This window comes from Leptinotarsa decemlineata, unplaced genomic scaffold (genome assembly GCF_025532065.1).
Source record: "Leptinotarsa decemlineata unplaced genomic scaffold, Ldec_3_MD MMD2_P_RNA_scaffold_9, whole genome shotgun sequence".
Lineage (NCBI taxonomy): Eukaryota > Metazoa > Arthropoda > Insecta > Coleoptera > Chrysomelidae > Leptinotarsa > Leptinotarsa decemlineata.
Window position 1 is genome coordinate 6,596,781 of NW_027412536.1, and position 221,482 is coordinate 6,818,262.

Consider the following 221,482-nt stretch of genomic DNA (forward strand, 5'->3'; position numbering starts at 1 on the left):
TCTCCTATACCGACATTCTCCATTTATACAAATTAACACCATGTGAAAGTATAGTGGGAGAACTTCTCCTTCTCACAAGCATGCCTTCATCATACCAACTTATGTTTTGAGAAGCATTTTCTCCCACTCAAAACGAGTCAAGTGATAAGTGGGAGTCGTACCACCACCACGACCTATACTATATAAGTAATAATAATAGTAATAATAATGGTCTTTATTGGGTGAAATACAATATAACATCGAAAAGGCGAAGTTCAAAACTGCAGTGTATAACACTACAGGTTTGTTCTACCACTTAACCTCAGGATCGCAAGTCGACTTGCGATCCTGAAGTTCATTCATTCACTCTGCAACTGTGAGAAAACGTCAAGATGAATACTCGAAAAATAGTTGTTGCATTAAACAGAATATTTACTATTGATGCAAATAATTGGATAGGCGAGTCAGATGATGAGGATGCCAACATTCCGATAGAGGAAGTGATAGTTGAAGAAGGTGTTGGAGTCGATGAAGAGGAGATTGACCTTGGAGTCAACGAAGTTGAAAATGAGGCTAATGAAAACGACGAAGATGAATACGAGGCTAACGAGAGCGATTAAGATGATGACATGGTCGATGAGCTGGTCGTGGATGGTGGAGGCGATGATGAAGAGGTTGTAGCTGATTCATCTGAAGGTGATGGTGCTTTGAGAATCGGTCTCCGATTGCTCAACATCACCGACACGTTAGAAGATCCCATGGATTTATATTGTGTGATGGACTCGCATGTGCAGATCCGAACGATTGATGACAACATCAAAAAGCTATGTTGGTGTTGTTTTCGATTTTACTCGATACGGAACAATAACGGCGGCTGGTATCAACAGGTAAACATCCATGATACGGTCTCCATGATGCAGCTGGGTCAGTATTGGTGTGAGGCATGTGAAAGACCGCTCACAAATTTCACAAGAGTGTCAGCATACATAATATGCAATAATGTCAAACCTGTGACAGAATAACCGTGGACCTATTGGTCGAAAAAAACAACAGCCCTTTTCAGGGCTACATTATTCACACAAACAGTAGTTGTAGTAGTATTCACAGATTATGTGACAAATGACTACTTCGACTAATAAAAAGTCTAAGTTGGAAATTTGTTAGCCTTTAAATATCTGTGCATTATATGACAAATTATTTGATTTGAAAGGGTTATATTTTTAGGAGTGATTAATTTTTTGGGAAAGAAAGTTTTTGGCTTTCTACTACTCCATCTGATACAAAAAAATGGATGAGAGAATCTTCCAAAGAAAGGAAGGATTAATCAATTTGAAAATAAGTAACTCTATACATGGATGTGTAGATCATGCAAAGAAGTAACTTTCAGACACAAACTGAAAGAAAGTCCTCCTGAAACAGCTCCTTACATATAAACATTGAATTACACGAAAGAAAAAATTCTTTCGAAACAAATACTTCTATATGAATACTGAATTATACAGAAGATACTTTTCTCTATTCAGTTTGTATATCGAACATTCGTGGAGGAATAAGGATAATAAGGCAAGTGTCTTAAGGCGAAACACGTGTATACCAGTTAGGGTGATAGTGTTCCATGTGAGTACAATTTATTACCATTCATTCAAAGTAGAACTCATGTGAATGATATCTGATTCTTATTCCTCCACGAATGTTCGATATACAAACTGAATAGAGAAAAGTATCTTCTGTATAATTCAGTGTTCATATAGAAGTATTTGTTTCGAAAGAATTTTTCCTTTCGTGTAATTCAATGTTTATATGAAAGTAGCTGTTTCAGGACTTTTTTTCAGTTTGTGTCTGGAAGTTACTTCTTTGCATGATCTACACATCCATGTATAGAGTTACTTATTTTCAAATTGATTAATCCTTCCTTTCTTTGGAAGATTCTCTCATCCATTTTTTTGTATCAGATGGAGTAGTAGAAAGCCAAAAACTTTCTTTCCCAAAAAATGACAAATTACTACTTTGACTGAAAAGTCGAAGTTGGGAATTTGCTAGTCATTGAATATCTGTGCATATGATGAGTACTACTTTAACTGAAAGTTGAAGTTGGCAATTTGTCAATCATTGAATATATATATGCATATAATAATGGGTATTACAGAGTGGGATGATGGTACTTTTACATGCATTTTGTTTGAGACTAATGTTAATGTTTTGTTAACCTAATGTTAACATTATAGTCTCAAATGAACCTGTTTCTGTTTGAAAATATACTGATAGCTCTGAAAAGAGCTGTTTTTGTTTCAATCTTCAATTGTAGCCCTGAAAAGGGCTGTTTTTTTTAATTAATCCATGCAATGGTATGGACTAACGCTCCTCATCAACAGAAACAATAATGATGGTGTCGTCATCTGAATCATCTGTATCTGATGATATACTAATGATGTCGTCCTCATAATTATCTGAATCAGATTATATACTAATGACATCGTCCGCATAATCATCTAGATCGTCTAAGTCATCAACAACCATCTCAAACTCTCCATCTACTTTCTCTTGCATACCTTCTTCTATACGTTCTGGGAAATCATCAGGAAGATCATAGATGTGTTGCAGAAATTGAGCGAAAGTTGTACTGAAATGATCGGACGTTGAATCTATTTCATGTACCTGGATGGGTCCTGTACTCGACATAGAATACTCTGGTACACTCATCGGTTCGGTGGTGAAATCAGCACTCGACATTGTGGAAGAATGATGTAGAACTGGGATTGATGCTATATTTATATTGGAAAAATAAAATGGAGGGGGTGAAGTGTAAATGTAGAACAATTCAGTGCTTGAAATTCGAAAGCACCAAGAATGACGATCTTCATGAAACTCTGAGTGATTATTATGAGAAACTAATAAGGGAGAGGGAGGAAGACACTGCCCCAGCGTCGCAGTGCCTCGTATACACCAACCAAAAAGTGTGTACTCCGTGGAAGAAAAGGAAAGAGTGAAAAAAACGAGGAAACGATTACATATCGTCATCTGAATTGCGGACTTCATCAATCAGGATGGGGGATGGTGGAGGACTATCCTCGATGATGATTGGGGATGGTGGAGGTCTATCCTCGAATTCCTCGGACTCATCGTCATCAGTGTCTCCAGGCAGTAGGTCATCCCAATCGGGATCCCGCCAATCGTTAGGATCCGGATATTCGCTATCTGAAAGGTCCGCCTCGTCACTGCCGGTAACATATTGCACCTGCAGTCAATAATCAGATGATATGTCATTATCATACTCCATCCCATGAGGTGCCGTCGTGGAGTGAACGAAATACTGCTGAATGGGAGTATAGTATGGTGTCTGAGGTTCCGGGACACTATATGGCTCAGTAGTCGAATCTGGTTCCATCTTGATGGTAGCTGATCAACTGAATATTACAACAGATAATTCCTACTTTATACTTTTTGAAAGGGAGTTGGAAAGGAGTGGGAATTAAGTGGGGATGAATTGCAAAATGACATAAGCAATATTCAATGAAAGAGATAATTGAATGGATAAAATACAATACGAATTATATGAAATATATTTGTTGATTTCATTATGAAACATGCATTTCTTGTATTTTCTTCTCAAGAGATTATTTACAAGTGATTAGAGAACACAAAAATTGATGTGAGGTATTTGTCTAGAAGAGCTTGGAATTGAAATAAAAAAAAAGAAAATAATAATAAGACGAAGTGTAGAAAAATGCTCCAACCATCACATTGTTCAATGTGTACCAAATCAAAACAATGTACACCCTTTATTTCATTTCTTTTTATTTTATTTTTTTTGTTTCCTAAAATTACAAATATAAACTTAAAACTAGGTACCTAGTTACCTAACTACCTAGTTACCTAACTAACCTAAAACTAATCTTTTATTTACACTTAATCTACGGAAAAGTCTTTATAAAAAAGTCACTAACTTTTTATACGTCTCTATCGAAGAGGTCTCTGCTTTACGCCTTTCCTCCAGAGATGTTTGCTCCCGATCTAGTTCGGCCAATTTTTTTAATAGATCGCTTCGTCGGCTAGCAATTTCAGCCTCTCGGCGGGAACTGCTAGTCAACGCGACCTCACTTGATCGGGAAGCATGTTCTGCTTCCTTACACCTCTGTAGGAAACCGCTCAATAGTTCACTAACCTCTCCGATAGGCTGTGGCACTAGCACTTGTGGCACCAACACCGGTGTTGCTGGCAGCGGTGAAAGCGGTACTGCCAACGGGGTCAATACGACGCATTTCTCCGGAGAAGGCGCCCTCGGTGTTTCCACTGCTGCTGCGGGCGGCGTGGAGGGTTTCAAGCTCTTATGAGCGGTCGTCCAACGACCTGCATAAAGATTAGTCCTATTGCAAGCAACTCGATACTTTTCGATAGGACCAGGCCTGGCTGCAGGTTGTCGACAGACCTTCTTCACAACCCTGTCCTCCTCCTCGAATACATCAGGGCCGAGAGATCGCCTCCTACCGTTCGAAGTTGCGGCTTTTTCCTAAGTGACCACCGGAATGATCGATGCCACGACGTTACTGATTTCCTGGGTTTTGGCTGTCATTCTGAAAATGTAAAATAATACAAAGTTAGTTGATATAAATAAATAACATTGTTAACTTACTCAAAATTCTACTAGTTGACTGCACTGGACTGGGCTGGACTGGACTGCTATCGTTGACTCGAGTCGTCGTACTGAATGTTGACGAGTGCTCTCCTCGGGGTATAGGCATGAATGCGCGAGTGGTGGAAATGTGGCGAGGAGCGCACGCGTAATGGAGGTGGGGGCGCGCATGCGCGAGTGTTGGGAGAGGCGGCGGGCGGGGCTTCAAGGCGATCCTTCGTGGTTTTGGGTAGGTGAGTGGTATCGGGGGGGGGGGTGTCCCCCGCCCACTAGTGGGCGGGGCCTCGCGATTCGGCCAACGAAAAGCGCGCGCTTTGCGCGCGGAATTGATACACCATGGGGCCTCACGCTTCGGATACGGAAAAGCGGGCACTTCGCAGACGGAATGTTCGTTAAATTAATACGTCATCTATTGGTTTCTGTTCTAACCTAACCTATCAGGAATACCCCAGTCCACCTCATGAACCTAACCTAACCTAACGTATGTATGAACCTAACCTAACCTAACGTATGTATGAACCTAACCTGATGTATGTATGAACCTAACCTAATGTAACGTAACGTAACCTAACCTAACGTATGTATGAACCTAACCTAACGTAATGCAACCTAACCTAACCTAATATAACGCGGGAAAGCGCGTGCGGAATACATTCACCATGTTCGTTCAATTGATACGTCATCTGTTGGTTTTGGTTCTATTATTCTAACATTTGGATTAATGTCCAGTCCTGGATACCCCAGTCCACCTGATGACTTGAGTTTATGTTTTTTCTCTAAAACTACAACTCTCTGTTCCAAAGCGTCATATTTTTTCATTGTAGACGCTGTTATGTCAGACATTTTCATTTCTACATCACTTTTAAGAATATCATATTTACGAGCCAAAGTTATCCGAGCCTCTGCAATTTTATCATCGAATGCTTGACGTGCATCGCGAGTAACATTACCTATAGTGGATTGTATTGCAGCATATAGGGCTTGAAGTATGACCTCTTTTGTTCCATTAATTTCCCCTCAAGATATGATACAGTTACACAATCACTCTTGTCAATTGGTTCGCTTATATTTTTTAATATTTTTCCTTGCATGTCATAATGACCATCTTTTGTTAATTTAAATCCATTCCCGGGAGGACCTCGCATGACATTACCACCCCATTTTCTTTTTCTATCAAACTTATCGATTGTTTTAGACATTGTGCACTCTACGATGATTCTTTTCAAACTGATATTTCTTTCATTTACATTATGCTATATACTTTGCAGTGATTGGTTAGGAAAATTGAAATAATACAAATAAATTTTTTTATAATTTTTATATTTATCAAACTAATACATGTATATACACAACACATATTAATATCACATTATTTATTTAATAATACATACATAAACATCAATATTGGATTTTCCGGTTTTGAAGACATTGAATGGAATTTCAATTATTGATCTCGGCAGATAATAAATTGATTAGTTGATCCAGTGGACTCTCCTGAGTTTGTGATTGTTGAATAATATTAGTTATCCACCGAATGTTATCTTTCGGATGGTTTTGATAAAATTCAATATCATTATGACCCCAAGGAAGAGTGTGGGTAGTATTCGGAATGATAAATCGTTTAACGTCGTGGTATGATAATGCAACTTTATTCTTCAATTCAGTATACGTATCATGCAACACGCTTCTAAATGAATATCATACCACCATGTTCCACGATTTTTTGGTAATCTTCACAAGTCAATTCATTCTTTATAACCGATTTTTTCACCCCTTTAGCTTTCTTAAATTCACCATCAACAGATTTCACATAATGTGCTTTTGCACCTGTACCATAAAAGCTCATGATTGGATCATTCAGAAATTCGTCTTTGAAGTTACCCAAGATTGAACTTGTTACTGGAATATTGAATTGGTTAACTATACTGTAATTGTATGTATCAAACCTACTTATGTTAGTTTTCATGAATTCATAAAAATTTTCAGAATTTACTTTCAGAATGAGTGAGTCGGTTTCTGTGTACAGTAAAGAGACATTTTCACCAAAGTGTTGTTTGATGCATCCATAGAAAAAGTCGTACATGACTGTTTTAGATAATTCTAATATAGAAAATCCCAAATATAATGGTATATCATAATGAACTTTAACTTTACCCAATTGAATGGCAACAAAATTTTCTGTGAAAATTGAACAATTTTTGAAATTAGGTCTGGATATGAGAGTGGTGGCACCTATATTTTTCTTTATATTCTCCATTGTCTTTCCATATACCGCATATTTGTTTTTAGACCTATTACGCATTTCAGTATTAAGAGCTATATGGGGTTTCATCCAACGTGATTGTTTGAATTTCAATACTCTATGTGTATTCATTACAATCAAACCATTTTGATGGCTTGCTATAGATTTCTATAATGATCAATATATTTTGAATATAGAATAAAGAAAATACTTTTGACTAGTTTCTACTGTGTTTATTTATTCGTTACGACCGGTTTCTCGACTTATAAGGCCATTTTCAAGTAACTACTACACACACACACACACACACACACACACACACACACACACACACACACACACACACACACACACACAAAATCTCATATGAAAAAACGATCCATGCACCAGACACTTCAAGGTCACATCCCCTTGACTTCACTAAATAACAAAAAAAGCAATTAGTACGTCATAGTGATGGGGGGAGGCCCAGAACCGGCTGTAATCTGCTACTCACACCGAGTGTGGACGGCCGATTTTATACCGGTCGTCAAAATTCCAATAGTAAACCACATGTGGGAACGGGACCTGGCACACATGCCTACCGGTGATCGACGCCGATCACTGTTTAAAAAAAATCTGCTAAAAATCTACTAATGATATACAATAATTATCTCAATTAAACTCCCACCAGAAAAATACACCCCCTGTATATGAGATCGTTTAGCCGGCGGTATTTATTTTTTAATTTAGTTTGGTAGCGCGAGACTTACTGCCACCAGATCAGAAAAAGTTTGAATTCCGTCCTGATCACACGGATTGAGAATCAGTGGGCGACTTGGTCAACAGGTGATTTTTTTACCTTTCTATCTTCGTAAAGCAATGGCAATGGCTATATTATTTAAACTAAGTGCAATATGAAAGAAAACGAAATATATAATTATAACCATGTGAAAAATATGAACAAACCACTAAAACAAAATGACAGTATTATTCCTCTGAAAATTGAAATAACATCACGCAGGACATAGGTATGCCTTGCCTAAATTCTACTAGATCTGCTATAAAAACAAAATGAAATACAACTCTGAGGAACTATTAAGATACCCACTTAATCGCTCCTCCCTGTATAACATAGAAAAATGCTATAACCTAATAATGAAAAAGGGAACCCAATTCGTAGTTATATGATAAATTTTCAACAATACCCTAGATGTCAATTCGAAAATATAAAACACATACGCATGCAATATGATATACAATATAGTTCAGAATTTTTTTAAATACGCTCACCAGTAGTAGATTACAGCCGTTTCTGGGCTTCCCCCCAACACTATGACGTATTAATTGCTTTTTTGTTTCTTAACATCAAGGCGATGTGACCTTGAAGTGTCTGGTGCATGGATCATTCAGATTTTTTTCCTATGAGATTTTGTGTATATGACATAATGACGTATTTAAATTTGAATAAATTGATGGATGTAGCCGTTACTACGTGGTAGGAGATGATAATGAAAAGAGAAATGAAAATTTCTATGTTTGTTTGAAGGTGGTTGACAATGTTTCGTGGTGTATTTCATCAGTTCGGACTTCCATTGTCTAATATAATAATATTATAATATATTATTATTAAGATTAACCGAAAATAATAATTTTATTAAGCGAAAAACTGAAATTACAAATAGATAACATACAAACAACAACCAAACGAATGAAAATTAAAATATTATTAAAAGCTGAAAAATTAAAATTAAAAAATTATTTACAAAAAATGAAGAATAAAAATTAAAAAATTTCAAACCAAGTTATGTCACGATGTTTCGATTGTTAGTATCCACAATCGTCCTCGGGTGATAACAGTTATCACCCGAGGACGATTTTCCAGAATTATTACCGATTCTGAAACTAATTAAATTATTAGCTTCAGTTATATTATTGATTGTATTGCATCCATAGAATCCCTAAAGTCCTAATCCATAACGGTTGTTCCTATCCAATTCAATAGGTGGAAAAATCCGCACTCCAGACACTTGTCTCGACAGCTTGTAGCTCGAACTTTCGTGACATGACTGATGAATATTTTGAAACACATTTCAATTTATTGTTGTGCACAGCAACAGCACATCTGAGACAATTTACACTTTTTCGAAGGTGTTGTATTGTAATAAATATAATTTTTGTTGATACCGATATTCATATCCTCTATATTACAAATACAACATACAGATTTTCGAGATATAGGACCATCAATCATATCCGAATCTGAATTTTCATCGGATGGTCTTCGTAACAATATCTATATTTCATTATGCCGAAGTCATCTTGTAGATGTTTGGGTAACTTGTCCCAAACATGCAATCTCATGTGAAACACATGCAAGTATCACTTCCTTGGGCATATTTGCAATCATCACTTTCCCCATTCCCTTGATAGCCTCCCGATCCAGTTTTGTGTTGTATCCATTTTTATTTGGAAAATTATTCAGAGAGAAACTGTAAGCACAAGTGACCACAGAGAACTGTATTAAATTTCTGCTGACGATCATAGTTATATTTGATTTTTACATTCGAACATTTTCGAAAGAATCGAGTCAATTCCAATGGTGGGGGTAGATCTCCAAAACTATCGAAATATGCAACTTCTTTCCCACATTTTTTATATGCCACCCAATGTGTTACTGGTCCACATATTCCATCTAAATTAACAATAGCTGTCTCGTTTTGTCTTGGACCTGAAGAGGGTAATCTGTCACGTATAAAAACGCCTCGAAAATGTGGAATTTTCATTTTTTGTGCATAATAACTAAGATCGAGATCGGTGAGAGACCTCTGAGGTAGGGGTTCAATTAGTTTTTTGTTGTTTGTCCTAAACCTTTACGGTACGGTTTGAGGTATATTCCATTTCCGCGTTTGCCCTATGCTATAGCCTCCGTGGTTTAATTATGGCGATTGGCTTTCATTAAAGCCACTCTGCAGGCTTTTGCTCGATTCACTGCCTTGGTAATACCAGCAGCGGCTCCCGCTAAACTCCCTAGTGCGGATAGTCCAGCAAAAATTGGTATCAATGACAAAAGTCCACCGATTTCGGGAACAGGAATTATGCGTGGTGTGCGGATTTTCTTTTTTCCACCGGCAGCCTTGAGGTATTTACGTGCCACTATTTTGCTATTATTCGTCACAAATTAATCCTCACCAGCTTTCTTCAATACATTTCGCACTTTATGGACTATCCCAGCACCAAATGCAACTTTTCTAATTTTATTTTTCTTCGTTTGTTTCCTCTTACTTTTTTTCTTATTGGTGCTACAACCCATGCCCATATGTCTTTTTGCTTTCATAATGTTGGTGACAAGTAATGCAGCTGCTCTTTCCCCAATACTCGCGTCCTTCGATTTAACCCTATCCCAAGCGCTGTATTCAAGTTTTTTGTCGGCTAAATGTCTTGCTGCAATATCGGATGGATGCTTAGAATATTGAATATCGTGTTTTCTGCATTCAATATCTAATTTATTGATTCCAGGATCGTTGCGAGCTAAACGTTGTTTCAATTTTTAACCCGGTTAACAGTATTGATAACCTCCGGGTATATGTAATTCGAAAGGAAGTTTGTTCATTAAATCATTAACAAAACCACAACCTCTTTCAATTTTATGATCACTTTCAATACGTCCGTATCGTTTGATGGTACACATTGAAATGAATAAGCTAATAACATTTATATAGTCTCCAACCACGGCACGATGCGCATTGTAAAACAGAAAGAAAAGTTTGCTGGAGATAATCTAGATGAGAAATTCGGGTGTGGATTGAAAGGACAAAGGGTATTCAGACATGGTCCACTACTTCCATCATCAGTTCGAGGACTCATTATAGGACCTTCAAATTGTGGAAAGACGAATGCAATGACATCGCTATCAACACATCCACAATAATTGAGATTCAGAAATGTGTATCTATATTCGAAATCACTCAATCAACCTAAATATTAGTACTTGCAAAATGTTTTGGAACCTATAAAAGGATTAGGTTTTTATACATTCAGCAATAATGCAGAAATAGTGGAACCCTCCGACGCTAAGCCTAATTCTGTTTTCATTTTCGATGATGTGATATGTGAAAAGCAGGATATTATTAGAACAAATTTCTGTATGGGAAGTCATAAGGATGTTGATTGTTTTTATCTCGCACAGACATATTCACGGCTACCCAAACAATTAGTACGTGACAATACCAATTTCATCATAATGTTCAAACAAGATGAGACGAATTTACACCACTTTTATTCAGGTCATGTATCACCCGATGTAACATTCAATCAATTCCGATTGATGTGTGTTAAATGCTGGGAGGACCAATATGGATTTCTAGTCATTAATAAGGACAGAAAAATAGATGAAGGTAGATATCGCAAAGGATTCGATAGTTTTATATATGTATGATCTTGTTATTCAAATTTATTCGATCACTGAATATTGTAGAGGCCACTTCAGCGAATTAGGCTATAATTTAAAAAAGGCAATATGAATACAAAAAATTATTCTGAAAATAAAAACAATGAAATGAATTTGAAACGTCCGCTAGTTGAGACAACAGAAGCTGCCAGGCAGAAATTCAACTCTATCAAGAATGATAATATTGAAAATCGTACGACACTCGAAAAATTGTATGAACCTATAACGAAACCATTGAATGTTTCATCATCAAACGCTACTTCGAAATCATCAGTATTATCGTCAAACCATGGAAATGTTCAATCTACTTCAAATTATCCCATGAGTACTCCAATAGGAAGAAAACAATCTTTTGGTTGTGTATCATCTGTGAATAGTGACACGAGCACACTTCAAGACGATAAGACAACAACTCTATTCGAAACACCATCATCGTTTCACATCGATTCCTCGGATCTTGACTCCTCACCTAATATGAATGAAAGCCGTGAAGGTGTTTTGGCTAAACATTTGAATAATGTAAAAACAACTAGAAATTCAGCATATGATGGAACATTTGGTGTACGTATAGATCCTATTACACAAAAACTGAAAATGGGAAGTCTAGTGGTACATTTCAAAGATGGAAACATTTCATTTTGGGATGCTAATAAAGGGAAAAAATATGAGTGCGCAGGTAGTCCAGACTTGTATGATATGATCTTTTTAAAGAATCCGCAAGATGTTGATAATGAAGAAATTCGTCAAGTATATTCCAAAATATTAAAAATAACGAATGCTCCATATAAACAATATGATCTAAAGAATGATTATAAAAAGACAAATTCTAAAAAATTTCGTGAAGATATCAAACCTCTATTAGACTCATCACAATATCCAATAAGAAGTAAAGGTTAGTAGTAGATTACAGCCGGTTCTGGGCCTCCCCCCACCACTATGACGTATTAATTGCTTTTTTGTTGTTTAGTGGAGTCAAGGCGATGTGACCTTGAAGTGTGGTTCATGGTGGGGGAGGCCCAGAACCGGCTGTAATCTACTACTAACCTCTACTTCTTATTGGTTATTGTGGTGAGTCTAATAGAGGTTTGATATCTTCACTTCACGAAATTTTTTAGAATTTGTCTTTTTATAATCACTCTTTAGATTATATTGTTTATATGGAGCATTCGTTATTTTCAATATTTTGAAATATACTTGACGAATTTCTTCATTATCAACATCTTGCGGATTCTTCACAAAGATCATATCATACAAGTCTGGACTACCTGCCACTCATATTTTTTCATTTTATTAGCATCCCAAAATGAAATGTTTCCATCTTTGAAATGTACCACTAGACTTCCCATTTTCAGTTTTTGTGTAATAGAATCTATACGTACATCAAATGTTCCATCATATGCTGAATTTCTAGTTTTTACATTATTCAAATGTTTCGCCAAAACACCTTCACGGCTTTCATTCATATTAGGTGAGGAGTCGAGATCCGAGGAATCGATGTGGAACGATGATGGTGTTTCGAATAGAGTTGTTGTCTTATCGTCTTGAAGTGTGCTCGTGTCACTATTCACAGATGATACACTACCAAAAGATTGTTTTCTTCCTATTGGAGTACTCATGGGATAATTTGAAGTAGATTGAACATTTCCATGGTTTGACGATAACACTGATGATTTCGAAGTAGCGTTTGATGATGAAACATTCAATGGTTTCGTTATAGGTTCATACAATTTTTCGAGTGTCGTACGATTTTCAATATTATCATTCTTGATAGAGTTGAATTTCTGCCTGGCAACTTCTGTTGTCTCAACTAGCTGACGTTTCAAATTCATTTCATTGTTTTTATTTTCAGAATAATTTTTTGTATTCATATTGCCTTTTTTAAATTATAGCTTAATTCGCTGAAGTGGCTTCTACAATATTCAGTGATCGAATAAATTTGAATAACAAGATCATGGATATATAAAACTATCGAATGGTTTGCGATATCAACCTTCATCTATTTTTCTGTCCTTATCAATGACTAGAAATCCACATTGGTTCTCGCAGCATTTAACACATATGGAACCCCATAATCAAGCGAAAAATGGTCAACTCCCGCCTAACGGTCATCTCCTACTAAACCAGTGAAGCGGAAAAAGGAAAGCAGAGATAGGTGAAGTACTCAAATGACCTATAAATAGTCAGCTGACGGAGGAATCAGTCCAGTCATCACCCGGTCTAGGCACTCCTCAAACTGAGGAACACATATGTTGACCCCAGCTCCGTTCCTTCTCATAACCTTGAACCGCCTTTTCGCATGAAAAAACCACGTCGCGAATAAAAAACATGATTCTTGATAAATTTTTTGGAAAAAACCAGAACGCGGTTACTTTTATGGATCTTTTTATAAGTGAGTGCACTCGTTTAAATTGTAAGGAAAAAAAACTACGCAGAGACATTGAGATTTTTTTTGAAGGGACCGGCCCTCGACTGGTTCCAGAGTTTCTTAAAAATGAACAAGATCACAAGACCATGGGAGTATTGGAAAAATTCTTTTATAGATACTTTTGCGGTGATAGGGTGGCCGGAAATGAAGTATGCATATCAATTTCGTTATTTAAATAGGTCGCTTTTAGAGTATGTCCTAAAAATGAGAAATCTGCTTTTAGATAAAGACTCAAAAATATCAGAAAATGTCATTCATAAATCAGTTAGAAGGTCTTATAGAAAAAGAAAAAAAAATCAAAACAAAAATCCCACAGGAAAGTAAATCAGAGAAAAAACTATGCCCCTACTGCACAAAAAAACGATTTCCTAACAAGTATTAATCAGGAGAGATTTACAGGTTAAAACTCGCTGAGAATACAAAAAATAAGAGAATTAAGATAATAAATAACACGAATATAGAAGAGAGTGTATCGTTTTCTGAAGAATCAAAAAACGAATCGCGGCCCCACTTATCAGATTAAGAATATGTATCGAGGATATACCAGTCGTTGCGGTATATGACTCGGGAGCAAATGTATCAGCAATAAATTATGATACAGTTGTAAAATTGAAATTAAACAAAAAAATAAGTGGGGAAAATAGACTTAACACATTCGCAGGCACTACGAATACTTTAGGCTCAATAAATCTAAACACAAAGATTTTCAATATTACGAATGCAGTATGTTTTTATATTGTAAAAAGTGTTTCTTTTCATGATGACATTTTGTTAGGTTTAGATGCAATTAAAGAATTTAAACTTTGTCAGGATGAAAACTTGACAATCTTTGAAAATGACAAAGAAATGTTTAAATAAGAATATGAAAACAGAGTCTATATCAACAATCTATGAGAGCTCTTTGGAAGCGGTGTTGAATAAACACAAAGGATTGTTCACAGAAAATAAATTTGAAGTAGACAAAACAAAAGGCTACGAGGCGTCAGTAAAACTTACCGAAAATAAATATATTGCGCGTAAACCGTACAAATGCTCTATAGCGGATAACGAAGAAATGAATTCACAAATAAAATCGTTATTGAAGGTATGTTTAATTGAACGTTCTACTTCCTTTTGCATCTCCGGTAACTCTTGTTTTAAAAAAGGAAGAAGGGAGAAAGTCACGGTTATGCGTAGACTATAGCGAACTAAATAAGATAGTCATACCGGAATGCCATCCATTCCCAACTATTGATGATTTATTAAATCGGTACGGGATTGCACATTTTTTTCTAAATTATATATTAACTCGGCTTCCTGGTCAATCTAGATCAGAGAAAAAGATAGATATAAAACTGCGTTTATTACCCAAAACGGGCATTGGCAATGGAAGTGCTTACCTTTTGGCTTAAAATCATCTAAAATATTTAGAAATGATGAAAAGTTTCAATTTCATTGTTGCAAACCATTTCCCCAGTTACGAACATCAAAGGATGCTTATGAAAAATTTTCATATTTAGACATAAATGAGGTTAACCATCTATTTACATGAATGTTAAGGAAAGAAGTATCTAAATTTAGAAGTAAATAGTAAACTTATAGAGCAGATAGTTTTTGAGATATAAAAGTTGAAAATTTGAAGTTATGAAAATTTATAGTTGGTAACTAAGGAAGGCGGAAGATTTTCAAATTGTTTATCAAAAAAAAAGAATTCTTCTGAAGGCGACGAAAGTGGGCGCCACGTAAAATTATTGTCTCCGAAAATTAAATTAAATTTGATAGAAAGTTAGTCAATATTATATAATTATATGGAATAATGGTAACTGAATGGAGGTAAAATAAAAACTAACTTGTATAAGATAAATCTCATCACAAATTCAGCACTTGGAGGATTTCAATCACAGGAAAGGATGATCCAGTGGATGAGAAATTTTCACTACTCACAACTCACTGAAGGAAAACCAGGTATTTACCTTTTCCATATCCAGTATCAAAATATAAGCATATATAAATAATTTGTTCAAAAACAAAAACTGGACAATTGAATTAAAAAAGTTAATTCCAAGAACTTCCATCGAGAACGAGTAAAAAATCACATAGCATCCCTGAGGTATTCCAGACAGTCTGGAATTTACGAAATTGAATGTAAGGACTGCGATGCAAAATATTATAGACAGACAAAAATATCTATTAAAGTAAGATATAAGGAACACATAGCACACTTAAAATATGGAAGACCTGAAAAATCAGCAGTCGCCCATCATTTTTTGCAACAAAACCATTCCATAGACTTCAATTCATTAAGATTAGTTAGACAAGTTAACAACGACAGGCAACTAGATGCCTATGAGAAATAAGAAAACAATAATATTATGAATAACGATGACGGACCAATACTAAATAGCGATAGCTTGTTAAAATAATATTATTGCATTTACTCATTACACATAAGGACACATTGTAAAAATAAATTTAGATGGGCAATATTGTGAAATTAATTTTTTATATAGTTGAAAATTGTTTTATATATAGCTATAACATTTAAACATTACATAAGGACATATTGTAAAATAATAGATAAGGCAAATTGTGAAATTAATTAAGGTGTGGTATACCTGTATAGCATAAATAGCGTTAGCTTAGGGAAGTTTCCAGTTTAATCTTCCTCTTGAAGATGATCACTTGGTGATCGTAACACGTGTCGAGGTGTTAAAAATAACGATTTGGTGTTGGGAAAAAACTCCAGTAATATTCATTCTTCAACGTAAAAATGCCACCCCTACCTTCAACCCTCTTTGAATGACAGGTACAACCCCTAATTTATTAAATAGGAAGTATAGGTTGGTGATATATTGTTTGAAAGGTCTCTTCATTCTCCATGTTATTGCTTTTAAGTTTATTGCAACAATTAAGATGAAATAAATAAAAATCATATGGTTACCGAAATTCGATAAAATACACTCAAAAACTAAAATGTAATGCAAAACGTAATGGAATGTATAATACGAACAAGAACTATGGATGTTAGCAACATCCTAATCTCAAATAAAACTTTCTTCTAACATTATTTAACATATCGGGCGTTATTTGTTCTTTAAAGCCATTCAAATCTAAAGGTTAAGTTTTCTACACATTGCTCTTTACATGTCCCCGTGAAAAAAATCTAATGATGAAATAACAGGTGATGCGTTGGCCATTCAATCGATCCTCGCCTCCCTATCCACCGATTGGGAAATGTTGTATCGAGGTATTGCCGGACATTAACTTGGTAATGTGGTGGTGCTCCATTCTGCTGAAACCATATCGTATTCACCGGAATTTGAGGGTTTCCTGGATCAGGATATAAATTTGCTAAACTTGGAATAACATAATTTTGAAGTAGTGCCAAATAATTATCGCCATTCAAGTTGCCCTCAATGAAAAAGGGACCAATGATATAGTTTTCTACAATCCCTGCCCAAACATTAACCTTTTGAGGGTATTGCGTGTGTTCTACTCTCATCCAGTGAGGATTTTCCATTAACCAGTAGAGACAATTTTGCCGATTAGCATGACCGTTAAGAGACAATGTACACACATCAGAAAACATAACGTCTTCTAATTGGATGATATTGTTATCACTTGCTCTTCTATCAAAATCGTCTTCCATGAGCTCCCGAGTAGGTATCATTTTATAGGGATGCATTTTATTTTCTTTTAACATGTTTACTATCGATGTATCGCTAACATTGAATGTAGTGGATGCCTGTCTACTCGATATATGTGGGTTTTCCTCAAACTCAAGCATCACATCTAATTTGAGTTCATCACTCATTGCATTGGCAGCTGCTTTTTTTTATCTGCCCCACATGAGCAAGCTCGCGAAACTGTTTCTCTATTTTGCTTATTGTTCCTTGAGATACGGGCGTAAATTACGAAATTTCTCATGAAATAGGTGAGCTACTTCCTGTTGTGTTCGGGTTTTATCTCCATAACCAATCATTTGTAAAACTGTTATTTTGTTCATTTCCGTTAATCTAACCATTTGTCAGACTTGAAGTTAATGAACTTTAAACTTGAATTAAAATACTGACAACTAATGTTGTAACATACAAAACAAGTTGACAAGGCGTTTTAAACTAACGTTGTCACGCAAATTATTTACAGTTTTTTAAAGGATATCTACCATCTAAAAAGAGCATTGCTATGGTTTTTCCTTACTTTCTTATTATCAATGACTCAACATGAAATGAGTTTTCAGTATTTTGCAATAAGTTTCAAGTATATTTTAAGGAATTTCGTTAACGGTAAATTCAAATGATCTTAATTGTTGCCATAAACTTGAAATCGATAATATTTTTGAATAGACCTTTCAAACGGTATATCACACGCCTATACTTTTCTTTTGAAAAATTGGAGGTTGTACCTGTCATTCGACGGGGGTTGAAGGTAGGGGTAGCATTTTTCCGTTGCAAATTATAATTCAAATTTGACGTGTTTCGAGGAATACAGGGTATTCATTCGATATAGATGGCTGATGATCAAAGTTGGTCACATTGGTAGGCTGAATTCGAAAACTGAATAATATACAGGGTGTTCCATTTGAAAAAAAAATAGTTTCAGACTCTCCGTATAAAATAATATAATAATAATAATAATCGTCTTTATTGTTTCCCAGCTGTAGTTACATACAGATATTAAGATAAATTACAGATATAACAAAAGGCGAAGTTCAACTCAGTTAACACAAGTGCTACTGATTTGTTCTTACACTCAATCTCATTTGAGAAATAATGGCCACCATACCTTATCTCAATGTTGCCAGAATTTGAGTTCGATATATCAGGTAATTCATGCGATATTAAATATTAAAAATACCATGTTTTCGCAAAAAAAATTACAAAATATTTAATATTTTAAAAACGGTGAGAGATTGGTATAGAACATGATTCACAAAAGTAACTTGGATTTCGATGAAGAATTCAAAAATGATATAATATATATATATATATATATGGTGTGACACCCAAGTCAACTTGCCAATAGGTGGTTCCACTTATGTTTCGCTTGCGTTTACGCAGCTATTTTTATCAAGTACTTTCTTGGTTTTTTCTCATTTTGTCTTCAATCGAGGACCGCCTGCCCGGTACTGACGATGCCCAATAGGCTGAAACAGCTGTATACCGGTGGCTCTTAAATTGAAATCAATATGGGAATGATCAAAGAGTACTTATCTATTTATTTTTTGATTTTCATGGAATTATTTTCCAGCAGCTTGACTGCATTAACCTTTCTAGATTTCATATCATTTCTAGAAACATGTGGATTTGTTTTCCGATGGCATTTCAGGTTAGCTTCCCAAATTTCTGCTACCGCAGTTGTCGGTTGATTGGTCAAAACACCAACACTGACATAAAAACTTGGCAAGTTGACTTGGGTGTCACACCAATAGGTGGTTCCACTTATGTTTCGCTTGCGTTTACGCAGCTATTTTTATCAAGTACTTTCTTGGTTTTTTCGAGGACCGCCTGCCCGGTACTGACGATGCCCAATAGGCTGAAACAGCTGTATACCGGTGGCTCTTAAATTGAAATCAATATGGGAATGATCAAAGAGTACTTATCTATTTATTTTATATATATATATATATATATATATATATATATATATATATATATATATATATATATATATATATATATATATACAAGAAGATACAAGAAAGCCTCAGGTCGGCTAAAGACAAAAGAGACCCATTATCAGCAGCAAGGATCTATCGCATACCGTGCACTTGTGGGAAGGTATATATCGGAACCACCAAACGATCCATGGGAACAAGACTGAAAGAGCATAAATGGAACTGCAGACTAGGCCAAGCGGACAAGTCAGCTGTGGCAGAACAACCGCATAGTGAAGAAGACCACATAATTTTGTTTGAAAACACAGAACTAATTGCCCCCAACCAGAGATACTATAGCCGACTGGTACGGGAGGCAATAGAGATCCACAAACACACGGAGAATTTCAACAGAAAAGAAGAAGTGGTAAACCTCAATCGAATATGGAACCCCATTTTAAGGAATTCGAGAATAACGAACAGAATGGCAATAGGCAGCAAGATTGTTAAAGGTCCAGGTTCAAGTACAGTTACAAGTACAGATACAGGTACCAATACAACTGATTACCTGACAAGGCATAAATACGCTTTACGAAGTCTAAAAGTTAGTCATCGGACAGCAAGCCATGATGGTTAAACCTCTGAAGAAGCTAGCCACTCGCGCCAGCGAAACGTCAGAAAGCAATTCCAAAAATCCACGGCTTTCAAACTCGAAAAACAATGACACTGAAAACCTCAGCCGCGAAGGTATAAACCATTTTTTCAAACATAAAGATACTTGGAATTATTGAATTATGAAGGAAACTCTACTGGTGAGCTTAAAACAATCTCTAACATCAGTGCCAATGAATTTATCATATTTTTCTGGAATATTGCCAAGAATATCATTAAATCTCTACCTACCTGCAACATGTCCGCTCTCGATTATATTTCTAGTCTCCCGATACCAGTTAATTCATTTTTTCTACTACCAGTTGATCATGAAGAAGTAACAGTTGCGATTCTAAAAATCAAGAACACCTCTAGCTTTGACTTATTTCACTTTAATAGTAAAATCATCAAAGAAAACATTGACTTTCTTGTTGAACATTCAACACAAATAATGAACCGCTCCTTCACGGAAGGTATCTTTCCCGATGTCTTTAAAATAAGTAATGTAGTGCCTATCTTGAGAAAAAAACTCATGATTGAAATTCTTGAAATTTTTAAAAAATATTAAGTTATCATAAGTATCTTCGCCTTCGAAATCAATATCGCAAAATACCATCAGGTGATCAGTTATACCCATTCATATCAAGTGTATTACAATTTCTTACCATTACTTCTTTATTAATGCAAATGACATCAATCAGAGATTCAGAATTTGTTGTTATCCGAGTAGAATTTTCTACAATTTGATTCATATCGAAACAAGAAACTAGGGCAGTGAATCGTTGAGTGTCGCGAGAGTCACAGGTTAACAAATTAATATTAATATCACCAACTGACACCACAATAGATGTTTCCAAATACACTCGTTCAAGTACATCAGCTAACTCCTGCATACAGTCCTCTACATTTGTTCCTGGTGGGCGATAAACAACTCCACAGGCTACTTTTTGTTTGTTTACATTGACTATAATCCATAGCTGATCTAGACCATTTGCCGAAATAGAAGAGTAATATAATTTGTATTTGATGAAAAAACATACTCCACCACCTCTACCATTTTGTTATTATTGATAGAATCTTTGAAATCACCAAAACAATTATTCAAAGAACGAATATTCACGTGACCGAATCTTATATTGAGTTTTTTGATTTACTGATAGAAGGAACGCCATTAACATATTTAATGTATATGTTATCCTCGCCATTTTGCTTTCGTTCATTAAATTGCAAGAGAACCTTTTTCAAATATTCACGTTAAAGAATTGTTTTATCAGTACTGATCTGAACGTTGAAATTGAAATTTTTTATTTCATATTTATTTTTCAATGCCATATAGACGTCTTCTCGTCTATTCAGAATTACTTTCAGTGGTGATGGTTGAACACCTATTCTTCCAATCCTGAAACTTTTTTATATCTTCAGTATTAGCTCCAATTATATTTTTGGCATTTTTCATATCGGAGTCTTGGCCATCATCCTTCAGTTTATATATGATTATATTTTTTTCTTTTCGTTGTCTTTCCGAAATTTCAGTTATAATGGTTTCAGCATTATCAGAGTATTTGTTCTCCTTGATTTCTTCCTGCAAACCTTTCACTAGTACAGTGAGATCCTTGATCGCCCGAGTTAATTCGCGGCAATTGGCACACTCTGTACCCTGTGCGGGTTCCCCGCCCGTGAGTTGTCTGCAATCCTCGCATTTATATAATGTCCCTTCCATGCTAGTAAACACAGCACTTTATTCTTTAGACATTCCAGACAACATAAATCTATCTCGATTATACCCATTTTAGGAATAATCCTAGAAATTGTAATTGAAGAGCGTCTTTCCACTTATTTAAACAAATACAATCTTCTTTATGGCCATCAAGAATAGATCTACAATAGACGCAGCGGGGAAGGTAATACAAAACGTTATCGTACATGTGGAGAGTGGTGAACTCATCTCGCTAACATTGTGGGATTTGAGTAAAGCCTTCGACTGTGCCAACCACACTATCCTTATCAGTAAACTTGATAATCATAGAATAACAGGTACAACCTTAAACTTATTTAATTCATAATTAACCAGAAGAAAACAAGCCGTCTGCACAAACGGGGGATTATCTGAGGAGAAAGTAGTTTCCCATGTCATACCTCAGGGGTCAATCCTTGGAACTATACTTTTTGTAATATATGTGAATGATATTTTCCAAAGCCTACTACCTAGCATAGTCATCTGTTTTGCATATGATACAACAATGATTCACTCTAACTCCGACATGATCAATGAACTACTCGACAAGATCAATGAAATTGAAGAAGAGGCTGTAAACTGGTTTCCTTTCAATAATTTGAAATTAAACAGGGACAAAACTCAACAAATAATTATAACTTCAAATAATAGGTTAACCACACAGAAGCACGTAAAATTATTAGGTATAATTAATTAAATAAGAAAATTATATTGACTATCTGTGCAAAAAATTGTCAACTCAGCTCTCTGCCTTCTTCACCAGCTGAAAAGATTTATAAGTACCAATACTTTACTGACTGAGTATTACTTCAAATGAGAAAATTATATTGACTATCTGTGCAAAAAATTGTCAACTTAGCTCTCTGCCTTCTCCACCAGCTGAAAATATTTATAAGTACCAATACATTACTAACTATTACTCACTATTTCACGTCCATTTAATGTATGGTACTCTTTTATGGACAAAATCATCTCATGCTCAAAAGATTTTCTGTAGGCAAAAAAAAGCACTTGTAATAATAGTTGGAGCTCCATTCAACGAACCATGCCAACCTCTCTTCATCTTTTACAAAATTTTGCCTTTGCCTTGTATTTATGATGTACTGTTTGGAACCTTTGGTGTAGTAATGAATATCACTGGAGTTTTTTCCCAACACCAAATCGTTATTTTTAACACCTCGACACGTGTTTCGATCACCAAGTGATAATGTTCAAGAAGTAATTTTTCATAGAGAAGGTTTTTAAGCTATCAATTTTTCTGTAACTCGCCGCTAGATGGCGCTGTAGAACAATTCTTTGAAAGCACTGTTCTATAACGATGCGCACGTCTAAGTTTGTTTATTCTGATTCTGTCAAAACATTGGAACACCAGCGATACAGCAACATAGTACTAATTATAGTAAAACCAATAATGATTGAGAGTAAAGCGCGTTGTCATATCTAAATTTTACGTTAGCAGTTTATAGCAGAATCAAAATATAGTAAGCAGTAGAGTTGTAGGTTGTGGCAAATTATAGATAATACACAATACTAGTACGATTAAAAGGTATTATTTATGACAAAAATCAGTAATGAGCTGGTAATGAGTAATACTTATACATTTCCTGATTACTGATCAGTTAAAATTCATTATTTTCTGTATAGTGTTAGATATTTATTACAACTAGTGGCAACGCTGTACGCAACGATATTTCTGTCTTTGTCACTTTACCGTAACTTCTATCTCATCGTTGCAGTCCTCACTAATGTACTTGCAGCCATGAGCGTATCATTGGTTTGTGAATTATACAGCGTGAATTGTACGTTTTACAGTTAAGTTAGTCAGCAATCGACGTGTTGTGATAACAATTGGTGAAAATAATAGTGCTAATAAGTGTTTAAGCGTTACATAATTATATTCTCAAACTACTCAAAAAATGGGAGACATGGTCGAGCCTTCAACGTCGAAAAAGGTAAAACGGTCGGAGTCTTGGTCAGTAAGAGAAAAACAAAAGATGACTTTGTGCATATGTGCTGTAATTGTACGTGTGTACCTCCGAATAACCAACCGGGCATTTCTACATCATTAAGTTCCACAATTACAAAAGATAAATTAGTTGATATGTGCTCTGATTATACCGGTGTACCAAAATCATCGATTTACAAAATACTAAGAGAAGCAGAAATTCATGGGAACGTACAAACGCCAAAAACTAGTAGCGGACGAAAAAAAATCACAGTTGATGAAGAAGCCAAAACCAGTATACGCAGAACTATTCACAGTTTCTTTTTCAGAAATGAGCTGCCCACACTACAAACAGTTCTGGAGGCACTTAGTGATCATGAACTGGTCCCAAAAATGGGTAAAGAAACTTTTAGGAAACTTGTACACGAAATGAAATTTCCGTACGGAAAAGTTGACAGGAAAAGCATTCTCATTGAACGTCAAGAAATAATAGCATGGAGAAGAAACTATCTAAGAAAAATAGACGAATTTCGGAAGCTCAAAAAAAAATTGTTCTTCATGGACGAGACATGGGTTAACCAAGGACATACGGTCAAAAAAGTATGGCAGGATGGTAATATAACAAGTGCACGACAAGCCTTTAATGAAGGTTTGTCAGTTGGGTTAAAACAGCCATCAAGGAAGAGGTAGTCGTCTGATAGTTACGCATATAGGAAGCGACAGTGGATTTTTAGCAAATGGTGAATTAATATTTAAATATAAGAAAACAGACGACAATCATGAAGAGATGAATGCGGAGGTGTTTGAAAAATGGTTTGAAGGCATCATTCAACTTGTGGAACCTGGGTCTGTCATCGTCATGGACAATGCCCCATACCATAGTCGACATTTTGAACCATTACCGAAACAATCATGGAAAAAAGCAGCAATTCAAGAATGGTTAATTAATAAGAACATCCAATATAGCAAAGATAGTTTAAAGGCAGAACTACTTCAGCTAACAAAATTACACACAGACAAATATAAAAAATTCGCAGTGGATGAAAGTAAAAGGATATGTGACACGAGAAAACAGAACATTTAAATTAGTGGACGTGCAATATCACCTACAAGAAGCTATTCGAACTGTTTTTGCAGAAGACTGGAAGAAATCCATGCAGCATGTTTTAAAAGAAGAGCAAAAAATATGGGACGTAGACAACCGTATTGAACACAATATTGAACCAATCATAATTCACTTTGATGATAGCGGTAGCAACAGTGACGAATCTGAGGTTGAAGATTAGACGAAAATTTGTAATTACTAGAAAGCTTGAGAATAGTTATTAAGAGTTCACTTATCAATTGCTGCAACCCAATAGTGAAAAAAGTTATATATATATATATATATATATATATATATATATATATATATATATATATATATATATATATATTGTGTTTTTTATTAATATTGTTAATTTATTTGGTACCTACTATAATTACCACGATTATTACTCCGTTTTCATAAGGCCCACCTAATGACTACAACGATTAGGTAAATTACGATATTGCAAAGTTTTAATGAAATAAATAAAAAATGTGTATGAATATTTCAACTAATTGTACGAAGAATTTTTCTTTCATTCTTAACCCTCTCAAAAATTAATAAGCACGCCCCCGATTTGCTGTCAACTGGGCTTACTTCTACTTTCAATCATTATTGGTTTTAGTATAGTACTACAACTACCAAATTCTACGCGGGCGACGCCGCGGGCAACAACTAGTATTTTATATAGTAAGATTATACAATTTAGGTCAAAAACTTATGCTAAATATATTTTAAAGGTTTCTCATAACGATGAGTTTTTGATTTTTTTTTCAACATTTGTTTTCAAATTTTTATTGGCAAATTTTAAAGTATAATAAATTCTTACCCTTGTGAAAAGAGAAAATAAATAATCCAAAGGAAAATTATCACAATCAGTGGCACATAAATGATTGAAATGATTGAGAAATTTTGTCTCTATATGAATGATACATTGTAAAAATGAATGAATGAATGAAAATGAATCTGTAAAAATGAATCTGGACTGCATGAATATTATAGTAGTAGTCTACTAGATTGAAATGTTAATTTATTTAGAAAACCTTTGAAAGAGTTTCTTCCATCAGAGGTTGAGTTTTGTTTGAAGATCATCAGTGTTATTATTGGATTGACTGGTGCCTCAGAAAATCAATTTGTTTTGATGTTCTAAAAAAAGGTTTATTGAAATCTTTCACACCGTCAAATCTATTTGAATTTAAAATATCCAACACTTTATCCGTTTTTTCAATGAATGTAGCCGTTCCTATTGCTGCTGATGGTATCTGATTAAAACTGGCATAGGTATTCATCGCTGTAGCTACCGAATGACTGAAAACTTGACTGGCTAATTTAACCTTCATCCTTTGAAAGTTAGTTGGGAATAAATGAGAATCAGTAAGTTTGGGTGCTAGTCTATATTGCATTTCCTTATCAAAGTTGTGAAGTTGTTCAAGATGACTTTTGTTCGTTGTATATTCATCAAATTTCAAAAAGTCCTCGAAAAAATGGTTTCTGCTACATTTCAGCAGATGTAAAATATTTTTTTTCTCATTAACAAAGAAATATGGCTGCTCTACAGTCACTTCGAGATCTTTTCTGGCAAGTTTATAAAAATAAGAACCTAAATCTGAAATGATACCCCTAACTCTCAATCCAATATTTGATAATTGCCTAACAGCTTCAATCACAATACTTTTCATATCCAGTATTGATGTGGATGAATTGGTAAAAAAGTATGCAACAGGCTGTTTCCACTTCGAATGTATGCCTTTTGCCATGACTACTAAGGCATTTGCAGAATTTCATTTTGTTTTGAATCATTTTTCTGAAATCTTTTTTTTATATTATTGGGTTGGTTGTTGTAAATCAAAACTTCAATATAAAATACAGATTTCTTAGTTTTGGGTTGCCTAGTTTGCTAATTATGAAGTGTGTCAATCGAATGAAATTCTAATATTTTTTGTTATTGATGACAGAATCTAAGAAAATACATATTTGCTATTTATAGTAGATTATCTGGAACATATAAATGGAAAGTAGGCTCCAAAAAAGGTTATTTGAATATACATTTGATACTTTGGTTTTGTAAAGATTTTAGTGGATTTTTTTTTCTACAGATACAAATCAAAACTTGATGTGGTTCAACAATTATTTTCCTTTGTGAATTTCCAGTGGAACTGGAGGCATATACTATTCGTAAAAGTTCAATTTCATCAAATTAAATTCACAATAAAAAGTCTGCATATTAATGACTTCACTATACCGGGTGTCCCACATTTTATGTGACAGGCAATATCTGGTTTGTTGAAGGAGATACACAAAAATGTTTCATATAAAAGTTTTAGGAGTTCATGAGAGCTATATTTTGATATAATTTTTAAATATACAGGGTGTTTGGTGTAGATGCTACAGACCAAAATTCCATTTTTTAAAATAGAACGCCCTGCATATCATTACATATTCAGATGCTACGTTAAATTCTGATAGATAGATAGATAATATATTACCTTCTTGTGCCATTTGTACAATGTATAGGTTCGTCACATAGAATAAGAAATATTGTACAGTAAATAAAAATTGTATCACGTAAATATCACAAGAAACAAAATACATTGTTACATCACATTAAAAGATTAGACTCATCAATTTTCATGTATGGTTCATATACTCATTCAGATCATAAAAACATCTATTCGAAAGAAATTTCTTCAATTCCACCTTGAACTTTTTTGGTGAAAGTTGCATTAGGTGATTTGGCAATAAATTATAGAGGTGAACACCCGCCCATTCTGGGGATTTTTTGTAGTAAGTGTGATTGAGTTTTGATTGATATAAGTGATGATTGTTTCGTGTTCTATACTGATGTATTTGAGCATTCGATGTAAGCTTTGTTTTGTTATTATGAACGAATATAAGTATTTTAAATAGGTAAATGCAAGTGGTAGTCAGAATTTTATTTCTTTTAAAAGTTCCTCTACAAGACTCACCAAAATCTAAGTCGAATATTAATCTTATTATTCTCTTTTGTTGCCTGAAAGCACGCACCCATTCGTTGGCTTGACCCCAAGAGATAATATTGTAGCTAAGTGTAGAATACACCATGCCAAAGTAAACACTCATGAGTGAATGTCTGTCAAGAGTGTCTTTCAAGGCATGGATAGCATAAAATGATTTATTGAGCTTGCCACAGACTGTGTTAATTTGTTCATACCATTGAATGTTTGAATCTAAAATAGTTCCTAAAAATAGAGTTTGTTGGCTACATTTAACAGTGTAACCATCAAATTCCATCACATCCATTGTGTCAACTCGTCTTTTTGTGAACTCCATTATTTTTGTTTTTGAAATGTTCACCAATAGGTGATTAGCCAAACACCATCGGGAGAACTGTTCAATGACATTTCTGATTTTCGAAATTATTTCCTCAGGAGTGTGTCCGCTGACCAAAATCGTTGTGTCATCTGCATACATAAATAGCCTTCCCTCCTTTATATAGTTGGGAAGGTCATTCACATATAGCAGAAACAACAGGGGTCCAAGAACACTCCCCTGAGGAGTTCCAAGTTCTATTTCATGTTTTTCAGAGGTATAGTTATCAATTTTCACTACTATTTGTCTTTCCCTTGTGAATGACATGAGCCAGTCGTTAATATGACCACGTATTCCAAGTGAATTTAACTTGATTTTTAAAATTTCATAGTTTAGGGTGTCAAAGGCTCGGGATAAGTCAAAGAAAATTCCATATACTAACTTATTGGCATCCATTTGGTCATAAATATATTGTACGAGTTCAGTAGTGGCTGTTTCCGTACTGAGGTCTTCGCGGAAGCCATATTGGCATATTGTTAATGATTTGAATTTAGCCAAGAAGTCATTTATTCGAATACACATGCCCTTTTCAAATATTTTTGAAATTGGATTCAAGATAGAGATACCCCTGTAGTTTTCAATACTTTCTGGATCACCTCTCTTGAATATAGGAATGGTTTTGGAAATTTTTAGGACTGATGGAAATTTTCCACATTCTACAGAGAGGTTCAACAAATCAGCAATATAGGACGCTAGGAATTCATGGCAGTTTTTTAACAAAGACATTTGAACTTCATCTATGCTAGTGGATTTTTTATTTTTCATTTCCAAGAATATGTTTTTTATTTCTTTCTCATCAAAAGGCTGGAAAAAGAGAGAGAAAGGATTGAAGGAGGAAGTTGTGCAAATATTTTCCTCATCTGACATGTTAACAGTTCTGCCCACTAAGTTTTTTGTGAAGTATTCCGCAAATAGATTAGATATTTTGCTTTCATCAGAGATTTTTTTTATCATCAATAGTCAAAGATATACTTTTTGTTGTAATATTATTTTGATGAGTTTTGATTTTTACTAATTCCCAAATTTTTTTGGTTTTATTGTCCGAATCGTTTATAATATTCCGATAGAACTCTCCTTTCTCTTTTTTTATCCTTTTATTAAGTTCATTACGAATAGATTTATACCTGATTTCTACATTCTCGTCGTGCGATAATTTTCTCATCCAGTTCAATTGCCTCAATGAATCCATATCTTTTTGAGACCGTTCACTGAGATTGAATTTCATTCGGTTCTGAATTGTACCCTTACAGGCGGGGTACTTTTTTTGGGGTGAGATATCTCAAAGCACCAATAAAAATGATTCCAGAAACTACCGAAAACCACATCTATGTCATTTGACACGGGAAGTTGTAAGGGCTCTTTATTGAATAAGTAGCTGAACTCCGATACCGTGTCAGAGTTCGAAATTCTTTTTTTTATGAAAGGTGTAGTACTTACATAATCCCTATGAACTGACCATTTCATGTACTGTGCTAGATGATCAGAGAATCCGGGGTCTAAGTTTTTGATGATCAGGATATTATTTAAGTTTGATGAGACGTAATCTAGCCCGGTAGTACTAGTTATACCATCGGATCGGGTAATGATACGCGTTGGTTCGTTGATATGGTTGATAAGCCCATATGAGTCAAGTACGTCGAAAAGCGACTTTGTTTCTGAGCAGTTAGTGTTCAGAAAGTTGATATTCAGATCACCACAAAGAATTATGTGTTTGTACTTTTTCATAACTTTTGAGAAAGGTGAATCTAGCCTCTTTAGAAAATCTTTAGTATCCGAAAGAGGAGGCCTATATATACATAGAATAGCATAGTCCCCACCTCTATAACTTAATGCTGAACATTCAAAACATTGTTCTGTAGAAAGTGAGATATCTATCTTACAGCATTCTGAGACAATAGAATTTTTCGCATAGATAGTAGAACCACCATGTAAAATGTTTTTTCTACAATATTTAGCTACTAGTGTGTAACCCTGAATATGGTTATATGGCAATTGAAGTTCATTCATCCAATGTTCGGTGAGACACAAAAAGTCTGGGTTGAGATTAGTACTGATATGTTCTAGTTGTGTAAGTTTGTTGCTAATGCATTGCACATTTATATGCAGTAAGGCGCATTCAGTCTCCTCAGCTAGGTGTTGCGAATTGGGAAATCCTGCTGAGTTTTGTAAAAATTTGTTTTTCTGAATTTGAAGCGTTGGACGGCTGCTCCCTCAGGCCATATGTTAGGATTGTATACCTCTTTGACATGGGCTAACGGAAACGATACTTTGAATGAGATGTAATTTTCAGTCTTGTTCCATTTTTCGCAATTGAAAGGTATATCAGGTGACGATTCTTTGAGAAAGTTTTCCATATCAGTTGCACTCATGTCAGGATGAATCCTTCACACATGGAGGTATCCAAATTTCGGGATAGTTTTGATTCGACTCGTGTTCATGGTGCTGTTCGTTCCGATTATTAATTTTCTGTTTATTTTGTTAGGATTGTTAGAGGTCAGTGCATTCTCAACAGCTGTTTCCACCTGAGACAGCGTGATTTTTTGTTGCTTCCTTTTTTGTATAGGGTCTGGATTTGTCGAGGCATCGACATCGTTCTGTGTTTTTTGTGAGATTGATGGGACAATACAGTGTTTGGCAGTGCTCTTTTCTGATACTGTTTGTATTATTTTAGCACTATATTCCTCATTGGTATCCTTCGTCACAGATGTCTCTACTGGTTTCATTTTATCGAATTTGTTCATTTGCTTCAAAACTATTATGAAATCTTCTTGTTCACTAAGCCTTTTTTCCATATGTATGTTCAGTTTCTCCACAACGTTCAATTGTTCTTGTAAGAAGTGGCACTTCACTTTATATTCTGAGCAAATTTTTGACTCGCACTGAATTGAGGTTAGAACTTGTTGTGCATCATTACTTTGAATTCCATTTGCTTTGTTTACAAAATTAATTAGTATATCACTAGTCACGGACACTGGAAGTTTTTTTGTTAGAATAATATCGATTAATTCACTTTTTTTGAGCTTGTTAAGCTCCGAAGTAACAGCAACAGTGTCTATGACCGGCGCCATGTTTGGTTTTTGAAATTCGGTTTCGGCGTTGTTGAGTTATTGCACTTTTCCTTAAATATAAAGTTTCAAAAAAACTTATTTACTCGTACACGAATCCAGTCTATATCTTTTAATAAATTGAACTAGACTACTACTGAATAAAAACCATTATTCTCACCTCTACGATACGATATCGATACCAGTTGAATATAATATTGAAATTCTTGAGAATGTGATTAACTTGAGGGTGAATTGCTTTATATTGCACAATTTCATCAAGTAGCTAATGCTTGTTGATGCCATAGTAACAAATGTTGTTGAATTGTATCTACTTGTCAGTTCGATTCAGTGATTCTTTGCAAAACAGTAACTGTGTTCTTTGTGCGAAAACTCCAGTATGCCTTTCGCGTTTAGTCCAAGTGATTGTATTGATATGTTATTAATTTTTGGGAATGTCAGAAAAACTGCCGTCAAGCACAACGTCTATACCATGAACGTTTTCCAGACAGACCCATTCCGACACGAATGACTTTTTCGAGAGTTGTAGAAAAATTGCGAACTGGGTCATTTCCTTCTACTATAAAGCATCGTCATCATACGAGATCTGTTAGAACTGAAGATTTAGAGATCAATGTGTTGGCTTATATTATTATTCATCCACATGTTTCTATCCGTACTCTTGCAGAAGAAGTCGGTGTGAGTAAATCTAATGTACAGAGAATTCTGAAAGAAAATAAATACCACCCATTCAAAATTGAGTTGGTACTAGGTTTGAAACCCACGGACTTTGAACGACGATTTGAATTCATTGCTTGTATTCAGGTAATATTACATGAAAGTCCTAACATATTCAGTCAAATTTTGTGGAGCGATGAATCGCGATTCCACAATAATGGAGTTGTGAATCGACATAACAGTCACTATTGGTCTCAAGAAAATCCCCACTGGGTGCGCGAAAGTAATTTTCAAACTACTTGGGGTATTAATGTATGGTGTGGATTGTTCAATGGCCGCATCATAGGACCTTACTTTTTCAATGAAAATCTCAATGGATTGCGATATTTACATTTTCTAGAAAATGATTTGATCCAGTTGATGGAAGATATTCCCATAGCAGAACGACAAGGAATTTGGTGGCAACAAGATGGTGCTCCTCCTCACAATTCACAGGTTGTTACTGAATATCTGGATAGAACGTACCCAAATAGATGGATTGGTAATAAGGGTCCAATTCGGTGGCCGGCTCGTTTGCCAGATTTATCACCGCTTGATTTTTTCCTATGGGGTTATTTAAAAGATATTGTTTTCACTACTCCCCCTTTGAATGTGGATGATCTGAAAATGAAAATTCGACTAGCGTGCAGTGATATTACGCCTGATATTATAAGAGCGACTTGTACGAGAGAAGTGATTCGACGTTTCGAAGCCTGTATAATATCTAATGGGCATCACTTTGAACAATTTTCATGACTTATTTCTAGGTACCTACCATTCTTATGAAATGATTTATCAAGTTATATTATTTACATTGTTATTAATTAAAGATTTGTTTTCGAATACAACTCTTTCAATTTCGCAATTGTTTCATATTCAAAATGATTCCTGACTGAATTCCACAACTCAAAATTGAAACCATTACTTCGAACACCCAAAATTTTGACTAATTTTCATGTGATCTGATGCAGGGAGAATAATTGTATGAGATATTTTTAAAAATAATAGTCGTTCTCAAGACTTTACATTTTAAGCAATAACTCAACAACGCCGTAACCGAATTTCAAAAACCAAACATGAAATGATATCAGAATTTAACGTAGCATCTGAATATGTAATGATATACAGGGCGTTCTATTTAAAAAAATGGAATTTTGGTCTGTAGCACCTACACCAAATACCCTGTATATTTAAAAATTATATCAAAATATAGCTCTCATGAACTCCTAAAACTTTTGTATGAAACATTTTTGTGTATCTCCTTTAACAAACCAGATATTGCCTGTCACATAAAATGTGGGACACCCGGTATATGGTCTATAACAGTGGTCGCCAACCTCTTCAATGTGTTGAGCTACTTTGTTAATTTTGGAATAAACAGCGAGCTAGCCACACGGAAGCCACGTAATGTATTTATTTTACTATTTAACTGGTAATACATAATACATAGGTACTAATAATAAACTAATAACAAAATAACTAATATTACTAGTACGTACTTGTTCATAGCTACATTCCTACCTATCAAACGAAGGTGTTCGAAAAATAAACACAAACTTTTGTCCAGCGACAACGGCATGTCACGTATAATTTAAAAATAGTTAATAATAACAACAAAAAAGTAACGCACTATCATGAACATAAACATTGAAAAATAAAAAAGCACGTTCAATGAGAAGGCTGACACTCAGACTCATCGATAATTTTTTTTGTTTGCAGTATAATTTGATGCAGCCATTCGAATACAATGATCCAAATGTTCATCTGTAAGTCGATTGCGATATTTGTTCTCAATAAACTTCATATTGGAAAAAGAAGATTCACACAAATAGGTTGAACTGAATAATGCTTTCACTTTCAAGGCAACACGGCATAGAACTGAATATTTGTCTTTACTTACACAATAGGCCAGATACATTCAGTACTTGAGACTAACGATTTTAAGGCTAAATCATTTTGAAACTCAATGATTTCCAGTTCTGTTGCAGCGATGTCTTCCCCAAAGTTCTGCATAACACAAGTTGCAAACTGTTGGATATCAATTTCCATAAAGGGTGAAACAACAAACTGCGCTACTAAAGCCATTTCATTGAAATCCTTAAAACGATTTTTGAAGTTATTCTTCAGGGTAGAAATTATTTCTACATGATATTTGTTGTCACAGGGTTCTAATGGATTTTGAGATATTTTTTCTGAAAGAATAGGAAAATGCTTGGCATCGCTGTTAGTTAGGTTTTGTTCCCAAAACTCCAGCTTTTTGATAAATGCTTTTATATCAGAAATCATTTCCGCTAGTTCTTTGTCTCTCCCTTGAAGCTGCAAATTAAGTTCGTTTAATTTCTCTGTAATGTCCACGAGAAAACCAAAATCTCTAAGCCAGATTGGATTTTCTAGTTCCGAAGTCGGTTCATCGCGTTGTTTGAAAAATTGAACTATGCCAGATAGGACATCATTAAAACGTTTCAGCACCCGTCCTCTACTTAACCATCGGACTTCATAGTGAAGGAGTAGGTCCCCGTATTGACAGTCAACTTCATCGGCCAAGGTTCTGAATAATCTTCTTTGTAACGCTTGAGCTCTAATCTTGTTCACAATTTTTACCACCAGTTTCATAACGTTGTTTAGTTTCAGGAAATTTCCACATAATGCTTGCTGATGGATAATGCAGTTGTAACAGAGAAATTGTGGAAAAGTTTCATCTTTACGACATAACGCCACCAGACCCTTATCACAACCCACCATAGCTTGAGCGCCATCGGTTGTCAAGCCTACCATTTTCGATATTGGAATTTTCTCGGAAGAAATAATATTTTTTAAATGAGAAAACAACTCATGTCCAGTAGGGTGTCCTTTCAGTGGAATGAACTTCAAAAGATCTTCTTTAATCATAAAATCACTAAAAACCATCCCGACGAACACGGACATCTGGGCAGTGTCAACGACATCTGTTGATTCATCCAGTTGAAGTGAAAAATAAACACAGTTATCTAAGTCAGTTCTTAACTGTAAAAAAATATCATTGCTCATTACTTCTACTCTCTCATCACTGTATTAGCAGAAAGTTGCATAGATTTTATAGCTGAAACTATCTCGTCTTTATTTCTAAATTTGGCAAATAACGAATCAGCAGCTTCTAAAAACGCCTGTTTTATCATTTCCCCGTCTTCATAAGGTTTCTTTTTTTGTGCAATTTTCTGGGACACACGGTATGATGCTTCAGTTGCAGCCTTATTTTTGTCGACTGTTCTTAAAAATATTGATTGTTGTCCAAACTGCTTTTTTAACTGTTTCAGTTTCTCCTTTTGCAGTGTGTATATTTTAAATTAAAATCGAGATCGACAGGTTGGCGACCACTGGTCTATAACAATTTATTTTATGATTTTCGTTATATGTTCATTACTTCAATCTTACATAATAAATAATAGAAAAACATAGCTTTTTTCGTCAATTGGAAATCCGACATCACCCTGCAAATTACAGCAACCCACAGCTTGACACTTGCTCATTTTGAAACTAAACACAAATTTTTCACAAATACAAAACCACCACTTACAACGACTCACTCTGTAATAATATTCCATGCCTCAATTTGGCTCGCTTGGTAAACGCCTCAGATTCAGTCGGTGGCGCTGTAGTTCGGCCGCACATAAAATTCGAGGTGGGGAATCTTAACCCAAATATGGCGGAGAGTGAACTTACTGTGTTTACCTCTATACTGTGGTATCACTAATACTTTATTCCACTCGGTAGTTAACTTTTATTTCAAATGATCATTAATAATTGTATATTATCTTTCAATTTTGTACTCAGTACAGAGTGCATCTGCACTCTTTTTGACCTGTCATTAATGTATTGAATGCATAACATGATGAAATAAATTCTATCTGTCTGTCTAAACACAGATATAACACAATTTTTTCAACATCAATTCTGAAACGAACAGCACAGATTAATTTTTGATAGCAGAAATTTCGTCAATTTGCTGATTTGACTTCTTTGCTTAAATAAGAACTCGCCACGAATGTGGTTGTCTTTTGTGATCCAGTGCTCAGACACACACAAAATGTCACATTGTGAAAATTATTCATCACTTCAATGAGATTTAAATTGTTTATGAAGCCTTAAACGTTCACATGCATGAATCTAAAAAAACTATAAAAATTACTATCTATATCAACATGATCAATCTTTACAATATCTTTGCAGAGGGAGTCCGACTTGAACGACTCTCCAAAAAAATTATCTTCACTTACATAATTTGAATGTCTAGCAAGTTTGCCATCAATCTGAATTGTTCTAAGAACAGTATAACCTTTTTTGTTATGTGAAAGATACAATTTCATATTGTCAAGTACAACAAATTTGCTACCTACCTGTCTATAGTCCACAAACATTTCAGTGAAAGTGTCTACATTACGTTTCTTAATGAATTCATCTCTCTTCTCATTTTGTTGATGATGATTTCATCTATTGGGGAATTACATTCAATGATCAGTAACAGATTGGTGTATTTACAAATTGGGATCATTTGTTTCAATGATTTGTACAAATTTCTGGTTTTACTTATATTATTTGTATTACACATAACTGAAACATAATCTTCAGAACCATATTTTAGTGTGTCATTAAATATGCTTTTTGTCAGATCAGAAATTTCAGAAAAAAGCCTAACATTTTCTTCTATTCGATATTTGTCAGTTTCCAAAATTTTCTGTAGGATACGTGAAAAATTTAGTGCATACTCATCTTCAGTCATAAGTTGCTTCTAGTAACTAGGTCATCTGTTAAAAAAAAGTTTTAAAATCTGTTTTTCCGTTAACCAGCTGTCGCACCCCTACGAACGTCAACCCTCAGAAGTCGAAACTTGTGCAAGATAAGGATTAACGAGGTCTTACCTTTTAACATGTGATTCCTAACACGGGTTGAACGATAGCAAGTGAAAATCGATCGTTCAGACTAGCACGACTAACCACCGACTAACACGGCAGTCAATTCAAGAGAGTGAAAAAAGCACCCGCGTCGAACCGCCTGGCTACCGACCGACCGACTGGCCATCTGAAGTCATCCATGACAATATTATCTTCAGATGGCGGCGGCATGCTCAATCTAGGCTGAGTTACCACTTCAACCGAATGTCTACTTACTACTTGTACATATTTGTTTGAGGTTTCTGTTCCCATCTCTGCCATTTCTCCTTTATCATATTCTGTTTGTGCAGATGTGCTTTTTTTTCAATACTGGTTTGGACACCAATTTGCTTAGTAGTCCTGGAAATAGTTTGTGTTGAAATCGAACAACTGGGTCTACTGCTCAGTTGCTCAATAAATTTTTGCAGTTCTATTATATGAAATTTTACTTCCAGTATAATTTTTTTTGACTTTTCATTGAAGAATACAAATCTTTCGATTTTATAGCATTTTCATTGAATTCATTCATTTCATTTTTTTAAATTTGTTTATGTGCCTGTCCTTAGCCTCCACATCTTCAGTAAACTCATCAATTGTTTTCTCCAACATACTTTTTTCAAAAACGGAACTCTCTTCAGTATCTTCTAAAGTATTTTGGTAGCAAATTATTTTGTGATCCTTGACGAATTTGTATACATTTTTACAATGTATCACACATGCTTTGTGAATTAACGGAAAAACAGATTTTAAACAGATATACTTGAGCATTTTGTAGAAATGAAATAAGACAGCATTGCTTTTGTTTACAATAACTTAAGTTGACAATTTTGGAAAAATAAATGATATGAAAGTGGTTGAATTAATGAGCTGGTTATTACTTATTTCCGATACGCCACTGGATATTTTTTATTGTTTGTTTCGATTGGTTTCTATTTCCATTGTAAAAAATGAAAAAAAAAATATATATAATAAACACTTTTTCGTGTTCACAGTAGGTTATTAGTTGCAGTTTTTCTAGATTTTCACGTTTCAAGAGCTTTCAAAACTCTATTTAACGATACCAAATTCAATATTTACCATAGGTTTTTTCCCATCAAAAATTCTATAACAGGAACAACATTTGTGTGAACACTAATGGAAGGTAGGGTTTAACGGAACTCTCAGTCAGACACGTTCAAAAAACAAACTTACTCTATTTCTCAAATAGTTCAGCTTAAGATTTCCTCTCTGAATAGAGACTTCGCCAGGACGCTAAAATGAAATACAATAGAAAAGAACTAAAAAAAAATGGACAATACTTACAAGTAATATGAGTTTTAGAATTGAAAAGTGAATATTGATAAAAATTTTTTACAAAATTGGCGTATTAATGTTAGTAATGTCATAATTTTCAGATATCTGATATTAGTAATGTCTTATATCACAAAAGTGATATAAGATTAAACAAAAATTCATGTGAATGTCACTAGTTCGGACTTCCATTGTCTACTATATAAAATGATTTGAAATCCCTGAAACAAGTAAAAAAGAATAATTAAAAAAGAATAGTTGAAAATAACAATTATATTAAGCAACAATAAACCTGAAATGAAATGATAGTGAAATAACCTACAAGTAAAAATATAATAATTGAATAAATAAAAATTAAACGAATGAAAAAAAGAAAATAATAAAAAATAAAAAAGTGTAGAGATTCCAAGTCACGTTAGTACACGAACTTTCGATTGTTGGTATCTACAATCGTCTTCGGGTGATGACTGGACTGATTCCTCCGAGAGATGACTATTTTATAGGTCGTTGAAATACTTTCACTTTCTCTACTTTCCATTTTCCGCTTAACTGATTCCGTGAGAGATGACCGTTTTGGCGGGAGTTGGTCATTTTTCGTTTGATGATGGGTTTCCATATGTTTCGTATATCTACGCTGGCCTGGCTGAATACGTTGTTGGACAACATGTATGCGGCTTCCTTAAATTTTCTCCTGAACCAATGTTCCTCTGTGCAAGATCTCAGCTTGGGACCACTCGATGTTGTGTTGATGGGTCCAAACATGGTCTGCTATTCCTGATTTGCTGGTTTCTCCTCGCTGTGTGTGCTTCTTGTGCTCGGCAATGCGAAGCACACACAGCGCACAAGAAGCACACACAGCGAGGAGAAACCAGCAAATCAGGAATAGCAGACCATGTTTGGACCCATCAACACAACATCGAGTGGTCCCAAGCTGAGATCTTGCACAGAGAGGAACATTGGTTCAGGAGAAAATTTAAGGAAGCCGCATACATGTTGTCCAACAACGTATTCAGCCAGGCCAGCGTAGATATACGAAACATATGGAAACCCATCATCAAACGAAAAATGACCAACTCCCGCCAAAACGGTCATCTCTCACGGAATCAGTTAAGCGGAAAATGGAAAGTAGAGAAAGTGAAAGTATTTCAACGACCTATAAAATAGTCATCTCTCGGAGGAATCAGTCCAGTCATCACCCGAAGACGATTGTAGATACCAACAATCGAAAGTTCGTGTACTAACGTGACTTGGAATCTCTACACTTTTTTATTTTTTATTATTTTCTTTTTTTCATTCGTTTAATTTTTATTTATTCAATTATTATATTTTTACTTGTAGGTTATTTCACTATCATTTCATTTCAGGTTTATTGTTGCTTAATATAATTGTTATTTTCAACTATTCTTTTTTACTTGTTTCAGGGATTTCAAATCATTTTATATAGTAGACAATGGAAGTCCGAACTAGTGAAATTCATCACGAAACATTGTCAATCACCTTCAAACAAAAATTCATGTGCACTAGCTCAACATTCTATTGAAACAGGACACAAAATTGAATTTGATCAAGCAAAAGTTTTATATTCAGAAAAAAATATGTCAAAAAGGCTTTTTCACGAAATGATCTTAATCAACAAAAACCCTAATATGAATAAAAAACATTGAAAATCTGAGTATAATTTACAATCATTTACTAGACATAGATAAATCCCGGTAATATTCTCAATTTAAAATAGTAACGCGTTGAATAAAATTAATTCAATGAGCATTTATGAAATAGAAATCTTTCAATGATAATGTCACTCTTATTATTACAGAGTAAGCTTTGAACATAATATTACTAATTTCAGATATATGAAAATTATGATATTATTATCATCAATGCGCCAATTTTGTAAAAATTTTTCATCAATATTCAATTTTCAACTGTAAAACTCAGATTACTTGTAAGTGTCTGATCTACCTCGTAATTACATCGATGCATTCTTGGATTTCTTTTTCCAATATTCGAGCGTAACTGTAATTGCCTTGATCTTTTTTATCCGGCCTGACAATTACATCATTTGATCCTTATTAGTATGTGTTTATGGATATGAATTTTTTTTTGACGGTTTAATTTTTCATCATTTATTTTCAATTAGCTGGAAGGAAATTATCTGTTACAATAAGAAATGCATTCACCAAACAAAATACATTATCCTAAAAAGGTAGCCTAAGAAGTATTGATTACATACAATGAAAATAGAATTTTTTTAGAAAATGAGCAAATACAAAATATTACAAAAGTCTTCCTTTACATTCCAAAGAAGCACAATGACAATATAAAACACGTCCAGGTACACTGCCAATGTCATAGTTATAGTTCCACGTCAGTTCTGTTCCAGCCCTGATAAACTGAGATGAAAAAAATGACACCCAAGGGAATCGTGGATCATGAGTGTCTACAAACACATTTTGAACAAACACGTTTGGAGAACAAGAGTGCTGAAAATTGAAATGCAAAAATATCAAGTTATTCTATAAATATTGAAATCAATTAAAATACAGATGTTTTCAAGACAAATTCATATGACTTGTGGTTCAACCTACTACTAAGGGTAGATGTTGTTTTTTGTATTTAAAAGGGATATCAATGGGCATTGAATCATATTTCTATTGATAGACAAAAATTTATCATTAATTGACCAACAGATTCAGAAAAATGCATTTGAAAATTACCGAAGTGATTAGAACTGGTCTGCACGGTGGGTAATTGTTTTCGGATTATTATTTTAACTAAAAGTATTGTATTGAGTCTTCTAGTTGAAAAGAAAATTGTTCTACCTGAAATTTCAAGAGGGTTTTCCAAAAGTGAATAGAATATAATATTCATTAGAAGACTTATTTTAATGGAGATGCACAAGCACTGCAGAAAAGCATTGGACCGCTGAAGTTTGCTGAATATTTACTGACAATAGTATATTTAGTGTCAGTTACAGCAGGGGATTATTAACAAAAGTAAATTACGTGTAGCACAGAATGGAACACAAATTAATACACAGGATAAATAAGATATAACCAATGAAAAAGAAATAAGTAGAAATATAAGCAGAAGCTTCCAAAAGCTGAATTTTATATTCAATCCTTACTGAAGATGATGACAAGTTCTATGTATTTGAATACTGAATAAAGATCAAAGTCCAAAATAAGATGTTTAATCTGACTTTTAAGACAATGAATTGAGCTATAAGATAGAAGATTGTGGAGGTAAAAATTCAATGAGATCTTTTTACAATAGAGAGCCTGTAACTAAGGAGTTCTTATATGACCCGATGTATTGTATTGGTGAACTTGAAATTGATTATGGTTTTACAAAAATTCTAAAACCTCAATTTAAACTTTGTCATTCAGTTCTATTTGTCATTGAACTAGTTTTAGCAAATCAAATCAATAACATACCTGTGATTTACATCACAATTTGGATTCCTTTCAAAATCATGTCAGTTTTTCCTCTGCAATTTATTCCTTTAACAAAGTCATCACTGAACAACCCAAAAAGTACAAATGAAGTACTTATTTAGCATACTTTCTAAACAATGATTAATTTACGAATCTATTTTGAAGAAATGGAAGAAAAGAAGGCTGTCTGTGCAATTCCATCTATAAGAATTGAAAATCTTCCATTGAATGATAGCAAATGAACTATCATTGAAATTTCAATAACATTACTTGTGTATATAATTTTTCCTTTTGATTTCTACTAAGGATGGCTTGTAATATATAATTAGAATTATAACCTGAAAACCATTAACTACTGAATATGTTTTCTTTCAGCAAATAGTGGTCAAAAATAAACTGTTTGATGAGATTGAAAAACAGTGGAAAACCCTAAAAAAGTTTCACTTGATCCCCTTCTCGTTAGAGATTCTACCCCGCGTAGAGGGGAGAACCAGGAGTACTGAAAATATTTCCCAAAATTTTCAAAATAATGGGCTGTAATACAAATATGGATGTGTTTTTTTCATTTTTGCATACACTTTTCTGGAAGAAAGATATTATGGGTGGAAAATTGTTCAACTGTCAACCTGTATATATTTGACAAAATATTTATGTTTTCATTGAATATTACATTAGCAGATACTACAGTTTAATATTCCCTTCAATTATTACTGTGCGATTAGGAAAACTTACATTGAGAAAACGTCCAATATTCCCTGCATTTTTGGCATCCATCACATAGACACATTCATCTTCACCAAAAAGATCTCTAACAGATGGATAAGTAGGAGTTTTTTCATCTAAACCACTTGCTTTTGGATTGAAACTCAGTACTTCCCGTCCCTCTAAAATAAATTCAATCGATAATTTTTTGAACAAAATATGTTTGAGCTACAAACCATCTTCTTCATCGCTTATGGTAACAGTCTCAATGTTATCTCCAAGTTTTTCTAGGGCAGCTTTGAGGTCAATCTTCTGCTCTGAAAATTCTTTCTTGATTTTAATTTCAGGTTCAGGTTTATTTTCAGTCGGGGTGATGGGTATCTTTAATTCATCGTCATTGTTTCTCTTGCGTAATCTTGTCCTAAAAAAATGTCTCAAAATTTCAGTGATTCAGAAATATATTGCGGGTATACTCCATAAATCATCTAATCTAAAACCTACTTCACAGGGTTCTCGGTCAAAAAGTATTTTGATAACTTTTTTGGCACAAAAAGCCTCATTTAGCTCATTACCAAACTCGCAAAAGAATATATCAAATTGGAGTATATGATCAAGGTGCCCCGAAAGAAAATTGAATTATTTTTGCATGCTGTAAAAGTAAAACAAACTTACTTTACTATGTGTGTATAAAATGTGCACGAGTTTTTTACCGAAGTTGTCTTCGAATGTGTAAACTTAAATTGTCTGTGGTTTGTGTGATTACCTTTCAAGATGGCCGCAAGTGAAGAAGTATCTATCTTTAAATGCTGTAAAAATAAGCCATTCAGTCACTATATATTTGCACAAAATGTAATAGTGTTTTCCACAAAAGCTGCCTACCAAGGTACAGAAAGTTGAAGAGGTTATTGGGAAATAAGATAATATGTTGTTCTGAATAAACCTTTGATGAATCTAACCAGGATACAGAACACAGTGTTTTAGAGAAAACAATCCTTGATTTAGGTGAGGACAATGAAATGAAAAATAAGCATATTAAGGAATTAAAGAAACAACATGAAATATTTGTTGAAGAGGTCATGAGAAATGAAACCGAAATGAATAATTTACTTCAACAGCAGGAAAATATAATAGCAGAACTAAAAATGCAAATTGAGAAAGTAAAAAACAAACCAACAAAAAATGTAGACACTCAAACAGATAGCCAGGTAAAAACAGTAAATAAAGGAATTTCTACTGACTCCTCCCTATGGGAATTCAGTGGCGTAGCCAAAACAAAAACAATGTATTTCGATACTTCGGTTTCTAATGAAAATGTAAAGAGAGATCGTAGAAGTGAAATGACAAAGGAGAAGAGCAAACAAATACGAATTTCGGAGGCAGTAAATAAGTATTAAGTATTTAATTAATTTAAAGAAGAGAATCCTGTTTATTGCTGGGAATCTTGGACGAGACATGGCAGATTTCTTCAGAAGACAATTAAATGACAAGTACATAATAAAGACATTTCTGAAGCCTAACTGTACAGAAAGTGAACTTATAACAACCGCAATAAATAATAGCAAGGATTTCACAAAAACTGACGTTGTTATTATCTGGCCAAACAACACATACAAATTTCCAGTGAGACATGTCTCTCGAACATTAAGTTATACAAATTTCCTAATTATTACACAGCCCTACAGACTTGAGGCGGAAGATATTATTAATGACAGGATATACAGAAATAACCTAGCTCTTCTAAAGGAATCTCTTAATATTAACCTAAAATCAACTATAGTGAAGGGTAATAATTTGCTAAAAAAAAAGGAACTATCAGCGAAACGGTAAAAATATTAAAAGAATTGGAAAGTGGCATGTCTGTAAATTGATATCAGGTCTTCTTGAACAAAAAGATATCTCAACAAGGGAAATGAACAGTAATTCTATAAACCAGGTACCTGAATCATCAGATAGGGAATTCCAAGAATATAGGCAGATCTCACTTGCTACAGAATTAAAAGACATCGAAACCAGGAAATTTAATACTGAAGATTATTTTTTATATCATCTCCGGGCCCAAGAATACCATCCATAGACGAAGTTCCAAGAATCACATCAAACATATTAGTCAACATATACACTTCAATAACATTACCTCATAAAAACAGAAACTTTGTCAATTTATCCACTTCAAAGGTTTTTACTTTGATTCATCAAAATGTACAAGGGCTCAGTAACAAATTGTTAGATTTTGAAATTTTCTTAGAAGACAATAATTGCGACATATTTTGTGTATCAGAACACTGGGCCAGAGACAATAGTATATCATCTCTAAAAATAGAGGGTTTCCAGATTGCAAACTCTTTTTGTAGGGAAAAATCAGTACATGGAGGGGTAGCTATATATGTCAGAAATAATATAAATTTTGACACAGTAAAAACTAAGTCTGTCAAAATGGATTTAGAGGTGACAACAATCAGATGTTGTCACTTGGCAAAGGCATGTTAAATAGCTTAGTAATAACAGTTTACAGAAGCCCAAGCGGGAAATTTGACATTTTTATCAAAAATTTTGAGGAACTGCTCCGAAATTTAATTGTAAAATTCAATAACTATAAGGTAATATTATGTGGAGATTTTAATATCAATTTTCTCAATGAATCGAAAAACCTCAACTCATTAACAGATCTGCTAACTTCTTATAATATCATACCAACTATTAATACCCCAACAAGAGGAAATAATTGCCTAGATAACATCTGCACAAACATTTACTATGAATTATATAAGAGTACAGTAGTAGATAATTATTTTAGTGATCATCAAAATGTTAACTGATCTATATTGATACCAACTCACATGAAGTTACAGAAACAAATCCTCTACAGCAATTTAGAGACCTTAATAATAAATTTAATATTGAACACTTTATCTCATTTTTGAGGCAGGAAGATTGGAATGATATGTATATGTATGGGGGTAATGCAAACGAAAAATTTGAGATCTTTTTTTTGAACTTTCAAATATTACTTCGACATTGCTTTTCCTCTAAAAAAAAGTAGAAGAAAAACAGGCATCATATAAAAGAAAACCATGGTTAACAAAAGGTTTACTCATTTCTGGAGAGAAATTAAAATATCTGTATACGCTAACCTTAAACGGAAATGAGGATACCAAAGAATATTATAAAAAATATAAAAAGTTATATAAACATCTATTAAATGTATCAAAAAAGCAATATAATAATGACATCATTGCAAACGCAAAAAATAAATATAAAACAGCCTGGACTAATATAGGATCAGGCAAAAAATCAAAAAGGAGGCTAGAACCAATTCACTTAACTATTGATAACAATATTGTACAGGCACCCCAGAATGTAGCAAATATTTTAATACCATACCCACACTACTGGCTAGCAATGTTAAAGAATCATCAGAAGAACCCACACTTAGATACTTCAATCGTTCTACTTTTTCATTTAAACCAACAACAGAACCAGAAATAAATGATATAATCAAAAACCAAAAAGCCTCTCAATCTACTGGTAATGATGAAATAAGTCCCAATCTTTTAAAAAAATGTTCGTCATTTATTGCAGGCATACTAACTTTTGCCATCAACTGCTAGTTGGAAAAAGGTATTTACCCAGATAGCTTAAAAATTGGAAAAATAAAACCTATACATAAAAATGGAAATAAAACCCAAGTTGAAAATTACAGGCCCATCACTGTCCCCAGTGCTTTTGCAAAGGTTTATGAAAAATGGGTGTCAAATTCAGTCGTTGCATTCTTTGATCTTCATAAACTATTCAATGAAAATCAATTTGGTTTTAGAAAGGGACGTTCAACAACAGAAGCTATAATAAAACTACTAAAAGAGCTATATAATAGTCTAGATATGGGAAATCGAACTCTGGGTATTTTTTTAGATCTAAGTAAGGCATTTGATCTTGTAGACCACAGAATTCTACTAGACAAATTGGAAAAGTATGGTTTTAGGGGAAACTCACGTAGATGGTTTGAAAGTTATCTCCAAAATCGAACACAATACGTTGATATAGATCAGTATCAATCTAAACGTTTAAAGTATACTATTGGAGTACCACAAGGCTCTATTTTTGGACCTCTACTTTATATAATTTGTGTCAATGACTTTGAAGACATTTTGTAATGTATGCGGATGACACTACACTACTGGTTAGTGGAAAGAATGTTACATCCGCAGTAGACCTGGCTCACAGGGAAATTTTAAAAGCCCAGGATTGGTTTTCTAGTAATAAATTAATCTGCAATGATAAAAAATCATCCTTCCTAAGATTTAGTTATGCCCCAAATGGTCATGATCACAGTTCACTGTTAAAATCACAGCACGGTTTAATGAAACAGGTGAATTCAATAAATTTTCTAGGACTCACTCTCACTGAAAATTGTAAATGGAATCAACATATTAATGAAATATGTAAAAAAATAAAACTATGTGTTACTGTATCTATCAGCTCAGTAAAATTATAGATAAGTCGGTGGTACTCATGTACTATCATGCCCAATTACACTCAACAATCTCATATAGTATAGTAGCTTGGGGCCTATCACGTGAGGCACAAAGGGTATTTATTTTACAGAAGAGAGCTGTCAGAAACATTCAGAGTGTAAATAGACGTACTAGCTGCAGAGATCTATTCAAAGTTTTAAGAATATTAACTCTCCCATGCATTTATATGTACCAGCTGTTGATTTTTGTAAAATCGGATCAGCGACCTTTTACCTTCTTTAACAAAAATAATTACGGCACAAGAAATTCAACATTGTTAGAAATACCAAATCATAGACTGGCTAGATCAGAATCAAGTCCAATTTTCATGGGTATCAGGCTATTTAACAAATTGCCGAATCATGTTAGAAAAATGTCACTAAGAAAATTCAAACAGTTCCTAAAAAACTTTCTGATTGATAAAGCCTACTACTCCATTGAAGAGTTTATAAATCACTTATCAATATAACTGAAGAATTGAGATTGTCATCTAGGGATGTTAATATATTATAATTTTACCTAGTTATAAATTTTAATATATAATTTTACATAACTGTTCATATCCTATATATACATTTTTTTTCTAAGTTTATTTATATCATATTACACTGACTTGTTCTATATCATTGAGTTATCATCCAGAAGAACCAATAAAATATTATTATTATATTATTATTATAATGACAAAAATCTCGACCAATATGCTTATAACGTAGATGTACAGATCATAAATGAACTGAAAAAGAAAGGTTCTCAAAAGGATGACTTCATAAAGAGACTCCAGCGAGAACATAAGTTGTATCTTGACCTATAAGGGTGGAGAACAAATTCTTAAATCAAATGAATGAAAAAGATAAAAACATTACAGAACTACAAGCCACCATAAAAACTTGATAAAGAAAGGAATTAACTGACATGGAGAATAATAATAAACAGAATGTTTAAATGACTAAAGCTGAAACTCAACTCTTGAATTATCAATATTGTCAATATGCATAATTGCCTTGACGAATCTGATATGAATGAAAACATTAACTCTGTAAATATTAATTGTAAAGGAAAAGGAATAATTAGAAAGGCTAAAAATATACAGATGTTATGAAGCATCAAATTAAAAAAATAGGAAACCGCTAAATAAACAAATTCAAGTATAAGATCCAATAAAGAAAAGGTGCTTCAAATACTCATAAAGATGATGGAAAAAATCTCAACGATTATAAAGAAGAAGAACAAGCAGATAAAGCTCTTTACAGATCAGATTTGAATGAAATTGATGAAATCACACAACCTGAAGAAAGTCAAGAAGAGATTACGTATATATTAGTATTCTACAGCAGTTAACATAAAATTGTCATATATGGGAACCAGTATGCAACTGGATTTTCTAAAGTACTGAAGAAGGGTTAAATCTTCACAACTTCGTGATAAATGAAAAAATTCAATCAAACAAATAACTTTCTGATATAACCCATGACTTATTTCGAGATATAGTAGAATATAGAAATTAGCCCTGGAAACCATGAATTCAATTATTGCAGCAGATTGTAATATTATTCGCATTTGTAGATTAATCAATTCATTCAGAAAATTTTATAGAAACTGTTCAATAAGATGTTTTCTAGAAAAAAAAAATATGCAAATTTGAGGTGCTCAACAATATTGAAAGAACTATAAAAAGCATATCTGCTACAAATCATATAGTTTTGAAAATTCTAAGTATCTTCTATGACTGGTTCTCCTAAAGCAGTACTTGATAAAAAGGATGAGTTTTTTCTTGGCTAAAGAATACTAGATGAGATGATGAGTAATTTTTCCAACTTGTTACCTTCTGTCATCAAAATATCCAGTGTATCAGTAATTAAACACTCATTCCAGATAACAGACTTATAAGTGACAACTATTGTGATTTTCTGTTTTTTACCAGTCAATGGTAAGTGAGGACGGCTACTGAAGAGTATGAATTGAAAGATAACTCCTTAAGTAGAGCTTTATGTAAAGGTTTCGAAGGCCGTGGAAAACTTGCTATCTATAAGAATGATACATTTTCTAATGCTGTGATCTAATATAATCTTAGCGAGTCCTCTGGAAACTATATGATAGTGTTGTAGTATAAAAATTATATGATTGGTTATTTATAGACCTTCTGGTGGGTAATTTTGGATGTTTTTTGTGTCTTTTAAATGATATGTTAGTAAAAGTATGTTCTAAAAGTAAAAATGTAATTCTTGGAGGGGACTTCAATGTCAATGTTATTAGTCATAGTGTTCATTTCACTTCATTAGGGGATCTTCCATCAACTTAGAAGACTTCTTTCACACATGTCAAAAATAAATCTGCATCATGTATTGACAATTGTTTTGTTATGACAAGCAAAACCTTATAGTGTAATAGTATCTGATCTCTCGGTCTCTGATCATGACTCTAAATCCTTGATAATCAAAGGATGGCAATCAAAAGTAAATTACGAAATAAAACTAAGGTATGGTCGTGACTTTACCGAAAAAAAAATGCAATCAACTTCAGCAACCTGGGAAAAAAGTTTATGTTCATGCATACTCCAATTTAGCTTACGAGGCTTTCACCTGACATTGTTTTGCATTATTTTGAGCTTTACTTCTTTAAGTGAGAAGGGCAATATACAATATAAAGAAATAAGTAACTATGTCATCAGGGAATATCGAGTGGAACTGAAAAATGCATGGAAAAACTACTATGACAGTTGATAAGTATTTCAGATAATAAATGGAAAACAATGTGAAAAATAATAAATGAGTTACAGAAAAAAACTGATCATGGAATTGTTATACTCGATGATGGAATTGTTATACATGACAATGAACTTCGTATTCCAGATAAAGAACTGGCAAACTGTTTAACATTAATTTCACAAAGCCCACTGTTGACCGAATGATACTAGTTTCAGAATTTTTTAAGAGAAATGTTCCACTACAAGCGTGGTCCTTTTTTATGTCCCCGATGACAGAGCATGACTCAATTGGGCTTAATATCTTGTTTGAAGAACTCCTCGTTTTGTGATATTGATGTCTCCAATAAAATATTGAAAATATGTGGTGGCGAACTGTGTAATGTATCAGTATTCCTAGTAATAATAATAATAATGGTCTTTATTGGGTGAAATAGTATATAACAACCAGAAGGCGAAGTTCAAAATTGCAGTGTAGACAGCTCTTGAATTGAATGGAGTATATTTTTAGGAGTGACTAATTTTTTGGGGAAGAAAGTTTTTGGCTTTCTACTACTCCATCTTGATATAAAAAAATTGGGGAATCTTCCAAAGAAAGGAAGAAAGCAATCAATTTCAAAAGAAGTAACTATATACATAGTGTGCCTCACTTCTCATGGAAACACCCCCGTATCTTCCGCAATATTCGAGGTAGAAAGATGAAACTCTCTGGACTGATGGAAATGCTCAAAATGCACCTATCATCTGAATCGGGTTGGCCAAAGTGATATACACTGTCCGCCATTCGCGATGGAACACCCCATTTTTACGGTAAAACATATTAGGGGGCAAAATAGGCTCAAAATTCCTTCAGATTCGTGATCAGAACTACCAACTTACTACGATTACACTTTTTTCCTGAAAAAAATTAGGTCCTGAAAAATCCGAATTTGTCTCACTTCTTATGTAAACACCCCCGTATCTTCCGTAATATTCGAGGTGGAACGATGAAACTCTCAGGACTGATGGAAATGCTCAAAATGCACCTACCACCTGAATGGGGTTGGCCAAAGTGATATACACTGTCCGCCACTCGCGATGGAACACCCCATTTTTACGGTAAAACATATTAGGAGGCAAAATAGGCTCAAAATTTCTTCAGATTCGTGATCAGGACTACCAACTTACTACGATTACACGTTTTTCCTGAAAAAAATTCAGTCCTGAAAAATCCGAATTTGTTTCACTTCTCAAGGAAACACCCTCGTATCTTCCGTAATAATTGAAGTAGATTTTTTTGTTGTTTTGACATCAAAACATGAATGAAATTGTTTAAGAGAAACTCGATTTTTGTTTTCACATAAATAATTTATTTTTTATTTTGTTGCCAGGAAAGTTATTCCTTCTTGTTGCGGTAATGGACAGCAAAGTGCTGGTTCAGAAAATAGTAAATTTGACTTTATTTTTAAACTCAAAAAATAAATTAAGTCAAAAATCGGGAAAGACTTCCACCTACCTGATGAAACCGTTCGGAGCGTCTTCGTCAGCTTCTGGAAGGCTTTCAAACTTGCAAAACGTAAATAATAAGCGGGTAATAATAATAAGCGGGTATTCACGAACGAAAAACAACTTCGTCCCTTACGGTGGTCAATTCAAGACTAACTTCTCTGCTCCATCTCGCGCATGTGTAGAATCGTGGAAGTCATTTCATCAGCGCGAAATATTTGAATACAAGAACAATTGAAAAATAAAAAAAAAAAACAAAAGAAATTTGCTTCGACCATAATATTATCAAGGTTTTAACATTTAAGGACATACACAATAAAGAGAACTGTAACATTCTCCCCACTTTTGTTGAATTATATTCAACAAACTAAGAAGTGGTAAGGGGACACAACTTGTTAACAGGTCTCCTATAAATACCACTATTGGTTTTGACTGTCGCTACTCGAGATACTCCATCCAAGCCAGGATACAGATTTAAAACTCTAGCGGTACGCCACTGTAAGGGCGGCATATCATCTTGCTTTACTAAAACTAAATCACCCACCCTCAATGGAGAATCAGGAGAAGTCCATTTATTTTTTTGTTGTAGAGTACTTAAATATTCCTGGTGCCATCTGGCCCAGAAATCAGCATGCATTCTCTGCAACAATTGCCATCGAGATAGACAATTTAATTTCAAATGTTTCAAATCATAATCTGGAAGACAAGTTAGGGGTTCTTTCGTTAAGAAATGCCCCGGAGTTAAAACTGATAGATCGTTGGGGTCCGTACTTAGCGGGTAAAGTGGTCGAGAGTTCAATAACGCTTCAATTTGAATTACTAATGTATGTAACTCTTCAAAGGTGAGGATTTGAGAACCAATTACTCTCGCAAGATGAGTTTTAAAAGACTTAACTCCTGCTTCAACTAAGCCCGAAAAATGACTACCAGTTGGAGGATGAAAAGACCAGATAATTTTCTCACTTTCAGTAACGTTTTTCATTATTTCCAAAATATATTTATTTGCTCCAACGAAATTCCGTCCGCAATCGCTAAATACATGAGAACAACGTCCACGTCTCGCCATGAATCGGCGCAAACCCGCCAAAAAAGCTTCCGTTGTCATATCCGATATCATTTCTAAGTGTATAGCTTTCGTAGCAAAGCAAATGAAAACACAAATATAATATTTGAAAGTTCTAGCTCCGCGGATTCTGATTAATGTAATATTGAACGGGCCACAAAAATCGACAGCGATAACCGAAAACGGTTTTACTTGTGACACTCGAGTTGCGGGAAGATCCCCCATAGGGGGTTGTAAACATCTAGGTTTGAGACGCCAACGTTGAAAGCATTTACTCAAAACCTTCGAAATCGTGCGACGCGGTGACAAAATCCAAAAATTTTGTAATAGAAGAAAGTGTAAAGTTTGCAATCCAGGATGTAAATTCATTTTATGCGTATGTTCAATAATTAAATCAGTTAGTCTACTCGAACTTGGTAAAAGCAATGGGTGCTTTTTATCATAATTCAAAAGAGAGTTATTCAATCTGCCACCAACCCTTAAAGATCCGTGTTCATCAATGAACGCGCTGAGTTTTCTCATATATTTAGGCAGTGGTTTATTAGTTTTCAGTTGTGAAATTTCATTTGCAAATACTGATGATTGAGTGAAATTTACTAGAACAACAAGGACTTCCTGTAATTCGACTTCACTAAAACTATGTCCAACTACTTTCTTTAGCGGGTTTTTCAAATTGTAAATAAACCTTTTAGCATATGCTAAAATTCGTTTGATTTTATCTAATGAAGAAAATCTATTTAAAATTTCTTCCAAAAAATTTGCTTCAGTAAAAGCTATCAGAGTTGATTTACGTTCTTCCTGATCATCTATACATATTTTGAATTTTTGTAAAGGCCACTCAGATTCTGGCTTACATAACCATGGTGGACCAGTCCACCACAGCGGATGATCAACTAGGTCTTTAGGAAGCAAACTACGAGATGCACAGTCTGCGGGATTATCCTCGGAGGTCACATGACGCCAACAGTTAGGAGAAATATTTTCTTGAATCATAGAAATGCGGTTTGCTACAAAAGTTTTATATTTGTTAGGATCAGACTTCATCCAATGTAGAACGATTGATGAATCGGTCCAAGCGTAAACTTGGTCAAATTTAATTTTAGTTGAATAAGTTTCCAAAACGAAAGCAACTAATTTCGATAATAAATAAGCAGCGGATAGTTCAATTTTAGGTATTGACAGCGGTTTGGTTGGAGTGACTTTCGATTTTGCACTCAGAAGTGATACTGAAATGTTATCATTCTTAATAACTCTTACATATAAACAAGAGGCATATGCATTCTGTGAACCGTCACAAAATGCATGTAATTCACATCTCATAAAATTAACGAGCTGAATGAAACGAGGTATAGCAATTAGCGATAAATTCGGTAACTGAGTTTTGAACTGTACCCAATTATCAACAATAGATTGGGGGGTCGATCATCCCAATCTATACCTTGCATCCATAATTGTTTCATTATCAACTTAGCACACAAAGTTACCGGCGATAAAAAACCGAGAGGATCAAAAATTCTACCAATTTCTGATAGAATATTACGTTTACTTATCTTGGCCTCTACAGCATTGATAGTGTAAGAGAAAGTATCCAACGAAGGGGTCCATTTCAACCCTAAAACCTTTATCGTGGATTCCGTTTCTTTATCTAATAAATAACTCTCATTATATGAATAACCTTCAGGTAAGTTTTGTAGAAAAACTATATTATTACTTGACCATTTTTTCAAATGAAAACCACCTTTTCTGCACAATTCAATCAATTGTCTCTGAATTTCCAGTGCTTCATCTAAGGAGTTACAACCGCCAATAACGTCATCAACATAAATGCTATCGGATAATAAGATTCGGGACGCCAAAGGAAATCTCAAACTTTCGTCATTGGCTAACTGTGCCAAAGTGCGAAGAGCAAGCCAAGGACTGCTTACAACTCCGAAAGTAACAGTACATAGTCGATATTCTATTAAAGGTTCTTGGGGAGTAAATCTCCAAAATAATCTCTGAAAATCTCTATTAGCGGGATTAATCAAAATTCTAAGGTACATGCGACTGATGTCCGATGTAAAAGCAATGGCGTGTAAACGAAAATTCAAAAGTATGGCTGAAATATTTTTTTGTAATTTAGGCCCTTTCATTAATACATCGTTTAGAGAAAAATTATTTGAACACTTGGTGCTCGCATCAAAAACAACTCTGACCTTTGATGTAGAACTGTCTGGCTTGAATACACAAGTATGTGGAATATAATATGAGGGAAAAGCATTTAATTCGGAATCTGGAATTTTTTCCATATAACCTGATTCGATATACTCTGAAAAAATTTTACTATATTCAACACACAAGTCCGTTTCGCGATGTAAACGTTTTTCCAAACTAAAAAATCGTCTAAGAGCGATTTCCCGAGAATTTTCAAATTTTAAATTGGATGTTTCTTTGAAGGGAAGGGATACCATAAATCTACCAGTATCTGTGCGGATAGTAGTTTTCAAGAAAATGTCTTCACACATCTTGTCCTCTTCAGAAATTATTGGCTTATTAGGAATCTCCTCTAATTCCCAAAACTTCTTTATTGCGTTTTCTAATCGAGCCATTTCGACAATATTCAAAAACGAATTTACATTTTTTTGTTGAACTTCACCCACTTTCCCAAATAAAATCCAACCAAATGATGTATTGAGAGCGGTAGGTAAATTTTCGTCACCTTTAATTCGTCCGTCCAAAAGAATTCTTTGAAAAACATCTGCACCTAACAGCAAATCGATTTGTGCGGGATTGAAAAAATGCGGATCAGCTAAATTTATATTTTCAATATAATTCCATGAAGAAGGATCTATCGAAAATGTAGGCATATTTGAGCTAATATTTTCCAAAACAATGAACTCTAGTGTTAAAGACGGTTGACTCGATGATAAAGGTTGAATAGTACAGTTGACAGCGCCTAGCGATGCTTGAGTGGTCATGTTTCCGATACCGAACACAGAAATTGACGACTTGAAAACTTTCGATCCCAAACGATTTACGCATTGCTTCGAAATAAAATTTGCCTGCGAGCCGCTATCGACCAGCGCTCGAACAACGTGTAAATTTCCTCGGAAATCCAAAATTCTCAATTGCACAGTAGCTAGTAATACACTGTGCTGATCAAGGTTCGTGGTAAGAACTGCAGGGCCGGAGTCAGGATTTGAAATGTTCGAAGAACTTGCAATATTACGACTTGCAGATTCATTTAAATTATGTGATTCAATATTTGATAGCGATTTCTCAAAATGTAGCGTGGAATGATGAAATGCTGATTGGCAATAGCGACAAGTGTTAGATGAAGAACATTTTTTCTTAGAATGTGTATGACTCAAACAATTTGTACACCATTTGTTCTGCTTCACAATATTATACCGTTCTTTGGGCGATTTATCTAAAAATGAGGAACATTTATGAAGAGCGTGTTCACTTTTACATAAAGGACAATATCTGTTTCCAGAAACTTGGGTGTTTGCAATGAACGAGGATGAATTTCTGGAACTAGAAGGTCTTTGATCGCGATTCGTGCGAAAATTTTTATGTTTAGAGCGGATAATAGCTAATGATGACGCTTCGTAAGCCTTACAGTGATTGGTCAAAAAATCTATCATATGAGAAAAAACGGGATTCGTTATTGATTTAACATTAAGCTCTAATTCATAGCGAGACTCAGTAAGAGGATCTAACCTTTTCTTGAGCATGTTACAAAGAATGAAATCCCAATGTTTCGTTGGATAGTTTAAAGCCTCAAGCGCTGCAACATTTTCTTCGAAAATATCAATCAACTTTCTTAGTTGAGTTGGATTTTCGACTGACATGTGAGGGCTAGATTCAATTTCTTGCCAATAAGCATTAGCTTCAATTCGCGGATTGGAGTACCTTTTTATTAATGCATTATAAGCAATCATATAGGTATTTTCCCTAAGCGGTGTACAGGCAATTACACTTCTCGGTTCTCCCTCCAACACTGAGTGTAAATAAGAAAATTTTTCAATGTTTGAAAGAGATGCATTATTGTGCACAAGTACATTATAAAGATCAATGAATGACGTGAAACTTTTGACATCTCCATTGAAAGTGGGCAACTTCATCTCAGGAAGTTTTGCTCTGGGTGCGGTTGGAGTATTAGGAGTGTTATTATTAATGGAAATAGATTGTTTCGTTAAATCTTCGAATAAATCAGAATAAATAGCCTGTACAGTAAAAAGTTCCTTTTCAAACTCTGTACGGACTGTTTCTTCGTCTGCTAACATCTCACTGGTTACATCATCACTGGAGCTCAAACTACTAATAATATTCAACTGGTGTTTTCCGAAATTAACAACAATTTCTTCCAAAACTTTATATCGTTGGCGGAACTCTGAATGAATATTGTAATCAGTGAGAGCCACATCAGCGACTCGTTTTAACTCTGACATTCGGTTGATTTCCGTGTTTCTAAGGGCTTTTAATTTTTTAATTTTATCACTCATTTTCGTATTTTGAAAACTTTCGAAATAATATGAAATACCTTTATATTAATATTCAAGAATAAAGTGAGCCCGTACCTGTCAACACTTTTTTGTTGTATCTAAGGAAGTCGACTCACCAAAAAAAATGACAGCAATAAAAACGCTCTCGATTCAATGGGAATAACGACGATGACCTTGAAATATCTTGAAATAAGATGATCGAAGCAACTTTTTAAGTAAAAAATAATAAGAAAACCAATAATCTTGGCTCGATAGGACCAAAAATGTTGCGGTAATGGACAGCAAAGTGCTGGTTCAGAAAATAGTAAACTTGACTTTATTTTTAAACTCAAAAAAATAAATTAAGTTAAAAATCGGGAAAGACTTCCACCTACCTGATGAAACCGTTCGGAGCGTCTTCGTCAGCTTCTGGAAGGCTTTCAAACTAGCAAAACGTAAATAATAAGCGGGTAATAATAATAAGCGGGTATTCACGAACGAAAAACAACTTCGTCCCTTACGGTGGTCAATTCAAGACTAACTTCTCTGCTCCATCTCGCGCATGTGTAGAATCGTGGAAGTCATTTCATCAGCGCGAAATATTTGAATACAAGAACAATTGAAAAATAAAAAAAAAAAACAAAAGAAATTTGCTTCGACCATAATATTATCAAGGTTTTAACATTTAAGGACATACACAATAAAGAGAACTGTAAAACTTCTCAATAAGAGAGAAAATGGTAATTTTGTAAGAGGAACGCAAACATATATCAGTGAGGTTTTAGGATGGTTAATTTTAGTTCATATTCTTATTTTCCCATCATTTAAAAAAACAAGGATATTTTGTGGCAAAAAATTTTATGTAATTCAAAATTCTTTCGAAGTATTTTTATCGACCTTTTTTTGGGTATTTGTTACCTTCCACAATCTGAAAAATATAAAAATTATAATGGAGAACTTTATACAAGTGTAGAAGGGCAAACTTTTTAGTTTACCCCGATAAGTTACTGCGTAAAAATCAAAGTATTTTTCACAAAGAAAAATCTTCTATTTATCAGTAACTTGTCGTATTTAACAATTTTGCCTATCAAAAAAAAAATATTAAGAAATAATACTTATCTTTTACGTTTCGGAGACCAAAATCTGCCTCCGTCTTCAGAAATTGAAAAAATTCGAATATATTCGCAGTTTATCCTTTTTTGATAGCTTATTTCTTTACTTCTTCGACAGATGTCAAAGAAATTTTGAAATATGAAATTATGTCAACAACATTGAGATAATTTCATATTTCAAAACTTCTTTGACATCTGTCGAAGAAGTAAAGAAATAAGCTATCAAAAAAGGAATGACCGCGAATATATTCGAATTTTTTTCAATTTCTGAAGACGGAGGCAGATTTTGGCCTCCGAAACGTAGAAGATAAGTATTATTTGTTAATAATTTTTTTTATCGACAAAATTGTTAAATACGACAAGTTACTGATAAATAGAAGATTTTTCTTTGTGAAAAATACTTTGATTTTTACGCAGTAACTTATCGGGGTAAACTAAAAAGTTTGCCCTTCTACACTTGTATAAGTTCTCCATTATAATTTTTATATTTTTCAGATTGTGGAAAGTAACAAATACCCAAAAAAAGGTCGATAAAAAACTGATTTTTCCTTCACAAAAAATGACTTTCGTTGAATCTTTCGAAGTACTACATTCAAAATCACATTTTCAATTAAAAAACAAAACAATCAATTTCAAATGATTTAACTGTTGACAATTTTATATTTTCGTGCCTTCTATGGAATTTCCCTCCAATCTAACACATTTTTCTATGCGCCTTCTATTATTTCCTCCAACTCTTCTCAGTTCTCTAGGTGTGATTTCTCTACACGCTTGTATAATTCTTGCATGGAGATCTTCCTTATTTGTTGGCCTATCCTTATAAACTTTATTTTTCAAGTTTTCCCATGAATAAAAATCCAGTGGAGTTAAATCTGGGGATCGTGGTGGCCATACTACGAGAGGACTATTAGGTCCTATCCATTTCATAGGTAGATTCCTATTCAACCAAACCCTTGTTATGCCACTATTGTGAACTGGTGAACCACCTAACTGAAAGATCATGCTGTGTCTCACATCCAAAGGTAGTTCTTCCAACACATCGGAAAATGCATTTTCGAGAAAATCAACGAATAGTCGCCCGTTTAAATTTTGATCGAAAAAAAAAATGGTCCGATAATATTTTCGTTTAGGATACCACACCACACATTAACTTTCTGAGATATTTGGTCTCTACAATTTACCTCCCAATTTGGATTTTGTTCAGCCCAAAACCTCATGTTCTGGGGATGATACAACACCATTCGTGGTAAAGGTAGCCTCATCACTGTATAAGATATACTTTAAAAAATTCCTGTCATTGAGATAATTTCCCTGCATCCATAAACAATACTCCTTCGTGCAAAGTATGTAAAAATTGGGGTTTAAACGCATGCATTTTATGCCTCTTTAAACACCTCCATATTTTACTGCAGCTCATATTGAGTTGAAGCGATAAGTTTCTCAAACTAATTCTAGGATCAGCTTGATGAGCCACCAATATCGTATCATCATCAATATGATGTTTTACAATTTTTCTGTCCTTTGTTACTTGGCCGGTGCTCACGAATAGATTATATATTTTATGTACAGTTCCAGGGTGTCTTATATTAAATTCAGCGGCCGCTTCACGATAAGACCTCACCCCTTCACCAACAATTAAAACAATTTCAATTTTTGCTTGAAGTGACAGACGTGCCATGTTGAACTTTGTTAATCAAAATGAGCTGATATCAGTTAAAATGGGAACTTCAGAAATATTAAAATATGAACAGAAACTCACGAACAGAAAACAACTGGATCACAGGAACAATATCCAACACAAATACAGGAACAATAAACACAATGGGAACAAAAACACGGCAGAAACAATAGGAACAACGGTGATTCAAAGAACAATAATACTAGAAACAACAAATGCAATGAAAACTGGTCTGGGGGTTAATACAACAAGATCTTTCAACAATATTGTCAGGTTGACAGGAAATATCAATGAGCAACTGTTTTCCATGGTGATTTCAGGGCACCGCATGATTCAATGAAACTGATGTAATTCAATCCCTTCAAATGATTTCAGACAACAATTCAGCAAGCAGGTAAAATAATCTAAATTCTACCTGTTCACCGAGTACGATTTTTTCTTTAAAAATTAACAGTTGTTTCGGTGTTGCAATGGATGGTAAAATGTTTCCTCAATATTTTGATACAGGACCCCGCACATTTCTTACGAGATATGGTTTGCCTTGAATTTTGCCGAAATTTTGATATGTTGTAGTTCTTGATGTGCTAATTGAAAGTGTCCACAGCCAAAGCTCAGAATTGTACAGTTTCCGAGATGTGAACCTTTGAATATAGATTTTTTTCCATTTTTTGCAGTATTTGCTCATCAATCGAGAGCTCTCACTTCTGGTTGGGATAGAATTTGGATGTTCAGCAACCAGAATTAGTTTTACGAATAATCTTCTTCAGTTATAATAGATGCCGCCATCGATAATTTTTCATACACTGCTTCACACTATCTCGATAATCTGAGAATGTGGTGCTGTGACATTTTCCTCAGATAGGCTCAAAATGGATGATAGCATCTCACAGCATGTGTATCTTTCATACCTGAGAGTACTCTCCAGATAGAATGAAGGAGTTCAGGTATTGGAAGTGAACTATTTTGCACCGTAATATGTTTTACCTAAAAATGGCGTGTTCCATCACGAGTGGCGGACAGTGTATATCATTTTGGCCAACCCCATTCAGGTGGTAGGTGCATTTTGAGCATTTCCATCGGTCCTGAGAGTTTCATCGTTCCACCTCGAATATTACGGAAGATACGGGGGTGTTTCCATAAGAAGTGAGACAAATTCGGATTTTTCAGGACTGAAATTTTTTTAGAAAAAAGTGTATTCGTTGTAAGTTGGTAGTCCTGATCTTGAATCCGAAGGAATTTTGAGCCTATTTTGCCCCCTAATATGTTTAACCGTAAAAATGGGGTGTTTCATCGCGAGTGACGGACAGTGTAAATCAATTTGGCCAACCCCATTCAGGTGGTAGGTGCATTTTGAACATTTCCATCAGTCCTGAGAGTTTCATCTTTCTACCTCGAATATTGCGGAAGATACGGGGGTGTTTCCATGAGAAGTGAGGCACACTATGTATATAGTTACTTCTTTTGAAATTGATTGCTTTCTTCCTTTCTTTAGAAGATTCCCCAATTTTTTTATATCAAGATGGAGTAGTAGAAAGCCAAAACCATTCTTCCCCAAAAAATTAGTCACTCCTAAAAATATACTCCATTCAATTCAAGAGCTGTCTACACTGCAATTTTGAACTTCGCCTTCTGGTTGTTATATACTATTTCACCCAATAAAGACCATTATTATTATTATTATTACTACTAGGATTTTCAAAATAGGATTGTTTGATCATCGAATAATGAAAAATTGTCATGGGTCTGTTTTTAGATTTCTCTTGAGCATTTGATTGCATAGATCATGATCTGTTGATCGCCAAACTTTCAAGGTATGGGTTCGGAGGCCAACCTTTTGAACTTTCCAAATCCTATCTGGGAAGTAAGAAGCAAATGGTAAATCTTAAACAGAATTGTAGTAATGCACTAGATATTTCTCAAGGTGTTTCACAGGGGCAATTCAATTCATTCATCGTTAAATCACCAAAACATATGCGGCTTGGTATGCTGATAATACCAACATTTTGATCATTGAAAACGATCTATATAATTTGAAGTTGACCATAGAAATTACATGTCAACAGTTAACGAATTGGTCTTATAAAAATAATTTGAAAATCAATAAAACTGAAACAAGCATCAAAAAATTATCTTAAAAAATGAGAAATGAAACTTTCTATATTTTTTACCACTTTTATATGCAATTAACGTTACTGCAGTTTCGTCCTATAAGGACAAACTAATACAATATACTGAAAATTAATTGATAATATTAGTACCTGAATTTTGTTTACCTGTGACAACGTGGGTATGCTAATTTGGAAACCATTGAGTAAACTATATCGATTTGATCATTTAGCAGGTTACATCCGCAATGCTCATGTTAATGATTTTCCAAGGATTGCAAATAAATGAGTTTTCAACCCTTACTTGTATAGTGCGAAATTTCCGTATGGTTTAGATTCGGGAACTTGTGGTTGCATTCCAAGGCAATGTTTGAAAACGTTGAATCATTTTTACCTACTCTCAAGAATCTTTCATGTTCAGTATACCGTTTTAAAAAATTTCGACCACATTGTCCCACATAACCACTCTTACGCTCCGGACAATTAAGCTTATAAACTCCAGATTTCTCCATTTTGTCCAACTTATCTTTTGCATTGGAACCTGGCATGTGGTCTGAATGCCACTTTCACATTGTTATTCTGGAAAATCCCGCAATTGTCTATGTTCTTTTAGCAGAATATGTTAGAGTTACAAGAAGAGTATCGTTAGTTACAAATAAAAGTGGTAAAAAACAGAAAGTTTCATTTCTCTTTTTTCATGATGATCTCCAACGACGTAGAATCGGCTAAATCCATCAATTTATTAAAAAATTATCTATTTAACAATGATATGAAATACTGCCTTTGGAAGTGGTTAACATGCTCCGAATGACTTTCGATCGTAAATGGTTATGGTATATAACCTTATTGAAAATGTATGTTACAAATTGAGAAGTAACAATGTTGAAATTTTGCTAAGATTATACAGGACTATTCAAATTCGTTTCTGTACATGGGGATCTCGTAAACGATAAGAGATAGATAGAGTGTCGGTTAAATTGTGGCAAAGTTGCGTATTTCAGAAACCTATTCAATGATGTGAAATATAGCTCTTATCGTTCTGGAGACATACAGAAAAAACCAAAAAATCCCAAATAATTGTTTTGCCTATATCTTCTTTATGCGCGGACATATCGAAAATCTGTCCAGATTTTGCTAGTGGCACTCGATGTGGGCTATCAGAATATCTCCATGAATCTTTTATACTTGGGTCACCCCCATCTTTGAGTTTTTAAATACGGACCTGTATTTTTTGTTGTAGTTTTTGAATCGTCAACGTTCATTTCATACTAAGAAATCAAATTCAATTTTATATTTCGGGATGGATAATATGAAAAACCGAGTTCAAAAATGTCTCGAAATGGAAGGACTCCAATTCGAACATTTATTGCGCCATTAATTTTTTTGTGTGTATTAATTACTTCATTTCAATTTTCATTACAATTATAGTGTTCGTTTCGGATGTTATTATTGCTATCATTTCTTTTTCTGTTTATTAAAACACATCCCTACTGAAAGGTTTTCTTATTGCAAGTTCATTGTAGAAAACGCTTAGAGCAATGGAAAAAATATTAATAGGTACTTAAAAATTAAAAGAAAAACTCTCGAAATACTCTACGGTACATAGGGAGACATGAAAGTTGTCGATAATTCAAAAGGGAATAATTCACATAATTATAATCAAATATTACCGAAACATCCCGAAATAAAATAATTTGGTGTAATGATTCTTCGATTCCATTTTAGCAACTCTTTATTTTGAGGAAGTAAACATACCATTTCATCAAAAACATATATATAAAAAGTGGTAGGTACAATGTGAATATACATGGTGGCACACACATACAAATAGGATCTATTTTAATTTATTACATTTCCCTTACTCATTTTTTTTTTAAGGAATAGTTCAGTCTACATGAAGCTCTAATTTCCCTACCAGATTTAGTAAAACTAGGAACAATTATTACATCATCTGAATCGCTAATTTCGGTTTTCCTTGTTTGATCTGAGCTATTTCTATTTCTGTCATAACTATAGATATTTTGTTGTGGACTTATATTTCTTCATTTTCATTTGGGTCATTGTTGAAAATTTTTATTAACTTCTTATTTCTATTCAGAATATTACCATCCGCCATTTCTACATCGGATGATCTAGGTTTCTCAACATTTTTTGATACAATTTTGGCGTTATTCCAAACCTTATCAGATAATTGTTTTTTTACTAAAACATTATCACCCTTTCGAAAGTTGTGACTATCTGTTTTTGAGTTTTTGTTATAGTATTGTTTTTGAATTGTTTGTCCTTTTTCCAAAGCATTTTTAATTTTTTTATAATCAATTGTACTTGGTGTGAACTCGGAAATTTCCCTTGGTAGGGTATCTCTAAGATGTCTTGACATCAAGAGTTTAGCGGGGGAATCGATATGAGATGATAAGGGTGTATTTCTATATTACAATAATACCATGTATAAGTCTTTATTGTCATAAAGAACTTTTCTCAGCATTCGTTTCAGAGTTTGAATTTGTCTCTCTACTAAACCATTTGATTGAGGATAAAAAGGACTAGATCTAATGTGTTTAAATTGCCACTCATTCAAAAATTGTTTGAAATGCAAACTTGTAAATTGCGGACCTCCATCACTAATCAAAATGGTAAATTTGGCAATTCGTGGGAGAGCATGATGTCCTTTGGCTTATTTGTTCCATATTTTGCGCAGGTTTCACAGTTTTTTATGCGATTTTCAATATCTTTCGACATGCCTGGCCAGAAAAATATTGCTCTTGCTTTATTTTTAGTTTTATTCATACCCATGTGTTCGTAATGTAGTCTAGAGAGCATTTCTTCGCGTATGTTCAAAGGAACAATCAGTTTTCTATTTTTATACAAAAGGCCATCTGCCTCAGTTATTTCATCTTTAAATTTATAAAAAAAATTAAGTTTACAATCCTGACATTTTTCTGGCCAGCCATCTCTAACATATTTTAATAATGTTATTCTTTGATCGGTTGCGTTCAAATTCAACCAGAGCATACAAATTTGTGCCTCTATTTCTTTTTCAAAGTCTCCAACTTCTGCAGAATTTTCTACAAATGACCGGGACAACGTATCGGCAATGTGAAGTTCTTTACCAGGTTTATGTACGAGACAAATATCATACCTTTGTAGGCGTATAAACATTCTTTCTAGCCTAGGGGGACAATCGTATAATGTTTTGTTGAAAATTTGAACAAGAGGCTTGTGATCGGTTTCCAAGATTATTGATTTTCCAAAAATATACTGATGGAACCGTTCACATGCGAAACATAGGGCATAAAGCTCTTTCTCAATCTGCGCATATCTTTTCTGTGTTTCTGATAGAGCTTTTGAAACATATATGCACGGTAAATTTTTCTGCAACAACACTGCCCCTACCCCATTTTGAGATGCATCAGCTGATACAACAATCTGTTCATTCTGATTGTAAAATCTTAAAACGGGTTTTTAACAAGTATTTCTTTTAATTTTCTGAACGAATTTTCATGAATTTGATCCCAAGACCAAGCAACATTTTTTTTAGTAACATACGTAAAGCTGATGTCATTTCTGCGAGGTTGTCAACAAATTTTCCTACAAACGTTATCATGCCTAGGAAGCGCTGCAACTCGACTTTATTTTTCGGTGCAGGCATCTCTGTAATGGCACTGATCTTAGAATCATCTGGACTAAATCCATTTGAAGTTATTTTATGACCTAAATAGTTGATTTCCGTTACTGCAAATTTACATTTTTCCTTGTTAAATCGGATATTATTCAACTCAGCCATTTTCAATACTCTCTCAAGATTTTCATCATGTTCTTTTTTGTTTCTTCCCCACACAAGTAGATCATCTATGTAAATTTCCACTCCAGTAAAATTAAAAATTTCCTTCAATTTTTTATGGAAAACCCCTGGTGCACAACTAACCCCATATGGAAGCCTTAAAAACTTGTATCTTCCGAAAGGAGTGGCAAAAGTGCACAGATCTGAACTCTGAGAATCTAAAAATATTTGCCCGAACCCGGACATTGCATCCAAAGTACTGAAATATTTCGCACCATTTAACTTGGACACAATTTCTTCAAAAGTAGGCAAAGGAAAGTATTCCCGTAATATATTCTTATTTAAATCTCTAGGATCTAGACAAATTCGAAGAGATCCGTTAGGTTTTTTCACTAAAACTATGGAATTCACTTATTCTGTAGGATAATCTACTTTACAGATAATATTTTCTTTCTCCATGTTTGACAAACAGTTCTTAAATTCGGTTAATAGTGGAAACGGAACTTTTCTGACAGAATGAATTACCGGATTTGTTTTATTATTAAGTATTATATGATATTGATTTTTCAGACAACCTATGCCTTCGAAAAGGTGAGAATATTTTTCTAATAAAGAGTTACAATTACTGTTCAAAAAATCGATTTTTTTAATTAAATTCATTTGTATACACGAATTCAAACTTAAGATGGCGAAAGAATCAATATCTACTATGATAAATTTTAATACATAATCTTTATTTTTTAAAGAACAATTCAATTCACACTCTCCTACAACAGGAATACTAGCATTGGAATAGTTAGTTAATTTTACATTAGTTTTCTTTATTTTTTCAATCGGCAAATTGATTTTTATCAAATCTTGTTTACTCAGAACATTCACCATCGCTCCAGTATCTAGCTTAAAACTAATAGTGGCTACTTTATTTACAAAAATTTCTACTTTTCATTGTTGACACCGAATCTCAGATGTGTCATTTACCGTTCCAATAAATACTCTATTTTGAGATAAGTTTTCACCTATGTCATCAGCCTCCTCCATATTACAGTTCTCAGAATGAACCAAATGAATATTCCGCAGGCGACACATTTTGTGGAAATGATTAAACTTATCACAGAAACTGCATTGTTTACCAGTAGCCGGACAGTTTTTTCCTCTCATGTGATGTGAGCCACACCTATAACAGAGACCTTTCATCTGGCTTGGTACTTCACATCTCTGCTGCCTGAATGACTGACCTGACGAGCCCGCTACCTGGTGTTGATTTGGACATTCACTTGATTGCTGCCTTGTCTGGTGCTGATACGTATTAAATTTTCGCGTTCCTTGAAAAATTCTTGAATGTTTTTGTATACTACACACTGTTCTTTCTCCTGCCATCTCTTTCTCTTGTTTTTTGGACTCCTCAACCGACAAACATATTTGAACTGCCTTTTTCAGTTCCAATTCATCATCTTCTAATAATCGTTTCAACTCAACCGAAATTAGTCCACTTATTAACACTGAACACGTTAAACTTTCTTCTATGTCTCCCAACTCACAGTTTTTTGCCCTATTGTACTGTTTCTCCCTCAGATTGCTAACTATTGATGAATTTGTATCTTTCAAACGTAAGATTCTTTTTCGGTTAAAAATGCTCTTGAAACTTTTTTATCAAAGGTTCAATTTTATCTGTTTCACCATCCGAAAATTGAAAAGTATTATAAATGTGCAATCCTTCATCACCAATGTATTGCAGTAATTGAGCACACTGCAGATATTCCTTTTTTCTATCTAACTCTGCTGCCTTTAGATAATTTTTGAACTTTTTTATCCAAAAATTCCACTTCTCCGAAACATTTCCACTCATGTCAAGTGGCGCAATACCTCGATAATCAGCCATAACTTATTTTTCACAACTTTTAAAATTCACACAATTTATTATATTTTTTTATCCTGTTCGCAGCGCCATGTAATGATTCTATGATTCCATTTTAACAACTCTTTATTTTGAGGAAGTAAACATACCATCCATCAAAAACATATATATAAAAAGTGGTAGGTACAATGTGAATATACATTTTGTTTGAAGGTGATTGACAATGTTTCGTGATGAATTTCATGGATCTATTTCAATTTATTACATTTGGGATTTTTTGGGAGATATATTCTATTTTTTCACATCATTGCACTTTCATTCATGACAATAAGGCTATTTATATGGAGAATCGTGCTTATCATAAATATTACTCTAGGACCAGAGATCAGTTACTTCCAAACCCACTTAGCCTTCTATAAAAAAAATAATAATTTTCACAAATGCTTTCAGCTAGTATTAAGAATTCAATCAATAGATACATTTTAATAAATCATATATAAAAGTTGTTTATTGAAAGATATTGTTTTTCCTTAGAGTTTTTAATTAGTTTTTTTAGTGTCAACAACATCGACTACATTGGTCATTAGCTTTGTGTTCTGGGTAGACAATGTTGATAACTTCCAGAGCCACCTAGGGAACATATGGCTATTCGCAGTCCGTCATCCATGTATCGTTGTAGAATAATGCCAACTTCAACTAGATATTCTCTCGAGAAAAATATCTGGTCAAGGTAGGGATCGAACTCATAAACTTTCGATCGTGAGTCGTGACATGTCACTTTGATTATATTGTACTTTTACATATTTTCTTCAATCAATATTATTAATAGAAACTATCATAATAAAGTAATCGTTAGAACTTAGTAGTAGTCCATACAATAAGAGTCCATAAAAATCTCAGTAATCTCTTAGAATTTATGCCATTAAATAAGTGTCAGTACAATAGAAATGAATCAATATCTCTTGGCATTCTAAGACAGCTTGATTACCTCAAGCAATACGTTGGTTAGATAATGTTCTTAGATTTCTATACATTTCGATTCGATAGCTTACGTTCCAAATTAATGATAAATAAATAAATTTATGTGGTGATTATAAGACTTATCTGTTACAAATTATTTAATCACATATGCAAAATGATGACATTTAGGATCACTGAAAATGCAGTATGAATCGGGTAGATATAAAGATAAATTAAGAATAGAAAACATAGATGGCGTTAGTTTCACAAGACAAGCAAAAGAAGCGATGGGATTTCTGATAATAAAGATGAAATGTATGAAAATATTATTAGAAAAATACATTTTTAGTAAATTTTCGAACAAATAGAGATTTTATCAAGTGTGCATGATATAAATCAAAAATTAAACAATTTGTGGACACGACACTCAAAAAAGGGGGCAAACCGCGGACACGTGTTTCTGGCTATTGGCCTAATCAGCGCGGTGCAGCCAAGTGTAAAGATGGGAAACACTTGCTTGCCGAAATCAGGAAACAACACAAACGCACGGAGTCAACAACAGGAGCCAACCGCACATTTGTTATGAAAATACTCGAAATACAACAGTGTATGGGAATTTTAAAAACATCACGAAGGAATTCAGATACAAAAATTCAGCAAGGACACCCTGTACATATATTGAAACCCACAGCTTTGACCGGAAACAAGCAAATAAGAGTGGAAAATTCAAATATACAGATTCTTACATCAAAACGCATCGAAATACTAAAAACTGATAACCGATATAGGTAAGAAAGAAATGTCAGATAAAATTAAATTAACATCTGTGATGAAAAAAACCAAAAAGGCATAATAAACTAATTGTTATTATTTAGGAATGATGTAAAATTCAAAATTCATTGTTGTGAAGAATCACTTCCTTAGAAACTGACATCAAGTGATGCTTTTGGAAAATATTTATATATACATAAAAGTGAGGTTAACTATTTTTGTACGAAACTATAAAATGAAAATGTGTCTAAATTTAAGAGCCAATGTTAAATTAGTAGAATAGATAATTTTCCTGGTAAAGAAGTTTAAAATTTGTATATGTGAAAATTGATAGATGGTAACTAGGAGAACGAGATAGATTTTCAATTTTTTTATCAACAACTAGATTCTTCTTGAGGCAACGAAAGAAACGCCACGCTAAATTTTTCTCTCCTTAAAATTTGAAATATATAGTATATAAATTAAGAAGTAAACAGAATAGTAGTCAATACTGATTTGTAATAATAAATTCAGTGAAAAAAACCTACCTGTCCAGCCAAGTCTAGTAAGATATCCGTGAGTTCCAGCTTCGCAGAAATATCACAACACATACACACCAGCGTTGGAGGAAAGTAAGGTGTTTACCTATACAATTTCTAAATAATATATGCATATAATAATGAAAATACCCAAGAACTCAACACGACCATAAAAATAGAAGTTTGAACCAAATATTTAAGTCTGCCGAATTACAGTGATCTGCAATTATAAACTGATATTTACTAAATTTGTGCAGTGTATTCACTTTGAATAGTTTTTTGTTCGTTGTAGATTTAGGACATTCTTAGATATGAGGAATTTTCTTATTTGGCAATTGATAAATTTATATATTTTTTGAATTCCACATATTTTATTCTTATAATTAAATCTTTTCTATATTTTCTAAGATCAATTGTGCCTTTTTCCAAATTTCTTCACGGGTAAAATCTAATAGAAAAATCAAATTTTGGAAAGTAATTGTTGTGTTTGTGCCTGAATCCACCTAAGAGATAGAGAAAAATCTCTACACTGAGGTATAGGATTTAAACTCAACATAAGAGTTTAAATTTGAGTCATCAAAAATAATAATAATAATAAAAATTCAAAATTTTTAGATTTTTCATATATATATATATATATATATATATATATATATATATATATATATATATATATATATATATATATATATCTTATAATCACCACATAAATTTATTTATTTATCACATAAGTTATCGAATCGAAATGTATAGAAATCTAACAACAATATCTAACCAAAGTATTGCTTGAGGTAATAAAATAATCCATTCTAAGAGATTACTGAGATTTTTATGGACACTTTTATTGTATGGACTACTACTAAGTTCTAATGATTACTTTTGTAATAACGGCCATTGCGAGAGTAACATAAAATATTATTTTATTCATTGAGATCGAGGTCGATCACCCGTTTCTTCGGTGCCGATATTTTTCCAGTTGAAAAAGCGCTGAATTACTTTATGACGGTCGAACCTTCGAGCGTCGTTGTGGTCATGTTAAAATTTACTTAGACTAAACAACTAAATGTATTGCATCCTGCCGATGATCATACACTTGGGAAGGTTGAAAAAACGCTGATATGAGGTTTTTGTGGATAGCGTAGCTGACGCGAGGGCTTGGGAGTTGCTTGGGGGAGACAGAAGAGGTCGGTCACCGGATCTCGTCGAGATGAGATCGGGGGTCTCATCCCTCAGCCTTTGAGGCTGAGGGAGGTGGCCTAAATAGGGGAGATATTTTGTTTGAAAGCGCGTGGGGCGAAATTTAAGTGAAAACGATAGTGAAATCTTAAGCCGGTATGGGGTACAGGGGAGTTTAAATTAAAAGTGTTGGTGTAGAAGACACACCGGGTCAACAAAACCTATGGTTGACCACGAACCACACAAAGAGGCGTTATGTAAGTGTTTGTTATTTTTTTCTACTAACCAGTTGATATTCAGAGAGAGTTCACATAATATTTTATCTGAGTCCACTTCCTATTTACAAATAGGTTACATATTGTGGGGTTCCTAGTGCTGATAGTTAAGCTAGAGTACAATTACAAAAAAAAATGGTGAAAATTTGAAGGTATACACCACTCTCCCTGAAGTAAAAGCAAAACTAAAAGTATTTTGTACCGAGTTGGTATGTTTATAGTTGTTTAAGAGTTTGAATTAAATAGTGAATAGCACAGTAAACATTTGCGGCGAATTAGTTGTTCTATTTTCTCTTGTTTTATTGCAATTCAACATTTTTTATATAAGATTTTACACGTTTTTTTTATTATTTTGTCTATAGAGTCGTATTCTACTTATTATACTTTATATTTGAAACTTTGGACTTTCATTTTCTCTTGGACTGAGAAAAATACCATCCTAGTAGAGTAATATGAAGTTAAGAGAACACAAACAAATAAGAGACCTTTTGTCAATCTATCGAGAAGAGACTAGTGAGTGAAAAGCATTTCAATTAAGATTAAAATTCAGATCTGGAACCACACAATGAGAGAAAATATAAGTAAGTATACCAAATGATCAGATTTAAAAAAGACCGGCCTTCGTGCGATCGGCACGAACTCTACAGCTTTTTCGGACCTGCCTTGATATTCAAAATTTGATGCGGAGAAATCTGCATCTGGTGACAGCGCTGCTAAAATTCATTTCAGAAAATAAATGAAGGAGAAACGAGCTAGAAAGCTCCTATACTCGAAACTTTGAAACCTTCAGTTTCATTCGTTTTCTCTTGTCCTGAGAAGAGGACCATATTATTACACTGTTGACAGCGGTGTGGGATAAATAGATGATTTATTTTGTCTATAAATCTGATCACATTGGTTAACTGAGAGGTGAAATAATTTTTTTTGAAATAACTATGATTCTGTGTTGAAAAGATACACACTGTATTTCCGTTTTGTATTTTGGAAGTATCTGCATTCTTATTAGTTTGGGAAGTGGATTAAAATATGATTCATAGCTAGGTTTTATAGAAAAAAAAAGGAATTTTTGGAGTGTAGGCAGTCTGAAATAATTGAAACTTAAAGTAGCCACAGGGAGTTTATTTTCTAAAGTTGGTGTTAGGGAGGAATAAGGTAAATTTAATTGTAGCGTTTGCCGACGGAAAATAGTAATGGCAAAGTAGGAGCTTAAGCGAGCGAAGTTAAATATTTTGAATAACCTGAGTTTTGTTGAGATAGGTGAAAGTGTGAAGTTAATGCTTGCAGGAGGTAATAATTTATAGAGAGATAAATAACTTTGTGTGAGCGACACATACTGGGTGTGTCCGATAGGTCTCAAAGGGAGAAATGATTTTATTGAGTTGCGTAGCGCATACAGGGTGCGTTAAATAAGTTGACTATACATTTGTAAATGACATTGAGTGTCATGTTGTGTTAAACCACTTTGGGTTTAAAAGTATACTTTTAAACAATTAAAATACTGAGAAGTTACAAAGCAAAAGAGTTCTCTGTGGCTTTGAACAGTTAATTTTTTGATAACATTTGTGTGTCCCAGCAGCACTGGCAAATAATTTCAAAATTCATGACATTCTGTTAGGAAAAGTTCAGGGTGAATTTTATTTTGCCTATTCGTTTTAGTATGCTAATTGATTTAGTATAGGGACAAAGAGAAAAAGGGACCAGAACATTAGATAATTTCTTTATCTTATTTTAGAACCCAGACAATCGGTTTTATAGTGTTATTAAAGAAGAGGGTGGTACGTTTGTGCTTTGTATTTTTATGTGATTTCATTGTTTTAGCGGGATATATATACAGAGGAAATTTTTGTGTTTTTCAAATTAGTGTAGAGGAATACATATACAGGGTGATTAGAGTAAATTTTTGTCAACTGAGAGAATTATTCTTTCATATGTCTTGAGCTACTATTCATGGGATAAAGCAATAAACGAGATAGTAAGTGAGCCTTGGGTAGAAGCTAGAGTGAATGAAATAAGCTAGGTAGTTCTTTGAATAGTTGTACAATTTTTAAGGGGTAGGAAAAAGCCATTGCTGTCTGGAAAATAATTGAAAGAAAAAGTAGGTTTTTGTTTGGTTTGAAAAGAAAAAAATTGCTTCAGGCTGCATTTCAGGTCATTAAAGAAGCCAATAAAGGTAGGTTTTTTTGTTTATTTTGGTATTGTTATGTAATGTTTTGCAAAATGTTGAACTCTCTCCAATGTTTTTACTAACGCTCCAAGTAATGAAAAGGACCAGTGACTAAGAGGTGGCACGGACGTGACGCTAGAAATGCCACCGTAATGTGTGGGGACCAGTGACGTATCCACTAGAGAATATACTAGAAAAAATATTCTGAACAGTGGATAGACACGTAATTAGACGGGTGGTCAGTTGATCAGAGGTTGAAGTAATTTAAATTTCAAATAACGGGAAAAGTTTTATTTTTGCTAAGCTTATCGATTTTGGACATTTTATGTTTATTTGGTTGAAAGTCTAATAGCTAGGCGTATTTGGGTCAATTATATTTCTGGAGGAAAGTATTTTTTTGGTATATAGCCAGGAACTTTGGGATAGATTTATTTGTAGCAGGCGCTTAGACGCTCTGCAGATAGGGGCGCTCGAATACTACTGCCGGTAAGTATCGACCGTGGGGGTAGGAGTCCCACTAAACGGATACTATTCCTCCCGTCGTATCGTTTGTTTTCATCGCACACGATACGGTGGTAGATGTTGTTGGAGCTCAGGAATGACGCTCTGCAGACAGGGGAGACGATAGAGAACAAAACGGAGGCATTGGCCTCAGAGGAATATGATGCGAGGACGCTGTATCCCCTCCGTCATAGAGAGAGATTGTGGCTAGTCGCCACAAAGGCAGGAAATTGGTAGTCCGTTGCTACAGCCTCAGTGGCCTCAGAGGAATATGATGTGAGGACGCTGTATCTGTATCTCCTCCATCATAGAGAGAGATTGTGGCTGGGAGCCACAGAAGCAGGTGATTGGTAGCCTAGGGCCACAACGAGGCATTGGCCTTGGAGGAATATGATGCGAGGACGCTGTATCCCCTCCGTCATAGAGAGAGAGATTGTGGCTAGGCGCCACAAAGGCAGGTGATTGGTAGCCCATTGCTACAGCGAGGCATTGGCCTCAGAGGAGTATGATGCGAGGACGCTGTATTCCCTCCATCATAGAGAGAGATTGTGGCTGGGAGCCGCCGAAGCAGGTGATTGGTAGCCTAGGGCTACAACGAGGCATTGCCCTTAGAGGAATATGATGCGAGGACGCTGTATCCCCTCCGTCATAGAGAGAGAGATTGTGGCTAGGCGCCACAAAGGCAGGTGATTGGTAGCCCATTGCTACAGCGAGGCATTGGCCTCACAGGAAATTATGCGAGGACGCTGTATCCCCTCTGTCATAGAGAGATTATGGCTAGGAGCCACAGAAGCAGGTGATTGGTAGCCATTGCTACAACGAAGTATAGACCTCAGAGCCAAGTGTAATGAGATTATGGCTTGGAGACGTGCTGCTAGGAACAGGCACATAGTGTCTGTTAGAGGAGATTTATGGATGAAGTACTTGTGCTCATCTATGAGCGACCCTGAGAAGTGCAGGAAATCGTGTCCCACGATTTATAAACCGCTAGTTTCTTAGCGAAAATGGATGATCATGTTAATAGGGCATGAGATTAGAAGTAGGGAACGCCGAAAAAGGAGGGCGCGAGAGTAGAGGAAAGGTTATAATAAGGGAAAGGTCGCGAAAGGGTCTGAACTCCCGATATTGGATATCGCGAGAAAATGATCTACCGTAGATATGGTTAGGCAGGATCATATTCCTATAAAGACATTTTTGTTGGTCATGAAGTCTGCCTGAGCCGCTTATATTAGATTGTATAAGAGTAGGATTAGTTAGCGACTTGAGTTGTGGATTGAAACCATGCGTAGTATGATTGAATTTTTCTATGTTTTGTTGGACAATTGATTTGATAGGAGTTTGATTCGATAGAATTGATTAATTGGTTGACATATGATGTTCTGCACTATTTTGAATAATTGTGAACATTTTATTTGGACTTTTGTGGATAATATGAACAATTATGGTGGAGAAGGAGCAACCGGAGTGAGGCAATCGCCTTGCTTATGGGAGAAGGCAACAGGGAGTTGCCAACCTAGCAGATTGTGGAAGTAACCTTGCTCATGATGTCTGGCTTCATCACCCAGGTGAAGACCACGACAGTATCGGAGTGCGATAAATAATAGTTCGCGATGAATAGACTCAAGACTTTTAATGAATTGCAGTGAGAACCACGAGCGGCAGATAAATTGCAGTATGAGTGCCACGAGGGTATTTGAACAGTGGTATACCCAACCCAGGATGGAGGCAAAAAGGTCAGGGATCCTTTATATATAATGAACCAGTAGCGTCGCTGACGTTGTATCAGGAAGCAGGAGTGGCGTACACTCAAATTTGATTGAGGTGTAGTAGTAACGTCTTGACTGTTCAGGGACATACCCCACAATAGAGGTGCTGGTATAATTGCACCATGGTAGAAAAAGTCAGGATCAATCCCAAATCAATATATTGCGAAGGAATCCAGAAGAGCAAGTGGGCTCTTCGAAAATATATATGAACCGTGGCCAACGCATTCGGCCAAGTATAGAGGACCAGTTATCGCGAGCTGTAGTGCCCAAGCCATAGTAAGGCACAGTACGATGGACTGAATTTGTCGCCAGTGCGCGAGAGAACTTTTAGCGAGAATCATGTGAATATTAATGTAAGCATCATTTGGTGAGGGTTGCGAAACTTATAATCGCTAACTCTCGAGTCTAGTAGTAGCAGCGTTCCAGAGTAGCAGAGTTGCGGAAAGTCCTGGGACTTCCCGGACTCGTGAAAAAGGTTACTTCCCGCATCACACCACACCACATCAGGTTACAGCAGGCAAGGGAGCCTCGCTGACTGCAGAAGTGAATCACGCACAAACGCGAGTGTTCGCGAGTGCAGTGCGCGGATCAGACGCGAAATCTTTGTTCGCCGAAAAGTGACAGAATTTTTGTCGGCATTAGTATACATTACGAATTTTCATTTTGGTATCATATTGTTGTTTTATTTGATTGAAAAGTTATGGCACTGTGTGCCCAGAACTTTTACGAAGGGGGGAGTAGTGTAATAACGGCCATTGCGAGAGTAACATAAAATATTATTTTATTCATTGAGATCGAGGTCGATCACCCGTTTCTTCGGTGCCGATATTTTTCCAGTTGAAAAAGCGCTGAATTACTTTATGACGGTCGAACCTTCGAGCGTCGTTGTGGTCATGTTAAAATTTACTTAGACTAAACAACTAAATGTATTGCATCCTGCCGATGATCATACACTTGGGAAGGTTGAAAAAACGCTGATATGAGGTTTTTGTGGATAGCGTAGCTGACGCGAGGGCTTGGGAGTTGCTTGGGGGAGACAGAAGAGGTCGGTCACCGGATCTCGTCGAGATGAGATCGGGGGTCTCATCCCTCAGCCTTTGAGGCTGAGGGAGGTGGCCTAAATAGGGGAGATATTTTGTTTGAAAGCGCGTGGGGCGAAATTTAAGTGAAAACGATAGTGAAATCTTAAGCCGGTATGGGGTACAGGGGAGTTTAAATTAAAAGTGTTGGTGTAGAAGACACACCGGGTCAACAAAACCTATGGTTGACCACGAACCACACAAAGAGGCGTTATGTAAGTGTTTGTTATTTTTTTCTACTAACCAGTTGATATTCAGAGAGAGTTCACATAATATTTTATCTGAGTCCACTTCCTATTTACAAATAGGTTACATATTGTGGGGTTCCTAGTGCTGATAGTTAAGCTAGAGTACAATTACAAAAAAAAATGGTGAAAACTTGAAGGTATACACCACTCTCCCTGAAGTAAAAGCAAAACTAAAAGTATTTTGTACCGAGTTGGTATGTTTATAGTTGTTTAAGAGTTTGAATTAAATAGTGAATAGCACAGTAAACATTTGCGGCGAATTAGTTGTTCTATTTTCTCTTGTTTTATTGCAATTCAACATTTTTTATATAAGATTTTACACGTTTTTTTATTATTTTGTCTATAGAGTCGTATTCTACTTATTATACTTTATATTTGAAACTTTGGACTTTCATTTTCTCTTGGACTGAGAAAAATACCATCCTAGTAGAGTAATATGAAGTTAAGAGAACACAAACAAATAAGAGACCTTTTGTCAATCTATCGAGAAGAGACTAGTGAGTGAAAAGCATTTCAATTAAGATTAAAATTCAGATCTGGAACCACACAATGAGAGAAAATATAAGTAAGTATACCAAATGATCAGATTTAAAAAAGACCGGCCTTCGTGCGATCGGCACGAACTCTACAGCTTTTTCGGACCTGCCTTGATATTCAAAATTTGATGCGGAGAAATCTGCATCTGGTGACAGCGCTGCTAAAATTCATTTCAGAAAATAAATGAAGGAGAAACGAGCTAGAAAGCTCCTATACTCGAAACTTTGAAACCTTCAGTTTCATTCGTTTTCTCTTGTCCTGAGAAGAGGACCATATTATTACACTTTATTATGATGGTTTCTATTAATAATATTGATTGAAGAAAATATGCAAGACAACAAAAATTGGTTAATACCTCGGAATACTAAAAGTATAATATAATCAAAGAGACATGTCAATGTAACAATTATTTAAATGAAAAACTGCTTCTAGTGGTGAATTGATGCAGTCTCAGTGTGCCCGACTCACGATCGAAAATTTGTGAGTTCGATCCCTACCTTGACCAGATATTTTTCTCAAGAGAATTTATCTAGTTGAAGTTGGAATTATTCTGCAACGTTACATGGCTGACGGACTGCGAATAGCCATATGTTCCCTAGGTGGCTCTGGAAGTTATCAACATTGTCTACCCAGAACAAAAAGCTAATGACCAATGTAGTCGATGTTGTTGACACTAAAAAAACTAATTAAAAACTCTAAGGAAAAACAATATCTTTCAATAAACAACTTTCATATATGATTTATTAAAATGTATCTATTGGTTGAATTCTTAATACTAGCTGAAAGCATTTGTGAAAATTATTATTTTTTTTTATAGAAGGCTAAGTGGGTTTGGAAGTAACTGATCTCTGGTCATAGAGTAATATTTATGATAAGCACGATTCTCCATATAAATAGCCTTATGGTCATGAATATTTTTTTTATTTCTTGAAAGCATCTCTACAAGAGTCTGTTCTTCAATCTGACAATTATTCTTATGGCATAGTTTCGAAAGTAAAAATTCTGCTTGAATGTGAACTTGTACCCCAGTTAAGTAGTAGTAGTAGTTCATTTGACCAGATTATGTAGTTTATACATTTATGACAAGTCACAGCAAATTCACAGTCATATTAGTTAAATTAATTATATATATATATATATATATATATATATATATATATATATATATATATATATATATATATATATAATTAAAAGAACAATTTACGTCTAGTAACAGATTATCAATATAAAGTATAAGATTTAAAATTTAGATATGTGCAATATATATTAAAATACAATAAAAGATCATGATTAACCGTACTTATGATAGCTCATAAGGCTTAAAGTACCTAACTGAGTCCATATACTCATCGGTACTGTAAAAACAATTGTCTAGTAGGTAGTTTTATATTTTGATCGAGTGGTGGAGAATGTTATATAGATTCAGATTTAGGGAGTTTCTGCGGCTTAAAGATAACCTGTGATGACGAGTATTTAGTAAGTCAGCTGATCTGGTATTGTGGTTATGGATGTCGGAGTTTTTTAGTAAAGTATCTTTATTGCGATGTATTTCTAGCAGAACAGTATAAATACATAAAGTAGGCAGAGGCATAATACCCTCTGTATCCCAGGTTAGCCAAGATGCGTATGGCTTTTTTCTGGCATCTGAAAGCAGCAATTACGTTAGTAGAGTTTCCCCAAAGGAGTTTCCCCAAAGTGAACGTACAACATATGGGGATGGAAATGTGCATATATAATCTAAGCAAAATGTCAACGTTGCTACTTCTTCTCAATTTGTAACATAGATTTTCAATAAGGTTATACCATAACCATTTACAATCGAAAGTCATTCTGAGCATGTTAACCACTTCCGAAGGCAGTATTTCATATCATTGTCAAATATATACTTTTTTAATAAATTGATGGATTTAGCCGATTCTACGTCGTTGGAGATCATCATGAAAAAAGAGAAATGAAACTTTTTGTTTTTTACCACTTTTATTTGCAACTTACGATACTCTTCTTGTAACTCTAACATATTTTGCTAAAAGAACACAGACAATTGCGGTATTTTCCAGAATAACAATGTGAAAGTGGCATTCAGACCACATGCCAGGTTCCAATGCAAAAGATAAGTTGGACAAGATGGAGAAATCTGGAGTTTGTAAGCTTAATTGTCCAGAGCGTAAGAGTGGTTATGTGGAACAATGTTGTCGAAATTTCTTAAAACGGTATGCTGAACATGAAAGATTCTTGAGAGTAGGCAAAAATGATTCAACGTTTTCAAACCTTTCCTTGGAGTGCAACCACAAGTTCCCGAATCTAAACCATATGGAAATTTCGCACTATACAAGTAAGGGTTGAAAACTCAATTATTTCCAATCCTTGGAAAATCATTAACATGAGCATTGCGGATGTAACCTGCTAAATGATCAAATCGATCTAGTTTACTCAATGGTTTCCAAATTAGCATACCCACATTGTCACAGGTAAACAAAATTCAGGTACTTATATTATCAATTAATTTTCAGTTTATTGTATTAGTTTGAAAATATCCTTATAGGACAAAACTGCAGTAACGTTAATTGCAAATAAAAGTGGTAAAAAATATAGAAAGTTTCATTTCTCATTTTTTAGGATAATTTTTTATGCTTGTTTGTTTTATTGATTTTCAAATTATTTTTATAGGACCAATTCGTTACCTGTTGATATGTAATTTCTATGGTCAACTTCAAATTATATAGATCGTTTTCAATGATCAAAATGTTGGTATTATCAGCATAACAAGTCGCATATGTTTTGGTGATTTAACGATGAATGAAATTGGGTCACTGGCAAAAAACAGATTGAGAATTGACCCTGTGAAACACCTTGAGAAATATCCAGTGCGTTACTACAATTCTGAAGATTTACCACTTGCTTCCTACTTCCCAGATAGGATTTGGAAAGTTCAAAAGGTTGGCCTCCTAACCCATACCTTGAAAGTTTGGCGATCAACAGATCATGATCTATGCAATCAAAAGCTCAAGAGAAATCTAAAAACAGACCCATGACAATTTTTCATTATTCAGTATTTTTACTTTTTATGAATCCATTTTGATGTAGCAAGAAAAATCCATGACGAAAGAAAAAATAACATAACACTGGTGTTATCCTTGCCATTTTGAGCTTTTTGGGAAAAAGTTCATTCAGTGGAAAGATTTATTAAGAGGTTAAGTGGTAGAACAGACCTGTTTCGAAAGAGTTCTTCTTTCGTGTAATTCAATATTTATATGAAAGAAGCTGTTTCATGAGGGCTTTTTCTTCCAGTTTGTATCTGAAAGTTACTTTTTTACATGATCTACACATCATGTGTATAGTTACTTCTTTTAAAATTGATTGCTTTCTTGCTTTCTTTGGAAGATTCCCCCATTTTTTTATATCAAGATGGAGTAGTAGGAAGCCAAAAACTTTCTTCCCCAAAAAATTAGTCACTCCTAAAAATATACTCCATTCAATTCAAGACCTGTAGTGTAAGAATAGAAAACATAGGTGGCGTTAGTTTCACAAGACAAACAAAAGAAGCAATGGGATTTCTGATTAATGAAGATGACATTTATGAAAATATTATTAGAAAAATAAACTTTAAGTCAATTTTCGAATAAAGAAATTTTATACATAAGTATATATATATATGTGTGTGTGTGTGTGTGTGTGTGTGTGTGTGTGTGTGTGTGTGCGCGTGTGTGCGTGCGTGCGTGTGTGTGTGTGTGTGTGTCACGTAGTTCTTGGGTCTTGGATTATCTTGGGATATACATATAGGGTGAAATAGATTTCTCAGTCTCAGTCAAAAAATCAAAAATTAAACTCTGCTTTACTTTGCCAAGCTTTTGCTTCTAATGTGAAGCTTCTTCAGGGCAGTAAAAATGAGCGAAAAACAATGAATTGAACATTAAATTGACGAGAAAGTTGTGCATCTATAGAATTTTTTTGTACATCCTATAGATGTAAAACTTGCTGACGCTCGTTTTGCAATAATCCCCACTCACAAAATAAAATGCCACTTTCAACAAGTGTAGGTAAAACGTGAATAACTATTTTTCCACAAAAAAGGCTTTATTAAGAAAACTTGATGATTTATGTATAGGGACATGATATATCATCTTGAAGCATTTTTCACCATCTTTCAATTTACCGAGTAATATATAGGGGGTTTCATTTGAAAAAATGAACTTTTGACTACATTTATGCACAATGGAAATAATAGTAATTTTAGCACGCCCTGTATGATATGGAGTCGATTTCTTGGTGTTATTTGGTGATTTCTTGGTGTTTGTCCAAACTATCATTAAAATATCAACTTTTCGTGAATTGAGAGTACTGATGTACTTAATTTCAATTAAGGCTATGTTTTGAACCATATTTAGCACAATTTATTTTTTATCTCGAAAACAGATCGAGGAATGTGTCCCAGTTTAGTGGATGGATTTTGGCGAGTGATAGCATGCCATATAGTTGATATAGAGATTCATTATTGAAGTGTAGGGTGCGTCTAATGTCGTGGATGGTTTTTCGGATGAGGGCCTGACTGGTGCAAACAAGAATGTGTTTGGCTGAGAAGGATTTGTCGTGATGTTTGAGTTGGAATGATTTCGGGATGACTTCGTAATCTCTGCAGGATTTGAGGAAAGTGAGATTGCAGAGTAGTTTGGATCTTCGAATGAGAAGTGAGGAATAGGTTTTGGTATGTTTTAGTATTTCTTCCCCGTAGAGGCGTACTATGTGTAAATTTTTCAAAATGTTATATACATACAAAGAGGTGTAGATCATGCAAAGAAGTAACTTTAAGATACAAACTAGAAGAAAAAGACCTTTTAAAACAACTACTTTCATATAAACATTGAATAACATGAAAGAAAAATTACTATTGAAACAACTACTTTTATACAAACATTGAATTTCAGTTTAATCTTCCCCTTGAAGATGATCACTTGGTGATTGAAACACGTATCGAGGTGTTATAATAACGGTTTAGTGTTGGAATAAAACTCCTGTAATATTCTTCGAATTATACAAAAACACTTTTTCCTGTTCAGTTTGTACTCCAAAAATTCGTTATTGAATTGATCCAGATATCATTGGCAGGATTGCTACACAATATCGTATATGAAAAAGATAATATTTCACTTACATGGAACAATGTCATCCTTAATGGTGGACATCGATGTTTTGGAATAATACACTTGTGTTATTCCCTCTCCAGCACCAATCTGGATATCAGTACAAAATAAAGTACTCAATTCATTCATAAAATTAGGACTTTATGAAACGAATGATTTGAATCTACTCATGTCATCGATGACAGTATTCTGAGGTATTAACCAACCTTTGTTTTTATGAATTTTCCTTGTATTTTTTCAATTTATTTCGGAAATGAATAATAATTATCATTATTATTATTAATTTATATTATTATTAATAGAAATTATCATGATATAGTAAACAATTGAACTTCAAGATCCCATTTTTTTACCTCTTGTAGGAAGTGCCCTAGATTAGCGTTTCCCAACCTGTGGTCCGCGGACCCCTGGGGGTCCGCAGACCCCTGGGGGTCCACGAGTATATGTAAGGGGGTCCGCGGTGTCTTCTCTGGACCATACATAAATCGCTCATTAAATGCAAAAGGGCCGCAAAACGAAAAATCAGCAAACCAGTTTTATTAGAAAAATGTGATGTAAGCACACGATATTTAAAAAAATTAAAAAAGATGCATCCAATGATGTATAACACTATTATTAATCTATAAAAAAAAGAAGAAACAATACATAAATTGGTTTTTCAAATTTTGTTTTGGCTCTCCTGTAAAAAAAATATATTTGGGATTGCGTCCCTTTTGCATTTAATGAGAGAAATGCTTAATTTTTCGTAATCGCCACGCACGGTGAACGTGCGGTGAGCGAGAGCGAATGAATGATGTGAGTGAATCAAGTGCGTGCTGGCGTCGCGCCGGGCCGCGACTCTTCCCCCACCGCACTGCTCGCAAATTACGCTTACACCCGCCGCCCGCGATTAGTGCAATTGTTTTGATTTGTGTTGTGTTACGTCCGAGATTAAAATAGTAAAATTACTTTTTTCAAGATATTGTGACCTGTGAAAATGAAATGTTAGTTAAAACCAAATGACTCAGCTTTGGACGAAGCAAATGAAAAACCTTCGACTTCAAAGGTTAAACGTCGTAAGTTTTGCGACGAATACTTAGCTTTCGGTTTCACAAGTACCAATTTAAACGGGGAAGACAGATCTCAGTGCGTCATATGCTACGAAGTTTTGTCAAATGAGTCGATGAAACCGGCCAAACTCCGACGTCATTTAGAAACAAAACACCAGGAATATCGTGACAAATCAAAAGCCTTTTTCAAAGTTAAAGCCTCGCAATTGGAACAAAGCAAAAAAACAATGATAAAGACTGCTACTGGGACCAATAACGAAAGTGCTGTATTAACGTCCTACCAAGTATCTTTGCTAGTTGCAAAAAGTGGTAAGCCCCACAACATTGCTGAAGACTTAATTTTACCGTGTGCTAAAATCATGGTTTCTGCTATGTTAGGTGACAAAGCTTCAAAAGAATTGGACGTTGTATCGTTATCAAACAACACAGTGAAAAGGAGAATTGATGATTTGTCGGGAAATGTTAGAGAACAGCTGATTTTCTACGTTAAAGCAAGCAGATTTTATGCTTTGCAATTAGATGAGAGCACAGATATTAGCAATGATGCAAACTTGCTTGCATATGTTCGTTACGAACACAACAGCATAAGTGAGGATTTTTTATTTTGTTTACCTTTACCTTCGCACACTACAGGTGAAGCAATATTTGAAGTATTGAACAACTTTATGTCCACTCATGAAATTACATGGGACAAGTGTGTCGCAGTTAGCACCGACGGTGCTGGGGCTATGACCGGGACACGAACAGGGCTGCAGGCGCGCGTTAAAAAGATGAATCCAGCTATTATCTGGCATCACTGCTGCATTCATAAGGAGGCACTAGCAGCTAAAAACATTCCAGAACAATTAAAAACAGTGTCAGACGACATAGTGCAGGTGGTGAATTTTATTAAAGCTAGGCCTTTAAATTCCCGTATTTTCGGTATCATTGTGAAGAAATGGGAAGCATTCACAAGCAGTTATTATTGCACGCTGAAGTCTGTTGGTTATCTCGTGGCAAAGTTGTGACGCGTGTTTTTGAGCTGAGAGATGAGATCAGAATGTTCTTTTTGAAGAATTCTGGACACAACGTCAGCAAATATGCTGATCACTTCAATGACTTTGGATGGCTTACAATAGCAGCATATTTGGCTGATAAATTTAGTGCCCTTAACGAGTTGAACTTAAGCCTACAAGGGAGAGATACCAACATCTTCCAAGTCGATGATAGAATTGAAACGATGCTAAAAAAAACTTGACCTTTGGATAAATCGTACAATTCAAAAAAATATAATCACTTTCCAACACTGTCAGCGTTTTTGGGGTCCTCTGGTGAAGCAATATTGCCAGCACAAGTGCAAGATGAAATGGTGACACATCTCCGCACTTTGAGGTCTTCGTTTCGGGATTATTTTCCAGTACCCGACAAAAATAAAAATTGAATTTCAGACCCTTTCAACACAGATGTTTCTGATATTACTGGCTTGACAGCGGCACAGGAAAACCAATTAATAGAAATATTCTGTGATTCACCATTGAAACGCAATTTCAACGAATCTTCACTGTCAAGTTTTTGGGTAAACAAATACAGAAACAGATTACAAGTAGAATCTGATTTGAGATTACATCTTAGTAGCAACATCAACCCGAATATTCCTGATTTAGTTGCAAAAAAGCAACACCAACCTTCACATTAATTTTTTTTTCATATTTTTCATAATAAACAGTTATAATTACATCCTGTGTTTGTTTTTTTTTTGTATCTGTAATAACTAAAATAAATACCTAATCCGTTTTTTTGCTGTTTATTTTATTAAGGGGGTCCGTGAAAACTATGCTTGATTCCCTAAGGGTCCGTGGACTGAAAAAGGCTGGGAAACGCTGCCCTAGATGATAGTTCAATGCAGAAGTTGTCTATGATACCCAACTTGGTCTCCATACAATAGGGTGATAGTGTTCCATGTGAGTGAAATTTTACTTCTTTCATTTATTCTATTGTGTAGCAATTCTGTGAATGATATCCGATTCAATTCCATAACGAATGTTTGGAATACAAAAAGAATAGAGAAAAGTGTTTTTTTTTCCTATGTTTTTTACCACTTTTATCACTAACGTTACTGCAGTTTCGTCCTATAAAGACATTCTCAAACTTATACAATAAGTTTATTGTATAAGTTTGAGTTACAATAAGTTTATTGTATAAGTTTGAGTAACTGCAGTAACGTTAGTTACAAATAAAAGTGGTAAAAAACATAGAAATTTTCATTTCTCTTTTCATTATGATCTCCTACCACGTAGTAACGGCTACATCCATCAATTTATTTAAAGTGTTTTTGTATAATTCAGTGTTCATATAAAAGTAGTTCAAATCAAATCAAATGAAAATATGATTTATTACCCAAGATCTGAACATCTGATTGGCAAAGTCTAGTAAAGTAAAACGTGTATAATATGGGACATTAAATCAACAAATATAAGCTATAAAATAATGCTTAGAGCCAAGAGCAGCGTATATGGACAGAACAATATCAAGCCCAGCTGAACAAATACAAATATAAGTACATGAATATATGATTATTGACTAAATGAAAATATATAATGCTACGTAATGAATTTTAAACGTCATTTCGTGTTGATTTCAATAACATGCCAATTACTGGATAGAGACTTGGTAGAATTCGTCCACACTATAATAGGGCCTCCCAACAAGAAATTCTTTCAATTTTTTAATGAATTTATAAACTCCACCAGATAGAATTTGACATTTTTTATGACCAAGTTAGGTCTATAATTAGTGATTTCATATACCGGAAGTACCAAACTCAACTCAAGAAACTCGGGGCACTAATACTGAAACAACAACATATCATACACAGCGGATCAGTAAACCAGATATCCAGTTCAACAAAAGAATCATTAACTTGACCAAAGTAGAGTTTAACAAAGAGGAAATTTCAACATTGTCCAAGGGAACGAAATATACACCAACAATAATTGATAAATATAGTTTGGATACGTTGCTAACAGATACAGCTATTGCATTGAAACAGACAGATAATAGAGATATAGGGGCATACAAGATAAGTGAAGTAATTCAGAACCACCCATTCTCTTTATCAAACAGTAGAGAAACAGACATAATGAAAACTATACAACAAAAAATAAGAAATAATGATCTTGTTTTCACGAAAGCCGATAAATCGAATGCCATCATTATCCTTGAACGAGAAACATATGTCGAAAAAATTTAATCAGTCATTCGAAATGAAAACCTTACTGTCATCAAGAAAGACCCAACGAAAAATAGTCAAAATGAACTGAAAAATTTTTTCTTAGATACTAAAATCATTTTCACGGAATCAGAGAAACGGAGAATCACCAACATGAACCACTCTTGCCCTAAACTATATGGCCTGATAAAAACACATAAAGAGGATAACCCCATAATACCGGTAGTTTTGTATATAAATTATCTGGTAAGAGAACTAGGAATACGTCTTAACAAGTTGTTAAAAAATATTACCAATTTCGTCCCAGCTCACAGCATTAAAAATTCACTGTGGAAAACATAAGGAACCAAACTACGCCACATAATTCAATTTTAGTTTCATTCGATGTAAAGAGGGTGTTACCCAATATACCATACAACGAGTGTAAGCCCCTCATTTTAGACATATTAGATCAAGCCAAAGTAGACCATATCACTTCCTTTGAAGTTTCAACAGCTTTCGATGTGTGCCTAAACCAGAGCTACCTACAGGTCAACAACAAATTTTATAAATAGGATTCAGGTTTACCAATGAGCTCACCCCTTAGTCCACTTTCAGCAGACATATTTATGAACAACTTGGAGACACCTATAGTAAATTCCGGCCTGGGTAAAAAACATATTCATTTTTGGTACAGATATGTAGATGATATTCTCGCCTGTTTCAGAGGTACTACACGACAGCTGAACCAATTTATGATATTCATGAATAATCTCAATAGCAACATTCAGTTCACACTCGAAACAGAGATATAGAAACAGATAAATTTCTTAGACCTGACCATTACACACAATCAGAATAAATTTGAGTTCAATGTATTCAGAAAACCTAGCTATACAACATCACCGTACCAAGCAATTCTTTCCATCCAGACAGTCATAAATTAGCAGCCTACAATTCAATGTTGCACAGAGCATTCTCACTGCCTTTGTCTACTGACAATCTAGATAGGGAAATTGATATAATAACATAGAAAGGTCATAATAATGGTTTCAACGCAGATACTATCCTGAAGTTAGTCAGAAAACAAAGCCGTAAATTTACTTACAGATTAATATACCCCCAGGTCAAACAACCAGAAATCAAGAAATGGTTAACTCTAACATATTTTGGAAAAAGAACAGAGATAATTGCGAGTTTCTTCAGAAAAAACAATGTGAAAGTGGCATTCAGACCACATGCCAGGTTTCAATGCAAAAAAATAAGTTGGACAAGATGGAGAAATCTGGAGTTTATAAGTTTAAGTGTCCGGAGTATAATAGTGTTTATGTGGGGCAATGTGGTCGATATTTCCAAATACGGTATGCTGAACATGAAATGTCCTTCAGAATAGGAAAATATGATTCGATGCTTTCAAACCATTCCACAAGTTCCCGAATCTAAACGATACAGAAATTTTGCACTATGCAAGGAAGGGTTTCAAACTGAATTATTTAGAATCCTTGGAAATTCACAAGCATAAACATTGCGGGTGCAACCTGTTAAATGATCAAATTGATTTAGTTTACTCACGGGTTTTCAAATTAGCACATCCGCATTGTAAAGTGTAAATTCAGGTACTTAATCAAGCCAAGTACCTGAATAATTACCTACAGGGGTGCTATATAAAGGCTAATGTAATAAACCATTGTTACTTATGATGCACTGTTTGGAACCTTTGGTGTAGTAATGAATATTACTGGAGTTTTTCCCAACACCAAATCGTTATTTTTAACACCTCGACACGTGTTTCGATCACCAAGTGATCATCAGTTTTGATCTTCCTCTTTGAAGATGTTAAAAAAATAACGATTTGGTGTTGGAAAAACCTCCAGTAATATTCAAACCATTGTTAGTTTAATGTATAAGTTTGAAAATGTCCTTATAGGACGAAACTGCAGTAACGTTAGTTACAAATAAAAGTGGTAAAAAACATAGAAAGTTTCAATTCTCTTTTCTTCAGTATAATATCTTATATTCAATAGGTAATATAAGATTTAACAGTCTTCAGATTCCGAAGGGCCTACTAACTGAAAAAGATTTATATGTATTTCTCATTTGTAATAAGTCAATCACAATCAGGGTGCCTGTCTGGCAAAATTGTAATGAATTGATTACCCGAAACAAAATGAACAAACAGGACATGCAGAATTCATTTTGATGTCTATGATAATATATTGAACTTTCTTTGAAACCTGCCAATCCCCTCTGGACACTCTTTTAGGACGCTCCATTTTTTATTTTTCTGCCCGGCACCGCCAATTTAAGTTTGAAAAATTCCTTATTTCAAAAATTATTCAATCTAACCCAGTTTACTTTCAGAGTTTTAACAAGATATGACTGAAATAAGACACCCCTCCAATTTCAAAATTGTATGAAGTTCAACAGACATAACCTAGGAACAAAAATTTGTAACGGCATAGTTTGATAGTTTTGTAAATGCATATCAGAAAATGCATATATTTAATTGACATTTGTCCACCTTTATACAGATGAAGAATTTTTGGGAAAGAAAGGTAACAAAAACCCTTTTTTCCCAAAAATGGGTCTCTCCTAAAAATATTAAATGTACTGTTCATACCTTATACTCGAATCAGCCTCTTTCACACGATTAGGTACAGGATGAGCAGGAGTGAAATCATTATCTTCAGAATAATTATACCTCTTCCATTTAGCATTGGTTTGTTTCATAGGTGTTACCTGGTCTTCATCTTCTTCTTCTTCTTGAGGACTTTTTCCTCGATACCTAGATTCTTCCTCGTCTTCCATCGCTTCTGCTTCATAATCTTCTTTGAACTTTTCCACTGTTTCTATATAGTCCAGTTCTGCAAAATATTCATCTCCATACGCCATTCCATCCTAAAAATTGAAACACAACAGAGACATTTTATATGTGATTCCTACTTTTTTGCTAACTTCATTAGCCATTGCTTCAGTGTGTAAAGTCCCCGCATAAATACAAATGAAGCTGCCCTGTGGAACATCGTTTAGACATCTTATTCCCCATCCTCTATTATGTGTTTTGAATACTTGAAGTTTCAGACTCATTGGGTTTTGTACAACCCTATTCAAACAAGTTGAATTGCACTTACACCTAAAAATATAAATTAAATTTGTAAATTTGTCACATGAATTTTTGAAAGATATTGATGTCTATGAGTCACCGTCTGACATGAACCCTCAAATTAACATATTTTCTTATGAATAGAAGATCGACTATTTAGAGAATAACAATCAGTAAAGTCTTATTAATGACATTACTTATATTTGCAGGTTTTTAAATCAAACTTAGTGACTTTTTTTGGTTGTTAATTATACCAATTGAAAACTGTAGTTTTATCGGTAATCAAATCTCACCACAAAAAATTGATGTGAAAAAAAAATTCATTTTATATTTTTTTCAAAAACTCAAGATCATTTTGCAACATTGAAATACCTCAATTAATTTATGGGAGATTTTTTCTGGGTATTCATCAAATGATGAATGAACTATAAATAACTATATATATATATATATATATATATATATATATATATATATATATATATATATATATATATCCAACTATCAATAGAGCTTCCGTACATTTACAATTTTCTATCAATCGGGCGTCCGGTTTCAATGAGGCGTCCATATATGGACGCCGAATTGTTTCACCATGCCAGGCAGTTCAGAGGTTCCCTATCTTCCATCTGACAAAATTTCAGATGGGCGCCTATTTATCAATTTCATTGTCAAAATTATATGTATTGGCGTATATTCTAGTTGAGTCTTTTTTATTTTGGTGGCGCTCGGGAGGTACGCGTATACTTGTGCCGTATATTTTTCATACATGTGAGCGATTATGAGGCGTCCATATAACTGACAACAATGCAATAGTTTTTGCGAGAGGGAAGTCTCAATGATTTGTTAGAAATATCGTTGATTTGGTATGTTTGTAGGTCGGCGCCGGTTTCATACACAGGGTGACAATTTGAAAACTTACAAGGTCTATCTCTGAGCAACCAAATAAAATATAAGAAATCGCTGAAAACAACTTTCATAATACAAAGGGAGAAACAAATGATGTGATGACTAACTTGTTTTTTCTCTCACACCCTTGCCCCCAGCCACCACAACTTCATATTTTTGAAAGGCAACCACCTACTTGTGATACATTATCTGAAAGCTCTTAAGATATGCTCTTCAATGGTACTCTTCAAAGCTACATTCGATGCAGTAAGTTTTGGTTCATCAAATAAAAGAATTCATTCAGAATAAATTTTATTTTCTATTATTAATTTAGTAAATTTTCAAAAACATGATTTTTACCATCGTAGCATTAATATTAAGACTTGAATATTTTACGCCTCTTCTATTTTTTTTATTCGTCTCGATAATAGATAGGGATAGATAGGGAAGGAGAGTGGCACCTTGTTTTAGAGGTCTTTCGAATACCTTTACTACTCTGTCAACAGAAAATTTTTGTGACGATTAGTTTTCGAGATAATTTGAAGTTTTAAAGGTATTTGCATTGAGTTCAACTCTTTTTAAAATAAATCAAATTGTTTTTAAGGTGCAAGTTACGTTCAGAACTCTCATAAAAAAAATAAATTTTTGCTTTTTATGACAACCTGCTAATACGTGTCCATTTGATGTCGAATTATTTGTTTATTACGAGGAGATTTCTCCGGGGGATGGGGTTGGTTACCACCATTACATTTTAGGTAAATTGAGTGGCACCTACTTATGAAGGTTGAATTGCCTCTTCAAGAAGTTGTTAATAAGAATCACCGGTTGAATTTCCATCAATGAAAAATGAACCTATAATATGATTGCCTAATATTCCGGCCCAGATATTCAACTTTTGGGGATGTTGGGTATGTATTTCTGCGTATTGTCTTGGGTTTTCATCCGACCAATAACGGCAATTGTAACGGTTCACGCAACCATTTGAATAAAATGAGCTTTCGTCCGAATAACAGATGTTATAAAGCAGTTCGGGATTTTGCATTAATATTTCACTCATGCCCTCACAAAACTCCTGTCTTCGGTCAAAATCATCCTCATTGAGTTCACGAACAAGTTTAATTTTGTAAGGATGGTATTTGTGGTTTTTAAGGATTCTCCATGCGATCATATGGCTTATTCCTGCCATTGCGGATAAACCTCTGGTACTTAACCTGGGATTGGCGATGACTTGACCAAACACTACAATCGCATTATCGTCATTCACTACCCTTCTCTGAACATCACTTTTTTCATTTAAAACCGAACCTGTCTCCCTGAATTTTGTGACCAAATCCAGAACGTGATTTCTGCTTAGGTGTTTACCAGGTTTTTGCTCGTTAAATAAAATTGATGTTTTATTAGCATTTTGGTCGTTGCCAAAAAATGAAGCAATAACTGAAACCCTTTCGGCAGTAGTGAAAGAAATGTTTAAACAAATAACAATACACGACCCGTTTCAACAAAACAATCGAACGTTGTTATTTAACAAAAAATTGATAAGAAGAACTGCTTAAAATTTTTTTTATTTAGGCATACAAGTTACCGAGTGGTCTGTCTAATGTATTATCAACATGGCAATTTTAACTTCAAATTATCTCGAAAACTAATCGTTACAAAAATTTTCTTTTAACAGAGTTGTGAAGGTATTCGAAAGACCTTTAAAACAAGGTGCCACTCGACCTACTTTCCCCATCTAAATAAAGGTCGTCGGACGCACCTCTCTGAGGGGGTGCGTACTACAAAAAATCTGATTAGTCTGAAAGGTGTCCCCCTTCAATTAGAAATCGACGTGTCCGAGCTTTTTTGAAAATCTTACTTTTTATATTCAAAAACGGCTCTGTTAGGTTTTCGTTGTTACACACTGTATATAGAAGAAAATGTAAATGGCGAAATGTATGATCACATGCTAGAAAGATCTATCGAACCTCGGATAGTTCATGAATTAGAGAATCACAGAGACATACACGGCAATTTATCTTTGAAAGAAAATGTATTACATTTTCAACAGAATGGGGAACCTTATTATTTTGTAGTTCCAGTTATTCAATGGTTAGATAATAATTATGCTGATCAATGTATTGGAAGAAGAGATTCTACTGAATGGCCTCTCACATCCCTGGACCTATCTCCTCTAGATTTTTTCCTCTGGGCCACTTACTTAAAATAGGTTGTTTTAAAGACGACGCAATCTGATTCAATAAAGCCACTGAAGGAAAGAATAATCCAAGAATGCTGAGCTATTTTCAGAGAAACATTTGCCAATGTTTCGGAATGACTTTCGGAAATGAAAATTGCGAAAGTTATAAACAATTTAGTGAAAAATAAAAAATGGGTCCAGTTTTTTGGAAATATCTCAAAAACTAATTGGAATTTTCAAAATCGAAAAAAAAAAATTCGAAAAGAGGAAGAAATTTCCTATCGAAAAGTCCTGACTACCGGAACTGTAGGACCAATATTTATAATTTTCCCGGAGCTCTGAAATAGAGCTCTAAATCGGGTGTTTAGCCGCGTGTAGGCCGTGCGTGTTTAGGTTAATTTTACAAAAAAAAAATTATAGCATATAAAATATATAAATTGAGGAATGAAAAAATTCAGTCATATACTCAAAAGATAAATTAACAGTAATCTGTCGGTAAAAAATTTTTAATGCAATTATTAGATTTATTATGCTATTGTTAATTAACAATTTTTTATCACTCGATTATCATTATTGCAAGTGTGATATTTTTCAAACTAAAAGTGTGGAATTTTTTTCCTTCCATAGAGTTATGATTATAACGGTTAGGAATTGATTTACTTCCAAAATATTGAAAAATTATTATTTTTCAGTTATTTATTAACCATTTACTGCATTTTTGAATTAAAAAGTTTATTAAATAATCGAAGAACAATTTTTTTTTGATTATTATTATTAGTATATTTTTTTTTCAAATCAGAAGCTACATAAAAATATTTTTTTCATCACCTATTGTTTAAAAATTTGTTATAAACAAATGCGTTTATAACATATTTGAATTTATTTTGGATCCTAATCTTTAATAAAAATTATGATTAAAAAAAAATAGCGTTTCTTGAAAAATTGTGTGCAATGCAAAAAACCGCATTTGTTAATTTACAATTTTTTTACCACTCATTGTCAATATTTCAAAAAAAAAATTTGTAAAAAATTAGAATAATTCGAATGAATAATTTTATAAAAAAAATCAAACTTCAGCTGAATATATTCTTTTATTAATGGAGAAAAAATGAGTCTAGCGATTTTTCATTGTATCTCCATTAGTTTAATGAATATAATAATTTAAATGATGAAAAAATAGATTGATTATAGAGCGCCAAAATTTATAAAATTCGATAAAAAATTAAAAAAATTAAAAAAAAATACAGGGTTGTTTTTCATTCATTAATTGCAACAAGAACAAAAATGAAATGAAAAAATTCATTTGTTTATTACAAATTGTTTATTTATAAAACAATGAAAAATTTTAAAAATTTTAATTTTTTTTTGTTCCAAATAATTGAAAACATTTAAAAACATTTAAAAAAAAATTGTCAACTAGTGGTGAAAATAAAAATATTAACAATAGCGTAATAAATCGAATAATTGCAATAAACATTTTCACCGACAGATTATTGTTAATTTAGCATTTGAGTATCTGCCTGAATTCTTTCATTCCTTGATTTATAAATTTTATATGCCAAATTTTTTTTTTGTAAAAACGGCCCAAACAGGCACGGTTCACGGCGGCCAAACATCCGATTACGATCTCATTTTCAGGGCTTCGGGAAAATTATAAATATTGGTCATACAGTTCCGGGAGTTAAGACTTTATTATAGAAAATTTCTTCCTATTTTCGAATTTGAAAATCTCAATTAGTTTTGAAATAACTAAACCCGTTTTTTATTTTTCACTAAATTGTTTATAACTTTTGCTATTTTCATTTCCGAAAGTTGTCCGTTCCCAAAAACTTTCTAGACGCTATTCCGAATCGAATGACACCTCAACCATAATTTTCGGAGACTGCTGAAGAAAGTTCGGAAAAAAGCACTTCTTGATCAGATTAGTCAAGTTCAAACATAGCTTAACAATCTTTCAACAGCTACAGATTGGGGATGAGAAAAAACAGAGACTCTGTTTTTGCCCACGAAAACACCATAATCATTGGCAGGTTTAGAATTACTGAAACTAGTTCATTGTAGTTGCATAGTAGGTATCTAACTGCAGTAAAACTTAAAGCAGTAGAAAAACAGTGATGAGTGCATCCGATGTTGTTGGGATGATGACAATTTCAACTTCGAGTACGGCATGATTGTTGATCAACAAAATACTAACCATCCAGTATATCGAAAACTGATTCAGGCATTCTACGTATCAAACTCAGATACTAACTCTGACGGTTAAGAATGCGTTAATAATAAATTGTTTTGGTAATAAATGATAAAATTAATTATGAAAAATGTTTCTGTCAATTTGTAGAGAAATGTCAATTATGATTTTCAAAATAGAAAACATTCTCCGAATAATCATTTGAACATTCGAGATATATAAAAAAACGTTCATAAACAATTAAAAATCGTATTTTTTTCTGAATATCATATTATGAAGATAAAAATTTTTTGAATTCCCATACGGTCATACACAATTTATAAACAAATTGCGCTAAAACAGTTTGTTCAACTTACCGAATGTCTTTATTTGATACAGAAACAGGATATAATGATAAATATATAGAAAAATTAAAACAATATGTTATGTTACTAAAAAAAATCATAATGAACAAAATATAATGTTTTTGAACTTTTATAATGTGATCTTGTGGAGCACATTGATAAAAAGAGATTCACGTTCATTACAAGACCAAACACGACTATGATACGATATTTCATCATGGAATCCTAGTGCCTATCTTCCGGCTCCATCATCAGATCAGCTCCAGAGTACCTACCATATTGTCATCAAAATCACATAAAACTGCCAATTTTCATAACGCTACGATCTTTAAAAGATGGTTAAATTAGTTTTCTTAGATTTGACTACATAGTTACATACATACATACAGGTCGACCTAATAAAAGCGTATTAAAAACGAAAAACTCTAGAAAAAATTAAAAAATATTTAGGTCAGTCCTTAAAGAAATATTGAAAAATGCATGACTCGAAAAATCGTATACCATACACGGAAATGAATCTTGACAGGTCTTGATGCCTTCTAGATGGCTATCCTGTGTAGTGTGTATCAGCCAAATGGAATAAATATGACACTGAGTAAATATGACTGTGCTCAACAAAACACTCAGGCACGTCCAATTTTCAACAACCAAATTTTTCAATGCTCAATAACTCAGTTAACGGGAACAACAACTCGACCACGAACTCGGGCTTTGCAACCGTTACCACATCGCCTCTGATAATGTATACCGCAGTAGTAGACGAAACGTCAGGCATAAAAACCTGCAAACCACGCAAACGCTGAAAACAGATTTTACACTGTCATCTACGGCCGTGAATATTTACATTCTTTGGTTATTCATATTATTTATCCTATCGTCTGTCATTTTGGCGTCTTCAACTAGTTTGAATACTTTGAATTCTTGCTGTTTTCTAATGGAAATATACAATGAACTTTTTGTAATTAAAGTTGAACTTTCAATAATCACACCATGCATGTGTCGGTTTCACTTCTCCTATCATTATATTCGGCTCGCTTAAATATCATACAGTGTTAAAATGGAAATATGCCAACCAAGACAAAAATTATCGAATGATATTGAAAATTTCGTTATGGAATAAACTTTTCATGATCAGTCAATATCACTTGGTACCTATGTAAAAATGAAATACATACCGGCTACCTGAAATCCATACGCAATTTGTCGTTGGCACAACGCTTGTTGAAAAACAGATGTGAAGAAATTAAAACCCACTTGCTGCCTACATTTAATGCGGTAAATATTGGCAACGTTGTAAGGATTCCCAATAATCTATTTCATGTATGAAAATATACTTATTGGACTCCCTATTATCAATCAGATGTCTGATGATGGTGTATACTGAGGAGTTCTTATGAATGTTTGACGGACGGACGCTCTACTATCGAATCAATAGTGAACTCAATTTTTTTATGGTGGTAAAAATGTCATGCCAGCCTACAGAAATCAGTTTTCTAGTACTTACCATGAAATATATTCGGTAAATTCTTCAAATTATGATGGACGCCCTATCAGCGCATTCAATGTATGGATGCCATATTGATATCGGGATGTATATATATATATATATATATATATATATATATATATATATATATATATATATATATATATACATATATATATATATATATATATATATATATATATATATATATATATATACATATATATATATATATATATATATATATATATATATATATATATATATATATATATATATATATGTTAACTCGAGATTCTCACGGATAAAGTATGATGAGCTGTTTTCTCGGGTTTCGCTCCGTGTATTATTTTCACAACGTTTCGGCAAAGTCTCATTGCCATCTTCTGGTGATGTCTATATATATATATATATATATATATATATATATATATATATATATATATATATAGACATCACCAGACATCACATATATATATATATATATATATATATATGTTGAAATTATTCTTCGGGTTTATTCCGTGTGGTGTATTGTCATCCCCGATGGAAATGAACTTGTCCTTCTGTTTCTCTGTTGTGATATCGAAGTCATTTTCCGCTCGGAATTCCGCTAGTGTGTCAATCTTATCCCATATCAGTGGATGAATTATGTTGCTTTAAGTTGTGTGTAGTCGAAGCCGTTGTGTGTCGGTTTCGTTTATTTATCTTCTGGCGTCATGGATGTTGGCTCGTAAGAGTGCAAAACTTGTTCTTCTCATGATGTTTTCTGTGGCCTGGGTCTTGAGGTGATAATTTATTTTTCAGTTTGGAATGATTTTTTGGTCTCTACAGCGTCGAAGGAACGTTGCGAAACACGTTGCTCATGTACTTCAACCACATGCGGAAAAGGTCGATTCATATGTGCGCAATCCATCCACGCATTAAATTTACGAAAGAAGTTGAAGAAGGCAACCAGCTCGCATTTCTCGATGTACTGATTATGAAAAAGCCAGACGGAACATTAGGTCACACGGTATATCGAAAGCCAACACACACGAACAGGTACACACAAATTCACACCACCACCCAAAACAAATTCACGCGGTGGCAAAAACACTCATTACACGTTCGAGGAGGCTGGCAGACAACGATCACAGACAACAAGAGTTGAACACCATCGAAACAACGCTACAAATGAATAACTACTCAGAAAGAAGTATAAAAGCGGCTGCCAAGACCACACGGAAACAACAAAAAAACTCGAGATACACCGGTCATAACAACCACACTACCATATATTGCAGGAACAACAGATAAAATCAGCAGAATTCTTCACCGACATAACATATCAACTTCGTTCGTACCAGAACGAACAATAAGGTCCATGCTTCGTAATCCCAAGGATCAGATACCACTGGAATCACAAGGAGTGTATAAAGTACCATGCCATGATTGTGACAGGACTTACATCGGCCAGACCAACAGACGAATCAACATTCGCAAAGATGAACACAAACTAGCAGTGAAGGGAAAAGTCACCACGTCTTCTCTCTTCCAACACGTATTTCAAACAGGACATAACATCAATTTCGACAACACAAACATGCTAGCAAGCAACGAAAACTTTTACTCACGAACAATCAGAGAGGCAATCGAAATTGAAAAACGACCTAATAATATGAACAAGAGGGATGATGCGCAAAGATTACCATCAACATGGAGATCCGTTTTATCACTTCGCACAAGCAATCAGACTGCTCAACTCCAGAGGCAAAACTCGGTACATGACAATACAGGTACACTAACAGAGACAGGAGAGGCAGCTCAGGTAATAAGACCAAAACAGGTAGTCGAGCAAACACAGGTAGTGGCAGCAACGCAGGTAAAGGGAAACATCCATCCCTATAAATTGAGACACAGAGTTCGAATTAATCAATCTAGTTGAAAAAAACCAGACATCACCAGAAGATGGCAAATGAGACTTTGCCATCTTATATATATATATATATATATATATATATATATATATATATATATATATATATATATATATATATATATATATATATAGATATATATATATATATATATTATATATATATATATATAGATATATATATATATATATATTATATATATATATATAGATATATATATATATAGATATATATATATATATATATATATATATATATATATATATATATATATATATATATATATATATATATATATATATATATATATATATATATATTAAAGTTTACAAAAAGGATTTGAAGCTTTATATCTTCTATTAATTATCTGCGAGCGCTTTCGACAGGTGGTAGTAATGTCATCTTCTAGGCTCTCCTCAAACTGAACTTGTCATCCTGTCGTCTTAACACAGGTATTTCAGGTACTTTAGGTAAATTTACCTGTATTTGTACTGCATCAGGTACTCTTCTTTGTGTTAGATCTTCTATAGGAATGTGTATGGTTTTGTTTAATATATTGAATGTGAGGTCTTGTTGTGTTTTGATTTGTACTTGTTCCTCGATAAGTGATTTATGACTGTTAAATTTATGGATGTTCAAGTTTTCCCAAATATCCATGCGGTTTCCCTTGTTGACTTGTTTTATGAGTTTTATGTTCTCTGGTGGGGGGAAATTATGTTTGTTTTGTATGGCGTGTGTTGCGAGGTTTGATTTATATACTATTGGATTTATGTATGCCTTTTTGTGCTCATTGTACCTTTGGATCAGTTGTTTCTTGGTTTGGCCGATATAGAATTTGTTGCAGCCCGAGCATTGTATACTGTATATCCCGTTTTGGTCTTTGTCTTCTTCTTTTCCGTAGTTGTTTATTTTTTGTGTTATCTTCGTGTTCGGCTTGTATGTGATGTTGATGTTCAGTGGTTTGAAGATGTTTGTTAGTTTTTTGGTTTGGTGTCCTACGTACGTAAATGCTGTCCATCGTTGTGTTGTTTTGTCTGTTGGGGTGGCTTGATCCTTGTTTTATATTTTTTGTTTGATTCTGTTTTCTAGTTTATCTATTGTTTTTTGGGTGTATCCGTTTTCGTTCGCTATTTGGTATATGACTTTCCGTTCTTTGTTTCGGGCTTCATTGCTGAGTGGTATCCTTAACATTCTATATATGAATGCGTTATAGGCAGCCATTTTGTGTGATGGTGGATGGTTTGAACTTGCGGGTATGGTGGAGCTTGTCTATTTTTTTATATTTTTAGATACTATAGAGGTGACTTACTATTATATTTCCCATACTTACAACTGACCGTTTCGGAGAAACGGAGAAATTTAAAAATACAGACCATAATTTTAAAATTGTTTTCACCATGCCTCAAAATTTGGACACACATTTAATCAAATAACTTCTTAAAGTTGAATGGAACACCCCGTATTTAGTGGCGTAATTTGACGCAGAAGTAATTTCCTCCAAAATTATATTAGGGTTCCCTATACCTATCTCTTTTGCTTTTTATACAAAAGGCGTTTTTATATTGTACTTATGAGTAATTTTTTCATCTTAAAAATGGAACTTATCCCCAGGAAGAACGAATTGATATGATTTTGATAATCGGTGAGTGTGAAGAAACCTGTTTATAGAGTCAAGAGTATATGCCCAAAGGTATCCTAACAGGAGTCATCCTAACAAGCGTTCATTGGAAAAGTTGTTGCAGCTTTTCCAAAGAACAGGCAGTGTATCTTGTAATATGCAAAAACGGCAAAAACCGGTTACTGGAAATGAGGAAAATTAATATTTAGTGATGTTATCTCTAATTGAACACCCTCATACAAGTCAACGAAAAATATGTGAAACAACTGGAATGAACAGAGTATCCAAAGAATAATTAAAAATTACAAATTCCACCCGTATCGCATTCAACTACATCAACAAGATTATGAACCATTATTTCTTCCATTGACGCTCCAAATAGCAAAATTGCCCAAATGTAACTAAAATTTTCACTGATGCATATAATCATGAAAATGAATTCTATATTAAGGATTCTTTCGATTTTTCCAATTTTATAAATGAAAAATCATAACCTCCAGGTTATATTCTGATCAGCCTAGATGTGATTTCACTTTCCAGCAATATACCTATGAATCTAGTGGAGAAAAGTATTATCAAAAGATGGAATGATATAAATAAAAAATGTTTAATAACCCAAAAAAAAATTATTGAAATAATTGATTTCATTTTCAACTCAAGTTATTTCTCTTTTGAAGGTAAATACTATAAACAAATTCTTGGTACTCCAATGGGAGCTACTATTTCTCCTATTATAGCTCAATACCTAATGGACGAGATATATATATATATATATATATATATATATATATATATATATATATATATATATATATATATATATTTAACAATATATTCCAATCATTTCGACAATGTATACTGTCATCCTCAGGGAAAACTACAATAAAAGAACATAAGGCTAATTGATATTGTACAGTTGAAAATTATGTACTTACATTGTCATTGAGGTTGGACTCAGTGATGTTCAAAATAATTTTTGTTATTATTTGATTTTAATGTTGAACTTAGATTTGATAAATGGGAAAACATTGAAATTAGTTTGGATAGTGATTCAAGATGATCATAGTTACACATCAAACAATTAAACATATAAACGTCAATTTTGGTAAAATTATTGACGTTGCAACTTGCATATTTCATCAAAAAAGTAACTGCTGATTTTACAAATATAGACTCTCTGAAAGCATTGTATTGTGCTTGAGTAAGATCACACCTAGAATTTTGTTAACTTATATGTAATCCATTCTACAACGTTCACTCTCTAAATATTGAGCGGGTTCAGCACGAATAGAGTTACTTCTTTTGAAATCGATTGCTTCCTTCCTTCCTTTGCAAGATTCCCACATTTTTAGTATCAGTAGTACTAGAAAGTCAAAAACTTTCTTTCCCAAAAATTATTCAGTCCTAAAAATATAACCCTTTCTATTTAAACAAGATTCCTTTGGCTGGGATTTAATCGAATAAACTAATTAATGTCATCAATGTCATGAGTAGATCAAACTCATTCCGTGACATAAAGTCGTAATTTATGAATGAATTGTGTGTTTTTTCTTATAATGTTATCTAGTTTGGTACTGAAGAGCGCTAAGGTAAGTGTCTTACGGCGAAACTACGATGTCTATTAGCGCGGATGACAGTGTTCCATGTGAGTGAAAATTTTTACCTTTCATTTAGTAGGTATATTGTATAGGAATCTTCTGAATGATATGTGATTCAATTCTATAACGAATGTTTGGAATACAGCTGAGTAGAGAAGTGTTTTTTGTATAATTTTGTGTTCGTATAAAAGTATTTGTTTCGAAAGAATTTTTCATTCATGTAATTCAATGTTTATATGAAAAAAGCTGATTCAGGGAGTTTTTTCTTCTAGTTTGCGTCTGAAAGTTACTTTTTTGCATGATCTACACATCTATGTATAGAGTTACTTCTTTTGGAATTGATTGCTTCCTTCCTTTCCTTGGAAGATTCCCATATTTTTTGTATCAAGATGGGGTGGTAGAAAGCCAAAAACTTTCTTTCCCAAAAATTAATCACTTCTAAAAAATGTAACCCTTTCAATTTAAACAAGATTCCTTTGGTTGGAATTTAATCAAATGAGCAAATTAATGTCATCGATGACATGACTAGATCAAACTGATTCCGTGACATAAAGTCGTAATTTATGAATGAATTGTGTGTTTTTTCTTAATATATTATCCAGATTGGTACTGAAGAGTCCTAAGGCAAGTGTCTTACGGTGAAACTACGATGTCTACCAGTGAGGATGACAGTGTTCCATGCAAGTGAAATTTTTACCTTTCATTTAGTAGGTATATTGTGTAGTAATCCTGTGAATGATATCCGATTCAAATCCATAACGAATGTTTGGAATACAGCTGAGTAGAGAAGTGTTTTTTTGTATAATTTAGTGTTCGTAGATAATGAAATGATAGGATTAGCATTTTGTGAATGAATTCTGTTTTATATCCCATGATATAACAAAATTGATGTTATGATATGAAATCAAAATTAGAGAGCTTTTACAAGAGCTGCCTCTTGCCCGAACTGATAGATCCTAGATACCCGAGGAACTTGTCAATCTGCCACAACAGTAAACATACAGTGGAAATTTATATCTTGACAACTCTTCCACTTCCAAGTTATTTTCAAATTTTCTATAACGCCGCATTAACATGACAAGATTTGTTGAGCAATCATAAGAAGTTAGAACATATTATTGAGAAAACTGCAGCTCATTAGCATAATAAGAGAAACGGAAGAAAACTTTTCAAAAAATTTGATAATTACAGAAAAAGATAAGGCTGAAAAAAATGTTTGGTGAGAAGTCAAGATGAAAGCTTCCACAGAGTAACACAGTTGACGAAAAAATAATCAACTGACAAGGACAGTAGAATTTTTCAGCTCTCGCCATTTTCAGATGAAGATGGTCTTTTGAAAATGTACATGAGGATAAATAATGCTTTGTGTTTAGAAGAAACTGTGAGGAAACCGATCATTTTAGATCCAAAGAATAAAGTAACAAAACTTTTTTTAAAACACTTTTATGAAAAACTTCACCATCAGGAAGAAAATTCGATATTGAATGAAATAAGACGAAAATACTGGGTGATCCATGGAAGGAATGCTGTGAAAAATATCTACAGAAATAATTTTTACTGCCGAAGAGACAAATGAGTTCCCGATTATCCAAAAATGGAGGAGCTGCCTGACGTGAGATTGAAACCTGATGTGAAACCTTTCACTTATACCGGAATGGACGATTTTGGTCCGTTACATGTTAGTGTTGGTAGACACCGAGAAAAGCGGTGGGGAGTTTCATTCACTTGCTTGTCTATGAGAGTAATACATTTGGAAATCATCCACACTCTTTCACCAGATAGCACCATCATGGCAATAAGACGACTAATATCACGAATAGGTCAAATTCAACATATATATTCATATAATTGCACCAACTTTCGAGGTGCAAATGAAGAGCTACTGAGATTTTATGAAAAATGAAATGGTATAGGACTAGTTTTGAAAATGGAAATACAATGGCATTTTATTCCACTAGGAAGTACCTACATGGATGGATGTTGGAAACATCTAATCCGGCCCATGAAAAATGTGTTGCAGGTCACTCTCAAGGAAGAGACTCCAAAAGATGAAGTTTTGTATACTGTATTTCTGGAAGCTGAGTATTTAGTCAACAACAGATCCATTGTACATATTTCAGTGAATCCGACTGATACTGATTGTCCAACTCCTAATCATCTTTTCACTGATTCTTCTGTTGAGTGCCAATGCCTCTTTATCAACACCTTTGAAAATTAAGATCTACGTAGAAAATGGAAGAAAAGTCAAAATTAGCTGAAATATTTTGGTCCAGGTGAATAAAAGAATATTTGCCAAGCCTGTTGAAAAGAGGAAAATGGTTGGAATATGGAAAACATGTGGTGGTTTTTTCGACACCTCAAACAAAAGTAAGAGATGCATGTAATAGCACAGACAGACAAATTATGTGCATCAACAAAGAGGTCGTCAATTCGAGCATTCAATCTAGACTGCATTTTATGTATTGTTTTTATTTTTCCCCCAAAAAATCATTGTAAAACAAATTGTTTTTCTGTTTGATTGTTGTAACTGATGATGCTCCTCATTTTAAATGAAATGTTTCAAAAATATCTATTGTGATTTTATCGCTTTATCAATATTTGTAATAAAAGAGATAGGTCCGTATTTGAAAAAAAAAAGTTCATGGTGGCCGTGTTGACACGAACCGTTTGGTTGAAGATTTATTGTTACATCGTTATAGTACCTTCGGAATACACTTATACTTTCCTTTTCCAGTTTTTTATATTTTCTGAAATAATTCTATTCTTATAAAATCTAAAACATCATTTTTAGTTTTTCCTGTATAACTCAAGAAGGGAGAATGTCCCTGTATTTTTTTGACAATTGTACTGTTCCCCATGATAGTTGCCCTTTTTCCTAGTTAATCCTTTACATATCTGTTACCATATAGAATATAGCAATGTTACCACATGATAAAAAACAGTCTGTATAATATATTCATAATTCACAATAGTAAACTGTTAAAAATTAATGTAACAATAGATAGATATTAATTATATAATCAACATTATTTCATAGGTGTATAGTGTTATGCGCCCCTCATAAGCATGAAACATAACAGTAACATTACAAAGCATTTTCCATGTATAACATTGAAACATAAGTTGTGTTAGAATGATGATATAAATATGAATCATATTATCGTTACAGCTGATTAACGAAAAAACAGAACAGATTTTTAAACAGTACAGAAATGTTTGAATTGTTATTCAAATATGATACAGGAAACGCTATCCACATCCAGCTTCGCCTGTCCTTGTCGTCGATCATTTTTCTACTGTGTTGTGTTACAAAAACATTCGGTCATTTCAAAAATGTTCGGAAATTTATTCTTTAGTCATATCAACATCATAAAATCCCCATAACTATTAAAAAGCAAATAAAAATAAGGTATAAAAATATTTCTATGACTTTTTGAGGTTAGTAAAGCATGGAAAATGCCTACTAAAGATAAGTAAAAATGATTTTTATATCCTGACTTCTGAAGGCAACAGACTCGGTATACTTTTCTTCGGGCTAATAAGTAGAACAAACTAATAGTGCATTTATGCACCAGTTTTAAAAGTCGTATATCAAGTCTAAAGGACTAATGTTTTTCATTTATTACTACTGAAAATTTACATCTCGTGCAAATAGGTAATTTGAGTAAGTATAATATAAGATAATATATATGCTTGTGGATGAATGTTTTCACTCAAAATCAATAATTAACTGCTTACGATTCACAACTCACATTTGGATTCTTAAAACCACCCTAACCTGTTACCTATATTACAATGATAATAAATATTTCCTATCAGTTAGCATATAGTTGACATTCTATAAATTTTTTTCAAGAAAAACATTAGAAAGTTTTTCATACGTTTTGTTGATATATTTGCTGAATAACATTGTCAATGATACAAAAAAAAAATCATAACTCATACGTCATATGTGCTTTCCGAAATTTATATTTTGTTAGCTCAAAGAAAATTACGCTTCTTAGTTGGAAGCAAGGACAATTATAATATAGAAAACATTGAAAGGAGAATTACCTCATATTAATAAGTTATTGGGGTCGAAGTTCTGAATTAGGAAGCTTATTATTAGTTTATAACACAGCTCTACACATTTCCATTGAGTAATTTGATTTTTTTATTTGTACAGAACACTTTCAATAATAGAAACATCGCTACTGCCTCATAACACCAATAACACCATAACACCAATAAATTTCGCACTTGAGTCAATATTTCAAGATATCTGGTTGATAACTTGTTATTCAAAAAATAAATACAATGTAATTAAAAAAGGTCTGACACATTCAAATCTCTTGAATTTTTTAGGATATATAGTACTTCTGACACAAAAGTAATGAAGACTATTAAAGAAATGAACCCACAGTTTCTTGTGATGATTATATGCACCTTTATCTAATGTTGAACGAAAGTAATGAGAAAAAGCTAGATATGAAAAGACAGCATTTTCGAAGAACAAAAAAAAAGAATGTAGCAAGTTGGAAAATTAGATATTGAAGTTGCCCATTTTAGCTTATTCAAAAGTATTGAAATTTAGGTAATTAAAAAAAAAGCTGGAATTCGTCAATTGACTTTAACTTCTTTTTGATGATATTTAGAGGGCATTTGAAAATTAAAACTCTTTCATTGCCACTTTAAGGGCTGATCAAGATAGCATTCATAGGTTTTGGAACCGAAGTTTCGTCTCCGAGAAACCATCATCAAATTCAATTTTTTATATAGCCTGTGAAAAATAATCACCCCATATTACTTAGCTTTTTTGGAGACAATGAGCGGAATTCATAAGCGTGAGCAAATGCTTCTACTCAATTTTTTTTTAAAAGAACATACATTTTGTACAGCTTAAAAAGAAAGATGAAAAGATAAAAGTATTTTATCGTGTTTGTTGCTCGGAATTTCCTAAATTCTAAATGATAATATTTGACATTTGAATAAGTTCTAAAATGGTCAATTTTCTCCCAATGTAACTGACTTTGTATCTCTTAGGGTTTCCGATTTTCTCATGCTGGCCCTCCTTATTATTTATATAATGTGTCCAACAACACTTTATATGAAAAATAACAATGAAAATACATTTTTTTGCCATTATCTCTATTTACAATTGAGATTCTGAAGATGAACTCAAACTAATTACTTTGTTTTTCATTTCCATCATTTGTGGGAGATAGAAAATTCCCATGAAAAAAAATGAATGAAAAAACTCTTAACTGTGAAAAACACAAATGATTCGTGTTTGAAAACTGGGCAATGCTCGTTTCTGCATGTAAGAGTTAGTAATTTTATTTGTTTGCCTAACACTTTGGGAATTAATGATATTTTCAGAATTTTTATTGAATAAAATGTTGATAGGTGTAATTAGAAAAAATGACTTTCGTTGAATGTAGGTTTTATTTTGTAGATGTGCAATAAGAAAGGATTTTCAAATATTCCAATTAGTGCGTCCCTCTAGAGATTAAAGGAGCGTGTTTACATGTGAAAATTACATTTTCATCACTGTTTCTTCGTACCGCTATATTTTTCGAGGCTGGGGTGTCCTCACTGGGGATAAAAGAGGCGCGTTTACATATGAAAATTACCTTTTCATCACTGTTTCTCCATGCCCTTAAATTTCCGGAGGGTGAATTAATTTTTAGTATCAGCAATGCACCCCTGCGGAACCGGAGCGGATTGCCAGGATAAATAATAAACAATAAAAAATATTAAATGAATCATATTCAATTTGAACAAGTTATAAAAGAAGTGGGATAGTAAGTATCCAGTTTGAAAAATAATTCTAAGTAATTACAGTACAGAATTTTTAAACTGCTCTTTCACCATAGCCAAGTGCTTGCGCTTATCACATGATATGAAAAGATCTATTGGAAGCACCTTATGACAGACACATTTTAAAAATCAGCTCAGCAAGGCAACACAAAAAATTGAAAATGGGTAGTACCTTAAAAACGGCGATGACGTCATTTTACCATTTAAAAAACAGAAAATCAAGAATGAAAATCACCAACGTATTCAAAAAACACTTTGTGAGATTTCAGTAAAAATACTGAATACATTAGTTATGGATTTTCATCAAGTATCATATATCTGAAAATCATCAGTTTCGAGGATTATTATTAATATTATATACTGTTCGTATAACTTCGACAGAATTCATGATGATATAAAAACAGACATGAAAACAATTCAAGATTGACTACAAGAGAATACATCCCCTCAAAATTTACAAAAATATTCGTATATGAATATTTCTAAAAGATTATTGAACATCTGTACCAATCCTATAATGATTAATAACAATAAGTTATACCAATTCTATTGAATTCCTAGAATTATATATTGATGAAAAGTTATAGTGATAAAAACATATTGAAATGATTTGAAAAAAAATTATAAATCCTCATTGATATTCTATTCCTCCTAAATTTTTGAAAACAATTTATTTCAGTCTTATATACTCACAACTGCATTTTTTTTATTTGGAGATTAGCCAATAGATCCACAATATTACCTTAGAAAACTTTTCATTTCATTTCATAGAAATCAATAATATTCATAACACTGGACAAACAAAATTATTATCAGTTAGTGGTTCAAATCCAATTTGGATAGAAATTGATTCATCTTGATGGAGTTATAATATTCGTCAAGAAATAAAAAAAAAATCTAAAACTGATCACAAATTCAAAAATCAGTTGTGAAAGTACTCACTGAATTAAATTGAAAATATATGTTTGCTCATATCAATTACTTGTGTTTTCTTGTTCGATATTTCATTATTTTGTTGAATTTATATCTTTGTTAATCCCTATTCTAAACATTGAATGTTTCTTGGGATAATAGAGACAATACAAAAGTTATTATTGATATTTCATCTTCAATGTCAATCTAAAATATCAAAATATTTTCAGTCACCCTACAGGATCTGAAAGTACTGTTTTAAATAAAAAAATTGAACTGTTCATTAAATTACCTCGAATTGCATTCATATATTCCAGTTATCACTTGATCAGGAAGTCTTCTATAAATGTAACCTACAGAGTTAGGATCCACATCTTTTCCGATGTATTTAGCCCCCTCAAGAGTAAGTTTCCAGCATGCACACTTTGTTTTATCCTAAGGAAAGAAGATTTATTCAACATTGTATGTCAGAGATCTGATAATGCAACTCACAATACAATCATCATCACAGTCACATCCACACAAAAATTCTGTTTCTAAATTCATATGGACACCTTCCATAGGAACTCTCTTAATAGAATAGTTACAAAAATCTAGCATTTCATTATTGATGCCATTGATAACCGGTATAGCAACTTGTTCAAGTCCTAAAACAGAAAATAGTTGAACTAATTCAATAAGTCAAGATTATGGTTCTCTTGACCTCTTGATAGATCCTTGGGATCTGGATTGCACTCAACGTTAAACTCTGCAAGACATCTTACCATATGGTTGAAGTCAAAAAGATCTACTGTCATTTCACTGCTGGTAAGCCTGAGATAATAGTGAACTTCAGCAATATTTCGGAGTAATCTACCACAAGGGGCTTTGTAAATGATCTCTTTTCTACCTTTAGCTTTCAACGTCATCCTTCCCCATCCACACAATAACGGCTTGGAAAGAGGATTGTGACCTCTTAGCTGATTGAAGTTGTGAATCAGATAGTCTTTGCACTTAGGAGAACATGTGTGTGGTCTATATATGCGCTTTATAATAACTTGTTCACGTGGTGTGAAGTACTGCAAAAGAGATTTTTTTTGTATTTCTAATACAATATTTGATAAAAGATTTTTACCATTATTTTACTAGTAGGACCAGTTATATTCACTGGAGTACTGTTGACTGGAGGGAGGAATGGCACAATGTTCGGAATTGGTGTATTACCTTGAGGCCTTGTAGTGCTTTTTCGAGCAACAGCTCTCACGTTATTTGTAGGAGATTCTTGGGATCTTGGAACAAAATCGTTATTTCGAGTATACTGAACAACTGTAGCAGATTCATTCTGGAAATAATTAAAATTTCAACTTCATCTTCAACAAAATTAAAATTCCACTTACATGACCTAATTTTCTAGATGTTCTGACACCAGTGTGTCTATTAGTAGCAGCTTGTTCTTCTTTAAACATTGGACTAAGTCTCGTGGAGCCCCTGTATATCCACTCAGTTCTGCTAAGATTATCAAAAAATACTTGTACTAAAGAACAATCAACACTCATGACAGTACACAACCACCATTTACCTACAACATGTGTTACCTTAGAAATTACCTTGAAATTTTGTCCAAATTTTTAAATTACCTTTATATTCTACTCTGAGAGTTTGATCTTTGGCCAATTTCACCATTGGTCTGTCTTGACTCTCCAGATACTTTTTGATGAATGCCCGTGAGTCAACATACACATCTTCCCAAACATTTGGGCTGGTTTCCAGAACTAAGTTTACACAGTGGTAACTAACATATTGAGAATATCCAATATCGAAAAAAATCAAATATCTGAAACATATACTTCTGATGCACTGTTTGGAACCTTTGGTGTAGTAATGAATATTACTGGAGTTTTATCCCAACACCAAACCGTTATTTTTAATACTTTGACACATGTTTCGATCACCAAGTGATCATCTTCAAGAAGAAGATGGTAAGGTGTTGAAAATAACGGTTTGGTGTTGGGATAAAACTCTAGCGATATTCATCTGAAACATATGTTCAAAAATTGTTAAGTTAATAGTTGCGTTTAACAAAGGTTTTTTGTCATTTTATCCACAAACAACAAGTATCAATCAGTATCAATCTTTCAAGGTACACTGTAAACAACTCCTTTTTTAAAGGAATTTTTATTAAAGTGAATAGTCAAAAATAACACACCTGAACTTATTTCCCTCAAAAGGTTGTTCTCCCACTATACCCGCATAGTAAGGATCATGTCTAGGCTTCTTAGTTTCTCCCATATTATTTGTCTCCTTGAAAACAGAAATAACTCTTGTACCTACAGGTAACCTAACCTTGCTGAATGATAAGTATGCTATACTTTTGCCACTGAGCAGACGTTCTTTCTGTTGTTTGAGCTCTATCAGACGGTAGAAGTTTGTACTGTACGTTATTCCATTATGAGGAGTGCCAGGTGGTATGATAAGTTGTAAGCGAGCCCTGATCCAAGAGCTCTGAGAGTTTTCACGAACAATGTAATATGTTTCACCTGAAATGATTCAATATTTGGAAGTTACTGAAACTGCTCTTTGAGAACATATAAGAAATATCGTTAAGACAAAAAGAAACTTCGATGAAACAATGATATGTAGAAAATGTTTGATAATGGAAATAATACATTAAATAAAGAGAGGGAAAATATTTTCACACTTCTCATATTGAAATTGTGCGCAAAAGTACATTGTTTACAAAACATCATCTATTTGATTTATGAAAACGGAGTAAAGAAACAGATGTGATACCCCGAATTATGATTTCTAAGAAATGAATTGAAACAAATAAAATTTGAAATAGGTGTAAACAAAGGCAATGAAACTAAACTGTTTGTCACCATAATCTGAAAAAATTAATATATGGAAAAAATATCAAGTTATTTTAATCACTTTAATAATTCCTCGACATATATCCCATTGCTTGTACCTAATATTTTAGAAATATTTTACAGATCTTTAACCACGTTTTGATTTTCTTTTGATAGAAGTCGAATTGCATGTTCACTGATGACCAATACATTTGTGAAATATTCACCCTTTCAGATTATAGCATCATTTTCAATACACTAAAATCACTTCTTTGATGAACTTTAATAACGCTGAATGTATTGACATATGAGATGCACACTATTCTGCTACTTAATTAACAACTGAATGGTTGTGATGTTCCTGCTTCTAGTCTTGAATGATAATTTTCAAGTAAGTAAGTATTTGTTCTCTGCGATGAACTGGATGTTTTCTTCTATTCTGTTGATATGAATCGCTCAATTTGATCATAATCTCTGTTAAGTTTGATTCAGTAATTATTAAATATTCAAAGGATCCAGTAGGTTCGCAGACAAACAGCGAATAGTACCAGTTGTTGACATGTGCAGTTATGTACTTGTTTTTGAATATATGTGTCACGTTGACTTACAATATGTTTAACACCCTCTGAAGAGTATGTTCCGCTGAATAATCAAAGGCTTTATTTGCTGAATAATCAAACGCTAACAGGTTGTGGGCCCAAAAAACATTCACTGCTGCTATTGGTCACAACATATTCTCAGAGAGGAATACAAGGAACCAAATATGAGTCGACTGATTGCCATTCTCATTGAAACATTACAGAAGTAAAATTTTGACACTTAGAAGCTACAAATAAAAATGTCCTTCAATATGATGGCATACCTCAGGAGTCAATCGTTGGAACTATCCTTTTTGTAATATATGTGAATGATATTGTTGCAAGATGATGACCTACGGCGGTGAAGGACTCTACCCTTAGTTTAGCAATGATGCGACGACGTATTGTCACTATCACAAACACAAGGCGTACGGAGCGAGAGAGAGGACCGCAGTAGCTGAGTCCGACTTGACAATTTTGATGATGTTACCATGTATTATATTTGATGATGTTAGCATGTATTATAATAGACAGTTGTTAATGAGACCTGATTGGGAAAGGACCCACATGTACAACTCCTAGACAATAAATCTAGTATCAAGTATTCTGGTGTTTTCCTCATAAGGCTACCCCTGAGCAACCCCCATCCCGCGAAAGTCAGTGAAAATTAGTAAAAATGTTACAACTTGATATTAACTAGACTTCGGATCGAAAGCGTTTCACCCACTGCAAGTGAAAACGAAGACTCCAACGAAGAATTTCAGAGCCCAGAACCAGAAACCAAGATTGCAATAGAAGAAGTTTTCACTTCGGTTACACCGAAAACGTTTACAGGCAAGCCAAATGAAAATGTGAAAGATTTTTTCGAAACATTCAATAGAGCTGCAAAGGCAAATCATTGGTCAGACGGAACAAAATGTTTGCAAGTTCCCTGCTACCTTGAAGGAGCTGCTATAGACATTTATGAAACAATTGAGAGTGAATGTACTACTTTTGAAGACATAAAAACAAAATTGAGAGCCGCTTTCAAAAGTTTTACAAAAGGAGAACAGTGTTATTTTCAACTACTAAACCGAAAACAAGGACAGAAGACATTTGGACATTTTTACACAAAATTCTAAAATTGTGTTTTTCGGTAAACCCGAAAGTGAGAAAATTGGATTTGTTTTTGGAGGACTTGAACCTACCCTGTTAGAAAAGGTGAACCTGATGAAGAATGACTCTATGGAAGCTCTTCGATATAATCTACAGACTTCATGCTAGAGAGAGGAGGAGATGGTCCTTCGTCTACTGCAACCCGCCCATCCACTTCCAAAGATGTGTTCCAGAGAGGCCCAGGCAACTACCAAAGGACGGCAGAAGAAGAACTTGAGGACCTGCAGAGGAGCATCAACCAAACAGGTTGATTAAAAAATCTTTCATTAAAATTAGGGATAGGGATTCTTGGCATAATTAAAATGTTAAAGTTAAAAAAGAAGGTCGTATACCCGACGGCAAGATTATATGTTTTACATGTGGATAAGTAGGGAATTATTAAAAAAATTCCTATTCAAAAAACGGAACACCCCGCCACTAAATTTTATTATCAATCTTTCAGATGTCAACAATATTTTAGATGTAGGAAAATAAATTTGAAAACGGCATCTATTATTTCCACTGAAAATCACATTTCAAGTCCTATAGAAATTGAAAGTAAAAATGGAAAAAACAAAATTCATTGTCTAATCCACACGGGAGCTGAAATTAGTGATCTAAATTCAAAATTTTTGTTATAGTAAGAGGAATTTTATTTAGAATCAAGTCAAATTAGATTACGAAAAATTTCAGCTCATTCCTCTATTAATCATATAGCTTGAATATTAGCAAGAATTTCATTTGGGTATTTTTGTATTTACTTTCCGATTTTAATAGACATTATTTTCATATTTTAAATTTTGCAAATTTTTTACTTAAAACAATTATTTAATTCAATAAATCAGTATTAATTAAGCAAATAATTTTTTATTCATTTTTTTTTTAATTTAGGAGATTTACCCCCCTTCTAAGATTGTTACCTAAATGACTAATTACTAATAGTTTAATTGAAAATAATTTAATTTTTGAATTATTTTATTAAATAGATTTACATTAGTTGGATTATTCATTTGTACAAAAATCCTTAAAATTTTCTAAGGATTAAGGTTAGTACAAACTTTCAACCTTCAAAGTTGACAATATATTTTTATCTAAGCCTTAAAAATTAATTTTACCTTGAAATTTGCAATTTAAAATCATTTTTGACTATAGGACTGAAAGAAGTTTTTATTTCGTAAATAAATTTACAATTTATTGCTTATTCTCAGCCATTCCAACAAACAAGTTATTCTCGACTAATCATAAAGATATTGGAACTTTATATTTTATTTTTGGAGTATGAGGGGGAATATTACATACTTCATTGAGAATTTTAATTCAAGCAGAATTGTAAACCCTGAAACTTTAACTGGTAATGATCAAATTTATATCGTTATCGTAACTGCTCCTGCTTTTGTTATAATTTTTTTATAGTTTAACAACTTCAACTTTTCAGACTTCAATACAAATATATGAAAATTCTGATCTGGGAGTCCCAAAGTCACGTTTAATGGGTATTACAGTGTTGCCACGACTTTTGGTACGATAGGAGTCAATTAAATGCCTGAAGTGAAGTGAAAATATACATTATATACACACGCTCGCGCTCCCAATCGGATTTATGATGAACTAACTTACTTCCACTGAATTGTCTATTACTGACATCTGGTAAGGAAAGAAGGGAAATTATCTGAACCAGAACCAAGCCACGAATATATCCTTTAGGAATATATCCGTTAGGTTTCAGTCGTTTATCTAGACAGATATTTACGATGACTATTTTGCGTCCGATATAAGAATATATATATATATATATATATATATATATATATATATATATATATATATATATATATATATATATATATATATATATATATATATATATATATATATATATATATATATATATTTATTGCGCTTCGGTAGCGCACTTTATTTCAGTTATTTTTGAAAGCAGATAAAGCAGATATTTGATTTTTGGTACAGGCATAGACCTTCATGGGCCGCACTTTTCGCAATACTTAGCCCGAGTGACAGCCTTAAAACTGTACCTTATCTGAAAAAGTTGCTTAGAAATCGTTTTGACCCTACAACCAGATTTCAACATATAATTCAAAATTATGTTTTTTTGTAATTTTCAATTAATGGGTTCGAATAAGAAGCTACAGAAATCATAAAATAGTCAATGAAATAAATGTATTGAAATAAATAAAACTGAAACTTATTATTCTATAAAATGTAAGTTATTCGAATTTAGTCTCCTTTACTAGCCTGTTTTCAATTTTGAAGAATTTTTCAATTTCCTATTGATTATGATTGGTTGCGAATTTGCCTAATTTTGGATGAAAAATCGTCATTCTCAAAGTTTCAAAGCAGTCTCATATTTTGTGTTTCAACAATTTTCAATACATTTAATTCATTGATTTTGACTATTTCACATTCATATTCTCGACAGATCTGAACATTTTCGGGCCGCCAGCAAAAAAAGCTTAATTGATTTTATCTGTTGGGATACATCATAAGAAGAATAATGACCCTAAATTTGATAGTTGGGGTACTCTGGAAGTAGCAGTTGGTAATTCTGATTTGTAACCAGTATATGTTCTTTTCAGAACGATTTAAAAGATATGATATAAAAAATAAGAGTTGTTGGCTGAGACCAATGTTTTCCACCTTCATTATTAGTACATTGTGATCTATTCGTCGAATGCTTTTGAAAAATCTGTATAAACAATGTGAATCTGTTGTTGTTTATCGAGTACAAAGCTCAGATAGTGAGAAATCACATCCAGATTCTTCACTGTGGAGCGATTGCTCATGAAACCATGCTCTTCATCTGTTCAATGTTTCGGCTTCTGCTTTCAAGCCATTTTCAAGAACCACTTGAAACTAAATTATATGACTCGACGACGGGGTCGTAATCTCCTTGACCCCCAAGTCTCGTCACTGGTCTTGCTTTGTTCAGTTTCAAGTGAACACTGGTAGCGTTCCTGTTCGGTACTTTTTCGGTAACTTCATGGATGTAAGGGAGAAAAGCTTTTGGCTGGTCAGTCAGTTAATTAGGTAATTCGGGGTGTGGGGTTTGGTTTTGCTGTGGTTTTGCTGTTGTTGAATGGATCTTTGGATTTGAGAGAAAGGATAGTCGTTTTGGTGAAGGGAGACTTTGAGTTTGTATATTTCCTTCGATATCGTTGTCAGGGAACAGAAAGAACTTAATAATAACATTATTATTAAGGGAATTCCGGAATCAGAAAGTGTAGAAAACCTAATGGAGATCGTGAAAAAAATGGGTAGTATACAGACGGAAAATAAAAATCTTAGAGTATATAGGCTTGGAAAAGGATCCACCAATAAAGGTCTGTTTTAAAAATCCACAAAGAAGAAATTTTGGCAAGTTACCAGAAAAAAAGGGAATTACTACCAAAGATCTCGGTTTCGATAACCCTTCGATTGAACCTATAAACGTTGACCATGGCCTTACAAAGAGAAGACAGGAGCTATATAAAAAGGCCAGGAATTTCAGAAAGGAACACGATTTCAGGTTTATCTGGGTCAAGGATGGAAACATTTTCCTGAAGAAGAACGAAGGTAGCAAAGTTACCCTGATTAATGACGAAGATGACCTAAAAATCTAGTTCTTAGACTGGCAAACAAACTTCGCTATGCTAATATGCAAAGTTTGCGTAATAAGTTGGACGAACTACATTGTTTTAAAAAAACAAATGGCTGTGATATCTTGGTATTGACGGAGACGTGGCTGTCTGACAATGAAGTTCAATTTTTTGATCTAGATGGATTTGTGGCTGTTCATTCCTGCAGAGAAGAAAGAGCTGGAGGTGTTTCGGTATATATTTGTGAACATATTGATTTCAGTGTGATAGAAAAAGTTGATGGTTCTGATCAATAAAATTTAATGGCAGTTTTGTTAAAATCTTTAAATTTGTAAATATATGGTAGGTATGTATAGACCACCTAAATATCAGTTTAGGGAATTTATCGATATATTTCAGAATATATTATGTAACAAAAAGAATAAAACTATTGCACTGGGAAATATAGTTTTATTCTTTTTGTTACATAATATATTCTGAAATATATCAATATGGGAGATATGAATGTCAATCCCACAAGAAGGTTGAATGCCGCTGCAGCTTCCAAAACCTTCGTGGAGGCCGCCTTGAGACACCTCAAGGTAGCCGTCATAGATGTGACAAACCCATACGGTAAGGTTACCGCAGAACGAGAGAGTCTCATCAAAAAACAACTGTTGGAGGAGCTGGGCACGATCATCTTCTCCGCCTCCGGAAAAAACAGCAAACCGCCCACGTTCAAGTCGTGGACATACTCTGGTGAAATCATCAGAGTGGTCTGCGACGACGACGTGACGCTAGAGTGGCTGAAGAAAGCCACAATGAATATTAAGCCGTGGGAGGAGGCATCACTTGCCGTCGTCAGTGTGGATAAGCTCCCAAAGCTTACCAAAGCCTCACTCTGGATCCCGGAGGACGTCCACAAGACGACATCCGGTGAGGAGGGGGTGCTGGGTCGGCTGAAGGCGCAGAACCCAGACCTGACGGTAGCAAGATGGTGCACTTTCCATCATGAGGCTAAGATGAACCCACAAGGGCACCTCTTCGTCTTCGAGATCGAAGACGATGATATGTCTGTCCTAAAAAAGAAGTCGATGAGGTTAAGCTACGCGTTTACCTCACTGACTATTAGGGTAACAAAAAAAGAAGCAGAGGGCACCTCTGGGGACTCTAGGTCCTTGGAAGTCGAGCCACGTAAAATGGATATTGACCCCAAGGCCACCATGGGTCCCGAAAAGGAAGTCGAAACAGATGACAGTCGATGACCTGACGGAAGAGGCACCCAAAAACAGCGAGACCATCTTACCCCTAGTGGGAGAGCAGATGGACCTCTAAAGGAAACTTGAATCCAACAACTGTCTCATGGGCAAAAACGTTTGAAAAAAGATAAAAATCATACAATGCAACCTCCAACACAAAAAGGCGGCAACAGCAATACTATGTCGCCACCTTGATGTATTGGAGGAGGCAATAGCTTTGATCCTGGAGCCGTGGATAATGAAGACCAAAATTACTGGTTTCAGTAGTTTAACTGGTCAAATTTTCAGCTTACCAAGCAATCAGCAACCTAGGACGGTTGTCTACGTTCCTAGGAAATATAGAGCCTTCCCGATGGCACAATTCAGCACCTCAGACTACTACTAACTACGGTTAAAGTTGAATGTCCAGTTTCAGGAAGACAGCGAGAACGACCTTTAACAAGGCAAAACGTACAAGACTCAAAGAGGACTGGGGTATATATCAAGCCAACCTCAGAGAGTTCAAAAAGTCTGCAGACGAAAGCAAAGAGAAGCCTGGAGAGCCTATTGTGAGGCAGTCGAAGACTTCCCACTAGCTTCTAGGCTACAGAAGGCACTCTCAAATGACCACCATAAGAGTATCGGCATCCTGACGAGGGAAAATGGCGACAAAACCGCCAAACTCCAGGAGAGTGCTGAGATTCTTATGGAAACTCACTTCCCACTTTCTGTCTTTCCTGGAACGACGAACTGGACGGATGGACCAACAACACCCTCACAATACGACTGGCTATCTGCTAATGCAGTAATTGATGAGGACAAAATAAGATGGGCTATATCGGGCTTTTCCCCCTTCAAGTCACCAGGACCTGACGGTATAAGACCAGCCCTACTTCAGTGGGGACTGGACACTCTTATGCCGCACCTGGTTGGAATATTCAGAGCCTGTCTAGCTCTGAGGTATATTCCCAGTAAGTGGAGAGAAGTAAGAGTAGTATTTATACACAAACCAGGTAGGATGGACTACACCCTACCAAAAGCATTCGGACCAATTAGTCTCACATCGTTTTTCTCAAAAACCATGGAGAGGCTTTGTGAGCGGTACATGAGAGATGAAGTACTAGTTCAACCACTTCATCCAAATCAGCATGCATATACTCCGGGAAGGTCTACTGATTCTGCCCTTCACCATGTGGTTGGCAGAATCGAGAGATTCTGCCAACCACATATATATATATATATATATATATATATATATATATATATATATATATATATATATATATATATATATATATATATATATATATATATATATATTAAAGGGGTAAATATTTGGGTAAGCAGCAATTGAGAAAGTGTACTCTTTTAACAATATATTCCAATCATTTCGAAAATGTATACTGTCATCCTCAGGGAAAACTACAATAAAAGAACATAAGGCTAATTGATATTGTACAGTTGAAAATTATGTACTTACATTGTCATTGAGGTTGGACTCAGTGATGTTCAAAATAATTTTTGTTATTATTTTACTAGCATAGGTCAATCAATTATTTCCAATATATATATATATATATATATATATATATATATATATATATTAATATAGAAAGTGTAAATTTTGAGGAACTATCGTGTGGCAACTCAGTATTCCTAAAGGAAACCAATGCTAAAGAGATATCTGAAGTCATAGTTGCACTCAATAAAAACTCTGCAGCAGGGCTCGACAACATATCCGTTAAAGAAATAATATTAATTAAATTAGTATATTAATACACTGATGGTACTGTCACTGAGGCAGGCCGGGCTTGAGGGTAGGTATTTCATGTTCGCTGATGACACGGTCCTTTTGTACAGTGGATATGATTTACATTTACTGGAGAACACAGTTAATGAAAATCTCTCTAAATACTCAAATTGGCTTGCACATAATAAACTTAAGGTGAACTCTGCAAAAACCGTTTACATGCTATTTAAACAAAAAAAAATAGAGTTTGTGGAAATATTGAATTAAGAATAAATAACTTACTCTTAATGAATGTTGCAAAAACCAAGTATTTGGGACTCATAATAGATGATAAGTTAAACTGGTCAGGACACATAGAACATATTAATGATAAAATCGTACCAATGTTAGGAGCTCTATATAGATGTTCCAGTTACTTGAGTTTCAGTAATAGATACTCGTTTTACAATGCATATATATATATATATATATATATATATATATATATATATATATATATATATATATATATATATATATATATATATATATATATTGGCGAATTTTAGGTATCTGTTAATCATATGGGGTAATTGGGGTAATTGTGGCATTACTAATTTCAAAAAAAAAAATCAAACGCTACAAAGTAAATCAATAAAAATTTTATTTCAAACCCACACAAATGATTTATTCTCACAGACTACCACACCCAATTGAATATCTACTTAAACTTGAGCAATACAAGAACATATATAAAATAAAAAACAAAAGAATCAAAAGCAACAACGATCTACTAGTCAACAACCAGTTTATGAGTATAATACACGGGGTAGAAATGATTTACACCTAAGCATGGTAAGAACGAACAAAGGATTATACAATCCTTTTACACAGGCTATAAAAGTCTTCAATGAATTATCTGTCCATATACGTGAGTTGCCGGGTTATAGTTCATTCATCAATAGTTTAAAAGAACATCTGAGCCTTGAGGCACATGTCTGATACTTTGATACTATGAGCTTAGTAGTGGTTTCACTTGTCATATTGAATGTTTGTGAATCCCGAGACCAGCATTTTTGCTGATTAGGGAGAATAACAACATATTTTATATTTACAATGTCTTAACTATGTTGAACTGTACGCTATTGTTATAATTTTAATTAAAAAAAATTGTGGTTGTCAGTGAGTCTTATAGATCCTATATGAGAGAATTCAAAACGGAATTAGCTGGGTAGGATGATGATGGGACATTGCGATAGCGATTGGTATGGGTAGGTTTTCGATAGACAGTGTGTGAGAAAGAGTTGTTGGACTTTGTGATGAGATCATCCAGGAATGAAAGATCTACATTAATGACATACCAACATAATCCATAAAAACACCACCTCAGTTATATTTGCTGATGATATAATTGGTGTAAGAATTTATATGAAGATTCTGAACAAAAACAACAGAAAAATTTTGAAAGTTGAATTTTTATCCTACTGGAAAAAACTCGAAGTATTGAAGAATTCTTATAAACTCAGACTCCGATATATTCATTGCCAATGACTTATCTCCCGAGGACCAAGTTATACATAAATCTTTACGTGGGTTTCTCAATATTGCTAAAGGAAACGGACTGAACAAACCGACAAAACAGATTATTCGTGAATGGTACCAAATATGCATTAGAACAACTGAGTTCGGATCCTTCTATAGTCTATGAAGTGAAGAGCACTGTCAATACACCCATCGATAATAATCAGGAAAAGAAAGAGCTGGCTTCGCGTGTGGACTCAGCCCCCAATAAACTCAACCTGAGAGAACGAAAAAAGTGAACATTCACAAAATTCCTTTGGATAGCTGAATTTACATGTCATTCTATTTCCTTTTTTTTCTTTTTTTTTTTAATTAATTTACTTCTTTTTTATTATCAATTTACTTATTGAATCTTAACTGAGATGCCATTCTTTATCTGCCACATTAACACTCGATCCATCATGAATGGGTTCCTTGAATTCAAACAAAAGGTATTTAACATTTATGATATCATCACTATATCAGAAACATGGTTAAGTAACAGGATACCTGACGATTCGATTTTACTGCCCGGATAAGTTCTCTTTCGAAAAGACCGCATAGGCCGTGGTGGAGGAGTTGCCATCTTTGTTAAAAATTATCTTTGTGCTAGCCAAATTACCAATTTACCTATAATAGAAACCGAACAGATATCCTTCCGCTTGAATAAAAATAAATATGCTGTCGGAGCCATATACCGACCACCCAATGAACATCCTCAGGCATTTTTATCAGAATTTGAAGATGTTATGTCGTACATCTATCCTTGTTTCAATTGTCTATGTTGGGGATATTAATATAGATTTTTTGGATGCAACGAACAAGCAACTCATAGAATTTGAAAATATCATTAAAGCATATGATTTACACCAGATCATTAACCAACCCACTCGTTACTCTTCTAACTCGGGTAAACTACTGGATGTCATTTTATGTTCTACAAATCTTCACCACACCGACTGTGCTATTGTGGATTGTTCGAGTTTTTCTGACCACTGCCTATCGTCTTGTACCATTGGAAGTTCTGTCGATAAACAACATTGTTTTCAGTACACTTATAGGGATTTCAAACGCTTTAATATCGAATAATTTTGTGTTGATATGCAAACCTGTGACTTCAGCAGTATTTATGAGGTAGATAATATTGATCTTGAAGTAGAAAAATTCAACTCTTTGATCTTAGATAACTTCAATGCTCATGCACCTATGAAAACTGTGCGCATAACTAAAAAAAAAGGCCGCTTGGCTGACCGATAATCTGAGGCTTTTGATGAAACTGAGAGACAAAGCTCTGTCGAAATATAGACGAAGTGGTCTGGCTACTCACTGAGATTACTACAAACAGTTGAGAAATCTCACTAATAAAACAATAAAGCTTGAAAAACAAAGCGTATCTAGAGTTTCAACTCCGTCACAAAAATAATATTTGGAAAAAACTCTCTGATCTTGGTTTAAGTAGCAGACATCCTAGAAAAACTATTCCCGATCATTTAAAGATTTCAAATGAAATCAATAAATTTTTTTGTGAAAATAATTCTCACAATAGTCAACCAGATGATAATTTTCTCTCATTTCTCTCTAAAAATAAAATGAATACTCAAAATAATTTTCGATTTAGGAGAACATCCGAAAAAGAGATCTACGAATTCATGCTCTCAGTGAAATCTAATGCTGTTGGTCCCGATAGCATTAGCATTAAAATGCTACTTCATTCTAGTCCTTTTATATTACAGTTTATAGAACACATTTTCAACACCTGTATCAATTTTAGTGTATTTCCTACAACCTGGAAGCAATCTCACGTTCACCCTCTATGTAAAGTCAACGATCTCCAGAATTTCAGTGACCTCCGCCCGCATTTTATGTGCCATATCTAAAATCCTAGAAAAAATCCTCAATAAACAAATCCGTGAGTTTCTGGAGGAAAATAAAATATTACCATCGTTCCAATCAGGTTTCACAAATCAATCGATAGCAATGAACTTTCCGTTCTTGTATTAATAGACTTTTCCAAAGCTTTCGATAGAATATGCCATCGGCTTTTAATTGCCTTATTGAAATATCTTGGATTTGCGAACTCTTCTGCCGTTCTAATTGATAACTATTTGAACAGTCAAAACCAATGTGTTATTCTGGATAATCAGCCTTCAGATTATCTTGGAGTTTTTGCAGGTGTCCCTCAAGGGTCTATCCTTGGCCCTGCATTATTCGTGATATATACGTCACAATTTCCCAGATGTCTCAAGTATACTAAAATTCACAGTTACGCAGATGACACTCAAATCTATATGCAATTTCTTGAAAGTTCACTGGCAATAGCTTGCCAACAAATCAACCAAGATCTGAATTCGTTATTAACCACCTCTAAAAAATACTGTCTAATAATCAATCCTTCTAAAACTGTTGCCATGCTATTCGGGAGGACAGCAATGAGAAAAAGATGTCAAAATCAAGTTTCGATTTTTCTTGATCATGTTAATCTTTGTTTGTCTGAGCGCACTAAAAATCTTGGTCTCACAATAGATCAGTCTCTCAGATTTTCACCTCATGTTTCACTAATCCTGAAGAGGGGATATTGCAGCTGGAAAACTATATATTCGAATAGGGAAATTCTCAATAGACAGACCAAGAAATTGCTATGTGATGCCTTGGTACTATCTCACGCAAACTACGCGGATACTGTATATGGCCCAAGTTCATAATATAATCTCTACGAAAGTACCGAGTTATCTTTATGAAAAGATCAGCTTTCGCGCCGACGTTCATCACCTGAACTTGAGATTCAAACATCATCTAGCCACCCCATCCTATAAAACTTCATTATTTCGATGCTCCTTTTCATATAATATATCTCGGCTGTATAATCGACTCCCTGACTCATTGAAGTCACTGTCGCTTGCAAAATTCAAAAAAATGCTGAAAGATGATTTACTTTTAAATGAATTTCTTCTACCAAATTTATTGTCTAGCTGTAAATAATGATCCACTTATACAGAGTGACCCATTTGAAAGCGGGCCACCTCTCTAAAACTGTTATTTATTATCCGATTCAGAAGTTTTTTTTTCAATAGATAGAGCGTCAATAGTTCTATTAGAGTGCTGTGAAGTCGAAATATAAATAAAATTTTCAAGGCCTACTTCGAATTTTTTTCAAGGTCAAAAATCCAAAAAACATACTAGCGATTTTTTTATATGAAATTTGACGACGCCACTGGATTTGTGATGCTTTCAAATGGTTGTGACTGAAATTTCAAGATAAAATAATGTTTTTTAACAGAAATATGGCATAAGTAAAATATACCAATCACTGTCAAAATAATTCAAATAGTTGTATATTAAATAACAATTTTGTAAATAATATGGTTTGAAATACTTCTTCAGAACATAACAACTTTATGTGCGATATAGTTATCTTTATTAGCACACTGCAGTTTGTTGTCAAAGAATAGAAATACACATCTTTATATCATAATATAATTATCAATATTAAAACCATAAATGAACCACTACAAAAGAATGTATTAACATGACAATGCCCACACATTAAATTTTGGACTGTTCCACCAAATCTCCATTCAATTCGATACATTTATCATATCGTTTTCTAATGTTAACCAAAACATTCAATAATTGATTTGGGGTGATATCTCTGCAAGCCTGTCTTATTCTTTCACGCAGTTCCTCTTTGCTCGTTGGGCGAGTTTTGTATACTTTTTCCTTAACGGTGCCCCATAAAAAAAAATCAAGTGGAGTCAAGTCCGGGGATCTGGGGGGAAACTCAATCAGTGAACTATTTCGCCCTATCCACCGATTAGGAAAATTTTCTTCCAGCCAATCTCTAACAATCCTGCTATTGTGGATGGAACAGCCATCTAATTGAAATAGAATATGGGCCTCTTCTGCTAGTGGAAGTTCATCCATAGCGTTGGAAAACTCGTTTTTCAAAAAATTCAAAAAAATTTGACCATTCAAATTGTTTTCAAAAAAAAAGGGGCCAATTATTCTGGTATGTAATATTCCGCACCAAACATTTATTTTTTGGGAGTACTGTCTTCTGCAATTTATTATCCAATGTGGATTTTCTTCCGTCCAGTACCTTGAATTTTGAGAATTAACTGTTCCATTGGTTGTGAATGTTGCCTCGTCACTGAACAAAATTTTTTTCAGAAAATTCCTGTTATTTAGATATTCTCCTTGAGCCCATAAACTATACTCCATCCTCTTTTCATTATCGCCTTCTTCTAAGGTGTGAAGAAACTTTGGTTTAAAGGGCTTCATATTATTATATTTCCTAAGATTTCTCCTTATTGTTTCACGCGGTAAGTTGATGTCCAAACTTGCAATTCTCACACTTGTTTTCGGATTATTATTAAAATAATTTCGAATTCGTTCAGAATTATTTCGTCTCTGCCTTTGTACAGTATTAATATTCTTCAGGATATGTTTACTAACAGCTCCATACTGATTGAAAATTTTGTTTACTCTTCCAACTGTAGCTCTGCTAATATTTCGACGCTCCGGATGCATGTTATTGAAAATTCTACATACTTCCCTTTCGGATCTGTCGTTGTTACCACGAAGTTTTACTATTTCAATTTTCTCCTGCAAAGTCAAATTATCTGCCATACTTCTTTATTAGTGTAGGTACTTGAAGAGTTATAAACTTCACTATTAATACTGACAAATTTGTGTCTTTTCGTCTTTTATTTTAATGACTTGTCATCTCCACGGCAACTTAACTTTCAAAGCCTTCTAATAAAAATAATATTTTCGAAATGTGGCATCCCAAACATGTTTGAATGAAACCAAGATATGTAGATATTCGGAATAACTGACAACCACCAAAGAGGAACTGCGTGAAAGAATAAGACCAGGCTTGCATAAATGTTACCCCAAACCAATGATCGAATTTTGATCGAATCTTATGATTAGTTAGCATTAGAAAATGGTAGAATAAACGTATCGAATTAAATCGGAAATTAGTTACAAAGTACGGAAATTAATGTCTGGGCACTCTCATCTCAATCCATTTTTTTGTTGTAGTTCATTTATTTCATCAGTATTGGTTATTATTGATTATTGAATATTGATTACTATTTGATGTAAAGATGTATATTTCATTTCTCTGATGACAAAAAAACTGCAGTGTTTTGATGGACATAACTATCTTCTATACTTTATGGAGTTCTGTTTGAAAGAAACATAATTTGACACCATTTTGAATAACTGCTGTTTACAAGCTCGACTGCTAACGACGTGAAAGAGCATTTTAAACGATATTATTAATAATATTGTGATTTAATATGACGACAATTCGAAATATTTAGATAAAGTGATAAAAATTTTACTTATGCTATATTTCTGTTAAAAAAACATATTTCATCTTGAAATTTCAGTCACAACCATTTGAAAGCATCACAAATCCAGTGGCGTCGTCAAATTTCATATAAAAAAATCGCTAGTATGTTTTTTGGATTTTTGACCTTGAAAAAAATTCGAAGTAGGCCTTGAAAATTTTATTTATATTTCGACTTCACAGCACTCTAATAGAACTATTGACGCTCTATCTATTGAAAAAAAAACTTCTGAATCGGATAATAAATAACAGTTTTAGAGAGGTGGCCCGCTTTCAAATGGGTCACTCTGTATATGTGTGTATATGAATGCCTATGTGTATATACAAGCAAATATCTGTTTCTAGGTAAAATAATTAGCCAACATTTTTCTGTTTCTTTACTAGTTTTCATTATTGTTTTGTAGGCGAATTATTAGTTAACATTTTTCTATTTTTTTATTGTTTTTTCATTGTCGTTCATTGAACGAAATAAGGATAGGTGACAGCATAAGTGGTTAATGATTAGAATTCATTTGTAATTATTGTTATAAAAACGGTTGAATGGAAGAGCAAGTTCTGAGTGCGTTACTCAAATGACAAGATCAGAACCCGAATTCTGCCTTTTGACAAAAATGTAGGATATCATTTAAGAACTGCCTGTTTTTTAAAATTTATATCTACTATATGTTGTACTGCATTTTGTCAATATTAGCAATTATTATTATTATTATATGTATCTCTTACTTTTTACGAGTTTCCTATGCCAAAACTCGAGCTTGAATAGCCCCGTATATTACCGTACTTACCAACTTGAGGGGGAGGCCTATCAATAGGCAAAATTGGAGGAAGGTCCTTGGGCGGTTCCAAATCTGGAGATTTGTCACTAGGAGTATTTACTTTGGGACTATTTGAATTACCAACATCATCGAGTTCCACATATGAAACTGGTTTATGGGATCTTGTACTCTTTCTTGGGCTAGACTCCATAGATGCATCTTGAAACAAAAACGTTACTGAACATTGTTAATACAAATAAGAAGTGTCTTACCAACTTTGATGACAGTATTTGGTGCTAAAGAAAGATCATCAATTATTGTCATTCCTTTAAATGACTGATAATTTGGACGAAACTGATTGTATAAATTCAGTTGTATTCCATCTAGAATGCCTCTGATTTCCTTAACTTTTTCTGATAAATGATTATAGTTCTCTACAATAAAAAATATTACAAAATGATCATCTTACCATGGAGACCTATAAACCTTCAACATCTTTACTTTCCATCCTGACATGTGCAGCTTCCAATTCATAACGGTTTTCAAAATTGACACTTTCCAAAGTTTCATGTATTATTTCATCAATATTTTCACTTATAAAATTGAAACTCTCTTTATCAATATATTCCACTTCTTCTTCTTTCCTTTCATCTTCTTCATCGCTGTCCTCAATTTGCAATGTTTCATTTATAATTGGATAAGTAACACCCAAAATGAGATTTCCCTCTTTCAATTCTGTACTAAGTTTATCAAAATCTTCTATTGATTTACTGTAACATTCTTTGCAAATCTCTTCTTTGTAAGATTTTGAACGTTTAACTCGGTAATAAGAGAGGCAGAAGTCTGGGGCTAATACAAAATCATTGTTTATTCCCTCACAAGCTGAATTGAGACATCGACTATTATGAGGTTTTTCTACTAAGTCAATTATATCTTTCACTGGAGGAACACTGCTTGAAGTGGATTTGATGTTGGTGGAAGCTGACTGATCTATAATAATTAATAACAATAATTAATTAATATTTTATAGAATTTAAAAATAAAAAACCGACTTCTATTCTCTCAAATTTAGAAGTCACAAATGAAAATTTATCTTTGTTTGAAGGTGGTTGACAATGTTTCGTGGTGTATTTCATCAGTTCGGATTTCCATTGTCTAATATAATATAAATTGATTTGAAATCCCTGAAAGAATCTGTAAAAATTAAAAAGATCAACCGAAAAATAACAATTTTTATTAAACAAAAAACTGAAATTACAAACAAATAACCAACAAGCAACAACCAAAAAATAGAAAAAGTCCGATCTGATAAAAATGTATCTGATTCGATAGTAATTTCTGTTTAACATCTCAATATTCAATGAACTCGAAATAAATTATATTTCGGTTGGTCCCATCTGAATAGATCACCCTGTAGTAGTACCTCTATGACTGATATGCGCAAGTTGAAAGAATGAATCACCGTCCCCGTCACCTTACGATAATACCCAAATACGCTTCAATATACTTCTTGCGCTGAATGTGTCAAGTTCGTGAAAGTGGAAGTGAATAAAATAAGTGAAGTAAGTGAAATTAGGAAACTGAGGAAACTTGAGAGAAACCTTCGTTTGTACTCGTCAAGTAAGTAAAATGGCTTTAACGTGTTTTCATGTTTTAGAACCCAACCAGAGAAGTAGAAACATTGGAAGACAATAAGATTGACAATGATTTATGATCATTGATCATCAGCAGGGGACGTTAATACAGCCAATTATTAGTCATTTTAGTGCCCTTCATTCTCCGCACAGTTTCTGACTTTGCCAGCCGAGAGTCTCGATCACATTAGCCCCCAATTGGTTTTTATGCAATTTTTTTGTTAAACCGATAGCGGTGTAGTATTGGGTTTTTACCATTAGATGTGGACAAATTTCATTAACATATTATGAACCGCCAAATACATACCGAATGAAATATTCAAGCAATGGTCAATATTTACCTTTTTCTGTTGACACAGGTCCGGAGTCAGATTCGACATCGGAATATTCCGATGCCAACAGCGAGTTCTCCCACAATGGTTACCCAGTTAAAAACATACTAGGAGGGGACCCGGCTGAAGTCTTATAGGGCTAATATCAAGGACGATCTGGCGCTAAGGTGAAACACCTACATAAGACAGGGTCTGGGCAAATGAACAAAAAATGACTAGATGAATAAATGGCTCATTTCAGCAATTGTACGGCTTTAAATGCTCCTAAGTTGAATCCGGAAGTCCAAATGTAACTCTCAACAACTTAGTTGGAAAAAAGAAGGATTTCTCATAGATCTTCAAATCCCATTGGGGATGGGTTTATCAGCCTTAGGTGCGAATATAACAAGTCTACTGTTTGATGAAAATGCGGAAGCACTCGAAACAAAATAGTCAAGACTTGGTAGGTAGACGCCGGAAAACTATTTGCAACATACATAACTCAATTTCAAACCACAGAAAATTTCTTATTACGTCACGTTTCAACCAGAAAATTCAGAAAGTTGCAGTTGCTCAATCACCTGATGCCCTACTGTTTGGAGATTTCAGTGAGAAGTGCAAAGCAATGAAATCCCTGGAATATACGGCAAAAGATCAAAACAGATGAAATCTCAGTCATCCACTTCAAAAAACTTCCAAGGGCCCTGCCTTACGCAGACGTTGGAAATCTTTCAAAAATCAGGGGAGGGGACATTATTCGAGCAGACACAAGCTACAACAACATAACAGAGGTCTGAGTTCAAAAACAGAAACCAAGGAGGGCGGTACAAGACATATAACAAGAAATAGAAGTAAATCATGGAAAACCATATGCTGGTTGAATAAAAAATAACGCTTGGAAACAATAACAACCAATACATATGTTTTAGAGTCGGCATGTTCTCAAGCCGCCTACAATTCCACCTAAGAAATTGAACTTCTATTACGAAAGTTTAAACATACTGATGAAAATTGGCGTCATCAATCTAGAAGACAAATATGAAAAACAATTTTTGTCTGGTTATTTTCTAAGGTTAAAATCTAATGGTAGTTATAGATTCATTCTGAATCTCAAACAACTAAATACATAACAGCCCCTCGTTTCAAACTAGAAGATACGCAAAGTGAGAAAAATCTGGTGTCAAAAATTGTTTTTTGGCATCAATAGATTTGACAGATGCATATTTTTTCATCCCGATTATTAGTGAACACAAAAAATAATTACGACATCAATTCGAAAACAAAATTTTTGAGTTTCAGTGCTTATGTATATTACTGGTGTTTTTTTTCCCAACACCAAACCGTTATTTTAACATCTCGACACGTGTTTCGATCACCAAGAGGAAGATCAAACTGAAACACGTGTCGAGGTGTTAAAATAACGGTTTGGTGTTGGGAAAAAACTCCAGTAATATTCATTACTACACCAAAGGTTACAAACAGTGCATCACAAGTTTCAGTGCTTATTTTTTATTTATTCGTAGGCAAGCGATTCGACGTGGGTGCTTTGTTCACTCACTCAAATTAACTGCCGTGTTGGTCGGTGGTTCAACCCCAGTTTGAACGATCGATTTTCACTTGCTATCGTCCAACCCGTGTTAGGAATCACACGTTAAAAGGTAAGACCTCGTTAATCCTTAGCACGCAAAAGTTTCGACTTCTGAGAGTTGTCGTTCGTAGGGGAGCGACAGCTGGTTAACGAAAAAACAGTTTTTTTTAAACCTTATGTTTTTCAAAAATCTTAAAGCCTGTCCTACATTTTCTTAGCAATAGAAATTTCATATCAGTGGCTTATTTGGACGACATCTTATTAATAAGTAATGATAGAAATGAATGTTTAGAAAATATTCATCAGACTTGTGGTACTTTGGAAAAATTAGGTTTTATAATCAATAAAGAAAAAAGTTGTCTCAAACCTACCGAAACAATTACCTTTTTGGGCTTTACTTTCGATACAGCCATACTAGAAGTGAGAGTTACTACTGAAAAGAAGTCAAAAATAAAAAAATATGTGATGAAACTGAGGCAAACTCGAAAGTAAGGAAATTTTCCAAGTTAATTAGACATTTAGTTTCTGTTTGCCCTGCGGTGAAATATGGATGGCTCTATACAAAACTATTTGAGAGGTACCGATATTTGGCTTTGAGGACCAATCAGGGAGATTGTAACAGTGTGATGAAATATTCCAGTGAGTTGAGTGATGACTTTGATTGGTGGATAATTCATATCGAGAATGCTAAATAAGACATGAATTTTCCAAAGTATAGTATATAAATTTTTACGGATACCTCTAAAAGTGGTTGGGGGCAAGTTACAACAACGAGGAAGCTAAAGGATTTTAGGGCTCAGGGGAGACCAGATTGCATATCAATATTCCGAAATTAAAAGCAGCCTTTTATGGGCTCGAAACGTTTGGGAGCATTTCTCAAACTGTCACATTTTGTTACGAATTGACAACAAAACTGTCATCACTCACATTATTTAGATGGGAGGCATAAAATACTCAAAACTTAACAAAACAGACAGAGATATGTGGAAAAGATGTGAGAGAAGGAACATAATATTTATCTAGTACATAAAGTAGAAAGACAATGTTAGAGAAGATCAATGTTCTAGATCTAGAGATTTTGAAACTGAATTTTGTTTAGGCAACTACGCGTTTTGAAAGCTGATAAGGAAATTTGGGCAACCGGAACAAGATCTGTTTGCTAATTATTGCAACACAAAATGTCAAACATGTATAGCATGGTAAGTTGGTAAACATGAACCAATCAATCAATCAATCGTTTGTTTGATTCTGTGGAACATACCAAGTTATAGGACAAGTCAATTTGGAAAAAAATCCTACAATTAAAACACAAAACATTGAGAGTATCAACACTCAACATGGAGAATATAAGCATATAATTAAAATTAAACTGATTATGACAATCTGTAAGTCAAATGGTATGAAATTAAAACTAAATCAATTCTAGGAATTTTTGAATTGAGTAAGGACACAGATCTTACAAGACTTGTTTTAGTTGTTTTTTAAATGTATAAGTTGGCAGACTTCTTAGATTGTATGGGAGAAAGTTGTACAGGTACAAACCAAAAGTATTTGGTGCTCTTTTGGATAATTCCAGGTTTTTGAAGGGCATGTAAAATTTATCTTTATTTCTTGTATTGTGAGTAAGAGTGTCAATGTTTCTTAAAAAGGTATTTCGATTGCCATGTATGTACGTCATTAGCTCAGAACGAATATGCCAGTAACTGTTGATATTTTATATTCTTAAAAAAAAATCGAGTTATCAGGTGGACAGCCCACGAGACATCTTACGATGCGCTTCTGAAACAAAAAAATACTATGTACCGCTGGGGTATTTCCCCAGACAAGAATTCGATAGGAAATTCTGGAATGGATTTCGGCATAGTAGTATTTAAGGAGATGGTTCACACTAAGATCACTTTTTAAGTTTTTTAACTGATAGCACTTTGAATTGAAATTTTAACTTAGTTCAGTGCGATCTAAAAGACAGGGTGGAATCAAAGAATACTCCTAGGAATTTAATATTTGTTACTGTATCAATTATACTGTTATTTTAATTGATACTCGGAGTCGGTATTTTTTAAGTTTTGATGAGTATGAAATACTGTTTAATAAGTTTCACTGGAGTTCAGTAACAAGGCTCTGTCAAAGGACCAAGCAGATAACTGGTTGACTGAATTTGTAATTTTTATTTGTAGATATTCATAATATTTAGCTTTTAATAGTAGAGTGGAGTAATCTGCATATAATGTGGTAGAAGTATCCGATAAGGTCATGGACAGATCATTAATATATAAGATAAACAATGTAGAAGATAAACAATGTAGGCACCAATATAGATCCTTGTGGAACTCCTAGTGCATTAATATCTATTTATGAGATAATATATCTCATTAATTCGGATATTTTAACCATTTGAGATCTGTCTTTCAAGTACGAGTCAAACCAATCACAGGTAATACCTCTAATTCCATACGTATACAACAAGTTTAGTAATGTGCCATGGTGAATGCAGTAAAAAGCACGGCTGAAATCGCATAAGATTCCAGCAGGGCTCTCACCGTAGAAACATGTTTTCGCTGCTGTGTTTGAAGTGAAAACCATGTTGATTGTTATCAATTATTACGTACTTATTTAAAAAGCTCGTAAGCTGTTCAATCATAGTATGTTCGATTATTTTTGGGATTACAGAAGGTACTGATAGTGGTCTGTAGTTTTCGATCTTTTTAGGGCTTCCTTTCTTCGAAATTGGAGTAATTATAGACGTTTTCAGCCTACATGGAAAGTTTCTTTCTGCAAATGAGTTTATAATATGACCCAATGGAGCAAGTATGTAAGGTCCTATCTTTTTAATGACAGTTCCAGAGAATCCAAAGCCCATCTATTTGAGCAATAAACATGCTAGTTCTTTTAGAATCGTTTTTAGGATATTGAATAGGAATAACTGGATTAAATATGTTATTTAAGATGTCTTATTGTAGATGTTTTATTGTAGAGTTATTTATTTTATTGAAATAAAATTGGCTCTTTATACCTTTAACAAGTGCCCTATATGCATGAATATTTCCGCCATTTTCTTTTATTCCTAAAATGTTGGTGGAACTTTTGTGAGGGAAAACTGGATAAAGTTTATGAGCCATCAGTGCAGGAGATATTGGCATTTATAAATCAAGAGTTTCACGAAGGTAAAAATTATAGTACTTCAAACACTCATAGATCAGCATTGAATCCGATTTCAGACACAGTAATATGTGATTTAGTGGAAAGATTCATGAGGGATGTTTTCAAAACTCGCCCTATGTTTCCTCGATATGAGGAAATGTGGGGTCCTCATGAAATCTTGATGGAAGAGCAAGGTCAAAATGGTCAGAATCCTGCCACTTGATAGGAGGTTATATTTTCATATATATATATATATATATATATATATATATATATATATATATATATATATATATATATATATATATATATATATATAAAGAGAGATTTTTATCGAGTGGGTATGATATAAAAATCAAAAATGAAACAATTAGTGGACACAACACTCCAAAAGTGGGGCAAACCGCGGACACGTGTTTCTGGCTATTAGCCTCATCAGCGCGGTGCAGCCACTTTTGGAGTGTTGTGTTCACTAATTGTTTCATTTTTGATTTTTATATCATACCCACTCGATAAAATCTCTCTTTGTATTTATATCCTGGACCCGGATGTCACGCAGGTAGCTATAGCTGCCTACGTGGTCATGTTAGATGTAGCCTGGGAATTCTAGGTCTTCTAACTGGAACCACAAATGTGCGGTTGGCTCCTGTTGTTGACTCCATGCATATGTGTTGTTTCCTGCTTTTGGCAAACAAGTGTTGCCCATCTTTACACTTGGCTGCACCGCGATGATGGGGCCAATAGCCAGAAACACGTGTCCGCGGTTTGCCCCACTTTTGGAGTGTTGTGTCCACTCAAACGTTGTTTTGCCATGTAAATTATTTTTAGGTAATTTCTAGTGTAGATAAAAATAACTTATTGTAAGTGTGTAAGGATGTGGTATATGCGTGAAATAGGCATGGAGCGCTGTGAACGATGAGGGAATATAAAAGTAACAAACGCTAAACATTATTATTTTCAAGTTATTATAATTTATTCCTTAAAATTATATATCATTAATTAATTACGACAGTTACACTAACAAATAATATTAATCTCTTAATGCTATAGCGTGAACAATATTTTTTGTTAGCCCATCTTTAGCTAACACACACAAACTGGATGGTTTACCAACTCGAGAGTATGCCACGTATAATTGTCCGTGTGAAAAACATGGTGTGCTCAAATCTAAGCCACAAATAGACATCGTTTGGCCTTGGGATTTGTTGATGGTCATTGCAAATGCCAATCTAATTGGAAACTGAATACGTTTGAATTGTGTGGGAAAATTTATAGCTTCGCTAGCATCGCAAACTGTATCAATAGATTTGTATGATACCAAGTTCCCTGGCAACAACTGTTGTATCTTTAGATTTGAATTGTCAACGTCCACATTTTTTACCACTACAATTGCTCTTTCTGCAAGCCACTCATAATTTTACGTACCGTGTATGTACATCGGAAAATATTTGTTCAATGAGAGTATCTTGCGAATCAGCGATTGTGCAGAAATCGGTCGGTAATTTTTCGTATCCAGTTTCATCTATAGCAACTTTTCGTCACCGATATCTAAGAGTTGTTTTGAGAATGTTTCAGCGGATGGATCTTGAAGCATTTGAACGCGCATATTTACTTTCAGCTGTACTTTTTCAACATTATGCCACAATGGAGATGATTTAAAGCAAGCGTTGATCTCATCAGCGTATGTTGAACGTGGAATGACGGGTGTTTGTCTGAAATCACCTGAAAGGACCAACAGAGTGCCGCCAAATAGTTTGTCGTTGTTTTTACTATCTTTCAATGTCCTGTTCAACGGCTCAAGCGAATGTTTGTGTGCCATAGTACATTCATCCCAGATGATGATTTTACACTGTTTCAGCACGGTGGCCATGGACGATTGTTTTTTAATTTTGCATACTGCGTCAGGGTTATTTTGAATATTTAGTGGCAGCTTAAATACTGAATGAGCTGTTCTGCCTCCATCCAATAAAGTTGCCACAATGCCCGATGATGCAACGGCCAATGCGATTCCATTATTTGATCGTATTTCAGCAAGAATTAACGAAATAAGGAATGTTTTGCCAGTTCCACCGGGTGCAACCAAAAAGAAGAACCCACCTTGTCCTGCTGAAACTGCGAGCATAATGTGATCATAAATAGTTCTTTGTTCCTCATTCATTAGTGGGACATGGTGAGTAACAATCGCTGCCATTTCTACAGTGTTGTACTGCAATTCACGATTCATTTCAGTGTTCATTACATCATATGCAGTTCGATTTGGCGAATTTATACCGAAATGAGTGAGTGATATGTTGGCAATAACAATGCAAAGATCCTCAATAGCAATCAATACATCATTGTACATAGCGTCGCTGAATGTTATCGTTAGATCGTTGCAATGTGTACGATGTTGATGCAATATATCATCAGTCATTGACTCTTTGTGATTATCCCACAATATCTGTGGTCGGGCTGGAAAACATGTAGTCAACACTATAGCGAATAGTAGACGAATGTGTATTGCTGTACAGTTCAATGCAGCTTCAGCAAGCATACATTCCCACTGGTTGTCGTCTTCCAGCAAGCCGAGTGCAAGGCATGCATCTTTATACGTTGGATACGTATATCTTGAAATGATAATGGGCCAGTAATATTAACCAACAATAGTCGAAGATAAAAGCACTCAGTGTGTCTTGGATTGACTGTAAATAATCGCCCCAAGGCGTTTGACTTAAATAAATTGAGACATGCATCAACTGGTGAGCCTTGCTTACGGGGCATCCATTTTTTTTTGTTTGAGAGTAATGTTCGTGCAAAGGCACCAAAATCATCCGCACGATTACACAATTAAAAAAATTCAGTGAGTGTATTTTTAGGTGGATTTATAGCACGATCAATCGCTGTTTCGTTCGTCAAAATACACGCTGACCGTTTTCAAGATGGACGGCTAACTGAACAACTGATGGATCCCGTTCATGAATTGGAAATCCAAAGATGCGCCAAGCAGCTTCGTTGGAGCTGATGTACCGACCAATTTGGTAGAGCGTTATTTCATCGTTTTTATTCACTGGAGGAGCATTCACATTAGTATTTTCCACTCTAAACACAGCCATATCACTGCTTTATGGACATACTTGCAAATGTATTTGATGCTTTTCACAGAATTACAGAATTCAACATTAATATGAGCATTGTATGTCTTGATCAGCAGAGGCAAATACGGCACCACCCAACAATTGTCAATGTCAATGTCCGTGTTGCTGATATTTTTAATAAATGATTGTCTGCCATTGTCAAGATTTCTTCGACGATATATTGGATATCCGTCGATATTTGTAATCGTATCATTAGTGAAATCTTCAGGTAAATTTTTAGTACATTTTCCATCTGCCATGCAACGCGATGAACGATTAAGAGTACCGCATGGACCATGGATCTGGAATTTCCGCAGAAATGATACTATCGATTTCTTCAGGACGGATTTTGTCGATTAATCAAACCAAAATGTGTGCATGAGGTAATCCTCGCTTTTGCCACTCAACCGAATACAGCTAGCAACGTGTGGGACCGAATACATGTAATTTAGTAATGAAACTTATTAAAGACTTAACTTTTGTCTGAACACACTTGCTGTAGTGTCATGACGATGTATTGCATTTTGGCCAGGCAATAGCAAAGATGTAATCTTTGGCCATTTTTGATTACATGTGAACGTGATAAATAAGCACGGTCGTCCATATACGCGCACGAAAGTCAAAGCATCCTGTATATATTCTTGCATATGACGTGGACTGCCTATGTACGATGATGGTAAAATGACAGTGTTACCAATGTCGGCGACGTCGGCGTTGTTGTTAATAGCATCTCGCAAGTGAATGTACTCTTCCGCACGCAGCTTGTGTTGATTATATCGTAAGTATCGTAGTCGTTCGCCCTCTATCTTCGCGTACATGTCGACCATGAATTGTTGACAAAGCTCACGACATCATAGAATGACGTTGTCCAGGTCGCGTCTAATCATTAATCGGTACGCATATTAATCCTTCGAGCTAACGTTCTTGTTTGTTTCAGCTCCTGTAATAATATATTCATAAATACTAATTTAAATTAATTACGTTCAATAATTTAATTGTTTCGTTAAATGATTAATGATCAAGTTCATAATAAATGAAGTACCTGATACGGGATCTCGTTGTTTTTATGTTTATGCAATATCCGTCTTGTCCCTTCCAGAATATTAGCGGATATTGGAGAGCGTCATATGAACGATGTGTATCAGCAATGAACTGAAGATTAGTATTTCTTCTACGAATCACAATTTCTCGTGCATTTGTATGATCGCCAACCATGATTCCAGCAACGTCATCAACAACAGGTGCATTGAATCTACGAATATGCTCTCCAGCTGGTGTTTTATCAGGATTAATGACAATAGCGTGATTATCGCTTTGTAATTTGTGCATGTGTGATTTGAATATTTTCAACAATTCATTATGCTCGTTCAAAAGAGCGTCCAGCTCTCTGATGATGCGCCTGGCAAAAAATGAATCAAGGTTATTATAGTCACAACGTGCCTTCACGCGATTGGCAAGTGCGCTTCCGGAATCCTCGCCACCCATGAATTAGATTTGTAAAAATTTATGTGGTTCGTTTGGCATGGGCACCAATGAGCATATTTTATGATAAACTTGGCCTCTGATTTTGAATGTAGAATTGTATTGTTGACCATTTGCATTAGTATTTCGAACTATTTATGTTGCTCCGAACGATGTCATTTGAAAGCATGAATTGAATGTTCGAATTGACTGCAGGAACACGTTAGAATCTGGACCCGTGCCGATAAGTAAGCCGTTCAATGGTTCAGGTGGTGTTTCAATTCCAGGTAGTTGCACTTTTCCTGACGCGCAACACATCCCAGCTGGCTCATTTTTTAATTTGAATGCATGGCAATGCGGACATTCCTTGTCCATAGCACCAATAACTACTTTTGAATGAGCATAATATTCAATATCGGGCTCATACTGAAATGCTAGCCGCAGGAATGAATCAGATGTAAATTCTCAATGTACCTGTTGGCGTTGTTGGTCATTTGTTCTGCGTCTATTGACTGTGAAACGGCGTGATTCTCGTTGATCTAATCTTATTACTTCATTGCGTTCAGCTCGTGAATCTTCTGATTGTTCTTGACGCAATCGCGCCACGCTCACACGTGCATCAGTATTTTGTTGATGGATTTCTTCTTCGGTTCTTTGGGATCTTCTATTTTTCATGATTCTAGATCTACTTGTATTACGGCTCAAATCAGCCCCTTTGCGTTTTCTTGGCATTGCTCACTGTACAAAACACACATAAATAGAATTAATGAAATTAATTAATGATGAAAAACGTTATAGTTATAATTAGGACCGCAGTTTTGAAATGATTAGTTTGAATTTTTGAAATTATAGCCAAAAAAAATTGTTTTATGAAAAATTTTTAAAACAAAAGTTGTAAAAAATTGAATTTTTGTAAAAATTTGTTTCTTATAATTTTCTCATACAACCAATATTTCCATCGTGATTTCAAAATAAAGATTCATAATGATTGATTCAGATTTTTGGAAACTATGAAAATCTTAATTGTGAAATTACGGCTTTCCTATTGGTCTTAAGAAAAAATCATAAGACATTTTTTTGATAAAATTAAATTAAAATTAATTTTTTATAAGATCAATATTTTTGCCGTAATGTCAAAAACTTGTATGTAATATTCGATTGTACACATATACATTTACATATTAATGTAAATATTAGGCCGTTTTACGAAAGCGAAAAATTTTATTTTTCATAATTATTTCAAAAATATATGGTTAGAAATGGTAAAAAAAATTAATACAAAAAAAAAAGTTTGCCCAATTTTAATAAAAATTAACTTTCACAGAATCTTTTTTGACCATTTTCAACAACATTTTCGATATAAATAAAAAAGTATACTTACAACACAAAAAATCCGTTGTTGGTGAGAGCTCGTGCTACGTGTTGAGTACTTTTGAGGTTATGTAAATCACTTGATTAACTAATCGTGCAAAATACACTTAATTTTATTAATTTTATTATTATTAATAAAATAGGAATAATTAGTAGTTGATATGAAGAGTTACACTGAGAAAGCAAAATGATAATTGTAAACGTTACTACTAATGGCCGAAAACGGTGTAGGTGACACAGGTATAGTCTGGCAAATGAGTATCACTCACCAGTAAAACCGTGGAAAATTTTAAAAATCTAACATTGGTAACACTAACTATATATCAGGAATAAACTCTAATAATAAAATAATTAAAAAAATAAAATAAAATAAAAAACTCTAATTATAAAAAAATCTTAGATTTGCCATAAGCTCAGGAAAATTTTAATCGAAATAGAGTGAAAAACATTTCGAAATAGACGATAATTGATCAGTTATCGAGCGGGATGAAAATTGATGAAATTACTAAAATGGCTAATCAAAAATAGGGGTTGGTGATAAAAGGGTGAAAATTTAGAGTTGTATGTATTTTTTAATGCCACATGATAAAAAAATAAGAACAAAAAATTTTGTCCAAAAATTAAAAAAAAATGTTAAGAGTGAACAACCCTTATCACTTAGGGGTATGAAAAATAGATAGTAGCCGATTCTCAGACCTACTGAATATGCGTATAAAATTTAGTAAAAATCTGTAAAGCCGTTTCGGATGAGTAAGGTAACTAACATTGTGACACGAGAATTTTATATATATATATATATATATATATATATATATATATATATATATATTCTTTGTATTTTGTTTCCTATCAATATTAATTATTATTATTGTAAATTGAAAGATTATACCCTTGAAAAATCTAACTTTAGAAGAAATTTACATAGAATTAATAGTTCAGTTGACCTTAGTTCAGTTTGTGCCTCAGAGGGCACAAACTTAATCCATAATTAGATCTGTATCTGTAAGTTTAAAGTAGGGAGGGTGAGTGTAAGCCCACAGCACTTAGGCCACATGTGACCCATTGTACATCCTCCCGAGGAGTTGTCCTCCTAGTTCATCGTCCATCCTGTCCTTTCCAGGAAGATGAACAGGTCACTGGGAGACATCTCCTTTATATCGGCAGGTCAGGCCAAGACTCGCCGAACACACACTCTCTTATTGACGATAACTCCGGGCACTCGCATAGGACATGCCTGACAGTCTCATCTTCCTGTTCACACATCCTGCATAGAGGTGTGTCCACTAGCCTCATATTATGGAGTTGTTTCCTTAGTTAACAGAGGCCAGTCAGAAATCCTAGTGTTAAGCGTAGATTTTTTCTGGTCATCGTCAGATATTTCTTTGGCGCCAGCTTCTAAGGGTCGCCCAAGGTAATCCTGGCAAGATTGCATCCTTTGATTCCATCCCATCTCTTTAAGGATTGAGCATGGGTGTAACATATGGCTAGTTCCCTGGCTAAAAAGTCGGCAATGCGATTATCTTTGATACTGATACTTTATTGTCTAAGAATAACTTCTTATTGACAAAGTGTCATAAATAATCATTAAAGTAATGAAGGTACAAAATACAAGTAAGCATAAAAGTGGAAGTATAAAAATTATAAAATTAGTCGAGACGAATAAGATGAGATTAATGTGTATAAACAAATAAGTCGCAAAAAAGTAAAACAAGTCTAACAAAAGTAAAAACATGCGCCCAAGGCGCTCATCAGTCTACTATACAAAACTATAAGGTAAAATACAAGACAACAAAGACAAATCATCAGTTTTACATTTAAAGCGAATCGTTAAAAAACTCATCCAAAGTGTAGTATGCCTTATCAAATAGTAACTCTTTGACACTTTTCCTAATTTTTCTCTCTGAATTTAGATCTTTGATATTCTGGGGTAAATGATTGAAAATTTTTTTTGAGTTATAAATCAGGGAATTTTTAACTTGTGTAGTGTTGGGCTTAGGAAGATCCAAATTACCCATCTGTCTAGTCAGGTAACTAGGGTTTTTTATGGTGTTTCTATTTAACTTATGTTTTTTAAACATCAAACACACCGTCTCTAGTATAAATATGCAGGTAAGGGTCATTATTCTATGTGATTTGAATAGTGGACGACATGAATCTCTAAAGCCAGCCCTACAAACATACCGGACAGCTCTTTTTTGTAGCTTGAATATCATATTGAAAGATGCTTTGTCGGAATTGCCCCAGTAGCAGATCCCATATCTCAGGTGTGACTCTATAAACGCAAAATACTCCTGTCGTGTCCTTTAACCCACCTCAGGATAATGTTAATATCTACCAAAGCTTTGGCTAAATCTTGGTGACACTCTTGTACTAGCCCCGAGGTTATACGTTGTCTGTTCAAGGCTAATAGGGCTTGTCTGCTGTTATTGCAGGTTGTTATGTTTTTGCCAGAAATTCCTTTCCTGGTTATATTTTTTGTGGCGATTGAGATACCAGTCAGTTTTGTTTGGACCACGCTGGTATTTCTTTCCATTTCCCCCTTAATCCTTAGGCTTAGTGATCTGGAGTACACTCCACATCCTGAGCCTTCTTTGGTTTTTGAGCCGTCTGTATATATGCGTATTGCATTTGTAGCATCTGACTCTGTGTTCTTCTTAATTTGTATTTTGTAGGGTTTATTAAACACAATCCCCATGTTCAATTGCATCACTGGTTGCCTGCAGCAGAGGTTGCGCAGTAAGCGCTTCCCGCCTTATACCCAGTCTGAACTGACCCATTCCTACTTCGAGGTTTACACCAGTCGTGCGCAATCGTACCATGGACTTAAACGCAACCTTCTTAACGTACAGGTCCAGAGGAGTCAGACCTGTAATTAATTCCATTGCCGCGGTTGGTGTTGTTCTCATGGCTCCTGTGATGTTTAAACAAGCCAGTCGCTGTATTTGATATAATTTTTGGATGACCGTTGCTTGTAGAACTTTCGGTTCCCATGCAATGGTTCCGTCTTATTATTGCAGTGTAGATCCAGGTGACCACAAAGGGTGAAAGACCCCATGAGCGTCCCACTGTCCTCCGACATTGCTCATAAGCCACATATTGCTCTACTCTGTAGATGAGAGTTCCATGTTAGCTTCCTGTCGAGGATAGTACCAAGGTATTTTACCTCTTCAGAGAAGTTTAGTTTGCTTTTGAAGATTTCGGGAGGTTTTAAGCCCGTTAAACTTCTTTTCCTGGTGAAAAGGACCATCTCAGTCTTCTTGGGATTGATCGACAGTACACCATTCTATTAATTTGAGCCCATCCTGCGCTCTATCGTCTGCATACGCAATTGTGTAGAATCCATTTTTGTTGAGGTGATCAATTTGGGTATCCTGAACTATGTTCCAGAGAAGGGGTGATAAGTCCCCTCCCTGTGGACATCCCCTCATGACCAGTCCTTTCACTGTGATGTCTTCTACACTAATACTTATCTTGAGTATTCATTCTCCTACTACTACGAGTACATTCCTGGAGTCATCATCAACAATGAGTCTATAAAATTGTTGACATAATTAAAACCTCAGGACCAAGAAGGCAACAACCACGAATGACCTTTCAATATTTCAAGGAAAAATCACCATCATTAAATATATACACTGCACTAGATCAATTAGAAAAAAGGAAAATTTTCTAATTGCAACTCATTAAAAACCTTACCACCCAGCTTCAACCCAAACGTTAAGCCGTTGGCTGGAAAAAGGCCTGAAGCTTGGTGATGTTGATATCGATAAATTCAAAGGTCACAACACGCGGCATGCTGCCAGTTCTGCGACGTATCAAGTAGGTACGAGTATAGACACCATAAGAAAAATGCCGGTTGGTCCGAAAAACCAAACACTTTTTGTAGATTTCACAACAAACGGATAATCAAAAAAGACACCTTTGCAGATTATATTCAAAATTATAATTAATAGGTGAAGGTTGTGAAAAAACCACGTTATTTTTGTGAATTGTTACAATAGAGAAATTATTTGCTAAACATGGTTGTTTGATATTTAAAATTCATACTGAGAATAAAGGGCCTAGCTATACCTACTACCGTTCATTATTATAAGTCAGTCAGAATACATGTTGATCGCCTTTTATGAGTCTTTAAACATCTACAGCTACAGGGTGATCTATTTGAATGGAACCAACCGAAGTATAATTAAGGATTAAACGACTTACCTGAATGAAGTTCAAAGCAAATTATACGAGGTTGGACACATCCGAATAGACACCCGCCCAGACAAAAAACACAACAGTGTTTTGTGTCCCCCAACCCCAAAAGACGCAAGGTATATTGAAGCATATTTGAGTGTTATCGTGGGACGGGGACGGTGATTCACTTTTTCAACTTGCGCATATCAGTTTTAGAGGTATTACTATAAGGTGATCTATTCGGATGTGACCAACCTCGTATAATTTGGAACGAACTTCCTTCAGGTAAGTTGTTTAATCCTTAATTATTGCATATCGATAACGTAGTTTCGATATGCAATAACTTCTGAGAGTTTTCGTTCGTATGGGGGCGACAGCTGATTAACGGAAAAACAGATTTTAAACAGACCGAACAGATCATCCAAGGTGGACGGACATATTCAAGAAAAAGGTTAGTACACAATTTGAACTGTGTATGCAAATTTGAAAGACTAAGAATAATAATAAATACGTAAAGAAACATGTAAATATACTGTTACGTTTTTCCCCGCGGGTTTACCAATAATTGACTACACTGAACAATAATCAAACTCATCTATATTTCACTTTCAATATAACAAAACACTTTAAATAAAACTTCAACTATTATTCAAATGTATATCGTCTTTCAGGGAACACTCACAACATTTTTTTACTAGTACTAGAAAGCTTGTGCTTTGTCTTCAAAAATCGCGAAAACTTAGATAATCCCCAGTTATATCACAGAACATGTAGGACATATAATCTCAATCTACATCTACCTATACCTTCCTCGAACTCGACCAGAAAATCAATTATATGCAAAGGCATAAATATAATCACCTACCCTTACGCCTGAAGACGTCATTAAGAAAGTTAAGAAACAGCACGGAGATTGGAACGGGTGTGCAGTCGGTGTTGAAGCTTTCGAGACTTTATTGACTCTTCTTCAGGAACTCTAGATGATAAGATGAAATTTAACAATTGTCAAAATTTGTTGTACATTAGTTACGAAAGTTGAGGTTATGTATATGAAGCAAGCATGAGAAGAATTGTTTTCTTAAAACACTTTGAAAATGTGATGATATATGAACACTCATGATACTGGATAACTGATTAAAACTGAGAATATTATAATAAAATGTGGATGGCACTAGTAACATAAGATTGTTGTAAAATAAATTTTTTAAAAATTTTTATACATCTTGTGAAAGGGACATGTCCAAGTCAACTGTCAATTGTCTTGTCAATTGTAATGTACAACAAATTTTGACAATTGTTACATTTTCATCTTATCATCTAGAGTTCCTAAAGAAGAGTCAATAAAGTCTCGAAAGCTTGAACAGAAAAAAGAGTTCTCATTTTTCTTGTCTCCGACTGCACACCCGTTCCAATCCCCGTGCTGTTTCTTAACTTAGCCAGTGGTGCTAACCGTCAACCTATATATATATATATATATATATATATATATATATATATATATATATATATATATATATATATATATATACAGGGTGTAACTAAATAAGTGTAAAACATTTAAGGAGGTGATTCCTCATCGAAAAAAAGATAGGATCTTTCATATAAAGAAATTTCATTGGAGCATCCCTTGTTAAGATATAGCCCCTTAAAGAGGGTACATAAAAGTTGTATAACATTTTTTTTTCACAAGCACTAAGAAAGTTACAATATTGAAATAAACCTGACGTTTTGTACTACCAAAAAGACACTTAGCCATAAATTTATTTGGTTTACCCCATGGTTGTAAGGGGTGGAAAACGCAACCCCTAAAATTTATTTCCAATGTAACTTTTTGTCTTATTATTTGTTTACCATTTAAAAATTTATTTCCGATAGCCTGTTTCATTCTAAACAAAAAATGTCTTTTGGGGTTTTTGACCAAAATAAACGAGTTTGCAGCATACTTTATGTATATTTATATATTCCACTCCAAGGTGAATTTTGACTTCTGTACAAAAAATCATTCCATAAGGAAACATTCTGGCGTCATACAAGGTTGCCAATTTTTCAGCATTGACAAGAGATATGATTTTGACATCTTATTTGCACATGTACTAGGAATAAAAAATCATCTGGATACGATGACGTCTCCATGAATATATTTCAGAATCTTCCAAGACTAGCGCTTGAAACTCTTGTCGCATTAATTAATCTTTCGTTTCGCAACGGTAAATTTCCTTCTTTCTTGAAAAAGTCTGTGATAATTCCCTTGCACAAAGGCGAAAACTTAGATGATCCTTCTGACTATCGTCCAATATCACTTATACCGACCCTAGCAAAAATAATTGAAAAACTAGTGAAAAAAAGGTCAATGAATTCCTTATTGCTCATAAAATCATCAAAGAAAATCAATTCGGATTTCAGGCTAAGAAGAACACCCAATATGCAATTTTTTTCTTCCTGTATGAGGTATATTCAGATATAAATGCCGGAGATGTAGCTGCAGCAGTATTTTGTGACCTAAAAAAGGCTTTTGACTGTGTAGACCACAAAATACTTTTTCGGAAACTACATTGCTACGGCTGTGAGGGAGTTACTGCGGATTGGTTCGAATTCTACCTAACTGGGCGCAGTCAAGTCGTAAAAAGTGATATAAATTCAAAATATATTAATATAGATTATGGAGTGCCACAAGGATCGGTTTTGAGACCCACTCTTTTTCTTGTATATATCAATGATTCACTGTGTATAAATACTTCTGGAAAAATTACCTTATTTGCTGACGACACCACCATTTTATGGCATGGTAAAACTGTTGAAGATTTGAATAATAAGATAAGCAGAGATATTAATGTAATCAAGTCTTGGTGCGACTCGAATCTTCTCTCTTTTAATATAAAACAAACAAATATATTAACTTTCAAATGTACTTTAGAAGATATGCCTCTAGAAAATGGGAAGATTGAAAATAAAGACTGCACAAAATTTTTGGGCCTATATATTGACAGTAAATTGAAGTTTTAAGCACATGTCAACCAACTGAAGATTAAAATCTCCTCAGGGTGCTATGTAATGAGAATTATTTCAAGGGAACTTGGTATTGCCACGGCTATGAACGCATATCATGCATTAATTGAATCTCAACTGAAATATGCCATTCCTTTCTGGGGGGTATGTAACTCTACTCTGCTAGATTCAGTACTTAAACTGCAAAAGAGAGCCATTAGATATGTGTTCAAACTAGGACCGCGCATATCATGTAGGCAGTTATTTGCGGAAAAAAATATATTGACAGTTGTGGCTCTCTTTGTAATGGAAACTGCGTGTCTTATACACAAACATAGGTCAAAATTTTAATATATTTCTTCGTGTCATAGCACTCGCCTAAAATCTAAAAATAATTTTAAATTACCATTGCTTTCTTCATCCCTTGTGAAGGACTCCATTTTCTATAACGGTGTTAAAATGTATAATCACTTACCGTCTCATTTTAGAAATAGCTACGATAGTATTGACAGCTTCAGAAAATATACAAAAAAACTTCTCGCGAGCAGACCCTATTATAGTTTGCAAGAATTTGACAACTTCCAGTGAAATTGTAATTTATTGCGGGTGCTGTATAGCATACTCGATTATACTGTTAAATTATAAGTCGTAAAATTGACAAAATGTTCAAATAACATTTCATGATTGATATTTTATTTATTCATTGACACTTATTCTATTGAATAAAATGTATAATTGATAAATGTATATGTTTATATACTGCTTGTTTATATAACAATTTTATTTTTATTCTATTTTATTTATATTTTACATATTTGTGTGTATTTTGCCTAATTTTTTTTCTGTATGTGTATATTCTACTTTGTCAACAAAACAAGAGTTTTTTCGACAATAAAGTATATTTTGATTGATTGATTGATTATGGACTCAATATACAAACAAATTTATTAAAAGTTTAATTCATGTAACATTAGTAGCAATCGTGTATGTGATCAATTGAAAGATATTTTACCATCATTAAGACGTCATAATTTATAAAAACGTATTGAAATTTTACTACAAATAGCAGTCTGCTTACAAACCATTATTTTTCGCCAATGTGGTGGGAGTACTTTTCTGTTTTGAAGTTACTGCATTCAGAGAATATAGTTCAGTTTAGATTTTGTGTTGAAAGACAGAAGTTGTATTATTGTGCTACGATGAGTTCTAGAGCTTCTAAAATTATGGCTTTAGCGGGATCCTTAGGTAAGTATATTTATGATTTCCACCCTAATATTACATCCTTCTGACGTCTTTATGATTTTTACATTCTTGTAGCTTAACTATATTTTCTATATCTTTTTTGCTACAATATATGGTGTGTCTACTTAAGTTGGAATAATTTACTTTTGCTTTATTAATTTCTCGGATAGAGTTATGAAGAAAAATTCTGAATGATCCAAATCTTAAAGTGATTTTAGTCATTCGCTTTCGAATTATTTCAGTCACTTGCTATTTAATAATAATATATATAGCTTTTGTATAAAGGACATAATACAGTAAATCTGTAAAAGTAAGATGCAAATAAGATATTTTCGATTAATTTCACAAAATACTGACGTACAAAGACAATAACGATTCTTTATTTAATGCCAGCTCAAATAGACAAGTACATTATTTTATAATCATATCGTATTTCCTTTGGAAAAGTTAAACTTTATAATTAAACTTTTAGGGAAAACTCCAAGGACCTCATTTACATATAACCGCTTATGTAATGTGCCTCTTTCTCCTAAAGAGAATAATTTTCTCAATAACGAGAATTGTTCTTCAGTTCAAGTGGCAAAAAATATTTCTTCATCTGCAACGGAAAATAATGATTGTAATAAGGAGAATAGTTCTTCGGTTTCTGTCGAAAATAATGTTCTCTCATCTCTAATGGAGAGTAATTATTTTAAGGAGAATAGTTCTTTAGATCCTGTGGCTCCATCGGAGAACTTGCGCACTCCCAAGAGAATCATCATTTCCCTTTAGAAAGTCCTCCTCCAGATCCAATTAAAGGATTGGAATTTTTGTTAGAGGTAAAATTTTTAATATTTTGAAACAAAATACATTGATATTACTTATTTTTACTCCAGCTTAAATACACTTACCACAAGAAATACGGGTTAGTTATTTGACTAATTGTTTTTACTGTAGTGTTATTTCAAAAACATCTATTTTCTAAATACATTTTTTAAGGATTCGTTTTATTACGACTTGGATAAAGATCCATTATATTCCCCTAGTTCTGATAGTGAAGGCAGCGAATATGGGATTTCAAAGGTATTCAGATATATTGTATTTACTGTTGCTGTTGATAGCTTGCTTTCTTTCTTCTAGCAAAAGAAAAATTGTAAAGATATTAACAATAGTAAAGATGAAAAAAGTAGTAATGATAAGACAAGTAGTAATGATACGAGAAGTAGTAACGATCCGAGAACTAGTAATGATAAGAGAAGTAGCAATGACAAGAGAAATAGAAGTGATAATAGAACAAGTAAAAAGAAAAATAGTATCAATAGGAGAGGCAGGAAAATCTATAGTAATCAGAAAACAAACAAAACTGAGAAAAATAACGAAAAGAGATTGAAATATAATGTTAAAACCACTAAAAATATTTCAGAAAATCAAGAAAAAGGAAATTGTTCAGAAGTTGATAACAAATATTTTTAAAAAAATACATCTGTTGATTATTTGTGTTTTTTTGGGCTGAAACTTTACACCTGGAGCAAATCGACGAGAAGAAAAATGAGGAATCACAAGAGTTACAAGAATTTAATCTAACATCTCTCATAAATATTAAGCAAAAAGAAGAACCTAAACCCAAGAGAGTGAGAACGAGGGACTGTTATTTCTGTGAAGACCTAAATTTCTCTAGACACGTAATTAAATATCATTCCCATGAAGTTGAAGTAACTAAAATAATATCAAAGCCTGTAGACAGCAAAGAAAGAAAATGTCTACTCACAGATTTTCGTAAAAGGGGAAATTACGTAAACTCTCAGACACATTTCAAAGCAATGAAAAACCAAATTTACCTCACACTCAAAGTTCATACATTGCTTGTGAATTTTGTTTGGGATTTTATTCTAAACGTCATATATGGCGCCATAAAGAAAAGTGTTCAGGAAAATCAAATGACGGAACTCAGAAGAGGTTTTTACTAAAACTCAGTATAGATAAAGAACTGCAGCAAAGTATTTCCAACTATGAGGATGGATGAAGTATCACTGGTAGCCAAGAAAGATACCCTCATTTGTGCATTTGGGGCTAGATGCTTTTAAAAAAAGATGTTTATACTGATATTTCCACAGCTGTTGCTCAAGCAGATTTGCAAACGATGATTAAACTTTTAGAGGCTAACTGGAGATATGATATATCCACCGAAGCTTCAAATAACTTAAATATGCAAAAGTGGAACAAAATTACAATTGTTCCGCTCGCAAGTGATTTGCAATTATTAAAACAATATCTGTGTGCTAAAGCAGAAGAATGTGCTGGAGTATTAAAATCTGATCCCGCAAATAGCAAATCTTATAATATATTATTAGAAAGTATTTATTGTCGGTTAATTTTATTGAACAGGAAAAGACCTGGAGAGTTGCAGCGTCTCCTGTTAGACACTTACCTTAATTCAGAAAAACCAAATGAAACTAAATATGAGGAATTTTCAGAAGTAGTTTCTCCGTCCGAAAGTGTTATTACAAAAATTCAAAAGAGTTGTTATTAGGGGAAAAAGGATCGTGGCGTACCAGTTCTATTTAGCCCCGATGTACAGCGTAATATTAACATTATTTTAAGTGCCAGAGAAAAACATTAAAAAAGATAGTAAATATTTTTTTGTAAGTAGCGGTTCTGATAAACGTTTCAGGGGATATAAAATACTGCAGCAACATGCAAATTCATGTGGTGCTGAAAACCCGAAAGCGCTCACATCAACGCGCCTAAGAAAACATTTAGCAACCCTTTCTCAAGTGTTCCACATGACGAAAAATGACCTAGAACAATTAGCGTCGTTTATGGGACAGACTACTGAAATTCATAAGAAGTCATATAGGCTGCCTGACGATATATATCAGACTGCAAAAATTTCTAAAATTTTGTTATTAATGGAGAAAGGTTTGGCAGCAAATTTTACAGGCAAATCTTTAGAGGAAATAACGGTCGACATGGAAGAAAATTTAATAGAAAATGACGAAGGACTGCAAATAGAAGACGCTATGGAAGAATTTGAAAACTCTGTTCAGCCAAGTCCAGAACCATCGACAAGTAGTAATATAAATGAAAATTATACTAAGAAAAAACGTAAAAAAATTGAACGGATTAGGTGGACAGAACAGCAAAAGAAGTTGGTTATTTCTTTTTTTAATGAACATATACAGAAAAAAAAGCTCCAACTCAGATGGAATGTGAAGAACTGAAAGAAAAACATCCCAACTTGTTAGAAAACAAAGACTGGAAAAAGATAAAGGTCTTCATTCAAAATGCATACTCCACGAAAAAGTAAAGTTATTTTTAGCTGTTTGCATGAAAAATATAAATCTTTATTTCATTTCTGCTTTACACTTGGAAAAGTATTTCCGTTTTATTAATTATATCTTAGTTACATTAACAGTCATTTATGTAACTTATATTTTAATTTTTGGCTGTTTAAAAATATTTTTGATAAAAAAATAGATGTGAATCTTGTGTTCTCTTTGTTGACTTTATTATTACCTGCTTGGTTGTTTGGAGCTGATTTTAAATAAAAACTTTTATATATTCAATTCTATTTTATTAACCTTACTATTGTTTAGGTCATACTGGATTTATATTTTTCGAACAATTCCAGTTTGGATTAGGTAGCTAAGCTGTTTCAAGAATACACTATTACCGAAAGTGTTAGGAAATGTTCTGAAACAGAAAACTAATTTAACATAAAAACTCTTAGACCAGGAATAATAATCTAATCTAATTAAAATTTGTCTGAAATAGAAGCTGGAGAAGCTCATTTCTATTGGGACTATACATTTTTTTGGAATATTTCCGATTTTATAGGGAATAATTAAGATTTTTCGTAATACTTTGGGACTATTATCCATAAAATTCTAAAAACGATAATCAAGGTAATAATAATTTCAGTTAATATTTTTCTAAAAAAAAAAACAAAAAAATTTGAAAAAATAATATTTGGGTGCAAATTGGTATGCTACTCGAATCTCATAATCATAAATATTCACTTAAAATGAAAGTCTTGAACCCGAAAATTCTCAAAAACTACCAAAAAATTCCAAACAAATCAAAAAACTAATATTTTCTAATAAACTAATAGTCAAAATAACCTGAAAAAATGACAAAACGCTTTTAATAAAAATTTTCCGCCAATATCAAAATTTCAAACGTAGTAGTTTTTAATTGTTATTTTATAAAAATATATTGTTTACTTTATATTATGAAATTTATTATTTTTATAGTTACTTTGTGGAAACTATACATCTTTGAAACGTATTATAAACAAAAGTTTATATAAATCTCCACCATTTTTTAATAAAAAATGTTTTTATTAAGTAATGACGGCCGTTTCATGATAAGTTGAACTTGAAACGGCCGTCATCGCTAAATAAAAACATTTTTTCATTAAAACGTGGTTGAGATTTAAATAAGCCTTTGTTTATAATACGTTCTAATTTATATTACTTTATTCGATTTTATTTAATAAATACGACAAAACGTGACTTAGTGGCTAACTGCCACAATGTAACTGAATTACGTTTTCCTTCGGTTTATTACTATAATAATGGTGTATCTTGATTCCATAATGATAGTAAGTAATCCCATTTGTATATAGCTATATATCTTGAGGTTGAAATGTTATTCACTAAAAATTACTTAAGAGTAATAAGAATTCAAGATCGACCAAATATCAATATACGGTGTTACCAGATTTTTGATGCCAAAATGTTGATAGAGTGAAAGCTGGATATACATCTATAACAGCGCCAATGTGAATAAATCCCAAACTAATTATATATAAATTTTTACATTCTACTATCATTTGGGCACAGACGAAAACATTAAATTACTTTACACTATAGAGAGTTAGATAGGTGGTATTTGGGCCCAACAATCTGGAGTTACATCTGGTTTGAATGCGGTAAAAACAGTGTTTCTATCTCACTCGAAACAAAATTTATTAAACAAAAACAGTGTGGCGTCGATATACTGACGCCACACCGTTGTGTGACGTCAAATTGATGGTAAAACCACAATGTATCGTTCCCAAAATGATAGAATGGATGATCTGTGAGTCATTATTATTAAATTGGTAGCGTTTCTAGTGCAATATTGGTGGTGGTAATTGTTTTTCTTCAGATCATTTTCATAATTTTCAATATACAAACAACATTCATATATGTAAATGCAGCAAACTGTCAAAATTTTTTACTCTTGAAAATTTCCTCGCAAAAGTCGCGTGGCTTCATGTTGAAAATCAATTTAACAATTCGTTTTTGTGTAATAAATATCCTATGGAATGGTAATGCAGAATATACTAATGCAACTTTGATAAGAATAGTCTCATGAAGTTCATACCTGAATTGCAAAATTGCAAGGTATGATTTGGATATGCTCAGACCATGAGAGTAATTTATCAATCATTATACCTAGAAACTTAGTGCAGTTATGTGTCTGAATGACTTTACTATCGATCAGATTGTTCTTATTGAAATATATAATTTTTGTTTCTGTGCATTCAGCATCAGTTTATTGGAATGACAATATTTTATCATTTCACTAATAATAATAATTTTATTCACTTTCTGATTGAGGTATCAATATAATTCATTTAGACAATATATGAATAAAACAAAACAAGAACTTACGAAGCAGTGAACTGCTTGTGTATAAGGAAGGATAATATATATATAATTTAAAATTTAAAATTGTTTGTATAGGAACGATGTCAAGTTATTAAGGTATATAGATTAATGGACATAGTACAGTAGATTCAAATTAAAAATAACTTATTTACATTATGAAATTCATATGATAGCACATCTATTCGATATAAAGGACTCACAAAATCGTGAAATTGAAAATAATATACATGGCGTAATGGGAAAATAGTAATAGAGATATAATTCATATTGTTACATATAGGGATAAAAATTGTATAAGGAAGCGATTACAGTTAATTAAGACATACTTTGTTAGTGACACAATATAGTAGACTACATATTTAGAAATAATTATCATGATAAAATTCATATTGCATGTACATGGTACACATAGAGAACTCATGAGTCTTAATATCAAGTTGAACCGATAAAATCATATCACCCACAGGATGATTCAGCTATACCAAATGTTGTGTCATCAGCAAAATTAATGAGATAAAAATGTTTAGCAACATTTATTGGGAGGTCAATGAGAAATAGTTAAAAAGCAATGTCCCCAGAATTGAACCTTGCATTACTCCATCTAATTTTTCAAAGAACTGTTTATTTGTTAAGAACGAAATGATCCAGTCAAGAATAGTTCCTCTAATACCAATATTATATATTTTGGAAGCCAAAAACACTTTTCAAAACAGTCAAAAGCTTTTGACAGGTCAAAGAAAATTCCTGCCACATGCTTCCTATTATCCATATTCGTAGATATGAAATCAACAAATAGAGTAGTAGCAGAACAGATTCTGTTGACCTGTCAACGCGAAATCCATGTTGAGAATCATATAAAATTTTATGACTTATTAAAAGTTTCATAAGTCTATTTATTGTACATGGGTCTTTCTAAAATTTTTGAAAAAATACTGAGAAAACTAATCGGTCTATAATTATCCAATTCTGATCTATTACCACTTTTATATATGGCGACAACTTTACTAAATTTCAGCGTATCTGTAAATTCACATGTTTCAAATAATATCCAACCTCACAACTTTGAGGTTGGATATTATTGATTTGACTTCTTCGGTTGTGGCGGGTTCAAAGAAAAATGTATTTTGTTGCATGTCACCAGTGGTGCAGCTTTGATACATGTTAACTCCAAAATATTCGTCCATTTTGTTTTTTATATCAGAGGAGAAATGTTCACCAAAACAATTATCTACTTAGACGGGATCTGCAGATGTGGTACCATATATTGTAAGAGTTAAACCGCTTTTAGTTTTTGGATTTCTGCCCAATTTTCTGTTGACTTCTTTCCAGATTTGTTTTGATGCTTTTCTGCACATGATACTGCAGTTACCAAAATTTCTTCTGGATCAGCATTTAGATTTTATGAAAGATTTTACTGTAAAGTGACTTGTTAGATTTTGGAGATAGCCAGCCATATTTCTACCATAATAGTTCGAAAATAATTTAATTTTTTTAATTTGAACTAGCAAGATTCAATATCGTTTCATTTTCATCAGGTCTGATCATTTTGGTTTCGTATATTATAGAAGTTTTTACCACCTCTTTCGTCAGTTTTGCCCATTTATATCAGTGTGTCTCCGCCACTGGCTTGGTGTCTTGTGGTCTCTCAGTTGTGGTAGATTTATGAGTCATTGAATTGTTTGTTTGGGAACTTGCTGTCTTTTTTGTTTTACATTTTCAGTAGACTCTTTTTGCAGATTCCTGATTTTAGTTTCCAATTCTTCTATTGTTTTTTTATGGTTTTCTACTGAAGTGTTCATTTCGGTTTCAATATCAATTGCCTGTTGAACAATTGCTTCTTTTTTAAATCTGTTAAAAAAATCTGTTAAAATCTGTTTTTTCCGTTAACCAGCTGTCGCACCCCTACGAACGACAACCCTCAGAAGTCAAAACTTGTGCGAGCTAAGGATTAAAGAGGTCTTACCTTTTAACGTGTGATTCCTAACACGGGTTGGACGATAGCAAGTGATGATCGATCGTTCAGACTAGGGCTTGACCAACACGGCAGTCAATTCGAGTGAGTGAACAAAGCACCCACGCTGAACCGCTTGGCTACCGACTGACCGGTAGCCAAGCGGTTCAGCGTAATCATATTGAGCTACCGACTGACTGGTAGCTCAATATGATTACTTTTCAGGTCACTTTCATCAACTAACTCGTTGATGGTTTTTTCGAGCAGGCTGTTGCAGATGTCCTGCAACAGCTGACTTGTCTGTTTGGTCTAGTCTGCAGTTTCTTTCATGCTCCTTCAGACTTGTACCCATGGACCTTTTGGTGGTTCCGATGTATACCTTCTCACAAGTGCACGGTATGCGATAAACCCCTGCTGCTGATAGTGGATCCATTTTGTCTTCTGATTCAACAGAGCCTCAGGTCGGCTAAAGACAAAAGAGATCCACTATCAGCAGTGCACTCGTGGGAAGGTATACATCGGATCCACCAAAATATTCATGGGAACAAGATTGAAGGAGCATGAAAGAAACTGCAGACTAGGCCAAAAAGACAAGTCAGCTGTGGCAGGAAATGCACTCAGTGAAGGAAACCACAGGACTCTGTTTGAAAACACGGAACTCTATGCCCCCGACTAGGGATACCATAGCCGACTGGTACGAGAGGCAATAAAAATTCACAAACACACGGATAATTTCAACAGAAAAGAAGAAGCTGGGAACCTCAATTGAATATGGAATCCCATTCTAACAAGTTCAAGAATAACAAACAGCAATATGAATTTCTATATAATAAATAGGTCATCAATCGAACAAGTTAGATCTATTAGGTAAACTTAACTTCTATGGAATAATAGTATTAGCTATGGAATAATAGTATTAGCCAATAATTTAATTTTTACTACTTAGAAAACAAACATCAACCGATGTTTATGAATAATAAATAAAGTGAGAAATTTACTAAGAGAAGAGGGGTTTCACAGGGCTCCATCTTGGGGCTTTTTCTGTTTTGAATTTATATTAACGATGAATAATATACATGACAACCTAACCATCAACTTCAACTGAGTGGTTTAATTTTAATGAATTATACCTAAACGAGTGTAAAACCCAAACTTGCATTCTTTAAGACTGGTTGCACATCTGATGAAACTCAATGTGTTGAATTTTTCGGTATCTATTTTGATAATATGCGCTGGGCAGCTGAAATTGACTATATAGCAGATGTAGAATATACATATCAGAATCACAAATCACAAGAATGAAAGAAAAAGTAAGCACCTTGCAAATAGTGGCTCTTGGTAAAGAACAATTCAAAAATGTATACAATGAATACAGGGAATCATACAGACTACTTCTGAGTAAATCAAAAAGTAACTATTTCAAAATTATGATTGACTGATTAATGGAAAAACAGATTTTTTTTAAACAGAAGAAAGTGACAATAAATCAAGAACCGAATGTGATAAAAAAATACTCTCAACAACAAGGCAGGAAATACCAACACTGTTTTACCTAATACTCATGAAGACTGGGCGAACCTTGCAAACGATTGAAATGTCCATTTTGTGAATTCTGCACCAGCTATCGAGATTATTCACAACAGAGAAAATCCCATCCCTAGTAAAACAAACCACAACTCGATATTTCTTTAACCAGTGAGTGAAGAGGAAATAATCCAAGCCATTTGTAAACTCAAAAAAAAAAATGAGCAGTGGTATAGACAAGGCACCATCAAAAATTCTAAAAAAGTGTATCCCGTCCTTATTACCAGTTCCATGTCACATTTTTAATGATTGCCTAGTATCCGGTACCTACCCAGATTAAATGGAACTGGCTGTAGTAATACCCATATATAAAAAAAATGGACAAAATGACATGAATAACTACAGACCATTACTGGAGTTATTTTCGTTATTTTTACACCTCGACACGTGTTTCGATCACCAAGTGATCATCTTCAAGAGGAAGATAAAACTGAGTTTTATCTTCCTCTTGAAACTGAGTTTTATCTTCCTCTTGAAGATGATCACTTGGTGATCGAAACACGTGTCGAGGTGTAAAAATAACGATTTGGTGTTGGGAAAAAATCCAGTAATATTCATTACTACACCAAAGGTTCCAAACAGTATATCATAACTAAAGACCAATAAATCTGTTAACAGCTTTTTCCAGATTATTTGAAATTATTATATCAATGAGAATTATGAATTTTTTTGTAGCACATGATTTGTTCAAGTTGGTAGATGAAATTCAACACTTAATTGAACAAAACTCTTATGCATATGATGTCTTCCTGGACCTCAGTAAAGCGTTCGACTGTGTTGATCACTCCATTTTACTTTGAAAGCTTTTCAATTATGGAATCAGAGGAAATGCCTTTAATCTCTTGAAATCGTATTTGAGTAACAGGAAGCAAAAAGCATATTAGGCAACAACATAATGATATATATACAGGGTGATTCAAAAGTACTTTGACAAACTTCAGGAGGTGATTCCTCACAATATTCTAATATGAATTGTCCAAATAAATAAACGTCCGGAAACGTTTCGTTTCCAAGATACAGGATGTTGAAGTTTTATTTTAATTTTTGTTTTTTCAAATAACTTTTGAAATACTGAACTTAATTGAACGAAACTTGGTAATAGGAGGTTTTTGAGGTGTCGAATTCGAACCTGATGTTCTTATTGCTCTTACTCGTAGGGGGCGCCACCTACACGTCTTTTTCTTTTTTAAAGATTCATAACTTTTTTGGGCGTACTTCTAGCACATTTTTCAGTAAAAAAATCGATTCATCTATCATATCTACGTAAATAAGCTACCCTTGTTACTGTAAGTAACCGTTTTCTAAATATTTGGACTTGAAAACTTCAAGTCAAATATTTGATAATCGATGCATGTTGAAGTTATTACGAATATTTTGCTTTTTTCACAAGAATGCTTTAGTTGGGTTTTCCAGGTAGTTTTAATTGAAGCCAGTCATTACCAACCAAGAGTTTCGTTTTTATTCGTATCAAAGTTAACATCTTACATCGAAGAGTATATGCACACTAATGATTCATTAGAATCGGGGTTATACAGAATTGGTTGCTCATCACTTATTATCTAATTGTTATATATTTGAACTGCAAACAGTTCAATGTACTGAAAAGGTTGCAGTAATACATAATTAGGTCTAGGTGAGTTTAATGAACCTGCAACTTTTCTATACGTAGAATTGTGGAAAAGACAATTGAATATAATACGAATTTGATAACCTATTTGAAATGTAAAATATAAGATCTAATTAGATCTTCCTCGTTCACTACTGTCCCCAAAAATAAAAATCTATCGGGTTTAAATCTGGGAACCTTGGTGCCCACGCCTGGTTAGGTTCTTCTACACCCCTACCGATCCATCGATTTGGATAGACAGTGTTAAGGAATTCCCTGGCTACAACGCTAAAATGGGCCGGAGCCCCATCATGCATAAACCAAATGCGGAAACGAATTTCTAATGGTACATTCTGAAGTAGTCCCGGAAATTCATTTTCTAAATAGTGTCTAAGTTGCGCCATTCAGTCGGAGCGAAAGAAAGAAAGGACCTATCAATTAATTATCAATTATTGCTGCCCATACATTTACAGAAAATTGATACTGATAATGCCTTTCACTAACTGCGTGCGGATTTTCGAGAGCCCAAACATGGTTGTTATGAAAGTTTGTGATAGCATTTCGGGAGAAGTTTGCCTCGTCTGTGAAGAGTACATATCTTAAATATTGAGGATTTCCAGCCAATTTTCTCAAAAATCATTGACACATAGTAATGCGTTGGGAAAAGTCTCGTGGAAAAAGAGCTTGTACCCTTTGAATATGGTATGGATAAAACTGTTGATCGTGGATAATTCTCCAAACTGTGGACTGAGTAGAATTGACAGCTTCAGCAATTACTCTTGTGCTTGTTTCTGGATTCTCCTCGAGAGGGTTCAAAACAGCTTCTTCCAATTCTGGGGTTCGGACTGCTCGTGGTCTTCCAATAATATCAGCTGCCCTCTTAAAGCTACCTGTTGCTGCCAAACGACGGTGGAGACTAGCAAATGTTGGAGCTGAAGGCAGTACTCGATTAGGAAATCGCTCCTGGTAAATACGTCTTGCTTCGCGCGCATTGCCATCCGCAAGGCCATAAACGAAATGCATATCGGCTAAATGAGCATTATTGTTTAAATAATCCATTTTTTCAAAATAAGTGTTTTCTCCTTCTACTAACGGAAACTTCAACAAAACGTCTAACTGTCACAAAATATGTAATTACCAAAACAACTCACAAACGTGTCAAATTTATTTCCAAAGCATTCTTGTGAAAAATGCAAAATATTTGTAATAACTTCAACCTGCATCGATTATCAAATAATCGACTTAAGTTTTCAAGTCCAAATATTTAGAAAACGGTTACTTACAGCGACTAGTAACAAGGATAGCTTATTTACGTAGATATGATAGAGGAATCGATTTTTTTACTGAAAAATGTGCTAGAAATACGCCCAAAAAAGTTATGAATCTTTAAAAAAGAAAAAGTGTAGGTGACGCCCCCTACGAGTAAAAACAATAAGAACATACATACATATATATATATATATATATATATATATATATATATATATATATATATATATATATATATATATATATATAACTTGATAAATCATTTCATAAGAATGGTAGGTACCTAGAAATAAGTCATAAAAATTGTTCAAAGTGATGCCCATTAGATATTATACAGGCTTCGAAACGTCGAATCACTTCTCTCGTACAAGTCGCTCTTATAATATCAGGCGTAATATCACTGCACGCTAGTCGAATTTTCATTTTCAGATCATTCACATTCAAAGGGGGAGTAGTGAAAACAATATCTTTTAAATAACCCCATAGGAAAAAATCAAGCGGTGATAAATCTGGGGAACGAGCCGGCCACCGAATTGGACCCTTATTACCAATCCATCTATTTGGGTACGTTCTATCCAGATATTCAGTAACAACCTGTGAATTGTGAGGAGGAGCCACTTGTTGCCACCAAATTCCTTGTCGTTCTGCTATGGGAATATCTTCCATCAACTGGATCAAATCATTTTCTAGAAAATGTAAATATCGCAATCCATTGAGATTTTCATTGAAAAAGTAAGGTCCTATGATGCGGCCATTGAACAATCCACACCATACATTAATACCCCCAAGTAGTTTGAAAATTACTTTCGCGGACCCAGTGGGGATTTTCTTGAGACCAATAGTGACTGTTATGTCGATTCACAACTCCATTATTGTGCAATCGCGATTCATCGCTCCACAAAATTTGACTGAATATGTTAGGACTTTCATGTAATATTACCTGAATACAAGCAATGAATTCAAGTCGTCGTTCAAAGTCCGTGGGTTTCAAACCTTGTACCAACTGAATTTTGAAAGGGTGGTATTTATTTTCTTTCAGAATTCTTTGTACATTAGATTTACTCACACCGACTTCTTCTGCAAGAGTACGGATAGAAACATGTGGATGAATAATAATATAAGCCAACACATTGATCTCTAAATCTTCAGTTCTAACAGATCTCGTATGATGACGATGCTTTATAGTAGAAGGAAATGACCCAGTTCGCAATTTTTCTACAACTCTCGAAAAAGTCATTCGTGACGGAATGGGTCTGTCTGGAAAACGTTCTTGGTATAGACGTTGTGCTTGACGGCAGTTTTTCTGACATTCCCCAAAAATTAATAACATATCAATGCAATCACTTGGACTAAACGCGAAAGGGATACTGGAGTTTTCGCACAAAGAACACAGTTACTGTTTTGCAAAAAATCACTGAATCGAACTGACAAGTAGATACAATTCAACAACATTTGTTACTATGGCATCAATAAGCATAAGGTACTTGATGAAATTGTGCAATATAAAGCAATTCACCCTCAAGTTAGTCACATTCTCAAGAATTTCGTATCGTAGAGGTAAGAATAATGGTTTGTATTCAGTAGTAGTCTAGTTCAATTTAATAATGATACAGACTGGACTGGATATATATATATATATATATATATATATATATATATATATATATATTACAATGTAGGTTTTCACGGATGGTAGAATATGATGTGTTGTTTTTTCGGGTGTTCATCCGTTGTGTACTATTCGATAGTCGACGTTTCGCCATCATCTCAGATGGCATTATCCACTATCCATTATAATATATATATATATATATATATATATATATATATATATATATATATATATATATATATATATATATATATATATATATATATATATTATTTTTTTAATATTAAATTTCACAAAAAGGAATTGAAGCTTTATATCTTCTATTAATTACCTGCGAGCGCTTTCGACAGCTGGTCGTACTGTCATCTTCTAGGCACTCCTCAAACTGAACTTGTCATTGTCGTCTTGACTCTTTATACGGTCCGAACGTCTCAACTCAGGTATTTCAGGTACTTTAGGTAAATTCGCCTGTATTTGTACTGCATCAGGTACTATTCTTTGTATTAGATCTTCTCTAGGAATGTGTATGGTTTTGTTTAATATATTGAATGTGAGGTCTTGTTGTATTTTGATTTGTATTTGTTCTTCGATAAGTGACTTATGGATGTTCAAGTTTTCTGAACTTGTCATCCTGTCGTCTGACTCTTTATACGGTCCGAACGTCTCAACTCAGGTATTTCAGGTACTTTAGGTAAATTCGCCTGTATTTGTACTGCATCAGGTACTATTCTTTGTATTAGATCTTCTCTAGGAATGTGTATGGTTTTGTTTAATATATTGAATGTGAGGTCTTGTTGTGTTTTGATTTGTATTTGTTCTTCGATAAGTGATTTATGACTGTTAAATTTATGGATGTTCAAGTTTTCCCAAATGTCCATGCGGTTTCCCTTGTTGACTTGTTTTATGTTCTCTGGTGGGGGGAAGTTATGTTTGTTTTGTATGGCGTGTGTTGCGAGGTTTGATTTATATACTATTGGATTTATATATGCCTTTTTGTGCTAATTGTACCTTTGGATCAGTTTTTTCTTGGTTTGGCCGATATTTGTTGCAGTCTGAGCATTGTATTCTGTATATCCCGTTTTGGTCTTTGTCTTCTTCTTTTTCATAGTTGTTTATTTTTTGTGTTATCTTCGTGTTTGGCTTGTATGTGATGTTGATGTGGTTTAAAGACGTTTGTTAGTTTTTTGGTTTGGTGTCCTACGTACGTAAATGCTGTCCATCGTTGTGTTGTTTTGTCTGTTGGGGTGGCTTGATCCTTGTTCTGTATTTTTTGTTTGATTCTGTTTTTTAGTTTATCTATTGTCTTTTGGGTGTATCCATTTTCGTTCGCATTTGGTATATGACTTTCCGTTATTTGTTTCGGGCTCCATTGCTGAGTGGTATCCTTAACATTCTATATATGAATGTGTTATAGGCAGCTATTTTGTGTGATGGTGGATGGTTTGAACTTGCGGGTATGGTGGAGCTGTTTGTGTAGGTTTCCTGTATATTGCCATTTGAAATTGTGTTTTGTTGTGGTTATATCCTATGGTTATGTCCAGGTAGTTAAGTTTTGAGTTGTGTTCTTCCTCAATGCTGAAACATAGTTTTTGATATATTTCGTTAATTTCTTTTTTTATTTGATCTATTCTTATTCCATTGTTTTGTGATATGTACAGTCCATCGTCAATGTATCTGAACCATTCTCCTTTTTCATCATGTGTTTTTATTATTGTTGAGATTTTCTTATCTATGGTTTGCAGGTATATTTTGGATATAATGCTAGATAGTGGGGATCCCATCGGTAGTCCATCTGTTTGTTTATACATTTTCCCTTCAGATTCGACATAATTTCCCCCCACCAGAGAACATAAAACTTATAAAATAAGACAACAAGGAAAACCGCATGGACATTTGGGAAAACTTGAACATCCATAAATCACTTATCGAGGAACAAGTACAAATCAAAACACAACAAGATCTCACATTCAATATATTAAACAAAACCATACACATTCCTAGAGAAGATCTAACACAAAGAATAGTACCTAATGCAGTACAAATACAGGCAAATTAACCTAAAGTACCTGAAATGCCTGAATTGAGACGTTCGAACCGTATAAAGAGGCAGATGACAGGATGACAAGTTTAGTCTGAGAAGTGCCTAGAAAATCACAGTACGACCAGCTGTCGAAAGCGCTCACAGATAATTAATAGAAGATATAAAGCTTCAAATCCCTTTTATGAAAAATTTAATATTAAAATACTGAAAATAAAGGAAAATTAGTTGTATCATTTAAATATATTTATATATATATATATATATATATATATATATATATATATATATATATATATATATATATATATATATATATATATATATATATATATACATACATACAACATTTCTACAGCATCCACATATTTTAATACTAATAAGTTATTGTTAAATACATCTAAAAGAGACTCCAATTCGTTCAAAATTGTTCACAAAAATATTACCATTCTGGAGTATTTTTAGTTCGGTAGTGATCATACTGATCTTCCTTTTAAAGATGATCACTTGGTGATCAAAACACGTGTCGAGGTGTTAAAATAACGGTGTTAAAATAACGACCATCTTTGGAGCATAAACAAACCCAGGCAGTTCCGAGAATTTCGACCTCAAGTGCGATTTAGTAATACTGTGTGAGCAGGAATTTAAAAAGATAGAGTTTTGGGTCCCCATTCATTTGACGGAATTCTGAATGGAGAAACCTATCACCAATTTTTAATGTCGATTTTCGTAGACTATTTCGATGATCTACCTTTGGCTAACTATAACAACATCTGGTTTCAACATGTTGCTCCACCGCACATGTTGCTCCACCGCACACTACCAGACGATTATCTAATTACCTGACTGAGAGGTTTGGTAATAAATGGATAGGGAATAATGGGCTGGTGGGTGGCCAGCAAGGTCTCCAGACTTAAGTGTTATGGATACATTCTAATGGGGTACACTGAAAAATAGAGTTAATGGTGAGAGGGAATATCAAAATATTAAGGAACTTCAACAGAGCATTATTAGAGTTCGGAAGATTGGGGAGGAAGGGAATTAATCGTGCTGTGAATAATATTCGAAGAAGGGCACAGTTGTGTTATCATGAACAAGGCCAGCATTTTGAGTATTTGCTGTGATTTACTTTTGTCTTTACATTTTAGTTAATTATTGTTATTTGTTCAGAGTTCTATTTTCATTGAAAACGACACAATGTCTAATTTACCTCATACACACCTCATTTATCAAATTTTGATTGTTGATTCTGTCTCCGTATTTTTTCACCTGCTTTTCGAATGAACCAAACTCAGTGAGATTTTGATCCAATAACTCGAACATAGTTCAATGTGGTTGGCGTCTTTCGGGATACAAGTTTAAATACATTTCCGATGTCCTAACAGTATTTCTATCGTATTTGTAATAAATTTGTATCATATCTCTTTTTTCTTCATTCGTGAAAGCCATTTTTCAACAAAAATTCAATGATTTGTACAATAACAAAATGTCATCGAGTTTAACAAATTGAAAGTCAAATTTAGAAACATCAAAGTCAAAGCTTATTATGAAAAGAATTTTTTTTTCGATATCTCCAATTTTTCGAAAAAGAATGATAACTTATGATATATCATTGAGAAGGTAAAATCTGGTTCTATTCAAAACAGAAAGAATCTAATGTAGCGCCCATAAGAAAAAATAAAGTTGATGGTGATGACCGGAAGACGAAACGTCGGATAGCAAATCTGAAAACACCATTAGGTAGCAGGGAAAAATTGGCGCACTGTGGAAGTGCAATTTATTTTCGAATCCTTCAAAAAAATTTCAGAACTTTCTCAACAGCATATTGTTAGTCAGGTAAATGCGCAACTTTGCCCCAATTTGACCATCTTTGCAATTTAAGATATGTCTTAATTTTTATTTTAAATCCTTGGTGGAGTCCAGTATCAACTGCTCTATAACCTTAATCTTGACTCCGGCTGTGAGCGCCTATATACTTATATCTATCAATCAATAGTACCCAAAAATATGCAACTTTGCCACAATTCAATTGAGCATCTCTTACCATTTACGAGATCCCATATACATAGCCTCGAATTTGAGTAGCCCTGTGTATAAGATATAACATTTGAAGCTAAAATACCAGTCAACGTTTTAAAAAATTCAAGTAAAGTACCTTTTGTTGGTTCATCATCATCATCCAAAATGACGACATCAGCATCATCTGACTGATCATTTTTCTGTGATTCCTTCAACACTTTTGTAGGTTCAGTCAAAACTGACTGTGTCAATGGCTCCAAAGAGGAAGGAACAGAAGGAAGCGAAAATTCATCTGATTTTCGTTCTATAATAGCAGCAGCAGGTAAATTGTCATCAATTTCCATAGGATCATCAACGTCCTCTTCTATATCCATGATAAGTTTGTTACATAAAAAAATGTTTCTAAACACTGTGACACATAGGGCTTAGGACTATCAAAAGTTCAACAATGTTGCTTTTAACATATAACCTTAAAAAAAAACCGGTAGCATTTCTAGAATTAAAAAAGATATCACTATTGAATTTAGCGAAATTATAATAATTGATATTTACTCCGATTCAATTCAAAGAGTTAAAATACATTTCTCTCTTTTGTTTAGAAAGTCTATTCGTAAAATACACAAATTAATATCAATTTTCTTCTACGATACAGTGTTGCCGTTTCTGACATGACCACAGTATAAAGCCACAGCATAGGTGTTAACAATGGGTGATGGGTGTTACCTATGCTGTGATATTACCATCCGAGGTGTAATGCAACAAACATCCTCCAGAGAGCGTTGGCAATTTTCGTTTTCTGTTGCTGTCGCTACGTCCAAACTTATCAATAACCATTTTTAAAATGATAATGTATTGGGGAACGTAGTGTAGGGGAGAGTTCCCTTGAAGTGGACAACCCATGAAACGGACACATCGGTTTATGCATGTTTGGTTGCATACTTACCTATTTGTAATGCTTACTGTATATTAGTTGACCATATAACACGTGTTGGTGTTAGTATCGGTGCGTCAGCGTTATCGTTTGGTATTAGTACACTCAGTGAAATATTTGTGGCAAGCAAAGTAAATATTTACCTGTTTTAACAATTTATTTAGACTGGCTATTTTTGAAGATATCCGAAAAATTTTTGTGTTGGTTGTTTGCTTACTAGGTCTAGTTTCACCCAGGTATGTTGATCTCATTTATATTTTAAACCATAAAAGTAAAAATACGTGTTCACTTTAAAGTAAATAAATCCATGAATTGGACACCAACGGTATCCATGAATCGGACGTCCGATTCATGGGAACCGGAGTGTCCGATTTAAGGAAACAAGGAATAAAGTTCTGAGTAAAATAGTTGACCGACTTTTTTTCTTTTAGGCTTGGCTTATTATGTCAAAGCGAACAAGAAAGACTGACGAAGAAATTCGTAAAGCTGTAAATGCAGTTGTAAACCAAGATTTGTCGATTCGGAGTGCAGCTAAAAACTCCGTCATTTCAAAGTCTTTATTAGCTGTCCTTGTAAAAAAAGCGAAAAGTGCGCCTGGCAATGAACTTGTTTACAACCGCAATATTGGAAACAGAAAAACTTTTTCGGCAGGACAGGAACAATTATTAGTTTCTTACCTTAAAACAACATCGAAAATGTGTCATGGCTTAACTACCACGCAAACAAGAGAGCTTGCATACCAGTTTGCATTGGCGAACAACATACCTATCTATTCCACCAGAATGGAACAAAAATTCTAAAGCTGAAATTCACTGGCTTCATGGGTTTATGAAACGCAATAAGGATTTGTCGCTCTGTCAGCCAGAAAATACGTCTCTAAGCAGAGGATCTAGTTTTAATAAATCAAATGTAGGCACCTTTTTTTCCAAATTAGAAAGCTTGTACAAGAAATATGGGTTTTCAGCCAACATGATTTGGAACCTGGATGAAACCGGTTGTATGACAGTTACAAAATCACCAAAAGTTATAGCAGTAAGGGGTTCCAAACAGGTTGGTCAAATTACATCTGCCGAAAGAGGAACGCTTATCACCACACTTTTTTTAATAAAAGCTGCCGGCAGATCACTGCCACCTGTATTCGTGTTTCCTCGGGTTTATTTTAAGGACATTATGCTTAAAGATGCACCGACAGGGTCTAAAGGCTCCAAAGCATTTTGTTAACCATGTTAAACCCATGAGTGAAGATAAAGCTTTGATTATTATGGATAACCACATTACTCATGTGAATATACAAGTAATTGATTTTGCAAGAAAAAATAATATAATCATTTTAACACTCCCTCCCCACTGCAGTCACCGTATGCAACCACTTGATGTGGCAGTTTACGGCCCTTTTAAGCCAAGGTACAAAGTGGCATTAAATAATTGGCTTCTCTCAAATCCTGGCAAAACCGTTAGTCTATACGAAGTTGCAGGATTTGTTAATGTTGCATATAGTGAATCTTTTTCAATAAAGAATATTTGTAAAAGCTTTCTGAAAACAAGAATATATCCATTTGATTCATCAATATTTACTGAAGACGACTTTCTGGCATCATCTGTAACCGACAGGCAAAATCCTTGCAACAAAGAAATCCAAGAACAAGACATTCAAGACAAGAAGTCCAATGATTTATCTGAAGTTGGAGGATTGGACATAGTTTCTCAGTCAACTTCTAGCTTGAACACTTCAAATTCCTGTGAGCAGACCGCCAAGTTTAACAGCACCTGTTTGGAATGTATCCCCTCAACTAGCTCTGACCATTCAAGACCTTGCTGTTCTAAAAGTGTGGAGAACTTAAATCGATCAAATACATTACAAGATCGAGCTGAACTAAATCTAATTTCACCTGAAGTTCTTAGACCCTATCCAAAAGCAATGCCACGGAAATCGGTCCGAAGTAAAAGAAAAAAAGGAAAAAGTGCTGTTATAACTGGCACTCCCGAAAAAGATGAACTTATGAGAGCATTTGAGGAAAAGGCGAAGAAACGAAAAACAAATAGAGGCTCTCAAAAAGCAAAAGTATCATCAAAGAAAACTAAAATGAATATAAAGTTACCAAAAGTTGCTAAAAATGATTACGATTCTGATACTGATATATCCTCGGAAATATCACTACACGATGAGTCTCCGACACCTGCTAACCTAGAAGAATTTTGTGAAGAAATGGTGGAAAAGAATAAAGATGATTCATGTGATCGAGAAGGTGAAAAGGAAAATTCGGTTTGTCCAATCTGTCAAGGTGAATATCAAAACAGCAAAGAAGAATGGCTCCAGTGCAAACTTTGCACGAAATGGGCTTACAATTCTTGTGGAGTTCTGGGAAAGTTAAATTTTTTCTGTTACAAATGTTTTTAAATTTTTATACTGTATTGTAATCAGTTAATTATGAAAACCGTATAAAAATCGTCTAGTGTCCATTTCATGGAAACAACCGTCCGTTTCAATAAGAAAAATAAAATTTTAAACCTTTTTATAACTTTTAAGTGTAGAAATATAAAGCCTGATTTTCTGACGTGTTGATATAAATATTTCAATTCCTAAATGATGAATCGTTTAGCCGCTAGAGCCATTCCAATAAAAATGTCCAGTTCAAGGGAACTCTCCCCTATCTTATCGAATTATATTTTTGCTTCTGAATAATCCAAGGGTTTCAACCCTTAAAACCAACCGCGATTTGACCGATTAATATTAGAAAAGGAGAACTGTCTTCAGAATTGTTCACCTTACCTTTCTTCTGGGCGGATCCCTGGGCGACGAAGAATTTCTAATCCAGGCCTTTTCTACGGTCGAGTAGGTAATGTGCACAACACAAGTTTAATAATATTTTATTGGTTTTCGATCGACTGAGGGTTTTGGGGAATTTTAGAATGTCGAAGATATGTTGACCCGTCGTTCACCCTTTTTGTCTCTGCCAAGTCGAGATAAAGACTTTGTTTTCCTGTACTCTTTTTTGATTAAAAGATATCGCAGCAGATTGGACCAGTAAAATTTGAAATGAAATTATTGTATAAAGAAACGAAATTGTATAAAGAAACGAAACGTATAGAGAAAAGAAAATGATTCTTGAAAAATGGTAATATATATTTTTCCCCAGATATTGACTTAACTTTATATACATATAAGCGAAATATCAACATTCCGCCCACCTAAAATACGAGAAGTATTTCACATCTCGTCCGATGTAGAAACTACAGGCAAAGGGCATAGCTTCACCAGTCTTTTCAATAAACCCGTGTTAGTCTTTACCATAGCTACACGCGCAACGCCATCGTGTCCTGGATAAAGTTCTACAATTCTAGCAATTTTCCACTCAAGAGGTGGAACTAATTCATTTTTTATTAGAACTGAGGTATCCCGACTGACATTGTGACAACTAGTAAGCCACTTATTTCGTTGTTGCAACGTATTCAAATAAGAGTCATGCCAAATATCACGTGTGAGGCGCTGCACTAACAGCCATCTACTAAGATGATTAAGATAAGTCTGGATCGGGAATAGTATTAAGCGGTTCCTGAATCAGAAAATGTCCCGGGGTCAAAACGGATAAATCATTTGGGTCATTACTGAGAGGACAAAGAGGACGTGAATTTAGAATAGCCTCAATTTGACACAGAACGGTTTATAACTCTTCATAACTCAATATTTGCGAACCAATAGTTCGAATAAGGTAGTTTTCCACTGATTTGATGCCAGCCTCGAAAAGACCGCCAAAATGAGGTGCTGACGGGGGGTTAAATGACCATTCGATGCGCTCAGTTGAAGCGGCTTGTTCCATAAGTCTGTTGAGCTCCCTATGAGCTCCAACAAGTGCAGTTACATTATCAGAAAATAACTGACTACAGCGCCCTCGTCGAGCTACTAAACGTTGAAGAGCGGCGATTATTTCATTTTTATTTGCAACATTGGCTTCTGCTTGTTTTCTTAGATTCACAACAAACAATCCATTTTCTGTTTGTGTTATTATAATTTTATCATCTTTCAAAATATCTACTCTTCCTTTCTTGAATCTCTAGCTGTAGATTTCATTGCACCACCTTTCTTTGCACTAGAGATGTTGGTCACAGTATTTACAATGTCACTCAAATTTTCTTTTGAATTGGTGAGATGAGTAGTGCAAGCACTATCTATACAATACAAACATGAATCATTGTTAACAGCTGCAAGAGCAGTTTCAGTTAAACAGGCCATTTCTTCATTGTTTGAACAAAGAGTGGTTTCAGTTAGGAAAACCACTTTTTCATTGTTAGTTTCACTTTGATCTAAGAAGCAATCAGACTCAGGGTGGTTGTTTCGTTTACTGTAAGTACAAGGAGCAAAAGACTGTTTATATTTCACCTTTGTCCTTTTCTTCAGATACTCTTTATCACTGTGATTATCTTTATTACATTCCTTACACCATTTCTTCTTTGGGCATTTTGGTTTAATGTGTCCTGGTTCACCGCACTTGTGACAATCTTCCCCTGTTTGTTAGGGTTTTTATTATTCTTATTCTTGATAGCAGCAAACGCTGTTTTAGAGTCATCTGTGGAACTCTGTTTCATCTTGTTTACATTATCTTCTTCAGATATCAATCTTGGGATCTTTCAAAAGTTTTTTCAGCTTCAGGGGTTGATTCCCAGTCAGTTCTGAACACCGAGTAGTCATCAATGGGCAAGACAGCCAATACTTTGGCAATCTGCGTGGTTTCGGAAATTTCTTCTTTCAATTCTTTGAGCCTGAATGTAATATTCTTCAGATGACTAATATTCTGCATCATGTCTTTGGATTTGTGATAAACAAACGTGTGGTATTCCATCAGCTATTGTTGTTTCAGCTAACTACAGTCACGACGGTATATTGATTGCAATGTGTCGTACATTTCTTTTGAAATTTCACAAGTAAGGATGTGGGACTTCACTGTTTTATCAACAGTTCTGGAGATGAGGCTTTGTGCTCTTGCATCATTGTAGAGCCACTCTTCTTTCTTTGTTGCATCATGCTGAAAGCTTTTCATCTCCACTCACAATCTTCCACAATTTCTTAGTCTTAAGTAAAAGCATCATATCAAAGTTCCAGTGCTAATATGATTCAGCATTTGACAGTCTTGGAAAATTGATGAGAGCAGTATCATCGTTTCTTCGTCACAATGGACCGCTTGGGTCGACGTATCAATAGGTGTCTTGTAACTCACTTATCTTGACAAATTTATAACAAACAGTGATATTTGGCATCACTGGGCCCATAATCTGTTACGAATATTTAGTTTTTCTTACTTATTTTCAATTAATTGCTTTAGTTTTAGACTTAAATATGGTAAATTTTCGTTATCTGGACACCCGGCGATTTTAAAAAAATTTTTGACTGTTGTTACGTATTTTGATGCGTAGATTACGAATCCGAAAGAAAAAAGCGGCGCTCTCCCTTATTTAAAAAGTTACGGCCCTTCAAAGTTCAGAAAAGGGCAACTTTTCAGCCTTCTTTTTCACCAAATAAACTATTTAAAAACACAAGCATTTATTCACTAGGTCACCTTTACACCTTATTCCTCCTTCTTTAACACATTTCACTTCAATAATCAACATTTTTCTTATAAAAATGTTAAAAAATGTACGGAGCTGCTTTTTGGTTACATATCACTGTATTTTATGTTTTTAAGGTTAATGATATGGTTGGTACGACTGATGCAGTCCATATTCCTGAAGTAATTCAAATGTTTTTTACCTTCATTCTTTAGATCGTAAATTGGTTTTTGATGGTGTATTACGAATTTGAAATAGTAGGCGAAGGCAAATACCAACCGCTTTTTTCTGAAATGTCACTAGTAACTGACCTAAAAATAGAGTAATGTCACCAGGAGAAGCATTCGTTTTTAAATTAAGTTTTTTATAAGAAAAATGTTGATTATTGAAGTGAAAAGTGTTAAAGAAGGAGGAATAAGGTGTAAAGGTGACCTAGTGAATAAATGCTTGTGTTTTTAAATAGTTAATTTAGTGAAAAAGAAGGCTGAAAAGTTGCCCTTTTCTGAACTTTGAAGGGCCGTAACTTTTTAAATAAGGGAGAGCGCCGGTTTTTTTCTTTCGGATTCGTAATCTACGCATCAAAATACGTAAGTACAGTCAAAAATTTTTTCAAAATCGCCGGGTGTCCAGATAACGAAAATTTACCACACAATATTACCAACATTCATTTTTGTCTGGACATTGCCAACATAACAATATTTTGACACAGTCCCAATGACCACAAATGCTGAATAAGATGTTTGGTAAAAAATGTCAAAGGTGCCAAAAAAACCAAGTGGATCAAATACTCGCGCCACAGATGACAAAATTGTCCATTTTGTACAGGGACGGTCTAAAGATTCAACTGTATACGAAAACGAATCACAACCTGGGTTCCATTTTAGACCTAGAATTTTTATAAAAGATATTTCTTCGGCATTGAAAATAAGAGACTGCTGCTGTCCATGTTCAGGAGGAATATTTTCAAGAAGTGAAGGATGATTGGCAGAACATTTGCGAAGTTCAAAACCTCCACTTTGCATGAGTGCAATTAATTCCGACTGAAGCTGCTTAACTTCATGCAAGTTTGGGATACTAGATACGATATCATTTATATAAAGATCAGAAGCTAAGGCTTCGGCTAATTGCATGACTGTTCTAAGAGCTAAATATGACGAAGAGGAAACTCCAAAAGTGACAACTTTAAGAGCATAGGATTTTATTGGATCGTTTGGGGTAAAACGCCAAAGAATAGGTACGTTGGTATTCTCGATGCTCAGATGCCACCATAATTTGACAGTACATTTTCTTGACATCTGCTGTGAACGTGTAAGGATGCAAATTCAGAATAATCGTAGAAATATCATTTTGTAATTTTGGGCCTGTTAAAAGAGTGTCATTAAGGCTTAGCCCAGCCGCGTCCTTACAAGATGCATCGAACACCACTCGCACTTTGGTCGTAGTACTTTCTGGCTTGACTACACAATGATGTGGTAAGTAGTACGTAGAAGGACGGTCAGAAAACGGTACTTCTTCCATGTAGCCAGAATCAACAAATTCTTTTATGCTCTCTGAATATGAATCGAAAAGAAGTTCATCTTTTAGAAGTCGACGTTCCAGTGAACAGAATCGTCTTAATGCAATCGAATAGATATTTGAAAAGGAAGGTTTGCCATTTTTGAAAGGTAAAAAACTTTAAATCTACCTGAAGTATCTCTCGAATGAGTATTTTGGAAGATCGATTCACATAAAGTGTCTTCGGATGAGTTGATCTCGACAGAAGGTATGTCTTCAACCTCCCAAAATCTTTTCAAAGTTGTATTAATTTCAGACTCTGAAATAATGAAAGAAGAACTGACTGAATTAGGATTTGTAGAAGGTTGCAGATCTCCTGAGAGAATACAACTGAAGCAAGTGTTGAGACATGAAGGCCATACACTATCACCCACGATACGTCCATCTCGCAAAATCAAGGGATAAAATCCCCCCACCAAGTAGTAAATCTATTGGTGCCGGAATGTTGAAATCAGGATCTGCTAAGTTCAAATTTGCAATATTCTGAAAAGTGTTTTTGAGAATAAATTTAGTGGGCATCTTAGAACATACTTTTGTCATAACAAGAGCCTCGAAATAGAAAATAGGATGGTTTTGATTTTGTGGTCGATTTTTACATGAAACTATTTCTGAACTTGGGGTTTCGATTTGTCCTTCTCCAAAAATGGTCCTAGAACTTGGCATTTTTGAAAGGAATAAGCGGCTTACATATTTTTGTCTAATAATATTTAACTGAGAGCCATTATCGATAAAAACCCTGATTGGTTTATAACAACTCCAGGCATAAAGAATATCCAATATTGCACTGGAGAGAAGAGTTGTCGAAATTTTATTGAAGGTCGGAAGTGCCACCATATTACATGGAGGAGTTTCCGCAAAACTCTCACAGGAAACATGAAGCTATGTGTGATTTTTACCTTGATGACCACACACCCTGCAAGAATCTTGTGATTTACAATCGTGAGCTTTGTGTCCATTATGGAGGCATTTCGTGCACCAATTGTTTTGAACTACCATTTGAAGTCGCTCAATAGGCGTTTTAGATAAGAATGACGGACACTTGTTAATCGAATGAGGTTCCTTGCAAATTGGACATAAAGATTTTGAATTTTTAGACGTCTTTACAAGAAAAGTATGTTGATTGGAATCATTTCGTTTGGGTTTATAATTTGAATGTTTCGAGAAGTTTGAATTTCTTGAAGAATTTGAATTTTTTGAAAGGTTTGAATTTTTTGAAAAGTTAGTGTCTTTCGGCAACATTAACGAAACTGATTCGAGAGCTACACATTGTTTCTGCAAAAAAAAAGTTTCAAGTAGTAGTAGTAGTAGTAGTAGTTTATTTGACCAGATTATGTAGTTTATACATTTATGGCAAGTCACAGTAAATTCACAGTCATATTAGTCAAATCAAAATTAAAAAATATATAAAAATATAATTAAAAGAACAATTAACGTCTAGTAACAGATTATCAATATATAGTATAAGATTTAAAATTTAGACATGAGCAATATATTTTAAAATACAATAAAAGATCATGGTTAACCATACTTATGATAGCTCATAAGGCTTAAAGTACCTAACTGAGTCCATATACTCATCGGTACTGTAAAAGCAATTTTCTAGTAGGTAATTTTTTAGGACTAATTTAAATTTTTTGAATTCCAATATTTTGATAGAGTGGTGGAGAATGTTATATAGATTCAGATTTAGGGAGTTTCTGCGGCTTACAGATAACCTGTGATAACGAGTATTTAGTAAGTCAGCTGATCTGGTATTGTGGTTATGGATGTCGGAGTTTTTTAGTAAAGTATCTTTATTGCGATGTATTTCTAGCAGAACAGTATAAATATATAAAGTAGGCAGAGGCATAATACCCAGACGAATAAAAAATTGATGGCAGTGGTCTCTGTATCCCAGGTTAGCCAAGATGCGTATGGCTTTTTTCTGGCATCTGAAAGCAGCAATTGCGTTAGTAGAGTTTCCCCAAAGGAGAATACCGTACGAAAGTACAGAATGAAAAAGGGAAAAGTAAGATATTCTCATAATATAAGGGTTCGTTACATGTTTTAACCTTCTCAGAACGAAGAGAGCACAAGATAATTTGCGAACAGCAAGGTCAAGATGATTTCTCCAGCTTAATTTGTCATCAATCGTAATGCCTAAAAACGATACATTTGCCCCCTCACGATAATTAGTGTTTGTGGAGACAATCAAATTTTGGGTTTTTCTTTCATTCAATTTGAGTTTATTCTTCGTGAACCAAAGCTTAGCTGAGTTTTGTACTGTGATGACAGAGTCTTTCAAGTTAGTGTAAGACTTGCTTGAGCAAATAATTGTTGTGTCGTCAGCGAATAGAAAACATTTAGTAGGTGCAATGGCGTGGCATAAGTCATTTATATACACAATAAATAAGAAAGGTCCCAAGATTGAACCTTGAGGGACGCCATGCTCGATTTTTTTCAAATCAGATTTTACATTGTTCAGCTCAACACACTGAAATCTGTTTGTAAGATATGAACGAAGGAGTTCCAGGGTAGTGCCCCTTATGCCATAATAACTTAGTTTTTCAATAAGTAGGGAATGTGAAACGCAATCGAAGGCCTTGGTCAAGTCGCATAATGTCAGAGAAGTATGCCTGCCCTGATCAAGGGTCATCACCCGAAGACGATTGTAGATACCAACAATCGAAACGTCGTGAACTAACGTGACTTGGAATCTCTACACTTTTTTATTTTTATTATTTTCTTTTTTCATTCCTTTAATTTTTATTTATTCAATTATTATATTTTTTACTTGTAGGTTATTTCACTATCATTTCATTTCAGGTTTATTGTTGCTTAATATAATTGTTATTTTCAACTATTCTTTTTTAATTACTCTTTTTTACTTGTTTCAGGGATTTCAAATCATTTTATATAGTAGACAATGGAAGTCCGAACTAGTGAAACTCTTCAACCAATAAAGTGGAAAACATCAGAGACAAAACGAATATGTAAAATACCCCCAAAATTATTTATAATATTTGAAAAAACAAAAAAAATGCGAAAATGGATGAACAAATGTATTGTAGCGTTAAGTCGACGGGCATTTTGTTCTTTCTATAAATATAAAATGAAAGGTCTTATTATTTACTATAAAATTCTAGATGGCCTAATCTGCTGTTTTTAGAGTATCCGGCTCGAAAAGAACCATAATATATGATTGATCCAAGGATTTCAACCCTTAGAACCAACCGCGATTTGACCGATTAATATTAGAAAAGGAAAACTGGGTTCAGAATTGTTCACCTTACCTTTTTTCTGGGCGGATCCCTGGGCGACGACGAATTTCTAATCCAGGCCTTTTCTACGGTCGAGTAGGTAATGTGCACAACACAATTTTGATAATATTTCATTGGTTTTCGATCGATTGAGGGTTTTGGAGAATTTTAGAATATCGAAGATATGTTGACTCGTCGTTCCCCGTTTTGTCTCTGCCGAGTCAACGAGATAAGTACTTTGTTTTCCTGCACCAGTTTTTATCGTACTCTTTTTTGTTTGAAAGGTATCGCAGCAGATTAGACCAGTGAAATTTGAAATGAAATTATTGTATAAAGAAACGAAATAAAGAAAATGATTCTTGAAAAATAGTAATATATAGTAATATAGTATATATTTTCTCCAGATATTGACTTAACTTTATATACATATGAGCGAAGTATTAACAATAATGTATTGGGGAACGTAAAAATATTTTTGCTTCTTTGAGTTCATTCAAAATGGCAATGATTTCATTGTTGTGCGAAGTATTTCCTGCATCTCGAGAGGCTATCAATAATTTGAGACGTTCACATAGCTCGTTGGGATCGTCCCAATAAATGTATTCAATGGGTTTTGTATTGAATGCCATCACAAGAGGTGATGTTTTGGGTAGACATGATGTCACCGCAGTAGTAGTAGTATTTTAGGTTGATAATGTTGAAAAACCACCATTTTCATAATTTGTTGATTTGTTTTCGTTCACATCGTATATGTTTATAGGTAGTTAAGAGATTAATTTTGACATAATAAAAGTGTGAGTTGAGTTGTCTAAAATAAATACATTCAATCAAGAGTTTACTTGAGATATTTCTTCTACTTCAACATGGTAGCAGAGCGTAGTTGGTTAGCCTGAGGTTCCGGAGTATAAGAAATATTTGCAAATTATAAGAAACTGCTGAAAGTTTCTTGCTGAAAATTTTTGACATTGACAAGTGTTCAGTTTATTTAGCTGAATCCAAGCTCTACCAAAAGCAAAATGGATGCAACTGAAATACAAATAGGATTACTTGAGAGCTAGTCAAACTGGTCATCATGGAAATACAAGAGCAGCTTACTATTGTGATGTGTTTTGTGACACAAGTTATCTATATCAATATTGTTAGATTGGCTACAGTGACTGTCGGAACTACCTGTCATATTGTAAGTCTACAGAGATGAATAAAGGTAGTTGCTCATGGACATGCGACTAGAAAGTATCACGAGTTTCATTCAAAATATAACAACTATTACGAAGTATTCAAGGCGGTACTGGGGTAGTTGAAGGAAAATTAACTTTACCCTAACCTTTACCAGAAAACGCATCCCAAACTCAGAGAACAAAGTATGAGAAGGAGTTGAAAGACTTCAGTCAAGCAGACAATATAATGCTTTACTGGTTCTTACAGTAAATATGACTCAAGAAACGCTTGCTAAAGTGATGAGGTACACTAATGCTCGTGAAATGTGGCAAGAATTACACAGGCTGTATGATGGTTATGTTGAGGACAAAACATATGACACATGCATGCAATTCTTCAGCTACACACGACACGCAGAAGATGACATTCCATCTCATATTTCTAAACTCAAAAATCTTTGGGATATTCTGCAAAATGAAATCACCAAGGATAAAGTAGTAAATGGAAACATCTGTAAATGCCATCTACCAGAATTGTTGCAGATCTGCAAGATTTTGGGGACTATTCCTCCAGAGTATTTTTCGTTCAAGTCAAGTTGGATGTTAATGTCGAAGAACGAAAGAATAATTGACAGTTTAACTAACCAACTTTGTGCATACGAAAAACTTTATCATCCAAATCCTTGGTCGAAGAGGAAGTGATGTTCTTGGAAAATAAAGAAAAATTCAAAGGAAATCACAATATGAACCTGTTTTGTAAATATTGTAAACGAAAAGGACATGAAATAAAACACTGTTTCAAATAGAAAGCAGATGGAAAACCTCCAAAACCAAGAAATGAAAAACATGAAACTAGTGATACCAATAATGCCACTCTCGTAGCAGTAACTCCGTGTTGAATTCTAAGTGTGATAAAGACATTTGGTATGTTGATAATGGTGCTACGAATCATATCACCAATCAAAGTGATATGTTTCAAGAATACACACCTTTTGATGGAAATCACAGGGTCGCAATAGCTAATGGAGATTCAATCCCAGCTCTAGGTCAAGGTACTCTGATAGTGAAAGCTTGTGTAAACGGAAGAAAACAGATTTTCACCATGACAAATGTATGGTATGTTCCAGAAATAAACAAAAATCGTTTCTCTGTTTTATCCGTGCAAGGTAAAAACACGGATAGCCTATGTAGTATGATGGGTGTGTGTAACAAACAAAGAATTATACTGTGAGTGAAACTGTATTCATAAAATGTTTACTACTAATTAACGAGTGATCTAATTCTGTTTGGACCAACGTGTCAGATCGACTGATTGTGTTCGCGAAAGAATGTCACTCGGCTGTTTGCCACAATGATGCCAGACTCAATCACTGATACCACATCCTATTCATTTCAAGTGCTGAAAAATGTCAAATAAAACTCCCTGGAGAAACTATTTTAGTTGAAACAAGAAACAGATATTGAGGATTGTACAAACTGAATTTGAAATTCGTCAAACCCGAAGTTGCTGTTAATGTGAATACAGTTGGCAATGAAAACGTATTACAGCTGTACCACGAGAGACTTGGACACCAAAATAAGATACATGTGAAATCGCTACTTGAACGTGAACTTGGTATATATGTCAATTTGGACAAAGAATTTTGTGAAGGATGTGTTTACGGAAAAGCTCATATAATGAAGTTTGGTACCAGAGATAGAGCTGGTGTTCCTGCACAACGAATACATGCTGATGTATGTGTCCAGTTTAAAGATAATTTCAGTAGGTTCCGTTATGTCTTCTTCATTAAAGAAAAATCTGAAGTTGTAGAAAAACTGAAGAGTTTACTCGTAGAGATTAAAACTATGGAATACAACGTTCATGAATTCTTATCAGATGGAGAATTCTCAAATAGAGAAATAACCAAAGTTCCCAATAACTATGGAATACGACAAAGAATCATCATGCCCGACATTCCTCAGCAGAATGGTTGTGCAGAGCGCGATAATCGAACAGTAGTTGAAACTGCCCGAGCTTTGATACAGGCTAGAGAAGGACGAATAAGTCAAAGCTTGTGTGCTGAAATGATCAATACAACTGTATTAAACAGATCCGGTACATCTGGTATCAAAGACAAATCCCAGCTTCGAAATATGGTTTAAAAAGAAGCCAAATTTGAGACATCTCAGAGTAATAGGCAGTTATTGCTATGCACACATACCAAAAAGATGAAAGAAAATGGATAGAAAGGCTATAAAAGGAGTACTCGTTAGATATGAGAATGATGATGGATATCGTATCTGGTGTGAAGAAACCAAGAGGCTAATACTATCTCGTAATTTTTTACAAAGATAAACCATTAAATTCTGTTATGGCAAGAGTACCTTTTACTAATAAAAATGAAACGAGAGAAGATGGCATACCAGTAGACACAGATGCTAAAAATACACCGGATATCTCCGGCTCTCAAACTGAAGCGATAGAAGATCCATTTCTAGAAGATGAGGACATTGTAAGGAAAAGGCAGCTGAGAGATAGACATGAAATCAGAAAACCACTCCGTTTCGATGATTATGCCATGATTGTTGCTAGTGAAATAACCGAACCTAAAGAGCCACTCACTTACAAAGAGTCCATCTCCTGCCCTGGGAAAAATCATTGGATTCGAGCAAAGGAAGCTGAATGTAGATGGTTCTGTAGATAAATTCAAGGTCAGATTGGTTATCAAAGGTTATTCACAAGGGAAGGGTGAAAACTTCGATTAAACCTTCAGCCCTGTAGCGAAAGGTAGTACGATAAAAGCTATTCTGAGTATTACTGCTAGTAGAAAAATGACTCTCACCCAGTTTGATATTTCTTCTGCATTTCTCTATGGCGAGCTTGACGAAGAAGTTTATATGAAACAACCTGAAGGATATGAGGATGGTACTAATCGAGTATGTCGACTTCAGAAATGTTTATATGGACTCAAGCAAGCACCAAGATGTTGGAATAAGCGGTTCCATGATGTTGTGAAGAAACTTGATTTCCAGCAAAGTAATGTAGATCCATGTTTATACATAAAGAAACATGGAAATGATATGATAATCTTGGTCATATACGTTGATGATGGGTTGCTAGCAACAACTAATGATACATTGAAGAATAAGTTCTTGCAAAGCTTGCAGAATGTGTTCAAAATAGCAGTGAAACCTGCTTGCTATTTCCAAGGATTAGAAATCAAAATCATTCAATTAAATCAATCATGCTTATTCAAGAAAAGTATTAGAACGCATTGGCATGCAAGATTGTTAACCCGTTTCAACACCGATTGTAAAAGATTGTATTCAATCAGAGAACGAATACGAAATAGATTTGAATACAACTTTTCCATACAGAGAAGCGGTTGGGGCTCTTATGTATCTAATGACAGGTACAAGACCAGACATTGCTTATGCAATCGGTATTGTTTCCAGATCGTTAGAAGATCCCAGCAATCATAATTGTATCCAAGTAAAACGAATATTTCGACACCACAAAGGAACAACAGATTACGGTATAACGTACAAAACAAACAGTATGGATGGTCTGATAAGTTTTAGTGATGCTGACCATGGCAGAGATGAAACGACAGGACGTTCAACAACAGGTGTTATTTGTATGTATGCTGGCGGTGCGATATCTTGGCTCAGCCAACGACAAACCTCAGTAGCAATTTCCTCAACGGAAGCTGAGATAGTAGCTGCAAGTGAAGCTTCCCGTGAACTGGTTTGGTTGACACAGCTATATGAAAAGTTTTTGGATATGGAATGTAATCCAGTATTGATGGTCGATAACGAAGCTGCAATACGCTTGGCCCAAAATCCGGAATATCACAGACGTACCAAACATTTCTTTGTAAGGAAACAGGTATTAAATGGTGCTATTTCAATTCAAAAAATAGCATCAGAACACCAAGTAGCAGATGCACTTACCAAACCGCTGTTCAAGCCAAGATTGAATATTTCACGACAAACAATGGGATTGAACGAATTATTCGATGAGAGAGGGTGTTGAAAAACCACCATTTTCATAATTTGTTGATTTTTTTTCGTTTACATTGTATATGTTAACAGGTAGTTGGGAGATTAATTTTGACATAATGAAAAAGTAAGTTGAGTTGTCAAAAATAAATACATTCATTCAAGAGTTAACTTGAGATATTTCCTATACTTCAACAGAAAAAACCCAGTACCAGTTTTACGATGATTTCCTTCTGTAGAAAACAACGGTTTGATTATGTTGGTGTACTTGTATCTCTGAGTGCCTTTTAGATGCCCGGCGGAATTCTTGTGAGCGCTCGATAAATCCAAAATCTTTTTGTATACATTCAAATCCTCAGTATTATAATTTTCATGCCGAGGAATAATAGTTCATATATACCGGGTGTTCCTTTCCAGTGATACCCAGCCAATTTTATGTATCCGCTACGCTTGTCAATCGATTTCCTTTTGGCCTAGGAACCATTTTGAATATACCCCATCATATATGGGACCATATACTTTGTCGATTTTCTTGTCATTTACCCAATGTTTTTTAATGTACGGTTGATACATTATCGGATATTGATCGATATATTCTTCTGAAACTTGTTAATTTATGCCTGACGCAACGTTGTCATCTTGTTTCTCTTCTGCATAGCCACTAAAGACGTTTTCATCATCATCATTCTCATCTGTACCTGCAACATGTACGAGGGATTGGAATGGAGTCGTTTCAGGCTCTTCCACTGTCTCTTGTTTGAGTTCGGTTTTTGCCTCAGTTTTCAGTAAGGTAGTAGCTGATTGTGTTGTTGTTTTATTTGATATTTTCCTCAATGGAATAGACAGAGGTTTGAAAAATCTTTGCAATGACCCATCTTCTTCGGATTTACCCAATTTCAGAGCCAAATATTTTTTTTCGAATGAAGCTTGCAATTTCGTTGATTTTATTCTTTTGAATAATATCAACTTCTTTGCTCAACGGTTTCATGATGGTGAATGATCACACATTGTGTATACTTATATATTTGTCGAATCCTTGACGATAACGTCCACCATTCGTATCAAAATCTTTCATTATTACAACAGTTCCATATCGATGTTGCCAACATTTGGCACACATTCTCTTGAATTCATCGAAAGACATGTCGGGAGAGACGTGTTCAACGAATACCTGTTTCAAATTCATTTCATCTTGTTTGAAAAATACAATCATATTGCAATTGTCTCGTATCAATTGTTTGGGGATTTTTGAATATGTCTGACAAAGATAGGCGGCGTCAATGTTCTTATGCCTACATACAGAATAATATTCGCGAATTTTCTGTTGGTCATCGCATGCGACATCATCGAAAATAAATATGGAATTTGATTTGGCTTCGTGAGGGCTTATGATATCATCATTTTCCCTGAACGGATAATTTCCTAACCCATTGACTTCACTAAAAATTTCTTGAACCACTTGATATTTAGGTTGATACAATTATTTTGAATATACGTTGATATTTTCAAATTTGGCGCCATTTGGGTGGAATAACAATGTTAAAATAGCGTTTGTCTTTCCACAACCACTCGGCCCACAAATTATTGCACGAAACGAATTGGGCAACAATAAACCGTGCTTCCCAACCACACTACTATTGTTGGCTTCATTCAAAAAGTTTAAATTTTCAATAGGTAATGTCTTGTCTTGTTGAATGACTTTCATGATGTAATGTTGGACAATGAGTGCGCTACGGTTATAAATAAAAATATCACAATCCTCACCAAATCATTCTCAATGTTGACTTACTCCGGTGCAGGTGTTGTCAATTCGCTCATCAATAAGCTCCCGTTCGAATTACATCTACCTGGTTATAATTTTTCCTGACCAGGCACCACATTGAAAAAGAGATTGGAACGCGATGACACCGGTGTGAATCCTTTGGACGAATATTGTAAAGATCACGATATGGCGTACTCTCAAAGCGACTCCTTAGAAGACCGCCATAAAGCAGATCAAGTGTTGGGAAATAGAGCTTGGGAACGCGTTAAATCGAAAGACGCTAGATGAAAGCGAAATGTAAGCTCGGCATGGGGTTGTCCTTTCGAAGTAATATGCTTCAAAAAATTACTAAAAATTGGAAGCCACATCCTACCAATATTAAGAAATCTAGTGCTTCGGCTTTGCGAGCTGCCAAAATGGCACTGAGTCAAGCTGGAGGACGTAAAAACATACGGATATCTAGGATAATCTCATTCGAAGCAAAATCTGGAGGAATGCTACCACTCAAACCTATATTCGCTGCCCTTTCAGCTTTGGGTTCGTTGGCAGGTGGAGCAGGCGCTATCGCAAAAACCGTAATAGGTGCTAAAATGTCAAAAAGAAACTCGAAGAAGATCAACGTCACAATAAAACTATGGAACATTTAGGTTCTGATTTGTACCTACACAAAACACATCGAGGATTTGGTCTGTTCCTAAAGAAACAACATCAACGCAGAAGGCGAGGTCTTTACTTGAAAAAGCAAAAAAAACTCCTACTGAAGCTACCCATTTGAGCATTATACGATTCGGAAATTTAAAAATGTGCCCGTCAACTGAGAATTTCACATTTTCGTGGAGTCTTTATGCGTGACACGTTGCCAACTTGTGGCCCTCGGCTGCGAGAATGTGCTGTATTGAACTTAGATTCTCAGTTGAATGCAGGCACTCATTGGGTAGCTTACATTAAAAACGGCAATGCTGTACAATATTTTGATAGTAAAAGTAAAATATTCTATCTGAAACACTCGATTGATTTCCGGCCTGCAAATAGCTTGGCTCTCATACTGGGGTTTTCATCTACTCTTCTCAAACCAAACGAACATTACGAATCCGATCTACCTGTGGATATCATTAAAGTACGCACCATACAACGTAGATAGCAACATTACCTTTGGAGCCTTCTACAACGACACACCGACTCATACGATATACGAATTTGCTGTTGGTGTTGATCCTGGGTACGCAATTGACGAAATACCTAATCACCCCATTTACATATCTATTGCACATAGAGACGAAATAATATTATTACAATAATAATTCGTTTGAAAATGAAGCGAAAGTATAGTGCTGACTACCCCTGGGTTGGGCTACCTATCGGGCGCGTCCCCAGGTGGCGGATAGGGGAACGGCCAGGGGACTGGAGGTCCTGTCCGGGAAGCCAATGGGGCCTAACGGACGGGGTTGACGGACTCCTGGTCAGTGGCAGAAATAAGTAGGGTGAGGGGAACTAAAACCCTCCAAAAGCCCTGCAAAACATGCCACCGCGGACCAGCCTTTCCAAGCTAAGATGTAAGGAATCGTGTCGACAGCTGAATGGCCGCAGGGTTATATGCGGTTACGAACGATCCCCTTGAGGAACCGGGCGAAACCTCATTGTAACTAGCCTTCCTCTGGTAATGCGGGGCTCTGCTAGAGGTGACCAACCCTTCCCTTGCTACTCGTGTGAACATACATGGAAACTAAACGTATGAACAAAAAACCAACCAATCCCGAGGCTGGACAGCAATGCTCACCTCAATTTAGGGCGGGGGCTGGGGATGAACAGAAATGCTCACCCCAAGCTACCGCTCAGAAAGAGGCTGGACATAGCAGACCACCTCGCAATGCAACGCAAAGGCCAAGGCGTAAGCGTATCAGCGGCGCCGAGGCCAAGAGGAGGAAGAGAGCGAAAGAGGCAGAAGTGGCAGCAACTATGAGTGCACCCTCCACCTCTCCCACTCCATCCTCAACAACAAGGGCACCTCTTGCGGAGGGCGCCAAGAGCTCCGCCTTGGAAAAAGGCAAGGAACCGGCTGCCACCGCAGGAAAGCGCCCTCACGCGAGTACCTCCACGGAGGGAACCCCAAGAAGGTTGAAGAAGCTGCGCAGCGACAGAAATGTCGCTGCACCTTCCAAAACCTTCGTGGAGGCCGCCTTGAGACACCTCAAGGTAGCCATCATAGATGAGACTAACCCGTACGGTAAGGTTACCGCAGAACGAGAGAGTCTCATCAAAAAACAACTGTTGGAGGAGCTGGACAAGATCATCTTCTCCGCCTCCAGCAACAACAGCAATAGGAATAGACCAATTTCATGGAACAAAAATGAACAAGATTATATTACTAGTCCCCAAACACTTTTCTTGGGATCTTATTTAGGCTTAAATAACTCAAATTTTACCAACTGTTGTTACCTCTACGTGATCACGTTGGGTGTACACTTTGGATAGTTTAAAGGCCGGAGGCTCTTCAAGTAAAAAAAAACGGAAATAATAATTAAATATACCTATACTAAATATTTCCTTTCCAGCGAAAAGATGAAACTAATAAACTCATGCAGCTTATCTGAATAATCGATGACGAGGATGGTTCCACTGTCCAACGGCACACGGAATAGCAGTCACAGCCCTCCAACTCGGAATCGTCGTTACGGAACTCGAACGTTCAAATAATTCGCGGGTGGGTTGCAATTTCTCCAGGCGGTCTCAGATATGAAACGGCCGGTTATGGAATATTGTAGAAATAATCGTTTGGGAGTCAAATTGAAACCCAATAATCGGACGATCACTAAATGGTCACGGTATTACCTGGGGTCATGGGTACCAGGACCAGGACGAATAGAACTAAAACCCTAAAAAAATATTCCCCGTTATAATTATCTTTAGCCTCACCGGCTTTCTTATTTTCCCTTACCTCATTGGTTGGTTGAGAGTAGTATCGATTGATGACGTTGTTATCGGCTCACGTGAATCCTTCGTAACGAAGAGCAAACTATTCCTACACATCAGCACTGCTACTTGGCAAAATCCGACAAGTTTAATTTTTACCTCTTAAAGAAAAAAAGGGTTTTTTTCTTATCCGTACCGAGAACTAATAAATAAATTGTACTTCGGCAATCCGTGATTCTTTATGAATATGGCAATCTGTTCACCAAGAATATGCAACCCATTTAGCATCCGAATTAAATGAACTGTGGCTACGATTCCGAAGCCAACGTTACGGACAATTATGGACAAATAACTGCGTTGAATGAATACCTAAAAAAAATTTGAACTGAAAACGAATAAAAAAAATTAAATGTATTTTGAACCGTTACAAATTATGTGAATTGCTTAGATAATTGAAAGAATATAAGTGTCACCCAAAATTTGATTCGATCTGATAAACATCAAGTACATTCCATCGCCCAATACAAAATTGCCCTCATCCCTAAAGATGATAAGCGTTATATAATTACAGATTCACACAATACGCTTCCTTTGGGTCACTATTCCATTCCTCAAACATCAAATGCTATGGATATAGACGATTAGCCCATGATTACTAGTATATATGTATTTTGCTGCAGTTCAGCTGAGAAAAGATTTATATATTATTAATGAATGTTCAAATAACTACTATCAATAAATTTGAAGAATAAATATTCAAAAAAACTTTAATGGCAGCAAAATGTATCGATACTTGTAGAATGTAATAGTGAATATATTATTGGAATAATCAGATATCAACAAATATTTTGTAGTATATTTTTTGAATTTGTGAATGATTCCTTCTTACGTTAGAAACTTCCAAACCCATCCCCTTTTCCGGTTCAACTAACGTTCACTCATAACTAACATGATGCTAATTACAGTCTACGAATGAAATATTGCTCCTTCACGTGGCGGCGCCGTTACGAATCAATATGATTCAACGAAAGTAGACTGATTTTCTATTTTCACTAATATCCTGAGTGATAACTCTCTGTGCCTCACAGAAAAAGTTTTGTTTTGATTGATTCAATTTCAATTGTTAGACTAAATAAAAATTTCCAACATCTGTGGACAGTTATTTCTTCAAACTGATACGTAATGAGATGGAGATGCATTTATTTTTACACAAATTTTCGTAACACGTTACATTGCAATTCATATGGGTTTCTGGAAGAAATGAAGCTTGATAAATGCATGTTTTTCGCTGCGGTTAAAGTGACGTTACGGCATGTTATATTTTTGCTGAATTTTTAATGTGTCATATAATACGCCACCTTCCTTTTTATTATTTTGACTGGACGTGTAGGACTCCAAAATTAGCCAGCTCGCAGTCCTGATATGAATATTCTAGATTTTTATTCATGGGGTCATCTCTTGTATATAAAACTCATGCACTAGATATGAATGATTTTAGGAATTAGATAAATGACAATTGTAATGTCATAAATACTCCGGGTATTTTCGAACGTGTCATTATAGTCAATGACAGATCGATTGCAGTCGTGTATTTTATCGGCTCATTCACTTTAGGCTCGAAATAGTTTATTATTTACTTTTGGTCTTCACCCCACCATCAACTACACACAACTTCACGTCAACTTAGCCAGTTTAGTAGTGACAGTGTGATAGTAAAAACGTGTCTCGTGAATTTCAGAATTCCACGCCTCCAAAACTTCAAGGCCCCTTTTGGTTTGATTATGATTCGAACTGCTGCCTTTGAATTCCACTTATAGTTGTTCGTAACCTAATAACATTGAATTTCAAATTTGTTCAATGATTTTCTTTGCAATTATTCCTATGCTGTTCCACATTAGGCGCTTGATATTATATTTTCCATAATCTACAAATAAATAAACGAATTCATTGATGTCAAAATCATTGAAATCTAACGACCGGAAGTGAAAACCGGAAGTGACTTTTTTGACGGATTCCAAAACTTCCCACCATAAGGAATACAAATATATCAAATGTTTCAGTATACGATGATTTTGTCATTACCGGATGTGTTTATTTTTGCATGAAACGTAAAGATATGTTTAAGGTGGATAATCAAATTTTCTTTTCTTTCTCAACATCTCTACGACTTTACATATGCTTCTCATACATTTTTCGAAAGTATTTCATCACACCTTATGCCTATTTGACATGTCGCCATGTCCTTCCTTTATTATTTTAAAAATCGATACCCCTTTCATGTGCATTACATCATAATCTGTCTGCAAAGATGTGAACTAGTGCCCTCTTGGCATCGTCTTCGTTTTTTTCTCTGTCGATGAATTCTACACCTCTTCTCTTTTCGTTTGATGTGCTGCATATTGAGATTCGAAAGTCAACGATGTGGCCTAATGCCCTTCTGACATGTTGCGTCATCTTTGATTTTTCTCTGTCGATGAATTCTGCATAAATTTACTTTTCTTTTGACGTGTTGTGCCTGACGATCTGATCATTATCAGTGAATATACAACTTAATGCCCCTCTGACATATTGCGGCCATTTTTGGTTTTTTTCTTTGTCGATAAATTCTGCATTCGTTTCCCTTTCATTTGATGTGCTGCACGTTGAGATTTAACTATCATCAACGAAGATGTGACTTAGTGCCTTTCTGACATGTTGCGCCATCTTCGTTTTTTCTTTGTCGATACATTCTGCATTCGTTTAGGGGCGGAGTACTAAGGGTGCCGATAGGTGAAGTACTAAGGGGGCCGGGTTCCACGCTTGAATCGCTACGATACTCATTCCATCCTGCGTCGATGATGTCATACGTTTCCCCCACTCCTGTTTGAACCAAAAATTGCAAAAAGTTTAGCTCCATAAGAAAATACATGGGATTTTGGGCCAGAATCCGCCTTGTTCATCTACTGGTGGTTTGAATTTCCCGCTGTATGCGCGATAGCTGATTGGTTGACTGAATGACGGTAAAGTGGAGAAGTGGAGGTGGTCTGAAGTGGGCTTTGAAGCTAAGACTCAGTTTATATATGATGAACGTCTGGCAGAGACGAGGCGCTGACTTTTGTCCTTTCCGTGTTAACTGGACCTGAGGTCCAAAAAACGCCAGAATGAAGGTCCATAAGAAAATACATGGGATTTTGGCGTAGAACTCCTAAAGCTCTATTACTAACATAAGCGAGACATGAGTGGAAACACCTATTGGTGTGACATCCAAGTCAGCTTGCCAAGTTTTTTTAGTATGGAAAAATTCCACATTCCTTATTAAATTGAAAATAAACCTTGCAGGTCGGAAAAATTCTTGCAGGTCGGGTCTGCCAGACATGAATCTCGACCGGATTATTCATTTTCGACAGAATAAATTTCCAACCCCCACTTAATAATTTCACAATTCTCAAAAAATTGAAAATATATTTTGCAGCTCGGCAGAAATTCTTGCAGGTCGGATCTCCCAGACATAAATTTCGACCACGTTAATCATTTTCGACAAAAAAATTTTCAACCCCCCTCTTTTCAGTATGAAAAAATTCACATTTCTCATAAAAATGAAAATAAACCTTGCAGGTCGGGTCTGCCAAACATGAATCTCGACCGGGTTGAACATTTTAGACACAAACATTTTTCAACCCCCACCCAAAAGTTTCACAATTCTCAAACAATTGAAAATACATTTCACAGGTTGCCGAAAATTCTTGCAGGTCGGATCTCCTAGACATGAATTTAGACCAGGTTGATCATTTTCAAGAGAAAATTTTCAACCCCTACCCTTTGAATATGAAAAAATTCCACATTTCTTATAAAATTGAAAATTAACTTTGCAAGTCGGTAGAAATTCTTGCAGGTCAGGTCTGGACATGGTTGGGTCTGTGAGACCCGACCTGCAAGGTTTATTTTCAATTCAATGAGGAATGTGTAATTTTTCCATACTCAAAGGGTGGGGGTTGAAATTACTTTTGTCGAAAATGATCAACCTGGTCAAGATTTATGTCAGGAAGACCCGACCTGCAAGAATTTCCGCCGACCTGCAAAATGTATTTCCAATTTTTTGAGAATTGTGCAACTTTTGGGTGGGGGTTGAAAAATGTATCTGTAGAAAATGATTAAACTGGTCGAAGTTCATGCCTGGCAGATCCGACCTGCAAGAATTTCTGCAGACCTGCAAGGTTTATTTTCAATTTAATGGGGAATGTGGAATGTTTCCATACTCAAAGGGTTGGATATTTTTTGTGAAAATGATCAACCTGGTCGAGATTTGTCTGGGAGACCCGACCTGCATGAATTTCTACCGACCTGCAAAATGTATTTGCAATTTTTTGAGAATTGTGAAACTCTTGGGTGGGGGTTGGAAAATTTTTCTATCGAAAATGATTAAACTGGTCGAGGTTCATATCTGGCAGACCCGACCTGCAAGAATTTCGGCCGACCTGCAAGATATATTTTCAAGTTAATGAGAAATGTGGAATTTTTCCATACTCAAAGGATGAAGGTTGGAATTTTTTCTGTCGAAAATTATCAACCTAGTCGAGATTTATGTCTGGGAGACCCGACCTGCAAGAATTTCCGCCGATCTGGAAAATGTATTTCAAATTTTTTGAGAACTGTGAAATTTTTGGGTGGGGGTTCGAAATTCTTTCTATCGAAAATGAATAATCTGGTCGAGATTCATATCTGGGAGACCCGACCTGCAAGAATTTCCGCCGACCTGCAAAATGTATTTTAAATTTTTTGACAATTGTGAAATTATTAAGTGAAGGCTGGAATTTTTTTTTGTCGAAAATGAATAATTTGGTCGAAATCCATAACTGGCAGACCCGATTTGCAGAAATTTCTGCCAACCTGCAAGGTTAATTTCTAATTTTATGAGAAATGGGAAATTTTTCATACTCAAAGGGTGGGGGTTGGAATTTTCCGAAGAACAAATTGAATACAAAATAAGCTAATGATGGAAGAAAATTAAGATCACCAGCATTGAGAGTCGGGAATTGGGTTCTTTCAAGAAATCAACGTATTGGAAAAGAATTTGTGACAAAAAGTCCTTTTAAAGTTACAGGCGTCGAATATATTATTGGCAAAGTTTTAGTCTACGTTAATTTCAATTCAGATAATTCAAAGACTGAAACAGCCCATATAATATGAACATTCGACAATTTCATCACAGGAGTGATGATTTTTCGAGATGGGGAACCTGTGGTAAAATGGCCATTTGGTGATATGGTTGTTGATAAAGTAGAATAGAGTAGAATACCTGAATACAAAAAGTAGGAAATATAGTAACTGAAGAATTATCTGGATATTTCATAAACTACATCTCTTTAAGATTTGATCTGGTGGATATCAAATCGTGAAGTGTAGTTTATTAAACTATATATTTCTCCCATGGATTTCAAAGGTGAATATTTCCATACCTCTGTGGAGAATACCAAATGGTCAAATGGAAATAATGTCGAGTCTCAGGTTTCTCATATAGGGAAAAAAGCAAATCTATATTTTTCCTTCCTCTAAGAAATGCTCTAATGCCATATCATTCGTTCTGAAATAAAGTTTCCGGAATAACCTGACAATGAAGTGTTTCGCTCTGGTACAAGCTGATCTTTCGATCAGCTTGTACTCGAAGCTGCTTTCGATCAACTCGAAAGCAGCTTTGATAACCTGACATTTTAAATTTAAAATGTCACCGTTGAGCCAGTCAATCGTCAATTGTCAATATTGTTGAAAGAAAACAAACCACCAAACACTCTTAACTTTTGTGTCAATAAGAAAAAATAGATTTTATAATTTTCAAGGTGGTCTGAATAAGATTTTTTTCTAATTTGAAGAATTCCGTCCATAGTTTTGAAAATATATCGCCAAATATGGACTTGCTTCTAAAGGACAATCTATGCAAAAATTTTCGCTGAGGACGTATTGTCTAATCTATGGGAAAATGTCTTTTTCCTTACCAAACGGCAAACCAAAAAGGTTTTCCATCGACGATGCATTCGAGGAAGAGACTGACGAAGCTATCAAAGTGTATGGCGCAACAGGACTTAGATCTCCAATATCTAATACAACAAGAAATACATTGGATAGTGATCATATTGATGTTAATATGGAAAATGGAAGGTTTGAATAACAACTATCGGTAAATAATCGTTTAAATGGCTTGCACTGGTTTTTAAAGGTTTATTAGATTTATTTTTGTCCATTGAATACAAATCTTAAGTCAAAACTTGGCGCCGTGGTCTAATTTCAGAAAGACGTAGTAAAAAAACGATCATTTTAGGAATTCAGATTATAAAAAACTCATAAAATCAATTGCATCTTATTCTTCCTTTTGAAATATTTTCATGAAATAAAAAAACCCTTTCTCTAAAATAACCTTATTTTTGGAATCGTGATATTGTCGCTTCAGTGGAGTTTTTTTATTTATCAGTTCGGACTTTCATTGCCTAATATAATATAAATTGGCAATGGAAGTCCGAACTGATGAAATACACCACGAAACATTGTCAACCACCTTTGAACAAAAGTTTTTTTACTGTTTATTGCAAATATCGCCTAAATTCAAAGTCAACAAGTAAATGAACAATTTTTTTTTTTAATTAATTTAAATGTCTTGTTGCCAAATTATGAAATTTTACTTTATGTAATTTGTTTTTTTTTTCAAATAAATACAATTCATCAATTCAGCATTCTTTTGAAGACATCCCTACACAAGCTACAAACAGAATCAATTTCAGAAGGTGAAGTGTCAATAATTTTTTTTTATTATACTATAAATTTGACATCATAACATTCATTTCTAGTTTAATTTAGTAGCACTGCCAACAGAACTAATGAAAACTTTCTTTGCATAAGTGTCATTTAGTTTAATAGCAATTGTGATGTAGTTTGTTGGAAAAAATGGAAATATATAGAAGATAAGTCAATGAAAGTTTACAGCATGTGATCACGAAAAGGTATCATTTCATCAGTTTCTATTACCAAAAATGAATTCCTGAAATATCTCATTTTTAAACTTTCTACTGGCTGTATCTCCAGATTAGACTGGAACACCAATTTTTCGACTTCAGATGTGTGATCAATGGATGAAAATAAGTATGTCTAGTAAAATTTGTTTGAACTATTGTGAACCGTTTAAACAAATAATTACCTACCCAAAAATAAATTAATAGTAATATTACTATTGCTTGCAGAACTTACAAAGTGGCAAATGATGCATCCAGAGATAGTGATTCATTAATACAAGGCTATTATGACTGCTCCAGTCAAGAAAATCTGAACCGTTCGTGCTTCAATCATCCAAAGGTGCAAGAAAATTGGCGAATGGTTCTTGCGGCTGCCACGCTTCTCATTATAGGTCTGGGACTTCTAATGACCGGTATGATTACACTTGCTGAACCGAATTCTGGTTTGCAAGGATCAGTATTTTTATTAGCAGGGTTCATCTGTTTTTTACCAGGAATTTATCACATCGTATATATTTATTTGGCTGCAAAAGGGAAACGTGGATACCATTTTCACAATTTGCCCTTATTTACTTGAATTTTTTAAGGGGCAATAAAGTTCATCAAAAGACCTTCACATATTTATTTCATAGAAGGTGTGATATTTTCACTTCTCTCTGTTTTTCTGAAACAATTGTAATGTTGATAAAATATCTAACTGCTGATTGTAAGATTATAAAATTGATCAAACAATTGAAAAACAGAAAATTATAGTAGCACTTGAAATGAACATTTTTGAATCAAGAACTGGTGTCTCCTTAAATTAATAGAATATTTCAAGTTGGATTAAGCTTATTAAGGCAAATCTGAAGGGTTTATGAAACAGATTGTATAGTTTGTTTTCGGTTATTAAAACAAATGAGAATTGAACTGAATTCCTCTATAAATTGATGGATGTAGCCCTTTCTATGTGTTGCTCTTTATTAAGACCTAATAAATTGTTGTGAATAGAGTACTGAAGAAGGAATACAGAGAAACCCAGAATCTTAGGGGAGAAAAATTTTAAACAAAAAATATTTTTCACATAAAGTACTGACTTTTGTTAAAACGCCAAAAAACTGAATTTGTATAATTTGCCGTTGAATATATTCATTTCATAACATGGAGGGTACCCATCATACATTTGTATAAAATATTCTGTTCATTATCTTCCTTATAGGATGCTGTATCACAATATTCAATATGAAATTTTTTCCTCATAGGTAACACTTTTCGCTTTGACTGATCAAAATAAAAATATGTTTATTTGACGAGGATAGCCAATATTTGTATTTATATTGATGAAAATTTGAAATTAAATCTGATCTTATGGAAAAATATGAAAATTTTTGTAGTAATAATTACATTAAAGTTGACAGAATACCGTGAACAGCCTAAGATGAGTTCTCCACATGGCCATTTGATCCTAGCTATATGTTTAAAATTTAATGGTATATTCGGAATGTAATGGTGATATGCATTTTTTGTATCCACTGACGAGCAATGAAAAAGTAGGCACTTTGTACAGAAAATAATGTAAATGTGTTTATTTTACTATTCATGAATAGGATAGACTACAGTCCATTATTGTAATAATGTAAGGAATTTGCTGAGTAATATTACATATGTTTTCATTGAAAAGTTTTAATAAATCAAAACGGCATTGCACTGAGTTACTCACAAATATATTTTATTTGCAACTCCTACCAGTTTCCAAACAATTTTTTTTGTGAACTAATTGCAGTTTGAGTTATTCTATTTATTTTCAAATGTTTTAGAATTTCAGGTTTTTCACTGCTTCAATAAAATTTAATTATTATTGTTCATTTACAATTTTTAAACCAGAAATGTATTCAATTTAAAAAAACTAAAATGTTATTTGAAAATTGTTTCAATTTCATGACTGACTCTTTTCGAAACTAAAATAGAAGAGATCAGGAGATACTTTAGTACCAGTAATGTGTCATAACGAGATAAAATAATTACTGATTATTATAATTAAATTTCAAAAATAGCTATAAGTTTCACTGATAACTCATATTGTCTATAGATGACTGATTATTATTATCACATTTCAAAAATAGCTATAAGTTTTACTGATAACTCATACTGTCTTTGGTATGAAATACTTCCTCTTCTAATGTAAAATATCAAATCACTTATGCTGTTCTAATTTTCAAATCTAAGATTTTTTATGTTTCAAAAAGGGAGGGATTCATAAACACGAATTTTAGAAAACCCACATAAATAATCAATTGCAAGAATTTTTGGATTCAATACATTCTAATAAAACCCCAGATGTAATAGTTCTGGATGCAGGTTGTTTAAGTTCTTCTAAAATAATATGTGTATTATCTCATACATTTTTAGGAAAAATCATTAACAATTATAAGGAGGTTGTTTGCGAATGAATATTTATGTAAATACACTTTTTTGAGATTTTTAACATGAACAGTTTGAAATATTTTGTGTGTTATATTACTTCTCATAATAGTTTTTGTGCTCCAATGAATAATAATTTATAATTTTTCTCAGGCACTGAAAACTGAATGAATCAAATAGAATTCTCACTGTAATGTCGATAGACAAGATGTTTTTTATTATAATAGACATATCTTATTCCAAACAGTTTTCCATCATCAAAATAAAAAATTTGTCTCTCCACTGTTCTAGTGAGAGAAAAGTGTTTTCAATAGATTCAGAAGTTCAAAATTCTACTAATCAGTAAACACATTATTGTTCCCCCCATACCATCACCAGATAATATACCATATTTCTGGGTGTTGCAGTATATAAGAGATATTGAATATATTTATTATACTCGTCTAGGTTGTTGGTTTTTAAATTTTGGCGATAATGAAAATAATGTACTGCTCTCTTGGAAGCTTTTCATTGTTATAGAGGGTGTTAGGCAGTCATTTTGGTGTTTTTATATGTTAAACAAAAAAAAATACATTTTGATTACTTTTTATATCAAACTCTTGATAGTTCCTTCATGTTAATAACTTTTCAATGATCACAAAATACAAGAGGTTTTTTTGTCCACTTGAGGTAATTTAGTTTTGTAAACATGCCTTTATTCAGATAAGTTTATATATTGCCTTATCAGTAATATTTACAGTACTATATTTTAGGTCGGAAATAATTATTTTTGAAAATAGTGCATAGTGGCGAGGCATAAACACTAAAAATTTCGATTTATGACACAATTTCCATATTTCTAATGTTAGATATGCTATACTTTACAAAATAAGGCATCACTTTCAAAACATTCACTGAAAACTAAATATTTACAAAAGTGAACAATTTGAAATCCTGATAAATAAGGTTAATTGTAAGTGTACTGGGGTACTAGGGAGCTGAAATTCAAATATTTAAGTACTCAGATATATAGTGTTGAAAAGCTTGTAGATTGATATTACATTTAAATAGTTATCAGATTCAGTGACAGTTTCAATAATCTACATAGGTATTAAAAATCTGCCTATTTTAACGTAAAGGCTGTATTTTTCTAAATATTTCAGTTTCTGTTTAATATTATAAAAGTCATAATATCGGAAAATGTTACTCATCCTAATTATATTTACACACTATTTTTTTCAAATTTTGAGCATTAGACAATTTTGAGATTCTGCTTACTTTTAGGAACATTAACTTCAGTAATATATTTAAGAAACCAACAAAATTGCGTCTTAATCAGAGGGTCTTGTCACAATTAATGCATACTTCAACTTATTTCTCATAAATTAATGCACAAAACACATTTGACTGGATTTGAGTTGTGAATATTGTATCATTTAAGTTTTAGATTATGCATTTTTCAACATATAGTTTGATTTCCTGAAAGCTTTAAATTTCTTTAATGTAACTACTAAGTTATTTTTTACTTGCAATGAATATATTGTTCTTTAATTTTCTATTGACTCATTTTTTCACACTTTCTTTTCTTATAAAGTAGTGGCTGTGGCAACTTTAGAAAAAAGGACTTTCTTAAATGTGTATAGTATAATGTTCATTCAAATTTGAGGATGGCAGTTGGAGGTGTAAATTACCATCCATTTGATCTCTCCTAAGGTCACGGAGAAACAAATTTATCAGTGAAACTTCAAGTGTTATACAGGTAACAACACAAAATGTTCAACGACGAATTAATCGACCTTGGGATGAAATCTAGAGCATGGCCAATCGGGAAAAATATAATTTTTTTGCTCACAGGCTTCTTCAATCAAGATTTACATATACAAGTCCCTATTAGACAAGAAAGGTATGTGTAATATCATTGCCTCTTCTGCTTACTTCCCAGGGAACTGGAAAACAGAACGCCGATTATTGGACTAAAAAAGGAACAAATAATTATAATAAATTTTATTGCCCTAAACTACAAACTCGAATAAAAGGAGTTATTATGTTATGGAGTCAACAAAGGCTGAGTTCGGTATTGAGGTAAGGTGAGTTACTGTGAAGATGTGCTCTTCCACTCAGAAAATAATTCACAGTCTCTATCTAAGTTATACCTTATTTAAGCACCACAAAATACTGAAGAACTTAACACTAATCCTTAAGATATTAACTGTTCCACAAGATTTATTGAACAAGAGTTTTAAATTGTTACAAATAAATTTACATACTCAAATGAATACATTCTATTTGAAATTGATGTGAAGTACTAGATATAGTAATTGAAGGTAATTTTGGCGTTGCTCCACTACATCACTGGAAAGTGCCTCTGCCAACAATGCTGAAGTCAACATAATGTAAGATAGGTTATGATAGGGTAGGTCCAATGAGAGTGGATCTATTCAATGCGCCACTGCAACCTGCAGGAGTTTATTGTGGCTCACACCAAATCAAACTTGACCAAATAAGTCACGTTTATTTGAAGAGCGATCTTTCAGGTCAAATGACAAGAGTGAAACAGCATAAGTTTTCTGCTATTTCATCATCTTCCAAACAGAGAATGCACACAATGTCTTCCGACAGTCCAAGTCTCTTCATATCACGATTCAGACGACAGTGACCTGTAAGTAGGTCTGTTAGACAACGTAGGTCATACCTGCTGTAATACAACAATTGTAATATTTCGTAGGACGTTTAAATCCCTTTGAATGAGCCAAAGCTGGTAGATTTTATTATAAATCTGAAACTTTTCTTGCAGTCCAGGTATTCAGTGTTTGTTTGGCAAAGCCCAAAGCGATGTCAATGACAGGTCTTGGTCCGATGTAACTGCTCACAGCGTCCTTCGTTGCAAAGAAATCAGCAGATTTTTTCCTTCCGGACCAATGTAGCCAGGAATCCAGACCAGATACAATTTTTTGATCCTTCCTATCGAAGAGAGTCTTTTTTGACAGTTCACTACCAACTTAGCTGTTACTTGTTGTGAGCCAAGTGCTTCCAAAGCCGCATCGTGAGCTGCCTGAAAATATTCTTACTTTGTATTACAAAGATGTCCATCTTGCCTGTCTCTTCAGAAATGGAAGTGGCATCAAAAAGTCCTAGCAACTTTATTTTTTCAAATGGAACACCCCGTATATTAATACATTTTTGGAATCGCTCTGGTATTTTAATACTTTTCTGTTAATAATGTCCTATACCTATCTCTATCTGTTTTCGAGATATTTTTGTTCTATAAAAATTAAATTATATTTGTCGCATAATTATGAACACAATTAGATATAGGTACAAAAATGTTACGATTAGTTAGTAGAATCTCTAGATACCAAATGCGTGGAAATAGCCGGATTATGAATAGTTCCATGTTACACTCAAAAGATATTCATGTGTTAACTTGTAAAAATCCTCAGGGATTACTCTCCAAAAACACCTTAGACAACAGGTTTGCAACAAGTGTAAGGTATTTCACAAGTAAAACCCCAGTGGGTTCGGATGATGAACCTCATCCATCACCTGAAGAAGAGTCCTTTAACCCTCAGTTACCTGCTACTGTAGCTGTTCCTGAAGTATGGCCACACGTTCCAGTAATAGCTATTTCAAAAAATATCTTATTTCCCAGATTCATAAAACTCATCGAATTAACTAATCCCCATCTAATAGAACTCATAAGAAGTCAAATTGAATCAGCCCTATTGTGGAATATTTTTGAAAAAACAAGAAGATAACGAGGCTGAAGTTGTTAGTAATATTAATGATGTGTATAATGTCGGTGTCTTTGCACAAATTCATGAAATGCAGGATCTCGGGGATAGGTTGAGATTGGTTGTGATGGCGCATAGACGTATTAAAATTACTGGGCAAATTATGGAAAGTGTTGAGGATGAACCGAAAGAGGAATCAGAATCGGAAAAGCGTAAACGTAAATTGAGAAATAATAGAATAAAGAAATCAGTTTTGGAAACACGCCCATTAGAAGAATCCAAAGAATCAAAGTCTGCAACTGATGAAACCAAGGTAAAATCTCCACTATTCGAGACATTATCAGTCTAAATCCTTTGTACAGAGATAGTTTGCAGCAGATGATGTATCAAGGGCAAACGGTTGTAGATAATCCTGTAAATCTAAGTGATTTTGGTGCGGCCCTAACAGCAGCAGAAAGTAAAGAACTTCAAGAGGTCTTAGAAGAGATGGAAATTCCAAAAAGGCTGATGCTATCTTTATCACTTTTAAAAAAAGAATATGAACTCTCAAAACTTCAGCAAAAAATCGGAAGAGAAGTAGAAAAAAAGGTTAAACAACACCATAGAAAATATATATTGCAAGAACAACTGAAGGTAATCAAAAAAGAATTGGGCTTTGAAAAAGAAGACAAAGATGCAATTGGTGGCAAATTCAAGGAGAAAATAAAAGACAAAGTATTACCTCAAGTCGTATCAGCTGTTATAGATGAGGAATTAAATAAGTTGAGTTTCTTAGAAAGTCACAGCTCGGAATTCAACGTTACAAGAAATTACTTAGATTGGTTGACTTCACTTCCATGGAGTGTTCAAAGTGAGGAAAATCTCAATTTGCAAAGAGCATCTGAAATTTTAGACCAGGACCATTATGGAATGGAAGATATCAAACGTCGTATCTTAGAATTTATTGCAGTTAGCCAGCTGAAAGGCAGTACACAAGGAAAAATATTATGTTTTCATGGCCCTCCTGGTGTAGGAAAAAACAGTATTGCACGGTCCATTGCAAGAGCTCTAAATAGGGAATACTTTAGATTCTCAGTAGGAGGAATGACAGATGTAGCGGAGATAAAAGGGCACCGAAGGACTTACGTAGGTGCAATGCCTGGAAAAGTTATTCAGTGCCTAAAAAAAACTAGGACAGAAAACCCTTTGGTACTTATAGATGAGGTGGATAAAATAGGAAAGGGTTACTCAGGCGATCCCAGTTCTGCCCTTCTTGAACTGCTTGATCCAGAACAAAATTCCAATTTTCTTGATCATTACCTTGACGTTCCAGTGGACTTGTCCAAAGTCCTATTTATCTGTACAGCAAATGTAGTCGATACTATTCCAGAACCTCTTCGAGACCGTATGGAAATGATTGATATGTCTGGCTACGTTGCAGAAGAAAAATTAGCTATTGCCAAACAGTATCTACTTCCACAGGCTATGAAAGATAGCGGTTTGAAGGATGATACAATAAAAGTAGAAGACGAAGCTTTGAAAATTTTAATCAGGGAAAGTGGTGTCAGAAATTTGCAGAAACATATAGAAAAAGTGGTGAGAAAGGTGGCATATAAGGTGGTCAAAGAAGAATCATCCTTTGTGCAAGTAGATGGAAAGAATTCACAGCTTTTCGTTGGGAAACCAGTATTCACCCATGATAGGATGTATCCTGTCACTCCACCTGGTGTAGTTATGGGATTGGCTTGGACTGCAATGGGTGGTTCAACTTTATAGATTGAAACTACTGCCCGCCGTTTACCCACAGAAAAAGAGACTGATGGAAGCTTGGAACTCACTGGTCATCTTGGAGATGTAATGAAAGAATCTGCAAAAATAGCCCTTACTGTAGCTAGAAATTTCCTCCATGAAAAGGATCCAGCTAATAAATTTTTATTCACAAATCATTTGCATTTACATGTGCCTGAGGGAGCAACCCCTAAGGATGGCCCTAGTGCAGGATGTACAATCGTAACAGCGTTACTGTCTTTGGCTAAAGGACAATCAATAAGACAAGATGTTGCTATGACCGGAGAGATATCTTTATTGGGAAAAGTTTTACCAGTTGGAGGTATTAAAGAAAAAACAATTGCGACAAAACGATCTGGCATCAAATGTATCATTCTCCCAGATGAAAATAAAAAAGACTTCAATGACTTGCCCAAGTTCATCACCGAAGGATTAGAAGTTCACTTTGTATATAACTTTAACGAAATCTATAATATCGTTTTTGAAGAAACACAACCTCGGCTGACAATATAGTTTTTTTTTGTTATTTTTCTTTTTACACTTATATGAATAGAAGTGTTTATTTTTTATCCACATTTATATTAAAAGATGATTTAAATTTCAAAAATAAATTGTGCTAAATATGGTCCAAAACATAGCCTTAATTGAAATTAAGTACATCAGTACTCTCAATTCATGAAAAGTTTATATTTGGATGATAGTTTGGAAAAACTCGATATATCCAAATAACACCAAGAAATCGACTCCATATCATACAGGGCGTGCTAAAATTACTATTATTTCCATTGTGCATAAAAGTAGTCAAAAGTTAATTTTTTCAAATGAAACCCCCTGTATATTACTCGGTAAATTGAAAGATGGTGAAAAATGCTTCCAGATGATATATCATGTCCCTATACCTAAATCGTCAAGTTTTATCAATAAAGTCGCTTCTTCTAGAAACATTATTTTTTTTTAGAATTTTGATTTAGGTAGCAGTGGAATTATCAAGCTTATAGCAGTTCGGTTACTTTTATAAGTAATTTACAAAGAGTTATCGACGGTGTTTCGAATCATCTTCCAAAATGAATGCAAATATCGATTATTCAAACGAAGTTCTTATGAAATTATTTATTATACACGGACAGTGTGATCAAATCATTGCCAGAACTTGTAGAAAATTCAACCAAATAGAGGTTCAACTAGAGGTTCATTGGTGTTAATTCAGGAAATCCTGAATTAACACCAATGAACGAGAGGAAGTTTGTAAGATTACAAAATAATTTCCCTAACTATGGTTCCATGTTGAAAGCGCCTTCAACATTACCAAATGAGGACAATACTGTTAACGTTTTGGCATATTTTTATGCATATCCAGAAGCTTCCATTCGCAGTGCAGAAAAAGATTTAGGTGTATCACATGCTTCAGTACAACAAATTTTGAAAAATCACGGAATGCATCCGTATAAATTTACCAAAGTTCAAGCTCTAAAAGCAGAAGACTTCGAACGTAGAATGCATTTTTCTGAATCCCTTTTGATTCATACACAGGAAGATCGGGAATATTTGTCAAAAATAATTTGGAGCGACGAATCAAAATTTACGAGGCATGGTATTTTCAATAGAAGGAATAAACATTTTTGGGCTGATCATAATCCTCATGTTATAAAAGAAATGGGTTTTCAAGAAAAATTTGACCTGAATGTTTTCTGTATTCTGAAGAAAAATAAAATTAGCTTTTTAATTTATGAAGACACACTGAATGCAGAGAGATATCTCCAAATCTTAAGGACGACTGTAACCGATTTTCTTTAAAATTTGCCTTTAGAGGAATATAGGAATTCGTGGTTTCAACTGGACGGAGCGCCAGCTCATTCCACCTAGGAAGTTTCCAGGAAACTTGACGAACTCTTCGACGATCGTTGGTTTAGACGTTTAGGGCCGTGGGATTGGCCACCGAGATCACCCGATCTCACGCCACTTGACTTTTTTCTATGGGGTGTTTTAAAAGAAAAAGTATACAGTACGCCAGTGCCTACCAAAGAATAATTGCGACGGCGAATAGTGCGGAGTATTGAAGATCTGGATCCCCAGGAAATTGAAAAAGCAACCACAAGCCGTTTGAAGGTGATTGACAATGTTTCGTGATGAATTTCACTAGTTCGGACTTCCATTGTCTACTATATAAAATGATTTGAAATCCCTGAAACAAGTAAAAAAGAATAATTAAAAAAGAATAGTTGAAAATAACAATTATATTAAGCAACAATAAACCTGAAATGAAATGATAGTGAAGTAACCTACAAGTAAAAATATAATAATTGAATAAATAAAAATTAAAGGAATGCAAAAAGAAAATAATAAAAAATAAAAAAGTGTAGAGATTCCAAGTCACGTTTGTTCACGACGTTTCGATTGTTGGTATCTACAATCGTCTTCGGGTGATGACTGGACTGATTCCTCCGAGAGATGACTATTTTATAGGTCGTTGAAATACTTTCACTTTCTCTACTTTCCATTTTCCGCTTCACTGATTCCGTGAGAGATGACCGATTTGGCGGGAGTTGGTCATTTTCCGTTTGATGATGGGTTTCCATATGTTTTGTATATCTACGCTGGCCTGGCTGAATACGTTGTTGGACAACATGTATGCGGCTTCCTTAAATTTTCTCCTGAACCAATGTTCCTCTCTGTGCAAGATCTCAGCTTGGGACCACTCGATGTTGTGTTGATGGGTCCAAACATGGTCTGCTATTCCTGATTTGCTGGTTTCTCCTCGCTGTGTGTGCTTCTTGTACTCGGCAATGCGGACATTCAATGGCCTCTTAGTTTCACCAATATAGGATTTTTCGCACTCACAGGGTATCCGGTAAATGCAATTCTTGGAATCGCAGTCCGCGTTTGGGGGCCTGGTTTTCGTGAGGCTGCTACGGATAGTGTTACCGGATCTGAAACAGGTTCTAATGTTGTACTTGGAACCAATTCTTCTTATCCTCTCCGATAATCCTCTGAAGTAGGGAAGTGCAAGCACTGGTTGTGACGGCTTCTCTTCCTTGCGAGGCTGCTGCTGTCTTTTAGCCAAAGTCTTTTCTACCATCGCTTTGGAGTATCCATTCTGCTGAAGATCGTTTTTGATGATGTCTAGTTCCTCTCGAGACCTTCCTTTGTATTACAGAGCCCATAAGCACGGTCTAATAGAGTCTTGATGATTCCTCTTTTTGTCGATTGATGGTGGTTGGATTCGTGGTTCAGATACTGTCCCGTATGAGTGGGTTTTCGGTATACAGATGTTTCCCACTTAGTGTCGGTCCTCTTCACCAAAACGTCTAAGACTGGCAATTCATTGTGGATTTCCTTCTCCATTGTGAAAGTGATGGAAGGTCTCACGCTGTTGATGTGTTTCAGAAAGGCCACTCATACGGGACAGTATCTGAACCACGAATCCAACCACCATCAATCGACAAAAAGAGGAATCATCAAGACTCTATTAGACCGTGCTTTTGGGCTCTGTAATACAAAGGAAGGTCTCGAGAAGGAACTAGACATCATCAAAAACGATCTTCAGCGGAATGGATACTCCAAAGCGATGGTAGAAAAGACTTTGGCTAAAAGACAGCAGGAGCCTCGCAAGGAAGAGAACCCGTCACAACCAGTGCTTGCACTTCCCTACATCAGAGGATTATCGGAGAGGATAAGAAGAATTGGTTCCAAGTACAACATTAGAACCTGTTTCAGATTCGGTAACACTATCCGTAGCAGCCTCACGAAAACCAGGCCCCCAAACGCGGACTGCGATTCCAAGAATTGCATTTACCGGATACCCTGTGAGTGCGGAAAATCCTATATTGGTGAAACTAAGAGGCCATTGAATGTTCGCATTGCCGAGCACAAGAAGCACACACAGCGAGGAGAAACCAGCAAATCAGGAATAGCAGACCATGTTTGGACCCATCAACACAACATCGAGTGGTCCCAAGCTGAGATCTTGCACAGAGAGGAACATTGGTTCAGGAGAAAATTTAAGGAAGCCGCATACATGTTGTCCAACAACGTATTCAGCCAGGCCAGCGTAGATATACGAAACATATGGAAACCCATCATCAAACGGAAAATGACCAACTCCCGCCAAATCGGTCATCTCTCACGGAATCAGTGAAGCGGAAAATGGAAAGTAGAGAAAGTGAAAGTATTTCAACGACCTATAAAATAGTCATCTCTCGGAGGAATCAGTCCAGTCATCACCCGAAGACGATTGTAGATACCAACAATCGAAACGTCGTGAACTAACGTGACTTGGAATCTCTACACTTTTTTATTTTTTATTATTTTCTTTTTGCATTCCTTTAATTTTTATTTATTCAATTATTATATTTTTACTTGTAGGTTACTTCACTATCATTTCATTTCAGGTTTATTGTTGCTTAATATAATTGTTATTTTCAACTATTCTTTTTTAATTATTCTTTTTTACTTGTTTCAGGGATTTCAAATCATTTTATATAGTAGACAATGGAAGTCCGAACTAGTGAAATTAACTACAAGTCGCGTACAAAAAAAAATATTAAAGTATTTAGAATGTAATGGACAACATTTTCAGCATTTATTGTGAAAATGTGATATTTTGTTTACAATTTTGTTATTTTGAATCATCCTATTCTGTTATTGTCTGTACTTTCACATGTTTTAGCCCACAAAATCTTACCTTTTACCTAGAAATGACTGATTTTTGGTACAGCTGTTCCCTGGAAACTTTGAGCCATAGTTAAGGAAATTATTTTGTAACCTTACAAACTTCCTATCGTTCATTGGTGTTAATTCATTGGTGTTAATTCAGGATACATTTGGTTGAATTTTTTACACGTTCTGACAATGATTTGATCACTTTGTTCATGTGTATAATAAATAATTTCATAAGAACTTCGTTTGAATAATCGATATTTGCATTCATTTTGGAAGATGATTCGAAACACCGTCGATAACTCTTTGTAAATTACTTATAAAAGTAACCGAACTGCTATAAGCTTGATAATTCCACAGCTACCTAAATCCAAATTCTAAAAAAAAATAATGTTTCTAGAAGAAGCGACTTCATTGAGAAAACTTGACGATTTAGGTATAGGGACATGATATATCATCTTGAAGCATTTTTTAACATCTTTCAATTTACAGGGGGTTTCATTTGATAAAATGAACTTTTGACTACTTTTATTTCAATTAAGGCTATGTTTTGGACCATATTTAGCACAATTTATTTTTTATCTCGAAAACAGATAGAGATAGGTATAGGGCATTATTAACAAAAAAGTATTAAAATACCAGAGCGATTCCAAAAATGTATTAATATACGGGGTGTTCCATTTAAAAAAATAAAGTTGCTAGGACTTTTTGATGGAAGTGGCAACGCCGCAATGATGAAAATATTTTAGATCGAATATTTAGGTAAGGAAATGTGAGAGGTGAAATTTTCAGAAAAATCATGCTTTGCGTTTTCCAGAAACGTCTAACCTACCATCGACCGTAAGCCACGCTGTATATATAATATATATATATATATATATATATATATATATATATATATATATATATATATATATATATATATATATATATATATATATACATGAAAATGATATTTTTGATATTGAATAATGTGGAATACTTTTTTTTATAATTTTTTAATGTCGTTTATCATGGTGATTCATATTGTTTAAATATTACAGGATGTTTTTTTTTGTTAGTAAATCGACAACCTCGGCAAAACTTATTCATTTTTACTAATAAAAAAAAACTCATGCTCAAATTTGTCATAATGCACCTCTCCGGAATATTCCGATTCCCACCCCGAAGTATGCTTGACATTTTTGTCAAACGATCCCTTCAGTGTGTTCAATACGGCATCAACAGTGCCCGATTACACGGAACTGAGGCTGTAGGTGTCGCAATTCAACTGAGTAGGGGTTGTCACAGAATAATCTCGGTCTACAATCCCCCGAGCAATCGATTACTCCCTGAATCACTGGATGAACTGCTGATGGGAAGCAACACTCCGATAATTGCTGCTGGTGACTTTAATGCCAAGCACAGAGCATGGAGCAGAGCCACTAATCGAAACGGCCAAGCGCTCCATGCGCACGTTGACAGACATGAATATCTTGTGCTGGGATCAGATGAGCCTACATACTATCGCGGGCGTACTAGACATCGCGTTTTTCAGAAACGTCTCTGTGACTAGAGAAATTTATGTTCTGTCGGAACTGGATTCCGATCATAATCCAGTAATCCTGGTATTGGGCGATGATCTTCCTTCCCCTGATTATCGCATGAAATCTAAGACGGACTGGGATGTCTTCATCACAGCCAAGCTCGGAGAGATGCGCGCCCCTCCTGAGGTACTCGACTCTCCCGACGAACTCGACGCGGCAGTCGAACGTTTCGAGCTTTCCGTGACTGATGCGTTTCGAGCGGCCATCTCCAGGGAGGAATGTCCGCTGAGGAGCTATAATGAGTTTCCCCCTCGTATCAAAGCCCTGATACGAGAGAGAAAACGCCTGAGAAGGCTCTACCAGCGAACCCTTTTCCCAGGGGATAAAATCGCGGCAAATAGGATGCCAACCAAGTCTAGCAGGCCATCATTGACCATCGAAACGAAAGGTGGGAAGAGCTTTTAGAATCCTTCGAACCTGGGAGTGACTAGCTTTGGCGAGTCACTTGTAGGCTCAAGGAGAAGAAGACTACTCTCTCACCCATTCACGGAGAGTGCGGAGTGTGCTACTCCCCCGCCAACAAAGTGTTGGCCTTTGCTGACACGATTGAACGTCAGTTTTAGCTTAACGTTGACGACGACGACAACATCGACCGCGATATGCTGTTGGAAGACCGGGTTCACCGAGTCCTCAAGGAAGATGACGACGACGACATCCGTCCAGCTTCTGTAGAAAAGCTGAAGGGATACATCAGTAGATGAACAAACTTGTTCCTGGACCACTTGGGAGTGGGGAAACGTCATCGAAATCGACGCAGGATGGAACGAGTATCGTAGCGATTCAAGCGTGGAACTCCGCCCCTCGGCGGAGTTCCACGCGGTTAGGTGGTACTCCACCTAACCTATCAGCTCCCTTAGTACTCCACCCTTGGGATTCCGCATCAGCGCTCAGGCCTCCTTGTCACGTGATTTTAATTTAAAAAAGTTTATAATTATGAGATTCGAACCTGGATCGTCCGCGTGGTAGACATTGTCCTTAGCCTCTACACCAACGTAAGATATTGAAGGTAACTGCGAATGTTGGATATTTACAGCGTTAGTTTTGTCGGGACCGAAATATACTTATACTTGACAGCATTTTTTTTTTGATTTCCCTAGACTGTAATCATCATTATCTTGTTGAAGATAGGAAAATATACTTAGATTTGGGAAATAATTAATATTTCATGTAAAGATGTGTATGTGTGTGTAAGAGCGAAAGACGCGTGTGACGTAATCGATGCAAAGAGAGATGGAGATGTTATCGAGATTTACCGGTTGCTGGCGCAAGCAAGTGTTGTCGGTTAGACAATAAATCGTTGTTTATGGAGCAATGTAGCGTTGCCGGTTTTGAAATTAATCGTGAACGATTCGATGGAAATTGGAAGCGCGAAAGTGATATATTAATAATAATGAATCAAATTTAAGAAAAAACATTACAGATTAATAAGGCTGTATCGTTTCAAAGTGTGATCCCTCAATGTTACAAGGTATCTCAAAATGCATCATTGAAAACAAACATGGCGTTGAGTGTACAGGGTGCGTCAAAATACATCACCGATGTACATAATCTAAATTTGAGATTTAAACATCTCTTGACTGCACCTAAACATAAAACTTCTTTTTTTCGAGGATCTTTTTCTTATAACATTGCACACTTATATAATCGGCTACCCATTGAATTCAAATCCCTATCACCACTTAGTTTCAAGAAATATTTGAAGAGATTCATGCTACAATCCGGTTCTCTTCTTTTATAACAGTTATCAGTTGACACCTATACATATGTTTTTACAATAAATATGAAGAACTCATCAAATTTATCATCATATTTGTAACATGATTTTCCACACATAGAACATATAATTTTCATTTATTCGTTTATTGCCTCTCTTTTCTACTTTTCTTCTGCTTCTCTCCCTTTTTTCCTTTTTTTTTCTTCTTCTTTCTAGTTTTAATTAAGCAAACAATGTGTATTATTATAAGTTATCTCTTACTGGTTGGATGGAAGAGCATTTTCTGCCTTGATTCGTCATGCGCAGACGTTGAATTCTGCCATTTGTTAGGTTAGATTAGTATCCCTTGTACTGAGTAACCTTTCAATAAAAGCATTTATTATTATTATTATTATTATCATTTAAGAAAAAAAACATGTTGGTTTAAAATATGATATTAATGTGTATACAGGGCGTTTCAAAATACATTATTTGAGAAAAAAACATGTCGATTCAACAGAAGTCTAGCGTTCCAACATGTCGGAAGTCTCGTATCTTTGTTAACCAAGTTAGCATCATCAGGAGAAGAAGGAGATGGCACCAAAGGTGTCGAGGAGTTACGTATTGTGGAGTTAACATTCGGAAATGGGGAAAGCGTCCGTTTTAAAAACGTTTTGACTGTTTTGCGTGCCACCGTTTTGCGTGCGACCGTTTTCCGTCCGTTTTCGATCGTTTTTCGTGTGTTTTCGATCGTTTTTCGTGTGTTTTCGATCGTTTTTCGTGCGTTTTCCGTGCGTTTATTCGTTATCGTTTCATCGTTATTGTCGTAACGGTTTTTCGTGTTTCAATATGACAGTCATTCATCATTTAACGCGTTCCTCTAACCAAGTAAGCATCATCAGGAAATGACTAAAGTCCATGCTTTGTCATATGAAGATTCATTTTGCGAATTTTCAGACTCTTGAACGGAACCTTGTGGAACACTCAGCCTAACTTCTGGTAAAGAGTGGTGTCGTCAGCCAATCAGAATGGAGAACTCAAATATCAGTAGAATAATTGTGCTGGATGAAATTGAACTGGAGAATGTGGGTCGAATAATAATAATTATAGCGATAAAACATTAAAACCTTGAAAGTGACGTAGTCAGCCTTGGAGGTGGTGGCGTGTGTGATGATCTGTGGAAATTAAGGAGTTATTAGAAAAAAAATTGTACAACTGTCAGAAGGGCACTAAGTTGTATAATCGCTAATAATGATCGGATCGTCGCGTACAGCACGTCAAATGAAAGGATAAAAAATGCAGAATTCATCGACGAAGAAAAATCGAAGATGACGCAATATATCAGGAAAAAACTAAGCCAAATCTTCGTTAATGATAGTTGAATCTCAACGTGCACACATCAGATGGAAGAAAAACGAATACAGAGTGTACCGACAGAGAAAAAACAAAAATGGCGTAACGAATATAATATCCAACGCCTAATTTGAAAGAACATAGGAAGAATTGCAAATTTAACAAAAATCATTGAACAAACTTGGAATTGAAAAATGTTGGGTCATGAACAACTATAAGTTTATTCCAATTGCCGAAGCTTGATTCAAAACGCAGAATTTATTGACAAAAAAAATTAAAAAATCATTGTATACTGAAACATATGATATATTTGGATTCCTTAGGGTGAGAAGGTTTCGAAACCATAAAAAAACGACCACTTCCGGTTTTCACTTCCGGTCGTCAGATTTCGATAATTTCGACATCAATGGATTCATTTACATGTCATGAAACATAATTAATCATTTGTCGAAGCCAAAAGGGCCTTATAACCTATTTTCATTATACTAGCAGCAACAGACCGATGTGGGTACCCATTTCAAATGATTTCTTTTGTAGATTATAAAATCATCAGGAAAATACGCTATTGTGTTCAAAGGGTTAATGGACATTGGGAAACCGAATCTTGTCGTTTCATTTGAGATTGTACGAAATTAAGGTTAGTATTGTTTCCAATTTTTTCTTTGTTTTATAGACAAAGAGTTTTTGGGTGTATACAATATTTTTCATTCGGGTCAAAAATTCTCATTCACAGATATGATCCGCATAAAGTAGTGTTTCCATACAATATTTTTCCTTCACTTAGTACGTGCACAATATGTGTTTTAAATTCGTTATTTTGAATGACACTTGATTTTTTATTTTCATTATAAGTGTAGCAATTACTTCATGAAAGACATTTCCCTCTCTGTTGCCAAAAAAATTTTTTTAGTGTATGTTTTTATTGAAAAATCGAATTTATTTCAAAATAATACACCAATGTGTGCAGTATCAGTCAGAGTCATCTCAACAACAACATTCAGAACCATCGTAGCAACCTTTCCAGAACGAGTTTAAAATCTCAGCAGTTTCCATTTTTTTCAGTCTATAGTTGCTCATTATGAGGCTAGAATTCGTCGATGTTAAGGGATTTGTTGGACAGACTGCGTCTATTCAATATATACACAACTGTAGTGAATTTGGAAGACTTTGAAGATTCATGGTGGTGTATTCCAAAATTGGAGAAAAACACGCTGTTCTGTATGGGTCATTCCAAAGGAAATTAGTTCAGCTGCGGTTTCAATAACGTTAATATTTTATATAAATGGCTTTATAATATATTACCAAAATAAATAAAATACATATCACACACATCTTTTGTTGAAAATGAAAACTTATCTTATACAGAAAATATGCAATAACAAAATTATATACCAGATTTTATAGAGATGAAGAAACATCATATTGAAAGATACTAAGTTGACAAAAACAGGACATTTTAGAAATAAAGGAAATAAGTTTGTCTGTCATTTTAAATTCTGATTCGTTGGGTCGATATAACAAAAAGTGGCATTTTATATCTTGAATTTTATTCAGGACATTATTATAGATGATTGATATTTGACATTAAATTTCAATTGTGATATTTGGAAATTCATTTCGTATTGTAGTTTTTTCGAAATTCCCATTCAAAATAGCATCCTTTGATATAGATACCGGACGAGTCTATTATGTGTAGATAACCTGAGTTTCATTTGTTCGGATTTCTGAGTTCTTGGACATATAAACATAACAAAGTAACGATACAGACAAATATGAAAAATCGTCATAAAATAATTCAAATCCATTCAAGTGAATACATGAATTAAAAGATATTTTAACCTCAACTTCGATATTCTGAAACAAAAACACAGTATTCACAATTCCATCTTTCGTTATTCCAAGTTCATAGTAATCAAAATTGATACGATTATAATATATATAGGAATATAAAACTACACACATCGGAAAAGTCTAGGGATATTTTTGAAAATGGCAATAATTTTTTTTTAGATCGCTTTAGGGGAAAAAAGTTGACGGGTGATTATTAAACGAATGTAACTTACAACAAAATTTATTAAATGGTCAAAAATACTGAGTGCGCATATAAGCAAAACTAAAAAAAAATATGGCTCTTTGGCACCCCGAAAACAAATCATAATGCAAAAAAAATTGGAATCAGTACAAAGTATGGCCTCCACGCTGGTTTATTACGGCCCTACATCTATCGTGCATCGACAAAATGAGATTGTCAATGTCTTGTTGCGGTACATTTGCCCATTCAGCGATTAAAAGCTCTCTCAATTGAAACGTTGTGTGAATGTTCCCCATATGCGGAGTAATTCTTCGTTGAAGCATGTCCCACTCATGCTCGATGGGATTCAGGTCCGGTGATTGTGCTGGCCATGGCAATACATCAACTCCTTCGTTGGTGAGCCAGTCAGTCACTAGACGCGCGACATGTGGACGAGCATTATCGTGCATTAGGTGGAAGTTTTCACCAACAGCACCAGCAAACGGACGGACGATAGGTAGAAGAATGGTGTCGAGGTACTGTCGAGCTGTGAGGGAGCGATTTGGAAAAACGAGATCGGTTCTGCCGCCGATCATGATTCCGCCCCATAGCATTACTGTACCACCTCTGTATGTGTGGACTTCCTGGACGTGTCTCAAACGTTCATTATTTCCAGGTCGTCTCCACAGTCTTACTCGACGAGAATCTGGATGAAATCCAAATCTGGATTCGTCTGTAAACAAAACTGTGGCCCAATCATTTGCATCCCAGTTTTGATGTTCTTGACACCACTCTAATCGTCTACCGCGATTGCCTCTCGACAAAGGTGGACATCTAAATGGCCTTCTGTTGTGGAGATCTGCTTCATGCAGTCGATTTCTGACAGTATCACGACCAATGGTTACCTGGTGCGTCTGCTGCAACACGTTAACCAACTCAGGTGCTGTGACTGTCAATTGTCTTCTTGCGGTTAAGACCAAAAATCGGTCTTGAACCGCAGTTGTAGCGCGTCCTCTCCCTGGATGTTGTTCGGCTGGACTGCCAGTTTCACGGAAACGCCGCCACAATCGACTGATAACACTTTGGGAGACCCCCAAACGAAGAGCTACATCATATTGTCGCATGCCACCTTGAAGAAGCACTACAGCTCTATTCATCTCAGCCAATGGTAAGTGATGGCGTTCCATGTTAAAGCACAATATTTCCAGTTCAATTGCTGAGCAAGAACTGCATAGAATGTACAAACTCGACACTTTCAGATCATTCATTTTAGCCGAAAACCTACAGTTTGTAAAAAACTTGATAAAAGATTAGTTACCGTTTTTGCAGGCTTTGTTCAACCCATAGAAATCTACAGGGTGGTCGAGTGTACCAATTTAATCGAAATTAAACAACCTCATGCATTTATTTTTATGATATTTAGTATGTTATAAAAATATCCCTAGACTTTTTCGATGTGTGTATCTTCAAATACAGTTGCATGAAAGCACATCAAGCATTTTGTCGTAGTACGGTGACCGGGGGCAAAGTTACAACTTCAGTATAATATGAATGTTTATAAATATTAGGGAAGGTCAAGATCATCAAAAGGTATTAAGAAATTCATTCGGTGTGCATTGATCACTAGTCAGAAACGGTTCCAAAGCTTTCGGAATACAATGCAAATAATTTTCTTCATGACTATTCGTTCAATATTAAATATTATTACTTCAAAATGTATCGAAATCAGTAGGAGATTTGAGCCGGTTCTAAGCCTCCCCCCACCACTATGACGTATTAATTGCTTTTTTATTGGTTGTTGTTTGGTGAAGTCAAGGTGATGTGACCTTGAAGGGTGTGGTGTATGGATCGTTCAGAAATTTTTTCCCGGTTCTAATCCTCCCCCCACCAATATGACGTGTTATTTGCTTTTTTTTGTTGTGCAGTGAAGTCAAGGCGTTGTGACCTTGAAGTGTCTGGTGCATGGATCGTTCAGATTTTTTTTTTCATATGAGATTTTGTGTGTGTATGTGTGTGTGTGTGTTAGAGAATGCACGGTACAGGGTTTCATCATGTGCTTGTTTGTCTATGTACAAACATACGTCTGCATACTTCGAAGATCCTCCAAGTAATGAATGCTCCATCGGTGTGAGGGCACCAAGTTAGTAGTGGAGTGACGTCACAGCAATAACCGTTCAACGGCTAGAGAGCGACATGTTCACTCCACGACGTGTGGTAGAGTAATGCGTATTCATCGGTCTGCTCTCACCTCCCTCGATGTAGTGAAGGATGTGACGTAACGCCCCAGACTCGCCATCAATGGTGACACGCAGGCGGGCGAGGACTGCGCTAACGTCTGTCTTCTCCGAGAGCGCAACGACAATTGCTTGTTCGGCTATCGCTCTCGAAGCAGTGAATGATGTGACGTAACGCATCACCCTACCCTCGCTATTGATGGTGACACGCAGGCGGGCGAGGACTGTGCAAACGTCTGCCCTCTCCGAGAGCGCAACGATCACTGCTTGTTCGTGCCGGCAACTGTTATCGCATCAAATTGGGAGATGGGCTTGGCTGTGACGTCAGGCATGTCTAGTGGATAGCAACTAGCAATGTGAACCTTTCACGGTTTCATGGTGGGGGTGACTCGCACTGTTTAATATAAAAGAAATGCCTGGCACACTATGAAATCAGTAGACAAATATATCTGCAGCAGTTAGCAATTGGTAGAGTGTTATTCAGTTCGTAATAGAAGGAAGACGGTGAGTGTATTTGTCTGTTGAAATTGTTTATATTTTCATATATATTATCATCATGTCCGTTTCAAAAGTAGACTTGAATAAAATTAATAATTTGATTGTACAGGAGGTTGAAATACTAGAGCAAAAGGCCTTATCATCATTGCCAATTGATGAAGTGTACATAATTAAAAATATGTCAACTTATTCTACACGATTTGGTAAATCAATTTTATTAACTTTGCAAGATGTGAGCAATGATAAATTATTTAAAACATGGCTACCAAAACGTATTTCGTTGCAATTCAGTGATGACGATATATCTTGTATCAACTCATCAGGTGGTAAATATACGATGGTGTATTTAGGACAGAGCCAACAAAGTTTTGCTGGCATGAAAACGCGATCTCTAGTTAAATTCAATATGATTGAATAATAATTGTAATAATTTATAGCGAATTTCTTTAGGTCATAGCTTACAAAGTTTTTTGGTGTGAAAACGCTAACTCTAGTCAAATTCAATATGATTGAATAATAATAGTAATTATAATGAATTTCTTATTGTTTTATTAATATTCATATATTAGATGATAATTATATGGAAATATAAACATTACTAACTTAGTTGAATACACCCACTTTGTAACTACAATTAAAATGGGAATGTGAGTATTATATCACTGAAAAATTGGAGGTTGCTTATTGTTTTTTTTATTCGATTTCAGTTCCACCATTTAAAGATGTGGATGCAGTACGCAAGTCAAGATTGGGTCGATATTGTAGATGTAGATGTAGATGAGTGTATGCTATGATGAAAAACAAATCGAATTATGCCTTCGTGATGCTGAGAAGTATTGGAGTGGTGCAGAAGTTTGTAACAAATTTTTGGATAATGAATTGGAATTGTGGCAACTTTGTGAGGTTATGATTGAACTGAACCTAAGAAGATTCCTGTATAGCCTCCAACCATACTTGCCAGAATGGATTATTCATCACTTTGAATTGAATGATGAAAATCGAGAGGAAATTGAAGATGGTCGCGAAAATGATGATTATGAGGAAGAAGTTATTTTAGATAGTCTGTATGTTCCTGTAAATCATAAATAATGTCAAATAAAAAACTTTGAATTATTTTCATGTTTTATTTATTTAAATCTCATGAAATACAATAGAAAATGATTACAAAACAATAAATATGATATAAAATACAATACATGATATAAGTCAGTTACAAATAAAAAAAAGATCATAAAACAGTATATGATAGAGTGAAAAAAAGTGTCAATATCTGCTATGAACTGAACCATCCAATGCATTGTATGTTAAAACTGTATCATGCAAAATTAATGCATATACTTTAGTGTTGTCTGGAAACTTGGTCTTCCTCGTCTCAAACTCAATCTTTATATCAATAGTTGATGATTTTGTTGCATTCGGTTGATGGGAACAATCGATGACGAATAGTGGATTCTCTCTAAATTGCCCAATGTCCATCAGAGGTTCACTCATATCTTTATCATAATAACTTCGCTGGAAACTCTCAAAAGCATAATAAGCAGGAGCATCAAGTTTTTTATCGAAATTCAAATTCCAACGCTCATATGGATAAACTTCAGAATTCAAGTATACTCGAATACTATTGATATCAGCAGTTGTGAATTTTGTAATATCCTGTGTTCTATCTTCAGATGTGGTAGTACTTTGGAATGCGATGATGACAAAACGAGGAGTTTCCAATGCATTAGTTGTTTTGATGGCCCATATGTCTGAAGAAGTCCCACGTAATGATGGTAGTTCATAGAGGTCCCACATACGATACGCCAACTTGATTTTGGCATTCAGACCGCTTTTGTTTATTCTACTCAAAAGTTTTAGCTTGTGTTTATCATCTGGTACAATATGTCTTATTTTCCATTCGATTTTATTTATTTCCAAATCAGCATCAACCTCACCTATATACGAGTTTTTGAATGATCGAGCGATAATCAAAATCAATTCCTGTTTGGCATTCAAGATACTTTTGTTGTAATCTTCAGCAAAACCCATCAAATATTTCAGTGGTAGTTTTCCACTAAAAACATGACTGTTTGTATCCAAGATATCTTGCTTCAATTGTGAAAGTCCCCAACCAGATGTCAATAATGTGTTAGCATGAGATTGTCCAAATGATATCATGGTTTTCATTGTAGATGTTATCCCAGGTTTTCTAACAACAGCCACTTGTTCACCACCCATTTCATAACGAATTTCGTCAAAGAGAAATGCAATTGCATTATTCGAGAGATAGCATGTTTTCGCTACATCTTTGGGGGTGAATTTACCTTCTATGTAAATGAAGCTGTCGGCAATATCTAGTATAACATCTTGATTATTGATTGCAATTCTGATTTCATCCGAATTCCTGAATAGCGGTGATCCATAGGGCTTATATGTGTGCTCATGTAAACTTATGAGAGAATGATCGAGCACTGGTTCATTGAATATATTCAACTTTTCACTGTTTGTTTCGAGCACCATTGTTATTTTCTCACTTTCAATCCAATCGATTTCAAAAATTTAAGATCACTCACAGACAGAGCGTTATGTGCTAACTGTTTAGCATACACTTGTGGAATGAGCTTCTTTTTATGCACACTTTTCTTTTTATGCACACCTTTCTTTTTGATAGTGCAACTCGTTTGGGATTGTTCAATGCGATTTTGTCTATTGTAAATGAAACCCATAACAACAGTTATTCGATTTTCTTCAATTCCAAAATAATGAAAATCTCTTCTTCACTTCCAAAATCGATAAAGTTATTTTTTTCATCCAAAATACGCACTGTAATGTTGTGAATCAATTGACGACCTTCTGGACTGACAGGCATATATATAATACTGTGTGGTTCTTTAGTAAGATTGTAGCCAGGTTCAACATCAATATCGAATGAGAAAAGAATGTGAGATTCTTCACCATTTATATATGAACCTGATATTATATTGCAATCTAAGCGGATAAGTCTCACAGTTGTAATGTTTATTGGTAATGATGATTCATGTATCTGATTTGGTGGAAATATTCCATGAGCGAACCCCATCATTTCTGCTATAGAATTTGGATGTGTCAGATCAATTTCATATTTGGATCGCATTTCACATTTGAATGTATTATTATTGGCGTGTAGATAGAAAATATCATCTGCAACGACATCATTTGGTTTTTTATCATGAAACAATCTGAACATGATATGTTTCTGTATGACGGCATTGATCTCTTCTATTTCGTAAGCACCACATGGAATTTCAATTGTCAACTTTTGGGGTATCGATGAGTTGTCATTACTGATTCTAAAACTAACTAAGTTATTAGCTTCAGTTATATTATTGATTGTATTGCATCCATAGAATCCCAAAAGTCCTAATCCATAACGACTGTTCCTATCCAATTCAATTGGTGGAAAAAAATCCGCACTCAAGACACTTGTCCCGACAGCTTGTAGCTCGAACTTTCGTGACATGACTGATGAATATTTTGAAACACATTTCAATTTATTATTGTACACAGCAACAGCACATTTGAGACAATTTACACTTTTTGGAAGGTGTTGTATTGTAATAAGTATCATTTTTATTGATACCAATATTCACATCCTCTATATTACAAATACAACACATAGATTTTCGAGGTATAGGACCATCATTAACATCCGAATCTGAATTTTGATCTTGGTGGTGCTCATAACAATATCTATGTTTCATTATATCGATGTCATCTTGCAGATGCTTAGGCAACTTTTCCCAAACATATGCAATCTCATGTGCAACACATGCAAGTATCACTTCCTTAGGCATATTTGCAAGCATCACTTTATCCATTTTTTTCAAGGTACCATATTTTGAAAACATTCTAAGTGAAAACCCCATTCCCTTGATAGCCTCCCGATCCAGTTTTGGTGTTGAATCCATTTTTATTTGGAAAATTATTTAGAGAGAAACTGCAAGCACAAGTGACCACAGAGAACTGTATTAAATTTCTGTTGTCGATCATAGTTATATTTGATTTTTACATTCGAACATTTTCGAAAGAATCGAGTCAATTCCAATGGTGGGGGTAGATCTCCAAAACTATCGAAATATGTGACTTCTTTCCCACATTTTTTATATGCCACCCAATGTGTTCCTGGTCCACTTATTCCATCTAAATTAACAATAGCTGTCTCGTTTTGTTTTGGACCTGAAGATGGTAATCTATCACGCATAAAAACACCACGAAAATGTGGAATTTTCATTTTTTGTGCATAATAACTGAGATCGAGATCAGTAAGAGGCCTCTGAGGTAGGGGTTCAATCAGTTTTTTGTTTTGTTTGTGGCTTTGTATGGTTTTAAATATAGTCCTAAACCTTTACGGTATGGTTTGAGATATATTCCACTTCCGCGTTTGCCTAATGCTACAGCCTCCATGGTTTTATTGTGACGATTGGCTTCCATTAAAGCCGCTCTGCTGGCTTTTGCCGAATTCACGGCCTTGGTAATACCAGCAGCGGCTCCCGCCAAACTTCCTAGTGCGGATAGTCCAGCAAAAATTGGTATCAATGGTAAAAGTCCACCGATCTTGGGAACAGGAATTATGCGTGGTGTGCGGATTTTCTTCTTTCCACCGGCAGCTTTAAGGTATTTACGTGCCGCCTGCAATGCTACAGTGATAGCTTTTTTGCTATTATTCGTCACAAATTGATTCCCACCAGCTTTCTTCAATACATTTCGCACTTTATGGACTATCCCAGCACCAAATGCAACTTTTTTAATATTATTTTTCTTCGATTGTTTCCTCTTACATTTTTTCTTATTGGTACTACAACCCATGCCCATATGTCTTTTCGCTTTCATAATGTTGGTGACAAGTAATGCAGCTGCTCTTTCCCCAATACTCGCGTCCTTTGATTTAACCCTATCCCAAGCGCTGTATTCAAGTTCTTTGTCGGCTAAATGTCTTGCTGCAAGATCAGATGGATGCTTAGAATATTGAATATCGTGTTTTTTGCATTCAATATCTAATTTATTGATTCCAGGATCGTTACGAGCTAAACGTTGTTTCAATTTTGTACCCGGTCCACAGTATTGATATCCTCCAGGTAGATGTAATTCGAAAGGAAGTTTGTTTATTAAATCATTAACAAAACCACAACCTCTTTTAATTTTACGATCACTTTCAATACGTCCGTATCGTTTGATGGTACACATTGAAATGAATAAGCTAATAACATTTATATAGTCTCCAACCACGGCACGATGCGCATTGTAAAACAGAAAGAAAAGTTTGCTGTAGATAATCTAGATGAGAAATTTGGGTGTGGATTGAATGGACAAAGAGTATTCAGACATGGTCCACTACTTCCATCATCAGTTCGAGGACTCATTATAGGACCTTCAAATTGTGGAAAGACGAATGCAATGATATCACTATTAACACATCCACAAGGATTGAGATTTAGAAATGTGTATCTCTATTCGAAGTCACTCAATCAACCTAAATATCAGTACTTGCGAAGTGTTTTGGAACCTATAAAAGGATTAGGTTTTTATACATTCAGCAATAATGCAGAAATAGTGGAACCCTCCGACGCTAAGCCTAATTCTGTTTTCATTTTCGATGATGTGATATGTGAAAAGCAAGATATTATTAGATCATATTTCTGTATGGGACGTCATAAGGATGTTGATTGTTTTTATCTAGCACAGACATATTCACGGGTACCCAAACAGTT

At 34.4% G+C, this 221,482-nt stretch overlaps 4 protein-coding genes and 1 long non-coding RNA gene across 9 annotated transcripts; 4 read left to right on the forward strand and 1 right to left on the reverse strand.

Moving 5' to 3' along the window:
- Positions 1 to 40,114: 40,114 nt before the first annotated feature.
- Positions 40,115 to 166,487, reverse strand: LOC111513341 (histone-lysine N-methyltransferase eggless). 3 transcript variants are annotated; one of them, XM_074170525.1, is made up of 17 exons: positions 166,349 to 166,487; positions 165,933 to 166,289; positions 127,543 to 128,046; positions 127,329 to 127,490; positions 127,087 to 127,275; positions 110,492 to 110,822; positions 109,923 to 110,119; positions 109,683 to 109,864; positions 109,421 to 109,627; positions 109,010 to 109,364; positions 108,799 to 108,953; positions 108,599 to 108,741; positions 89,231 to 89,408; positions 88,896 to 89,173; positions 42,380 to 42,564; positions 42,174 to 42,325; positions 40,115 to 40,487 (listed from the first exon to the last, which is right to left on the reverse strand). In XM_074170525.1, exons 2-17 carry the CDS (start codon positions 166,168 to 166,170, stop codon positions 40,281 to 40,283), a joined length of 3,663 nt encoding a protein of 1,220 aa, XP_074026626.1. In that variant the 5' UTR covers positions 166,171 to 166,289; positions 166,349 to 166,487; the 3' UTR covers positions 40,115 to 40,280. The 3 variants fall into 3 exon arrangements, with proteins under 3 accessions (XP_074026626.1, XP_074026627.1, XP_074026625.1); XM_074170526.1 differs by having other exon boundaries at positions 165,933 to 166,265; positions 166,349 to 166,466; XM_074170524.1 differs by having other exon boundaries at positions 165,933 to 166,463.
- Positions 166,488 to 166,702: 215 nt separating this feature from the next.
- Positions 166,703 to 169,175, forward strand: LOC111508173 (uncharacterized). Its single transcript, XM_023163600.2, has 2 exons — positions 166,703 to 166,963; positions 167,159 to 169,175. The coding sequence occupies exon 2, from the start codon at positions 167,908 to 167,910 to the stop codon at positions 169,123 to 169,125; it is 1,218 nt and encodes a 405-aa protein (XP_023019368.2). The 5' UTR covers positions 166,703 to 166,963; positions 167,159 to 167,907; the 3' UTR covers positions 169,126 to 169,175.
- Positions 169,176 to 172,915: 3,740 nt separating this feature from the next.
- LOC111508174 (uncharacterized) lies at positions 172,916 to 178,297 on the forward strand. 2 transcript variants are annotated; one of them, XR_002722494.2, is made up of 4 exons: positions 172,921 to 173,740; positions 173,853 to 174,030; positions 174,079 to 174,933; positions 176,699 to 178,297. It is a non-coding gene; the product is annotated as an uncharacterized lncRNA (long non-coding RNA). The 2 variants fall into 2 exon arrangements; XR_002722493.2 differs by having other exon boundaries at positions 172,916 to 174,030.
- Positions 178,298 to 192,582: 14,285 nt separating this feature from the next.
- On the forward strand, positions 192,583 to 197,783 carry LOC111508176 (transmembrane protein 134). 2 transcript variants are annotated; one of them, XM_023163603.2, is made up of 2 exons: positions 192,583 to 193,022; positions 194,077 to 197,783. In XM_023163603.2, the coding sequence occupies exons 1-2, from the start codon at positions 192,817 to 192,819 to the stop codon at positions 194,423 to 194,425; spliced, it is 555 nt and encodes a 184-aa protein (XP_023019371.1). In that variant the 5' UTR covers positions 192,583 to 192,816; the 3' UTR covers positions 194,426 to 197,783. The 2 variants fall into 2 exon arrangements, with proteins under 2 accessions (XP_023019371.1, XP_023019370.1); XM_023163602.2 differs by having other exon boundaries at positions 192,588 to 193,003.
- Positions 197,784 to 199,527: 1,744 nt separating this feature from the next.
- Positions 199,528 to 212,338, forward strand: LOC111508177 (lon protease homolog, mitochondrial-like). The gene is given in 4 exon segments (XM_074170530.1): positions 199,528 to 199,927; positions 199,929 to 200,268; positions 200,271 to 211,650; positions 212,076 to 212,338. Coding segments are annotated over 3 exon segments (2,685 nt in total). The 5' UTR covers positions 199,528 to 199,550; the 3' UTR covers positions 202,239 to 211,650; positions 212,076 to 212,338.
- The last annotated feature ends 9,144 nt before the right edge of the window (positions 212,339 to 221,482 follow it).

Coding starts and splice junctions, on each gene's coding strand:
- LOC111513341 (XM_074170525.1), bottom strand. CDS start 166,170: ATGGATATAGAAGAGGACGTTGATGATCCTATGGAAATTGATGACAAT. Junction 110,120..110,491: donor TTTGAGGGAAATAAGTTCAG/GTGTGTTATTTT, acceptor TATATGTTTCAG/ATATTTGATTTTTTTCGATA. Junction 109,865..109,922: donor TCTCAGAGTAGAATATAAAG/GTAATTTAAAAA, acceptor CACATGTTGTAG/GTAAATGGTGGTTGTGTACT.
- LOC111508173 (XM_023163600.2), top strand. CDS start 167,908: ATGCACCGACAGGGTCTAAAGGCTCCAAAGCATTTTGTTAACCATGTT.
- LOC111508176 (XM_023163602.2), top strand. CDS start 192,780: ATGCAAAAATTTTCGCTGAGGACGTATTGTCTAATCTATGGGAAAATG. Junction 193,004..194,076: donor GTTAATATGGAAAATGGAAG/GTTTGAATAACA, acceptor TATTGCTTGCAG/AACTTACAAAGTGGCAAATG.